We start from the raw sequence: 202,933 nt of genomic DNA, 5'->3' as shown, positions 1-202,933 counted from the left end.
AGGCAGCGGCTTAACCCACTGAGCCACCCAGGCGCCCTTAAACATAAATTTTAAAAATGTCCACCCCATCCTGTTCCAGAGGTTTCTCCTGCAGCTTGCAGGGCACTGAGGACTCTCCTCGCCAGTCTACCTGAGGGGACCTGCCGGAGGGCCGTGACTCCGATGGAGGCCGCAGCCGGGCCCTCAATCCCCCAGCACCCCCAGGCTGCCTGGCTCTCCGAGCAGCGAGGGCGGAGGCCAGCCTCCCGCTCACTGGTCCCTGCGGAGGCAGGACAGAGCTCCCGTCCCTCACGGAAGACGAGAACATTCCCTGGCAGTGTGCTTTAAAGGACGTTCGGTCATGAGAAGTTCCGCACAGAAAAGCAGAGAGGATGACATCAGGGCGGAGGCCCCCACTTGCAGCGTCTCTGGCTGCCGTGGACTGCCTGGCAGCCTCCTGCTACGTTTCCCCTTGGGGACACAGGCAGACACAAGTGCCACAGTCACGTGGACTAGCAGAACCTCCTTCATATCATCCCAGACCCCGTCTGCTTGCCAGTTTCCTGGCGGTCTCCAGGGCGGTGTGTTCAAACCCAGCAAGGCTCTGGGGGCCTGTGTCTCTGCCATCAGGTCTGCCTCCTACCCCCCTGTGGCCTGGCAGCCCGGCAGCGCGAGTGCCCACCTCCTGGAAGGGTCTGGTCACTCTCCTGCAGCTCCCCTGCCCAGATTCGGATCTTGTGCTTGTCCCCTTCTGGGGGGCCAGCAGAGCCTGGCGCTGTAGGGTGATGTGCCTACAGCGCATCTCCCCTGTCCCCTGTGACCTACGAGCCACCTGCAAGGTGACGCTTTGGCATGGTGGAAACAGCCGCTCCCGCCCGCTGTCCCCGGGGCATCAGGAGCCGCGGGCAGGCCTGGCCTGGGTCGCGCCGCACTGGGGTCATGGAACGGAGGCTTTCTGCGCCTGCTATCCCGCCCCTCACATCAGCAGGCGCCGCGCCCCAAGTGGAGCAGCTGGAGGCCGAGTACAGCTCCCGTGCCCCGTGGGGGCGGCCTTGACTCTGCCTCCCGCAAGTCACTGAGTCCAAGAAGAGGCAGAGGCAAACCCACTTGCAGGGGGACAGACGAGTATCTCTTGGCTTCCCTTGCTTCTGGGACGGCATACACCTGCCCGGATTTCAGCAAATCCTTGTTCTCAGGGCTCCCATCCCCGACCTGGTCAGTGGCGGCTCCCGAGACGGTTTATCTTGCAGTAGAGATTCCCGAGATGCTCAAGGAATCCCCCCCAGGGTGCCGTCATGCCGGCCAGAGCACAGATCCTCCCGCCCCGGCCTCACTCCCATGCACCCCCCTCTGCCCCATCCCTCCAGTTCTAGCACGTCAGCAGGGTCACCGACTGGCAGCCCCTAGACCCCACACGACGCCCTCCTGATCCCTCCCTTCTGACACGACCCCCTTGGTCCCTGAGAGCTTCCCTTTGGGGACAGAGGTCTCGGGTGTCCTGGTGCTTCTGCTCTAGGCCTGGAACGGGCCGTTTCTCCAGGGAGCGGGTGGCACTGAGCCCCGAGCCTGGCTCTCCAGGGACTCCTGCAGCCAGGCCTGCCCTCCGTCTACACAGCTAGGAAGCCCAGGCTCAGTTCATGCTGTTGGTTCTAATTCATATATGGGCGTTATTGCGGTTTTGCTTAACTCCTTTGCTTTTACGCTAGTGTTTCTTCTCTGACGCCAAGGTCTTGGGTGCTGACATCAGGAGTATTTGCTTCGTCCCACAATAGAGATTAACAACAACGCCAACATCACTACCAACGATGGGATACCGGAATGAAGTCTGACTCCTCTGCCCTCTTCGGCCTTCGAGGAGCCCACGGCGGGTGCAGAGCAAAGCAGCAAACCCCCCACAGGAGCGGAGGCTGCCGGGACATTGCAGGCCCTCACTCTGTTCTGGAACCTCGCCACCGCATCCCATGGAGCATGGCGGGTGTCTGGGACCCCCAGCTCGCCAGCAGGATGGCGGCAGTCCTGCTGTCACTTCTAAGGGTACAGCCAAAAAGGCACCTGGCTGACCGAGGCGCCAGGGAGGACAGTAAGGTGATTGCGGTTTCCGGCCACTAAGTTCTGGGGTCATCTGTCGTCCGGCAACAGGTCTCACTGTGTTTTGGGGCCTTGTTGTCTTACTGATTTGTTTGTACGTCACATGTTTATAGGGCTGAGGAGTCGAGGTCTCAGCACCAGAGCAGCCCCCCACCCGGTTTCATAAGCACGCGTTCCCCGTGCCGGCAGTGCCAAGTCGCACCAGGCGCCTGGGGACGGGCTGCTGTCCCATCGGCTCCATAAACGACGCTGCGGGGAGTGGGCTGTCTCCCAGGGTTTCCTATCGGGGGTCACGGGGCCGAGGGCTGAGGGTGCCTACAACTGGACGGTGCCCACATCCCCCCCCGGGGGCGGGGTGGCTCGGTGCGGCCATCATGGCCTGGTGAGACTTGGACAGCGTGCCCCGACCTGATGATCCAGCACTGGCGTGTCCGTCCTCTGCCGCCACGGGGCTGCCGTGGCACCCGGCCTCTGCAGGCTGCCGACTGCTGACTCTGCCCGCAGCCCCCTCAGGCCAGGTGGGTGCGGCTCAGCCACAGCAGGGCGGTGCCCGCACTGGGAGCCGGAGACCAATGGCCACCTGCCATGCGTGCACGACCTCCCCCCTTATCTCGGCGGGCAGCTGTGCGGAGGCGGGCAGGGCAGGGCCCCTGGGCGGTGGTGCTGCTGCGGGAGACCAGACACTGTGTTTACTCATCAGAACCAGAGGGGATGGCTGCACGGCCTTTGTGTGGGGGGTCAGCGGGCTTGCCAGCTGGAGCCCGTCTTTCTCCTACTTCAATACCTCCAAATGCACCCACACACCAGAGATTAGCCGATAGCAATCTGCACGGGGGAGAAATTTCTCGGCTGGCTGGAACAGCTCCGCTGACCCGAGCATCGGAGCTGTGACCCGCTGAGCCAGCGGCCCCAGGCAGGCTGCGCTGGCGCTGACCGGGCAGGGCGACAGCACACGGGACAGCCGGCCTCGCTGTTTGGAAATCTTTATTACCCCGGTCTCAGCGCCGGTGCCGGCGTGGGCCTCTCTGCACGGAGTTCTGGGCTCAGGCCCCGGGCACCGCTGTAAACAGGGCTGGAACCCGGGATGCGGTCATTGAGGAATGCGGACGGGAAGTCCGGCCACCGGTGGCTTAGAGCCCAGTCCCCGAGGTTTCACTGGAAGCTTCCGTTTTGCACCATTTGCAAGTACTCCTTGTGGAGCTTCTCCTGGGCCTCAAAGAGCTTCTTCAGCTTCTTGGCTTGCCCTTTGCTCAACTCCTTGCCTTCTGTGTCGTGTGTGGGCAGACCCTGAGAACGTGGGGAGCACCGGGTCAGCAGGGCACGCCTGGCTCCCCCCTCGGAGCCCCTGGGCACAGCCCTGGGACACAGACTCAGCACACTTTTGTGTGGCCACGTGGCAACCCCCGTCCTGGCCACTGAGAAGCCAGCGACTGGGCTGGGGGTGGGGGCACCCTCCTGCCTGGGGCCGAGGCTACTGATCCCCTTTGGGTCAATGTGGCTCAGTTCTGATAGGGCTGTCGCAAAGGAAAGAGGGAAACACACATCTGAACCAGTGCGGGTGGAGGCCAGTACGGACGGGTCTGGGGACAGCACCCATGCCCCCGACCCCCGCCACAGCACCTCGGGCCGGGCTGCGAGGGTGACCTGGGCTCAGTTCAGCCAGGCCACGGCTCTGCTCGGCCGCCGTGAGGGAGGGAGGCTGCCTCGGGCACTTGGGGCACCCCCACAAATGGCTCCCCCAACAGAAAAGCTGCTCGCCCGCGGCTGGAAGTCCCTGTAACCCCGATTCAGTGGTCTAACAGGGTTCTGAAAAGAAAGAGACTCTTACGTTTTCATCGAACTTGGAGTACTTGTCACTCTCCGACAAGAACATCTCACTGGGTGGGATCTTCATCTTGGCCAGCTTCGCTGCCTGGACACAGAGCCCTGGTCACTGCAGCCCAGCCCGCGCGGGGAAGGCATCACACGCACCCCCCTGGCCCAGCCCTGGGACCGAGAGGGCGACGGAAGATGGGGAGGGTGAGGCCAGGGCAGAGCGGGTCAGAGGGACAGCTGCACACGGTGGGTCCTGCCTAATCCCCACCAACAGCGCGAGGGTCATCCGACACCTCCCCAGGGACGCCGAGCCCGTGGCCGCGGGGGGCAGCTCCCCTGCCAGGCCGCTCCCTCCCCGGGGCCTCCTGGCCTTCCTGCACTGGTGGGTGCCGTGGTGGGGAGGCGCTGCCGGTGGGCACAGGGGAGCGGGGACCTCGTCGGGCCTGAGAGAGGCACAGAGAGCAGGACCCGGGGTCCGAGTGTCCACTCCCGCCCAGGAAAGCCGGGCCCCACGGATGGGGGTTACCTCTTGTTCCTGTTTCTTCCTGGCCGCCTCCTCCTTCTTCTTCCTCTTCTCTTCCTCAGCCTAGGGGAGCGGCGGGAGCCCCGTGAGGCAAATCTGCCCGGGGCCTCTGGGGCCAGGAGGTAGAACAAAGCAAGGCCTGTCGGACCCCCATCGCCTTCACCTGGACTCTGGCCACCCCACGGGGGCTGGGGAGCCCTGGTCATTAGGGCCTCTCGCTCACTCCCCGGGAGACCCTCAGCAGCCCCTGTGGGCGCTGGGCCCGCTCGACGTGTGGCAGCAGCGGACAGCACGGGATGGGGTCTGGGACCCGGTGGGCACGAAGAAAGGAACAGCAAGGCCCGCTGGGGCTGGGCGGGGGCTCGGTCAGGTGTGTGAGCAGGGACAGCATCACGAAGGCCCGGAGCCCACCCCACCTGCAGTCAGGGCAGGGCTGCGGGGGGCGGCCTGGGAGCAGGGACGTGGGGCCGGGTGGCAGCCGAGGGGGGAGGCCCAGGCCCCCAGTTGCGCCACCACGAAGGAGGTACAGGTTTGGGGAGTGCAGTCCCGATACCCTCGTGGACATCCTGGGTTTCGGGACTTCCTGGTCAGCAAAGCTGTCAGGTGGGCGGCTGGGTACAGGCTACTGTGGGGCCTGAGCAGAGAATCGTGGGGCCAGGTGAGGTCAGGGCAGGGCCCACACAGTGGGAAGGGGAGCGAAGTTCGGCAAGCAGGAGCCATGGGCTCGGGGGAAGCAGCCACCGGCGCAGGGGAGGCCTGCAGCGGGCAGAGAGGCAGCCTGGCACGGGGTTGGCGGCTGCTTCCTGCGTGAGGACACTGTTTGCCTCCTGGTGGGAACACTCAGGGGTGGGGACAGAGGCGGCTACTGCTGGCTGGGACGGCCCCGCTGGCAGACAGACAGGAGCTGCGGGAAGATACGCCGTGGCCCGCAGCCTGTGTGGGAACCCGCCACCTTCCTCAGAGACCCGTCTGCCTTTCTCCCTGCGTGCGGCTGCGTGGGCAGAGGGGCCTGGGCGAGGAGGTGGCGAGCAGCGGCGTGTGTGTCCTCACCCAGCCTGGGGTGTTGGGAAGCACGCCAGCCCCTCGTCACCCCTGTGGCCAGGCCACCTGGTACGCTGTCCAAGGCGAGGTGAGACCCTGGCCCTGGGGACGGGCCACTAAGCTGGGGGAGCGAATGGGACAGAAACGGGAGCTGACAGGGCCCTGGCTCTCGGGGACGCCCCACGGTGGTGGGTCTGCCCGCGGCTCAGCGCCAGCGGTCCGGCACCTGCCCGGCGCCCGTCTCGTGAACCGAGTTTCCGCACCCACATGCACCTCCCGCCCGCGCTGCTCACGCCCCCAGCCCCGGCCCCTGCCCCTGCCCCACGCTTCCTGGGCAGACGGAGGTCCTCCCGCAGGGACAAGGGACACCCCGCTTCCACAGATGAAGCTGCGGCCAACACATCAGCTACACGGTTCCTGAGAGCTGTCCCCTGACCTCGGGGGCTTGCTTCGTAAAACCAGGGCCTCCCTTGGCAGACAGACCTTGTTCCGTGACTGCCCTGCCCCCCAGTCCGTGTCCCGCTAGGCCTCCTTCTGACACCCGCAGACGCTGGGCCCCACACGGGAGCCCTCGCAGGGTAGCGCGCCCACTGCCTCCCGCTCCCGTCACCGTGCGGCCACCCCAGCCACTCACCCGCCTCTTCTCCTCTCTCTCCCGCAGCAAGGCCTCTCTGTCCCCCAGCTTGACCACGGTCGGCAGCCCTGAAGAGCCAAGTCCGTGAGGTGGGGCCCAGCCCCCACCCTGTCCACGCGGCCCCCGCAGCCCCTCGCTGCTCATGGGGCTTCCATGTTAACTGGAACATGGGGCGGCCTCGCTGCTCATGACACAAGGCCCAGAGATCATAAAATGCGACGCGTCACCTGAGTATTAAAATCTGATAATTTCCTGCCCAGCCGTAACCCCACAATGTCAACAGACACAGGGAGAAACCCGCCGGCAGTCCTGCGAGCCATCTGCCGAGGAACAGACGAGGCAGGGCGGCTGGTGTCCTGGCAAGAACACACAGCTGGGCCAGGGGAGGGGACACCCAAACGCCCATCGACTTGGGAGGTATCCAGGCCAGCTGGAGAGAAAACCACAAAGCCGCCCCCAGGGGCCACGCGGGTACTGCTCTGGGACTCCTCAGGGCAAAAACCAAGGGACCTTCGACCCCGTCCTGCAATTCTTTCAAAACCAGCCCCTGACCCCAGCATCCCCCCAGCCCCGTGCCCGCAGCTCCCGACAACGGGCCCCCAGACGCGGCCAGCGGGACGCACCTTCGTGATCTTCTAACCGCACGCCGAGCTCGGGCAGGATGTCGTCCCGCAGGGCATCGCTGAGCTGCAGGACCTCAGGGACTGTGGACGAAGACAGCGGCTCAGTCCGCCCGGACACAGAGGCGGCACCAGGACGCACCTACCATGCGCCTTCCCGCAGACTCTGGGGGAGCCGAGGCCCAGGCTCCACGGACACAGCTGACTGTGCACCACCTTGGGACCCCGCTCTGAGGCAGATCCCGTCTGCAGCTGTGCCCACACAGCGGCGGGGGATTCAGAGCAGGAAGCCAGGCCGGCAGCGGGTCCAGGGAAATGAGGTTTCTCCCCCAGAAAAGGAGCTCAGAACCCCCCATAGCCCCGGTCAACCAGGCAGGTGTCCCTCCCCCACAGCCCTGGCCCGGCGATCCAGAAAGGTAGCCGTGTCACACACTCCAGACGCAGGGACCCGAGGTCACATGCACTCTGAGGTCACCCAGAAAACCTGCAAAGGCTCCCTGTGCTCTTCATGCCCTGACAGGCCTGCCCGGTGCAGAGAAACACCGGCGTGGATGAGCGTGCCGAAACCTCAGTGCGGACTGGCCAGAACCTGCTGTACTGCCCCACGCTCCCTCAGCCCCCGCCTCGGGAACCGCACCCCTGCTTCCTCCAAATGTCCTCGCGGCAAGGCAGCTAGGCCCAGGACCCACATGGCTCCAGCGAGAGCCGGAACTGGGTCTGGAGGGTGGGGTGAAGCCCGCAGCGGCCAGCATCTGACACCGCCATGCAAGGTCTGGCCGCGGGGTAGGGAAGGGCCAGAGGCCAGGGGGACACTGCCGTGAGCACAGACTCCACTGGGGGCACACAACTCTCGGCCAAGCCTTGGCCACCCCAGCTGTGGCTGGAGGGAGCAGAGGGCCTGAGAAGCCCAGGAGGAGGCGCCCAGCCTGGCCGTCTCACGGCCCGTAAGTGACTTTTCCACTGAAGATGGCACATCCCGGCACAGAGCAGGCCGGGATGATGCAGCCTTCAGGCCTGAACGGGACAGTCCCTCGGGTCAGACGTGAGGCTGGGAGCCACACGGCAGAGAAAGGCTGTCTGTTTGCCGCGGAGAGCCAAGAGCACTCGGAGGCCTCACTCGGAAACCCGAGGGTGAGAACCTGCCCTTGGGGAAGGGGACCCGGTGGCAGTAAGAACTGGGCAAGTGGCAGGTGACGTCTGTGCAGTGGCGACGTGGGGCCGTTCCTGAGAGCAGCCACAAGGGGCCGTGGGGGGCCACGTGTGGGAGCAGGCTGTGCATGGCGGTCTCCCAAAGCCAGGTCTCAGACTGGCTCACCTCCTGGTTCCCAGAAGGCCGCTTGCCCCACCGAGTCCCCTGGGGGTATGCCTGTGTGGGAGCCGGGCCTTCACAGGGCATGGGGTGGCAGGCCATCGCAGGAAGCTCTGACGGCACCCAAAACCAGGACGTCAGGTGACAAGAGGGCTGACACCCGGCCTCGTCTCACCGTGGACACACCGCGGGCAGTGTCGGCCACGTCCTCAGCCCTCCCTCAGGCATCCACCTGCACCACGGGCCCAACCCAAGTGGTTCTGTGCACCCCGGTCTCGCGCGATGAGAAACACCCCGCCCGCCGCTGCGCCTCGTCCCTCGGCAGCACTGGCCAGGGCCCATGGGGCCACTCGCTGTGGAAGAGACGAATGAGGAACAGACAAAGACTCTCGTGTCTCGGAAGACCTCTGTGCCCTCCTGCACCCCCGAAGCATGGCCATGGCTGGGAAGCTGCACGCTTCCCAACGCTGCTCAAGGAAAAGCCGTCCGTGCCTCCCCAGCCTTCCCAGCCGATGGGATGACGCCCTCCACCCCTGCTCCCTGCCCTCGCCCCGTCCAGAGCACCCCGCAGGGCAGGAGCTAGGCTAAGCTAACCGGAGCCATAAGGAAAGCGATCCCGCCGTCACCACCCGCTGACTGTCAGCTGGTGTTAGGTGGCAGGACCCCCAGAGGCCCATCTGTCCTGTGGGCGAGGCTGTGCAGAGCTGAGGACAGTGGCCATCGCCACCACCTGAGACCTGCCCTGTCCACACAGCTCAGAACTGGCCCCCACTGCCTGTCTTTCCAAACCTTTTGATTTCTCTGGGGCTCACTTTCTCCTCCTCCGTCTTCCCGGTCACAAACTGACCAGCCCCGTGCACACAGTGACTCCCTCAGCCCACAGGGACAGGACGAACGACCCCACGAGACACGCGCACAGGGTCCGAAGGGACAGCTCTCCAGACAAGAGGCACTCATGGCCACGAGGTGCGGGGACTGCACACCATGTGCGCAGGGAAGGACGCAGCAAAGCCCCGCAGGGAGGTCCCCCGGGGTGGCGGGACCCACAGCAGGCATTTTCCTACAGCCAGAGATAACAAGCATCTGCGAGGGCGTGGGGGACACGGGGCAGCCGCCATGCAACACAGTTCGGGGCTTCTTTAGAAAATCACACATGTGACTGTCCCACGACCCCCACGGCTCCCCTCCTAGGGACGGCCCTGAACCCTGAACACAGGACTCAGCAGGCACTGGGCATACACGTCCAGAGCCCCACTCCCTGCAACGGCCGCAAGGTGGGAGCTGCCCAAGTGTCCGCCGGCAGTGACCCGGACACGTGAGACGTGTGCTCACAGCCAGGGGAACACTAGCTGCCCCGGCAAGGAGCTGGCTATGTACGGTGATAGCATCTGGGATGTGCAGGAAGCCACACGCGGAAGGTCCCGGGCTGCAGAGACACGGGGCGTCCCAACCAGGCCGATCCGTGGGCACAGAAGGCAGGCTGGTGGGCGCCGGGCTGGGGGCCCAGGGGCCACGGCTGTTCCTCTGGACGGTGGAAGGGCTTGCGTGTTTGCACAACACCCTGAACATACTAAGCGCTGGCTGACGTGTCCGCTCTCGTGGCGGCTGGCTCTGGGTTCTCTGCGTTTCATCTCAATAGACTCTTTGTTTTTCAAAGGGAAATCTCTGGTCGGATGTTTTTAACGAATTCAGTCAACGTTTTCAAGCCTAAAGAAGAACGCGATTCTCAATAGTAAAGGCGAAAGCAGGAGCAGGAACAGGGGCTGCCTCCAGGATGGCGGGGAGAAGCAGGAGGACCAGCGTGTGGACGCGACCACGGGGCGGGGGGCGGGGGCCGGGGACAGGGCCGGGTCCCACTCCACCCACTGCCACGTGCTGCCGGCAGCTACGCTAGGCTGTGCCGTGCGTCCGCCCTGGGAAGATCCCGTCTGCGGCTCTGGCCCCAGCACCCGGGGGAGAAGCCGGGACGGGGCAGGGCCGTCACACGGGAAGCGGCCCTGGGGGAGGTGGAGCTGTGACCCGGGACAGCGGGGGCCACCCTGTGCAGCAGGGCACACACAGGACAAGTGCTCCCGAGGGGGAGACCACAGAGGCACAGGCACCAGCCTGGGCACGCTCGTCCAAGGAGAGAATCAGTCCCACAGCAGCTAAGGGTGCGCCGCTGGCCACGTGTGCCACACCAGCACCTCGCAGTCCTGCTGCCTCCAAGAGGCTCTGGCTGGAGCAGGTTCTAGAGAAAGAGGGCTGCTCCTATGGTCGCCGGCCAGTGAGCAGCAGCTCGGAAGCACTTGGGGCGAACACGGCGAGCACAGTCCCTGTCGGCACCGCCCTGGCGGGCCAGCACGGTACAGGGCTCGGGGCGTCCGCAGAGCTCGGCACCCGGAGGCATGCGGCCACGGGCAGGGAGCGAGTCTCCCGGGGCCGGCTGCTGCTGGCGGGGCCGCAGGCAGGACCACAGAAGAGACCGGGCACTGAACAGGGAGGCCCGTCAGGTCACTGCAGGGAGGCCCGGGAGAGGACACAAAAGACCACAGACTCTGCCCGTGGACAAGAGAACGAGCCAAACAGGATCCAGGCACACAGGAGCGCTGGCTAGCCGTGAAGAGGGAGCAAACTCTGAACCAGCCACAGCGCGGACGGGCCCGGAGGGTATCAGTCACACTGAGTGACAGAAGCCACTCACGAAAGGACAAGTCCTGCAGGATTCCACATTGGCAGGTCCTTGGGCGGGGGTCAGTGTTCATCCAGAGAGTGGACGGTGGGCCCCGGGGCTGGGGGAGGAGTAGCGGTTGGTGCCTCAGGGGGACAGAGAGTGGACGGGGGAGTGATGGGGGGGTCACTTCCATGGGAATCTTCGTCTGGGTCCGTGGAAAGTTCTGGAGACGGATGGTGGGTGCGGCCTCACAGCAGTGTGAGCGAGCTTAGGACCCCGAGCTGCACACTTGCTCATGATTAGACGATACGTTTTATATGTTAACGTACGTCTTACCAAAAATGAAGCAAATCCGAGGAGAGGGGCATCTGCCGCGCCCGCATCCCTGCACTTCTCACATCTTCCCAAATTCCCAAGCCCCGCCTGGCCAAACACCCCCGGCACACATCCTTCCCGGGCTGAGCTCGAGGTGACACCACGGTGGGCATCGGGGACACGGCCTCGTACCCGCCTGCCAGGCGAGCCCCAGGTCCCCGGGGCCTACTCTGCGTGTCTCACTGTCTCCACGGCCAGCCCAGGGAATGGGACAGCCGGGTGCCCAACAAAGACTCACACGGCCGGTACCGTGGTGGGGCGGGAGCCTTCGCCAGCCCAGAATGCTGTCCTCGCCTGTGCAGCCCGAGGGGCACGGGCCGCGGGTCTCTGGCTCCCAGAAGGCACCCGATTTGCAGGGCCCCAGGTCTGTGGCTCCCGGGCCACAGGCTCAGGCAAGATGACCTCAATCCACCCGGTCCTCAGGGCAGAAGAGCACTGTAGGAGGCCAAGGCACACACGGCACAGACACAACTACCACCATCCCGACTCCGGAATCGAATCTGGGCTCTCTGTTTGCCTGAGCAACAAACAGATCAAAGCAGAAAGATAAAGCAAGCCGAGGAGACACAGAACCAAAGTACTCCCCAAGCCCATCGACGGGCACTGCTCTGAGGGCCTGTGCAAGCCCCTGGCGTGGTCTGCCTGGCCGTGCATAGCCTCCGATGGCCCTCGCTCGCCAGCACCTGCCAGGAAGGACGCTGTGCTGCAGGGGGACATTCGGAAAGAGGTGCCCAGGTGTCCCCAAGACTGAGACGGCAGTGTCGGCAGCATGGCTGGCCGAGGCGGCACGGGGCTGGCAGAGTCCATCAGGCTTTCGCAAGCGCTTTACAAGAGTGAGAGTGCCAGGTGCTGGCGAGAGAGGGCCGTGCTTGTTCAACGAGTCCCCATGCCCAGGCCTGAAGCCCCCGTCAGACTCAGGCTCCCCCTGGTGGCCCAAGGCCTTAGGGCCCTCCTGTCCTCTTGCTCTGCGCTCCCTGGGACAGACCCTGGCCTGCTCTTTCTCTAAGCTGCAGCTCCCTCCAGAGGCTCCGCGAGCGCCCCAGGGGCTCTCTGCCCGCACCACCCTCAGGACAGCCTGCCCGGGAGGCCGGGCAGGGAGCATGGCACAGTAGGGACAAGTGGCATCTGTAGCAAGTGACTCCTGCGTGTCCCTCCCTGGCAAGGCTTGAGCTCTGGTGCGGTGCTGCCCCCGTGGGAGGCCGGGCAGCGTGCGCATGAGGAGCGGAGCGGAGCGGCCCCGGCCCGTTCCGGGCTCAGCGCACCCTGTGGCCACGCACAGGGCGCAGACTGAGACATGTGCTCCCGCCTGCCGGCGCTCGGCCGTCTGGCTCATGACCCGTCCAAACTAGCCTGCGACGACACAGCACTCTCCAAGTCCCCAGGGACATGAGACAGGGACCCACCTCAGGAATGCTGGCGACGCTGGGCAGAACAACAGTGGGGGCAGCACTGGCTCCCCCAGCTCCCTGTGCTCGCTTCTGGAAGCAAGAACAGGCCCGTGGGGGCACGGAGAGTGGAAATGAGCCCCGCGGGGACAGAGGGCAGGGGTCCCCGAGGGGCCTCGTTCTGCCTTTCCAGATAGCACAGGCCAAGAAACCGCACCCCTCACACTGCCCTGACCCGCGGGGGACACCAGTGTTGACAGACGTGGTGGCTGTCGTGATGCAGGGGGCGGGGGCTGCAGGTCAGGCGCCCCAGGTCAGGCGCCACTAGCACCCGCCGGCACCCAGGGCAGCCCACGCACAGAGGGTCCGAGGGTGAGAAGCCCCAGGGAAGAAGCGCCTCACCTTTCTGCTCCCGGGCGATCCTGCGCACGCCTTCCCTGAACTCGGACAACACCTGCAGATAGGGCAGGACCGTGGCCTCCAGCTGCGGGAAGAACAGGTGCGCTCAGAGAGAAGCTTGGACAGGGCTCCGTGGGCGTGGCAGGGGGAGTGCGGGTGGCGCTGCCCCAGAGCTGGGACACGCTCCCCCCTCAACACTCAGTCCCCGTGTGGACGACGTGGGCCAGAGATAGGAGGCAGTTCCGCACCCCCGGCCCAGCCAGATGAGTTCTGCAAGGCGCTCTGTGCACGTGCCCACAGGCGCGGTTTTCCCTCTGGTCAGACTCCCTATTACAAAAAGCCCATCTCTACGGTTAAACTGTTCAACGCAGGGGTCTGTCAGGCGGCTGCCTTCTGGGAGGCTGAGGCCGTCCCTCCTGGGCCAGGAGCGGAGGCTGGCACCAGGAGCCGGGCCAAGCCTGCGTCTGACCTGTGGCCACGCACACGCTTGCGCCAAGAGGAAGAAGGTCCCCAGAACCGTCGCCATGCACGCTCAGGTTCGCACCCGGCCATGTCCACACCCGGCCACAGTGGACCACCTGCACTGACCCGGAGGCAGCCCGGGACCGCGAGCCCAGTGAACGGAAAGCCAAGGACGCAGAATCCAAACTAGAGAAACGATGATTTGATAAAATCTTCCCTTCCATCTTCCCTAATTTCTGCGGCAAAGTCTCTCCCTGCCTCCTACTTCAGTCCTCCGGTGGCTCAGTCACCAGAGTAGTAACCAGCTAGGCTGGCGAGTGCCCCGGCCTCTTGCGGCCCAATCCCGCACCTGGGGCTGGGGCGCCGCGGTCGTGCAGGGGGACCGGGCATGGGGTTTTGCTCTTTGTCTCCACCAGGCACCAAGACCGCCATGGTGAGCCTCAGCACGAGGGGACGGAGGCCTCCGCCAGCGTGCCGTGAGGTCTGCCTGGAGGAGGAGTGCCCCAGCAGGCCAGGCTCCTGGCTGCTTACTCCCACACGCAGCTTTCAAAGGGTCCACGGAGGCCACGTGGAAAGGCCCCCACACAACCACCGCGTTAAAAGTGATTCTAAGCTTGAGAGCAGACTGTCGTTAACGTAGGAAGTGTCTCCTTTCTTTTTTTCTAAGAAGCGGAACACCTGGTGTCACTTGTACAAGACAGCGCAGCAGCTCTGCGGGTTTTCTTTCCGAGAAGCGCGGAGGAAGGTTAATGCCTTTAGACCAACCAGCTCGACGGCTCGTGGGGCCCTGGGGATGTGGCCCGGAGCTCGGGGAGGGCTTCTCCCTAACAGGAGCTGGTCCCTTGCCAGAAGCCAGTCCTGGGGAACCACCTGTACGCTCCCTCTGCAGGAGACCCTCATGCTGGCCACCGTCCAGAAACCGAACTCTAAAAATGGTTTGTCTTTTGGGGCGCCTGGGTGGCTCATTGGGTTAAAGCCTCTGCCTTCGGCTCAGGTCATGATCTCAGGGTCCTGGGATCGAGCCCCGCATCGGGCTCTCTGCTCAGCAGGGAGCCTGCTTCCTCCTCTCTCTCTGCCTGCCTCTCTGCCTGCTTGTGATCTCTGTCTGTCAAATAAATAAATCTTTAAAAAAAAAAAAAAGGTTTGTCTTTTTACTTTGTCCTTGCTTCCTGTTGTCCTTTAAATAAATTACGTCTAAACAGCTACGCAGACCTTCTCATCGAATCACTGAGGACCAGGCCTGAGGAGTGTCTGAGGCGAGTCTGAGCGAGCACGTGCCACGAGGGAGGGTCAGCGGAAACCGCAAGTCCCAGGCGACGCTGCCCTCTACCGAGGACCTTTCTCCCCCCTGGACGCACCGGTCGGCACGCTGGCCGAGTCCACACGTGCAAGGACGTGAGCCCACGGGCACCACCTGACTGCAGCGCCGTCCGAGTCGGTCCCACCACGCCTGCTGCCCCGGGACCGAGCTCACAGACCGCGCACGGCAGCCCCCACCACCGGGCAGGGGGCAAGGCTGAGCGCACACGCGGGAGAACAGCTGACCGCGAGGCTGAGCGCACACGCGGGAGAACAGCTGACTGCGTTCACTTCGATTCCGGAGCCACGTCCAGGCGAGCCCCGGGGCTCAGTCCGGAAGGTCCAGTGCAGGTGGGACCTAACGGGGGCCTCCCGATGTCCCCAGGGTTGGCGCAGGAGAGGGACGAGGGTGGGCAGGGAGCCGGCGTGGACGGCCGGAGGCTGCTCCTCGACGGGGGCACCGTTTCCCGGGGGTGGGATGGCCCCGGGGGGAAGCTTCTCTGTGCGCAGGGTGTTCTACTCACATCTAGGCTGGCTCCAGGTCCTCTCACTGGGAATCCCAGGGTGCTTTCGTCTTCGATAGCCCCGAAGATCTACAAAGAGAAACAGACATGCCAGCGTGCGTCAGGAGGTCCTGAGAGGGGGCCCACGGAGACCGGACACCAAGGCCCATGCCGCCCGAGGCCTCTGCGGTCCTGGCCAAGGCCCGCTGCCTGCGCACACGCCACCTGGCAAGAGCTGCAGGGGTCTGCAGCTCGAGGGCCGCCTACCTTCAGCATGTGGGTGAGGTAGAGGGCGATGCTTTCCAGCAGCGCCCGGTTGGGCCTCCTCCTGGCAGCCTTCCGGGCCGCCATGTACAGGTTGCACTGGCTGACCAGAGCCCTCATTTCTTCCAAGACCGTGCGCGTGTCGACGTTGTCACACAGGGCTTCGTGAACCGCTGCCTTCTTGTCCTGAAAGCTGAGCGAGAGGACCAGGCGCGTCAGCTGGTGACACAGTGCGCATGCACGCGCGTGTCCGGCTCCGGACCGTGGTCCCCACGGGTGCAGCAGGCCCTGGGCATGGGTCTGCACTTGGGGAGCCACGGTGCCGGGCGGCCTCCTCGCCGGTGGGTCTGCCACGCTCGCGGCCCGGAGAGACGTCTCCCACCTCCTGTCCAGCTCCAACTCTTCGTCCTCCCACTTCTCAAACCGACCGGTCATTCCCACGGGAGCTCGGAGGACGTCCTTCACATTTAGGAAAAACTCCTAAAGTCAGAAGATTTGGATTAACGGCTGTAGAAGAGTTTTCCGCCCCAGAGGCGTCTGAGAGAACTTCCATGGTGAAGCGCGTCTCCGTCACGGGTCACCAGAGAAACCACAGTGCTGACACCGCACCAGTGGCTGGTTCTGCCTGGGACAGTGGCTCTTCCTGGGACAGTGGCTCTGCCTGGGACAGTGGTACGCCCGGGACAGCGGTTCTGCCCGCAGGTGTGCAGGAAACGCGCCCCACGGGCACAAGAAGATGTGGGCGTCTGACTCTAGCAGGTCAGCGAGGCTTTGGGATTGGGGAGCCAGGCCAGTTGCCCTCCGGGGCCGCCCTCCCGCGTGCCCCGTCAGTGGGCGCAGGAGCGGGAAGGACCCCGTCGGGCCGAGCGGAGAGGAGGGGGCTTACGTTCAGGAACTTCTCGTACTGCAGTGCCGACTCCATGGTGTTGCTCGAGTAGTCCAGCGTGTCCTTCCAGGAGTGCATGAGAAAGGCCAGTCGCAGCTGCCGCGCTGGGACGGGGGACAGCACCCCAGGTCAGCCTCTGCCACGGCGCCTCCCAACAGGGTGCTCAGGCCTCGGGGGCGGGACTCAGGCCTCCAGGGCGGGGCTCAGACCTGGGGGGCGGGGCTCTGACCTACCGGAGTGCTTCTTCAAGGCGTCTTTAATGGTGATGAAGTTCTTGAGTGACTTGGACATCTTGCAGCCGGCGATGGTCAGGTGACCCGTGTGCAGGAAGTAGCGGACCCAGCAGTCATTCTCGAAGTAGGCCTGCTCGGGAAGGGGCAGAGGGGGCGAGGTTGGGGCGCTCTGTGGGCACTCGGTTCACACGGTGGATGCACGAGAGGGGGCTGCCTCTTCGAGCTGGGGCTCGGGGTGGCCCTGGACCAGCGAGCCCAGCGGCAACAACGGGTTCCGATCCAGACCTGTCTGTTGCCCGTGCTCTGGCTGTTTGTGCGGGAAATCAGACCGAACAAGGGTTCAGATCCCAGCAGCGACCCCTGATGTGGGCATCAGGCTGTGCCCAGCTCTTGGCTGGCTGCGCCCCTGGCTGCTTCCACCACCGTGGGGATGTCAAGACCCCCCACCCCCCTGCCAGGCCACCAGTGGGCACAGCGGCCCCAGCCCCTGCCTACCTCTGACTGGGCCAGCTCGTTGTCGTGGTGGGGGAACCGGAGGTCGAAGCCCCCTCCGTGAATGTCCATCGAGGCCCCCAGGAGAGCGCTCGCCATGGCAGAACATTCGATGTGCCATCCCGGACGCCCCTGCAGAGCCAGACGACCCCATGACCGGCCACTCTCGGTCTAGGCCTTCAAGTTTCCTGTACTCCTGACCCTCAAAACCCCTGAGCCTGACCGGAACAGACGTTATGTTCTGCACATGAACACTCGGGGGGCCCCTGCTGTCTGGGTCCCAGCCACGTTACTCCCAGAACTGCCCAGGTCTGGACCAGATGCAGGTGCCCGCACCCCATCCTCTGGCTCTGGGCCACCAGGACTATTGTCATGGGGACACCAGAGCATGGACTGGCCTCCATTCTGAGGCCACAAAGACAAAGGGGCATCGAAGGCAGTCCGTCCACCTGCTCCCCAGGGGCACCGGGCAGAGTCCCAGAACGGAAGTCATGTGCCCAAAGGCTCACAAGACTCTTTGGTGTGTGGGCCACCAGGACAGGGCAGATAGGCACCACAACAGCGAGGGCACCCACCCCTGCCGCCCGCACCTTCCCAGGAGCATACCTTTCCCCAGGGGCACGGCCAGGATGGCTCGCCTGGCTTGGAGGCTTTCCACAGGGCAAAGTCATTAGGGGACCGCTTCTCACTCAGACGGTCTGCCGAGATGCTCAGGTCACCTGCCAACACGAAGAAGTGGGTCACCCAGTGCTGCCTGTCTGGACCCAGCGGGTCACCCGGACCTGCCTGCAGGACTCTGCCGGACAGAGCTGTGTCACTGCAAGGCCACGTCTGGGGGTGACTAGCTGGTGCTTCGAATTTCCTCTCATTTGCTTGGTCAGCACACGGCTTCACCATGACCAGATGTCGGTGCTGCCCCAGCCCAGGAAGCTCCCATTCCCCAGGGCCTGAACCACACCCGCCGGTCCCTCAGACGCCCAGTGTCCAGGGCCGCAAAGGCCCGAACTCAATGACAGCCACCTTTCCGAGAGCGGAGTCGGGTGTGGAGTCAGGCCACGGAGAAGGTGCCCTGGCAGCAGTCAGAGGGAGAGCACCCAGGGTGTTTGCACCACAGACCTGACAGCTACAACACAGGCGCTCTGAGTGGGACACATGGGAAACACGAGGAAGAGCCAGTAAAAATGGCACGATCAGGGGCACCTGGGTGGCTCAGTGGGTTAAGCCTCTGCCTTCGGCTCACGTCATGATCCCAGGGTCCTGGGATTGAGCGCCGAGTTGGGCTCTCTGCTCAGCGGGGAGCCTGCTTCCTCCTCTCTCTCTCTGCCTGCCTGCCTCTCTGCCTGCTTGTGATTTCTGTTTGTCACATAAATGGATAAAATTAAAAAAAAAAAAAAAAAAGGCATGATCACAAATAAAGAGATTCTCGCCGTTGGCCTTTCGGTGTCCTACCCGACCACCCCAGCAGCAGACTCCGCCCTCGCTGCCTCTGCCTCTCTCGGAGCAGGTCACCGCGTTGCACCCGACACGGTCTCATGTGGTGCGATGACATTCCTTTAGCCGCTGTGTGGCCGATGACGCACGTTTAAGCTTCTGACTTCCATTATTGCGTACACAGTTACTCACGACGCACATGACTTTTTAAATTTTGTTTTGAGAAATTCTGGGACTGCAAAGAGGACCCTCTTCCACAGGTGGCCCGTGTCCCACTCTTCGACAGAGTCACCTTGGCCGAGTACTTGCTATTTGCTCTAAGTTCTTTAAGACGCGTCACACGATCGCTTCTGCTCCCCCAGTGTCACTTCTCGTCTCCCTCCCCAGAGGCAATCCCCGTGACCCCACACGCATCAGGAGCCCTGAGACAGCTCCAGGCCCTGTCTCTACCAGAGTCCCCACACCTCTGCGTCTCTGCAGTGAGGGGCTCGTGCTAGGGGTCACAACGCCCCAGAAGTGGGACTGTCCCCAAAGGAAGGCATGTCCCTCTCCTGTGTGTTTGCTGTTGGATTCTGCTACTCGTCCCTGGACCACGAAGCAATTCTAAAGTCAGTCTGGAAGAAAAAAGGCACAGGAGCAAGCAATATTTAAGAACTCTGAGGGCCCGGCTGGCGTTGCCGGAAGAGCAGGACTCGGTCTCGGGCCGGGAGCCTGAGCCCCACACGGGACGCAGAGGTCACTTAAAACAGAAGAGCAAGAACCCGGCAGCGGCAGGACGGTGAGAACCGCTGGCCAGCTGTGCGCGCTCCGGTCTCCGGCGCCCTCCCCCCTGCCGCGGCCCCGGTGCCCGCTGCCTGTGGTCCGAGCTCCCTGCTCTGTGCAGCCCGCTGTCCCTGCGCAGCCGCTAGTCCCGTGCGGCTCCATCCAGGCGTCTCCACGAATCGCCGGGGCTCATGTGTCAGGCTTGTGGCACGTTCTCCCCCGGATCCATCTCTGCCTCGAGCCGGCGGCGGGCAGCGGCGCTCTATCCGGTCTGTCCTGCTCCGTCTCCTGCTCTCTCGGCCGCGCCTTCCGGGGCTTCCTGGCCGCGTACCCACGCGCCTTCTGTCTTCGCTCTTTCACTGCCAGTTCCAAAGCCCCGGCTGCCCTAAGCGACGGGTTGTGCCCCTGCTGCTGAGTGGCGTCCCTGTGGTGTCACTAGGACTGTGATGGTCAACGGGTCGGTCCCCCGTGCATGCCGCGTAGGTGCTGGGACCTGGCTCAGGTCAGTGTGTCACGGGCGGACGGCGCAAGCGACCTGACAGCAACCACTGGGGAATCGCGAGACCTGCTCTGCGCCCGGCGCATGTCCTGCGTGAGCGTCTAAGACAGGCCCTGCCCTTACTCATGCTGCCGAGTCCTGATCTGCTACGCAAAGCCCTGCTCCCTGTGTACCCAATCCTGCGGGTCGAGACCCTTAGCCTGCCTGAGCCACCAGCCTGCAGGCCATGCGCACTGCCTCCCCTCACAGACACGGTGTTTCTCCCTCCCAGGGACGGCCACACGGGGGCCACCAGACGCCTCCTTCACTCTGACAAGCCTTTAGCCTCGGATGCCCCAGGGTCTGGTACCAGCGCCACCCAACCCTCTTAGCCTATTGCTTCTCCGCATCTCCACGCCGTGCTGTGCGAGGTCCTGATGTCTCCCTACACAGAGTCCCAGAGGGGAAAGTACTTCCTCAAAAAGTACGAACGTTTTTATGGGCAAACTGCCTTCCAGAAACACAGCGGGTAAACAGCATGTGCCTCAGGGGTGTGCGAGCCTTCCCCGTGCCCCTGGACTGCAGCTTCTGTGGTCTGGCCCAGAGTTCCTGAGGGCGTTAAGTGGGGAGGGACACCGGAAAGACAAACCTTATTTGGCCTGGTCCCGAAAAAGCCTCGTGTCTACATTCAATACAGGTGACCCTTCTTGAACAGCGCCAGGCAGGGGGCTGGGGAGGCTGACCCCCATGACCAGAGCCAGGTGCTCCCCCGTTGGCCAGAGCCCCCCGCGACGGCAGAACAGCACAGAGACACACACTGTGCACAACACATCACACACGCTGTTGGGACCAGAACATGAGCTAGAGAAGAGGTCATGGAGAAAACTGGAAGGGACCTGTGGGCAGTACCGAGCTGCACTCACGGGGAGTCACCTGCACACGGTCTAAACCGGTGTCACTCAAGGTTCAGCCGCACCGGGCTCAAATGATGAGCACCAGGGCTGCGGGAGACGCGTGTCCCTCGTTGGGACGAGAGAACAGCTCCGAGAGGTGCTGCCTGGGCGCTGACAGTGTGACGTCCCTGCTCATGCCCAGAACCAGGACGGTCACACAGTTCCTGCCCCACGTCCCTGCCTGTACAAGGACAGTGCCTAATCTGGAAGCGGCACACTACGCTCCTTGGGACCGCGTGGGGGTACTGAAACCGTGCCTTCAATCAGAACAGCCCTGGGGTTTCATCTCCCCAAAGCAGGAGCTCGGCTGCTGGGGGGGCCGCTGGCCGACCCCGCGTGGGCGGCTTTCGTGCCCTCTTTCAGCAGGGCACAACCCGCATACTGCTAACACACTGGGCGCACGGCGTGTCCCTCCCAGACCCTCAGGTGCCCTCGCTCCACAGACGCCAGCCCTGGGGGCCCGGGCCTGAGGTGTGCTGTGCTCAAGAGGCTGCTGCACATCTGGGCCTTTGTCCTTCTTGTGGAAAACTCCTAGAATCCCGAGGGAACAGGTCCTCCCAGCAGCCCAGGGAGCACGGCTGGGGCTGGGGCTGGGGCAGGGGTGAGGCTGTGCTGCCCGGGGCCAGAAGCCCCCAGCCCCCACCTCCCGCCTGTTCACCTTCTCCTTCCTGCAGGGCTTTCTGGTCCCCCACAGCCTCGGGCACCAGCTTCCCGTAGGAGTGTCTGTCGCTGGAGGCAAACTTCACCGTATCGAAGTAGACAGACCCATTGGAGGCGTAGCTGGAAGAACAGAACAAGGTTTGGGAAAGCGGGAAGGATCCGGAGACAGCCCAGGACACCTGACCACAGGATGCCCCAAAGAGCCCAGGGTCACGGGCTGCTTCCACCTGCTCTGCCCTGTGTGTCCGGGGCAGGCTCGGCCATTTAGTCATGTGACATGGCAACACCCCACCGCGGCCACGGTGCAGGCTGACTGGGCCTGACAAGGACACTTCACGCCACGGAGGCCAACTCCTCACTCGCCGGGCAGCAGGTCCCTCTACAGACCCTCTGCTCGCATGCGGTGACCCTGTAGCTCCCACCTGGCCCCTCAGCTCGGCAACAGCGTGGTCCCGCCAGGCTCCTGCTCTGGCTACATTCCAATGTGCCCAGCCTCGGCTCTCTGACTCCCAGAAGCCCGCCAGACTGTGGCGGCCCAGAACGCTCCGTCTTCTCCCACCTTGGGCTTGCCTGCGGCACTCGGTGGCACAGCGCTGCCCCGAGCGGCTGTGTCAAGTGGGGCAGAGTGCGGAGGCGCCATCCCTTCCAGAGAACAGGCGCTGCGCCAGGCCCACGCCAGGAGCCCCACACCCCTCACTGGGCTCAGTGGCTGCCTCGTCTGCCCTGCGAGGTGGGAACAATCTCTTCGGGGGGCCACAAACGAGCGTCGTGTGCCGCAGACACCGCACGCCCGTTTATGCCTCCACTTGGCGGTGATTTGGAGCATGCCCAGCACGGATAGCTGGCCATGTTTCCTGCCATCAGGCAGTGCTAGGATCGAAGACCAGGGCCGCAGCGGAGCGTGTGGTATCAAAGCCACGCGAAGGGCCCTGGGGGAACACCCTTGCCCTGGGAGGTGACTCCCTGCCCACATGGCGAGGCCAACGCCTCCAGACGCCTGGCAGGTCCACGCTCACCAGGCTGGGCTCTGTGCTCACGGTCTGAGCTCAGGGCCCCCTGCTGGCTTGACCCCAGGCTGCACCTGCCTGTCTGCCGAGGGCTCCGGGGGCAGCCAGCACCACCCTCCGGCTGTTCCTGCCTGCCTTGAACAAAGATCTGGCGACCACAGGGCTGAGTACCTGTTGGATGGTGGCCAATACCAAGGCGAGCCCGGACAGGTCTCTTACGGAGCAGCCCGGAAGCTGGGGACCCAGCGGTGCGGAGGCAAGAGGCCTTCTGGGAGGTCAGCGTGCAGAGGCCCCCAGATCCCTGTGTACGGTCCTCACCGCCAGCACCTCCAAGTGGGGGTGGGTTTGGAGACCGGGTCTTCCCAGAAGCAAAGTGGGGTCCCCAGGGTGAGCCCTAACCCCACGGGACCCCCACGCAGCTGCCTGCATAAGAGGTCATTGGGACACAAGAGGAGCCCGAGCAGCCCACTGGCAGAGTGACAAACAGGAGAGAAGTCTGCAAGAAGGCCACTGCCCGCAAGCCGAGGACGGGGCCAGCACCGACCCCCTACGCAGGGCCCTGAGGAGCCCGCCCCGTGGGCATGCTGGCGGCCTCAGAAATCTGCCGTCTGGAGCCGGGAGCAAACCCATTTCTGCTGCTTCAGCCGCCTGGTCTGTGGGCTTGGTGAGAGCAGCGCCAGGCAACCACACGCCTGGGGCGGCCACTGCCCTGGCGGCCTCCCTGCTCCGTGTCCCTCCCAGAGACCGAGAGCTGCCCTCCTCGGCAACCACCCCCCTGGATGGCACACGGCCCCGAGAAGGGGCCACCCTTCAGCTCACCCGTAACCATTGTCCACGATCTTCTGGACGAAGTTCACGATCTCTGGCACGTACTCGCTAACGCGGGTTAAGACGTCTGGAGGGAGGACCTGTGGACGCCAGAGAAGGCTTATGTTCTTCTTCTGAAACATCGGCCTCAAACGAGCGCCCCCAGGAAACCGACGGAACCAAATGCGGCCGAGAAGCAGCCTGTGCCCTCGGTGCGTGCGCAGAAAGCTGCCTGGGGGCGTGAGGCCGCGGGGGCACCGGGGCGCCGAAGGCACAGGCCCGCCGGCCGCACTCACGTTCAGCGCCTCCATGTCTCTGTGGAACTCCTCCTCCCAGAACTTGGGCAGTTTGGAGAAGATGGAGTTGTCGGTGACCTCACTGCCAAGGCTGCCGTCCAGCCAGTCCGAGAGCAAGTCCTTTGCTTCCTCCAGTAGCACCTGAGCAGAAAGAGCGCAACGTCCACACACACGTGCCGGACCGCACCCCGCGCAGTCGGCCGTGGAGATCACGGCCTCAATCACGGCCGCGCACGGCCCTGCTCCACGGAGGGCTGCCGTCCCCGCGAGACGACGACACTCCTGTGATCGGCTCAGCACTGAGAGGCACCAGACTGCAAACGGGAGGCTCAGACGCTCGCTGATGCGATCTCGGGACGTCCGCGGCCAGGACGGGTGGGCAGAACCCATCCCGGATAGAAGCGCCAAGGCCACGGCGCCCCGAGAGGCAGCGGCCGTCAACCGAAGATGCCAGCCCCATGTCACGCAAGTGCGGCAATGGTAGGAGACCAGTCCTGTCACCGCAGCGCCCACGTCACTCCAGAGAAACGTCCATCTGGGACCGGATGTGGGTGTCACGGCTGCAGCCCGAGTCTCGTATGCGGGGGGGACCGAGGCCCACCTCTGGAGGAACCGGGGTCTCCAGCACGTGAACTGGAGCGACAGCGACAGACGCCTGCGGGCGGTCTGGGGTCCCCTGTGAGGGTGAGAGGGCAAAGAACAAAGGGCAGAGGGAGAAAGTGCAGGGAACGTGCATGTGGGAGACACGGGGAGGGCGTGCAGGGTGGGTGCGTGTGGATCCACGAGGCTGACAGGGAAGGGGCGGCTAGGGTGTCCCGCCAAGAGCCCCCAGGTGGGACAGCCCTGCTAGCTGTTGCTGGGAGGCCAGCGGTGAGGGGGACCCGCCAGGACGCTCGGTCCATAGGCGCAGCACACTGGGGACTGAGTCCCACGCCTGGCACACGGCCCCCCCCGAGCCTGGCCACCACACTGAGGACATGGGACAGCTGCAGTGCCAGATGTGGCGGGGATCCCGGGCTCTCAGCCCCGGGGCCGGAAACCACCAGGACGAACACGCTCGGGTTCCAGGGCACCAGGCCGCCCGTGGGCAAGAACAGAGGGCACGGCGAGCGGCCAGAAGGCAGTCCTAAGAAAACGGGAAGGAGACACCAGAGAGCGGCGCCACCGGGACAGAAACGAAGACCGTCTTCGGTGGGATCATCCGCAGATCGGACGCAGCCGACGGAGGAATCTCGGAGCTGGGGGACCCCCGAAGAGAAACCCCAATGGCACAGCAGACGGGCTGCCTTCACAGAGACAGAGCGGAACCCCGCAGAATGGCCAGGGACCATGGGACAAGCACCAAGAGTGTGCTGGGTGCTCGGGGAGACGTCACAGGGACAGGAGGGGAAGGAGCAGAGGAACAGCTGGAGTCCACCGGCGGAGGGCGCCCCGCTCACGGCAGAGCCTGGACTGCAGGGACAGGGAGCCCCGGGAACCTCGGGCAGGACACCGCAGCCGGGCCGTCCACGGGCAAGCTGCAGAAAGTCCCAAAAGGAGTCCGAGGACAAACACTTTGCCCATGAGCGAACACGGTAAGGACCACAGCCCCTCCTCCTCACAAAGCAAGGGATGCAGGGGACACATCAGTGTCCAGAGAAGACACTTGCTACCCTAGAACCTCGGGCCCTGTGAGCTCATCTTTCAAAAGCCAAGGGAAATGGAGGCTCTCGGGCAGGCAAAAGCCGCGGGAACTTATTGCCAGGAGACCTGGTTTGCAAGAAGTGGGAAAAGTTCTTTAGAGAGAACAGACAAAAGAAGTCAGAAGCCTGGGTCTGTGGAGAGCATCGGAGAGAAAATGCAAAGGTAAGGTGAAAACTTGGGTTTTTCCTTTTTAAATAAAAATTGTTTATGTGCTGAGAGGGAGAGTGTGTGTGTGGACGCGAGTGCGGCGGGGGCGGAGGGAGACAGAATCTCAAGGCCACCCCTGCTGAGCACAGAGCCCAACACCTGGCTCCAGCTCAGGACCCCAAGACCATGCCCTGAGCGCCGCTGGCTGAGACCCCCTGGGCGCCACACAAGTCGCTTTTATTCATTGACTTAACACCTGTTAGATCAAAACAGTAACAGCAAGAACACATCAGTCTGCCTGCTTATGTGCGTCTGCGACGCACACGGAGCCCCGCACGCTGGGTTTCCAGACAGGTAAAGAGAGTGACAGCGGCAGCGTGAGGACGGGAGGCAGAAGTAGGTCACTGTCACTGTAAAGCACCCAGGGTAGGGTTGTGCCTTTGAGAGTGGACTGAAATTCATAGGGAGTGTTGCAAACTCTAGGGTGACCGCTAAAAAAAGGTTAACTGATTTGCTCTAAGAAGAGAGAAAGTGGAATCATGGGAAATGCTCAATCAGAACCACAGACGGCAGGAAGGACCGGAGGACGGGAGAGGGAGCGAGAACGAGGGTGGCGACAGAGTAATCCAGCAGCGAGGGACCCAGCTGTCCCCATGCCGCTGGGGACGCCAGCGGTCTAAATGCGCCTTACAGCTCAGTTTGGGAGATCAAAATACAAGCCCTGACCGTACGCTGTCACGGGAATCTGCTTTGACTGTAAGACACATACAGACTCGCAGTCGACGGAGACAAACGAGCCACGCTAACAAGAACCGAGACAGAGCAGGAGTGGCTGCTTTCCGACAGCGCCACGTCGCTGGGGGCAAGACGGCCATCAGCGGTAGAGAAGAGCTCGGAGGACAAAGGGGTCCATTCTGCGAGACAGCGGTACTCCCGGGACACGGGCCCAACGGCAGGGCAGCAAGCACAAGAGGCAAAAGCAAACAGAACTAAGGAGAAACAGATGAACCCATGAAGGTGGCTGGGGACTTCAGGACTCTCCCTCGGGCACGCACCAGCCCAGCAGGGGTCAGTGAGGACACAGCTGACCTCAACCACACCCTCGGTCAGTCGGACCTGAAGGACCTCTACAGACCACTGGGTCCCACAGCAGAACACACATTCCTCTCATGCTCTCCTGGAATGTTCACCAGCACCATCCGCAGGCCGGGCCCCACAACATGCCTGAACAAATTCGAAAGAACAGACGTCATACGTGGTGTCTGCTCTCGGACCACCATGGAACCGAACTGGAAATCAGTCAGAGAGAGAGCCGGAACGTCCCCACAAACAACACGCTTCCAAAGCACACAAGGGTCAAAGAAGGTACCTTGAGAAAAAATTAAAATTTTTGGAATAAATGAAAGTGAAAACACAGCTTATCCAAATTGGTGCGATGCAGCGAAATAGCAGTTAGAAGCCCGCAACAGCGGGCGGACGGGTTAGACTCACAGACAGATCTAACGTCTGTCATCCAAGCTTCCACCCCAGGAAAGTAGGAAAACAAGAACAAGTCAACTCCAAAATGACAGAAAAGAAGCAATAAAAATTAAAGCCAAAAACAAGAAATCAACAGAGGAAAATCAACAAATCCAGAAATTGGTTCCTTGAGGAAATAAATGAAATTGTTACGCCTCTAGCCAGGCTACTACCTAAGACAGAGAGAGGCCACAGATTCTAACACCCAAAACGAAGGAGGGACATCACTACAGACCTCACGGAAATTAGAAGCATAACAAAGAAACACTATACAGAACTCTGTGCCCCCAAGTTTGATAACTGTTAATGGTCTGATTCTTTGAAAGACACAAAATGCCAAAACTTATAATGATACAAAGAATCTGAAGAAGCTTATGAGCCAGTGACGAGATTTAATTAATAATTTATGATTTTCCAAAACAGAAATCACCTGGCCCAGAGGGTTTCACTGGTGAATTTTACCAAACATGTAAGGGACAAATTATATGGATTTTCTATAGTTTCCCAGAGGAAGCAGAGGGACTAGTTCCTATGTCATTCTAGGAGGAAGGCATTACCCTAATACCGAAAACAAAGATACCCCAAGAACAGAAAACTACAGATCAATATTCCTCATTAACATAGATGCAAAAATCCTTAACAATATATTAGCAAATTACAGCCAGAAAAGTCCTAACTAAAAGAATTATATACCGTAGCCGAGTGGCGGCTATCACAGGTATGTAGGGCTGGTTCCACAGCACAGAACCAATCAATGTAAATCATTCCAGCGGCACAGTAAAGAAAGCAAAACGCCGTAATCACCCAGATGTGCGAAAAGCATACGGGCACAACCCACACCCGCTCAGGATAAAGTCTCAGTAAACCGGGAATAGCGCCGAACTTCCTCACCTTGATCAGGACAGCAACGGAAGTCACGCAGCTAACATCGTGCTTCGTGGTGAGACACGAGCTTTTCTGTTTAGGTCCAGGGCGAGGCGAGGACATGCCCTCTCGCCACCCCTCCTCCACCTCACCCTGGACGCGCCGGCTCACGTGGCCACAAGTGGAGGAAACGGAAGGCATACTCACGGGGAGCAGGACGTGAGACCGCACGCCAGCATGCGACACGGGGAATCCGCCACAAACACGTTACGTCATACGCCCCAAGACGAAATCCTCAGGTGTAAACCCAACGAACCGTGGGCAAGATCTACACGGGGATGACAGAAGTCTGATGGGAGAAGTCGGAGGACTAACTAGCAGAGCTACTTCCTGCTCACAAGCGGGAGACCCGACCCTGTTGAAATGTCAGGTCTTGCCAACACGATCCACGGATCCGACGCCATCTGGGTCGACATCCCAGCGCGGCACTGCAGTGACATCACATGCGGATTCTCCGCTTCCATGGAGGCAAAAACCCCAAAGAGCCAACTCAGTACTGAAGGGGAACAAAGTCGGAGGCCTGACACCACCTGACTTCCAGACGTTCTCCGAAACCGTAGTGACTGGGATGGTGCGGTGTTGGCAGAAGCAGAGACACACAGATCCAGGAGCAGAAGAGAGGGCCCAGACCCAGCCCACCCCGACGGAGCTGCCCGATCCGTGACGGGGGAGCAGAGGCCGTTCAGCAGAGACAAATACAGGCTCCTTCGGTAGAAGGTGCAGAACGACCGGACGTCCATGCTCAGAACGAGTCCAGACCCGGTCTCTCACCGTCCGAAGCGTGGCTCAGACTGGGTCACCGGCCTGAGAGAGGAAAACCAGACAACTAGAGGGTCACAGAGGAGCAAGGCTCCGTGAGTGCGGGTGGCAGGGACGTCTGTGCCACAACTCTGACGGCACCGTCTGTGAGAGGACGGGGTGGCTGCTGGACGCCATCAAAACTAGAATGTCTGCGGCCGGTGGGGGAGCATGCCGTGTCTGCTGTGCATGGAGCCGCCCCCGGCTGCGTCGCCGTGACACCGCAGATGAGAGGACACGTCCACCCTCCTGGGGGGTTGCCAGACGCATGGCTGCTTCTGGGGATCCGAGAGTTACCCAGATTCCTGGGTCACATGCCCCACGGTCCGGCGGAGCCTTCCCAGGGTTACGGTCTCGAGACGCTTGCAAACGTGCGCCCAGAGATGGACAGAAAATTGTCCCCAACCGTGAACAGAGCAGGCAGATGCAAACCGGCAGCATGATGGGACACCGCGTCCCGCTCATCGGGAAGCTGATGTGGGAAACAGGGTGACCCGGGCCGGCGGCCATGTGCACAAACCGCCGGCGTGCTGCCGTGGGGGGCAGCGCGGCACTTCCTCTGCATCCCGCAAACCCACCGGCCGCACCGCCTAGCAGCTCCCCTCGGAGTCTCTGCCCAGAAGGACCCGACGCAGGGATCTGAGCGAATCCGAGCACGTCCCTGCTCACAGCTGCGTCACTCGTGATGGCCCGAAGGCGGGAATGACACACATGTGTGTCAGACCCTGAACTGAATACCATATCCGCCAGTCCCCCCTGGTCTGAGAAAGGACACTAGGACACCTGGCACAGCCAGGAGGACACCATACCAAGGGAAAGACACCAGCTGTGAGAGGAGACACCATAGCATGCTGCTTCTATGAAGGCCCTGGCGTCCCCAGATTCACAGAGACAGAGGAGATGGTGGGTGCCGGGGCTGGAGAAGGAACGGGGGTCGGTGTCTCAGGGGGACGGAGCGTGGACGGTGGGCGCCAGGGGCGGGGGAGGATGGGGGTCAGAGTCTCACAGGGACAGTCTCTGTCTGAGAAGATGGAAAGTTCCGGAGATGGATAGTGGGACGGCCGCACAACAGTGTGAATGTGTTTAATGCCCCTGAACTCTGCCCCCAAAACGGTTAAGATGGTAAATTTGACAAGTGTACATTCTACCATACTTTCTAAAGGAGAAAGAATCAGTGGACCAATTAAGAAAAAATTCGCCGTGACGCTGCTAGTCATACGGGCACGCGACTGCCGCTCGAGGAGAGGGAGAGCGAGCGGGGCGGCCCGTGGCAGGCAGGGGCCGCACGCAGGAGCACGCCAAGGGAAGGCCGCGTCCGCCACGCTCTTTCTCGCCAAGCTCAGAACGAGCGGCGCCGGCAGCCTGACGTAAGCGAAGAGGAAAGCGAGAGGGAAGCCTAAACCGGGTGGGCTCTGGGGGCATCTCTTCCCGGGCCTCCAGGCGGGCAGACGGCTGTGGCCGCGTCTTTTCTGGAGCTCCCGCGTCCCTGAGTGTTGAGAAGGGCTGGCAGGGGGCGCCGGCGTGCAGGAGAAGGGACCCGTGGCGGCCTGCACTGACCGCCTCTCCGGGGAAAGGCTGGCAGGGAGCCGGGGCCCGCTTGCACTCCTGCCCTCCGAGGGTCTGAGGGAGAACCTTTCCCAGGGGCAGGAGAGCCCAGCGCAACCTCAGCCTCCCTCTGCTCCCTGAGCAGGGGGACCCCAAGCAGCACCAGAGAGCCAGCGGGAAGACTCCGGAGTCCTGCCGCACACACTCTGGGACCCCCAGTGCCATGAGGACACTGTGTGGCGGCAGGCCGCCGGGGTGCAGCGGGCGCGGGGGGACCTCACCTCCGCACAGCCGTTGGCTGCCTCCGCCGGGAGGCCGCTCTGCACAGCCCTCTGCAGTGGCTCGGCCGCCAGCTCCACCGCTCGCTGGGTGCGCTCCAGCATCTGCCTTCGGTCGGGGTCCGTGGTCTCCCGTAACTTGGCTGAAAAGGGCTGCAAGCAGAGGTCAGGGCAGGCCCACGGGATGCGGCTCAGCATAGCCCCACGTGCCCGGGGGCCCCTCACTGGAGGTGAGAGAGAAGCCTGCGTCCCTAAGGGTGTGGGCCCAGCTTCCCTGCCGGACGGTAAGACGGACGGGGCAGACAGACCCTGAAGGCCGGCTCTTCACGCCTGCCCTGGGGCTGGTGGTCTGATGTCACAGGCTGTGCTCGGGTCACAGGGGCGTCACCTGGGGACTCTGTGAACATCACCAAAGCACCCATGACCTAGCGGGCCGGCCCCTGGTCGGCCGAAGACGACTAAGCTCTGATTTCACTCCCAACATTTCTTGTGGATGTAAAACGTGGCGGCACACCAGGAACGACCGCCACAGCTCCTCGAACAGTCACTGCTGCTGGGAGCAGGAACCACGTGCTCTGACCTCACTCCGTTACCACGGTAACTCGAAATGCTGTCCTTCAAAGCGAACCCACCGGGAGGACGCGTCTCTTCGATTTCTGGGAACTTCTAGCACCCCCGGTCTCAGCGGCTCGGCCCAGCGCCTGGGTCACCCCAGGCAGTACCGCGTGGCCGAGCCCTGGAAGAGCCCGTGGGCACATCTGTAGCATCGCACAAGCGCGCGTCCGTCAGTGCCCCCGTGACGCCCCGCCCTCGGACACTCTCCCAGAAGTGGGGGGCCCAGGCACCTACGGCATGCCCCCGTCCGAGCGCCTTTCCGGAGCCGCTTCCTAGCAGCCAGGCGACCACCTCGGTCAGAACCCGGAGCCCTGACGAAGCTGGTTTTAGTTGCGTCCACTTTGGGAGGCCCAGCAGGGATGGCCACCGCCTTAGGGACAGCAGGAGTCGGGGAGGAGACAGCGAGGGGCCCACCTTCAGGGCGGCGTGAACGTCCTGCAGGACCTGGGCTGCCTGCGGCTGCTTCTCCCGATACCGCTCAAACAGGTAGTTCTGCCGGGCCCTCTTGATGATCTAGAAGGAGAGGGACCCTGGGGTCATGCCCTGTGCAGCAGGCAGGCTCCAAGCCCCGTGCCACCGCTATTCCTGCGACCATGCTGGTCTCAAGGAAACGGGCCGCCCCCTCCCGGCCTCCCCACGCTGTGCTGCGCAGAAGAGCACGCGCGACCCCAGGTCCTGCTGCCACGAAGCCCCACGGGCTGCCGTTTTATCAAGTGGGCCTGGACACGCGGGGTTCTCTCGGCCTCCGCACAACGTTATCGGTATAAACTGTGATGCCGCGACGCGGAGATGGCTCACGCCCCGTGCATCCGGCTGAGGCCCCCGCATTTCATCCACAAACGCCGCTTCCTCCCCCGGCCCCGCGTGGGCGGACGCGTCGGTCAGAGCCGCACCTTGTCGTCCACGTCTGTGATGTTCATGCAGTAGAAGACGTCATACCCGAAGTAGTCGCGCAGCACCCTCCGCAGGATGTCGAAGGAGATGTAGGACCTGGAGTGTGCGGACACACCTGTCCCACGGCCCGCCGCAGCCCACCGCCCGCCACACTCCCCAGCCCGCTGCGCCGTGGCCACGAGGGCCAGGGGAAGGCCTCCACGGTCCTGCCACCAGTGAGCTGCTGCCCCGTGCAGGGGCTGGGAGCGCCATGGGGCCCGGCCTGCTCCACACCTGGGTTTCCGCCACAGCTGCCTGGTGGGGAACCATGGCCTACAGTCAAAACATCGGCGTGCAGCCCAGGACGCTGGTCATGGCGCGACAGGGCAGTGAGCTCGTGGCCCGTGCGTACTCTCCAACTTTCCCATCGTCTACATGGATTACTTACTGAATGGGGGTGTTTGCCTCAAGAACAGGAGATCTCAGAAGGGCCGAGATGCTCTGTGGGACCCACGCCTCCAGACCCCCGGGGACCCCCGGGCCCGTGCTGGGTGCCCGGCAGCAGCTCCTACCTGGCGTGCCCCATGTGAGACGCGTCGTAGACGGTGGGCCCACAGCAGTACCACGTCACCCTCTTCCCGTGCTGAGGCACAAACACGTCCTGTGTTCAAAATGGAGAGCGCCGACCGTCAGCCGCGGAGGAGACGCCGTGCGGGTGCACCCGGCCGGCGATGGAGGGCATGGCTGCTCTACAGAAACTCAACGAGAACAGTCCCGTTCCACGGACAGGAGTCACAGACGCTCAGTGAGGTCGGCTGGTATCGCCGAGACCCCTGCGTCCCCGTCAGCCACCGTGCTCACGGCTGAGATCCCAACCAGCCGCGCTGCTGCCACGGCCACACGGAGCAGAACACACCAAGCAAACCCCATTCAACCGGGATCCGATCCTGCCGCCTCTCAAAACCCGGTCTCCTCCCAACGTCGCCAACCAGCACCCCCCGTGCCCCCCCTGCTGTGTTCAGCCTGCCCGGAGACAACTGCCGCCACCACAGGGCCTCCCCGAAAGCCAGCGGGCACGTGGCCTGGCTCCGAGTGATGTGTGGCCGGGGCACTCCAGGCCCGCAAGCCCCACAGACAGGCGGTCCCGTCAAGGCGTGCTGTCCCCAGGTGTGCCCGCTGTGGGAGCCGGCTCTGCCCCACCCAGGGCCCCATGTGGAAAGGGGAGCGAGTGCTGAGCCATCTCCACTCCCACCTGGACCGCTGGCCGCGGAGCTCGTCCACAGCCGCCCCTGCGCCCCGCCACGCCCCCTTACCTTCCTCCGGGTGAGGCTGTTGTACAGGCGAAGCTTGCACGGAGGGGACCCAGCTGGAGGGCACCACTGAGGCTGCCCCCGCCGGCCTCTACCTGCCAAGGTGGAGAGAACACCAGTCACACTGCACCCAGGCACGGGGTTGTCCTCAGCATGTCGTGACACGGGGCTGGCTGGGGCTCCGTCAGCATCGCCCGTGCCCGACGCACCGGTGTCTCTAGTTTGTTCCACTCACAGTCTGTGCAGCAGCAACCGCAACACGGCCCAGGGTACCTGGGAGAAGGGGTCACACCCCTTCTTCCTGGCTCCCCAAACCCAGGCCCTCCCTCTGCCAACGGACACCATAGTGGACACAGCTCGTGGCCACGAGAGGGCATGGGCCCTGCAGTGCCAGACACAAGCGCAGCGTACAAGTGGGGGTGCTGGGTAGGGACACGAGCCACTGTCCGGAGCAGCACAGGGCTGGCCCGGCCACAACTAGCTCACAGCCCCAGACACGCGGTAAGAACAGGCTCCAAGCCAGCCCAGCTCCATCGGACGGCGGTAAGCAGCGGCCAGCCCCGCACAGGTCTGCTCCTGCCCCCCATAGCGTGCTGTCACTCCCTGACTCCACTGGAACGAGACGCTTGTGGCTTCCAGCTCCACACGGGGGCTCAGCCAACTTGGAAACTGCGGGGTGGCTCTGCCCTTGCGGTCTTCCAGGAGAGACCCCGCCCCCTCGCTGGCACTGCCTCGGGGCTACCCCTGCTGCTCTCGGTGTCCCAGGCCCACGCTGCGTGGCGTGGTTGCGGCCCGCGCCCCGAGAGCCCAAGGGGGTGCACCCTGTGTCTGGAGCCCAGCTGCCCCCCAGCACTCGCTCACACTGCGCAGCATGGGCACACGGAGGCCGCCACAGTCCCCGTCCCGCCTCCCCAAGCAGGGAGGGGTCAGCAACACTGAGCCACCCTCTTCCTCTCCAGTCCCCGCCCTGCCTTGGCCCCCCACGAAGGCTCTCTCTTGTGCCTGCTGGCCTGCCACCGGGGACCCCACAGAGCCCCGCTCGCTGCTTCTGCTGGGAGTCATGGGGAAGGCTGACCTGGGCGTGGCCACGTGCCCCAAGAGTTGCACCAGCCACGCAGACGCTGACTTCAGTGACCCACAGCAGAGAGCGCAGGAGGAAGGCCATGGCCACGTGGGTGTGAATGCGAGCATATGCACAAGAGCAAGTGCATGTGCGCGGGTGAGCGCATGCACGGGGACGGGGAGCAGGCAGATGAGGAGAGAGCCCCGCACCCGACAGGAGCTGGGTCCTGCGGTGACCGCCGGCAAACCGGGGTGGCAGGGCTGGGCGGCACCGTTGGTGATCAGCGGTGCGCACTCCCGAGCTCGGGTGGTGTCTCGCGCGCCCCCTGCACCGCCGCAGATGCCCTGGGAGGAAGCTCCGCGGCTGGCACTCGGGGACGATCACCGGCCCTCTGCCTCCCCTCCTGCTCAGACCCCGTGCCCCTGAACAGAGCCAGCGCTGCCCCCTGGGCTGGGCAGGGCCGCCGGCCAGAGGACAGGAGCTTGGGGACTGGCAGCGCCCGGCCCGCCAGGCAGGAAGGCTGACCCGAAACGCCACGGGAACGTGGCAGGACAAAGCCAGGGCCACGACTGGGCTTGAGGGCGTGGGGCACACAAGGACCCCCGACTCAGTGAGGAAACTGTCCTCGAGCGGTCCCTTGTGCCATCCCTGCTAGGAGTCTGAGCCCGGCTCACTCGGGACAGCGGCCTCCTGCGACACTCCACCCCCGTCCGGGCTCCCGCTAGTCTCTCCACGACCCCCGCACCTCCGCCGTGGCAGCCGTCACCCGCGCACAGATTCTGTTTCGGTTTCTGCTCCAACCACTGAGCACAGACCACACACCCGTTTATCCAACACACACCCAGCCCCCTCCAGGCCCTGTCCTGGGCACATGGTGGACACAAACCCCTGACTCGACAGAACTGCACACGCCGCCGAGGGGCGCTGTGCCCATCTCACCACCCAGGGAGGAGAAACGCTCCCCCGGGACATGGGGTGGGGGCCACGGGGCAGAGGGTGGAGCCGCACCGCGGGGCTCCTCCAGCCACAGGCCCTGAGCTTCCCGCCATGGGGCCGGGAGCCGGGGCAGACGGGAGAGCAGTGGCAGCAGCATTCCAGACAGAGAAACAGCGGGCCAGGCCCTGGCGGGGCGTGGGGGGAGGCTGAGGGGACGGGGAGGAGGTCGGAGGGCCACCCACATCCCACTTTTTGCACCTGCAGGTGCCTTGGGCTTTGAGGCCCACAGCCCCAGGGAGGGACACAGAGGGACAGACCAGGCACCAGCCACCGGAGCAGGGACAAGCTGTCACAGGCCCTGGTGGGATGGGCTTGGAGGGAGTGGGGACAGGGTGCCAGCAAGTGGGGGACTGCGAGAGGCGGCGCTCGTGCCCAGGACAGGACATCAGAGCCCTGAGGCAGAGCAGTGCTCAATTCTGGCAGCAAAGGGGGCGGCAGGTGCTCAGCCCCTGTCCTCCCGGGGATGCGAGAGATGGTCCTGGGGCCAGCCTGGTCAGCCTGGGCACACGAGTGGAGTTGGAGGCAGACAGAGTCAGGAAATGCTGTGGGGTGTCTCTCCCCCGCCTCCAAGCCAGCTGGGACGTGTGGACACACAGTGTGGCCCTCCACCTCGAATGCCTGCCTCTGCACGGCTGAAGGGTTTCTGCTCGTTCTCCCGACAAAGTCCTGGATGGACCACGAGCCAGGCTGCTGCCAAGACTGGGAGCCCCGGAAGCCCCGACCTCCGCCCCTGCATGCTGTGTCTCGGGAGCTGGGACCCACGGGGATGTGGCACCCGACACCATGGATATCACTGGGGTCACCGGACTAGATGCCCGCGGAGAAGACCATGTACACAGAGAGCTCCCACCCTGTGCTGGGGAAGGATTATCCAGAAAACCAAACCACACCCCACGTGGGAGAAACAATGTCCCGGCCTTGGCCTGCTAGGGCAGAGGGCCCAGCCCAGCGCAGCGGTGCAGGTGCTGGGCAATACGGAAGGAGCCTGGGAAAGCCCCCAGGAGGCTGCCCCGCTCGGCAAGGACCGGCAGAAACAGCACATGGCCCACGCCTCCCACGCAGCCACCTGAGTGCCCAAGCGGAGCTGCTCGAGGGCATCAGGTGACTACGGGACGCAGCACCGGGGTTCATTGCAGGAGAGAAACCCTACGGGGCCTCAGACCTTCCAGAAGGACTCCTAAAATAATCGGTGTCACGGCGCTGCCAACAGGCCAGCACCCCAGACCAGAGCTCGAGCTCAAAGCCGAGAAATGACCTTGTTTGGATTTTCAGGGACTTCAACGTCCGCTAACAGTGCTTTAGGCCTTAGCCGTCGGACGCCCGGCGGGAACACACCCTGGAGCGCGGAGAGAATGAAGGAGAAGCAGCGGGTCCAACCGCAGCCAGGCCAGCAGTCAGCGGAGAATGCCAGGCCGCAGCCTGTGCCCAGGCCCCCGCCAGACCCCCTCCCCGCCAGGGGCGGCATGCTCTTGCTGTGGCTCCTGCTGTGGCTCTCCCTGGGCTCTGCTACAGCGGCCACGGGCAGTTCGGATCCATGAGGGCTGACACCTCGGCAGAGTCCGTCCTAACCCGCACTCGGGGTGCGCTGGTCGGCGGCCGGGGCACCTGCATGCGTGTGGTCACAGGAGCAGCCCCGCGGGCTCCACCGGACTGCCACCGCCCCCAGCCAGCGCCGCACTCCTCTGGAGCCCTGACCTTGGAGGTGGCCGCCGACGGGAGGCGCGCTACCAGCTGCAGAACTCCCTCTGCTACTCACTTGCTTGGCGCCCACAGGGCTCGCCTCTGCCGCAGGGGCCACCCAGGACAGCTTCTATGTGCCTGAACCAGCGGGCCACGTGGAAGAGACGCGGGTCAGCGGGGGGGGCCGAGAGCTGCCTGAACAGGTCCACGTCTGCCTGGGACAGTGAGTACCCCTGGACATAGCTACGCGTGCTGAGGTGCTCGTTCAGGGCCCGCACCCTGGCTGCCTCGTCACTAATGCTCAGGATGGACCTGTAGGCAGGAGCTGGAAAGACAGAGGCACACAGCGTGAGTCAGGGCCCGGGGGCCTCGGGACGAGCGCGGACACGCACAGGGCTTCCCCGGGGAAGGAACCCTGGAAGCAGAATGATGACCGTGGGGGCTGGGGAGGGGCCCTGGGGAGTGCTGAGTGGGGTTTCGAGCCGCGGGGATGGGACGGCTGGGGAACGGGGCTGCGGTGGTGGCTGCACGGCACGGGAGGCGTGAGGGCCACCACACGGTGCACTCTCCGTAGCACTGCGACAGTGAGCGTGACCTTACGTGCATCCCACCTCAACTGAGGGACAACCAGGTCTCCCATTGGCTGAGTCCAAAGCTGCTTTGAACCCCAAAGGCCCTGCCAGCCAGAGCCCTGCCGCCCGGGGGGCGCGCCGACAGGGGACACCCCTCGCGTTCGCTCTAGGCCTGCAAGAACAAAGCACCTTCCGTGTCCACCGTTGGGACCGTCAGAGGAGGCACACAGACCTTGAGGCGCCCCCCCATGCCCCCCACCCCCAGCAGGGGGCTCTGAGGACCCAGCCCGAGGGCTCCTGGGGAGCGGCTCCCATGCCACGGGCCCCACATCCCTGTGGCTCAGATTCTGCCCGAGACCAGGAGGAACGCTCCAGTGGGTCTGTGCCTCCCTCTCTCCTATAGAGGGGCCTGCCCTTGTAAGCCCACCTCACAGCTCCAGCGGGGCACCGGGCTGGAGGCGAAATCCGGGGAGAAGGGAGGCCATGCCTGGCCGAGAGCTCCGGGAAAGCCTAACCCTACGTAAGCATCCGGCTTCCGGAGCACTTTCTGCTCAGCGCCTTCCTCCCAGGGAACTTGTACTTCACCGGGCAACACGCCTCTGACAGCTCAGCGGCCTGCCAGGGCGCTGCCGGCATGCTCTCGTGATGCAGAAAACGGCGTCCGGTGAGCTCGACGAGAGGACCGGGCAGAGCCGGGGCTGGGGGCCAGCCTCCTGCAGCCCGTCGTCCTCCCCACGCTCGCCCTCCGCATCCCTGCCTCCGGCTCCTGCCCGTGCCGCCAGCCCCGGGAGGGAGGGCGTCGGAGCGAGGACAGCACCGCCCCGGTCCAGCCCGCCCCCCACCCCCAGAACAAGCAGACAGGGACCCCCCACCCCCAGAGCAAGCAGACAGGGCACACTCCTCTCGTCTGGAACAAGATCCGCTGACCAGAGCAGACCCCCAGGGCCACGCAGACCCCCAGGGCCAGGCTGCACGTCGAATGGCCGTCCCCGAGGAGCAGGATCAGGGCTGACTGGTAGTTCCCTCTTTTCTCCCCACGTGTCCTCCAAAGAGCATGCACCATTTTTAAAATGAGAACAAGAGGTCAAATGTCCTACCTACCATGCTGGCTTTGGAGCCCCGGTGAGGGACTCAGGGGACACCTGTGCTGCAGGGCGGTGGCTGGGTGAGGCACCATGCCAGGGCAGTGCCGGGGGACTCGGCGCTGGGGGGCTCGTGCTGGGGCTCAGTGCTGGGGTCAGCGCTGCGGGGTTTCAGCACTGGGGGGCTCGGCGCTGGGGCCGGGGGCTGGAGCTCCTCCCTGCCTCCATAAAACAGGCTCAGAACCACACAAGCCTCATAAAAGCTGCTGCGTCCCAGTAAAATTACCCTTGCAAACCTTTAAAATACTGCCTGGTGCACAGCCAGCCCCATCAGTCTGCCACTGACGACTACACTTGTCCCTCTGTCATTATCAGAACGGCCCTGAGCGAGTTCACCCGGAGACTACACGCACACTAAAAATGCAGCGTCGGCCACAGCCGTCCCAAGGAGAGGGCCCTCTCGGGGCGTGCAGGCGCAGGGCCCTGGGAAGGCGGCCAGAGGACAGGCTCCCAGGCGGCGCAGAGCAGACAGTCGCCGCACTAACTGTGGAGGCTGCACTCGAGCGCGTCTTGAGGAAACTGATAGGAACCAGGTCGGCTCTGACGTGGTTACGGGTTTCGGCCAGACCGAGGTCTGGTGAGCCCCGAAGCGAGACCAGATGGGCCTGTGGGCGAGCAGGATCCCCAGGGGCGGTGGTGGAGGCCCTCGCTGTGCGCCCTGCATCGGGGTCGGGGGGATGTCGGCCTGCCTGGGCCACCTGCGCACCCACACAGCAAGGGGGCAGCCCCTCTGACCCCGGGAACGCCGTTCTGTGCATGGCCAGCTCAGACCCATCTGTCACCCAGTTTCTCCAAGTTAACCGCTGAAGCCGTCATAAAACACCTCCCGAGCTCACACAGACCGAACACCAGGCGATCTCCCGCACCGGTGGCAACCCCAACCACGCGGCACGAACCGCAGTCGGGACGCAGCTCCGAGCATCCCCTCCCTCTCCTCCGTCCCCTGTCGCCAGCCTTTCAACCTGCCTCTTCTTCCTCCTCTGCTCCAGGCCCAGTGCTCGGGCCAGGCCCACTGAAGCCCTTCAGAATCAGCACCAGGGAAGTGAGGGGGGCCCACAGTGGGTTCCCACAGCAGCTCCCCGGGGGCCCCGGTGCTGGCCCACGGCCTGCAGACCTCCATGTGCCAGCAGCTCCCTTGCTCAAGGGCAGACCCTTCGCAGCAGCAGGCCTGCCTTCCGCAGGAGCCCCAGGCCAGGGCTGTCTGTGCCTCCCCGGCGTAAGGACATTCCGGGCTGCGTCCTGCAGTCGCTCTGCACACCCAGCCCTACAAACCACTTCCCTTCCACAAACACTCCTCTGGCTCCCAGGCCCCCGTCCTCCATCTCTGGGCTTGGGGCCTGGCCAGGAGACCACTGGCCCCTGCTGCTGCTTGCAGGCCTGGCCCAGTGCAGCCGCCCCCGTGGTCGGATCTCTGGCACTCGGCACTGCCTGGCACAGCAGGTGCTCCACAAGTCCCTAGCAAGCAAATGGGCAACACCCGAGTACATCCCGTGAGCCTCTCGGGGACGCTCTCCTCCTGGACGGGAAGCCATAATGCTCTCACCTGGCAGTTTCACCTTCCCGTGCCTTTCGGAGCTTTCATCAGAATCACGGGCCTCTGCCCAGGTAGCTGCCACCGCAACACCGAGACGGCTTCATCTCTACCCCGAGGGCTCCCTCTCTTACTACTCTTAAATAAAGGTAAACACTCGGAGACATGGAAACACGAGTTCACAGCAGAGCAAATATTTGTCATCTCTGCATACGCACACTCCATCTCCCTTCGGGAGACACAGCAAAGCACATGGGCTTGGTCTCGTGCGCCCTGGCACACACTCCGGCCCGGGGGCTCTCGTTGTGACTCTGATGGAATCAGTCCGATTCTCATCCAAGCTGGCACAGGACGGCGGCTGAGGTCTCCGCCGAGGTCAAACCACCAGGGCCGGAAGCCTGCCTTGGCTGCGTGGCCCCAGACAGATCAGGCAACTTCTCAGAACGTCAGGACCGTCGCCTGGACAGCCAGGTAAGGGCAGTACCGGCCACAGGGGCTGCTCTCAGGACGAAAGGACACAACAGTTGTGCTTAGACCAGTGCCCAGAAGAGACGCCGCTGACAGAAATGCGACCGGCGCCTGGTCCGGCGGTTGGACCACATTACAAAGGCCCTTCGGATCACACAGCGTGAAGAATGAGACAGCAAATTTGACAGAGTCCCCCCCAGACTGCCGGCAGCCTGCAGGGCAAGGCCTCTGAGAGGAGCTCCGTCCACCCAGGCGCCCTCAGAGAGGAGCCCTGTCTTTCCAGTGTGCCTGGACTGGGGCGGCCCCTCCGAGGAGCCAAGGAGAAGCTGCAAACCCGGTGTCGCCACAGGGAACCAAACACGTTCTGAGTCCACCCGAGGTCGAGCTGAAACAGGAAGACGAAACGGGGACCTGGGGAAGGTGCCTGGGGGGCTCGGTCGGTTGGGCTGAGCTGTCTGCTCTGGCTCAGGTCATGATCCTGAAGTTCTGGGATCGAGCCCATGTCTGGCTCCTGGCTGAGCAAGGAGTCTGCTTTTCTGACCCACCCCTGGCTCGTGCACTCTCTCTCTCCTGCTCACTCTCTCTCAAACAGATAAATAAAATCTTAAAAAAAAAAAAAATAAATAACCGGGACACCTGGTGGCTCAGTGGGTTAAAGCCTCTGCCTTCAGCTCAGGTCATGATCCCGGGGTCCTGGGATCGAGCCCCACATCGGACTCTCTGCTCAGCAGGGAGCCTGCTTCCTCCTCTCTCTCTGCCTGCCTCTCTGCCTGCTTGTGATCTGTCTCTGCCAAAGAAATAAATAAAAAATCTTAAAAATTAAAAAAAAAAAAATACCAACATGTCATTTATGTTCACAAATGAAGCAAAACCACACTTTCATTAAAACACGAAAAAGAACAGAGAAACAAGCTCCAGGTTTCAACCCAGACACAGAGCCCGGCCTGTGCCAGGTGCTGCTGCTCTAAACCCTTTCCGAGGGATGCCCCTCAAGGGTCCATGTCATCTGAGGTGGGCCGCTGGCCCCTGTGTGCTTTCGAGAAAGGGGCTGAGCCCGGAGCCCAGGCCAGCCACAGCGGCTCCGGAGTCAGGGCTGTGAACAGGCGGCTCTTCCCCTGACGTCTGGGGGCTGCCAGGCTCTAGGGTAGGTGGGGACGGTGCTGGAATCCTGGCACACCCGTCGGGTGAGGTCCAGCGAGCCCGTCATGCGGGTGCCTCCCACACCACGGGGTTACCCAGGTGGTCAGAGCTCCCCACTTGGCAGCCCAAAGCACTTAGGAGCAAAAGGGACACTCGTGTGTTACACTCGCGTGTTACTGTCACCCGCCAAGAGCAGAAAAACTCTAGCGCAATGTGTCCGGCGGAAGGTCTGCTTCATACCTAGGGATCCCGGTGACCATCTCTGGAGTGGCCAGCAGCCCCCGCCCTGCTTGATGGACGGTGTGAAAAGACCCAGCGCCAGCCCGGCCCGCCGACCGCCGGACCGGGCGCTGGTGACACCAGAGGCCCTGGTGGGCAGAGCTGCTCCCTGAACCCGCAGGCGGCAGGCAGGGAAGCCGGGTAATAACGCTCTGACTGCGCAGAGGCCATGGCTGGTGTCTGTGGAGCCCCAGATGGAAGCCTTGTAAAACCCGAGGCCTTTCATGTGTGTGTGCAAACCCCGGCGTCTTCCGCCCACCCCGGCTCGCTGCCAGCTGGACTGACAACCCTGGCCCTGTGGGTCCCCGGAGCACAGCTGGGGCAGGAGGGGGCGCGGCCCGCCCAGGCAGCAGCTAAGGGAAACGGGTGGGGCTGGCCGCCAGGGGACCCCAGCACGGCCCCAGGAAGATGGGAGGGGGTGGCCTCGGCACAGCCCGGGGCCAAGCGGGGTCCCAGCGAAGCGCGGACAGCGCAGGCCCAGGCCGGGGGTCGCGGGGTGGCCCAGCGCCCGCCAGGCTGCCCCGGAGACCCGCCGGCCCACAAGCCCGGGGTGGTCCCCTGCCCGCCCCGGGGCCCCAGACCTGGGGTCACTGCAGGCTGAGCCCGGGGACCCGCCACCCCCAGGCCCGGGGTCACTGCAGGCTGAGCCCGGGGACCCGCCACCCCCAGGCCCGGGGTCACTGCAGGCTGAGCCCGGGGACCCGCCACCCCCAGGCCCGGGGTCACTGCAGGCTGAGCCCGGGGACCCGCCACCCCCAGACCCGGGGTCACTGCAGGCTGAGCCCGGGGACCCGCCACCCCCAGGCCCGGGGTCACTGCAGGCTGAGCCGGGGGACCCGCCGGCCCCAGGCCCGGGGTCACTGCAGGCTGAGCCCGGGGACCCGCCGGCCCCCCGGCCCTCGGTCACTGCCCGCCCGGCCGAGACGCGCCGACCCCTGGGCCGGGGGTCATCCTTCGCCCGCCCCGGGCACGCGCCGAATCCCCGGGCACGCTGTCCCGCCTGCCCCGCCGCGCGCACTCACCCTGCTCCCCCGCGGAACCCGACATCGTGGAAATCCCCAAACAGCAGCCGCCGCAGCAGCTTCCCAGAATCTGATGCAACCACCGCCCCGGAAGTCCCGCCCCGCGCCCGGCCCGACTTCCGGGGCCCGCCCGGTCGCCAGGCAACCACCGGGACTGTAGACGCCGCCGCCTCGAGGAATGCTGGGAGTTGTAGTCGTCGCTGCCGCGCGCGGCCTCCTGGAGCATCCCTGGGGCACCCATTCCGGGTCCTGACCCGAGACGCCGGACCCGCGCGGGCGCGGGCGTGGGTGCGGGTGTGGGTGCGGGTGTGGGGGGGGATGTTGCTCTTCTGCCTCGCTAGACAGGCATTAAAAACACCGCTCACGGGGCGCCTGGGTGGCTCAGCGGGCTAAAGCCTCTGCTTTCCGCTCAGGTCAGGATCTCAGGGTCCTGGGATCGAGCCCCGCATCGGGCTCCCTGCTCCGCGGGGAGCCTGCTTCCCTCTCTCTCGGCTGCCGTTCTGCCTACTTTCGATCTCTCTGTCAAATACATAAAATATTTACAAAAAAAGCAAACACGGCTCATGCATGCCTGTTTAAGTTAGCATTGCACCAAGGGGCATGGGGACAGGCCCCCGCCGCCCCAGCCCGCCCGTCAGACGGGGCCGCCCAGAGACAGGAATGGGCTGGCCTGGAGAAGGCCCAGTTGGGAGTAAGCTTAGAGACGGGCCGGGGGATGCCTGGCGTGCACTCCAGGGAGCCTGCGTCCCAGCAGACGGGCCCCAGCAGAAAGCAAGCCCCTGAGAGCTTCATGTGGGTGCAGGCCACGCTGGAGCAGGCCTGGTGTCATGGAGCCCGAGGGGGAGCCAGGGCTGGACCTTTTAGAAGCATCTTGTAAGCAGAGTCAAGAGGGGTTCCGACAGGATGGCGTGGGGCTGGATTTGTGCTTTAGAATGACCCCAGTGCTGGCTGGCAGCAGAATGGACTGAGGAGACCCAGAGGAAAGCAGGATCGAAGACTTTCAATCCAGAGGAGCATAAATGGCCCCCTTAGTGGGGCGAGCCCAGAGTCCAGGGAGCGCCCCAGGAAGCAGCAAACCCAGGGATGTGGCTGGGGCGCAGGGGGACAAGAGAGTGGGTGGTGACCCACCTCTGAGATGGCTGAGCGGGTGTGGCACCGACTTTCACAGGGAGGAGTTGAGGAGGCTAGGAGCGGGAAGGAAAGACAGACACATCTGCGTGGGACCCCAGGGACCGGTGACGTTCGGGGTGAGGGGCAGGGTGGAGCTCACATTCTGAAGCCATGGGAGGACAGCACAGTCACTTCCAGACACAGACACCCTGGGGAGACACCATGCACCCGGAGAGGCCCCTCCAGCCTCCAGTCCTCAGGGCAGAGCCCTCCCTCTAGCAAATGACAGCCGTGTGATCCGCTGCGTAGGAAGCCCCCGCCAAGGGCGTCACAGCCAGGTTGTGTGTTCTGTGCCCACCAGAAAGGAAGCAAGTGTGATTTAAAATATAAATCTTATTAGGTAAAGGTTAATTTTTAACTTCAGGAGTCTGGCAGTGGCTCAGTTGGAAAGCACCTGGCTCTGCACTGGACAGGGAATCTGCCTGGGATTGATCCCCCCCCCCCCCCAGCCCTGCCCCTGCTCACACACAAGCGCTCTCCAAGCTAAATAAAAGTACCTTAAAAAAAAAAAAAAAAAAAAAAAAGATGGGACTGGGGAGAAAGACACACCTGAAGACCCTTCATCTCAGGAAACAAACTGAGGGCTGCTGGAGGGGGGTGGGGACGGACACGGGGAGGGCGCGTGCTGTGGGGAGTGCTGTGACGTGTGTAAGCCTGACGATTCACAGACCTGCACCCCTGAAGCAAATAATACAATATATGCTAATAAACTTTAAAAAACTGATTAAATTTATTAAAACTTATTAAACTTATTAAAAACAAAAAAAGATTGAAAGAAAAAATACTAAACGCAAAAAAACTTATTAAACTTATTAAAACTTATTAAACTTACCAAAAACAAAAAATGAGATTGAAAGAAAAAACACTATACACAAAACAATTAAACTTATTAAACTTATTATACTTATTAAAAACTAAAAAAAATAAGATTGAAAGAAAAAATACTATAAACACACAAAATTTAATTTTTTAATTTAATGCTATAAATATTACCACTACTTCTGATGTATACATAAAATCAAATCATGATTTTTATAACTGAATTTAACTATATATACTTAAAAATAAAACACTCAACAATTAGGTAGAGGGTGCCTGCCACTGAGTTGCTTATACTGAGGCTTATACTGAAGAACCTCAGTCACACTCACACCCCCTTCTAGGTCACAGGGACGTCCCAGATCTGAGACCCAAGAGCTGATCAGGGCAGAAAACTCTAGCCCCCATGCCTGGGGAAAGGGCTGCCGAGGGAGGGTGCTGCCTGCGGCTCCCCAACCACCCGGCTCAGGACTCGTGGAGACCATGACACCCTGCCCAAACGCAGCACCTCAGCCACAGGCAGTCCCACAGCTCGTCCTGTCGGGCAGGAAACGGTCTTGCTGGGATCTAGACCCGACCTCCCCATCGCAAACAATCTGCGAATCTATTAGGAAGTGCGGACCGTTCTGTCACGAACTCAAGAGGGTTCCAGTACGATACAAACTAGGAACGGAGGTCAGATCACATCCATTCAGGACGCCGGTACAGGCATAGCCCGAGCCTGAAGTTTATTGAGAGGTCTCCGCATGCCTGCCCAAGAGTCCTTCGTCGAGTAACCAGTTTATGATATTTTCCAGAGGCATCTGCAGCTGCATCTTACGGAGGGCCGCGAGCAGCCCGAACACGGAGGCGCCGCTCCCCGTGCGGGTCCTCCACACGCGCAGCATCTGGTGGTGCTGTTCCATCACGTCGCCGGGGTACTGGCACTCACAGTTGTCAATGTCACTGTCCCCTAGTCCGAGGAACCTCATGAATGGTTTCCAGTCTCTATCAGAGATGCTGCTTTCAAACTTATAGTAGATCTGGGCTGAGAAAAGTAAAAACGAGGGGGAACTGTTGACGCGGCCGGTGGGGGCCACGTGGCACCTGCTGGGGCTGCTCACCGATGGCTCTACCAAGGATTCCCTCCCCCGCTCACTTCTCCTGAAAAAGCACGAACACTTCCTCCCATCGACACGGTATTCAAGGTCCATGAAGCCCACACAACCCTCGTTTGACAAACACTGTTCCCCTCGTGTCCCTCTGGAGAGGGAACACACGCATCTCAGGTGGCCAGACGGTCCCCGCGGGGTCACGCAGGCAGGCGGCCCGCTCTGGGACACAGGGACGCCAGGCCTTGACATTCAGGCCAGACAAGAGGGAGACTTCTCAGTCCCTAGAACAGAGGGGTTCAGACACGTACCTTCGCGGGACGGGTCCCTCACAAAATACTTAGCTTCGTATTCCTACAGAGAGAAGAAACAGGTTGTTCCAGGAGGAGGAAGAAGGCGCGAGGCTGAAGCAGAAGCGCAATCAGGACTGCGGGAGCAGTGGGTGCGGACAGGGGAGCCTCGGGGGACACGAGAAGGCATCTGGGGAAACCCCATGGGGGCCCGAGCTCACAGCCCTGGCATGTGCTCCAGGTCTAGCCCCCCAACGTCACACCCACCCCCCAGAGGCGGCCCCGTGGACCCGGCTCCAGTGGGCGGGCAGGTACCGCTGAACTGTATCACTTCGGGGTGACCTGCTCTGCTCCAGGGAGTACGAGCGGACAGCACAGCACGCCTGTCCCCAGGAAGGCTCCGTGAAGGGCCGGGGGGACGGCAAGGACGAGCCAGCGGAGGACAATGCCCGCGCGGAGTTCCTGTGAGCGGCAGCCCCGCCGCCCCTGGTTCCCGCGCACAAAGTTAGACCCTGTCCTTGTCAGGCCACCCGCTGCGGGCCCGAGGGCCGCACCTTCAGACCCCGGCTCTGCCTCCCCCACAGCTGGACCTGCATGGAACTATCCGCTCTGGGCAGGGGCTGCTCGGCCAGAAGACGGGGAAGAATGCAGGTGCTCCCGAGGCAGGGCTGAGAGGGCCCCCTGGGGCTCCCGCGGAGACGGGCACGGGTCCCGACTTCCACCCTGACCCGTCTCAGAGCCGGCTGAGAATCTGAAGAGTCAGGGGCTCCCTCCCTGCAGTGATGTCCGTGGGCACTCGGCCCAGGAACCCAGTCTCTGCGCTGGAGTTCCCAACCTCCTCGCCCACGCCACGGGACCCCACGGGCCATGGCCTGCGGAACAGGAGCCCTGCGATCTCCTCCCTGGAACCCTGTCCCTCTACTCCCCACCTGTGCCCTGACCTCAGAATTCAGACATCAGGCTTGGCCAGTCTGCAGACCCGAGCTCTGCCCCATGATGCACGCGCTGTCTCCTCTTCCCGAAGAGCCTGACTCCCCAGCACCGCAGAGCGGCTGTCGGCTCCTCCAGTCAAACCCTCCGCAGGGGTCACAGGGGGACAGACTCCCGCAGCCCCGCTACGGAGCATGGGGAATATTGCTCTTCCCCGGCGAGCCGGCCTACACCGTACAGGGGTGCTGCGTCCGCTCGCCCCTCCCTCGGAAGTCCCTGCTACGCAGAGGCTGGGCCTGGTGCACAGGAGGTGCCAGCCAAGGGGCGTTGGGCCGACCTGAGAACCACACGCGCTGTGGAGGCGATGGCGTCCACACCAGCCGGCTGGGCCTCCTCGGTCCCACTGCGCCCCAGCCACGGGACCCGGACAAGGACGCTCTGGGAGCCCCCGTGCCCACCTCGGTGTCACATCCCCTCCAGGAAGCAGGTGCAGGTGGGGCTCCTAGGCACTGAACTGTACCCCCAGACATGGATGTCCACACCCCTAACCAGGACTGTAGCTGGGAATAGGGTCGTGGTGGACGACAGAGGCACAAGGGCGCGAGGGTCAGCCTCACTGCAGCCTGACCGGCATCCTCAGGGAAAAGGGAATCTGGACATGGACTCACACACAGGGAGACACCGCGAGGATGGACCCAGATCTTGGGGTGACTCTCCCACAAGCCACCGAGCCCGGCAGTCGGCCACATGCCAGCTGCCACCTGCGGAGAAGCCCGGCCCAGACAGTCTCTCACAGCCTGGGCAGCAGCACCGGAGTCCCCATGTCATTCCTGGACTTCCACCCCAGGACGGGGACACAACACACACCCCGGGGGCCGCGGAAGCTGCCCTAGGAAAATCCCACAGGTACCGAGCAGCACGCACGTTGGCACTGAACGCGGAGCCCGGGAGGAGCTCAGGACGCACAGGCCGCCCCACGGTCCCTCCCGGACGGTTCCGTACCTGCTCCAGGGTCCTCAGGCTGGGGGGCCCAGGGGCCATCGGGTCCACACTCTGGAGCGCCTGCTGTGGCATCACGGGGCTCCCCCCGACTGCCCCCTGCAACGGTTCGGTGGCTTCCGCTGGCTCCTCGGAGGGCGCTGGGCGGGGCGCGGCCGTGGGCGTCGAGGCTGAGCCCTCCCTCTCCAGCCTGGCTCCCGAGGAGGACGCTTCCACGTCAGCGGCTGGCTGCTCGTTCTCGGAATTCAAGGGCACCAAAGACTCACTGTGCCAAGGGGAAGTCTGCGGTCAAGGACAAGGTCGGACAAGGTCGTGTTATTTGGCCCCGGGGCCTGCCCACATAGGCACTTCCCAAGCCCCCACACGGCGGGAAATTCCTGCGGCTTGTGGGGCCGGCAGCAAACAGGCAATTTTAGAGAACAGCTCCCCCGAACCTGTTCGGTCTGAAAGGGGCCCCAAAGACAGAGGCATATCTGGTCCTACCGCCTCCTCACAGGGGCGGTCTGCAGCGACCCTGCCCGGGCGAGGCTGGGTGCGCAGTCTTCCCAACAGCCTCGCTCACGTCTGTCTCCGGCTCACGCTCTGGTAATTCTTGCCGGCTCTGGGACTTTTCCCTGAGGACCCTGCTCAGTGACCTGTGCCACTTGCTGGCTGCTCAGGTGACAGGTAGCACTTAAGAATAGCAACATATTTTTTCCACTGAAGTAGACCCCACACCCAGCAGGCACCTCAGCGTGGGGCCTGAACTCACAACCTGAGCTGAGTGTGAGAGTCGTACGCGGAGCTGACTGAGCCACGCAGGCGCCCCGCAATAAAGCATCTTTCGAGGAGGATGTGCACACTGGGTTTGGGGATGAAACGCTCCCGCACACTCAGAGTCTCCACCGTGGTGCAAGCACAACTCTGGAACCCTCCGGGGAACAGGACAAGTCATCCATCTGGCCCTCTGTGCTTCCCGGCAGGGGTCTAGGACCACCCCGCAGCACCCCCGAGCTGTGCCCGTGGGTCTGCACCCAGAGCTCTACGCCTGCAAGCAGGACCCGACTACAGGAGGTCTCGCTGGACTGATGGGAGCCCTGCTGTAAGAAGTGACCGACCGCCATGGGGAGCGACCTCCAGGAGGCCGACTCGGGGATGCATGGACGCGGGAAGAGAAGCAGACGCGCTGAGACATCAATCCCACAACAACCTGGGTTCCCAGCCCGTCTGAAGAGGTGGGGGGGGGGGGATGCTCATCGGAGCCCTGAAAGAGCCCCGCCCCCGAGTCCAGCCCACAGATTGGAGGCAACAGGCTCTATTGCTTTGTGCTCCCCAGTGGCGCTGACCCGTTCCAGGGGCCCCCGCATATTCACGCACAGCCCTCTGCCCCGCTGCCCCTCATTTCCACTCTGGCCTAGACCGGCAGAACGGAAGTCTCCAACTAGCATGTTCTGGGGATCCACCAAGGTAGAAGCACACGCGGCTGGAAAGCAGGGGCTCCCGTGCGCCCACTGACTGCCCCCACCCCCTGGAATGTGTTATGGGACTCTGCTGCCACCAAGGCCTGGTGCCATCGTCAGGGAATCCGAAGGGCTATACTTACAGTGCTGCCTGGCCCGTCTGCCGTTCCTGAGGACCAAGAAGAGGAGAAAGAATCAGAACCGCTACCAACAGAGACAACGACTTCTGCAATGGACGACATTGCTCTGAATCTATGACATAGTGTCCTTACCTCTGCAGATGCCGGTGAAACACCACCGAGGCCACAAACCTGCGAGGGGGAACAGGACGTGAGCACAGAGGGTGAGCACAGGGCGGATCACAGGGGAGCACAGGGGGAGCTCAGGAGGCGAGTGTCCCCGGTGCACGGCCCGCACCCGGCTGCCCTGCCTCCCTCCAGGAGCCCCCAGGCTGACGTAACACCCGCCCCTCCCTGCGCCGGGTCCCACAGCGCCCGGACACGGTGTCTCCAGCCAGCTGAGCGGAGGCTCGCGTCTTAAGCGCTGTGTGCCGGGAGCGGGCGGCAGAGCTCTGAGCTCAGACCTGAGAATGCGGAAATGAAACGGCTCTGCTTTAACGGCAGAAGCCCCATCGGGGACGCCCAACCGCAGGTCCCTTCGGAGCCCCCGGTGCACCCGCTGCTCTGCCTTCTCCAGGTCTGGCCTGACGCCGACTCACCTTTCCTTTTAAAGAGGCGACAGAAGACGCCAGGGAAGATGTTGCTGATGATGATGATGAGGAAAATGATCCCGAAGATGACAGGGACAATAATGACTATTTTTAATTCATGGGCGGACACATCCTTGGGTGTTTGTTTTCCTGGAACAGGGCAGGTGGAGCAGGGTCAGGCACGTGCTCCTCACTCACGAGACAAGACGAGCTATAGGAAGCCCGGCTCTGGGAGGAACGGAGGCCCTGTGGTCCTTCAGGGCCCCAAGCCCGGTCTCCCGCTGACCATGATCCTGAATGTGACGTCCCTCCTGGGAGGCAGGATAGGCTCATGCTTCCTGTGTCACAGACGAGGGCCCGGGGCTCACAGGACGTGGGATCCTGCGCAGGCGGCTGGAGCCAGCAGGAGCTCTGCATGGCCAGATGAGTGGCGAGAGGTCCTGGTTTCCCAGGACTGGGCTCTGCCTCTGCACCTGCACCAGCTTGAGGCACAGGATGGTCAGTCCTGACGGCAGCAAGGCCCACCCACGGTGGCCCGAGGGGCAAGGCAGGTCCACCCTGGGGGAAGAGCTGGCAGAACTACTCAGGTGTCCTGGTCTCTCGCTGGTGACACCACAGCACCAAAAGGACACAAGGACACATGGACACATGGGGCAGGGCAGGCCTGTTAGAGCCTGGATGTCGGCCACCTGAGGCATCGGCATCGGCAGCCAGGGCTGTGAGGGAGGCGACAGGGCAAGTCTTTCACGTGATGCCACCATTTATGCCCTTCTTAGGCCGTTCCTAACTTGCTCTTGTTATCTTTGGTGTTAAAAGATGCTTTAGGGACACCTGGGTGGCTCAGTTGGTTAAGCCACTGCCTTCGGCTCAGGTCATGATCCCAGGGTCCTGGGATCAAGTCCCACATCGGGGTCATTACTCAGTGGGGAGCCTGCTTTTCGCTCTGCCTCTGCCTGCCACTCTGCCTGCTTGTGCGCTCTCTCTCTCTCTCTCTCTTTCTTTGACAAATAAATAAATAAAATCTTAAAAAAAAAAAAAAAAAAGAATAGATGGAGCCAGTGCCCATGTTTTAAAAAAAAAGATGCTTTAAAAGTGCAAGCTCCACGAGTCAGAACAGTCCATGGGATCCACAAGCTGATGCTGCCACGTAAACGGACACCCCGGACACCCCAACATCCCAGGGCAGCCAGACGACCCAGGGGAAGAGTGAGGGAATCCTGTGCCTCTGACGTAAGGGCCTGCTGTGAAGTTGGCCGTGGCCCAAGACGGGACAGGGATGCTCACTGTCCAGCCAATGGACACTGGCGGCAGCTGGAAGGGACGGTCTTTGCAAAACACAATCCTGGGTCATGCGGATATGCAGGTGGGAAAAACACTCCGAACCCCGAGCTCCTACCTCACACCCAGCCGGGTTCACCGCAGCCCAACGTCTGCAAAGTGGAGCCATACAGAGTCCTTCAAGTGACCAGAGATTTCTCCCGCACGACACCCGCGCCCCAACCACACAGGACACGGTGATATAGGGATGCCATGAAAGTGGAGGTCCCGCCACCAAGACACCCTCGAGCGTCGGATGAGAAGGCACCCGCCGAGGCCGGGATACGACACACAAAGGGGCTGTACCCACAAGTTGTACGCCAGCACCGCCTCTACAGATAAAGCTGACCGTCCACGACCCAGCGTTCAAGGGCGAGGGCCCACGTGCGCACGGACTGTTTCAGCGAGTGCGGTCCTGGGCCGCCGGCATGTGTGCTGGTCCGCACCGCCTCCTTAGCACCCCGGTCTCTCTAGTGTACGCTGCGGGAACAGCACAGCAAATGGGTGCGTGTGACACACGACCCAGGAAACGACCGACCGTCCGGGTCTTTGTGGAGGCTGCATTCTACAGGAGGCCCTTCGTAGTTAGCTTTTGTGGGGACTCAAGGGTTCTCAGTGGATTTTCCACTGTGTGGGGAACCGGTGCCCTCGACCCCACGTTGTCAGGGGTCCGCTCTAACCCTCAAAACCGAGGAGGGGCGCCTGGGTGGCTCAGTGGGTTAAGCCTCTGCCTTCAGCTCAGGTCATGATCTCAGGGTCCTGGGATCGAGCCCCGCGTCGGGCTCTCTGCTCCGCGGGGAGCCTGCTTCTCTCTCTCTCTCTCTGCCTGCCCCTCTGCCTCCTTGTGATCTCTGTCAAATAAATAAAATCTTTGAAAAAAAAAAAAGCTATAAAGCTGTAATACATAAAACAAACAAACAAACAAAAAACACAACCAAGAAGGAACCTGCCCACGACTCAACTTGAAAGCAGCACGAGTCTCGCTCAGACACGGAGCATAAGAGGCCCAAAGGCCGGGTCCTCAGCTCGCCTCCCGGCTTCTGCACACCTCAAAGCCCTGGGGCCCAACTGAGCGCCCCTGAAGGCAGGGACCTGGTCTGGCTCGGGGTCCCAGTCAGTCAGAAGAGGTGTTAACTGAGCGGGAGCAAACCCCAGGGCTCACGGAAGCCAGCCACTCCCCGCCCCTCCTGCTGTGTGGGGGCGCCGGCAGGGAGCTTCCCCGGTCACAAGCCCGGTGCCGGAGCCAAGCAATCTGCTTACTCAAGAGCCAGGGCTGTGCACCATGGCCCTTGGGCCACATCCACGCCACGGCCCAGGCCTGCACGCTTTCATGGCACCCAGGCCTGCAAAGCCTAAACGTCCTACTTTTATGGGGAGGGTCTCCCGACTTGGATGGAAGACAGAGCACCTGTTTCTTACCTGGTGTGTCTGCACCAGCGTCCAAGTCACAGACCGTATCATGTGTGGCATTGCAGGGCCGAATGACAGCGCCAGTACATCTGAAAGAGGCAGGACTCTCTCAGCATTGCTCCTCCCTGTCTGGACACGGCCCGAATCATCCTTCTCACCACCCACGGGTCAGGGGTCAGGAGGAATCCCAGCTCCCCGGATGGCTGCCAGCCTTCACCCAGTTACTGCCCGGCATCTCCACGATGTCTGGCCCAGATTGGTAGACATAAGAGTAAAGCTCTGTCCTGTGCTCTGGGACCTGTGGGATGGGGGACACCCGCTCCTAGACAGCACTGTGTGTGCTGGGAGAACTGGCATCCTCACCTGTATCTCTAGTTCCCTCAGGAAAGAAGTTAGCCCAAAGCCAAAGCTCTTGGAAAGGTGGACGTGCGAGGGGAGACAGAGCAGCCAGAGCCTTGATCGAACCTCACCTGAAAGCACTACTGACCTTGGACACTCAGTCCAAGGAAGCTACCGTTCAATACAGCCCGAGGCATGTCAGTTTATAACGTGCCTCACCAATGCCAGCTACTCTTTTAGTGGCTCTGCCACCATTAATGTTCCCCAGAAGGTCCTCCCACATCCGTGCCCACCCAGAACCTCGGAGGGGTGTCTGCAGAGATGCTCACATGACGGATAAGGTCACACCAGACTACGGTGGGCCTTCATCCGTGACCGGTGTCCTTGCAGCAGGTCAGCGTGTGCTGGGATAGAGAGAGGGCCATGTGAAGAGAGACAGACACAAACACGCAAAGCCACCTCATAAAGACAGAAGTGGGCACAGCAGGTAAGCCAAGGAGCCCCGAGGAGTGACAGCAACGTCAGAGGCTGGAAGAGGCAAGGCAGGGTCCTTCCCTAAAGTCTGCGGTGGGAGCATGGCCCTGCTGACCCCTGAGTTCAGACTTCTGGTCTCCAAAACTGTGAGAGAACACATTTCTGCTGGTTTTCTCACATGCACCCAGCTGTGGCCCAGAGACGGCAGCCACAGGCCACTCATGGCGCACGAGTGGTCACGCTGCTCTGCGCCCATTCCATCTGCGCAGACCGCTCTTCCCCCAGAACCCTCGATGGCTCCCTCCTCCCCTCCCCTCCCTCTGCGCCTCTTGGAGGTTTCCACCCCTGCTAAGGGCTCAGGGTCCGCCATAGTGTAACTACAGGAGGGCCCACACCCGTGCCCCCAGCACCTGTTACACCGGAAGCAATTCTCCGCGCAGTTCGGTGAGTCACAGTAGAAGCTCCCCGTCTTGCACTGACACTGCCGGTCGCTGGTCTGTGTGCAGGCTGCCACCACCTCCTGGTCTGTAGGAGGAGGGTTGAGGGTCAGCCTGGGGGACAGGACCGTCTGGCCCATACAGGGCTGTGCGCAGTCCCACGGTGGAGGCCATGGAACCGAGTCCCCCCCCCGCCCTTCCTTGCAGTGGCAGAGAGGGACCTGACAGCCAGACCTCAGCCCTCCATCCGGGCGAGGGGCCGGGGCTGCCTGCTCTGAAACCACCCCGTGGTTCCGTTCATGTGTCCGCCCCACAGAGAAGAGCACTGCACTGCCAGAGACGCAGTGGGAGAGAAAGCCCAGACGAACAATGGTCCACAGAGAGACCCCCACCAACTCCGGCAATACCCACCGCGGACGTGTTGACGACCACCCCCCGCCTCGATCCCTTCCTGGGTGCTTGACGCCAAGAACAGCGTTCCGCGGCCAGATGACGCCAGAACAGAACCACACCCCGCTGGGGACCACGTCCCACACACAGGCAGGATCAGCCCTCCAAAGCCCATCCCCGCGCTTTCGTGCTTCCCGAAACCGGACGCGCCGGCCACGGCACGAAATGGGCCGGAGCACAGCTGGATTCACAGATTCCCGTACAACGTTCACATAAACGTTCTAGACAACCTCTGCTGGAGTTATCTCAGAGCACCTTGTTTCCTCTGCTAGCGCAGACGGTGTCTTCTTAAGGAATCACGTCCTTTAAAACAACGTGCTGCTCACACAGAAAAAGAAACTTCTGTGTATGTTTCTTGCACAGAGCGTCTCTACAGTCCCGACCCGCAGGCTCACTCTTTAACCACAAGCACACGTCATCCCGTGTGTAAGAACACCGGGGACGGGTACCCCGGCAGCTCTCCCGTCGAGCCTAATTCCGTTGGGGGCCGTACCAACAAGCCCAGGCGAGGCGGCGAGGTTTTCCGATCCAAAGATCCCTCTGGGCGGGACGGTGGCTCACTTACCTGCTCGACATGCAGTGCACGGCTGGCAGCTGGTCTGCCCGTTTCGGTGGGCGAGGAAGGTTCCGGGTTCACACTGGCTACACAGTGGAACACCATGGTTTACAACACAGTGTCTGCTGACGTGAGAGCCTGGGAAGGGGGAGGAGAGGTGAGGTAGGAGCCCCGGGGGGGGGCGGGCCAGACCCGACCCCTGATGCCTCTACTCGAGGACCAACCCCTGCCAACCATCTCCTTGAAACAATCTTTTTTTTTTTTTTAAAGACTTTATTTATTTATTTATTTGACACAGAGAGAGACAGAGAGACATCACAAGTAGGCAGAGAGGCAGGCAGAGAGAGAGGAGGAAGCAGGCTCAGCAGAGAGCCTGATGTGGGGCTCGATCCCAGGACCCTGAGATCATGACCTGAGCCGAGGCACAGGCTTAACCCACTGAGCCACCCAGGTGCCCCCTCCTTGAAACATTCTTTATTGACACTTGGCCACACGTGTCCCAGGAACTGGGGACCTGGTGCCCACGGCTTTCAGCGACATGTCGGAACACGTGTCAGCACACGGTTCTGAGCACACACACCAGAGGACCGAGAGCCCCACGTCTGAGGGTCCACCCCTGGCTCCCCAGGGTGGGCTGCACAGCGTCCAACTCATATACGGGGAACCCCGAGGTCTGGAGACAGAGGTCTCTGACCAGCCCCAGAGGCGCCCCTGCTCTACTGCCTGCCTCGGGCAAAGGCTGTAGTTGAGCCAAGCACACCTCGCTGGGAGAGGTGTGTCACACCTGTGCTTGGCCCACGGGCTGAGTTCACAAGGTTTCCGGGTGAAGAACCTGTGTCTCCTTCGTGCCCGCACGGGCTGTGCGTGTGTGCTGTGGGTGCCAGTGTGCACAGGTGTGGACACACACACGCATGGTGCATGCATAGGTGTGCTGGGAGCATGTAGGGTGAGGGTCCAGGTGTGGATCTTCGGGACCCGAAGCAGGAGCCCTGCAGTGGCCGAGAGTGTCGGAGGGGGAGTGGGGGACACAGGTGGTGAAGGGTGGAGGAACTGGTCACCCCCGAAGGGGGATCCGTGAAGGAACTCTCACGGATCACGTGTGCACATCTGTCTGCGAGTGGAGAGGACGTGGCGTGGGGGCTGGGCAGAGCGGCACCGGGGGCCTGGGGCCCCCACCTGACCCATGGGACTCATTCAGAGACTCCTCACGAAGGCGGATGAGCCTCCGTGGACAAGCTGTGCTTGACGACAGGGCTCACTGCTGCCCCGAGAGGACCCCCTTCCTCAGGTGTCCACAGTCACCCCAATGGGAGGGCGGCGGAGAGTACCGGGCTTGGCCATGTGCCCCCACGCTGTCCTCCATCCTCCTCAAGGTACCTCCCCGACAAAACAAGCCCACAACCCTGTTCACATGGGGTGGCCGATGGCCAAGGAGGGGCCCACCCACCTGAGCCAGTGCAGGTCTCCCTACCCATCTCCTGTGCCAGCCTCCGGCTTTGCTCCAAGGGCCCACAGCTTCCCTTCTCCAGTCTGGGAGGGCAGTCCCACAAGGCTCCAGAAGGTTCCCTGGGACTCACCAGCAGGACACTTCTTGCAGCACCGCTCGAGACCGTCCGGCTTGTACTCATCCAGGCCGCAGTCAGGCTCACCGCCCAGCAGCGGCACCTTCGAGTAGAAAAGGAGATGGGGCCATCAGAGAAGCTGCCACTGGAGACGGAGCCACACACACCCTCTGGTGGGACAGGAGCAAGCACACAGGGGACAGCCCCTGCCACCTCACGGGGGGTCGGCGTTGCTGGGGGACACCTCGTGGGAACTTCCTACGTATCCCCATACTTTTGGACTTTGACCTGGAGCACTGTTACTCTGGGGGAAAACGCTCTTTCGTTTCCCTACACAGGTGGCCTGGTCCACTGCTCCTACTGCTGCTGTCTAACCCCCTGGTCTGGCCAGAGCTGAATCGTTTGGGACTAAGTATTGTTTTTGGGTTTTTTTTCTTTTTTTAAATGATTTACTTCTTTACTTCAGAGGCAGTGTAGGACCGAGGAAAGGGAGCAAGACCCCAAGCAGACTGCGGAGAACCCCCCAAGCCTGCGGAGTGCACAGCCCGACACGGGGTTCGATCCCACGACTCGGAGACTGTGACCTGAGCAGAACCCAAGAGTCGGACACTCAAAGGGCTGAGCCGCCCCAGCGCCCCGAGGGTTCTGCTTCTGTCCGAGCTCACGGGTGCAGCAGCTACGTGTGTACGAATCAGGAGAGCACGTGGGCCTCCGCTTGGAACAGGGGATGCAGAGCGTGTACCTGCCCCCGCGTGCACACACCGAAGCTCCCGGACGCGGTCCCGTGACCGCCGTCCTCACTGCGCGCGCTGCTCGGGCTACTGCTATGCGAGGTGCAGTCAGCCTCCCACCAAGCGCGTGCGTCTGTAGGTGTCCCCGACGACGGCAGGCTCTGTGGTCTGCATGCTGAGCCCCACGGCGGGGGACGAGGGGCGAGGGGCTTCACGAGCGCTGCAGGGACGCCGGGCACCCGGGCCGCCTGCTGAATTCCGGTGTGCCAGGCTGCCCGCTCGGCGACATTCTCCTCTAACCCGAGGCGGCTAGTGGCGGCCGCTCCTGGCTCCGCTAAGCGGCAGGACACTCTTGCCCGTTGGAGCCCACGGCACTCGGGCTGCGTCCGGCCGGGAAGAGCCTGCCACCCACCTGCGCAGCCCTCCCGCGGGCCGGCCGCCTCCCTTCTGGCTCCGCAGAGCCCACCTCGCCACATTTTCCCTTCTTCGCTCGCCCGATGGTTCGGGAAGGAGTTCGACCTGTTCGCAGGTGCGGGACGACGGCCGCGGCGGGGGAATGCTGTGTCCCGTACCCCACTCTCCCGTGACGATGGCCGCGGCGGGGGACGCCGTGTCTGTACCCCACTCTCCCGTGACGACGGCCGCAGCGGGGGATGCCGTGTCCGTACCCCACTCTCCCGTGATGACGGCCGCGGCGGGGGAATGCTGTGTCCCGTACCCAACTCTCCCGTGACGACGGCCGCGGCGGGGGACGCCGTGTCCGTACCCCACTGTCCCGTGACGACGGCCGCGGCGGGGGACGCCGCGTCCGTACCCCACTGTCCCGTGACGACGGCCGCGGCGGGGGACGCCGTGTCTGTACCCCACTCTCCCGTGCAGTCCCTTTCCCTTTCTTTTCCGGCTTCTGCTTCCTTTTCCTTGTCTCCACTTCCCTTTTCTCCCAGGAAAACGGACGAGATTCCGTTTTTAGTTTTTATTGGTTTCCGTTACATGTTGACTTAGACAAGACAAAACATGGCAGGAGAGTATCTGGATGGGCGTAATGCAGGAAATCCCACACGAGTCCGACGACGACACACGCTTCAGGTGGCCTCGAGTGGTGAGGGCACGCGTGCACAACAGCTCCGAGAACACGCACGCAGTGTAGGCGCAGTTCCAAAGGCAACGTCCTCAAGACACTGCTGACCACAGACGGAGAAGACACGGACTTTCCTGAGGCCGACACCCCCTGAACTGTCACCAAAGCCATCGTCGTCACTGAAGGAACCAACTGATGTCGGGCGTCTTTTGAGATGGGGCAGCCGGAAGGACACAGAGTCTCTCCCACGGCACTTTTGCAAAAATGCCAAACGCGAACTTATTCACAAAAAGCCAGCGACGAGCTCCAAATGGAGCCACATTCCACGAAACCATGGATCAGTACTCGACAAGCACGTGGAGATCATGGAAGAGAAGACAGACTGACAACAATGCGGCCCGAGGGAGACAGGGGTGGGGTAGCAGGTCACTGGCAGGGCGTCAGGGACCCAAGGAAGGCCCCTGCTTCCAAGTCGGCCCCTGGTTCTGAGCGCGCGGCACAGGGGCCGGCTGTAGAGCTCTGCATGGGATCTACCAGCGCCCAGTCTCTGCTGTCTTAGCTCCCTGGGCTTGGTGTTTTGCGGGGCAGGGGAGGATCGTTTTTTCTTTGTTGGGGGCTCATATGCACGCCCCTCACAAGGAACCACTGGGAAGTGTACAGTGCGGTGGCACCCAGCCCATCGACACGGTTGCACAACCATCTGGACTATTTTGGTAACTTCAAAAGTCAAGCGCTATCTCAAAATGAAACCTGAAAAATTAAAACCCTAGTGAAAAAGGAAAAAAACTCTCACGACAAGAGGAAAGCGGCTTTCCTTTCTGGAACTCAGCCTGGTCAAGAACATGATGGAGGCCGTTTCCTCTGTCCGCCTGAGGCTCTCCAGCTCAGTCAGCAAGCGGACGCTCCAAGTGGCAAAGAACAGTAAAAGAAGTCGTGTCCTGTCCCCTACCCGCTCCTGGCTCAGGACCACCGGCCTCCGCCCCACCCCGCCCCGCCCCCTCCGACACCCCAACTCTGCCCAGTGTCCAGTTCAGCCCAGTTCGGCCCAGTGTCCAGCTCTGGGGATGCTGGAACACGGTGCCCCAACCCCCAGCCAGGAGGAGAGCCAGGCTGGGGGGATGGGCGGTCTCACCTGCACCCCCGTGGCACGCTGGGGGCATGTCCTGTGTGTCCTGACCACGCAGGCCCACGACAAGGGTGTGGAAAAACGGAAGCCCACCCCCAAACTCAGCAACAGAGGTAAAGCTATGTGACGCGGTATTTCTAAAGATTGCATCAGCAGATGGCTGCAAGCCTTTGTGAATACAGCTTTCCTGGAGCCAGAGCTGGGGCGCTAGCCTGGCAAGCGGGTGGGCAGGCTGGGACCAAGCACAGGGTCCCATTCTCTTTATCTGAAATGTTTGTACTTTGGCGTGGATTGCTTTCACATGGATTTTCCTTTTATGGATTTTTTATTTTAGAGATTTTATTTATCTATTTGACAGAGATCACAAGTAGACAGAGAGGCAGACGGGGGGTGGGGTGGGGTGGGGGGGCAGGCTCCCTCCAGGCAGAGAGCCTGATGCGGGGCTCGATCCCAGGTCCCTTAGGTCATGATCTGAGCCGAAGACAGAGGTTCAATCCACTGAGCCACCCACGCATCCCAGATTTTCCTTTCTCAAAAAGACCACATCGGACTCTTCAGCATACGACCTGAGTTTTGTGGGGACTCCATCATTTTCCACCAGACACAAGCACCCAGCTCACCGCCTCTGGCAGGCACCTCCCTTCCAGATGACTAAGGGTCCCCCATGGTCCCACCGTGGCCCACCTACCAGCAGCAATGCCCCCACCGCCATGGGGCTCACCCCAGCCCCAGGTCCCCCTGCTCCCCGCCCTCCCCTTAGGCCCCTGCCAGCAGCCCCCCAAGCTCCAAGTCCCCTCCGGCCCCTTCACATCTGGGCCAAGATATCCCTAAGGAATTGCTGTGCTGTTGGGAGCCACAGCCATCCAGCACTCCCAGACCCCCGGCACTCGAGGGGGGAAGCCCTGAGGGGCCTGCAAGCAGCCAAACCCGTCAGGGAACGAGAAAGTGCCCCCGCTCTCAAGTGAGCACTTCCCTCCCGGCAACCCTGGCTCCACGAAGTGGAAGGTCCTCTGGGGAAGGACCCCGCGGGAGTCACCAGCCATGCCGCCTGCTTTGAAAAGGCCCCGGAGGGGGGTCCTGAGAACCCTGAGCCGCGGCTGTGACGCAGCCACGCAGAAGGGAAGGGACGCATTTGCCCTGCACCCTTTAAGGCAGGCCGGGGGGCTATTTCCAGAAGGCGCGGGTCCCCGGTTCTCCCAGCCCGGAAGCTTCAGCCTGTAGGACAAGAGGCTGATGGAAGAACCGACCCGAACAGGCGCCAAGTGACACACTCTGATGCATGACCGCGTCTCGCGGACTCAAAGGCTCGCTGCTTCTGCACAGCACGGGACACCATCGGCAGAAGGAGCGGCCATCGACTGGAAGGGAGCAGACACTTGCGAGCCGTACGTCCAACCAGGACTTGACACCCAGCACAGGCAGAGAGCTCACACAGCACCGTAGCAAAACACCGAACTGCCGGTGAAAACACGGGCATAGGACCCGAGCAGACACTTTCCCGAAGGACACAGATGGTCGTCAAACCTGTGAGAAGATGCTGGACGTCACTCATCGTCAGGGAAACGCAAATCAAAGCCACAGTGACATATCACCTGACACCTGTCAGAACAGCTGGATCAGAGACATCAGCAGTGTCGGTGAGGATGCGGAGAAGAGGGACCCCCCCCCCCACACACACACACTGTCATGGGCATTCGGATGAGGGCAGCTCCTCTGGGGAACACTCTGGAGATTCCTCACCAGACTAAACACAGAACTACCCTACGACCCAGCAACTCAACCTCTGGGTCGTCTGAGAAGACCCACGGAGCCCCGTGTCGCCGCAACATCATTCCCAACGGCCCCGACACAGCAGCAGCCAGACTCCACAGACAGATGAACACGCAAGGAACGCGTGGTAGATGGACAAGGTGCAATATTCGCCACAAAAACCAATGAAACTCACAATAAAAAGGAGAGAAAGAAAGGCCCTCTGGGTCAAGCTTTTCAGCGCGTCCGAGCGTTCTTGCAAACATCACCGGACACACTTGACCAGGCGGCACAAAGGGACCCCCCCCAATCCAGGAAGCTGCGAGCCACCAGCGTGGACGGCGAACACACGAGGACAGGGAAAACGACAAGCCATCGGACCCGGCAGACCTTGCTCTGAACTCACTCGGGACCAACGTGTTTATGCACACCCGGCAAACGCGTGGGCAGAAGCAGGCAGCCCCGGGCGGAGGGCACATCTAAGAAGGTGTCCGCTGCCAGCAGCCTCCAGGCAGGAAAATGCCAAGACGGGACTGAAATCAGGAACTCCACGAACAACTCCCACTGGCACCCTGACCCTTATTTACAAAAACTACAATCCGGGGCGCCTGGGTGGCTCCGTGGGTGAAGCATCCGACTTGGGGTTCTGGCTCAGGTCAGGACCTCAGGGTCCTGAGATCAAGCCCTGCAGCGGGCTCTGTGCTGAGCTTGCAGAGTCTGCTGGAATTCCTCCCCCCTCTGCTCTGGTCTGTCTCTCAGTCAGGGGACCTGGGTGGCCCAGTCAGTGAAGCAGCAGCCGTCAGCTCAGGTCATGCTCCTGAGGTCCAGAAAAGTAAAGAAGGTCCATTACCAAATCCCCCCTGACTCCTGGGTAGCGTCCCACACAGGATATGTCAGAGGTTCCTGTGTGTCAAAAGCGACCTGAGGCGTCCCTCAAGATATCGCTATTGATCACCATCCTGCCTTCCCTGGGAAGACATTCCTGCCATAAAAGGCCCTGGAGGGGTGCCGGCGTCCCTCCACTTCCCCATCGCATCCTAGGCTGCTGATGGGTGCCTGGTGGATGGACCAAAACGCTGTGCCATGCCATGCTCATCGTCTGTCCTGAAGACTGCATACTGTTTTGCCATTTTAACCCATGGAAATACTAGAAAAGTTTGGCAAGGGAAAATTACCCAATTTCATAGCTTTAGGCGGTTTGCAGAAGACACTGACGAGAAACAGTAAAGATTGAAATCCATCATGGTCTATGCAACATTCCAACACATGTGGTCCTTACAGCCAACTTCCCTAGGAAACGGTCCCCGGTTGCGTTTTAATTCAATCGGGTACTAGTTTCGGCCGGCTCCCAGTGGAGGTCCCGCAGCCAGAAGTGGCTAGACCGGGCATGTGGAGGGGATCACATTAGATCAATCAGGAGGAAACCTCACACGGGAGTCTTAAGATTGGCAGCCGTCCTGGTGACTTAGTTGGCTGTCCCGTGCCCAAGAGAGACAACTTTCTATAAGAACAGGAACAAAGAGAGGCCATCAAGTTTCTGGGCCTTATTGCCATTCCGGCCAGGGTACTAGCTTACAGCCAAAAGGCAGACGCTCTCCTCCCCGTGGAGTAGCCACGGGCTAGAGGATTACAGCCTGAGCAATTGACATGCAAGTGTTCCAATAAGACCATACTCCTTGAAAAAGCCCTGGAATGAGAGTACAGGAAAAGGAGAGAAAGCACTCACCAATTTGCACCGAAGCTCAGAGTCCAAATGTAAAGACTCACAAATCTCCTGGCTGGCTCGCCAAAAATGATGAAGTCCCAGAACCTAAGTCAGGTTCGGTGGGGTGAGGAGGTTCGGAGCCGCCGACTAAAGAAAGAATTCTTAAGACGTCATTGGTGCAAAATGGTGGTTTATTAAAGCACGGGGACAGGACCCGTGGGCAGGAAGAGCTGCTGCCCCGGGTTGTGAGGGGTGGCTGGTTATATACACAGGAGTTGGGTAGGTGAGGACAAAGGGGTGTTCAGAAGGGCTATTGGGGCAAAGAATACTATCAGGATATTGAAGGCCTGGTTACTATCAAGTAAAGACAATTGAGAGTCTCCTGGTGGAATGTTACATTCCTGCTATCAAGCATCCTTGTTAATGAGATTTAGGTTTAGAAGACATTTAACTATTTACTTTTCCTTCTACCTCTGCCTCCTTCCGTGTTTTATGGAGGGGAGGGTGACATTAGGGCTTGAGGAACTGAGTTCTGTGCTTTTGGAAATTGGGCTATTGATAAGGTAACTTCTTTGTTTGTAAATCTCAAGGACATTTGCAAACCAAGGGAGACTCCTGTCTTGTAGGATTGTGATCTCAGCAAGTTAACTATTTATCATTTTATGGCAGTCAGGGGTGCCTGAGGAATGCCACACATATGGAGGGGAGCGGATGAAGGGGGGGTGCAAGGCGCCAGCTCTTGCTTTGTCCTCAGCCAGCCTCCTGCTCCCTCATCAAGCTCAGGTCAGGCTCCTGAGGTCCTGGTCCTGGGATGGAGCCCCACGCACTGGACGCCCTGCTCCACGGGGAGCCTGCTTCTCCCTCTCCCCCTGCTCCTCCTGTGCTGTGCTCTCTCAGATAAATAAACAAAATCTTAAGAAATAAGTGAATGAGTAAACAAACTCTTTTGCAGAAATTAAAGGACTGTATGGAGGTTCCTCAAAGAGTTCCGCACAGAGGTACCCTATGACCCAGCAGTCGCACTATTATTTACCCACAAGATACAAATGGAGTGATCCAAAGGGGCATCTGCGCCCAAGGTTTACAGCAGCACGTTCAGGACAGTGAAGCCACACAGAGAGCCCAGGCGGCCAGGGACAGACACGGGGACAGAGCTGATGCCCTACAGACCAAGGAAAATCCCTCAGCCTTCAAAACAACAACAGAAACGAGAAATCTCGCCGTTTGCAGCAGCCCAGATGGAGCTCGTGGACGCCGCGCTAGGTGGGACGGGTCAGGCCCGAGAGGGACACCGGAGGGCAGGAGACAGCCCGAGGCTTGCTGGCGCCCGGCGGGGGCGGCCTGGGGCACCGCCCGCGGGCCGGAAGGAGCCCGCGACCGGGACCGCTGAGTCCCTGGCCTCTACCTCGGAACCAGGGATGCTCCAGAGGTCAGTGAACCGAATTTAACAAAACGAGGAGAAGTACAAGGTCAGCGAGATTCGTCCTTCTCGGGGGAGAAAACCTGCGAGGCCGCGGCCACCCGGCCTCCGGGACACTCCGGGCATCGCCGGGCGCGGAGGGCCGGGGCCTCCCGTCCGCGACCGCAGCGCCGGGCCCCACCGTGCGCGCGCTCGGGAGCGCGACCCTCCGGCCGGCCGCGGGGCGGGAGCTGCGCCGTCGGAGCGCCCCGGCTCGCGCAGCCGCCCTCCGCGGCCCTCGGGCGAGAGTCCCGCACCCCAACCCGGCCGCAACCCCCAACCCGGCCGCAGCCTCGCCGAGCCGCGGGCGCCCCCAGTCGCCGAGGGCACCCGAGCGCCGGGACACGCCCGCGGCTCAGCCCGAGCCCGCCGGACCCCCCGCGGGACACCGGGCTCCGCGCGCGCCCTGCGGCGCCGCCCGAGCCCTCCCGGCCGCTGCCCGCCGCGGGCATGCCCGGGCCCGCCGCCTCCGGGGTCCCCCGCCGCACCGGCCACTCTCTCCCGCCCGCACCCGGGCCCGACTGCCCCGCCCCCACCCGGGCCCCCGACTGCCCCGCAGCCCCGCACCCGGGCCCGCCCCGCCCCGCCCCGCAGCCCCGCAGCCCCGCAGCCCCGCAGCCCCGCAGCCCCGCAGCCCCGCAGCCCCGCAGCCCCGCAGCCCCGCAGCGCTCACCGCGGCTCCGACAGGCACCCGCAGGACGGACACGCACAGCACCAAGATGCACGCGGGCCCGCAGAGAGCGCCCATCCCGGCGGCTGCCCACGGCGCTCTGCGGCGCGCTCGCTCCCGCCCGGCTTTTATCGCGCCGGCTTCGCCCCCAATCGCAGGCGCGGGGCGGTCCTTTCCCCGCGGCGCTGCTACGTCATTGCGCCCGCCGTGGGGCCTCCGGCCAATCCCTAGTCCGGAAGAGCTCGCGTCCGAGTCTTTGGGGGCGGGCCCCTCCCCGCTCCGCCCCCTCCCCGCCCCTCCCCGCTCCGCCCCCGCCCCGCGCCCTCGTGCGCGTGCGCGCTCTCCCCGGAGAGGATGCGCGGGACGGAGAGGGGGAAGGGGCGGGGGCGGGGGCGGGGGCGGGGGCGGGGACGGGACCCCCGAGCCCGCGCGGCTGGCTGTGGAGCGGGGCGGCGGCCCCAGCTCGGGAAGACCCGTCCCGGCAGACGGAGGGGACACTCGGACTCTTCCCACCCGCCCGCACGGTGGGCAGGTGCGGGCCGGCCTGTCCGAGAGCCCGGGGGACCCGCGGGACCAGCCCAGCGCGTGCCGGCCGCGGGCAGGGCGGAGATCCCACGCGAGCTGGCGGGAGGGAGCGGATTTACTGACGGTGTAGACGGCAGGTACAGGCCGAGCCGAGCCGGGGCGGGGTGGGGGTGGGGCAGACAGGAGAGGAGAGTCTCTTCTTTGCTTAGAACCAGAACACGCACGGGCCCAGGGGTCCTTCATAAAACAGCCCTTGCCTGGGGCCCAGGGGCCTGGGTGTGGAGCGTCTAGGGCTGGTGGTCTGCAACGTGCCTGGGATGGCTCCCCCGTCCCTCTCGCCCAGTGCTTCCTGAGGCTTGTGCTGGAAGCCTCTTGAGAAGTCTGGGGGCTGCCAGTCCTTACAGGGACGACAGACCCCATGTGCACTATGAGGCACGTGTAAAGTGGGGGGTCAGGTCCCAGCAAAGGTAGAAGCAGGTAAAGGAGCAAACCCCAGACTCGTAGGGAGTCCCACAGGTGCCCCGCCTCGTGGTGCAGCCCAGGGCAGGGTGGGTGTCCCCAGACCACCACGGTTTCTGCTTTGCCAACCACAGCCCGAGGATCCCGAGCTGGGCCCACTGCCATGTTCCTGCTCACCTTGAATTTGGCGTCCAATGGACTCCAGATTTAAAACCATCTCCCCAGTCTCTGAGAGGGAAAAAAGACAAACCACAAACAGTGCTTTAAGTTCAGCCTTATCATCTAGCACACGGCTCTGGGTTTTCTTGGTTTTGGCACTTTTTGACAAATCTGTCAGAAACCGGCAGACTGTACCTTGGGTTCGAAGAACCCCAGAGAGGGTTCAAGGCGATGAGAAATGCCTGGATCAAGGCAAGGGCAGGACTGCGTGGCGGGGTGGGAGGCACAGCTCCGGACCCCTGGCACCCAAGAGTATCACAGCAGTGTCTACACACCCAGGTTAACCCAAGGGACCCAGACACCATGCCCAACTTTGTACTGTTTCCGAGGACCACGTGATGCCCTTGTAACTGCCCATCTGGGTTGGACCAGCTGCTCCCGCGGAGTCACGTCCACCCGTCTACCTTTCCCTGGTTGGTTTAGCACATCAGCACACCAGAGACACAGGGCCAGCTCTGGAGGGAATTCTGAGGCTGCCTCGGGGTGTGGCAGCGGAGCTGGTGAGTCAGGCCACACTTGGGGGAGGGGTCGGAACGGAAGAGGAGGTGGCCACAGGCTTCCTCTCCGGGGCAGCCAGCCCTGGTAAGGAGTCGTGGAAAACTATGATCTCGGGGATACCCGACCTCTGCAGTGGGTGGCCTCTGGGATCCAAAGCCAATCTGGGGGCACCGCCCTCGGGGGGGTGATCCTGTTCCTGGGGTCCCCTCTGACCAAGGCAGCCACAGGGCCTGGAGAGGCATCACCCACCCGCCCCTGCCTCTCCCCAGCCCGAGCCCCACCCTGTCCAGGAGCTGGGGGCCTGAGGGAGGGTGCCCGCACGCTGCCCCCCATTCTTCCCTGGATACTTCCTCCCCGTCCTCGGGCCCTCCTGACAGCATCCGCTGGCATGGCTTCTGTCCATGGGAACACCCCCCACGTTTCCGGAAGTCCCCCAGGAAGACAACACAGTGTGTGTGCCTGTTTATCTCCGGCCTGGAGTGCAGGCAGGGAACAAGAACATGGATATAAACTCTGCAGAATGGGGCGGTGGGTCCTGATGGCACCTCCCCCACATAGTTTAAAGCTCAGTGTGACTACACATAGGCTCACAGACGCTCACGGGCACACACGCGCGTGCACACACACACAGTGGCACTCGACACAGAAACAGGCGAGACGCCAGACGCTGCTTGCAGCCTGCCTAAAATATTGCAATTGCATTTATTAAAAAAGTGTAAAACAGGAAGACCGGGCATCAGTCCCAGCCAAGTGGCCAACCTGGGCTTCCCTGCCCCAGGGAACGCTGGGGCCCGAGAGGCCGCGCCCTGTGCACGCCTGCCCACACACGCACGCCTGTGCCGGCTCATGCCCAGGCTGTGGGAGGCGGGGTGGGCTCCCCGGGTGTGCGTTGTAGGGGTCCTGTCCACTCCGCACAGAAGCAGAGTAAAATCCCAGTGCTGTCTCCAGAGTAGCTCCAGTCTGCCCGGGAGTCCCCGGGAGGCCCCTCTGAGCATGCCTTGGGCAGCGCGGGCAGGCTCTCAGGAAGGACGGCCCTCTGCATCCGGACGGAGGAGGCGTGGGAACCTCTGGGACTCCAGGCTTGTCCCGCCAAAGCTCCTCAGCTCAATGCTGCTGGGGGGTGACCGTGCAAAGCCTGGGCAGTCCGTCCCCGCCCGGTTCCGTCACTCCGGCGGGGCATGTGGACGCTGGACCAGGAGCGAGCAGACGTGTTGACCAGGGGGCGAGAGGCAGGACGAAAGCTGCATTTGGCTTTAGCGTTAAGGCTGGCACGGGGCGGAGGGTCCCACCGGCAAGGTCAGCGGCTCCTCTGGAGGAGCCGGTGTGGCCCTCCGGGTGCCTCCTGCTGTCCTCCAGCCCCCGTGGGCCTCTCTGTCCGCGGGGGCCACGCTTGCCGGCTCTCTCTGCCTCTCCGGGGCTGGCTGAAAGTGCTAGGTGCCTGGAAGGGAGGAGGGGGCTGGCCGAGTTCTGCAGGCCATGCCCACACTGCCCCCAAAGGGCTCTTATTTGAGGATGTAATTAATGAGCAGCTGACAGGCCAGGAAGACGCAGAGCAGGAACCAGGAGCGGGGGCTCTGCAGGAGGCCTGGGGCCGGCACCTGCCTGGCCCTCCCTGCGGAGCTCAGCATGCCTGAGAGGTGCCTGCAAAGATAGGGAGGCTGAGCCAGGGCGGCCCCCGCAGGGCGGGCAGAGGGAGGTGGCTGAGCCAGGGCGGCCCACGCAGGGCGGGTGCCCACGCAGGGCGGGTGCCCACGCAGGGCGGGCGCCCACGCAGGGCGGGCGCCCACGCAGGGCGAGCATCCCTACCTTCAGTGGACAGCCCATTACACTGGGGCCCCCGGGCCCAGATTCTAGGTAAAGGGAGTCACAGCTGGAGAAGCTGGGACTCTCACAGCCTCTCTTCCACTCCTGCTGTGACGGGCTGACCTGGGTCGCTGTGCCCCAAAAGTCCCACGTTGGAGTCCCGGACGTCAGGACCCCTGGTGTGACTTATTTGGAGATGGGGTCTTTCAAGAAGCGATTCAATTAAATTGAGGTCACCAGAGTGGGCCCTAATCTAGCCTGGCCGGGGTCCTTCTGAGAAGAGGGGACCGGGACACAGACGCACACGCAGGGATGACCCCGTGGGGACACAGGGAGAGCCCGACCCTCCGCACACGAAGGCAGAGGCCTCCGGAGAATCTGGCCCTGTCCCCGCCTACATCTCCGGTGTCGGTCTCTGGGACGGGGGGACCGTGAACATTTATCGTGAGGTCCCCCGTCTGTGGACGGTGTCACAGCCACCCGCGACACTCATGTCCTCACCCTGGACTCGGGCGGCACCGTGTGCAGAAAGGCTGGCTTTTCCTGCGGCTCCCTGCCTAACGGCCGGCGTCCTCTCCGGTGCAGGGGGCTGACTCCCTGACTCACCGCGGCTCTTCCAGCCCACCCCTGGCCTCTGGGCCTCCAGCCGCTGTTTTCTTGCACAGAGCTCATCGGCTGGTCCCGTTCCAGCAGGATCCCCTCCAGCGTGGCACCTCCCACCCCCACCCCCGGGGCCTGCTCAGGGCAGAGCCTCCTGCTTCCGGTCCTCTGTCCACCAGACCCTCTGCCAACCCCCAGAGTCCTAGCTCTGAGTAACAGTCCAGATGCATGGTACCCCTGGCCTCGGTGGCGCCCTGGCTGTGTCCCCGGGAGCGGGGCTTACCTGTGCAGCTCCTGCTGGGCCTCCCGGATGGACACGATGGCCTCGTGCAGGGCCTGCAGCCGCCGTGCCTCCTTCCCGCACCGTGGGCACGGGCTCTCGCTGCCTGCGGTGTCCAGCCACCCGTCACAGGACCCAGGGGACAGGGGATGGAGGGAGAATCAAAGACGAGTGGGCGTGTCCAGGGAGCTGGCATGTAGGGTCCCGGGGTCGTGCCCGGTTCGGGCCCCCACCCCACTTCTCAAGAGCCTTCAGGTGAAGCTAACGACACGGGGAGTTGAGGGGCAGGCATAGAGGGGACCCCAAGCTCAGCTGGCCTCTAATAAGCCCTGGGAGACAGAAACGGCAGGGAGCAGCTCACACACTGCAGACAGGCATGGAGTCGGGGAGGAGCGAGCAGAATCAGGTGGCCGCACGCAGACGGACACTGTCCAGCCCCGCCCCTCGGACTGCCCCTGCCAGCCAATCTGAGTGCAGGGCTGGGGACCGCGGTCCTCCATGCCCCTGGGCTCGGGGAGGCCTGCTGGAGGACCCTGGGAGGACGGTCAAGGTGCGCCATACACCCGCCCGGGGAGGTGCTTCTCTGACCCTTCCCACCCTGCCGAGTAGCCGGCCTGGGAGGGCTCACCGGGAATGAAGTCACCGTCCTCCTCCTCCTCCTCCTCATCGGAGAGCTCCGGGCAGGACTCGGGTGTGGAGCTGCTCTCGGTGACCTGGCTGTGGCCAGAGGGCTGGTCGCTGGCCTTGCGGAGCTGCCGGTCTGGGCCAGGCCCCTGGAGAGAGACGGAGCCACTGCAGCTGGGGGCACACCCAGGTCCACCACGGCTGTGCCCGCAGAGACAGTGATGTGCTGGCCTTGGGGACGGGACTGCTCTAGAAGGTGTGGCTGTGATGGCTGGTCCTGTCCCACCGCGGGAGCTGGCAGCCGGGCCTCCCCGAATGTTGCGGGGGCCTCTCCAGCAGGACTTGTGGGATTGGCTGACCGCCGCTAACTGCCCAGAGCACAGGAGTGGCCGAGGGGTGGTTGGCTGAAGAGGCTGAGGGGGGCCCCGGGGGACATCCAGGTCGGTGCCCGTGGAGGGGGGTGGGGCCACCCGGTTTGAGGGGCTACAGCAAGCCCCTTGCTTGCTGGCAAATTGGAGCCATCGGGCCAGAAGGTCCGTGCCCGTTCTGCCCCTGTGATCGCTGGCCTCCCGCTGTGTACAGGAGAGGCAGCTGCGGGCACAGAGAACCAGCAGCATGTGGTGGGGACTGTCACGCAGTGGTCTCTGTCCACGTGGCACCATGGAGGACCCTCTAGGCTTCTCCACAAGCTGCACCTGGTGTTTGTCCCAGGAGACCCCTTGCAGGGTTCCTGGGGCCTCCCCACCTGCCCTCCCTGCCCCGCTCAGCATTCCTGTGAATGTGGACTCCTCCTCCGCCTGCCTGAGCAACCCCCAGGCTGCCCTGAGCCTCAGTTTTCTCCTCTGTAGACTGGCAAGGGTGCTGTGAGCATCACAGATAGAAGCTCGGGGGGCAGGTGGGGGCTCTAGAAGCCAGGGCACCCCTGCACAGCGCCCCGTACACCGGGTACGCCCTGCACACAGCCTCCTGCAAATCCACCTCAGGGTGGGCAGAAGAACCTCTGCTGGGAGGGGTAAGTGCACGGGGCTGGTGGGGGGACCAGAGGGGGAGCGGCAGGCAGGTAAGAGGTCGGTGGGGTAGGCAGCCGAATCTACACCCCACAGTTCCCTCCTGCCGCTGAGGCTGAGCCCGGGCAGGGACCCTGGGGGAGCTGACCTGGTGCCTGGGCCCTGGGCTGCCCAGGAGGGTGGTCTGGTGGGCCATGATCTCCCGCCGCACGGTGTGCAAGACCCCGTCTTGCTCAAACTGGGCGACGTCCTTCAGGGGGTCCCACGGGCTGCAGCTAGAGGGTCCAGAGGGTATCCGTTGGCAGGGGCAGTGGCCCTTGGGGGCAGGGGGCCCCAACTCGGCCCTGCCTCAGTTTCTCAGTAGCGGCCGGGGCCCCCACAGGATCCCCTTCTCCTCCATCACCCGCCCCTTCAGGGCAGCAGGAGCCCCCGTGGGGCCGGTCTGCCCACCCCGGGCCACACTCACTCCTCATGCCGGTAGCGCCACTCCTGGGTGGCGGGGTCCAGCCGGAACAGCTGCGGCTTCCAGGGCACAAGGTTCTGCTGGCGCTCGCGGGCGCGCTGCCGCTGCAACTCCTCCAGTGAAAACTTCTCCTGTGTGGCCCTGTGCTGGTCGCCCTCGCTGATGGCCCTGGTGACGTGCTGCCAGAGCCTAGGAGCGGGGCACGTGCTCTGAGTGGGTGACCTGGACGGTCCTACCACCCCGGCCCTGGAGCGGAGGCTCAGACAGCAACCTCCACTTGCTTGCCTCCATGGACAGGGAGCTCAGTATCTCTTGGGGAGCCTGAGGGGTTCTTAGAGTGCTGGAGATTTGCCATGAGGTGCTTCTCCCCAACCCTGAGCTCATAACTCCTGCTGACAGGCTGCCCTCTAGGGAGCTGCTGGGCATCTGGCGTCCCTAGGTCTCACTCCTTCTCCTACAGCTGCCCCAGCAGGACATGTCATTGGTCACGGAGCGTCCCCTCCCTGCCAGGGACATCCGGGACCACGCTGTCTGCACAGCAACTCTGCCCAGCCATGCCAGGCCTGGGTCCGGGGGCCCCTTGGTGCCGGCGGGCCTTACCTCTCGGACTCCAGCTCCGTCTGCTCCGCCAGCAGCACCGTGCGCCTCCTCAGCCTCTGCCCCCGGACCTCCCTGCTCGGGTTCCAGAAGAGCTCCGCACTTCCCCGGCCCTCCTCTTTGATGAACACTTCTCGGTCCTGCCCCAGACGCCCCAGGCAGGGTCAGAGGTGCGGGTCCCCGGCTGCTGCCGTGACTGCGGGCCCGCCCATGCCTGCCCCGGATGGCGGCCTCTTACCCAGTGTCCGGTGAGGTGCGCCAGGACCTCCTCTCCTGACGTGATCTTCCCCGAGATCTGGTTGATGCTGGTGCTACCCCCAAAGAAAGGCTGTGGGGACACCCCGAGACCAGGCTGGTGAGGGGCTAGCAGCCTCCCCAGGCCCCTGGTGCCCTTCCGTGAGCTGGGCAGGAGGAGGGCTCTCCCTCGCGAGGGTGCCGGCTCTCACCTCCTGGGACGTGGGAGCCCGGCTAGGATGGGACCCAATGCTAGAGGCCGCCACACTGGCCTGATGCCTCTGCTTGAACTCAAGGCAGCAGGGGGTCTACCGGCTCTGTGTGCCCCACGGCGGGGAAGGGGTCTGGGCCTGTCCTGGCTCCGCTCGGGGGCCTGCGGGAGCCCCTTCCTCTCTCTGGGTCCTGCCTATGCTACGGAGATGCCAGGAGCTGCCCCCTCCTGAGTGCACCTGCTCCAGAAGCCACCCCTGGGCTCGGAGGGGGCTCCTCCCTGGTCCGAGCCCCCTCCCCTTGAGGCCCTCCGGTGGCCGAGGGTACTGCGGTCAGCACTACCTTGAGCTTGAATTCCAGCTCAGCTTGGAAGTTGGTCTTCTCACACTCGATGGTCACCCTGCCGCCCAGTTCCATGGTCATGGCACCGTACAGGATTCCTGAAACACAGGCGCCTGCTCAGTCCCTGCTCTGTGTCCCCACCCAGCAACGCTGACCCCAAGGAGGCCGGTGTTGGACCCTGGGGGAGAGGACAGGAGCCCCCGGAGGCAGAGCCTCTGAGATGGAGAGGAGCTGGTGGGGCCGGGAGGCTGAACCCAGGGCCATGCCTGGCTTCTCAGTGACCCTCTGCCCCCAGGGCCTCTGCTTCTGAGAGTTGCTCTGTTCAGGGAATGTACCGCCCTTGGCGGGTTCCTTTGTCCAGGTCCCCTTCCCAGGCTCCCAAGCTCCCAGGTGCCCTGCTGCCCCCGTGAGACGCTGATCACCATCTGCATTTGCTCTGTAGTTTGGGCCCCAAGGTGGGCTCATCTGTCTTCCCCACTCCTGCATCCAGGACTGGCCCGACGTGTTTGTTTAAACTAGTGCATACATCATGTTTATGTACTCTAAAGATTATCTGATATATAGAGAGAGCACACAAGTAGGGGGAGCAGCAGGCAGAGGGAGAGGGAACGGGAGAAGCAGGCTCCCCGTTGACCAAGGAGCCCCATGCAGGGCTCAATCCCAGAACCCTGGGATCATGACCTGAGCCGAAGGCAGACACGTAACAGACTGAGTCCCCCAGGCGTCCCCAGTACATAATAATTACTGAAGGAAAGAATGGCCCTTCTGGGGCGCCTGGGTGGTTCGTCGTTCAGCGTCTGCCTTTGGCTCGAGTCATGATCTCAGGGTACTTGCTGGAGCCTCACATCGGGCTCCCTGCTGGGCGGGAAGCCTGCTTCTCCGTCTCCCATGCCCCCTGCTTGTGTTCCCTCTCTCGCTGTGTCTCCTCTGACAAATAATAAATAAAATCTTAAAAAAAAAAAACAGACAAACCCACAACAGAATGGCTCTTCTGTGTCTTCCCACGTGGAGGACTGAAATCAAACAGAAAAGAAGAGCTACGTGTCTTAGAAACAGTTGGGGATGTGCGATGAAACGGAAAGGGAAAAAAAGGCCGGCCAAGGGAAACAGCAGAAGGGCTGGGGATGCCCCCCAATCCCGCCGCGCACAGGAGGGAGCCGCCGGGCGCTGCACCATGCGGGAGCGGCCGCTGCGGGCAGGGGGTGCGCCCGATGCTCCCCGGGGGCTGCGGATTGGTGGGGAGACGCGCCAGCCTTCTCTGCCTACACCTGCCAGGGGAGTTTTGAACTTTGGACCCGGTAGAGAACTGTATTTCCGCAGTTCTCTACGCAGGGAAATCTCGGCGCGAGACCGGGGAACAAAAGGAAACCGAAACAAAAGGGAAGCGGGTGACACGGGAGAGGGACCTCCTGCTGACTTCTCACAAACCGCAGCAGCGGGGCATGCTTGGGACACGGCAAACCCCAGAAGGAAGCGGCAGGCTGTTTCCAGCCTTGGCCCTCGGGCGGAGGGCCGGTTAGCCGCCCCCTGACGGGTGTGTGTGAAGCGGGTTAGGGAGAGTAACCACAAGCCACCACCGCCTGTTTACAAAGAGGCTTTCTCTCGGGGGCGGGGGAGGGGAAGGGAAGGGGTAGGGGAGCCGGTTCTGCTGTCAGCCCGCGGTCTACGGGACACCCGCTGCCTTGGATCCGGATCGGAAACCTATAAACTCAGGATACATTTTAATGTTTAAGAAAAAAAAAAAAGTTTCTGTTTCTTTTATTGGAAAGTTCTAGAAACAAGGATAAAAGCCCTCTTAAGAAGCAGATCTGGCTTGCGGTCTGCGACAGGAAGCCTGCGGTTCGGGCTGAAAACATTTTGTTAGACAACCTGCCGGGGGACTTCCCTTCCAGGCTAGAAAGTCACAGAAGAGCACAGGGTAAACCGTCAACAAACATGCCAAGACCGGCGCTTTCTGTTGACGGCACCCGCCAGGGCTCTGCCCTCCCGGGGTGGGGGTGGGTGGGCATGAAGCCTCTCACCTTTGCAGTGGGCGTAGGGCATAGTAAGCGTGTAGTCCTCTGCCCGGTTCAGGAAGGTGAGTGTGGCCTTGCCGTCCAGCAGAGCCGACAGCGAGTTCCCTGCAGACGTGGGGTGGTGGGTGACCAGGGAGTGGACATGGCCCTCAGGACCTGGGCGCCCACCTCCTAAGTCACTTCTAGCAGGTGCAAAGGGTCCCCAGTCCCTCCAGCCGGGTGACCGTGGGGCCGCTGGGCTTCTCTACCTGACCTGTGGGTCACTGCACCTCCCTGAAACTCAGATTCTGGAAAAGCCCACCCCCCCACCCCCGCCCCAGCCAGGACGTACATGGCCCGGCTCCCAGGGAGGGCTTCTCAGGGTAGAGGCTGCATGCAAACCCCTGCTCTGACTGTCACCACCCCCCAGAGCGGGGACAGGCCCCCACGGAACTTCTGTGGCCTTGGAACTATTCCACTCTGTGCTGACATGGGGGCCACCAGCCACGCACGGCCACCCAGCACGCAGGATGTGGCCGGGCCATCTGAGCAGCTGCGGCTCATGTTCCTTCATTCTGATCTAAAAGCCACACGTGGCTTGTGGTGCCTGTTCACACAGGTCACTGAGCCACTCCCGTGGCTCAGGAGTGGGGGCCCCACGGGCTGCGCCTGGCTTCAGGAATCTTGACTCCAGGTTCTGGGCACCTCACTGCCCACGCGGTTCCTGGCCCGCAGAGGTGGGAAGGGACATAAAGCCGGCCACTGCCTTCGGGGGCCCAGCCTTGCCCCCATGTCCCACAGGCTCTGGCAGAGCCCGGGGAGCCCCCGCTCACCGTAAAACCGGGACTTGGCCGTGATGCTACCGCTGATGCAGAAACCGTCCCTCCGGTTGCTGACGTGGAAGGCGGACACAGGCGGGTGGTGGGATACCTGTGAGCAGAGAGGTGCTCTGGGATGGCCGGGGGGAGGGGAGAGCCTGGCTCCCTCTGCCCCGTGGCGTGGGGCCACCCCCACACTCACGCCGGCTGCCCGGGGAAGCAGACACGGAGTCGTGGGCCAGGTGGCGATCTGCAGTGCCCCAGGGGAACGGGAGGCTCCCCACCACCCACCACCCCCCACTCCCCACCCGAGGAAACACTTCCTGCTGTCACAGCGCTGGGCCTGTGTCTCCTGGGGGAACCCCCAGAATGCAAGCAGGGCTCAGACTCCGCCCACTGTGGAGCCCAGTGTCCAGGTGGGGATGGGGAGGGCTTGCCTGCTCCGCGATGTAGAAGGTGTGGCTGTTGGTCTGGGGGTGGAACCAGCAGCAGCGGAAGGTCTCTCCCAGGATGGGGTTGTAGGGCTTCTTGATCCCCTGCAAGCAACGAGTGGAAAGCTCCTGTGAGGACCCACGCAGGATGGGGTGTGGAGCGAGGGCCAAGGTGGGGGCTGCCCACTGCCCACACCTCAGGTGCCCACGGGGAGGGCCCACTACCCCTCTGGACGGGAGGGCCTGGTCTGACACCAGCATGGGGGGCCTCACCCCACTTGTGCTCTGGGGAGAACGTGCATTGCCCTCAGTTCACGTCCTGGGGGCAGCCTCTGAGATGTCCTGTCTAGTTCTTGGCTGCCGGGGGGACCTGAGACCCCTGGGCGTGCTGTCCCTGGACTTTGGATGGAAGGTGCCTAACCTGTTCAAGGCACCCCGTGGCTTCTACTGCCTGTTTGATAAAACCCCAGCTCCTGTCCCCGCCTCCTCTTCTGCCCTGCTCACCACCTTCCCGCTCTCCAGATGGCCCAAGGTCATCCCCACTGGGGGGCGGGGACTGCTCCCGCTCAGGACAGCCCGTCTTCCGGGGCTCAGACCTCCGATCTGGTGGGAGGCAGCCGACCGCCCCTTATGCCACCTGCCAGACATGTCCCTTTCAGCTGTGTGGGTGCCTCCCTTCCCCCATCCCCAACACCCTGTGCTCAGCGGGGTCTGCATTTTGGGTTCTCAAAAAGGTTTCCATGAGTATGAGACAAACCACGAAAACCACAGGTCCCAGGGGACTCCCCGAGGTGCAGGGTTGAAAGCCCCTTTCCTGGCACTGTTGTGAGTGCTTCTCCACGGTGTGCCAGTCCCGCTTGGGCCCTGCAGGGAACCAGGACCACCCCGGTAGGCCTGGCCTGGCTAGGGGGTCCCTGGGTGGTGGGTCAGGGCGCTGCCCCCATCTCTGAGGACCGGGGGCCACAGTGGGGACCATCAGGGTCCTTCCAGGCTGTGTGGGGTTGGCGTGGCCCCAGGCTCTCTGAGGGGCAGGAAACTGGGGCTGGGTGGGGAGAGCACACTGGGTCTCCCCTCTTACCTTGGGTTTCTTGTAGAACCCAGACAGGTACCACTGCAGCACCAGCTTGATGCGCCTGTAGGCGTCCCCCTCCAGAGCCGCCCTGGGAGAGACGGGAGACCCTCTCACGCCCTCCCGCCGGGCCACCCTCTTCCCCGACTGCTTTCCCTCCCCCCCCACCCCGTGGGTCACCCATGCCCCTCCTGTCCCTCCCAATCCGGGGGCAGCGGGGAGTTTCCTAGCTTCCCACAGAGACCCAGGTTCTCCACCTAACCAGAGGGCTGGGGCAGACAGGATGTTTCTGGCTCAGCCCTGGCAGGGTGCCTCTGCCTCCAGGCAGGCCTCCGGGAGCTCCCAAGCTCCCCAGGTCCGCTGCACAGGCCCCTGAGCCTCCGGCTCTCTCCAGCCTCTCCAGCCTGTAAGCGGCAGCTCGAGGGCACTGAGGCCAGGGTCCGGTACTCAGGACGCTAGAAGGTGCTGGGGACGGCCCCACAGTCATCTCTGATGGGGGGGCCCTGACTGGACACACCGCTGCCCCGCAGGACTGGGCCCACTAGGAGGGGAGCTGGAAGGGACTTCGGGCGGAGCTCAGCGGGGGGGCCCCTCCGGAAACATCCACAGTGGTGGGGGGAGATGCCGAGGGGCGTCTGGGGTCTGAGGGCGTGTGGGGCGGCCCCCGCCCGCTCACCTGGACAGCAGGTCGGCGTGGAAGTAGTAGTCAGAGAGCTTGTCGAGGAAGGAGCGGGGCTCCAGGACGAACGTAGGCAGCACCACGCGGGACAGGTCCATGCCCGGCCGCAGCTGCCGCAGCAGGACCCACATCAGGCTCTTGTTCTCCTCCGACACCGTCTCCACCTGGGACGCCTGGCCCAGCTGTTGGCAGAGGGGCTGCCGTCGGGCCCGGCCCCAGGCAGCCGCAGGGAGCGCGGCAGGCTCTGGCTGCGGGAGGCGCCCCTCCGAGGCCTGGCTGGCCTGTCCTGCCTTGTCCTGTCCCCGCCCTCCCTGGCAAGTGTCCGACCCCTGCCCGGACGGGCACGGGTGGGCTCAGACTGGCTTCTGGAAGAGGCCCGGAGCCGGATTTGGGCACAGGAGGCAGGGAGCGTCCAGGCTACCCGTGTGCCCCTCCTGCTCCCCATGCTGACTCCCCGCACTGGCCCTGGGACCCACACTGTGGTCGCCCTGGCCTTACCGAAGGGACACGTGACTTGCCCAGGCTCACACAGCTGGCATGAGGCCAAAGTGGGACGTGAACTCAGGGCTGTCCGCTTGTGGCCCGACGGCAGCCGCCCCCAGAGAGGATCAGGATCCGTCACGACCCTGCTGGGCCGCCTTCGAAAAGTTGCTTTGCCTCTCTGTGCCTGCACACCTGTCCTGGGATCTCCTGCCAGGTCCCCCCGGCCCCCTCGTCCGTGCTCAGCCGAGCCTGCCTGTGCTCAGCCTCAGAAGGGTCCCCCGGGCTGCCCGCTCTCTGCCTCAAGCCCTTCGCCGGCATCATCTAGCCCCATCATGGGCCTGTCCCTACTCCCCGCTGCTAGGCTCCTGGTGGCTCTTCTCCATGGCTATCCAGGAGCAAGGCCCCCCTGGAGCAGCCTAGTGGGCCCAGGGCTTCTCCCTCTATCCCTTGGGCTTCTAAAGGCCTCGCCTGGACCCGAGGGGGCCCCGCCTAAACTGCCCCAGTGGTCTTCCCAGCACCCTCAGCCGAGCCCTCACGGCCCACCCACACTCTCCGAGTTGTGGCCCCCCGATCTGCTCCCCCAGCCTCGGGGGCGCGGCAAGCACCCCCTCACCCCAATTCAGGGAGGCGGGTGAGGTGCAGGGCGACACCCGGTTCTCCAGGGGGTGGGCTCTCACCTCCCCGAACTCCTCGTGGACCTGCTCCACGTACGTGGTGCCCCTCGGCACGGGGCCCTCCAGGGTCTCCGACTGGGCGCTCCCGCTCCCGATCGTCTTCCCGCTGTGTTCCTGCGTCTCGTTATCCGACTCCTCCGCGTTCTCCCGCTCTGACTTGTCTGAAAAAGCGTCATTCTCCAGGGAGGACCCGTTCAGCCTGGAGGGGCACAGCGCACCATGGGTCCCCCCGGTCAGAGGCACGGCCCGGGTGCCCCCAGCCCCTGATCTGAGGTTTGGGGGACCAGACTCCCCGGTGCTTGGCCCCGCCCACATACTAGGAGACCCCACGTAGGAGTCCCAGCAACAGCCAGGGTCCTGGGGTCCCCAGTAGGCAGGAGACCCGGGCTTCTTGGAGGGACCAACCCTTGCCCGCCGCGCCCCTGCTCACGGGCATAGGTCCTGGTCATGGATGGCGGCCGAGGGGGGCAGCCCACAGAGCGAGGCGGGTGACGCATCTGGCGAAGACCCAGGCTCCCCGTCGCGGCCCTGCTTGCACGTGCTGAGTCGCAGGAGGCTGGAGCAGCGCAGGGCCAGCTCCAGGGCGTCCAGCCAGCAGCGGCCTGCGGGGCGGCATGCAGTGAGCCCACTCCACACCCGGGGGGAGGCCCCTCCTCTGCCAGGGACGCCCTGTCCCTTCCCCATCCTCCTGGGACGCAGGGACTGCGGCCGTGGGGGGGGGTGGGCTGGGGGGTGCAGACGTGGAGGACGGGGGCTCAGCTGGCAGGCCCGGGTCGGGGGGACGCCTGCCCTTGACAGGACGCTCCCAGCACGCCCTCGAGGTCACACCTTAGCAAGACTCAGAGCCCAAATTCCACCCAGACACCCGCCGCTTCTGCACACAGAGTCGGGGAGGAGGCCCTCCCTCCGGAGGACTGCCTGCCACAGGTCTCAGGGGCCACGGGGGCTCCCACGGGCCTGGAACACAGGCCCGGAGGGTGGGTGGCAGGCTGGGGAGGGGCCTGGAGCGTCCTGGAGGGCTGGCCGGGGCCTCCGAAAGTCAGCTCCAGAGGCTGGGCCAGGAGTGCAGCGAGTGGACCCCGGGGCAGAGCCACCGAATCCCCCCAGCCCTGCTGCCTTCCTGGTGGAGGCGGCCAGGGGGCTCAGCCAGCACCACCTCTGTGTCCCCGGGGTGTTAGCAGCTGTGGGGCCATGTGTCCACTGAGGTGCCCCTGTGTCCCAGGGAGGCAAGGGTTTGCAGGGCTGGTGGCCCTGGTTCTCACGGGATGTCACTGCGGGCCCAGCCTGGGCTGAACATCGTGGGGGCAGAGGAGGTTGAGAGGAGCAGCCCCAGCAGGACACCAGCTCTGCAGCTGCCACAGAGGACGAGCCTCCCCGCACTCTCCCATTCCGAGGCCCCCTCCTCGTCCTCCGGGGAGCCCGCCCTCACACCCGCAGGGGCCGTGGGCCCCTCCCTCCCTGCCCACGCTGTCCAGGCCCATCAGGGACCCAGCTCACGCCACAGCCCCATCGGCCTCGTCTAACGGCTGCTTTTCTCTCCCCTCAGAATGTGGGCTCCGGGAGAGCATGACGGGTCCCTCCCGGAGCGTGGACGTGGTGTCTGTCCACCAAGGGGTGGCCACCACCAGCCCAGGGCTCTGGGCCCTGAGGGCCAGGAAGGGGGCAGCCGCGTTACCCGGAGCAGCCACTGGAGGGCGCCCCAACAGCGTGCGCGGCATCGGGGAGTCCCGGGAACTTGGGATCCCATCCAGGCTGTGGCTCTCCTTGCTGGCAGGTGGCCGAGGCCCCGATTCGTCACATGTGGGTAGAACCTCCTGATTCATGGGTGCCCGGCAAGCGCCTGGCATGCAGTGGCTGTGACCTGGCAACTTGAAATCAGGTCATGCGGTTCTCCTAACACCCGTGGAGCCGGGCCCTACCGTTCCTGTTTTACTTTCGGGAAACTGAGGCCCTAGGAGGTACTAGCGAGTGGCAGGCCTGCCCGACTCAAGCCCAGGCTTGTCCTTCTCGGGGGGCAGTGGAAGCGCCTGAACAGCAGCCCCGCACACCTGCTCTACAAGCCGGCTGCGGTGCTCTCCTCCCTCAGGGTCACTGGGCAGACCCACAGGGCAGGCGGGGACTCACCGTCCGACTCAGAGGCGGCCCTGAAGATCAGGTAGCTGCTGGGGAGGGGCTGCGTGATGGAGCCCACGCTCTCGCCCTTGGGGCCCTGGGGAGACAGAGACCCGGCGTCACCCGGGGGGGACACCCAGGGACTGGGGGACACACGAGTCACGTGCACACCCACGCCGACACACATGGGGCCGCAGACCCGCCAGGCGGGGCCAGGCACCCGGCGACAGAGGGAAGGACCCGCTGGCTCCCTGCTCGGCCCCTGAGCCCTGGGCGCCTGTGCTAGGGTGGCCAGAATCAGCCCGCTTCGCTTCAGATCTCAGAGAAAGACCAGAGCAGAAGAGCAGAAGCGTCACCCGTGCACTATTGGGGACACACTCACACCAACAGAAACGATTCGGTGCATCCGAAATCCTAATCTAACTGGGTTTCTGGGTTTCATCTGATAACCGGACCCCCGTGAGTCCTGGGCCAGGAGCAGCAGCTCACACGAGAGACCCACCCTGCAGCCCCCACACCAGAGTGGTGACGGGCCCAGCTGGAACGCCGCCCCCCAGGGCCTGCCTCCCAGGGGTCGTCCCCCGAGGCCCCACTCCTCCCCTGGGGCCCGCGCCCTGGACCCCGGGCCCCCGCGGTACCTTCACGGCCCAGACGGACTGGTCCAGTGGGTGGAAGAGCTTGAAGCAGAAGCCGTCCTTCTTGGAGGGCCGCTCGATGAGCTCGCAGCAGTGCAGCAGGACGGTGCCCACCCACTGGCCCACCTTGGGCGTCTTGTAGATGAGCAGCACCCCCGGCTTCAGCACACACCACAGTTTGGTCCAGCTCTTCAGGGTCCCCCGGATCTGTGGGGAGGGGCGCCGCTGTCGGGGAGGCCAACAGCCCGGGGGGCACCTGGGCAGCCTGGGCGGGGCGGGGGGCGGCGCTGGGGCGGGCCGAGCTCTGTTCCGGCTTCGCAAGGAGCGCGGAAGCGGGAGCGCACGGGACGCGTGCACAGACGGTCGCCAGTCTGCAGACGGGCCTGGCAGCCGGGAGCAGACTTCCTGGGGAGGCCCAAGGCCAGGGTTAAGGCCTTGCCGGGGTCCCGCGAGCAGCCAGCCACCCGCGACTGTCGCCAGCTCTGGAAGCCGTGACACTCATCATGTCTTTTCTCATCCCCAAGAAATACCCATTTTGACATCTCATTTTTCATTCATAATTTTGTGCGTTGGGGGAAAAAGCCCATGTGAGGCCCCGGTCCTCACAGATGACCACGTGCGGACAGGCCTGTCCCTCTGGGCCTCTGAGACAACCCCAGGATTTGGCAGCTCTCCCCCGACTGCGGGGGCGCGCAGACACGTCCCCGGGACTCAGTAAGGACTGAACGCGGGCCTCTGACCCCAGCCCGAGAAGGCAGAGCGCAGCCTCCCCACCCCTGTGCCCCAACCCGGGGCTTAGTGCGCCTCCTGGGACCCCCATCTGCAGGCCGGGGCCCCCAGCTCAACCGGATATGGGGCGTCTGCAGATTGGAGCAGGTGGGGCCGAGGCCACATTGACGTGGCGGTGGCATCTGGACACAGGCACACAGGGCCACGTGGAGGCAGAGGCCGGGAGCTGCGTCCCGCAGCCCGGGGATGCCTGGAGCCCCCAGCAGCTCGAGGAGCCAGGAGGGGCCTCGCTAGCGCCTCTGGAGGCCTGAGGCCCTGCCTGCAGCTTGATTTCGGGCGCTGGCCTCCAGAACTGGGAGAGAAGGCCTTTCTGTCTTAAAGCCCCCGGCTCATGGTCCTTGGTCAGGGATGCCTCAGGACCTTGACACAGACCACAGGCCCAAACATGCTGAACTGCTCCTGAGTGACCGTGGAGGTGGCCAAGCCCAGACCACACACCTGCCTGCCCCACGTACCTTGAGGCTGTCGGCCATGATGACCACGCTGGGGTCCGTCAGGGCGCTGAACAGCTGCTTTGTGGCTCGTTTCTTCTCCTGCCGGTAGTTCTCCTTCTGTGCCTGGACCCCGGGCACCCAGCAGGAACGTCAAGGGACAAGGGCCCGGCTGGCCTCCGTCCCACCCGCCAGCACCCCTACGATCCAGCCTGGGGCGGGGGAGGGAGGTCGGGGCAGGGAGAGGGGAGGAGAGGCAGTGTGGGGGCGGGGAGCTGGCCAGGACGTGGTCTGCCCCACCCTTTGGCAGGCTGGGGCATGATGACCTCGCTCGCCCATTCCTCTGGCATGGGACACCCTTGTGTCCCCCTTCCCGGGCCCGGGCCCACCTTGAGAGCTTCCTTCTTGGTGACCTTGGCTGTTGGGGACACACATTCCTTGTCAGAACCATTGTACAGTCTGTACTCTGCCTGCAAGAGAGACGCAGGTGGGGGCGGACGGGGCATCAGCACGTGGACTGGGGTATGCCGAGGAGGGGGAGGCGGACGGCCCGGTGGGCCTGTGGTCACAGAAAGCTGCTCCTGTCCCTCACCGCGCCACACCCTGTTCGGCTCAGCAGCAGCGCCGGGGGTGGGGGTGCAGAGACGGAGGACGCGGGGTAGCCAAGCACGGCACGTGCGCAGGAGCTCCGAGGTGCCCGGGGAGCATCCACCCCATCCCCGGCCATGGGCCCCACCTCTGGGCGGGGGGCCGCAGTGCAGTGGGGACTCTCGTCCCTGGTGCCCTGGGAGTGGCCCATGGCTGCGGCGAGGCAAGCGGACCGAGGAGATGGCTTGGCCTTCCTGGGCTGGATGTGCTGTGGGCCGAGAGCAGCAGTCAGGAGTCTGGGGCTGCAAGGGGCCGTGGCCTTTAACAGAGGGGAAACTGAGGCCCGGGCGTGGTGAGGGCAGCCAGGAGGCAGGGCAGATCGAAGCAAGGCCTGAGTCCCGCCCTCTACCTGTCTCGGTTCAGCCCGTGGGTTGGAAAGCTTTCCCATGTTTAAGTGGTTGAAAAGAAAGTCAAAGAGTCTTATTTTGTGAGACGTGAAAATCCTACGATTCGTGGCTGCTTTTTCCATGATGGCGGCATGAGCTCTTGAGACAGAGCCCGCGGGGCCACGAAGCCCCAGAGACTCGCTCTTGGTCCTTTCCAGAAAGCGCCAGCCTGCCCTGCGCTGCTCTCGGCCTGCCCTGTGCTGCTCTCTGGGCTGAGCGCCCTGGGCGTTCCCGCCACCGCCGTCCTGAGCCCCCACACAAGGGAGGGAGGCCCCGTCGCCCTGAGCCTCCGGCCCGCTGGAGCCATGGGCCCAGTCACTGTCCCATTTGACTGGCTGGGAAACTGAGGCCCAGAGAGGGCAAGAACCTCCCTGCGAGTCAGGACGCCGCAGGGCTGGGACCTGCACCCTTAGGCAGGCCGGTCGGCCCCACGGCGCCGTGTGCCAGGCATGGCTTTGGGCACCGGGGGCGGGAAGGAGACGCAGGCCACCCACGACTCTTGGAGCTGCGAGAGCCAGGGCTCTCCGTCTCGTTCTCCACATCCTGCAGATGAGGAGATACGGCACAGAGACGCTAAGAAGCCGCCCGGGGTCACACAGCTCCCAAGGGGCCGAGCTAGGACTGATGGCAGGAGGGACGGGGGGCCACGGGGACTCTGCTCTAGATGCTGTCTTTGAGCTAAAGCGGAAGTGACGACGTATATACCCACCGCTGGCCGCTGACAGGCCTCTGGGGGCCGGGGCTGACCCACGGAGGTGCCCCCAGAGTCCTCCTGGGGAGCTGGGCCTCTCGCGCCCAGCGCCCCAGCACCCTCACGCAGGCTGTGCCCCCAGGCTGGAATGCTGTTCCCTGCTGAGGGAAGCCCCTGCTCCCCCCTCAGGCCCCTCCCAGCCACTCCCCAGGACGGGGAGGATGGCTGTGCCCGCCCTGCTGGCCCCTGAGCCCTAGGTTGTACACCTGCCCATGGCCAGCCTAGTACTGCTTGTGACGAATGCCATGAGGACCATCCTGTTTGTCTTCTACAGTTCCTACCGGGGCAGTGACAGCCCAGCACACCCCGGGCACGGCAGCGGGGAGTGTGGCAGGCATCTTGAACGAATGGATGAATGCGTGAGGGAACCTCCGCCCAGCTCTCCTCCAGGCGGGGCTAGGTGCCGCTGTCCTTGCTCCGGGCAACAGAGGATGAGAAGCAGGCTCCGGGCCTGGGGAAGGTGGGCGGGACAGAGCGTCCGTGCCCCAACTCCCCGTGGGCCTCCGTCCTGCAAGGCCACTCGGGCTCCAGCCACCACAGCCCTGCCTGGCAGCTCCTTTGTCCTCGGGGCCACCCCGGGACCCAGCCCAGGCCTCCTGGGCCCTACCGCGCCCACCGGCACACTGCTGCACATTGAGGCACAGCGAGGTGACATAGCACCGTGACAACACAGTGCAGAACGCAGGAGAAACGCAGACCAGAGCGGGGACCTCCGGAGTCTGACCGCAAACGCGCAACCTGTAAGTGACTTCAAGAAACCGTCTGCACTGCAATCACACACCTGACAAGGATCTGGTGTCCAGCAATCTGTAAAGAGCTCTTACAACCCAACAACAACAATTCAAAGACGGGCAGAGGACCCGAACAGACATGTCTCCAAAAGAGGCCTACGATGGTCGAGAAGCACCAGTGACAGGTCACTGGTCACTAGGGACATGCACATCAGAACCACAGAGAGACCACCGCACACCGCTGGGACCACTCCAGTAGCGATTAAGGAAAGACCCGGAAAATCCAAGTATGGTGCGGCTGTGAGAACAGGGAGCCCTCCCTCCGTGCCGGTGGGGCTGTGAAATGGTGCAGATGCTGTCTGTGCGGGCGAGTGGAGCAGCTCCCTGAAAAGCTAAACACAGAAAGCTTGAGAAGTCCACGTGACCCGGGAGCAACCCCGGGCCCACGATCCTGGTCTTAGGGGCTCCTACACGGCCCAGGGGCTGAAGAACAAAGACAGCCCAGATGCCTGCCAGTGGATGGAGGGACCAGACTGGTGTGGGCCGTCCACACCGGGAGGAGACTCGGCCCCACACAGGAGCGGGGCACGGCTACACGCTGCGGACCGGGGGGTCTTGGAACAGGCTCGGAGGACGGAGCCCACACTCGCCGCACGATTCCATCGACACGAAACCTGCAGACAGGCAAGGCCACGGCCACGGGAGGCGGAGTCAGGGCCACGTGGCTGGTGAGGGGGCGGGGTTTTGGGCTGGGGGACCCGAATGTTCTGGAACTACACAGAGGCGGCGATTGCAAGGCATTGCAGACGCAATGAATGTCCCGGAACCCACTTTCAAAGGCTGGTTTTAGGACCCTCGGATTCCACCTGACAAAAAAGATGGAGCACCACCCTAGCCTGTGTCTTTCTCGGGCTGTGTCTCTGGCAGCAGCCCTGAGCCGCCCTTGGGAATCTGGGGGTGCACAGGGGAGCCCTCCCTTCCGCCTCCCACCCCAGGCTCTGGCGCTGCAACTCGTTTCGTCTGGTGCTGCCCCCCACCAGGACCAACGCACTCTCCGTGTGCCCTCCCCGGGCACCCCCGGCCCCGCGGGCAGCTCAGACCTAATTATCGGATGCACGGGGGCTCAGGTTCGAGCCCAGTCACATGGGTCTGACGGTGTTTGTGTTTTATTGGGTTGTGGAAGGACGCAACTATGTTTTCAGTGTTTTTGTGCCAGAAGCTTGTATCTTAAAAAAATAAATAACCCGACTGCCGAGGGACCGATGCAGGGGTCAACAAAGTGTCCGTCCAGGCCACGAGGACTCCCCAGTCTTGAAAAGGCGGGACATTCTGACACCAGCCAGCGCCCATGGACCTGGGGGACGTGATGCGGAGCGAAACAGGCCACACACGGAGGGACAAATGCTGCAGCATTTATGTGTATGAGTATGAGGTCCCTAGGGGCGTCAAACGCCTCCGGAGAGTGGAAGGGGGTGCCGGGGCCGCGGGAGGGACGGGGTCGGGGTCTTATGAGACCGAGTTTTGTCTGGGGAGAGAGAATGTTCCGGTCACGGATGGGGGGCGGCTGCAAAACAGTGCGACGGTGCTTGACGCCCCCGAGCTTTGGGCTTAGAGACACACAGGTCAGTAAATTGGGGGTGTGCATATTTTACTGCAATGCAAAATGGGAAAAGAAAGTCTTAATTAGATAAAATAAGTAAGAAAATAAGTGTGCTTTGGCGGCTCCGCCCGCAGCGGGCTGCCCTGGTCCAGGAAGGTAAAAGGGAAACACAGGCTCCGGAGCGGGGTGCACCCCCCAAAGCTCTGGTTTCTTCTTCGCCTGAGGCAGACGCGGGGACAGGCCCCGCGAGCCGCAGCAAAGCCCCGTGTGACGGACGAGGACACGAGGTCCGAGAGCAGTGAGGCCGTCCCTCGAGAGCACCCGGGGCCGCAGGGGGCTGGGCAGGGGGACCTGGGGTCTGTCTGCACTGCTCCCCAGCCTCATCACCAGAACCGAGAGCCACCAACCCCCACCAGTGTCGGGGGCCCGACACCCTCTGGGGGAAGAAGGGTGTGCATGAAACCTGCCCGCGGTGCCCGGGGCCTCGGCACCCTCCCAGGGTGCGGATTCTGCCTGCAGGGGCAAAGCCAGGCCTGGGTGAAGAGGGGCTGGGCTGGGCAGCACGCGGCGGGTGGGCTGCGGGTGTGCGCGTGCTGCCAGGACTCGCCCTGACCCCTGCCGACGGGCGCCCCTGCTGGAGGGACAGCAAGTCACAGGCGGAGGGAGGCACGGCTGGTCCCTCGGGGGTGCCCTACACAGAGACTCCAAGGCCTCCTGTCACGGTACGTTCTGCCCCTAAACGCCACGAAGCAGCCCACCTTCTCCAGTTCCCGGCCTCCCCGCCCGTGTTATGCCAAGAAGGGGCCCCGGTAAACCAGCTGACAAGCCCTGTTTGTCCCTCTGTCCCTCGTCCCAGCCTCCCCAGATGCGGCGTCAAGAGCTGCTCCTCCTAGCACACACGGCTGGGGACGGCGGGCTGGGCCCGGTGCCCCGGCTCCGCCCACCCCCCAGCTACTTTCTGTTGTTCCCTGGGCAGACCCCTGTCCCTGAGCCCTCCCCCAGCCAGGCTCTTACCGGCGGCCCCTTTGTGGCAGAGCCCGGGGTCGGGGGCCCTTCATCTCTCGGCGGCAGCGGGCCGTTGGGCTCCGTGTCCTTCCCTGCAAGACAGTGGCCAAGGTGAGGACCAGGGCGCGGTGGGCCGACCAGCCCCTCCGGCGGGCACCCAGCCTCCCGTGAGGCAGAAGAGGGGTGGGCCACAGGCCCCCCCGGGCAAGGCAGCAAGCCAGCCGAGATCTACCACCACCAGCCGGGGTCCCCCGCCGGGAGGGACCCTGGAGCCGAGGCCCAGCTCCCACGACCGGCAGGAGGAGCCCAGGCACCCGGGGTGCGGGTGCAGCACGTCCTCTGGGGTCCCACAAGGCCAGGCTCCCCGCTTTCAGAGGAAGAATGCGGTGTCCAGTTCCGAGGCACGTGGTGGGTTCAGGGTGCCCGGACCATGCCTGGTGTCCCCTCTCAACCCTGACCCCCGGGGAGCTTGGCTCTCCTGGGGAAGCAGCCCGGCAAGTCTGGATTCAATCCGGGGGAAACGGGCACCCTTCCCCCGCCCCATCTATTCTGGAGCGGGTTTCCAGAGGGGTTTGAAGGGGACGAGGGTGGGCTCCGAGGAGGCACGGCGGGTACACCCTCCAGCTTACTCTGCTCCGGGAAGGGGGAGCACCGTCCTGGTGGGGCGGGCTGGGGGCGCAGGGGCTTTCTGCTCTGCTTCCAGGGCGCCCTTCCCTCCAGGCCCCTCAACTCAACGGCCTGTCCTGCCGCCGTCACCTCCCAGTGTGGGCGCTGCCTGCTGGCCTGGGACGACTGAGGGCCCTCGGAGCCCGTAAGGGAGGAGCTCTGTCCCTGCGGCCGTCAGAGCAGGGTACCGACCGGTCTGTCTGCTCCGTCCAGGCCTCCCTCCTCACCCCTGTCCCCAGGACCTGTCCGCTCTTCTCCCGGAGAAGGTCCCTTGCCTGCTGGGGCCGACACTACATGGGGAAGCCCCTCGGGGGTCCAAAGACCCCTGAGACTGGCCACCAACTGGGACCTATCCTTTCCCTCCCCGGGCTCCTGAGGACACGGTGGCAGAGAACGGAGGTCGGACGTATTTCCCCAGCCGTCCTGTGTCTCTGGCCCATGTCACCTGACAAGGCATCTTCGATGTGGCCTGTTTCCATAATCCATTGGATTTTGGGCGGGGGTCCCCAAAAGCCCCCAAGTCCTGACAGCATGTCGGCCTGAGGCTCTCCCGGAGTCTCCGGGGACAGGACGGACACCACAGCCAGGAAGGCCTCGGGTATTGCTCTCTTCCCTCCTCAGGCAGGCAGTGGGCGAGGGCCAGGGGGCTGGGGGAGGCCAGGCAGGGACAGCTGTGGGAGGAGGCGAGGTCTCCCAGGACGGGAGGAAAGGCCAGCCTCTCTGGGGGCAGCAGTCGCAGACAGGGACAGCACGCTCAGCTTAGGCTCCACTGGGTGGGCCGTGCGGAATCAGGTGATGGGGCACAGAGCACCTGGAACCAGGAAGGCACCAGCAGGTGCAGGTGACCTGTGCCCTGTGCCCGGTGGGCTCAGTGCTTTATCACCAGAGGCCTAAGAGCCCCAGTCTGGACTAGGGTACTAATATCCCCATTTTACAGATGAGGAAACTGAGGCCCGGGAGGTCCTGCTGCTGGCCCCAGGTGGCTGGGACTCAGGCTGCCTGTCCTGGGGGGCTAGGTTTGAGACCGCCCCTCTACATTGCCTCTCCACAGAGGAGTGCCCTCAGAGCTGGGGCCGGGGGGCCCCCTGCCAACCTCCACGGCCAAGAGACCATCACCTGGCCCCATGGTCCCAGGGCTCCAGTGCCCCGCTAACCCTTTGTTCACACGGCACAGCCCAGCCCCCGGGCAGGGGTTAGCCAAGCACGGCTGTCGCCCGCACGAGCTGGGACAGCACAGCGAGGAGAAGGGACCCGCCTGCGGTCACAGAGCCGCGCGCAAAGCCGGGAGGACCCAGGCCCCAGGAGCCGCCCCAGCCTGTGCCGTCCCCCAGCCCGTGCCGCCGCTGACCTGGGCTGAGGGGGTACAGCTCATTCTCCCCACCGAAGAGCAGGTTCCGGCTGAGTTTCCGGGGGTCGACTTTCTGGGGGGTGGAGGAAGGTGGACACAGTGAGAAGCGGCGGCGGAGAAAGGCCTCCTCCTTCATGGCCTGGGCACTGGGAGGCTTCTGGAAGGAAGGAAGAGACGCAGTCACACCTCATGTGCAGAGCAGGGGTGGCCCCAGGTGGGCAGCCTCCCACCCACCCTGACGGGGGGACAGAGGCACTTCCCGGGGCTGGGGGTGCGTGGCAGGGGTGACCCGGTCACTTGGGGCATCTCAGAAACAGACGAGGAGGTTTGGGGGGCCCGTGGGCCAGTGGGGGGCACTGAGCCCAGGGAAGGCCATGCCTGGGCTTACCAGGGCAGGCGAGGGCGGACTGGGACCCAGCCCAGCCGAGTGCGGCCCGTCACGGGTGCCGCAGGACCCCTCTCTGCCAGCGTCCCGCCCCCAGGCCCGGCTAAATGGGTTCTGTCGGACCCAGGCCACAGCCATGGGGACCTGAGATATGCCACTGACCCATGCCGGGCCTCCAGACCTTCCCTCCCTGGGGACGGGGCTCTCGGTGGGGAGGTGGCTGCTGGTACACACGGCGGGGTGGACGAGCGCTGCCCCCAGACAGGGAACGGTGAGGCCGCTGCCCTGGGACCCTGCGCCACGCACTCCCTCTGTCCTCCCGCTGCTGGGGCTCCTCCACGGGGGTCTCTGCTGCTGGCGCCCCAGCGGCTTCACACAGAGAGAGCAGAGGTGTGCAAAGCCAGGGGTGCCCTAATACACACTCTCCCCAAGGCCGGCACTCCTGAATAGGCTTCCTTCCCACCCCAAAGCCAGCCCGAAACAGCCCCGCGGCCGCCCAGACCAGCACTCCTGAGCGGGCCTGGGCCTCCTCCAGGGTCCCCCTGTCCCCTCACAGCAGGGTCCGGGGCAGGCCTGGCGCAAGCAGGTGACCAGTGACGGTAGGTCCCAGGGGCTGACAGCTCACGCTACAGATGGGGAAATGGCAGCTCGAGGAGCTAAAGGCCTTGCCCATGGTCACGGCCGGGGGTGGTGCCGGACAGAGACTCTGGCTCCCATTCCCGTGCTCCGTCCACTGCCTGAGGACCTGCTCGGGAAAGGCCCATGGAGCCGCCTCACTGCCAGGTCTGGGGCCTGGGCCGCCGCACTGGGTAGGCCCACGGCTTCCCGCCAGGTCCAGGACAGATCCCGGGGCCTCTTAGGACGGAGCTGGGGCCTGGTGGGAGAGAGGACTGCACAGGGCTTTGGGGGTGGGCAGGGTGGCCCCCAAGCATTCATGGCAGCCCCGGCCTGGGGTCAGAGTGAAGGCCCCCGGGCCCCCAGACCCTCCCTTCTTAACCTTGTCACCGGGTTGAGCTTGTGGCCGTCGTGCTTTGACAGACAGGGAAACGGGTTTTCAGACAGGGTGGGATTCTGGCCCAAGGTCAAGACAGCTACTAACTGGCCAGGCCCAAGCCTGAGGCCCCTGGGACCGACGGCGGAACCCCGCTCCCGCCCGCACTCCCATGCCTCGGCTCAGCGTCCAGCAGCCCGGGTACCAGGCCAGCAGGGTGGGCGTCTGGGCGGCGCACCCGTGCGCGGCAGGGTCAGCGGACAGGGGCAGCCTGCCAGGGAAGTCAGGCATGACCTGGACCTAGAGGGGCCCCCGGGAGAGCCATGAGGGCTGGTGGCACAGGCAGGCCTCCCTCCCCGGGGGCCTCTGCTAGGGCCTGAGTCTCGCCCACATCGCCTAAGAACGGCTCACAGCCGCCTCAGCTCCATGCAGGGCGGAGTGGGGAGGGCACGAGGATCCTGTGCCCTGAGAAGGGCACGACCTTCTCAGACCCTACAGCGGGCCTTCTCCTGGCACGGCTGATGGCCACAGGACTCTGGGAGCTCCCCCGCCCGTGCACCTGTGCCGTCCCTCCCCACCGTCCCACACCGTCTTCTCTCCCCCCGCACCTGCCATCCACCGGCTGACCCTTCCTTCATCATCCGCCTCTCTGTCCGTCCGTCCACCATCTGTCCACCGACCTCTCATCTCTCCCCCCTCCCTCCTCCATGGATCCTTCCGTCCTGTCAGCCGAGCAGCCTGATACCCCGCCTCCCCTCTCTTAGCCATCAGAGGTGACCCAGGTGACACCCTATCAGGCCCATCAGAGGTGACATTCAAATGACCTAATGCGGACACAGACGCCCTCCCCGCCGAACGCAGTGCGGGTGTGCCCCAGCGGGCGTCCCCTCTGTCCCGACGCCCCACCTCGGGCTTGGGCCCCCGGGAGCCCCCTCGGATCGGGCACGCAGCCCTCTTACTCAGTAGGGCCGCAGGGTCTCCACAGCGGCCTTGTCTTCCCACTGCCCGCCCCGGCTGCTGTGGACACTGGGTGCTTCTCTCCGCCGCGGTCGAGGCCGTTGGATCCACAGCAAAAGTAAATCCAGGTCACATCTCCCCAGCGGCGGAACACGGTCCAGACCCAATCCCCTCCGCGCCCGTCCCCCAGCCCCTCCACGGACTCCTTGTCCGGGCCACACGGGCCCCTTTCTGTCCCTGGGAAACGCAGAGCCCGTGCCCAAGGGCCTCCCTGGAACGCCCTGGCCCCCATCTCTGCCTGGTGGGGCCCTTCCCACACTCAGCGTCAATGCCCCTTCCCGGAGGGCTGCCCCCTCTCCCCTCACGTAGGCAAATTCTCCACATAGCACTGGGAGTTCAGAACCTTCAGTGTCCCTCTCTCGTGCTTTCCCCACAGGACGCCGCACACTCTAGGAGAGGGGGTGGCGTCTGTCTGTCCTGCTCACTGTCTATCCCACACAAGCCCGGAGTAGGGGCTCGCAGCATGGCCCAGGGCTCCGGGACCCCGGAGGTCCCTGCGGTGCGCCAAGGCCACACGACAAACGGCCCGTTCCTCCTTTCCTGCGGGTCAGGGGCGGATCCCAGAGAGGCGGCCAGGGTCGGTTTGGGAGGATTTGCAGCGCCGCCCCAGAGAGCTTCCTGTTCCCGCCTGCCTGCCAAGCCAGGTGTGGCGTGGGGCGTGAGCGTCAGAGAGCCCCGTGCGGCCAAGGGCTGAGCCCTGCGCTCTGGGTGCTGGCAGGGAGCAGGATGGGGGCCGGGGAACCGGACACCGGGAGGCTGCGGGCTGCCCGGACTACCGACCCGGACGCTGGGCGTCCTCCTCGCGGTGAAACCTGAAGGCCCACAGGCCCTGGGAGGGGCATCCCCACCCGCAGCCCACCCCGGAGCCTGAGGACAGGGAGAGAGGGTTGAAGAGGGGAGCGAGGAGAGATGAGGAAACAGCCCCCACAGAGCCAGCCCCCCCGCAGGGCTGCACCCACGATGGGCAAACCGAAGGCCCACCCGGGCTTGGGCTCCAGCTGCCCAAGGGTTCAGGGGTACCCCCTCCAGTCTCCCGCCTGGGGCATGAGAGCCCCCAGACATCCGTGGGCCACGCTCCCCTGTGGGGCTGGCCCGGAGCAGACAGGTACAGGTCAGACTCTGTCCCGGCCTGGGCCAGCCCCATGTTCCCGAGTTCAAACACTAGTTTGGGGACCTGCCAGGTGACAGGCTCCCTGATTCTGAGCCAGGGCCCATTGGCCGAGAGCGAGGCCTGGGGTGTAGGCACAGAGCCAGCACGGTGCCCTGCCCCCCACTGCAAGCTGCGTCCTGGGCAGTTTCCTGCCACCGAGCACAGTCCCCTCTACCACCACCCAGACGCCCACCCTCGGGCCGGAACAATGAGACCCTTATAAAGAAAGGTCACTGGTGCCTTATCGGGGCCCGGCAGGCGGGAAGCACAGCCTGGTTATCTGGGCCAAAACTCGCCAAGCCTCGGCTTTCAGTGGGAGGGCTGAGGCCAAGAAGGAATCCAGCAGAATCCAAAAGAACGAACTCACTTTCCATCCCCACCGCAGGCACAGAACTGAGGGGACAATTCTGAACACATTCCACCCCACAGAGGTCTGGGGGCCACACAGAGCTGGGGAGAAACGTCCAGACTCTGACGGCTATGGGCCTCTCTCGGCCGCGTGTACCTCCGAGCACCTGTCTATGAATGGAGGTTCCTCTCCGTCGCCGGTGGGAGCAGGAGACACGGGTGCCTGTGGTCTGGCCACTACCGCCACGGCCATGGCACCACCGACGTGGCTGTGCCTGCACTTTTGTCTGGACCCGGTGGCTTGTGAAAGGCTATGGGGAAAACACTCCGGAATCACGGAGCTGCTCAGGGATGAAGCCACGTGAGGCCACCCGTTTGGGTCTCCAGCCTCCCAGCCCACGGAGAGCTCGGCAGGTCCCAAGGTTCGTGACCCCGAGGACCCTGCCGGTGGGAAGCCTCGTGGGGCTCCGGAGCCCCCCACGGAGGCCGCCTCATGGTCTAGCCCAGCAATGAGGGAGGGCCCTTCCAGAGAGCAGACACCAGCAGAGGTTTCCAGAAGCATGCTGGGCTGGCTGCGGTCCCCGGGCGGCAGCGACCACCTGGGCTCAAACTGGGCCACGGGAGCTGCAGCCTCTTCAGAGCACCCACGTGCGTTTTGGGGTGTGGGAGCTGGTCCCTCGGGACCATGCCGTGCCCACCCTGATGCATCTGGGCCGGGGTGTTTGGGGCCTAAGGGGCTTTGGAGCTGGGGTGTCTCCAGTCCGTCCAGGGACGGGCCCCTCCATGCATGTCCTCCACTGCAGGGGTTGCCTACGGTACAGGAGAGATGGGGGCAGACCTCACCATCCTGTTTTCAAGATGCAGAAACCTAGGCCCCAAAGGGAAAACGGTGGGGGGGGGGGGAGGGCCCGCGGCGGGACCCGTTCCCGTGCCCTTTCTGGCGATGCAGCGTCAAGCCCCGAGTCCCTTCTGTACTTTGGAGGCCCAAGCCCAGGCCCAGAAAGGAGCGGATGGGGCCAGGCTGGTGACGGCAGGAGCCTGGGCAGGAGAGACACTTCCCAGATATGGCCGCCAAGTGTAGCTGGGCCCTGGGGAAGCGGCAGGAAGTGCTTGCTGACCCGGGTGTTCCCAGGCTGGCTCAGCCGGGCCATGTGGCTGGGGGTTGAGACCGGGCCCTGGCACGCGCCCGCCCGCCCTCCCCGGCACACACTGTTCCCACCCAGCTCTAGGGGACCCGGTCCCCCGGCAGGACTCCACGTGGTCTCCTGCAGGCCTGACCCCACCGTGTCCCTCCCCGACCCTGCCCTCTGTCCCGACAGCAAGGGCACTGATTTTCAGATGCCACCGCTCGGCAGTGGGGCTCTCTGGGGCAGGGGTGTGGTGGGGAGGGCGACCAGAACGGGGGCACTGGGAGGCCAGCTAGGCGACCCAGGCCTGCAGGGGGCCCCGGATCACTCTCAGTGTCCACGTCTGTAAGAGGGAGGGGGCTTCAGGCCCCACATCCTCTTCCAGGAGAGATGCTCTCACCCCCATCTTGGGGGGGCCTGGCCTCTGTCCTGGGTGGCCTCTGCTGTCCCCACCGGCCACTGCTGCCCTGGTTGTGGGATAGACAGGCGGTTTGCTGGCTGCCAGAGCGGGGCACGTGGCTGGAGCCGGGGACATGGCCGTCTGCAGCCCACGCTGCTCACCTCCCCTCCCCGCGGGCTGGAGCCTCGAGGCTGGGCGGGCTCTGACAGGAAAGCTGGACAAAGTGGGCCACCGGCTGCCAGGAGACGAAGCTCACGTGTGCCTCACTGTCCCCGAGGCTGGGACCCCGGGGCTGCAGACGGCCAAGCGCTGCTGACCCCAGGAGAGCCCCAGGAGCGCGGCCAAGCCTATGCTCGCCTCCAGACTCCCCCGCCTGGTCTCTTCCACGGCCCACCCCCTCGCCCCCACGGGACCCTCTGCAGCTGCTCCCGTCAGGGGACTCTGGGGCCAGCAGGTAGGCAAGCGTGGGGACCCTCCCTGAAGGAGCCAGGAAACAGCAGGAACAAGGAGGACAAGGACATGGGGCAGGGCGGCCGGGAGGAGGGAGTGCGGGAGCCCAACCCTGCTGGGCCCTGGACGGGGGCATCGGCCCTCGGCTGAGGAGTCGGGAGCAGGCCCGGGCTGGGACCCCCCTAGTGACAGTCCTACCGAGGACCAGCCTGTGCAGAGGAGAAGCCAGGCCGGGCCCCTCCGACAGCCCCCCATGCCGGGCCCCACCAGCAGGCTGAGCCCTCAGGCTGGTTTCTCCCCTCCCTGCTCAGATGGCGGCTTCCCACTCTGCACATCTCGCATCTCAGGACGGGGCGGCCCGCAGGATGGCCGGACCGTCCCGTGCCCTCTCTCCTCACGGGCTCTTGTGGCCTGTCTCAAATGCCAGCCTGCCTGGGCCCAAGCTGCTGGCACTGGGTGGGGACGCCCTGGCGCACTCGAGGAGACGGGCCCCCGATCTCGAAGGACCCCCTTTGTACAGCCCCTGGTCCCGGGCGGCTGGTTACGTGGGGTCTGTGGAAATGTGACGTCCAGCCTTCCCACCACAGAAATCCAACTGGTCTGTCCCCGAGGCCGGTCCAGGGCTGTGCCTGGAGCTTCACGGTGCCACCACGTCTGCCAGCCCAGCCTGGTCTTGGGGCCCTCCCCAGGCAGAAAGAGGGGAAGCCGGGACCTTGGGACAGGCAGTGTCCCCCTACCCACCTGTGGCACGGCATCAAGCCAGCGACTAGGAGGCTGCTGGGGGCTCCCGGCTCCCCGCCTTCTGGGCTTGCACCAGCCCCGCCCCCAACACACCAGGAAGACCCTGACCCGCACACGCAGACACAGTGCTCTTTCTTCTCACTTTCATCCCCAATGGGAGTGGGGGGAGGGGAGGGGGAGGCAGCATTCGGGGGTGCACTGCTTGCCAACACACGTGCACTATTACTGGGGCTAACACTAAGCCCGAAGGAAGGAAGCCCGGTGTGGGAGGAGCACAGGTGCACCGCGGGTCCCCGGGAGGCTCGGCGACAGGGCCCTTGGGAACCAGCGCGGTCTCCCTTCATAAGGAGCCGCGTCCCCACGGAAGCCACCACCTGGGGATGCCAGGCTGAGGGAGGGCTCAGACAGAGCTGGAGCGACCCTGGTGGCCGGGCCGACGGGCACACGGGGACCCTCGGTTTGCTCGCAGCCCCGGGGGAATCCGGGCCGGCGGACGCTGAGCGGTAATTACGCGGCTGTCATGTCCCAGAACTGGCCGCGGGCTCGGGCCGGGTGGGATGTCCCTGGAGCACAGTAGGATCTCGGCCGGCTCCTGCCCTGCCCCACTCTGGCTACAGCTGCCTCCCGTCCACAGCGCACCTTTGCTTTGCTAAGGTCCGGCCCCAGGAGGGCTGAGACAGGAGCAGGAGCAGGAGCAGGAGCCCGGGTCAACATGATTAAAGTTGCGCCCAGAACTAACTATTCAAAATACATCACAGAAGACACGTCGGACGGCTGCCCACCCGGCGGGCGATTCCACGGCTCCCTCCTTAATGCCTGGCTTCGGACTCATGGGCGTCCAGGTCGGAGGGGAAGGCTCCTTTCCTAATGAAGCCCCCACTCTCCTCTGCTGGGAACGAGGTCCAGACCTGGGCGGGAATGCCTCCCCGCCTTGGAGGGGCAGAACCCTGGCCCCCCGTTGTCTCCTCTGCTCCTACAAATGACGCTCAGCTCTAACAGCCTTAATATGGGTACCAAGTGCCCCGCCTGCCCCCTGAGCGGAGCAGAGCCCCTGCTAGCAGGGGCCACCAAGGCCTCCTCGCGGGTGGAAATGCCACCCAGAGCTGTGACCCCCTTTTGCCAACGGCAGGACGTGTCTCACGGACCCCAGACTCCCTTCCGCCCCAGCACACGGGTCCAGCCCCTCGGCCCCTGGTCCCCCACACAGTGGGGCTTCCAGAAGGGCTCAAGCTCATGCCTGCACAGCACGGAGGTGCACACAGGTTTCATGGGGTTCGGGGCTCGGTCACCCCTCGAGCCGCGTGGATGGAGGGGCCGCAGGGAGGCCTGGCTTCCCCGGATTCGGAGGTGAGTCCTCGCGTCAACCAGGAACTCCCTCCTCCCCCTCAGTCCCAGTTCTCACACGGCAGAAGGTCCACCAACGTGCGCACGCCACCCCTGCACTGCGTCCTCACCGGCCCCGGATGCGGAGTGAGTCAGAGGAGGGCGGCAGGCACGATCCCCCCACCCGGCCTCCCCCTCTGTCCAGGGGCTGGGAGGAGGAACGTCTTGAAAGCAAGACGACCCCAAATGCTCCCTTCTCCTGCCTTCTCTCCATTCCTCAGATGTGGTAACTGAGCCCCGAGGATGAGTGGACTTGCCCGGGGCATGGGGCTGCTTAGGGGAGGCCCCCGACCGGCAGCTCACCTAGGGCAGGGGATGCTGAGCCCCGGGGATCGCCCCACAGCTGCCGGGACTGTCCTGAGAGCCGGAGCAGAACAGAATGTCTGCGGGGCTGCCCACAGCCCAGCGCACCCACTATGTGCTGTGCGGCCGGGCCCTGCTGGTTCACGTTCAACCAGGGGAGCGGCTGAGCACACCTCTCCTGGGCGAAGCCGATGGGGTCTCACATGGCCCGAGGCCCCCTCCCTTCAGCCTCCAGCACAAGGCCTTACACCCCTGCTGACGGGCTGGGTGGGCAGCTGCTGGGGTGTGAAGGGAGCCCACTTTCTGGGCCCTTCTGGGGTAAGCGACTGTGGCAGCTGGTGGTGACCCCGAGTCGGGCTGCAGACGGCCCACAGCCCCGGCTTCCCCCGCCCCTCCCTGGCAGCATCTGGGGAAACTGGTTCCGTCAGGAGTCACGTGACTGGCGCAGAAAGCGAGCCTGCGAGTCTGGCAGGACCAGGCAGGCACAGAGCCAAGCACCCTCTTCCTGTCCTGCCACGGTAAGGGACTGTTCAGGAAGGTGACCTGGCATCTCCAGGGTGTGGTCGCCAAGTCTGCAGGCCCCCAGGCCCACCCACCAGCCCCCCGCCCCCCCGGGAGCCTATCATCCCAGTCCTGAGCCAAGCCTGCACGAGGTCGCCTGACTTCCTGCTAAGAAAGTGTCACGGCCTGACCCGAGAAAACAGGGGGGCTGGGGGACCATGCCAAGGGTCCCTAAAGAGGCGAAGAGAGAAATGAAAACAAAGGTCCACACAGCAATGCGAACACACATGTTCAAGACCGCCCAAGCGTGCTGGCAGCCCAGCCCCCCGCAGACCGATGGGGAAGCGCGCCGTGGCCCGTCCACGCGGGGACTCAGACTCACCCGCGAAAGCAACACGTCGGGGGGCGGGGCCGGGCGCCGTGCAGGAAGGAGCTGCGGCAGCGCTCGGTGAGGGCAGCTGCGTCTTCTTTAAAAAGCTGAATTTCACCATGGGACCCCGGCTCTCCCCAAGCTGTGTGGCATTGGCCCGGGACCCTCGAGCCTTTCTCTGGAGCACGGTGGGCACGCCCGAGCCCATTTTCCAGATGTTGAAACAGATGCCATCCAGCCCCAAATCCTGCCATCTGGGAGCTGTCCAGTGGAGTCACCGAGACACGGAGAAGGGTCCAGAGACCCCTGGAGAGCCGGAGCCCCAAGGCTGGGCCCCCCCACAGCTCTCAGGGCCGGGAATCTGAGCCTGCATTTTGGTCTGTTCCCAGACACGCGCTCACACGAGGAGATGACAAGTCCCAAGGCATGAAGCACCAGCAGGCACCTTGTGAACAGCAGGTGACAGCTGAAAATGACACCACGAGTGAGGGGAGGCCGGCCCCGGGTCATGATGTGTCCTTCCGGGTCGGGGTGGGCTTTACGGACACCTGCCCACCAGGTTGGGTACTGACAGCCCCCAGTCCCTCCATCAATGCCTGCCCTCGCAGACACCGCAGGGAACCCAGCCCTGGGCACGTGCCATTGGTCCAAGAAGCCTCAGCTCGGTGTCAAGAGACAGCCTATCCCAGCCCCTGCTGGTGATGCTTGGGGTCCCAGTGGTTTCCCGGCGCCAGGTGGGGTTAGATTCCCGGATCATCCGGGGTGTGGGAGGGCCCCCCATGGGGTGAGCACATGACCTCCCCTCCAGGCTCTCCTCTCTAACCAGGGCAGAATGCTGGACATCCCCCCAGAGCCAACGACAGCCGGTGGAGGTGGAGGCAGAAGGCCTGGAGGGCTCCCCCCAGGGCCCTGGCCCCCTCCTACTCCCCCAGTTGAGAAGCAACCCAGTGAGCCCCAAGTCCGGCCCCCGTGTCAGCCGCTGACAATAGAGGTGGCCGGGCGGGGCTGGGAGGGCGGCTCCACTGGGTCTCAAGGCTTCTGGAAGACATCTAACAAGTTTCCCTAAAGCGGGGTGCAGGAGTGTCCTGGGGCTGCCCGGACAGCTGGCCACTCGCTGGACAGCTTGGCTGCAGTCACTCATTCTGTCCCGGTTCTGGAGGCCAGAAGTCCCAACTGCAGGTGTGGGCAGGACCCTGCACTCTCTGGAGGCTCCAGGGGACGGTCCTTCCTGCCTCTCCCCTGGGGGGCTCCATGCGTCTGGAGGCTGTGGCCGGTCCCTCCAGCCTCTGCCTCCGAGGTCACGCGGCCCCGTCCCTGTGTGTCTGTCTTAAACTCCCTCTCCTGTCTCCCACAAGTCACTGGATTTAGGGTCCACCAGACAATCCAGGATGAACTCATACCGAGACCCTTCACTTTGGTCCGACTGTAAGTCCCAACGTACCAAGGAAGGACACCTTCACGGTCTGGGGTTAGGACGATGGTCTATCTCTCCGGGGGTCACCCTTCAACTCCCGGCAGGGCTTCCCAATGGAGCCTCCGGGATCGGGATGGCCCCTCACGCCCGCCTGGCCTAGGCTGATGACCTCCTGGGTCCTCTCACTGCTGCCGAGTGCCCTCAGCAGATCCAGCGTGGGCCCCTCGCCCCCTCAGGGCTCCAGCCACCTCCCGCACGACGCCCCAGACCCTCCTGCCCCTGCCCTTCTACCAGAAGCCCCAGCAAGCCCCAGAAGCTGTTGGCCACCCCCGCTGCCTGCTTCCACACCCAGCCCCCAAAGCCAGAGAGCTTCGGTCATTTTGCCTTTGGCCACGCCACCTGTGCAGGTCCCCGGGCCAATGGTGCCTCGCTGCTGCCCACGTCCTCCTCCAGCCCCAGCAGCGGCCCCTCAGCACCCAGCTCACTGCCACCCACCCACCCCAGAACCTTCCAGCAAGCCAGCACGGCTCCCTGGGTGCTGAGCCTGGCCATGGTGGGTTGGATCTGGCTCTGCCCAGGGCCAGCTCAGGTCCCCACAGCTCAGAACAGCCATGTCCATCAGGGCCCTGGCATCCTGGGGGTTGGTGCGAGCTGAAGAAGGTATTCCAGACTCAAACCCCTTAGGCCCTGCCCAAACCAGCAAGAACCGAGTGCACGTCTTATTGGTGAGAGCACCAAGTCTAGGAAGGGTCGGGGCCGGGACCTTCTGGAACGGGTGCTGGCTCATCACATGCCTTTGCTTTGTCACTGGAGGAAGGTGGTGCCAACTGGCAGCACACCGGAGGACCTGGGTAGGCTGAGAGCTATCCAGGGATCAGCTTGAAAATTGCTCCAAACGGTCCCTGGGAGCAGCCGCACCTGTGAACCGTCCGTCCGCCCTGCCTGGGCCACACCAGCCCCAGCGCCTCGGGCCCCAGGAGCCCAGAGAGCCGTCTGGGCGTCTGCTGGAGCTCATGCAGGGAGGGAGATCCCGGGCGCTCTCTGGGAGGGCAGAAGGAAATCCTGACAGTGGACCTGCAGGGCCCTTGCGTGTAGGGGTGACAGAAGACGCAAGGAGAGCGTCCAGCCCAGGAGGAGGCCAGGAGGCCCCCACGGGCCCCGAGGCTGGACCTGGGGACAGGGCGTCCGGGCTGCCTCTGGCTGTCTGCTTCGACACCGGGTTTCCACCGTACTTCCAGCCACGCGTCTCCGGCAGGACTGCTTAGTGGCCGGAGGGCGCCGGTGTGTGCCCCGGGGTTCCTGGGAGTGGGCAGGTTTCTTTTCGGCACGAGGGGGGAGTCTGGGGGCAGCTGCAGGGCTTGGGAAACAGCGTGTGGCACAGAGAAGCACGAACCGCCAGAGCACGGGGCCGCGTGGAGCACCCCTCACCGTGGGGGCGGCACCTCCATTTACTCACGTGCCTCCCGCTCCCTCCCCGCCACGCCCGCCACACAGGGGCTGGGATTCCAGACCCGGCTCAGTAGAGGACAGAGGGGTCTTGGTGCGACAGCCGCCCCCAGCCTTGTCCCGAGCTAGGACTACACAGACTGACATCCTCAGCTGGGGACGGCCCAGCACGGCTCCCGGGCAATCTGCCCACTCGCGCGACCTCCAGCCTTCCGCTTCCCCCTCGGTAAATCTAGGCACCCGGGCTTGACCGGGGAGAGACCGTGGACCTGGCAGAGGCGCTTTCCCACCAACACCTCGAGGTTACCCGCTGCACACCTCGCCCCGTCCCGAGGGCACCGGGGGTGGGTGTCCTCCGGACTGTGGAGGAGCCCCAGGCACCTGCCCCGGGACAGGGAAGGCTGGAGGCTGGAGCAGGCCTGCTGGCTAGTCTGCAGCCCTCAGCGTGGACGTGTCTTATACTGTGTCCCCGGGGGGCCTGGCAGGGGGCTGCCCTTGACCTCGAGCTGCCTGGGGGTGGGGTGAGGGTGGGGAAGCCTTGTCACAGAACCAGCCGGGACCACAGTGACAGATCGCGGTCTGCAGGTGGGAAGCGCTCTGCTTTGGGGACCCCCCGGCCCACTGTACCATGCCGGTCATCCCGGTGACTGACCGCTGGCCCAGCTCAGAGGCAGGCACTGTGGACACGCAGACGGAAGGGCCGTTTGTAAAAGCGAGGCCGGCCACCCCGCGCTCGGATCTTCCGAAGATTCACTGCCGGGACCAAAATCCCATCTCCTGGGCTCTGCGTGAGGGACGTGCTCTGCGGTGTTGTCCGCAGGAAGACGACGCCACGCACGGGTGGGTGTGGGCGGTGAAGGAGCCACAGCACCGAGGCCATATGCGCGGCCGCACCAGGGCAGCGGGATCCATGTCTCGCAACGGGGCAGGGTGGAGGCTCAGGAGAGGCCACGTGCCACGGTGCCAAGCGGTGCCTCGGGACAGGGACTGTGGCCATCCGTCTGTGTGAACCAGCGTGTGTGACGGGGCCTCCCCCATCTGTTCAGGCCCCACGATGAGCGCGAGTGGCTTTACAGTAGAAAACGCCCCAGCAGAGCCATCACCAGCCGGGAGGAAGCACGGAGGAGGGAAGGCCTGGATCCTGGGGCCGCAGCGGGGCTGGGGCGCAGCCAGCGCAGGCGACTAGCAGGTGCTAACGAATGCTTCCCAGAGTGTCCGGCCCACTGGGCTGTGTATACATTAGGCGCCTAGTAGCCACACTGGGCTGAACCACTGACCTCTCTTTCGCTTGAGTGGCCAAGAACAGACGGGGTCGGGGTACGCCAGGGTGAAGCCCACCAGCACAGGCAGAGCTAGAGGCTCTGCTCCCAGAAGCCCACCACTGCGGAAGGAGGAAAGGGCGTGTTCTGGGAGGGGGGCTCAACCCCACGGGGAGGTCTAGCTCATGAGGGGTCTCTGGGAGGGGGGCCAGCTCCAGAACCTTCCCTGCCTTTTGTGCTCTGCAGTGCTGGTGGGTGGCCACAGGGCCCGGTCCCAGGAACAGGCGCAGACCTGGAGGGGAGCCTCGGGGGGAGGGCCCCCCCCCCGCACCCTCCCACGGTCCACAGGCTACGCCTCCCTCCCTGCCGGTGCTGACAAAGGCATGTGGCCCAAGAAAGACAACAGGGGGAGGGAGCAGAGGGGTGAGCACAGAAAGCTATTTTAAACCGCATTCAGGTGGATGCGACACCGCCTGGCTGGCGTCAGCGACCGCGGGGTGCCCAGGGGCCTCTGTTCCACCGTCCCCTCTGCTTCTAGGTGTATCTGACATTTTCCACGCTCTACGGTGAAAAAGGAGAAGCTGAAAGCTTTCTCTGGAAGGCGTAAAGGGAGAATTTCTTAAAAGGTTTCAAGCAAGAGAAGAAACGAGCCCATACCAGTCCCAACCCCCCAGGAAGGCTCAGAGTTTCAAAGACTGAAAAGGAGCCAGTCACCTCTGCAGAAAAGGTGACAGCGAGCTGGGTGGAGGCCCCCGGACCTCCCCGAGACAGGGAAGGTGCTGAGGACCCAGAGCCGGCGGGACCACGAGGGGGAAGAGGAGGCAGCAGCCACCGCGGAGCATCCCTGTGGCCTGCAGGCCCCCGAGACTGTGCACTCCCACTGGCTGGGAACCCAATCCCCAGGACTCCCCAGCCTTCAGCGTAGCCCCCTTCAGAGGTGCCGGCCCTAACACACGGCCGTCTGGCTGCCCAGGGCAGATGCGACTCCCAACAGCCCCCCTGGCAGGTCGTCAGTGCCATGGAGCACCCCGGCCCCGGCACAGGTCGGAGCTCCCCCAAGGCAAGGGCAGCCTCCTGTCCCTTCCTGTCTGTCTGATCATCACCACCTCTCCCCGACCTGACATGTCTGCGGGCGGCCACCGCCCCAGCCTGGACCTGGACACTCTCCGTGCGCTCCAGGGCACAGCTGCTGGCGCCCAAGGGTGCGGGGTCCGCTTGCCCCCTTCTCCACTCTGAGTGCTCACTGCCCCCACCCCGGACACGCACAGCCACACACGGGCGTGTGCACACAGCATGTGGACACCGGGCCGCACATCATCAGCGCATCAGGAGTGACCTGAGCAGCCACCATGCCCCCCGCTAGCCTGGCCTCCCCTGAGGGCACAGCTGTCCCGGGGGCAGCGCTCCGGATCCGGACGGGAAGGGGCTTCAGGACCAGAGCGTGTTTGTGAGTGTGTGTGTCCGTGTCTGGGACAGCAGCCCCCCCCTGCAGAGGGGCACCGAGGAGATATCTGGTCTCAGGATCCTGAGTCCCAGGGCACTGTTTTCTCCTTTTCTGTTTGGAGGTGGCCCTCTTTGAGGGATATGCTCTGGTTCCTGGGTGCCCTGGTCACAGCGGCCCCCCTTCGGGCTCCCCCTCCAGGCCTGGGGGCAGCAGAGAGCCGTCCAGTGGGAGGAGCTCGGAGCCTCGGGGACAGAGTTGTGCTGCCGCCTGGATGTGAGCACTCACAACGCACCCAGGTCTGGACGCCGCAGGATGCAAGGAGCGACTCGGGGGCAGGGACATCTCAGGGGCAGGACAGGGGCCTGGAGGCTGAAGACCCTGGCCTCCTGCATCCTGGATGTCGGGGCTGGTGGCCTGTGCCCAGCGGGGGTGGGTGCTGTGGAAACACATGGACACACTGGTGAGGGGGCGCAGGGCACAACCCCTCCCTCATGGGGTGCATGTCCTGCCCCAGTGGTCACACTGTGTTCATTCCCAGCTCAGCTCTCGTGTATAACACAAGGCAGCTCCTGGACCCAGGCCCAGGACCGCTGGGAGGACGGTGTGACCGTACCTGTGTCACTTCCGTGCTTCTAGAACGGTCCCTCGTCTCTCCATCACCCCGGAGAGCTGAGCCCGGCTCTTAACTCTCCCTTTTCCGCATCCCAGAGAGCTCCCGGCTGCTGCCCGCTGTGGCCACCCTCTCCCGGGTACAGTGGGTTGAACGGTGGCCCCCCCGCAAGCTATGTCCACATCCTAACCCTGGGACCCGCGAATGTGGCCACCTTTGGAAGTAAGGCCTTTGCAGAGGTGACCAAGTGAAGACGAGGCCACAGGGGAGGAGGGTGGGCCCGGCCCGACCACGATGCTCCTGTATGAGAACAGGACACACAGAGATGCAGGGGGGGCCCGTGAAGACAGGGGAGAGGCCGGAGCCCTGCGGCCGCCGCCCAGACACAGCTACAGCCCCAGACGCCGGATGAGGCAGGAAGGGTCGTCTCCTCGAGCCTCCCCACACCTGGATTTGGGACTCCTGCTCCGGAACGGGGAGATGTTGGGAGGCCTCTGTGGTTGTGGGTTCCCGCCCAGCATGCGGTCCTCGTCACAGCAGTTCCTGCCGGACACAGGCCCTCAGCTCAAGGTCAAAGCTGTGAGCGGGAGTGGCCTGAACCGAAGCTGAGTGGGGCTTCCTTCCCTGCCCCAAGGACCAGGCCGAGGCCCCCTGCCTCTGGACACTGTCCAGACCGGAGGAGAGTGACACGGCAGGCAGCTCCGCTCAAACACTTCCCTCTGCCCCATCTGGAGCACGTCCAAATCAGCCCCTTGCCCCGTCCCCCATGAGCAGCGTCCCCCGTCCCTCCCAGCCCCGTGCGGCTGAGACACCGTCCCAGCATCGACCCGGCAGAAAACCGGCCCGTGACTGCAGATGCCAGCCGGTCTCCTGGGGAGGGGTCTCCAGGCAACGCAGCAACACTGCAGCCCCACGGCTGGGGTCATCTCCTGCGGTCCGGCGGCAGCCTGTCCATCCCACTCGGCCGGCCTCTGGAAGCCCCTGGAAGGGGCCACCATGGGCCCCTCTGCCTCCAGAGCCAGACTCCAGATGCGTTTATCACCCACACTCCCCGAAGCGTGGGCGGACAGCGGACGAGCCGCCGGCAGCGGCCACACTGCTCTCCTCGCTGGTCTTGGGGACGGCGTGCCTCTCTCTACAGTCGCCTTCCAGCCTCCTGCCTGTGACAAGGGAGGGGCGTCTGGTCTTTGTCCTGCCGACCTCTGTCTCAGGGAGGCGGGTGGCGGGGGCGCTGATCACTCGCTCCTGGCTTCGCGCAGCCCCCGGCTCTGTCTGACAGACGATGGGGATTTTCTAGCTGTCGCAGCAACTGATCGGTTCTTGTCAGATACAAATTCGCTTATGTAAAAAGTGAGCGGATTTACAGAGCCGCGCTTCAGAGTAACAGTACAGACGGCGGTGGAGAAATTAAGCCATGGAAAGCCCGAGAAGCACCCGGAAGGCGTCCTGAACACGCCAGAAGTCGCTCAGAGTGTGGGGTCCCACCCTGGCCAGGGGCCCGCACTCCCTCCACCTGAGCAGGCCCCGCCTTGACGGCCGGGGTCTCAGCCATAAAATAAAATGTAAATACAGAAAACCAGCCAGACGTTTGGCCTTGTGACTTTCCTAGACCAGGGCCGTACCCCCACCCGGGTCAGAACCCAGGTCGCCGGGGATGCCAGCCCCAGGCAGCGCCCTGCCTGCCCTCCGCCCCCCAGGGACAACCAGACGCACCACGCGCTGCACCTGTCGGGTCCAGGCTGGCATCCGTCCGCCCCATGTTCCGCCGTTCCCCTCCCCCGCTCACAGTTTGTGGGAAGCCGGTGGCGTCTGACCCAGAGCTTCTGGACAAGCCCTCCCGAGCCTGAACTGAGCAGGCACCCGTGCGCACCGGACGCCTGTCCCCGCGAGACCCTGGGCGAGAACGAACACACCGAGACCAACCGTCCTGGCCGCGAAGTCACATCGCCGCGCGCGGCCTCGCTCACGACTCGCGGGCAGATCTCGGGTCGCCTTGCAGCCCCACCAGCTCGGGGTCCGCACACCCTCCCCACAACCTTCCTCATCTGGCTGCCTTGACCGGAGCAGGCTCGAAGCAGAAACCAGCTTTCAGAAGAAGAAAATCAAACAAACAGCAAGTCTGCAACACGGAGCATCAGGAAAGGAGTCTGGGGCCATTTAGTGGAGGGACAGTCAGTCCCGGAGGCGCTGGGGGCGCGGGGCACGTGGCCAGGTGGTCCCTGTCCCCTCGCGCCCCCCACGCCCGGCCGGATGTTCACAGGCAGGCGTTCCTGCCTCTCTGAGGCCCGACCTGCGCATCCATCAGACGGGGATGCTGGTAGGGCTCGGTGCACTGGTGTGTTCAAAGGGTTAAAAGAGAGTCCATCTCAAACCCTTCAAAAAATGTTCATCCCTCGTAAAACGAATCGTTGCCAGGGAAGGGTTAAATGATTTCTCACCCCTTAAAGCCGGGAGGAATCCTGCGGGGGCGCGGGGGTGGGGGGTTAACTCCCGCTGGCAGGATTTCCACGGAGTGTGTTCGAAGCTGCCCCATGGGGTTACTCCTGCTCCCACGGGCGGCCCGGCACAGCCCCGGCCGAGACGCGCGGCCACGCCAGGAGAGCGCACCAGAGATAAACGGTGCGTTCCCTGCGCGTTCGAGATTTAAAAATAAACTGAGAAGCAGACACGGTTCAAAATAATGACGGGTCGGGAAACAGTCCGTCGCCCGCCTGTCCTCCCCCTGCCATTCGCTCCGTCACGGCGTGGCAGCCCCGGTGCCCTCTGGCAGGCAGGGGGAGGACAGGCTGGTGGGGCCCCGTGGCAGGCGGCAGCAACGGTCCCTCGGGGGGGACGCGCCCGAGGAACCACCCGTCCGCCCCTGGCCGGCCGCACCGAGAGTGATGGACCCACATCCGCTTTGCCTGGAGGACGTCCCCCCCTTTCTTGGCTGCACTCGGCGTCTGGGCGGGGTCTGCAGAGTCCAGGCCCCGCTTCCGAAGCTCACGTGGTCAGCTCCACGCAGGGACTCCGGGCACTGCCCGCTCTTCCTCCCGTGGGCTCCGGGCCGTTTGAACGGCGCTGGTTACGGGCACTGAAGTCCTCCTCCCCATCCTGAGTGTGCAGGGGGGCAGGGGACCCAGAAGACCCCGCCCTCAGCCGGAGTTCTAGAGGGCCGGGCAGGAGGGCCGACCCTGAGGGGCCCCCACGACTCCCCACGTGGCTGTCCCGGAGAAAGGCCGGCGGCATGAGCACCCACAGCCCACTGCGGCATCGACCACATCCTGCCCGGAAGAAAGGCCACGTCTGGTTTCACATGGGCCACTGTGGAGGGAGGGGCACCCGCGGTCCAGGGCGTAGCCATCACGGGCCCCTCCTCCTGCACCCTTGGCAGCAGCTCAGGTCCATCTGGGGGCCTGTGTACTCTGACCAGCTGGGAGCAGAGCTTAGTGGGACTCTGGACCCCGGTGGGCTCCAGGTCAGGCTGCTGCTTCTCCCAGCTCTATGGAGACGCAACCACACACACTGCTGAAGGACCCCCGCCCCGTTACTGCCTCTGTCCCCTGCGTGTTCGTCTGTTCTGCGGAGGTGAGAAGTGTAAATTCTACCGTCTTGGCATATTTTAAGTCTAAGGTGGAGTCATCAACTAGCGCCATCGTGCCACACGGATCTGCTGTTTCTAATTAACAGCGTGTGCTGGTCACCGAGAGTCCCCTTAGGGGGCCCTGGCAAACCTCTTTGTCCCGCGTGCCCCCCGGGAGGGGCCGTTGAGCCTGCAGCCCCGTGCCGAGAGCAGCCGGGGACAGCTTCTCCCTCCAGTGGGGTGGGAGTCCGTGGTCTTCCCACGGGGACGGACGTGGTGGGTGGGGCCCCCGGGCTGGGCGGAGTAAGCTGAGTTGCTAAGAACATACGCCTTGGGCCCAGGACCCTGGCCCTGCTCGGAGCCGCGGTCCCTGCTCACCCACCCAGGCCCAGGGGTCTCAAGCTCCACATGCGCTCTGTGTCCTTCACCGATCCCTCCCCCAACAGCATCACCAGTGGCCACTCGGCTGCATCCGGCTGGGCTGCTCGGGCGGGCGTGCACCCTCGGACCCTGAGACCCCACTTCAGGCCGATGCCCTGGGTGGGCTCCCGGCCCCGCGGCCGGTGAGACCCAGACACAGAACGCGCTCCTGGAATAAATATGGAATAAAATGGAAACGAGCCGGTCGTCCCTGGGAGGCAGAGTGGGGACAGCCCGCGCCTTACACAGAGCAAGGAAGACGCGCAGGGACGCGCGACCCACAAGAACCGCAGACAGCCGCGGACGCGCGTTGGCGAGCTCTCTGCGCCTCCGGACCCAAGAGGAAGGAGAGAGGGCAGGAAGGGGACACCAGCCGGAGGCCCTGCGCTGTTTGTGGACCCGCCCATATATAGTCAAAACACGGAAACAGGCTGAGCCCAGCTGGGAAAGTCTCCAGGGGGCAGGGGTGCGGAGGGCAGGGCGTCCTGCAGGCTCTCCTGGGCAGTCAGGGCCCTGTGCTCTGCTCGACCTTCCAGGCATTAAACCCGAAGCAACCAGAGCCGGACGGTACAACCTTGGCCCAGGGGAGTGGGGGGTTGTATCCTTACGTGTGGTTCCTGTGTTTCAACATTTCACAAGCGTTGCCCATTAATCGCAGTTTTAATTGATGATAAGGAGTCGGCCCCTCCCTGTTCCAAGAGCCCAATGGCTTGGCAGCGCCTGAACTGGCAGAGGGCGGTCTGGGCTCGGTGGGCATCGTGGGCCGGCCCTGAGCTTCCCGCATAGGACTCAGCACTGTGACGCCCATTGTATGGATGAGAAAACCAAGGCCTGGAGCTCCAGGGGCTTGCCCAGGGCCGCTCGGCCAGAGGCGGTTCAGAGGAGGGACAGGGACTCCTGGCCAGTGCGTCGACTGCGGAGCCCACGTCCTAACCAGCAGGCGCTGCGCATCCCTGGAGCCCCCACGGGAAGTCGGAGCACCTTCGGCAGAGGCCGTGTTTACAGACCGGGGCATCTGGCTTGACGAGTTCCAGCTCTCTGCCTGCCTCTGTGTATAACAAGACACCCCAACCGAACAAACAAAATCAGCAGCTCACTGTCCGGCCGGGGGCAAAACAAATGCCATTTTGCTGGCGCGTGGGAAGGAGGAGCCGGGGGCTCAGATCAGAGGGGGTCAGGCCAGGAGCAGGAGGCCTGACACAGGAGGCGAGGGGGACTCCTGCAAGCTTACCCCGAGGGCCACAGGCTCCACAGAGAAGGTGCCAGGCCAAGCCTGAGCCTCCCCAAACAGCTGGTCCGCTGCAGGGCTGGAAGAGTGTTCCAGGCAAGGGAACAGCATATGCTAAGGCAGCAGGTGCAGTAACAGCCCCACTGCTTTCCTTGTCACCATACCTACAGCTCAGCTTCTGCTCTAATGCCAAGTCCCAGCGCCCCCTCCCCATAGCCCCTCCCCTGGCCAGCAACCCCGTGGTCCTACTGTGCAGCTGGCCTTGGGTCAGCACTGCCCACACCTGGTTTCTAACTCATGAGGAGCTGCCCAGAGCCACCAACGTGTGGCTGATGCTTACCCAGTGCGGACACAGGAGACCATCTGAGTTCTCAGGGGACTGCTGTGGCCTGCACTTACAGATAGCAAAGGAAGTTTCTGCTGCCCCCAGCACCTGGGGTTGAGAACCCCAGAGCCGTATCTTCCTTGCTCAGGCCTCCACATCCACCCACCATGGGCCCAGCCTCACCCGCCCCTGCCGCCCCCGGTCCATGCAGAGCGCCGGGAGCCTGGGTCGGGCATCTCTGCGGCTCCGAAGCCAGGCTGTGGGGTCATCCATCGCTCTGCTCGGCCCCGTGCAGCAGCTCGGCAGGGTCGGGCAGGCAGGGATCCAGGGCTCCCTACCGTCCCCTGCTCAGGATTCCCCAGGACTGGGGCATGCGGCTAACCCAGAGACCCCGGCCCAGGCCTTGTTCAAGGGGCCGCTGCAGAAAGGCGGAAACAAAGTGCCCCAAGCCCCAGACAGCCACTCTGGTCTTTAGGGTCTGAGCGGCTGGTGTGGAGCAGAGAACATCCCGTCTCCCAGGGCTGGGGTGAGGGGCCTAAAACCTCAAGGCCCATGCGAGGGCCATGGTGGCAAGGGCCCCGACCCCCCGACATCCTGAAGACCTCCTCTACCTCCAGGGTACACACGAGAACTGGCAGCCCATGCCCGTGCCCCAGCAAAGGAGCGCCCTCTTGAAACAGCCGAGGCACAGAAATCCACATTCCACCGACGCCATAAGCAACGGCAGGAGGGCTCTTCCCTGGGCTCCGGGTAGCTGGGGCCCCTGGCGATAGTATTCATCCCACAGCGGGGAGACTGCAGGTCTGAGTGTGGCTGTCCTGCCCCCTTGGCCCAGGGTTCTGGATTTGGGGGGCTTCCTGACAAGTGGGGTGGGGTCCATCCCATAAGGCCGATCTGGCCTCCCCATTTAGCTGCTCTGCTGCTCACTGGTCTCCTCGGGCTGCTGTAGCCCAGGGAACATGATATGCAGCCACGGGCCCTCTAAGGGACCCTCGCAGGCTGAAGCCTGCGAGGCAGGCAGGAACATCCCAGGGCACCCCCCCACCTCCTGTCCCTCCTAGGCATCAGCTGGCCCTTTAAGCGACCTCCGGGTGCTCATTCACCCCAGGAAGCAGCAGGAGCTCCTTCCCCTCGGCCTGGATGCCCATCCCTGTGTGCAAGCTGCTGTTCCCAGTGTGGCTGTGGCCAAGGGACAAAGGCGCCACCCTGCCTGCCCGCTGGCCCGCAGAGGCCCCCACTCCCTCTCCTCCTCCTGCTTTCCTGGGGACCTGCCCGTCTCCAAACCAGAGTGCGGCCTGTGCCTGGTTTCCAGACTGCCCGGGCCTTAGACGGGGCAGTGACCCGTGGAATGGGGTATTGCCAGATCCCTCCTCACGGCCTCATTAGGCTTCCTGAAACTCCCCGTCACGGCTGGACACAGTTCGCTTGTGGGGCCTCATCTTCCCCGAGTCCTTTGTGCCTGTGAGGGTGAGAGGGGCCCAGGGGTCTGCGCCGCTCAGCGGTAGCCTTTCCTCCCAGGTGAGCCACGGTGCGCTTTCCGTCTCTGACTCAGGAAGGACGGGCGCCCTGGGCAGCGCCGCAAGCTGGGCCTTTTGGACATGAGCACATCGGGAGACCCGACAGGAGACGCGGAGCGGGCGTCGTCTCAAGACGCTGGCTTCCCTAGACAAGGGCAATCCTGTGGCTTCGCGTGAGCACAGAGCACCTACTAGGTGCCGGGCCCCGAGCACACAGTCAGGCCACGAGGGCGTGGCGACCGTTCGGGCTCACACCAAGCGCCTGCCGCAGGCCTGGCTCTGGGCCGACCGACCGCCTTCTCCGCGTCCGGTCATTCCATGAGGCAAACCGAGAAGGGAGGGATTCAGACACGGATCCGCGTGGCCAAGAAAATGAAGCCCGTCCAGCTACCTCGGAACGGGTGCCTCGTGACCACAGAGGGGCCCGGCGACACCTGAGTTGAGGGCTGCTTGGCCCCGAGGACGAGGGAACAGGGAACGCAAAGGCCCCGGGTAACAAAGGCTAGGCCTGGGGCCGGATGCCCATGGACAGGGGCGCGGAGGTGCGGGGGGGCCTATCGGCAGGCGGGGACTGGCCGTCCGGCACCTCGTGAGGCCCAGAAGGGAGTGTGGGACTATCTGGAGGTCACTGTGAGTCACGGAGGACTCGAAGCCGGTAGGCTGCACGAAGCGGCCCGTATTTCAGAGATGGTGCTGGCTGCAGGCTGGAGACGGAGCCGGGGGGGGGGGGGGGGCGAGACTAAAGCCTGCTGGGGGCTGGTGTGGTCTGAGCCCGGGGCAGAAGAGAGGCCGACAGGTGGCCTCTGGAGACTGAGCGAACCACTGGCTTTGAGATACACAACAAAGGCCCCATGGGGGTCCTGGAGCCCCCAAAGCCAGCCACCCAGCTCCTGAGCGGTAGGGGACTGTCTCTCCCTGGCCCAATGGCCTAGATAATGTTGCTAGTCCTTTGGTGGTCCTGGGCCTCCCTAGGGCCAGGACGGATGGCTCTGGGGCCCTTCCCAGGGGTCATCAAGCACTCCACCCCTCATCCGTGATCCTGGTCACGGGGATTTCCTCCCTACAGATCCCCGAATCTCTTCCGGGCTGCCCCACATCTTGGGCCAGCAGCATTCCTTGCACTGGGTGGCTTGTCCCCAGCTACCTTACCGAAGAACTCTAGGCGAGACCCACTGTTCTGCCCTGGCCCTGCCCGAGCCCTGCTTCCCCACTGGGCAGGTCCTGACCACACAGCTGGGGCCCACTCCCCTTGGCAGAGACACCAGGCCAGCAGAAGCCACACTCACACCCGCCAGTGCATGCTCCCAGGGCCCTGGCTCGGAACCGCCTGCTCCCAGCCTAAGTTCTTTGTATGCACCCATCACTACCCAGCCCTGCAGAAGGTCCACGGGCTGCTTAGAATCTCCCCAGATGAGTGGTCACCTTGTGAGGGTCACCAGTCCAGCCCAGGCCGATGCAATGCCTCAGAGGGCTAAAGTTCTGTTCCCTCGACCTGTAGGCTTGATAGGTTACAACCTGTAGGGCAAATCCGGCCCCAAGAACAGTGCCTTGTTCCTCCAGGGTGGCCGTGAGCTGTGCAAGGAGCTCCCGGGCCAGCGTGCCTGGCCACTGCTGGGAGGTCACTGCACCACCCCAACCCTGCCACTCCCCCCAGCCCGGCACCCGACCCAGGGGCCCCACGGGGGGAAGCACATCTGACAGCTCCCTTCGTGCCAGAATATCTGGGTCCTCTTGTTGAGCACCGTTCAGCCCCCGTCCTGGGGTTCATGCCTCACCCCTATAACCGAGAGCTGGGTCTGCACGGTTGCTCAGCTGCGGCCGCATGCCTGTCGCTGGGACTACACACGGGAAAGGGGTAGGGCGTGCTTCTGTCACCTTGTCACCTTGGGGGGGATCCCCTCCAGCTGCACACCACGTGTGCACACCACAGAATCGGCAGAAAGCACGAGCCCCCAAAAACTCAGCGGCCAGAGACACCCAGCAGTCTGCAAACCAGGGGTTCCTTGTGCAGGTTTCCGCTTAGCATGTCGGGTTACTCCCCTGGCTGGGGAAGCTTCCCGGAAGAGACTGCAGGACCGACGCTGATCCCGGACATGCTAAGGGGGACGGGCTGCACTCAGCGGCCGGAGCCAGAAGCAGGGCTCAGAAGAGAACAGACTCGCCGCCTTCAGGGCCCAGGAAGGACCAGCTTTCCAGCTTTGGGCTGGCTTCCAGGACGCCCTGCCCAGGCCTCTGCACAGGCCTACCCCCTCCCCAGGACGAGGTGTGGTCAGAAGGCCCTCGCCTGGCCCATCTGCTTTGTCACCTTTTCTCAGCACAGCCTGGTAAGACACAGCAGACAGACCCACTGGCTGCTGCCTCCCAGGCCCCCGCGGCCCCACACACGTGGGGCAGACAATGGGTTCCGAGATCCGGAGCCTGAAGCCTGAAGGGGGGCATCAGATGCCCCTGAGCCCCGCGGTTCATAAAGCCGGTCAAGTTGGAGGAGCCACAAGGCCCTGCAAAGCAAGGCATTGGGGTAAGAGCACAACCAAAAGACCACCCAGCCTGCTCGCGCTGAGGGCAGGGTGTCTGCGCTCTGGACCCGGATCCACACCGTGCACGCGGGGCCAAGGACTCACACATCGAACCCGGAGGCCATGCTCACGTCCCTAGCTGTGACACTCTGAGGCTCTCCCTGGCCTGGGGGACACACCTGGGTACAATCCCAAAGGCCCACCTGTCAAAGGGATTCAGGCAGAGAGGCAGATGCGTATCTACATTCTTTCCCCTGTAGACAGAGCAGCAAGTTCATAGAATCCCAAGATGGCAAAAGAGCAGGAACCCAGCCAGCTGCTCCAGCAAGGCCTGGCCTGGCCCGGCCCAGGGATGTGTGGGGGCAGAGAAGCCCACCTCGGCCCAGACGCTCGGAGTCCCAGCTCCAGCTGGCCCCTGACAGCGGACAGCCCACCAGGAGGGAGGGGCCGAGCCCAGGGAGCCCAGGCGGGAGAGTGGCCCCCAGGGGCTGCCCACGGCGCCCCCCCCCCACCATGTCCCACCCTCCCCAGGAGCCTCAAGCGTTCCGGACCCTCTGGGAGACTCATGTCCACCGCCCCCTCCCAACACTGGCTACGACTCTATCTTTAGCGTGTCAGTGGCCTACAGATGGAGGGCGGTGGGCGAGGCAGAGGTCGTCCCTCAGCCCGGGCGGCCGCTGGCTCCGTGGGCCCAGACGCCGCCGCGCTCGGAGGGAGCCCACGGCGGCGAGGCCGGACCCGACCCAGGGTGCGCCGGGCTGGGGGCGCGCACGGCCACCCCCCGCGGCCCCGCTCCTCCAGGCCCTGCCGGGCGGGAGGCGGGCTGCGCGCGTCGCTCCCCACGCCCGGGCCCCACCCGCGCCCCGGCCCGCCCGCTCCTGGGACCGGCCCCGCGCCCCCGGGGCCCCCCGCCAGGCCGCTGTCGCGCGCGCCGGGCTGCGCCCCAGTCCCCGGGCCCCCGCCGGCCGCGGCAGACCCCGGGCCCCGCAGTCGGCCGCCGCAGGACGCTCCGGGCCCTCTCGGCCGCGGCCCCGCCGGGCCCCTCCCCGGGCCCTCCCGGCCGCCTCCCCGGCCCGCCCGGCGCTCCCCGCCCGCCGCGCCCCTGCCCCTACCGTGCGGCGACGCGGGGCCGGGGGCCGGGCGCGCGGGGCTCAGCTGGCGGCGCGGCCCGGCTGCAGGAAATGCCCGCGCACTGGTCCGACCGCGGAGCCCGGGCGGGGAGCGGCGGCGGCGGGAGGAGGGAGCGCGGCGGGGAGGGGCGGGGAGGGGCCGGGCGCTGGAGGACGGAGCGAGGGAGGAGCAGGGAGGAGGAGGGAGGGGGCCGCAGCGGGGAGGGGGCAGGGGGAGGGCTCGGCGGCCGCAAAACCCGGGAGGGATCCGCGGCGCCGGAGCCGGGCACGGGGACCCCAGACGTCCTCCGCGCCCCCGAGTCCCGGCCGGGCCGCTGTGCCGCCACAGGTCCTGCCGCTGGGCAGGCTGGATGGCGGTGGGCGGGGAGGCCGCCTGGGTTCCCCGGTAGATGCCTGGCGACCTCCAGCCCACCCTAAGCACAGTCCCGGGTGCCCCCTCTCTCTTCCTGGGCCCCAGAAACTGTCATCAGTTTTCTTGCTGGGACAGAAGCCACTGGAACATGAAGAACCCCGGAAACCCCAGCCCTTTGTCCTTGTCCTACAGGTATGCCGAACAGGACCTCGAGGTCACACCCCATGTTTCTAACAGCACCTCCTCCTTGGGACTCTTGCTAGGAACCCACCCGCTGCAGATTTCCTTCTGTGGGTCCCCTTGTCCCTTCTGCTCCCAGAGACCTTTCTAGACCCCGATGCCCTCTGGTATGGAAGACGTTCATTCAGCAGGTGGGAGCTGAGGAGGTGAGGGTCTTCCCCAGCTCCTCACCTGTAGGCCCTGAAGCCGTGTGACCTCCTCACTGGCCCCAGTGTCTCCCCAGCCCCGGCCCTCCAGGCTGAGGTGCTCTAGGATCTCAGAACCTCAGGACTCAGGACCTCTTCAGAATTGCCAGCAGCCTTCCGATAGCATCTGTCCCCCCCGAGGCCAAGACGGGGTGAACTGGCCTCTTCCAGGCATTCCCCAGACCAGGGAGGACATGCAAGGGCACAGAGCCTTTTCCAAATGGAACCGCTCCCTCAGTCCGTTCCCTTCCGAGGGATGGGACCGACCCTCAGCTGAGCCCCAGCCTTTCTGATTTTATGTTGGGCCAAGAGTGCCCCCAGGGCAGCCCCTAAGCCTGATGGTCAGGCAGGACTACATGCAGGACATATTCCACTGCCTTGGGGGGCCCACTGGAGTGGGCATGGGGTAGCCACCACCTACCTTGGCTCTGCTCCCAACCAGCCAGGTGGGTGGCCCGGACCAAACCCCCTCCCCCAGCCTCAGTACCGGGCCCACCCACCTTAGACCAGGTGCCTTCCCCAGGGGGGCACAGAAGCACCAGCCAGGGATGGTTATCTGAGGGGCCATGGGCCGGGGGCCCTGCTCTAAGCTCATCCCCAGGACAAGCCCGCTCCTGCCCCATTGTCACCTTGCAAGGCCTTTGGATGCAGAAGTGTTCAGACAAGATGCTCAGGGCCATAGCGGGGCCCGCTCTGCTCCTGCGGCAGGCGGCCCCCCACAGAATAGGGTCTGCTCAGTGTGCCAGGCTCTTCACTCTCCGAAGAGCCTCGCATCTACACAAAGCTGGGGTGTACTGGTTGCCGGGCCAATGCGCAGGGGACTGAGCCAGAAAACAAAGCAGTTCTCCCCCGGGGCGGAGGTCTCCGGGGCCCACACGGGGCAAGTTTCCAGTTACAGATGATACTGGCTATTTGAAGGCAGCTTGATCTCACGAAATGAGACTGCTGAGGGCAGAGGTCAAAGGGACACCTGGCCAAATAGAGGGGTGGGGGTGGGAAGCCCCCTCCAAGATGACAAAGCAGGGGTGGGTCAGAGGGCGGAGCTGGGCTCACTGGGACGGGTCAGCAGGGGGCCGCAGGCCCGGGAATAAAGGAAGTTTCCACGCGCTGGACACAGATCTGGACTCTTCCAGCTCAGTCCCGGGCAGGTGACTCTGGGCCTCTGTTTACTTACCTGTCAAATGGAGGTGTGTATGGGCACTGTGGTCAGTGCAGGAAACATGACTGTGGAGGGGCTCGGGGGTGAGCAGAGCAGGGCTAGCTAGCTGCCTGGGAGCTGGGGTCAGGGGAGCGGGCGTGGGCAAGGCTCTGCATTGCCCTGCCTTGGTTTCCTCACCTAGAAACAGGGCCGACGACCGTAGCTTCGTTCCTCCTCCAGCCTAAGCGGCCACGCATCCCCAGGGCAGAAGCAGACTTCTGAGCGGAGCCCAGGGGAAGGGATGGCCTGCGCAGTCTGCACAGCAGCCACTGCTTCTTGCCCGGCTCTGATCTTAGGATCAGAGAGATCCGCCCCTGGGAAGATGTGCGAAAGGGCCTTTGCACGTGCAGACTTCACTCCTGGGTGAGCATGGCGCATACCTGGGCCCGTTTCGGAGAGGGTGCCTGCAGGGATGGGCTGCCGGGGCTCCAGCCTTGGCAGGGCCACGCGCCGGCCGGCCGAGGGCCACAGGGGAAGAGCGCTGAGCCAGACGTGGTGCCAGCCCCATCCTTACCCATGCTTCCCGAACCGGCAGAATCTGCATATGATTTCTCCCCATTTCTCAGGCAAGGAGACTGAGGCCCAAGGAGCAGGCCTGTGGGTGGGATCCCTTGCTCCTAGCTGGGCCCCGATCCTGTTCCTGTGGGCAGCAGTGGGGGAACCTGGAGGCTTGGGCAGGGCAGGTGAGCCTGGGCCCTGAGGCCCTCCCTGCTGCCCCAAGGGCAGGGCCACCTTAGGCATATGGCCTGCGGAGCTTGACAGCCACTCAGAGCCAGCTCCGGGAACATCTCTGCGGCGAGACCCTTCACTCCCTGGTCTGGGTCCTTACCTGGGCCATGGGGCGGAGGCAACACCCCCCGCGCGGTGCGTCATGCGGAGTCTGGAGCCCACACGGCCTCCAGAACCCAGACCCTAATCATATAAACAACAGTGGCGTTCATGCATCTCCCGCCCTGTGGCTGGCGCTGTGGCCCCACTTTCCGTGTGTGGCCCCACGGCATCGCCCGCTCCCCATAGGTGGCGGTCACCATTCTCCGCACAGTAGCGAGGGTTGGCCCTCCGCGGGCAGGCAGCTGGGAAGGGGCCGACACCTTGCCTGGCCCGCTGGCTGGAGAAGCTGGTCCCAGGCTCTCCCTCTCCACTCCCCCAGACTGGGCGGGACTGGGCGGGACTGGGCGGGACTGGGCGGGCCTGGTGTCTGCGGCCTCACCTCAGCTCCCACGCTCCCACGGTGGAGGGTGGAGCAGGAGGTCGGGGCCTGGGGAAGGAGCAGGGAGGCTCTCTGTCCCCTGACATGGCCCTCCTTCTCCGGCACAGAGTCGCTGTGTGATGTGTTCACAAGCTGAGTCACCAAGTAGGTGTGGGGGGCCGGGCAAGGGTGTTTTCTGGTTCTCTCGGGGAAACCTGGGAAGTCCAGCTGCAGAGTCTCCCTTGGGAAGGCTGGGGGTGGGCAGGGGGGCCTGCCCCAGTGCTGGGGCTCCCTGAAGAGGCCCGCTGCTGGGGCGGAGCTCACACGTGCTCTTCCTCTCTCTCTCACACACATACCCACCCTCCAGGAGGACACATCCCAGCCCCAGGTTCAGGCGAACACCGGATGGTAAAGTCCTACTCTCCTGCTGGCCATACTCGCTCTCCTGCCTGGGGAGACGAGAAGGTGCCGTGTATAGGGCACACCTCGGGGCCAGACGCTGGGGAGGCTGGTGTGACATCTGGGGCTCGTGAGGAGCACATGGTGCCGGGGATCTGCGGATGTGCTCATGGACCCGGGCCCGGACCCCTCCCGTGCATGAGCTGGCTCTTGCAGGTGGGAATCCAGGCTCGCAGACACAACCTCTGATCCGCCCATGTGGGGTCGGTGCTGGCAGCGTCCTCTGGGGCACTCAGCGTTGGGAAGGGAGCAGGACCACGGAGGGCACAGCTGAGAGGTGGGGAAATGCCCCGAGGGCGAGGGCAGACGGTGCCCGGAGGGGCAGGGCTGGCTCACGGACCTACAGCCCCAGGATCCCCATGGCCCACCCACCGCTGAGCTAGGCCAGCGGGGCCTGTGGGAGGCGTCTTCCCTGGGCCACAGCAGCGCTCAGAAGCTGGGATGTGGCTGGCGGCCCGGCTGGCGGCCCTTGGCGTTCCTCTGCCTGTGGGATGCGTCTCTCTGACCCCCGCTTCCATCCTCCGTGACCTTGTCCCCGCCCATCTCCTGTGTCCGCTTCTCCAATCTCCCTCTCCTTCCTCTTATTAGGACACAGTCATTGGATTAGGGTCCCCCAAGATCATCCAGAGTGATTTCATCTGGAAACCCTTAACTACACTTGAAATTGCACCTTATGTCCAAATAAGGTCCCATTCATAGGTCCTGAGGACTTGGATGTGGACGTGTCTTTGTGGGGGACACACGTCACCCCATGACAGCAGGTAACTCTTGAACACCTGCAGTGCTCGTATCGCTGGGTGGGTCCTTGGTCCACTGGGCTTCTTTCCTGTTCTTAATGCTTCTGTGTGTGTCTTCACGTGAGGACAGTGTCAGAGTCCTGGAAGCCACGGAAAGTCAGTCCAGAATGGATGCCTATCCCCTGCCCTCCCTGCCCAGCGACAGAGAGGACAGGATGAGCAAGGAGGGCTTTCCCTGGAGCCCTGAAGGCCTGAGCCTTCCCTGGGGGCTGCCCTCTCTGTCTGGTGAGCCCTGCTACACTGGGGGTGACCCAACGTCCTGAGGCCCAGGGTTTGACCGAAGGCTGGCTTTCTACAGCCTGCCTTTGGGAGAACCAGGGTGAATCTGGCACATCCTGTCTTCCGTGTCTGGGGAGGGCCTGGGGCTGCTGCCTGGTGACACACGGACAGGGAGCGCTAGAGGAGGAGTGCCCAAGGCGGGCAGAAGGGCCCCGGGGTGTATGTGCCTGAAAGAGGGGCTGCCCTTTCTCCTGGGATGTGGAAACCCGTCCTGGGGAACGGGGCTTTGCAGATCCGTGGAGCTGGGCCTGCTGGTAGGTTCACTTGCCGCTCCCCTCAACGGGATGCCGCTCACCAGACTCTTCTGTAGGGGTGGGTCCTGGTTTGCGGGTGTAACTCGTCCGCCGAGAGGCAGACCAGAAGCCCAGCCAACACTCGGGGAAGGTAACGGGGAAGATGAGGAAGGAAGATCACGCAGGTCACGTGGCAAGTCCCTCTAGAGAGCTTGCATAGCTCCAGGGAGCTTCTGCTGCTCCTGCAGAAGCTCCAGGACACCCCACCACTGAGACATCTATACTCGCTTTGGAGGATCTAGAGCAGTTCTCCAAGTGTGCACTTGGAACCCGCCTGGGGGTCTCGGAGACCTTCCAGGGGCCCCAAACATGAAAGTGATTATTTTTTTTAAAGATTTTATTTATTTATTCAACAGAGTGAGAGAGCACAAGCAGGCAGAGCAGCAGAGGGAGAGGGAGAAGCAGGCTCCCCGCTGAGCAGGAGGCCCCATGTGGGACTCGATCCTGGGGCCCTGGGATCAGACCCTGAGCCGAAGGCAGATGCTCAACCGACTGAGTCCCCCAGGCGCCCCCATGAAACCATTTGTGTTCATTCTCTTACAGCCCACAGGGGCGTTTTCCAGAGGCCACAACCATGTAATAATCGCAACAGACGGACTGTGGAAGCAGATGTGAGACTCTAGCTGGCTTCCATTAAGCTTGGACATTAAAAAGTCTCTCAAAAAATGCAAAAACAATGCCACGCTTTCCACTAAATATTTTTATTTTGGAAAATATAGTTAGTTTTCATAAGGAATACATTATTTATATTAACATAATGGATTTCTCATTGTTCTTTTTAAATGAATAATTAAATATATGTTTTAAAAATTAGAGTAAACATTGAGAGACTCATCTATAGACGTAAATGTTCTTTGTGGTCCCAAATATATATTTTTTAAAGTGCAGAGGATCCTGAGGTTAAAAGGCTGAGAGTCACTGATATAGAGGCTGCTGGGAGGGGGATTATAAAGATTTCAGTACAGTATGCTGATACAACCTTGGGCTTGGAGTCAGAACACAGTGTGAATCCAGGCTCTTCTACCCTCACCATTTCCCTCCTACTGTCATCACCTTCATCACCGCCATGATCATTACCATCACCACCACCATCACCACCATCAGCCATGACCACCATGACCATCATCACCACTATCACCACTATCACCATCACTACCATCACAACATCACCATCACCACTATTACCATCATCACCACCATCATCACCACTATCACCATCACAACCACCACCATCACCATCACAACATCACCGTCACCACCATTACCATCATCACCACCATCATCACCACCATCACCACCACCATCACCACAATCACCATCACCATCATCATGACCATCACCATCATCATCACCATTATCACCACCACCACCATTACCACCATCACCATCACCACCATCACCATTATCACCATCACCATCACCACCATCATCATCACAACATCACCATCACCACTATCACCACCATTATTGTCACAATCACCATCTACCCTTGGTACCCTTGGTACGCCAAAGTCCATGAAACATTAAAATGTAATGTAACAAAATATGCAAAAAGTCTATTTGCTGAAAATACAAAAACACTGATGATAAAACACCAAATAAGACATAAACAGGGGTGCCTGGGTGACTCAGTCAGTTAAGCCTCTGACATTTTATTTTGGCTCAGATCATGATGTCAGGGTCCTGAGATTGAGTCTCCCACCCCCACCCATAGGCCCCCTCACTCAGCGGGAAGTCTGCTTGTGATTCTCTCCCTCTGCCCCTCCACCCTGCTTGTGGGCGCCCACATGAACTCTCTCTCTGAAATAAATAAATAAATAAATCTTTTTTTTTAAAGACAGAAACAAATGGAGAGTCATACCATGTTCATGAATTAGAACAACTCTATACTGTTAAGATGTTAATTTGCCTCAAACCGATCAATAGAGTCAATGCAATCTCAATCCAAATTCTGGCAGGAATTTTTGGTACAGAAAGTCACAAGCTGATTCTAAAATTTACATGGAAAATTAAAGTAACTAGAATAGACAAAACTGTTTTGAAAAACAAAATTGGAAAACTCACACTGCTTGATTTTAAGACTTACTCTAAAGATAAAGAAATCAATTTGTGCAGTATTGGCAGAAGAGCAGACACAGAGATCAATGGGACAGGAACCCACATGCATAGGGTCAATCAACTTTTGACAAAGATGACAAATCAATTCAATGGAGAAAGGAGACTCTTTCCAGCAAATGGTCTTGAAACGGTTGGGTATCCACACATAAAATAAACAGACGTATACATAGACAAATGCATCAGCCTTGGTCCATAATTTGCACCTTAACCAAAGATAAACTCTAACTGGATCATAGACCTATGTGTGAGACATAAAACTATAATACATCTAGGAAAACCATAGGAGAAAAATCTCAGCGACTTTGTGATGGCCTATGGTTTTTTAGCAAAATCTGTATCAGAATAAAATGGTAAACGAGACTTTGGCACTTCATCAAAATTAAAATCTTTTTGGGACGCCTGAGTGGCTCAGGCGGTTAAGTGTCAGCCTTTGGCTCAGGTCCTGATCCCAGGGTCCTGGGATCCCTGCTGGGCAAGGAGCCTCCTTCTCCCTCTGCCTGCCTCTCCCCTGCTTGTGTACATTCTCTCTGACAAGTAAGCAAAAAAGTCTCCTCTTTCACAGGCACTGTTACGAGAACAAGAAGACCGGCCATAGGCTAAGTGAACATGTTAGCCAGACATGTATCTGGTAAAGGACTGGTGGGCAGAAAGCGCAAAGAATTCTCAAAACTCAGTAAGAAAATCAAACAACCTGATAAAAAATAGACAAAACATTTGAGCGATCACCTTACCAACTGTGGCTTATAAGCTTTGGTCATTAGGGAATTGCTGATAAAAACCACGAAGACATGGGACGCCTGGGTGGCTCAGTTGGTTAAGCAGCTGCCTTCGGCTCAGGTCATGATCCCAGCGTCCTGGGATCGAGTCCCACATCGGGATCCTTGCTCCGCAGGGAGCCTGCTTCTCCCTCTGACTCTGCCTTCCACTCTGTCTGCCTGTGCTCGCTCTCGCTTGCTCTCTCTCTGACAAATAAATAAATAAAATCTTAAAAAAAAAAAAAAAACCACGAAGACAGCACCGCACCCCCGCTAGATTGGCTGGATCAGCCGTCCTGGCAGCTGATACATACCCAGGGCTGGCCGGGGTGGGCAACGACAGAGCCCTCCCATGTTGCAGGGATGGGGGGCAGAGCAAAGTGGTGCCGCCAGCTTGGATGACCGTTTGGTGGTTCCCCGTGCAGGAAAATCTGCACTGACCACGAGACCCGCCCACTCCACTGTGGGGTATTGACCCCAGGGCATTGGAAACTCACACCCATGCAAAGCCTGCATGAAAACATTTACATTTCCATACTCATAATCATCCTAGACTGAAACTACCGAATGTCCCTCAACATGAGGGAGTCAAGAAAATGCGGTGCATCCCTTCAGTGGGAAACTGGCCAGCCATCAAAGAAGCAAACCGTAGACTCCCTTGACAACACAGATCAACACAGCCCAACCCCACATGCCCTCCAAGTGAGTGAAACCAGACGTGAGCACTGACGTATGGTGTGGTTCACGTGATGTTCTGGAAAAGGCAAAGTGTGGGGACAGGAATCACATTGGCTTTGCCTAGGGCTGGGGGCTGGCTGTACTAGCCACACGGGGAGACACCAGGAGATCCGGGTGGGTTGCTGCCACAGGTCTTCACCTCGGTTGTGGTGGTGATGACACAATTCTATACATTCGTCTGAACTCTTACAGTTATACCCTGAAAAGGATGGATTCTACAGAATATAAATTACACTTCAAAAAGCAAGTCAGTGGAACAATGAAAAAGTGTGTATATGTAATTGGTAAGTGACAATTTGAAAGTAAGTCAGTATGGTCGTGCATCAGGAAGAAGTCAGTGGGGACCAGACCAGCTCGGTCAGCACAGAGACACGCGCCAGGGCTCATAAGCGCTCTGGAGAGGACCCAGCCTGTGCAGGGTCAGCTCTAGTCTGCTCCAGAGATGCTTCCAGTTCCGGTTCCCTGGAGTCTTATTGCAAGGGCCCCTCAAAAGCATGGATCCCAGGAGACAGGGGTGCCTCTGGACATAGGCCATCCGCAGAGGCTAATGTGACAGCCCCATGGGGCCCACTCAAGACAAGGGAGCTGCTGATGGCCAGGCTGTAGAGGGCCGCTCCTGGGACCACAGAGAGCAGGGCAGGAGCTGGGCAAGCCAGAATGCCAGTGCCTTCAAAGTCTCTGAAAACATACCTAGAACCTGGAGCGCACCGGGCCAGGAAAGGACCACAGCCTTGTCTGGGCTGGAAGAGGAGTGGCGCCTGTCACGGGGGCCTGACGGGTCCTCCATCTGGTCCTCTCCCGAGGAGTCTGGCCACGAGTGTGGGGCAGTCCTCCCAGACACAGCTGCTGATGGGGGGCCTGGCACTGTTCGCAGACGCGGGTGTGTGCGCAATCAGGCCCTCGCCCACAGCTCTGCGGCTCATACCTCCTATTGCTGGCTGAAGAGGAAGGGGCACGTGCTGGGCCTGTGGGGAGGAGGCTGCTGCAGGAGGCCCAGCTTTGGAGGGGGCAAGGGCAGTGGGTGGAGCTACCGAGTGCCAATCACAGGAGGAAAGAGGGAGCCTCATCCATTTACTGCAGGGGGAGGACACAGAGGTGAGTCTGTCCAGTATGGTCTTTATAAGAAGAGAACGGGGCCTGCGTCTCCTGTCCCCAGATGCACGCGAGACCAGGCTGCCTGCAGCTCCTGCATCTCCTTGGTGTGAGAGGTGGCCTCCAGATAAGCCCTCCTGTGTGCACCACCAGTGTCCACCCCTCCCCTCCCTCCTCCCTGCTTTGTAATGAGAATCAGCTCCTCCACATCCAAGTCCTCCGTCAGGATTGCAATGTTGCCTTCCAATAGCTGACTGCAGTTGCCTTGATCTTCAGGGAGGTCCTACTTTGGAGGCCCTACTTTGTGGAAAGAATCAGCCTGTTCAGCATGGGGATTTTTATATTTCCACTTTGGGCCTCCTGTAGCTGAGCCAAGTCTGGGCTGGACCACCATGTGCAGGGAATGTAGCAGGACCCCTGCCTCACAGCACGTACCAATCAGGTCCAAGTGGGTGACAGACCCAAACGTGAGATCAGGAGCCTGAAAACTCCTCCAAGAGAACACAGGCAGCAGTAGCTCTGACATCAGTCTTGGTGGTGTGTTTTTAGGCAGGTCTCCTCAGGCAGGGGCAAGAAGAGCTAAAATTAACAAGCAGGACTACAGCAAACCAAAGCTTCTGACCGGCAAAGAGCCACCAAGACGAGAAGCCCACCTAGTGCATAAAAGAAGATCTTCGCAAATTATACATCTGATGGGGGTTAGTCGCCAAACTATATAAAGAACTCCCTGCAGCTTAATAGTAAGAAAAAAAAAAGCAACCTGACTTAAAAATGGGCAAAAGACATGAACAGACATCTCTCCAAAGACACACAGAGAGCCATCAGGCACAGGTAAAGACGTTCAACATCCCTCATCACCAGGGGCATGCAAATCGATGCCACAATAAGATACCACCCCACACCAGTCAGAATAGCTAAAATCGGACACAAGACACAAGAAGTGCTGGCGAGAATGCGGAGAAACTGGACCATCTCTCATGGCCGGTGGGAATGCAAGCTGGTGCAGCCACTTTGGAAAACACTGTGGAGGTTCCTCAAAAAGTTCAAAATAGAGCTACCTTATGAACCAGTAATCAAACTACTGGGTGTTCATCTTAAAAAAAAAACAACAACACCAACAAACCCATGAATTTGCAAAGATATCTGCAGCCCTGTTTATTGCAACATTATTTACAACAGGCAAGATATGGAAACAAACTAATTGTCCACTGACAGATGAATGGATAAAGACATGGCGCGCGCGTGCACACACACACACACGAGATGGCCTATCACTCAGTCATAACAAAGAATGGAATCCTGCCATCTTCCACGACATGGACAGACCCAGAGGATATTATGACAAGTGAAATAGGTCAGACAGAGATAGACAAGCACTGGAAGGTCTCACTTCTATGTACACTCTCAACAAAACAAAAACAAAACCGGAAACAGAAACAGACCACAGAAATAACTGGTGTTTTTGCCAGAGCGCGGGGGCGTGGGTGAGGAGGAGTGGGCTGAGAAGAAGACACTTTTGGCTGCAGGATAAATAAATCACAGGAGGGAGCGCACGGCCTGGGGAGCACAGGGCACAGTGTAACAGCTTTGTAGGGTGATGGACGGTGGACTCACTGGGGGGAATCACATCCTACTGGATTAAAATCCCACATCACAATGATGAACTCCCGAAACCAAGATGATACTGTGCACCAGTTATGCTGGAAAATGAAATATGTGGGTCATGTTTGAAGTCTTAGTCTTTCTTTTTTTTTAAAAGATTTTATTTATTTATTTGACAGACAGAGATCACAAGGAGGCAGAGAGGCAGGCAGAGAGAGAGGCGGGGAAGCAGGCTTCCCATTGAGCAGGGAGTCTGATGTGGGGCTCAGTCCCATGACCCTGAGATCATGGCCTGAGCCAAAGGCAGAGGCTTTAACCCACGGAGCCACCCAGGTGCCTGTGAGTATATATATTTTTTATTGTCCATTTGCTGGAATAAAAAAAAGGAAACTTTAAAAAAAAAAAAAGTTGAGGATGGCACCATTCAACACAACTTTCTGAAGTGATGGAAACGTCTGGTAAGCCACATGGCCCTATTTGGTGGCCACCAGCCACATGCAGTTGCTGAGCACTCAGAGTATGGCTCTTGTGACTGGGGAGCTGAGTTTTAATGAATCTGGCATCTGTTTGAGTCTGTTTGGGCCAGTGCGACTGGCGGCGGCTGTAACGTCCGTGCAGGTCAAGACTCTGAAAAGTAGTTTCTCTCCTTTTCTGCAGGGGCCTCTCTCCCTCTGGACTGTAAGCTGGTTAGCAGGTGGGAAGGGTCCAGGGCAAAAAGGAACTGCCTGTTAAGACGTCAATACGACTCGAAGTCATCTACAGATTCAATGCAATCTCTAGCAACATCCCAGTGATTCCTTTGCAGAAATGGAAAAATCCATCCAAAAATTCATATAAAATCACAAGGGCCCCTGAACACCCAAATGACATTGAAAAAGAAGAACAAAGCTGGAGGATTCGTCCTTCCTGATTTCAAAACTTACTACATGATCAAAACAGCGTGGTCCTGGCATAAAGGCAGACGGACAGACCAGCGGGAGAGAGAGCCCGAGATAAAGCCTCACACATGAGGTTAAATGCTCTGCAACAAGACTGCAGAGACCACTCAATGGGGGGTTTTTGGGCAATGGTGTTGGGAGAACCAGACACGCACGTGCAAGAGAATGGAATTGGACCCAACCTCACACCGTCTACAGAGATGAACTCAGGATGGAGCAAAGCCCTCAAGGTAAGAGCCGGAACCATGGAACCTCTCGAGGAAAGCACAGAGGAAAAGCTTCGTGACATTGAGCTGGGCAGTGGTTTCTTGGATGTGATGTCAAAGATACAGGCAACAAAAGAAAAAAATAGCTAAAGTGCAGCCTGATTAAGATAAAAAACTTTTGTGCCTCACAGACCGCCCCACCAGGAGACAGAAGGCGACCCAAGGAAGGAACAAGCATCTGCAAACCACATACCTGATAAGGGGTTGGTATCTACCATATATAGAGATTTCCTGGAACTCAACAACAACAAACCCGATTCAAAAATGGCGAAGGACTTGGAGACACTTCCCCAAAGAAGACATGATTGGCCAATGAGCACACGGAAAGATGCTGGACGTCACCGATCCTCGGAGACATGCAAATCAGGGCCGTAAGGAGAGACCACCTCACACCCAGCAGGACGGGGGCAACTGTCCGAGGAGAGGCGCCCTCGCTGAGCGCCGTGCGCGTCCGGCCCACGGAGCACAGGAACCATCAGGACATCTCCGTTCCCCATGCCTTCATTCTTAGGCTGGGACAGGCAGGTGGCGCAGCTCTATTCTGGGTGTGTCTGGGAGGCTGGCACTGGATCCAGCGGACCGAGTAAAGAGCCCGCCCCCTCCAGTGGGTTGGGGATCGGCCAGTCCAGCCAGAGCCCGAACGGGACAAAGGGGTTCAGGAAGGGAGGATTCGCTCGTTCTTCTGGAGCTGAGACATCCGTCTTCCCTTGGCCTCCGTGGTTCCATCTCCTGGGTCTTGGGCTTCCGGACTCTGGATTTACACCTGCGGCCCCTGGTGCTCAGGCCATTAGACGCAGACACATCGCACCTTGGCTTCCCTGGGTCTCCAGCCTGTGGACAGCAGATCAGGGGACTTCTTGGCCACAAGTGTGCGAGCCTATTCCTATGACAAGCCTCCTCTTGTGGACACCTCTTTACACCCCACTGGTTCTGCTTCTCTGGAGACCCCTGGCGAGTACGCGTGTAACACCCCATGTGGGGGGAACCTAGAGGGGAGCCAGCGGGGTGTCCCTGGGAAGTGGGGTGGCCACCCAGAGCAATGTGTCTCCACGCTCATGTCTCAGGCCTGGGCGGGGGCGTCCAGCAGGGGTGTCGTCCTTGGCAAGGTCCTTTGAGGGCACTATGGAGGAGACCCCGAGCCTGGCTGGCCCCACTGAGGGCCGCCTTGCAGCTGAGTCTGATGGAGACAAGGGGCTGCCACGTAGGCCCCACGCATGTGGGCTGGCTTTGCTATTTTGTAGTGTGATCTGTTTCTCATAGGGCCAGTGGGTCAGTGATTCTCTTACCCAGGGCCCTCAATAAAGCCAAACATTGTCTCAAGGAGATCCTCATTCATGTGTTACTGGGCCATGTGATACAGACGCTACGCACACACACAGGTCACATTCACAGAGGTACAATGTATGATGGTCCAATGTATCATAACCTGCTTACCCTGGGCTCTTGAGACCAGGAGTGGGCACAAAGACAGACACAGACAAATAGGAGTGGACTGAGAGAGCAGACTGACTGCTGAGGGGTCACGTGGTCGGGTCCTGGCAGTGGGGTATGTGTGGGGGAAGTGGGATGCTTGAAAGTGCTGCCTGTTGTGAGTGGCCCCAGGGGCAGAATCAGGCCCAGTGCTTTCTCTTGGGGATTCAGAGGCTGCAGCCGGCTCGGTGGGAAAGCATTCCACTGCTGACTCCTGAGTCCGTGTGGGCGATCCTCCTGCACAGGTGACGTCGCCCTCGGGGGCGGGAAGACTGGCCGGCACCGTGCATCCTTCGAGCTCCGGCAATCTACGATGACGGTGTGCGCAAGGGGGAGCTTCTTCCCTGGAGACCTTTTTCTGAAGATTTTTGTTAATGAAAATAAACTTGGCTTAAAATGGAACCACGAATTTCAAAGTGTTCAGATTTAGGGATTTACGTGGTGCAGTTGATGTCAACATAAACAGGGCGTCAGGTCTAAAAAAGGCGCAGTAGAATGTGATTTCCCGAGAGTGCAGGCCAGTCCCGGAGGATTAGCTCTCCTGCTGCATTCGTGGTCAAAACGCCGGCTGCAGGAGGGGAAGGATGGGGCAGGTTTGGGGTCCGTACTTGTTGCAACCAGAGTGTCACCGTTTTATCCGCTGCGTCGTTGCTGTCACGAGCGTTCACTGGCAGGCGATCATCTGTCCCCGGAGGAGCCCGAGGAAGCCCCGGGGCCCACTGTGTCCGCACTCAGCATGGGGGTGGCGTGGGGGGGGTGTTTGTGCACACCGCGTAGAGGCAGAGCCTCCGCAAGCACCCGCCCGTGGGCAGATGGCTGGTGGTGCCGAGGGGTGTCCACTCACCGGCCTGGCTTCATTGGAAGGGCTGCTGGGGGCTGGGCACGGTGGGTGCAGAGAGGCGGCCTCTGCTACCAGGATGTGGGGGCTCATCAGCTTAGAGCACTGAATGCAGAGTCCAGGGTCCTGGGCGAGACCCACTAATTCCTGGAGGGGTCAGGACATTGGCACTTCTGGCGTTGGCATTCCAAGAACAGGGGCCCCAGAGGATGGCTATGCGGGAAGTGGTTGGCTCCCAGCGAGGAAGGGTGTGGGCCTGAGGAGCTGAGCTGTTTGGGAACCCGCAGCGTCTCAATGAAGCCAGGGGGCGTGAATGTGGGAGCTGATGCCAGGACCTGACCGCACGTGGGCCAAGAACACGAAAGGGGAAACATAACTCGACGGAAAGGTGCTTCAGCCTGGCACGCACCTGGCATCCTCCCTCCTCCCAGCCTCTACCACTTCCGCTTCCGCTCTGAGCTCTGGCCTCGCTTCCTCCTGGAAGCCCTCCCAAACACCCCCCCACCCCCGCAAGTCCCCGTGAGCCCCAGGGGCGGCCCTGCACCTGTGAGGCTCCGGAGCAGACAGGGACTCAGCAGGGCTCGAGGTCCAGGGGCGAGTCAGACGGGATTCCCAGGCCCTTCCTCCCGGGCTGTGGTACTCTCCTTTGGTCCTGGCAACTGGGGGCGGGGTGCGGTGGGTCCAGGCCTCGGGAGTTTTGCAAGCGCCCCAGTTCATGGACGCACAGTGAGGCAGATGAATTGTGTCCTCAGGGCAGTCCCCGACCTCAGACACAGCAGGTGCGCCGCAAAAAGCACAGCTCCCATTGGCTCATTTGCTGACCCAGGGCCCAGGGCACTGAACGCCAGACCCCCAGGTTCTGGGGCTGGAAGGAGTCCCCCACCTCCAGAGGATCACAGAATGGAAGGGAACGGGGAGGGAGAGACAGCCTGGCTGGACTTGGCTGCCGTCCTTCTACGGAAGCGGGAGGTCGGGTGGGTGCGGGTACATGACCCCCGCCCCCCACGCACGCACAAACGCCTCTCTATTTTAGAAATAGGTCACTTGGAGCAAAGCACTGTGAGTGGTAGTCTCCCTCCACCCCTGCGGGCCGCTGGGATTTCAGCGCTGGGCTTGGGCTGCGGGGGTGCAGGGGAGGAGAAGAGGGGACCCGCCAGGGCTGTTGCCCCGGAAGTCACGGGGCTGCCTCAGCACCCAGGGTGGGGGGAGGCTGGTGTGTCTGAGAGCCGGCCTTTGGGGAAGATGGTGGCGTCTGCCGTCGCCCTGCCATGAGCAGCACCCCCCCCCCCGCCCCGCCGCAGGGACACACACTCTGGGTGCAGCTGGCACGGAGCCCCACGTCTCCCAGACGAGGGGTGTGGCTGGGCTTGGACCGGACAACTGGCCGGGAAGCGCCCCAGGCCTGCAGACAGCCGTATTCTTTCCCACCAGCCCACGTGATCTTTCTGGCATTTTCTGGCCTCCTGGCCAGGGTAGGTCTTTAGGGACCCTGGGTCAGGTCCTTCCTGACAAACTGGAGGCTGAGGGAAGAGGGGGGGGGGGTGGAAGGTCTCAGAACTGTTAGCCGTGTCCTCCCCACCCAGGTTAGGCTACCCCTTTCCTGGCTAGAGAGAGGAATGGCAGAAAGGGGACCCTCCCCCAGGGCGCCTCCGCCCTCCCATCTTGGGTACAGGGCCTCTAGGGACGGAGACGGGCTTCTTGCCCGCCCCCTGGGCTGCACATGCCTGGGGGGCCCTGATTTCTCTGCGGCGCCTCCTCACCTTCCCAACCCTTTGGTCCAGGGAGAACCAGGGGCTCATCTCTGCAGGTGGCCCCTGCCAGGCAGACCCTGGACCCAGCCAGGGTGGGCAGTGTTGAGGGTAGACACTCCTCTTTCTGAAGGGCCGGCTGGGCCTCTGCTGCCTTCTGGGGCTCCCCTGCGAGGTGCACCCCCGACACAGGGAGCTCCCCCGAAGCCCAGTGCTCCGCTGCCGGTCCTAACAGCCCCTCCTGATTCCTGCCGGGTCACACTAAGCGCGAGGGACTGCCCCGGCTCCTCTGGCATCTGCCACTGAGAAGCCGTCTTGTCCCTGGGAGGCAAAGCCGTCATCACCTCCGGGGAAGGCGGCGGCGCAGGAGAAGCAGAAGAGCTGTAGGGGCTGAGAAAGGTGTGCGGACGTCGGATCCCAGACGTCACTCCAGCCCCCGCTCCCGGAGAAGGGAGGTTTTCCCGCCCCCTCGGCCGGCCAGGCTTCTCGCAGGGCTTAGAGAATGCTCCCGAGCCCGGGCTCTGTGCCTGGCATGCAGTAGGCGCTCCATTAAGGCTCCGTGCGTCCCAGGGGTCAGCAGGGGTGAGGAGCCGTGTTGCCAAGGGCCCAGGGCCGGCCCAGCGGTCCTCACCCGGCCATCGGCCGCGGGCTCGGAGCCCCTCCTGGTCCCGCAGCCTCCGGCTCCAGCCCCGCCCTGCGGGGGCTCCCCCGACCCCAGCCCCGCCCACCTGCCCGGCCCCCGCCGGGCCCCGCCCACCGCTTCCCCGGCGCGGCGGCTCCCGGACCCGCTGGCCGAACCCTTACCCCACAGCGCCCTCTGCTGGGCAGAAGGGAAGTTGCTCCGGGGCCCGCGGGGAGGCGGAGTCGAGCCTCCACACCTGCGGGAGGCCACCGGCGGGGCCACTGGGCATCTGTACCCGCGCGCTGACCGGCCGCGCAGCGACTGCTCACCGGGCCGGGCCGCAAGCCGCGGGAAGTCTCCCTGCGGGCGCGTGGGGCTGCGGCGGGCGAGGGGCCTGGCGGCGCCCGGCTGCTGGCTCTGCTCACCTGCCCGAGGCAGCGTCCGGGGATGCCCCGGCCAAGGAGCGGCGGACTTGGCCTGCGACCCCAGAAGCCAGGGCACATGCGGGCGCCAGACGGCGGACTTGCGGCTCCCAGGTCTGGAAGGGACTAGACGCCAGTGCCGGGGGGCGTCCCGGGCTCTGGCAAGGGTCTCGGCTGGGCTCGTGAGTAGGTGACCGGTGACAGGCAGGTGTCGGAAGGGCACTGATGCCAGGCTTTGATCACGTGGCCTGCGACTGGCCGAACTGAACGTGGCCCCTCCCTGTCTTGGAGAAAGGAGAAGACTCTGGGGCGGAGGAGAGGAGAGGGCTGGGTGGGGGCTCGCCAGCTCAGGGATCCCGCCCGGTCCTCCTCACCTCCTCCGGGGAGCCTTCTGGTAGCTTCCTGAGCCCCTGGCCCCTGCTCACACCTGTTTGCCCCCCTGCCCACTCCCCACCGGTCCAGCTCTCCGACGTTGTTGATTGTCCTGCTTGACCGTGAGCCCCTCCAGCTGGGGTGGTGTCCATGCTGTTCTCCAGACCCCCTCAAATGGTCCACGGCCCCTGGGGCCCGGGGAGGGGGTGGGGCGCCAAGGTGGTCCTATCGGTGCTCAGCGGCAGCATTTGCAGGAAGCCCTGAGCCCGGGCCTGGCACCTGGGAAGCCCTCCTTGCTGACGCCCTGGCCCTAGCAATCCCTGCCCCCGTCCACCCGCGCGGTCTCACGTCCCTGTCCCTCTCGAAGTTGCAGAGAACCCCCGCAGGGCAGAGGGAAATGAGTGAGAGCCTGCTCAAGGAGAGAGGGAGGAGCCAGCCTTGCCGGCTGGGGGAGCGAGCTGTAATTTAAGGCTGTGATTTAAGGCAGCTGACAAAACCCATCTGTGCCAGGAGGCCTGCGCGACCTGCCTTCTCCTTCACACACGGGATGAGGGCGCCTGCTGGAGGCCTATGGCTACAGCAGGCTGCGGGGGAACGGGCAGCGATGCCTCCCCCCAAGCCCTGGCCTCCAGCAGGAGGCTGCGAGCCCCGTGGCTGTGGCCTGCGCTGTCCCAGGGCACAGGGGCTGTCGGAGCTCAGGCCCAGGACGAGGCTGGCCTGCATGGGCCCGACCCCATCTGCCGGCCTGCCTCTCTTCGGAGGAGGTCCTGGGAGCCTGGTCTGCTCGGCAGGAGGGCCGGCAGGTGGTGGCCTCGAAGCTGGGGAGTCCAGTGTCAGTACCAGGCCGCCCTTGACCCCGTGCTGTGTGCACCTTGCGAGCCCTGCGGGGAGCAAAGCCAAGAGGTCCCACCTCCCGGGGAGCGACCACTGGGGCAGACAGACGAGAAACAGGCGAATGGAAGGACAGCAGTTCACCCAAGGGCGTATCCCCTGGCTATCTCTCCCAGCAGCCTTGCCCCCAGAGTTCCTCGGCAGCAGGGGCAGCCGGGCCTCTTCTCGAAGGCCTGCCCTCACACAAACCACTGTGGACTGGGTCTAGGAAGCAGGGGTCTCTTCCCTCCCTGGTTCTGCCCGGCACCTCCCAGGGTCTTTGGCCTGTCCCCGTCTGGACAGCCATGTGCTGGGTCTGGAGGGAGGGGTTGAGCCCAAAGGCCCTCCTGTCCCCCTTCTGCGGTCAAGGTGTTTGCTGCCCACACAGCTGGCCGCCTCCTCGGCCCTCCAGGCCATGCTCAAGCTCTGACTCGGCCCCGCAGCTCCCACACGCATGTGCCTCCTGGCGCCTGGGCTCGGCACTCCCTCCCTGGTGGGCTGGTTCCCTGGAACCCCGCCTCCTGGGTTGGTGGCCACAGGACAAGCTGCGTGACTTGAAAGTGGTGAACCTCTGGGCTGGCAGAGTCAGGAGGCCCGAGACCCCGCCCCGGGCGGAGGAACGCGCGAGGAGGAGAGTCACGTGACTCGCAGCCTCGCTCTTCGCTGATTCGTGGAGATCCCTGCTGGGTTGCCGTGGGGTGCCCGGGGGACCCTCAGGATGGGCCTTCTGGCTGGGGCGGGGGTCAGAGACAGAGGAGCGGGGGCCCGAGTGTGAGAAGCCGTCTGTGGCTGGCTCCCAGATGGAGGGGCTCGGTGGCAGGGGACCTCGGGGGGCCCCGCGGGCAGGAGCAGGGAGACGGGATTGGGTCCTACAGCGGCAAGGAGTTGACTCTGGCCGACCACACGCCTGGATGAGCGCGGGAACAGAATGGCCCCCAGCCTGCAGAAGCAGCGCCACCGGCCGGGCCCTGACTTCTGTCTGTGAGCCCCTGAGCGCGGGACCCAGCGGGCCAGCCGAGACTGTCAGCTCACAGGAGGTGGTAGCTGGGGCTCATTTTAAGGGGCTAAGTGTAGGGTGGTTTGTCACAGAAGAGCAGCTAACTGGTATGACCGGCTCATGCCTCAGGTTCCCCAGCTGTAAAATGGGGCCATGGGGCCCTTACTCACGGGTGGTGGTGGGGACTGAAGGAGGGGCCGGGGGACGGCGCCCTGCCCCCTGCGGGCCCGCACACACCCCACCGCCCTGTTGCCCACTTCCTCCAAATCTTTCGTCTGGGGGCCTCCCTGGAGCTCTTCCCTGCACCTCCTGGCCCTAAAGGGTGACACACGGAAACAGGGCCCGTGAAGTGTCTGCTGGTGACAACACCCATGGCCAGACAGACAGAGGAGCGGCCGGTGAGGGAAGGGCTGTGGGTCGCTGGTGGGATCTGGCGTGCTCCCTCGCTGTCCATGGCCGGCAGGGCCCCACTGAGGGAAAGGGCCGGTCTCTCGGTGGTTCTGTTGTGAGATGGGGGGGCTCCTGACCCCGCCTGTGAGCCACCCTCCTGCTGAGCTGGTCCTCAGAGCCCAGAGGGAACTGGGGAAGAAGCCAGGACAGCCCGAGGGACGGGACAGGAAGAGCCGGGGACCCAGGGCTCCGGGGAGGGCAGGGGTCTGGCAGACGGGCGCGTGTGTGACCGGGATGGATGGGCCGGCAGAGGACCATCTTCCGGACCATCCGGAAGACACTGCCTCTGACTCAGCCAGCTGAAATGTGAAATTCGCCGGCTGGAAATCAAGGCCCAGAAGGTCTCCAGGACGCATCCCGCGTTGCCCTGGTGCTGGACAGAGAGTGGGCTCCTCGGGCTGGCAGGGTCTGGGTGTCCTTGCCTGCCCCAACCTCACGCGGCGGAGAGAGGACAGGAGGAGGCAGCCCTGCCAGAGTGCCCCACCCCCCAGGGGCAGTGGGGAGGCCGGGCAGCGAGGGTATGGTGGGAGGTCTGGGCAGCAGAGACTGCGTAGGCCCCGGAGGTCCAGGGGGGCTCCCTGGGAACGGAGGCAGGAGACCAGCCAGGAGGCTTAGCCTGGGGCTGTCTAGCCCCCTCTCATCGCTCACACCGGCCCAACAGCACCCCCAAACTATCGAGTACCCTCACCTCCTTCTCTGGCTCCTGCCAGCTCCCAGCCCCCCAACCTGCCCATCACCACAGGACTCCGCAGAGAAGAGGCAGGGAGAGGCCAGCATCTGGGGAGGGGCCCGGCCCTGGCGCCTGCAGCCTCTGCCTCAGCCAGGCTGTGTGCCCAGCGCCGCGTCCTGGGCCGCCCTCCTTCCCCGCCGCGGGGCAGAGCTTGGGTGTGAGAGGCTGCTACTTAGCCTTCTTCTCCTCCCCTCCTGCAGCGGGCGGCCAGGGCCAGGAGCCAGCCACAGGCAGTGGGAATGTCGAGGAACTGGGAGCCGCGTCCCCTGAGGGGCTGCAGGCGGGGTCTGGCCCTCGGACCCGCACACAGCGCCTCCTGGGAGGGTGACTGGAGACCGCCCAGCCTGGGGCTCCATCAGGACACGGGGATGCTGAGAGGACCTGACAGCCCCTTACTGTGGAGGCCGGGAGAGTCTGGGGGCTCCCCTGTCGGCCGCGGTGGTGGAGGGATCTTACTTGCTGGGGTGGGAGGCTCAGACCCAGGCTGGCAGCTGCAGAGCGTGGCTATGGGGTCAGCTGCGCTGTGGACAGAGCCCGGAGGGACACGGGGCACCTGCAGAGCCTTCTGTGTACCCTTGCATTCAGGGGCATTTCATGGAGCACAGGGGCTGGCCTGGGGGCGCTGCGTCTCCCCCGTAAGCCCGTCTTGCCGCATAACTGCCCGAGACATAAATCTGTTTTCCCGCAAAGACGGAGTACATGACACACATCAAAGCTAATGATTATTTCGTTAAACACCTGGTGACAACAGCCCACACGCACGAAGCATCAAGTCGGGAAGGGCCAGACCCTCCCCCCCAATTCCCATCCCCCACAGGGGCTCATTTAATTCTCCCAAAGATGGACAAGCGGGCCCAGTGATTAATACCACGGTTCCCATTTCATAGACTGGGAGAGCAAGGCGGAGGGAAGAAGCCGGACTGGGGTCCAGGCCCCGCAGGGCTCAGGGCCATCCCAGCCCCGTCTGACTAGGCGTCACCCGATAACCAGAGCTCCAGCCCCACGCCTCTCCCTGAGGGTCCTGAGCGGGCCACTCCTGCCCCGGTGGGTGCTACTGTGCTTTCCTCTCCGGGTTCTGCAACCCCAAGCCCCGGGGCTGCAGCCGCGCCTCATTGCATCAACACAGGAGGAGAGATGCGGCGGAGGCCACCTCGGGCGACCTTCCCGGCGGGCCAGCAGGAGCCCGGCTATGCAGCCAGCGCAGCCATCTGGGTAAGTGAGGGGCTCCCACAGGGGCTCCCGTGAAGACGGAGCCCGGAGGGAGCTGGGCTTGCACTGGTCCTTCTGAGCACCTGAATGTGACCCACAACTGCCCCACAGAGGAGCCTCCAGTGACACTGTCCCCCCATGATGCCAGGGGGCACCCTGGACTTCAGTTTGAGGGGCCACTGCCCCGAGGATCTCAGGCCCAAGGCCGGGCTTCCTCCAGGGCGGGGTGTGTGTGAGCCCAGCTCAGTGCCCCCCCTTGGGCGGGGGGCCGGGGAGGCTGAGCCTGCAGACCCCGCGCTGTCTCCCAGGTCCAGAGGAGCGCCCCGTCCTCTGCCTCGGCCTCCGCTCTGCCCAACACCCTTTTCAAGTCTGGGTTTTTAAAAAAGAATCTGTTGAGAGCCAAAAACGTGGAACGTTGCCGGCACGGAGAAGGCAAGAGCGCGGTGCACAAGTGACCCCGAAGGGGGCGCGTGGCTGCTTACAGGTCGCCAAGCTCCCATCCCGCCAGGCTCCCTCACCCGGGAAGAGGGGGCGGGCCAGGCCGGTCGCCCTGGAGGTGGCGCTGGCCCCCGCGAGTGCCGGGCTGTGGGCGCAATGCAGCACCACGTGGCCGCGTCCGGCTGCCCACCCCGCTCCGCCCCCAGGTCCCCGCCGGGCTGCGCGCTGCTGGGGGCCGCGGCCCGAGTTCCTGCCAGCGCCCACCAGAACTTGGAAGAAGTCTGCAGAACACCGGGCGCTCCCGCCACCTGCCGCTCCCCGGCCCCCTCCCCACGCAGCTCCGGATCCCCAAGCCTGGCATCCACGGCGCCCACCAGCACACCCCACCCCGCCCCCGCCTGCGGGCCGTGAGCCCCTTCCCCGAGGCCCCGGAGCCCCCTCCCTGGGCGGCACTCACCGTGCAGCAAGGCATGTGGGCGCCCGCTCGTTCCCCGCTCCAGGCTGATTCTCCCGAGTGTCCTCAGCTCCACCGCCTGCCGCCCGGGCTCTGCCAGCCTGCAGAAGGCGCGAGCCAGTGCCGCGGACCCCGCTGCCCCTGGCTGGGGCTCTTCTTGAGGGGAGCCCTGCAGCTCCTGAGCATGGGCCTGGTGGCCAGGCAGACGTGTCCAGGACTGTGCAGCAGGGTGTGTGGCTGGCGGCCAGTGGCTGGTGGCGGGGCAGGGTCAGGGGGTTATGGCAGGGGACCTGCACTCCCGGGGGTGCGGGGGTTGGGGGGGTGTTCAGGAGAGCAGCGCTGGAGCTGGCCTGTGTGTGCTCCCCGGAGCCTGCAGCCCCCGCCGCCAGCGGGACCAGCTGCTGAAGCCGCCTCCTGGGCGCCCGGCAGATCTGCTTCCAGCCCTGGCTGCGTCCTTCTGAGGTGCACAAGGGACACGCCGGGGTGTTACCTAACAGCCCCCGGCAGCCCTGACTTCTCTTTAGTAGGTTTGCTTAGTGATGACGCAGGGAAACGCCAAGAAGACCCACAGGACCTCCGGGGCCAGGTGGGGCAGAGCCCGAGGCACAGAGAGGGTGGGCCACTGCTGGGGTCACACAGCACAGCAGAGGAAGTGGAGTCTTCCCTGTCTTCTAGTGTAACTCCCCATGCCCTTGGGCGTCCAGCTCCTGCCCAGCCCAGGCCGGTCCTGCTTATGCCGGCCCTGCCCACCCTCCCCGCCTCCAGCCGGTCCCTCTCCGCCCAGTCCTGCTCTGCCCACCCCTCGCCCGCCTGGCAGTGCCCGGGGTAAGGCCCGCAGCAGCCTTAGTTGACGAGTCTGTGCAGCGAAGTCAGGCGGGAGAGCCGCAGGTCCCCAGTCTCGGGTGACTCCTCGTGGGAGCTGGGGAAGAGGGCAGTGGGGCAGAGTCTTCGTCCGGAACGGTTCAGCAAGGCCACCCTGGCTCTTGGCTGTGCGTGTCTCCGCCTCCCGGGTAGCAGCCTCTCTTTAACACGCTCAGCTCTGCCGCTGGCCGGAGTGGTGTGTGGGCTGCAGGATTCAGGGTGGGCGGTGGGCTCAGACGGGGGGCCGGGGTGGCCCGAGCTTCTCCTGTCCACCTCTGCCCTGCCTGGTCGGCTCCTTGGCCCAAACTTGTCACACTGAAGTGGAGGCAGAAAACCCTGCGAGTCCAAGGCCTGGGCTTTATTGACACACTTCCCCTCCCTCAGCCTCTCCGTGCCTCAGTTTACCTGGCCTCATGGGGATGTGGGGTGGTGATCTCTGTCGGGAGCCAAGTTCGTGGCGAGTAGTAAGCGCTCAGGAAGGGCGCTGTGAGCTGTTCGTTCTCTCACTGGATCCTCCTGAGAAGGCTTCCTGGCCGGCCGCAAGCTCCGGTTTCACGGATGTGTGCACGGAGTCCCTGCGAGGCTCCCTGGGTCATCCGGGGCCACTGAGAGGATGTCTCAGACGATGGTGAGCCTCAGCCTTGTGTCCACGTAAACCAGAAGGCAGGGGTGACTATGGCTAAAGGAGGCTCGTGGAGACCTCTGGGGTGTGGAATGCCCAGAGCGTGAGCGCGCGTGTGTGCACGTGTGTGTGCTCAGGGGGCCTGCCGGGAGATGGCGCTGAGAGGGGGTAGGTGAGGCAGGGGACTTCCCATTGGAGACCAGGGAGGCTGAAGGCAGCCAGTGGGCCAGGACCCCTCTGGGAGGGGTCAGCTTGGCAGAGGCAGGAGTGGGGAGATACGGTGGAACCCAAGCAACGAGCTTGCTCACCCACACGAACGAAGAAGTTTCGGAGCTGGGTCAGTTCCAGAAGTGGAGAACCCCAGCCTGTCCCCATGCAAGTTCGTGGCTGTGAGCCCCCGACCCAGGCCCCTCCAGGGCCCAACACTCAGGGACTGGTTGGGCCTCTCGAGACCCAGGACAGGTTCCAGTGACAGCAAGGCTCTGCGGGCTGCCGTGCCCTCAGCCTCCAAGCCCCGGTCTGTCCTGGGACCTGCCCCACAAGCTTCTCTGACGGAAGGTGACGCCTGGAGGCACCAGGCTGATGTTCAGGATCCCTGGGACGACCCTGACATCACGGCGGCTTGGGATCACAGGAGCAGGGGTGGGTACCCACTCTCAGCACTGAGAAGCCAGGGCTGGCCACCCCTCTGCCAGGCCCATGACGTCTTGACTTCCAGATGGACACCAGGCGGCACCGTCCTTGCTTCAGAGGCGCTTGCCTGTGGCGGTCTCGGTCTCGTCCATCTTGGGGGCTCTTGGCATTCCGGGGTACTCCGCACACATCAGCTGGAGCCAGGGGCTCCCAGCATTTGCCTCTGAGAGCTCCTCGGGGAGCCGAGCACAGAAGCCCTGACTGTGCGCCAAACAGAGGCTGGAGGAGCCAGCTAGAACCTTCCAGATGTCCCGATGACAATGTGGGGCATGGGGCCATCGGACGGTCCACTCCCACCAAGGGAGGGGGACGCCCCAAACAGGTGTGAGGGGTAAGGGTTGGGGCCTCCGCTGCTCAGGCTGGAGCACGGCTGAGCAGTCGCATGCCCTCTCATGCTCCCCGCAGCCGTCAGGATTCCGTGGGCCTGCGAGGCCTTCTCTGGGACCCATGGCTTGTTCGGGTATGGACCCAGGAGGCGGGAGTCTCTGCAGTGGAGTTCCAGTGGCCTTGCTCCAATGCCCTTCGGTTTACGGAGCGAGAGAGAGAGTCTGCCGTCTGATAAACAGGAAGGGCAAGGTGATGTGTCTTCATTTTGGTTTCCTTTTCTTACAAAGGGCAGGAATTTTGTCCCTTCTGAGGAAGGGAACTTTGCAGAACCGGAGGGTTTGGCAGGACCCCTTCGTCAAGCTGAGTGGGGTCTGGAGAGCTCTCACTTCCAGGGGGTCTGTGAGTCTCAGCCAAGAGGGAAAGTTTGATCTGCGGGCACTCTCCTTCCCGCCCCCAGCTCCGTGCTCTTCGGTCCGTCCCCTTCCTCCTCTCCTTCCTCTTCCGCTCGCCCTCTCTTTCCCCACCCTCCACCCCTTCCGTTAGTGTTTGCTGAGCACCTGACAGGTTTTTGCCCGAAACAGGGAACATCAAATCAGAACATGGTTCCTGAGGCCCAGGCTCACCGGAGCTTGCACACAGGTGAGTGTATCGGCTGTGTAGGCTAGTGGCAGGTTAGGATGTAGAGATGGCTGCGGTCGAATCCAGGGGACGGGGACACTGGCCCAATGGAGGAGACTATGTGTGTGCACGGGGTTGGGGAGGGCGTCGAGGCACACAGGGGTGAGTGCAGGGCACGTCCTGAGTGGAGATGTGGAGCATGGAGGTGCGGGATGGGTCTCTTCCTTCTTTCCTTCATCCTTGGCAGGGATTTGGGGATGTCTGGAGGAGGAGGAGGAGGAGGAGTGATGGCGAGGAAGATGGTGGTAGTGATAACTGGTGACGGTGGTGATGGTGACGGTGGTGACGGTGATGGTGGTGATGATGGTGGTGATGGCGATGACGTGGTGATGATGGTGATGGTGATGGTGTTGGTGGTGATGATGGTGATGGTGTTGGTGGTGATGATGGTGGTGGTGATGGTGGTGATGATGGTGGTGGTGGCGATGACGTGGTGACGATGGTGATGGTGATGATGTAATGGTGAAACAGAAAAGGTGTCATGTCAGGCCCCTGGTGCAAGGTGGCATCAATAACCCTTGGGTCTCCTGGAGGCCTTGTGGGTCCCCCACCCCCTCTTAGCAAGACAGTTGAGGCCATATTTAACCTTGAACGTCTGCTCTTCCGGCCTCTTGGTTTCTGGCCAGCCTTCGTCCCAGCCCAGCCCTGGGAGCCAGTCTCCATTCTGCTGTCGGTTTATCCCACTCTACCCGCCAACGTGATGCTAGTGGTGGAGCTTCAGACCCCATGAGGGTCAGTGGAGGCAATATTTTAGAGCAGGGAATAACCCCATCCTCAGATCTCTTCCAGAAAGGCTGCCCTATGATCAGGTTGGACTTTCCCCTGGGCACAGACACGGAGTGGTGTCCTAAAGAGACACTAATGAGGAGGAAGCTTGGCTTGGCTGGTCTCGCTGGCTGTCTGCGTTCTTCTCCATCTGTCTGCTCAGGGCTCCCACGTCTCTCTGGCAAGACAGGGCCTGGCTCCCCATAGGAAGCCACCAAATGTGCTTAATTGGTGTTTCTGCAGTGGCCTTCCCGCTTCCTGCAGGCCATTAGCTACACCACGGGCCACCTGCTGCCCCCCTGCCGGAAGGCCCCCACAATTGTCTGCAAGGCAGGCAGGTCATCTCCAATGGGCCCTGCGGGGTTGAGATGGGGAGGGTCCTCTTCAGAGCCCCCACTGTTGTGGCTCCCAGCATCACAGATGTGCTCACACATCTGGGGGAGGGGGCCTGGCTGTGTGACCTGAGGCTGGGCACTCTTTGTCTGGGCCTCAGTCTCTCCATCCAAACAACGAAGGGGTCCGGTGGGGGGGATTCTTATCCTCGGAGGGGAATTCAGGGCCATGTGCATTTTGTTGCCCATCCGACATGAAGGAATGTTCACAACCACAAAGGAATGAGCCCTCTCCTATTTTTTTCTTGGGGGTCACTGGGCCTGTTTCTCCCCACTTTTCACCAAAAAGATGGGAGCAAAAAGACCCATTCACTTTCCTCTTCGGTCAGTGAGGAGTGGTCTGGGCTCAGGGTGACATCAGGGAAGGGGCCCCCGGGGGAGCGTGAGGCAGCCCTACCTTCGCAGCCAACTGGAAATGCGGGTGAGGTTTGCCGATCTCTGACCTTCAGGAGAGACCTGAAATCTGGATTTTGATGTGAAATTCCCCAACTGATAAGAGCTGACAACTAATTAAAACATATTTAATCCCTGTGAATGCCAGAAAGGCTACCTGTCTGCAGGCTTGCTGGTCACAGTTGCTGACCTCTGGCCTTGTGTTGTGTCTGTTGAGCCCTTGGGCCCAGCAGGGTCCCAGTTGCCCAGGAGAGATGCTGGGTGCTCTCCAGGGTGCGAAGTGTTCTCATCAGCAGCTCCAGACCCTGAGTTTGGAGGAGCCGGGTCTCTTTTCAAAGCCTCTGCCTGGTGCCTGGTGTTGCTGGAGGGTGGTCCAGTGTAGACAGGTCCCCAGGAGGCCCTGGCTGGCAAAGGTCAGCTGGTGGGCGGGTTGCTAGGAGACTACACCAGAGCACCGAGGGAGGACGGGTCCAGGCAGAGGGCTTTCCTGGACCCGAGAGCAGATTTCCTTAAGGTCCAACACTGCAGTAACTCTGCAAACCCTCAGCTCCTGCCTGGGGTCAGGCCTGCACTCTGCGACGGGCACAGAGCTGAGTGCGGCAGACTCAGCATCCAAAGATACCAAGGTGCCTGCTGGGAGGAGTGATGGCAATCCTTGGGGACCCCTTCTCTGGGAGAGGAAGTATGCTTGCGCACAGGCACCTATGAAAGGAGGAAACCAGCTCTCCAGCCTACTCGTTCTATGGGGAAGTCCTGCCAATTTGCCCATAAGCCGGAGGCCTGGATCCCTCCCCTTTCCCTCCTTCTGATGGTAACTCGCTGCCATGGACTGAAATCATATGGCGAAGCCCTAACCCCTAGCGTGGCAGTATTGGACGTGGGCCTCTAGGATGCGGTCGGGTTGTGAGTGTGGCGCTCTTGTGAAGGGATTGGTGCTGTTGTAAGAGAGCCACAGCGAGACGATGGCTCTGGCTCCACTGCGGGAGGACGGTGAGACGGCCGCCATCCCATCCGTGTGTTTTCTCTCTCCAAGCTTGCTTCCACCATCTTCTTTCTGCTCTCTCTTTTCCCTGGTCCTCCTGCCTCCCTTTTATAAGGACCCTGGTCCTTATTACATGGGGACCCCCAACTAATCCAAGGGAATCCCCCCCAGCCCAAGATCCTTAACTTAATTGCATCTGCAAAGTCCCTTTTATCACGTAAGGTGACATCCCGAGGTTGCATGGGTAAGGATCTGGATGTCTTTTAGGCGGCCTCGTTCAGCACTCCACAGACACATGTGTTTAGAGTCGTGTCTTGTTGACGGAAAGATCCCTTCATCTTCAAAGGAAGGTCCTTCTTTGTTCTATTTACGTAGAGTCGATTTTGTCTGGTGCTAGCATAGCCACGCCCGATTTGTGCCTTTGAATCGACAGCGTGTCTTTTACAGACAGATATAGTGTATGATTAGAAAAAGTCTATTCTGGCCATCTAGGCTCCCAGACGGAGTATATTTACATTACAAAGGGCGTCGACATCACTGGGGAGGCATTCTCTGGGAAGCTCAGTGAATCCCAAGCAGAACCAATACGAAAACAACCCCATCAAAGCACTTCATGGTCAAGCTGATGAAATGCAGAGGTAAAAATTTCAAAAGCACCGAGAGAAAAGACGCATTGTATTGAGGGAAACAATGATAATAATTAAATGTGACTTGCCCTCTGAAATTATGGGAGCCAGATGCCATTTTTAAATGCTGAGAGAGAGAGAAAGAAAGAGAGAAAACCCTGTTAAGCTGAGTTTTATACTCAGTGACAATATCCTAGAAGACAAAGGGCAAGTAAAGACATTTCAGACAGACAAAAGCTGCAATTGTGGTCATAAGACATGAAGTGTGAAAGGAAGGTTTTCGGGCTGAAGAGGAATAATGCAGATGAAAGTAGAAATAGAGGAGCGCCTGGGTGGCTCAGTCGGTTACGTGTCTGCCTTCGGCTCAGGGTCACGATCCCGGGGTCCTGAGATCCAGCTCCACATGGGGCTCCCTGCTCTGCGCGGAGCCTGCTTCTCCCTCTCCCTGTGTGTGTGCGCTCACGCTCTCTCTCTAGCTCTCACTCTCCCTCAAATAAAAAACTAAAAAATAAAATCTCTTAAAATAAATAAATACAAAAGAAAGTAGAAATAGAGAGTGCCAGGGAAGACAAATACATGGTGACTATACAGGGACACTTTCTCCTTAATTTATTTAGAAATCTACAGACCATGGATAGCCAGAGCAGTGAACATGGAGGTGGGGTTTATCACCGATGTAGAAATAAAATATCTAGCAATAGCCCAAAGGGCTGGAGAAGGACCAGGGACTTGATCGATGCTGCAGAGCCTGGACGTTATCAGCAATAAGTTAAAGGGGCATGTCATAGTCTCCGGAGAAAACTGCCAGAATAAAAACAAAAAACCGGTAAAGCAGATGAACTGGAACGCCAAACATCATTTTCTGAAACCAAGAGAAGCGAGAAAGGAAGAACAGCGGGACATCGACCATGAGCCTTGAAGAGGAAGCCCATGACAAGATGGCAAGCTTGCCCACAGCCGTATCAGCAATTATGTTAAATGTAAGCGGACTATACCCTCTGATTAAAAAGCAGAGATTTTTCCCCCTTGGAGAAAGAAAATACTGCCCAGCAATACGCTGCTTCCAAGAGACAGACTCCAAGTATCAAGACGCAGGTGGACGAGAAGAGAACGAAGAGGGGGCCGTGTTGGTGAGAATCACAAGGCAGCCTCGGTCGTGGCATTAATTTCATGCTGAGCAGACTCTTGGGGGTGGCGCACTGCCAGAGACAGAGGGGGCATCTCATAACTATTGCACGAGGAATCGATTGCTTCACAACCAAATACTCTAAAATGTAGCATCTTAAAACACCTAGCTTGAATCATCTCGCAGCTTCTGTAGGTCAGGAATTTGGGGGGGACTTCCATGGGTAGCTCTGGCTCAGGGTCTGTCCCGTGGCTGCCGTCATGCCGGGAACCTGGTCTGTGGACCCCTGATGTCCTGGCTGGAACTGGAGTGTCCACTTCCAAGATGGTGTGCTCACTTGGCCGTGGGCTCTGGCCCACTGTTGGCAGGAGACCTTAGTTCCTGGCCACGTGGGCATCTTTGCAGCCTGGGTGACATGGCGGATGGCCTCCCTCTGCATGAGTGATCTGAGAGAGCCAGGAGAGAGCCACAGTGCCTCCTGTGACCTTGGTCTGCACCACATGTCATTGTGTCTGCTTGAGTCCATTCACTCTTCCAAGGGATGAGCGGTACCTCCCCCCAGGCAGGGAAGCGAGCCTCCAGGCTCAGATGTGTGGAGCAGGGAATCATCCCTGGACATATCTTAAGATCCTCACATGAGAAAGTGGCCCCTTCATCAGAAGCACATAAGAATCCCAAACGGGCGTGGGTCTAATGACTTCAAAATATTGAAAGCAAAACCCGGTAGAAAGAAAAGGAAACATTCTGCGCTCACAGGTGGAGATCTCAGCACTCTTGCCTTAGTGACTGACATGACCAACGTAAAACCGCTCGGTACAAATGTAGGAAAACGGAACATTGTTTAGAGAGCTCCTTGTGACCAGGACGCGCGGCCGGTCCTCCATGCGCACTCGGGACGCTCGCCCTGGCAGCCGCCCGTCTCAAGGAACCCAAGAGAACTGAAGGACGGTTTTCGGACCCGAGAGGAATTGTGTTAGCAACTGACAACAAAACGAAGAGATAAATAGAAATTCCCTCAGTGCTGAGAAGTCCGTGACAGGCTTTTGATAGGAACTACAGAGCAAACGAGGAATTACTCTGAATCTGCAGAAGGCGAACGCGGCAGGAAGCGGGTGGGGAAGCTCCGGAAGGGGGACCGTGGCTTTCGTGTGCACTCCTAGAAGCAGGAAAGATCCAGAAGAAACGGTGGAAGCGACTGGACTCGGGAAGCTAGAAGAAGCGAAGAGAATTCAAGCTCCGGGTAGTGGGGGCAAAGACATAATGAAGACGAGCAGAAGCCCGCGGGTGGACCACAGATGGACAACAGGGAAAGCCACCAAACGGAGAGCCCGTTCTCTTGAAGGATGAAGGGTATTGATCAAACCTGCCAAGAGAGGGCGAGAGACCAACGCAGATGTCCCCCAGGAGGCACAAAAGAGACAGTGCGTGGGTGTGACCCACGTAACATGGGATGGGGCGTGTCCCCTCCAGGTTTAGGCTAAACTCCTGTTGGCTGGAAGGGAAGCATTCCTTGAAAAATAAAACTCTTCCCGACTAAGGGAAAAAGAGAAAGGGAACCTGAATAGCCCTCTGCGGGTGGAAGACACGGAAACTCTGTTTTAAACCCCGTTCACGAGAAGTCTAGATCCGATGGCTCGCCGGGTGGGGTAATGCTGGCTTCAGCCACAGACTCAGACTCAGACTCACAGGCTCTGAGGCCCCGGCCTGGCAAGGGCATTGTCCGGCAGCCAAGTGAGAGAACATCGCTCCGGAACTGAAATGCAGATGCCCTTATCACAATACTGGCGGATGGAGTCCACGGAGACGTCCAGAGCACAACACACTGTGTCAAGGGCGGTTCATCCAAGGAGCTCGAGGTCGGCCTGACAATGAATCGGTGTAATTCACTGCGCCAACAGAGGAAGGAGAAAAGCAATAGCATTGTCTTCCTACGCCAGGTTTATTCCTCCCTCCCTCCCTCTCTCTCTCTTTCTTTCTTTCAGAGGGTGAGGGGGTAGAGGTTGAGGAACAGGGAGAGAGAGAATCCCAGGCAGGCACCACAGCCAATGCAGAGCCCAACGTGGGGCTCGATTTGACGACCCTGAGATCATGACCTGAGTCGAAATCAAGAATTGGTGGTTGACTCACGGAGCCACCCAGGCGTGCCTGCATTGTTGTCTTCACACATGACGAAAAGCATTTGATAAAATTCGATACCTGTACATGACTTACAGAAACCCAAACTCTCAGGAAACTAGGAATAGATGGGAATGAGATCAACACGACAGAGGAAATAAAAGGCCAGCAGATGACATCGTACTTAATGGTAAAATAACGAACGTCTTTCCTCTAAGATCCGGATACGTCGAGGATGTCTGCGTCAACCATTTCTACTCACCGTGGCGTGGCAGGTGTCCGCCAACACAGGACGTAGAGAGACTATCTCCGTTTACAAATGGTGGGATTGCATCCAGAGGAAATCCTCAGTCATCTTCAAAGAGACGACTGGAACCAGCCAGGACCTTTAGCAATTTGGCGGGATGGCTGTTAGATCGTATAACAAGTCAGGATCAATATAAAAAAACCAAGACACCGTCGGCGAACAGCTGGAAAATGAAATGCAGAGGTTATCCACGTGGCATCCGGAAACCTCAGGTCCCTAGGAATGGGGTTTACAAAGCACGTCCAGGAGACCACGATGGAAGAGAACTGTGCCGGGCAGACCGTGCACGTTCACTGGAAAACTCCCCGTCGCTGAGGTGCCCGTTCTCTGTTCAACAGATTCAATGCAATCTCGGTAAAAGTTTCCACGGGCTTCTGAAGACCTTGTCAGGCGGATTCTAAAACGTATGCCGAAGTGCGGGTCCCCAGAAAGAAACAGAGCACTATAGGGCTCGGACCACACGACTTCAGGACGTACGAGCTCGCCATGGTAACGGACACGGTGGTGTTGGCAGAAGGACAGGCAAGTAGATCGGGGAAACAGAGTCAGAGACAGACCTGCCCTGGACGATCAAAGGATTTACACCGGTGGTACTGATGCGATTCAACGAAAGGAAATCTTTCCAACGAGGGGCTGGAACGCCCGGATATCCGCTTGGGAAAACCAAACCAAACCAAACGAAGCCACGGAGCTTCGATCACCGTGTCAGACCAGCCACACGTAATTTGAGATGAACCACAGGAAAGGCACTTGGGAGGAAGGCCACTCGTGTGCCTGTGCCCGGTTTCCCGGGGGGTGTCCGCCGTCCCTGTCTGGTAGACACGCGCTCCCATGCTGGGGCCCAGGGCAGCGGCCTCCCGCGGAGGTCCCTACCTTTCCCTTCTTCGTAGCAGACCTCCCCCTGCTCCCACCGATGGCGGCCCTTTCCTCCTCATCCCCCACTACCTTTGTGAGGCTCAGGCAGATACCCCCTCCTCCTGGAAGCCCGCCTGCTTTCCACGTGGGGATATGTGACCCTCCTCCATGCTTCGCTCACACTCGGGCAACCAGGTGATTTGTCAACCCTGGAGGATGACACTGGGGACACTTGGGAGAACAAAGGGCACAAGGGCCATGTGGCTGAACGGGGATGGTCCGGGGCAAGCTGCGGTGCCTCCCTAGCCCTCTGCACACGTAAGTGTACACCCTCGCTCAGTGCTGTCTTTGAACAGTGTTTATGACTGTCCCTTCTCCAGATCCCACACTCCGTGGGGCCAGGGGCCACACCACGGCGCATCCATGTCTTGGGCCCAGCTCAGAGTTGGCTCTAATGATGTCTGTTGGCTGGAAGGGGAGGGTGTGGCTAAGCGGGGCCAGGGCTGGGGTGCCTGGGCTCTGCAGGGCTCAGCCGGGCTCTCCGTAACCAACACCCAGCTCAGGGTTCAGGTCAGTGGTCACGACTTGGGCTGCCTGGGAAGGTTCTAGAACCCGGGATCTGCCGGGTCCAAGTCCGCTCAGCTGTACCTTGCTTCATCCATATCACTGATTCTTTGACCATGTCACACACCCTTCTACCTGGCTGCCATTCAACAAATGCCCCTTGAGCCCCTCCTCCTGTCTGTCTGAGCCCCCAGCTCAAGGGAGGCAGCCGCGGATAAAGTCACCTGTTCCCTGCCCCCTGGAGCTCACCTTCTAGTGAGCTGCGGACAAGGACAGGGGAGCCACTGAGGGTGCAGGACAGAGGTACTGAGGTGGAGGTGGGGGCTCCTGTGGACCAGGTGGTCAGCTCGAGAGCTCAGCCAACGCAGGGGCACACCTGAGACCATGTGCCCGCTGACAGCTGAGTGGGACACACCAAGAGCGTGGTGGGGTGCCCAGGTCAGGGCTGGCTGCGGACATCTGGAGTTCTGCTGGGTATGGGAGGTGATGCTGTTGGCCCTGAAGGTCAGGAGAGGCAGATGGTACCCGGGATGGCCTCTCCCAAGGACAAGCCGTCTTGCCTTTGTTGCTCTGAATCAGATCTGGAAGGAGACACTGCCCTGCCCCCTATGCGGACCGGGCCTCTGGGCTGTCAGGAGACTTGCTGGAGGTCACCTAGCTAGAGAGGTGCCGCAGGACGGGAGCCAGCACAGTGACAGCCCCGTCCCTCCAGGACCGAGGACGCTCACTGGCTTGTTTGCACTCAGGCGGGTGTCCCCACAAAGCAGCAGCGGGTTCCTGGCCAGAAGCCCCTGCCCTCCTCATCCGTCTAGACGGGGCTGTTTATCACGAGCCCTAGACACTGCTAGCGGCCTGTCTCCTCCTGTCCCCACCTGTTCCTGCCAGCAGACAGATGGAGGGCCCCACAGGGGGCTCACCGCTATTTTCTAGGGCTGGGAGGATGGGGCTGATCCTGGGGCACCCCAGCTCCGAAAATGCTCCCCTAACCCTCATCCCATTCCTAGGCCTTCCAAGAAAGAGGCCACCCCCTCTCTGCGGTCTGGCAAGAAACGTCACAAGAATGGGCAGCCCCTCGCCCCCCACCGCATCCCACCCCCAAAGCAGCCTCCCTGACCTCTCGAGGCTCAGGGCCCTTTCCCTACACTACACTCCCAGAGCCTCAGGACGGCCGTGACACTGGACGAGAACAACGGTGAAGAAGTGTAGGTAAAATCAAATGTCCTTACATCCTGCAGCCCACTGACAAGTGCGGGAGACAGGCAGAGCCACCTTCCTCGGAACCCCAGCCCCGGCCACTAACACTACTGGCAAAAGTCATCTTAGCCTGACAATAGCCCTCCGGGATCCGGGGGTCTTTAACATACGAAGATGCTTTGGGAATCATCCTTTATTCTGCCCCCCCCCCCCAAACCTGAAAGTACAAGATCACCAGCCCTCCCAGCCCCAGGGCCCCTCCTCCTGCCCACGGGTCCAGTTCCTGTGCTTTAAATAAAACCGTTTTGCAACGAAATAGTCTCAAGAATTTGATCTTGGCGTTTGCTCCTGGGCGCACATCATCAGACCGAGTTCTCGCTGCCATCTCCTGGCGTGTGTGGCCCGGGGAGACCGGGCGGGGCGGGGGGGGGGGGTGAGGGGCTTGGTGTGGCCAGAGCGGGTCCCGTGCAGCACCCCACACCCCCTGCACGGAAAACGTGCAGAAGCAGGTGACCCCGGGTTGTGGGCGGGGACGACTCCTTCTCTCCACTTCTTAACGGCCTGACCTTCCCGCAGGGAGCCGCGGGGCGCTTCCAACAAACCTCCTGGGCTCGTAAAAGGCTTCGTTGTGACAGGCTCAGAGTTGGGGTGGGGGCAGTGTCCTCCTCCGGGTTACACAGAGCCGAAGGGCGGGCACCCAGCGCGCCTCCCTCTGACTCCGGAGTTTCGGCATCTCCCGCGGGGCTTGAATGCTGGACCGTGGCCGTGAGCTACCTTCTTCAATGTCCGAAAATCCACAAAATGATTTGCACTTTGAAAGCTAGAAAGCTTGGCTGCATGCCCCACCCCCCCCGCCCCGTCCGCCCTTGTCCCTGTCCCTCCCTCCCCCTCCCTGTCCCTCCCGGTCCCTCTCTCTCTCTCTCTCACTTCCTTCTCAAGGAAAGCCCCAGGGCGAGGCGCGCAGGGGAGGGTCTGCAGGGAGCGGGCAGGGATGGGGCGAAGAGAGGAAGAGCGCAGGACTCGCGGGAGGTGCGGAGGGACGCTCGACCGGGGGCGGGGCCGGGAGGCTAGCCCCGCCCCCAACCGAGACTGTGCCCGCCCCTACAGCGAGCCCCGCCCCCCGCGGCTGTGCCCGCCCCCTGCAGCGAGCCCTGCCCCCCCACTCCCACCCCCCCGCCCCCGCGGCTGTGCCCGCCCCCTGCAGCGAGCCCCGCCCTCCCCGCGGCTGTGCCCGCCCCCTACAGCGAGCCCCGCCCCCGCCCCCCCCCCCCGCGGCTGTGCCCGCCCCCTACAGCGAGCCCTGCCTTCCCAACCCCCGCGGCTGTGCCCGCCCCCTGCAGCGAGCCCTGCCCCCCCGCCCCCCCCGCCCCCGCGGCTGTGCCCGCCCCCTGCAGCGAGCCCCGCCCCCCCGCGGCTGTGCCCGCCCCCTACAGCGAGCCCTGCCCCCCCCCCCGCGGCTGTGCCCGCCCCCTACAGCGAGCCCTGCCTTCCCAACCCCCGCGGCTGTGCCCGCCCCCTGCAGCGAGCCCTGCCCCCCCGCCCCCCCCGCCCCCGCGGCTGTGCCCGCCCCCTGCAGCGAGCCCCGCCCCCCCGCGGCTGTGCCCGCCCCCTACAGCGAGCCCTGCCCCCCCCCCCCGCGGCTGTGCCCGCCCCCTGCAGCGAGCCCCCCACACACACACAGCCCCGCGAGCCGCACTTGGTGAGGATGCAGCAAGGTGCGGCGGGCGGCCGGCGAGGAACTGCTGGGGCGCCGGGGCGCGGCCGTCGGGGTTGGGGGGGCGCCGGGACGCGGCCGCCGAGGGCGAGGGGCGGGGGGCGGGGGCGCGGCCGGGTTCCATGCCCCTCTCGCGTTGGAAGAGTCCAGCGCGCGGGCACCGCCATCCCCTGCGCTCCCATCCGTCCAGCCCGGTCCAGCATCCCTGTCAGCCCTGCTTTTCCAGGTGCGCGTTGGCTCCTGCGGCCTGAGCTGGGGCAGGGTGGAGAGGAGGCCAGAGCCCGGGCGGGGGCTCTGCCTGGGGATGCGCTGCTCCGCGCCCCTGGGTCCTTCCCCACCCCCGGGCTCCTGGACCTCCTCAGGCTCCGGGGACTGCAGGGGTCAGGACCACCGCCCTGGCCCTGTCCTCAGCCTGCGGTCCCCTGGGCCACTGAGCCGGGGCTGCCGCGGGGTCCCCCAGGAAGGGTCCGCCCGGGCTGGCAGCTACAGGAGGCCCATGGGCAGGGACAGCCCCCCGGCCTCCAGCGGGGCCTGCTCCCCCAGGGCTCGCTGGAGCACGGCCTGCAGGGGCTGCCGGGGGCCTGGCTGGCGGCCGGCCATGAAGTGGAGGAGTGGCCTGGCGCTGCCGTGGACGCAGGCCAGCAGCGTGGCCAGCGGGAGGAAGAGTGGCAGCAGGAAGCCGAGCAGCGGCCTCAGGCTCCAGCAGAAGACCAGGGGCAGGCCGCAGAGCAGGAGCAGGAGCACGGAGCCCAGCGTGACCCCGAAGAACTGGGGCCGCGGGCGCTGGGAGCAGCAGCCCCCCCAGACGAAGAGCACCAGGCCGGCCCCGCAGGCCCCGCACACCAGGGACAGCAGCCACGTGACGCTGGCCGCGTGGTACCGCAGGCAGGTTCCCGGGCGCGTGCGGCCCCCCAGCAGGCCGCAGGCGTGGGCTGGCAGCAGCACGGCGGGCGGCGTCAGGGCCCAGATGAGGCCGCAGACCACGGCGGAGGTGTGCCTGGGCCGGCGGCCCCGGTAGCAGGCCGGGAAGAGGTGGGAGAGGCAGCGCTCAGCGCTGAAGGCTGCCAGCAGCCAGAGGCCCGCGGAGAAGCCCAGGAAGGGGACCACAAAGTAGAGGCTGTCCTGGGTGCCCAGGGCGGCCTGGGCCGCGGAGAGGCCCACCTGGCAGCCGAGGAACAGGAAGTCAGCGGCCGCCAGGTGGAGCAGGTACAGGGACAAGGGGCCCTTCTTGATGTGCAGGCCCAGGTGCCAGAGGACCAGCCCGTTGCCCAGCAGGCCTGCGAGGCCCACGGCCAGGGTGAGGTAGAAGAGCACATTGTTGATGGTTCTCCAGAGCCCGAACATCCCGGCTGGCTCGGCGGCGGGCGGCCCTGGGGAGAGGCAGCAGACGGTGCTGCTGGCAGTGGGGTCCGGTGTAGGGGGCGGGGCATGGCCCCAGGTCGTGGTGTTCCAGCCCCGGGGGGGGGGGGCACCCTCCCCGGCCCAGGCCTGACACTTCAGGCCTCAGATTGGGTGACAAGCTGTGCCTAGTGTGGGGTACGGGAGGGGCGCTGACTAGTGGGTGCGGGCCCTGCCCTCTCCCTGGCAAGGGGGTGCTCCACGGAAGGCACCTAAGATTTCTAGGGCCCTGCACAGTGGCTGAGGTCTGCGAATGGCAGGCAGGTCTCTGCAGGCACAGGGACCCCTGTGAGGCTCTGCCATGCAGGGGCTTCCTGCCTCCTCCATCGGGATCTGGCTTCCCACCAGGAGGGCCTGGACCCCACTCCTGCTGAGTCCCCCACCCCAGAGGCTCTGAGGCCCAAGGACACTGTCCTGCGCTGGCGAGAGGGGGAGGAAGGTGCCGCGGTGGGAGCAGCTGGTGGCTGGGAGGTGTGAGAGGGCCGCGGAGACCCCAGCCTCGCCGGGCAGAGGTTAACCTCCCAGCGCTCCTGCTGTAGGGACATTGGGGACGGGCTGCTCTGACTGCAGCGACGGGTTCCAGAGCCCTGGGTCCTCTGGGGAGAAGCTAACGGGAGTGCTTGCCACCAGCAGCTGACAGTTCTGTCCCCGTCCAGGCTGTGCCCTGCTGGGGACAGTCTCCGGGGGGGGAGAATGGGTCCCAGGGACGTCTCCTGGGGCAGCTGAGGGTCTCTCGAAACCTGTCCCTCTCCTATACCCCTCCTCCCAGACCCACAGTGGGCCTTGTTCTCAGCCCAGAGATGCCACCTCAGAGGCTGGCAAGACCCTGGCTCCAGGTTAGGGGGTGTGGGGTGCAGAGAGCAGTGGGGGGAGGACAGAGACAGCGGAGGGGGACAGAGACCGGGTGACACTGGAAGAGTCAGAGACGAAGAGGGAAACAGACGGCGGACGGCGAGAGACAGGGCTCCCCTGACACCCCTCACACACCTTTGCTGGGCTGTGTCCTGCTGGGCTACCCTGACCCCCTCCCCACCTCCCCAGGTCCCATCTACCCTAAGGACCTGCTCTCTCGGCTCCCCTTCCTCCGCCTGCTCTGAGCACCGCAGCCTGGCACCCCAAGCATCCTTCTCTTGGTCGCCCTTGTCCCCCGTGGGGTCTCGCCTTTGTCCCCTCGAGCCTTGTCCCATATCAGGGCACATGGCGGCTCATTCTCAGGTCCAGTGAGCTGGGTCGGCCTTTGGTGTCCTAGGTGACTGTGCTGGCCCTCTCCTTTCTGGGCTGTGATGTCCCTAGTGTATGCCAAGAGGACTGAGTGGACTCTGGGCTTGGAAGCCAGCGGTGGGGAGACCAGGCTGCGCTGGGGAGGGGGACGTGCTGGGATGGCTCAGGGTCTGGACTCTCAGGACAGGTACACCTGCCCGTTGACCCAAAAGGGGACCCAGAGCACCAGCTACCTCTGTCTGCTTCCCCAGACCCGTGTCCCCATGCCGGTCCCCCAGCGTCCTTGGAGGACTGTCTCCTCACCTGGGCAGAGCAGGTGCGTGGCTGGAGGGGCACCGAGCCTTCTCACCTGCTGTTGGGAGCCTCTCTGAGATCTGCTGGAGCCGCTGCACTCACCACCCGCCCTAAATCCTCTCGTGTCCTCTGGGGCCTAGAGGGCTGGACCAAAGGCGTCCGGGCCAGTTCCCTGGAAATGGGAGGAGTGTGCTGCCCGTTCACAGGGATGAGCTCAGAGATGTCCAGGCAGTGTGGGCTGGCCCGAGCCTTCCTCCTCAGCCCATCCTGGATACCAGCGCCCCTGACGCCCACCCGATGCTTGAAGGGGAGGAAGCGGCAGGCTACAGACCCCATGTCCAGCTCGGCCGGCCACGCCTTCTGGGTGGTTCCACGGCGCTTCCTCCCGAGGTCTTTTGGTTTGTGGCAGAGATGCATGGGAGGCAGGAGCTGTGGGCATGTCCTGGACCTTGAAAGAAGGACCTGCCACCCCCATGCCTCAGTTTCCCCCTTCTTGGACTGGCTCTTGGTGTAGAGCTCAGCGCCTGGCTTGGGGCTGGGTCTCGTGAGGGGTCACTGGCGGGCGTTGCTGCAGGCGGTCCGCAGAGGTCGGTTCCCCTTCCCAAGGACCCCCCCTTCCCACCATATGCGGGCTGCAGACCCTGGGTGCCAGCCGTCAGCAGATGTTTTGGGGCTAAAATACTTCCCCAAGTTGTGTTCTGCAGAGCCGTAGAGCCTGAGACGTTCCCGATGAGGAATTTCCTCTTCCAGCGACTGTGTTCTGTCTGTGGTTGCTGGCGACTCCCGAGCTCGCCCACTCTGCTGGAAAGTGCTGGAAAGATGCTGTGTCCCCGTGGTTCCCAGGGGCCTCGGGCTCATTCCCCTAACACAGGGGGCCTGCCCGAGCCCAGACAAGGGTTGCTGACTTCCCAGCTCCCGGTCTTCCTGCGCTTTGCCTAAAAATGCGAACCGTGTGTGCAGCCTGCAGGCCAGGTGGCCTGGTGTCCTCTGAGGGACACACCCGTACCTGCCCTGCCTGCTCCCCCTGCAACATGCCGGAGCCTCAGGACCTCCAGACACTCAGCGCCTCCAGAAGCTCCCTCTGCCCCGCCCCTGCCAGCTTTCCCGGGGAGCTGTCCCCAGCACGCCTCAATCGCCCAGCCATGCTGACTATCCCATCCCGATCCTGGGGGGAGGTCCTACCTGGCGTTTTCTGTCCCCCCCCCCCCCATGAGTGGATCCTCACACCTGCCAGGCTCTCCATTGGTGGCAATAGGAACAGTGGCATGACGCCTGCAGCGGGCTGCACGGGGCCCTGGGAGACCGTCTGTGGCCAGCCTCTGCAAGCTAGGAGGGCGGCCTTATGGAGGAAAAGGGTCTGGCAGAAGTGAGTGAAGGTTTTGAGAGGAGAGCATCCTGGATTACCTGGGCAGACCCTAAACCCAGGGACAGGTGTCCTTAACAGAGAGAGGAGACACGCACACAGGGAAAGAAAAAGCCACAAGACCACGGAGGCAGAGGCTGTTGGGGGAGGGTGGAGGGTAGCGTGGCCACAGCCCAGGGACACTTGGAGCCCCAGGAGGGGCAGAAGGGGCAGGAAGGACCATCCCTGGGACCCTGCAGGGAGCACGAGCTGGGAACACCGGGGTTCAGACTTGCAGCTTCCAGACTGGGAGAGCATCCCTTCTGTCGCAGGCGGCTGTCGTGGCTCTCTGTCGTGCCCCTCTGTCGTGGTCCTGCATCATGGCTGCCCCAGGACAGGGAGGGGAGGCCGCTCTGCTGTCCGCGCTCTCCGGGGGTCATCCCTGCAGCCACCCCCAACACGTCTGGTCCCCTGACTTGCGGACGGGCTCCCCGAGGCCAGGATGTGTGGCTTCCGTGTCTGGGGCAGTGTGGGCCTCGTGGGGGCGGCGGCCACGTTGTGTAACTCTCCCCCCCAGAGCACACAGGGCGCTCGGTTCCGAAAGGCTCCGCGTTCTTAGGCCCTCGGAGGCTGGGCCGAAGCCAGAAATGCCGCGTGCTGTATGTTTAGACACGTCTTTCCTGAGCTGCTTTCGCAGCCGCTGCCTGACTGTGCCACGCGGGGCTCCGTGGGGTAAAGTGGCCGGAAGGAGACTCTTCTTGACTTTCGCCATGGGCAGCGTCACCCGGTTCAAGCCCAGCCCAGCTCCGAGGCGGCAGGAGGCCAGCGTGCCTCGGTCCCTTGGGTCCCAAGTCCACAGGTGAGGGGGACGTCACAGGTTAGGGACATGTCGTGGAGGAGTCAGTGCACACGTCAGTGAGGAGCCCACATCGGGAGAAACCGAGGGACAGGCAACGGGTGGGGGGTGTGGGGTGAACCTGTTCTCACACGGATTCCACAGCCGACATACCATCTGAGCCCCTGGACAAAATCAGCACCTCTGAGAGCCAGAGTGGGGAGCCAAGATTGCCCAGGGCCCCCAGGGGCAGATGGGGACAGAGGGAGGGGCCCCCACTCCCTGGCAGCGGGGCCGCCCTGCACCACACCCAGGCCACTGGCCAGCCCGCGTCCGCATGTGGGCATTGAGGCCAGCGCGTCGGGGGCGATCGTCGGGGGAGGGCAGGCTACTGGAGACCACAGCTGGGAAGCGGCCGAGGCAGGAGGACGTGTGGGCAGGAGCCCTTCCTGTGGTTTTAGTCGGACTTGGCCAGGCCGGGCAAATGGGCTGAGGATGGGCCCCTCTGAGTAAGTCAGGGGCTGTCCCTGCTGTCTGAGACCAGCCGGCTTGACGAGGGCGGGAGATAGCGGGCCACTGGGCCACTGGGCCACTGGGCCACTGGGCTGGTTTGCATTTGAAAAGCAAGCTTCCAGGCAATGGTTCCTGTGCCCGGGAGGGACGGTCCCTGTAGGATCACCGAGGCCCCAGAAGCCAGAGCTTCAGAAATACGGATAATAAAGGCAGAAGGGACACAGGTCAGGGGCTCTGTTCTTCCTGTCCCCGGCTCGTGGGTGGGGCAGCCTGCTGGGCTGGGAGAGCCCCCTGACCCCGCCGGCTGAGTCCTCGGCTGAACCGGACCCCCGGGTCAGTCCTTGGCTCCGCTGCCTCCAGCGTGGATCCTGGTCTGGGGTGTTCATTCCTAAACCTCAGCTTTCCACGGCTTCCTCGTGAAGTCGGCACACTGTCACGCGTGTTTCACATCTGATCCTGTGCCCGACACGAAGACTGACCCGTGGTGGCCGGGACTTTTGTCGTAGCTCTTGTACTTGTCGGGAGGGTCTTCTCTAAAAACACCCCTGTGGGGGCGCCTGGGTGGCTCGGTGGGTTAAGCCGCTGCCTTCGGCTCAGGTCATGATCTCAGGGTCCTGGGATCGAGCCCTGCATCGGGCTCTCTGCTCAACAGAGAGCCTGCTTCCTCCTCTCTCTCTGCCTGCCTCTCTGCCTACTTGTGATCTCTGTCTGTCAAATAAATAAATAAAATCTTTTTAAAAAAAAAAAACAACAAAACACCCCTTTGTGACAAGAACCAAGCTCAGCCCCCATCATGGCCACACGGAGCGGGTCCGGGGAGGTGGCTGAGTGGGTCGGGGGGCCCCAGAGCCCCTAGAACTAGCCCCAGTCCACTGGTCCGTCCCAATGCCCGTGGAGGGGTGGGTGGGAGCAGGTTTTGGAGAGGAAGGAGTGGGGGCCTCTGGAAGAACTGTGCGTTTTCCTGAAGAACAGATACAAGTCCAGTGGACTGTGTTTGGGGTTGAATACTTTTGCTGTTTTCCCCTTCTGAGATAAGTAAATAGCTGAGCCATGAGCTGGCCTCACGTGACCAGGACACGCCCCCAAGGGACAGTAACTGTCACACTTGCATCCAAGTCGGGGCAGGGTGGGGATGGCAGGCGGCTCCCCAGGCCCCTGGCAGACAGGCTGTCCCGTGCCCTGAAACACGCAGGCGTGGGGCCAGTAGCCCTCCCCACAGGCCCCCGGAGAGGGGAGCAGGGTCCCACACCCTTCCTGGGAACCACTGGCTGCCCGATCAATCGGGGGACCAGGGACATGCTGCTCTGCTGAGGTCAGAGCAGGTGCAGGCAGGGCAGGGGGGGTGACGTGTGGAGACTGTCCTTGCCAGGTGGAGTCTGGAAGGTCTGCTCCCTGCTTGGCCAGTGGCTCCAGCTGGAAGGTCGCCCCCCCCCCCAATGCTGGTGTCCTGAGGTCTTTGAACCCCAGGGCAGGGCTAGCGGGCAGATCCCAGCCTGGAGAGCGCCTCACACCTGACCACACACCCGCTGTTACATGCATGACCGGGGTGTGGGGTGGGGCCCAGTGCCCATAGAGACCCCAGGGCACGCAGTTCTGCGGTTGCTCGGGGAGGTACCCCTGCTCACAGGCCTGATGAGGAGGAATTTAGGCCCCCCCCCCAAGCCCCTGGATCCTGGGCGTGGGCTGTCTTGGAAGGGCTGACCAGAGGGTCACTGACCTGGGGCTTCCCAGAGAAAGCAACAGGCTGTGAGGGCAGGAGGGACTCGGGGCAGCCAGCGTGGGGCAGAGGGGTCACTTTGGGATCTGCCCCTCTCTTGCTGGGCTCGAGCGTCAGTAACTGAGCCGCTCTGGACGGCCCAGGGTCTCACATACAAGACGGGAGCACTTTTCCCGCGCGAGGCGAGGGTCCCCTGGGGTAACACGCCCAGTGCGGGATCATCGGTGCTTCTCCTCCGCGGCTCTCCCTTGCCTGCGGGAAGTCTACACCCTTTGGCCGAAAGCAGAATTTGAGGCCACTTCCTCTTCTGGATCCTGTTTCCCCAAACTGAGGGAGGTTGATGCCCACTCTGGAGGCGGAGCTGAGGACACTCGGTAGGTCCAGCCCCGGGAGGTGGGAGGCCCCAGGCCGCTGGGGGCTCCGTCTGCTCCGTCTGCTCTGGGAGAAACCGGCCAGCCCAGGGCCTTCCAGCCTCCCGGACCCCTAGACCCAGCCCTGCCCGCGATGCCTGGGGTGGGGGCAAGGCACCCTGCTGGCGGGATGTGGCCCCAGCCCCACCTGTGTGGGGCCTGCCCAGGTTGGCCGCACCTCTGATTCCAGAGCCCACCCAGCCGGGCAGGCGTCTGGGCCCTCACCCTGACTGGGCGGGCCCAAACCCGGCTGAGGCACAGTGTCCCTCCAGCTCCGAGGCCCAGGGGCCTGAAGTCAGAATGATCCTCACTTAGGGAAGGAGAAACCGGTCCCTCTCAGGTGACTCCATCCCTGGGTCATGACTCGAGTCCTGGGTGTGGAGTCCTGGGGACATCGTAAAGCTGGCTTGGGAGGTGCTGGACCCAATTCAGAGCATCAGCACGTTCAGGTCTCGGGGTGCTGTCCTGCCTGCAGCCTGGGCTTCAGGCCAAGGGGCGCTGCTCTGGGTATGAGGCCAGGACCATAGGGGTCCCCCTCAGTGGGCTCTCCACATACCCAGGGCCCTTCGTCATTGACTCTGAGCGGGGAGTTCGCATTGGCCTGGCCTGGGAAAGTGTGTGTGTGTGTGTGTGTGTGTGTGTGTGTGTGTATGAGGGTGTGTATGGGGGTGCGGGGTCGGCCCCAAGGCACGAGTGGAGCTGTAGCGGCAGATCTGTCAGGGAATCGAGTCTCACAGTCTTGAACATTGGACCGATCATAATGACCGCCCCGGGGCCTTCTGGAGGTTCCTCTCTGAGCCCCAAATTCTGCCCCGATGTTTTGTCCTCTACAAAGAAACAATAAACAGGCAAGCCTGCCAGCATGGGTACTGGGGGCGGGGCACCCCGTTTTAGATGGACGGACCTCCTTGCTCAGTGATGTAACCAGCGGGTTCGCAACATCGTATTTCCTGCTTTAACTCCTGAGGGCGACATAATCGGCCGATAAAGGGAAGGCTGCCAGCCACGTGCCCGGGGTCTGCGGGGTCAAGCTTTGGGCAAAATCTCTTGGGGTCTGTGGGTGGAGATACGAGTGGGCACCCAGGGGGTCACTGACCCTCTGGCAGAGGCGACCGTGGGGCTACCCTGTGGCTCCCGGACCCTGAGTCCTCCCCGTGATCCAGTCTGGATCTCCTGGCCAGCGGGGTCCAGCGGGGGCTGGGCTCAAAGCCCCAGCGGGAGTCGAGGGCCCTTCACTGTACCCCTCAGTCCATGAGGCCCCAGGAAGGCAGGACTTAGGGGCAGGTGGTGGGGCTGGGATGTGGGTATGTGAGGCTGAAACTCGAGCATCTGAACAGCAGCCTGGAGCTCCATGGGGCTCCGCCTGTGCCAGCCGACGGGGAAGAGACCTGAGACAGAGACAGTGACACATGTGACAGTGACACATGTCCTCCCACTCAGGAAAACCCGGCTGGGGCTCCAGCACTCAGGCTGAAAGAGAGCTGCGCGTGAGTTTTGGGAGCTCCTAAGTCCACTGACTAGACCCCCACCCGAGCCGTGCGTGCTCCAGAAGTCATCCCCAGGACCCACGGGGAAGCTCCCAGCCCCAAAGTGGCAGGTGGGGTCTCTCCAGCCCTGTGGTTCCCATACAGGGCTCAGCCCCTCTCCTGGGGACCCCGTGGTGCTGAGAGGCTCTGCAGAGGGGCAGGACGGCAGCAAAGCCGCCAGCCACACTGTGTCTGCGTGAGGCAGAGGGGGGTTCTCCAACACCCAGCGAGCCGTTCCTGATCCTGATGAGAAATTCTCCTGGTGAAAATAATGTGGGTCCTCACTTCCGCTGGCACTGAATGTGGCCCCCGGGAGGTCCCAGGACACCGGGGGCCATACTGCACCCCTGCACAGACCCCGAGAAAGTGGGGGAGGAGGGAACATTTCAGCTCATTTTAGGAGGCAGGCACGGCCTCCTCCACACAAAGACCTCACGGAGGATAAAGACCAGCGTCCTTCATGAGCAGGGGCTCGAAGTGCCCCTTATGACGTGGGGCAGAATCTCAGCCCTTTGAGTCGATCTTTGAAATCCGGGCTGGCCTGACGTCGCAAATCATCAGTGCAATAAGCCAGATCAGCAGAATCAAGGAGAAAGAATCATGCAATCATTTCAGTAGATGCAGAAAAGGAATTTGAATAACTCAATACCCATTTGTAACATCCTTCAGAAAACCAGGAGCCAGGGGGACCCTCCTCCGCTTGTTTCCGTGAAGCTGCTACAGAGGACGGTGGGAGTCCGGCGCCTTCTCTCTCACGCGGGGAAGGACTTGGCGTGATCAGCTTCCATCGTGGACGTGCACCAGAGCTATACTTCTGTAAATGCTTCGATTTTGAACAAAACTGCTGAAATCCCTCCAAAGTGGCTGCTCCATTTATATTCCCGCCCACGGCCCACGGCAGGTGGTCTCAGGGTTCCTAGATCAAGAGCACCCTTGCCCATCCCTCCAATAAAGTGTGGCTTCTGGTCCTTTCTTTTCTGGTTGGAAGCGGGTACGGGAGGCTTGTCCACGAGGGGAGAGGTTTCTTCCTTTCCTTCCCTCTGTTGTCTTCAGCAAATACTCCTTTCTCTCCTCGAGGCTTTCCAAAACTTCCAAGACCTCTTCCGCCCGGCTCTGAGCACAATCTGGAAGACCTTTGGCCGCTGCTCAGTATGCTTTCTCCTGGCATTTTCATACATGTGGTGGCCTCCTGTGATCACGTCATTATTCTGCATTCTGTCTCCCTTTCTATCTCTTTCTCTTTTTAAAAGATTTTATTTATTTATCTGAGAGAGAATGAGAGAGAGAGAGAGAGAGAGAGAGCACGAGAGGGGGGAGGGTCAGAGGGAGACGCAGACTCCCCACCAAGCAGGATGCCCGATGCAGGACCCGATCTGGGACTCCAGGATCCTGACCTGAGTCGAAGGCAGTTGCTCAACCAACTGAGTTACTCAGGCTCCCATCTGTGTTCCGTCTCTTTTAGTGGAGAATTCAAGTCATTTATTTCATTCTTTGATTTTTTTTGTACTAACCGGACTATTAAAAACTATAGATGTCCCTCTTGGTACTGCTTTAGGAATCTTCCGTAGGTTCTCACATGGAACGCCTTCTTGATTGTTTTTTAGAAATTCTGAAATTTTGGTTTTTATTTTCCCTTTTTAAAAAAAATGTTTATTTTATTATTTTGTTTTAGAGAGGGAGAGAGAGCAGAGGGAGAGAGAGAATCTCAAGAAGACCACCCCCCCAGCCCAGTGTGGAGCCCCAGCAGGGGCTCAATCTCATGACCCTGAGATCACGACCTAAGCCGAAATCAAGAGTTGATGCTTAACCGAATAGGCCACCCATGCAGACCTTTATTTTCCTTTTTAGGAAGAGTTGTTTAATAGAGTTTTAAAATGCTCATGAGAAGAACCTTTTCCTCTTTTCATTCTGTGACCAATTTCTAGCCTTATTGGCTCATAATCGTGGTTCAAGCCATTTAGTCTTGATTTTTGTGGGAACCGTGGTGGAGTTTTGATGACGTGCTAATTTCCCTGCATCTCCTGGCGTTAAAAGCCATCACCCATGTAGAGTGGGATCTATTGGGTCAAGCACAGGCTTGCGGTGCTTTACACTTCATAAAGAGCTTTCTGTTTTCCAAACCATTTCCAGTTTATTATTTCATTAATTCTGGTAGTATCATCTTTCTAATCGGGTGAGGAAGCTCCGAGTGAGACGGCAGCCTGCCCTGACTCACACAGGTTGAAGGGCCTGAGCCAGAGTTTGATGCAGGATTGTCTGAGTCTGAGACCGTGATGATTCACTCAGACTCAAAATCCCCCATCCCTGTTAGTGGAAGACCAAATTCTGCCTCCCAAGAACTGAGAATAAGACAAGGACGTCTGCTCTAACTCCTCCAACTCACTGTTGCTCTAGAGGTTCCTACCAATGTAATAAGGCAAGAAAAAGAAATGATATGCATATTGGAAAGCAGGACATAAAAGTACCTCATACAGAGAACATGATTGTTTACATAGAAAACCCCAAGGAGCGTATAAAGCATCTGTCAAAACCCACAAGTTAGTTTTCCAAGTTCCCAGGAGACAAGATCAACATACAACATCAATTGTATTTCTGTATGCTGGCAATGGCAAGTGGACATAGACATGACAATACCATTCATAATGGCATCAAAACCATGAACCACTTAGGGATAAATTTAACAAAATATGTATAACTCTATGCACCAAAACCCGCAAAATATTGCTGAGGAGTTATGGCAGATGGAAGGAACTAGATTAGCCTGAACGATTTTTGGAAAAGAACAGAGTTGGAGGAATTCCCCCACCGGGTTCCAAGATTTACTAGAACGTTGCAGTGATCTCTAGCTGACGTGCAGATCAATGGAACACAACAGAGTCTGGAAATATATCCGTAGATGCGTGGGGCCAACTGAGTTTTGATCCGTTGAATAACTTGAATGACTACTGACAACAGCGTGTCCATATGTGGGAAACAAGTTTAACCCTGACCCCATAGATGCAAAAACTAACCCAGACGGGTCCCCGACCTGTGTACAAAATCTCTAACTGTAACACTTCTAGAAGAAAACTTGGGTGATCTTTGTGATACAAGAACACGAACCACGATGGAACGTATGGGTACGTTGAACCTCCTCAAAATGAGAATCTCTTGTTCCTCGAGAGACACAACAGAGGAGGTGGCCCAGTACTTGCATCCGGAAGAGGACTTGTGTCCGGGATGAACCAAGAACTCCTAAACCCAACAGGAGGACCACGGACAGCTTGATAAGAAATGGGCCAAGGATTGAACAGACGCCTTTCAGGAGAAAATAGAAGAGTCAGACAGGGAGGGGCTCAGCATCGTGCATACACACACTGCAGCCCACACGCTTGGGTCACCTGCCCACGGTGAGGCGGAACCAGAGGGACCTGGTGGCGAGTCAGGGCCCTCCTGCTCTGCTGGTGGGGACCCAGATGGCTTAGCCTTTCTGGAAGTCAGACTGACTTTTTTTTATGGAGTTAAATCTACACTTACTGTGTGACCCACAACCCATTCCTTGGAATGGTTACCCAAGGGAAATAGAAAACATTATGTCTAGACCCAGATTCATATTTGAAGTTTATAGCAGCTTGCAGGAAAAAGTCTTCTCTAAAAACACCCCTTTGTGACAAGAACCAAGCTCAGCCCCCATCATGGCCACACGGAGCGGGTCGGTGGGGGGTGGCTGAGTGGGTGGTGGGGACCCCAGAGCCCTGAGAACCAGCCCCAGTCCACTGGCCCGTCCCAGATGCCCGTGGAGGGGTGGGTGGGAGCAGGTTTTGGAGAGGAAGGAGTGGGGGCCTCTGGAAGAACTGTGCGTTTTCCTGAAGAACAGATACAAGTCCAGTGCACTTGTGGGGTTGAATACTTTCGCTGTTTCCCCCTTCTGAGATAATTACATAGCTGAGCCATGATCTGGCCTCACGTGACCAGGACACGCCCCCGAGGGACAGTAACTGTCACACTTGCATCCAAGTCAGGGCAGGGTGGGGATGGTGGGCGGCTCCCCGGGCCCCTGGCTGACAGGCTGTCCCGTGCCCTGAAACACGTAGGCGTGGGGCCAGCAGCCCTCCCCACAGGCCCCCGGAGAGGGGAGCAGGGTCCCACACCCTTCCTGGGAACCACTGGCTGCCTGATCAGTCTGGGACCAGGGACGTGCTGTTCCCGGGAACACTGTTCTGGCGAGGACAGCTCCGGGGTCTCCTGGGGTCCTGGTGGTGGGGGCTCGGGGCACTGACTCTGGACCTGGGGCCCGGCCTCCTTGGACCCTGAGCTGCCTCCCCTCCTGGCCTGTGTTGGGACCCTGGCTGAGGTCAGAGCAGGTGCAGGCAGGGCAGGGGGGTGAGGCGTGGAGACTGTCCTTGCCCGGTGGAGTCCAGAAGGTCTGCTCCCTGCTTGGCCAGTGGCTCCAGCTGGAAGGACAGCCCCCTCTATGCCAATGCCCTCTGGAGTTAAAGGCAGTGTCAGCCTCTGCCCAAGACCCAGTGGTCAGTGCCCTAGGGCAGGGGACAGTATCAGATTTAGCTGGGCCAGAAGGATGGGGGATTCACCCTGCACCCTGGGGAAGGGTGCAGGGAGGGTGCGTGGGCTCAGGTTGACAGTGGAGGGGAATCAGTGCCCACCCCTCACCAGGGAGACCCCTGAGCTTATCCCACTGCGGATGGCGCACAGAGTGGGACAGGGCTGACCTGGGGGTTCCTGCAGGGGGCCAGGGGCCCCTGCAGACCACATTCTGGTTTTGGGTGCTTTCCTTTGTTATTTATGGTTATTTTGTTCCTTCCTTTGTTGCTCCTTTTTTTTTAAATAAATATTTTATTTATTTATTTGACAGACAGATCACAAGCAGGCAGAGAAGCAGGCAGAGAGAGAGGAGGAAGCAGGCTCCCCGCTGAGCAGAGAGCCCGATGCGGGGCTGGATCCCAGGACCCTGGGATCATGACCTGAGCCGAAGGCAGAGGCTTTAACCCACTGAGCCACCCAGGTACCCCTGTTGCTCTTTTTCCTATGTCTTTTGGTTGAGTTCACTTTTTTTTCACTGATGTATTAAAAATGACAGATTTTCTTGTTCGCCTTGCTTTAAATGCGTTTCACGGATCCTCAGGCGAATTGCTATCATTATCATTGTGTTTTAGAAATTCTGAAATTGTGGATTTTATTTCCTGTATCATTCCAGAGCTGTTTAATAGAGTTTCTAAATGTTCACAAGACGGACCTTTTCCAGTTTTCCCTTTGTTCTTGATTTCTCGTCCTAATGCCTCGTGATCGTGGTTCAAGCCATTTTGCCATGGTTTTATGGGGTCAGCGGGCATATCTGCGGATCGGGGATGTGAACATCTTTAGGGGAGATGACCACTCTACCCCCTGCACTTTCCCTGGAAGCAATGATTGGAAGGCGTTGTTGCAAGGGACACGTGGGTTCACTGGGGAGCTCACCGGGGGGTTCACGGACATGACCGTGCCCATACCCACAGGATCCACAGGTCACCCTCCAGGTCACCGCCTGCCCTGCCCGCGGTCATGTCCACAGGGTGTGGTCCATCTAGAGGCCAGCTCTTGGGACAAGCTTCCGGGGCCTGCCACGTACCCTCCACAAGCCATCTCTGGAACCCACTGGGAAATGTTCTACCCCGTGTCCCTGTGTTCCAAACGTCCTAAGTCTTAGACTCATCTGTGAGTTGGCAGGACCAGTTGGTGGCCCCACCTGGGGTCTCTCTGCGATTGTAGACAATGGGTCGCTGGGGTTGGAGTCATCCGAAAGCTCCATGGGGCCAGAGGGTTTGTTCTCACGCTAATGCGGTCTGTCTGGGAGCCTGCGGGGCCGCGGACAGGAGACCCTTCCCGCAGTATCTGTAGTATGGCCACTCCCAGCCTAGTGGGGGCCCCAAGAATGCGCGATGCTTTGCGGAACCCAGGGGAAGCTACAGGACTTGTCAGGACTTCATCTCGGATGTCCTGAATGTCGCTTCACTCGGGGTTATTGGCCAGAGGGCCAGCCCAGAATTAAGCGAAGGGGAATTAGATCCCAAATTTCCCAGCACGAAATACTTCCCTGAGTGCGGTAGCCCGGCGGCTGTGTCTTGGTGAAGGGCCGCGGTGGGGGCCCTGCGCTGCAGCGTTTGGATTTGTGTCAAGGGTCAAGATGTCTGCAACTCATTCTCCAAGTTTTGGGCAAGAGAGAGCGAGCAAAACCTTAACAGTAGGTCAGTCGAGAAAAAGATATTCAGGTGTTCTTGGTACTGTTTTTTTAATTCTCCTGTGGGTTTGAAATCGTCAACACGTCTTTGGGAGGGACCGACCCGCGGCTCCTCTATTTATACCAGCTAGACACTGGCTGGCAGGAAAGCTCGGACACATCCACTTAGTAAGCAAATTTGTCTTTTTGCTTCTCCAAGATGAAGGCAGAAGCAGTGAGTGTCTACGGTCCGGGATGCTGCGGCTGGGCCCCGAGAGGCTCCCCGAGAGGCTCCCGGCGACTCCCGCCGCGGGGACGGAGCTGCTGTCCTCACGGCGGCGCCAGCAGTGTTAGAGCCGCCAGACGCTGTCGAAGGCCAGGCCAGCCCCGGTGTTTCGGGAACGGTGACCGGCGCAGAAGGTGTCTCAGGAGCGTGCCGCTGGCGTTGGAGGACCAATGACACAGACGTCCGTGGGTCTGCTTCTTTCCCTCCATCTGTCCACCATGTTTCTGCCCCGCACACCTCCATCCTGCCAGACCCCGAGATGGCAGGCTCTTGGGGGCACACTGGCCCGGACGCTGGGTCCCCACCTCGTGGATACCATAGCGGGTCCCCCCTCCCGCTCCCCCTTCCCAAGGGTGACTCCTGACTGTGGGACGCGGCGACCGACGTGGCTCTGCGGGCTGACTGTGGGCTGTGCTCTGCCCCGCACCCTCCGCCCTCCCTCCGGCGTCGTGGGCAGCAGCCCGGCCGGGCTGGGGAGTGGCCCGGGGGGCAGCGCGGCCCCACTCTGGACCCCCATGTCCTGCCTCCAGGCACTGTCTTCCCTGAAGTGCCACCTTCTGTTTCTGGCACCATCTCCAAAGAACGTCGCCTGGTTCCTTCTCCCCTCAGGGGGAGAAAGTCCTGCTTTTCCGTGACCCTTCCCAGACGCAGAAGCCGCAAAGTCAAGTGCGGCCTGATCAAACCGCGTGCCTCGCGAAAACCAAATGACCGGGACCTCCCGTCTGTGTTGCAGGCGACGCGTCCCCTTGGTACGAACTTCCCAGTCCCAGGACTTGCTCTCCCCAGGCAGGGAGTTCTTTGGCTCATAGCTGGGCTAGAATATTAAATCGTAAATGCAAGTGCCGCAAGCCTGGCTGTTGCCCTTCTCCAAAGAACAATCTCGGAGACTCTCCCTTTCCCGTCGGCTGCTGGGACTCCCACTCCCGGGTGAGTGTCCTTTCTTCTGCCCAGGCCTGCACGTTTGTCCCAGGGTTGCCTCGCTGGGCCGGGGGCTATTGCTTCATATGGAAAGAAACAAGAGGCTGGTGACTTCTCCTTTTGTGGTCACCTCATCACGAGATGTAGGATCTCGGCCTGGTTACATTGGATTTATAGCCAGAAAATGTTTTCCTCTGAAAGTCTGATTCATTTGCTCGGTTTTCTTGGAAGATTGCGGGACAGACACAAAACGCCACGGCCCGTGTTTGTTTTTTCCTTCTTTCTACTTTTTAGTCACCATAGGGGGAGGGAAGACAGTTTGTTTCTTCGATTCTACAAGGTGAGGGCCGCCCTGAAGGGCAGATCTAGGGCCGGCTCCCATGCTTCTGGGTAGAAGACTACCTTGTTAGTTGTCCGCACCCACTTCTAACCCAAGCAGACACGGGGCTTTAAAATGTGCTCTGAGTGTTTTTGTCAGGTCTCCTAGCGGGAGACGCTATGTGCCTCCTTCGTTGAGTCTAGGTGTCTTTGACCAATGGGGCACGGCCAAAGTGGCACCACGGGACATGGGAAACCAGGTGCAAGATGGGCAGGAAGCTTCCTCCTAGTTTGTGGGGACACCGGCGCTTGGAGGCCCGAGCCCGTGTCTGGCGTTCAGCTTCCCTGAGGCTCCGCACGGTGGGGAAGACTGAGCCGCCTGGAGAGGACACATGGGGGCATGCTGGGCGACGGGCCCCACGGAGGTGAGCCTTTCAGGGAAGTGAGGGAAGAGGCTTCCAGGTGACAGCAGGGCCCTGGTTGGGGGCCCCTTCCCGCTGTGGTGGGTTCAGTGAGAAAGCATGTGGGTCTTTCCAGCTGAGGCCCTGGACACGGTGAATCAGAGACCAGCCATCCCTCCTGGGCTCTGTTTCCCTAGACAAGAGAATCCACGAACACAACAAAACGGCTCCATTGTTTGGGGCCATTTTAAGGGACATTTGTGATACAGTAACGAGAAACTGGGACTGGAGGACGGGCCCTGACTCTTCACTCTTGCCCACGAGTGGACGGTGGCGAGCTGTCTCCGTGGGGCAGTGGGAGTTACAGGGGGAGGGTTTTTTGGGGTACCGTTAGCCCAAGGGACAATATCATGTATGTCCCTGTCCAGATGTGGCCACCTGAGCCCAGCCGGGGCTTCAGATCCAGGACCCGTGGGTCCTCCGAGAGTCTGCCCAAGGCTGCATCCGTCCAAAGTGCGGCTGCAGCAGAAACACACAAAAGATGGGCCCACAGCTGCGGACCAGACCCTCCCGTGGAGCAGTGCTGTGCGGCGCGTAGGCGGGCTGATCCGTGGGCCGAAGAGGGTCTAGCCAAGGAATCCTGGTGGGAGTCTCGGTTCTCTCTTTGGGAAAAGTGGTCTTGATCTGTACCGCACCCCATACGTGCTCCAAAGAGACCTAAATATGAAGGACGAAACTTGAACGTTGTTAGAAGAAAATATACAGAAGGATATGCTTGTGGCCTCAGGACAGGCAGCGAGATCACGGACCCCAAGGAAACGGCAACATGTAGGAAAAGAGTGGTGCTATCAGCTCTGTGAAATATCTACACTTTTGCTTATCAAAATCCGCCGGTGAAGCGACGAGTCAAGCCGCAGTCGGAGGGGAGACGCGCGACGTGCGGTAACTGCATTCACGGGACTGCAAGTAGCCCGTAAAGAGAGGAGGGAGACAGGAGTGGGGCGGAGACACCGTGCTCCAGGCGTCCGCAGAAGAGGACGCCCAGGGCGTCTGTGCGCGTGGAAAGGTGCTCAGCCCCACTAACAACCTGGTGACTGACAGTCACAGCCCCAGGGAGAGAGCGTTGCCCACTCCAGTGTTTTGGAAACAAAGTGCCCGGTCCAAGGGCTGCTGAAGACACAGGCAGCAGGAGCCCTCAGCGGCCGGTGGCCCAGTGACCGGAGCCTGACTGTTCAGAGGGTCCGACCGGGTGCACTCGAAGATGCGGTGCCGGGGAACCCTGCCATTTCTCCTTTCCTTCCGCCAGTGGGTCCGGGCAGGACGTTGTGGGCTCCTTCGGGAAGCCCTGAGGTTCCGGGGCGAGGACCGGCCTTCCGTGGCAGGATCACTGAAGCTTGGAAAGCAGGTCCCAGGGTATCCTGGGTCTTCAGAGCGGCTGAGAGCCTGGCCATAGGCTAGCAGGTGACCACGTGCCGGAGGCCGCCCACCCGACCTGGGGTTTGCTAGACTCCCCAAGTCCTAAAGTCAGCCAGGCAGGCAGCACTCTGTCCTCAGCTTGGGGGTTGGGCAAGAGCAGGCCCAGTGGGTCCAGGAATTAGGATCAGGCGGGTCAGACCTCCACGTCACGGAAGGCTTTACGGTAGCTCACGCTTAAAGACTTGAAGGCGGTTCCCTGGGGCCACAGCGTGGAGGGGACGACGTGGGTCCCGTGTGGGCGGGTTGACGTGTTGGTCCGAGCACAGCACGAACGGCTGTCCCAGCGTAGCCCTACGGGGGGGGGGGTGCCCGCAAAGGCCAGCGGGAGGGGACGTTCGCCAGGTGGACAGGGCTACGGGCATGGGGTCCGCATTGTGTGGGAGGACACGTGGTCTGCGAAAGGAGGAACGTGGACTTGGGCAGTGGCACATAGCGTGGCTGGGAGACGCAGCCGTCACGGGTCAGGATGGGCTCAGACTCCCCAACGAAGAAGGTTTGGGTCACCCTCCTGGGGAAGCAGCCACTAGACAGAGACACACAGAGTGGTGGACGGCAGATGACGAATATTCTTTATGGCCTTGGGGAGCGGGTCCTGAGCCCCGGGGACAATGTTCAGCCAAACAGACAAGTGTCCCTTTGGCTGCTTCTGTGAAGGGTTGGCTCCGGCCGCCCTTCCTGTGGAGTTCCGGTGGCTCTGACCAATGCAGGAGCGGATGGGCTCAGACTCCTCTCATGCCCCCATCTTCCTGCTGTCACAGCTGGTCCCAGGTGCAAACTCAGCCTTTATGGCAGCTGCCCCGCCTCCTGTTTGTGCTTCTCTGAGACCATGACGTGGGAAGCAGGAAGGAGCCCGTGGGCACACGTGGACAGCCTTCGTGCTGGGGTTAGGGAGGGTTAGCGCCCCGCAGGGGGTGCTCCAGGGACGGACGGTTAGTTGGTGAATAAGTCCCCTTCTGTGTCCCGCCTGGGGTCGACAGCTCTGAGAGGCTTTCGAAGGTTCTGGTGGGTCCGTCCTAGCTGCCCACACGGTGGCCACTCAACCTCCCCCATGCCGCCATCTTGTTGACTCACCAGAGATCACCTCCCAGATAAACTGCTGCTGCCCAATTCCTTGTCTCAGGGTTTGCTCTCAAGGGGGACCCGGGAGAAGACTCCCTCCGCTTCATGGTGGCGTCTCTGTGCCAGCTGTGGGAACCTGCTCCTGCCCACATTGTCTTCAAGCAACAAAAGGATCCCCGGGTCTTGAGGAGCCGTTTCCCCTTTGCATCCTGGTGTGACATTCAGACACAGTGGGCGGGGGGTGGACCTTGGTTTGATGTCCCTCCTCAGCCCCGTGGCTTTCCAGTGTCCCAAGAAGCCAGCGGGGGGATGGGCCACGGATGTGACCCCAGAAGTGGCGTGTCCTCCAGACTCTGGTCTTCACACGGCAGGCTGATGTTTCTGAAGTGCCCCCAGACGCTGGGGCGGACGCTCACTTCTGGAAACGATAAGCCGGTGAGCCAGATGTGTGGACAAAAGCTTTGGTTGTAAAACAATGGAAAGTTCTTGGTAAAAAAAAAAAAAAAAAAAAAAATGAGAAACATCCTTTTAAGTACACGGCTGTGTTTCCTGGAACTTTGGGGGAATTCCAAGGACGTGGAAACAAAGAGGCGTCCCATGAGGGGATGGCCCTAAGGGAAGGGCCGCTTTCGGGAGCCTGCAGCTCCGGCACCCACACTGACAGCGGCTGGGCCCCGGGGTTCTGTGCGTGAGGACAGGGTGCGGCAGTGGCGGCTGCCGGGTTTGGGGCCTGGACCAGGGAGAGCCGCTCCTCTGGCTCCGCTGCTTGGAGCCTTCCAGGAACCCAGGACCCGTCTTGTGTCACACCCGCCGGGGGTCCCCCTGGGAAGACCGCTATCTCTTTGGGCCTCCCGTGGCTCCCGGTCCCCCCGGGAAATTCTCTGGGGCCTGAGGGTCGAGCCGTCTCTGCCGCCGGCTCTCGTTCTCCAGCCGCTGTGTCTGGCTTACCCATCATCAGCTGTCAGGACAGGTCACCCTGGGGCACCGCCCTCCCCCCGCCCCCACCCGCAGAGCCCCCTTCCGGAGCATCCAACTTGGGAGGGCAAAACCTGTGTGTCTGGGCAGGTGTGTTTCCTCTCTGACATCACAAAGCCCTGAACATGGTACACGAGTAGCTTCTGGGGGTCATTAATGTCAAGCTCAGTGAAAAAAGGAGTTTTCTGTGCTTCCTTTTAATGTCCTAACCCGTGGCCGCAGACTTCCCTGACCATCCCCCCTTTCTCCCATCCTCGGGGAGCGTCCCCCGGGGCTCTCTGTCTGCTTCATTTCCTTTTCTTCCTTGTGAATGGGAGAAACCCGAGAACAGAGGCCCACCAGAGAACAATGGCCCCTTGGCCACACTGAGACCTGCAGCTCCTCAGGACGGGCCCCCTCCCCGGACAGAGCCATCCGGAACCCCGCCGTGGGGCCTGCAGGACCCCATGGGGGGGAGGGAGAACCCACGGGCGCCTGCGGGTTATCCCCATCCCTGGCGGCCGCGTGCTCCTCTGGGCCCCCGCTCTTCTGGGCTTTCCCACAGCAAGGTCTCGTAGGTTGGGTGTCGAGATCCTTCAAGTCTTCCAACGGGTTTGTCCCAAAGTTTTGGATTGTTTCAGAATTTACTCCTTCGTATTATAAACAAAGTTCCTTCTAAACTTCACGTTGCGGTTGTCTATGGAGACTATCCAGGGACCTTGCTCCATCCACACGTTCGCGATAACAGATCCTTTGCCCAGGTTTGGAGCTCTTGCACGTAGGGTCGGGTTTTCTGCACGTCAGGAGTTGGTTTATCCTGCACCATCTTTACGCCTCTCTTTCTTGTTCTCTCCTGTGCTTGTCAGCCTTTCTAAGAAATGCAGAATGCGGCATCCTTGTGTTGATCCTAAACTCAAGGGCAAAGGTTTTTTTTAAATTTTAAAGATTTAAAAAAAAATTTTGACAGAGATCACAAGTAGACAAAGGGGCAGGAAGGGGGTGGGGGAAGCAGGCTCCCTGCAGAGCAGAGAGCCCGGTGCAGCGCTCGATCCCAGGACCCTGGGATCATGACCTGAGCCGAAGGCAGAGGCTTCACCCAGTGAGCCACCCGGGTGCCCCACCAAGGAGAAAGGGTTCCAATTAAGCATGATGGCTGTGGGTTTTCATATCAGATGAAGAAAGGTCTACTCGATATCAAGTTTGCTGAGGGCTTTTATCATCCACGGAGATTGAATTGTATCAAATTTTATCATCTGTTGAGATGATCCTATGATTTTTGTGTCTGATTCTATTCACGTCTTGAATGACTTTGATTAATATTTTGGTGACCTCTTTCTTGAGATAGCATTTACCATATCATATAACTCACCCATCGGGAGGGTCCAGTTCAGGGGTTTCTGGTGCAGTCCCAGAGTTCTGTGGAAGAGACCACCATCCGTGGAGCGTGAGTGTCACCCCGGAGAAAAACCTGGACCCGTTAGCTGTCAGCCCCAATCTCAGTCTCTCCCTGCCGTCAGCCTCAAGCATCCATGAATCTCTTTTCTGTCTCGATCGATTGGCCTGTTTTGGACATTTCATACAAACAAGCACAAGCACACAATAGGAACGCTTCTGTGTCCGCCTCTGGAAAAGCTTCTTAGTGTTTACATAGCTTCCGTGACCTTGATGTCTCGATGATTTTAGGGGAGTTATCCTATGAGATGAATCATTTCCGTGATCTCAGGGCTATAGCCCTGGTCCCTAGTTGTCTGGTACCCAGCCCTAGCGTGGTGGGGGGAGCGTGTCCCAAACTACAGGAGTTCCATGAAAGAAAGCAGATGAGAGACATGGCTGGTTTGCATCTCCTCAGGGAGTTGAGGATACTTGTTTTCTGCTTCTGGGAACTGGATGACCCTGGGAGGGACAGACCGTCTCCAGGTGTGCAAGGCCCTGAGATGTCAAAGCATCATGAAACACAGAAAGTACAGAACATGACTAATACCTTCCCTTCCTCCCGAGGTCCAACCCCCAGGCCTGGTCTCCCCTGCCTGCACTGGGGCCCTCTTCACCCGGCTCAGGGACAGAGGTCAGGAAGGGATCCCATGGTCTCTACCTGTCCAGGTGAGCCTGAGGAGCCCACTGGTCCGCCCCACCCCTTGGTGGCCACACCCACGTCCTGGTGGGCTGCACGGTTCTCAGTTGACAATCTCTATTGGGAACCCTCCAACTAGGGAAATGGGGTATGGGGCTACCCCCCCCCACCCAACCCTCTCCCCAAAATATAGACACAGGTGTGAGGGCCAAGGTCTCTCCAGTTACACCAAGCAGTGAAGACATTTGCAACGACGCAAAATGAGACATTCTTCTCATTAAATTCCCTCTCATTTTTAAAAAGACTTTATGTATTTCTTTGACAGAGAGAGAGAGAACAAGCAGGAGGTGCGGCAGAGGTTGGAGGAGAAGCAGGTCTTGCACTGAGCAGGGAACCCTGGGATCAAGACGTGAGCTGAAGGCCGATGCTCAACCCACGTAGCCACCCAGGCACCACTCTCAAAGTCCCTCTGAAAAGCAAATGGAGTTATTTTGTAAAAACACCTTCCGCGTTAACATGGAATGGGCTGTGGGAGAAGGAGAGACTAAACAGAAACTAAATGAATTTGTAAACACCAAACCAGCCCTACAGGAAATATTGGAAGGGGTCCTCCGAGCAAAGACAGAGCCTAAATCTAACAGACCAGAAAGGAACAGAGACAACATACAGTAACAGTCAGCATACAGGAAATCCAATGGCACAAAATTCATCTCTCTCAATAGTTAGCCTGAATGTAAATGGGCTCAGTGCCCCAATCAAAAGACACAGGGTATCAGAACGGATTAAAAAAACAAGACCCATCAAGAGGCGGTCTGCAAGCAACTCCTTTTCGACCCTAAGACACCTCCAGATTTGATGTGAGGGGGTAGGAAACAATTCACCATGCTAATAGACATCAAAAGAAAGCTGGGGCAGCAATCTTGATGTCAGATAAATTAGATTTTCGACCAAAGACTATAACGAGAGATGAGGGAAGGACACTATCCTACTCAAAGGGTCTGTCCAACGAGAAGATCTCACTATTTTCAATATCTGTGCCCCTAACAGGGGAGCAGCCAATTATATACATCAATGAAAACAAAATCAAAGAAACATACCGAGAATAAACAATAATAGTAAGGGACTTTAACACCCCACTCAGGGAAAGGGATAGATCATCTAAGCCAAAGATGAACAAAGAAATAAAGGCGTTCAATGACACCCTGGACCAGATGGACATCACAGATCTATTCAGAGCATTCCATCCCAAAGCAGCAGCATACACATCCTTTTCTAGTGCACATCCTGGGTCACCAATCAGGTCTCCAGAATAGATCACATCCTGGGTCACCAATCAGGTCTCATCCAGTACTGAGAGACTGGGGTCATCCCTTGCATATTTTTAGACACTAATGTTGTGAAGCTAGGTCTCAACCACAAGAGGAACGTTGGAAAGACCTCAAATACTAGAGGCTAAAGACCATCCTTTAGTAAGAATGAATGGGTCAACCGGGAAAAAGAATTTTAAAAATGTCATGGAAACAAATGAAAATGAAAACACAAGTGTTTAAAATCTCTGGGACACAGCAAAGGCGGTCCTGAGAGGACAGTATAGAGCAATACAAGCCTTTCTCAAGTAACAGGTAAGGTCCCTGATACACAACCTAACCTTTCACCTACAGGAGCGGGAGAAAGAACAGAAAAGATAACCTCAGCCCAGCAGGAGAAGATAAATAATCAAGATCAGAGCAGAAATCAATGAAATAGAGACTAAAACAAACAAACAAACAATAGAACAAATCAAGAAAACTAGGAGCTGGTTCTTTGAAAGAATTAGTAAGATGATAAACCCCTGCCAGACTTACCCAGAAGGAGAGAGAAAGGACCCAAATTAATAAAAGCATGAATGAAAGCAGAGAGATCACAACCAACACCAAAGAAATACAAACCATTCCAAGAACATATTGTGAGCAACTCTACGCCACCAAGTAGACAAGCTGGAAGAAATGGATGCATTCCTAGAGACGTAGAAACTACCACAACTGAGCCAGGAAGAAACAGAAAACCTGAACAGACCCATAACCAGTAAGGAGTTGGAAATCTCCAAACAAACAGGAGCCCAGGGCCAGACGACTCCCCGGGGGAATTCTACCAAACATTTAAAGCAGAATTAATTCCTACTCTCCTGAAAGTGTTACAAAAAATAGAAATGGAAGGAAAACTTCCAAACTCACTTTATGAAGCCAGCATCACCAAACTGTACAAAGACCCCATCAAAAAAAAAAAAAAAAATTACGGTAGGACCAGACCTCACCTAGAGCTGTGGCGTCCCCTGCATGGAGATCTTGACCAAGGTGGGCCAGGTGAGCCAGCTGTAAAGCACACTGCGAGCCAGGGACTGTCCCCGCCCCGCCCCACCCCTGCCAGCAAGCAGGGCTCCCTGCCCCCTCTCCTCCCACACAGGGCAGCCACACTGGCTCTGACTCTAGCCACAGAACCCTCTCTGACACTCCGGGACCCCTGGGACCCCCGGGACCCAGCGGCCCCTAGCGCTGTAGGTGTCCCCGGACAGCAGAGTGGTCGAGAAGCGCGGGGCTCAGGGTCTGGGCTGACCCAGCTCCAGGGAGAGGGGAATCTCTCTGGATAGACCCGAGCAGCGACCTTGGGGCCCTGGTCCCAAGGTCCCCAGAGAGCCCCGTGGGCCCTTGTTGGCCCTGTCTCTTTCGTGGGCTTGTGGGGACAAGGTCGGTAGGTCGGACGGGAGTGGGACACGGGTGTTCAAGCCGGGAGCCAGACCCCGGGCCCGCCCTGTGTGTGTATGGGGGGGGCACCTCCCGAGGAGCGAGCTGCCTGGTGGGCGCAGGCCTGAGGCTGCGGAGGGAGCAGGGCCCGGCGCCCCTTGGGTGGGAGCCTGGGCGGGCAGAGGGAAGAAGGACGAGCTCTGCACAGACTGTGGCGACCTGAGGCCAGCGGCACCCGCCTGTCACTCTGCTGCCAGCCCCGTCCTGGCCCTTTGGGCACAGGCTCGGTCTCAGTCCATAATTTCAGGGTCTGGACGCTGGCGTCAGGCCGAGAGGGGAAGGGCCCTGGGTCCCTCCGCGTTGTCTGCCTGGAGGCCCCTCTGCGGGGAGCCCTGCGGGGACTGGGGAGGCGGCCTGGGCCGAGCCACCCTGTTCTGTCTGGGCGTCTGTGTGGCGCGTCTCGCAGAGAGTCTGGGCTTCACACGTCAGGCCGGCTTTGCGTTCGACCTCAACAACACTTTAATGAATGTCAGCAGTCAACAGGGGCTCAGAACCAAGGGTGCGAGTCTTCCCCTGGGGACGGAGACCTGCTTCTCCTTCAGGGGAAGGGGGAAATCGCACGGAGGCCTGGGCGCTAGCGTCCCCCACTTGTCGCCTCCACTTGTGCTGACTGCGGGTGTCGACACGTTTCCCGAGCTTGGGGTCTTGAGAGGCGGGTGCTAGGATGCTGACCTGAGCAGCGTCGGGGTTCCCGGACAGGGTCCCGACATGGTCTGCCTGGCCTCGGCCAGTGCACCATGGCTGCCAGGTGATCGCTGGAGTCCTGCGCTCTGGTGTCTCTGGCCTCCTCCTGTGGGGGAGGGGAGGGCGGAGCCCACTCCTGGTCCCTGCTGTGCCCAGGCTGGGGTGACCTGTGGTCCCCAGTGCTGCCCTAGGTGGGAGTCGTGCACCCGTGGGGCACGCCCAGTCCCCAGGCGGACACAGAGAGTTCTCCGTGGACTTCACCAGCTTTGGGTCAGAACTCAGGACTTCCCGAGGCCATGGGGCCTCAGACCCCTCAGTTCTCCTTCTGGTCATTGTGGGGGTGGGGAGCTTGTGTCCTCTCTGCTCCCCCGGGCCTGGGGTCAGGCCAGCGGAAGTCCCTCTAGGTCAGTGACTTGTACCTCCTGGCGAGGGTGCCATCTTCTAAAAAGTCGAGAGTGAGGAGGCAAGGCACCGTGCTGGCTGCCCAGAGCCTCTCGGCCCCCAAGCTCTTCTCCAGAGGCCTTGGGGAATTGACATTGCGCATCGAGGAGACGGTCAGCGGGGCCCAGGCACGTGCAGGGCCCTGGGGCTGCGGGCTCTGCACTGGCCCACGGGTGTCTCGGCTGGGCCGGTCCAAGCGCACACAGGGGCAGGAGCTGCGGAGGCCCCAGGGCAGGAAGGGTGTCCCGGGCCCTACCGCGTCCTCCTTCCTGGGCTCGGGCGACGTCATCCCACGAGACCCAGAGACGTTTTGGGGCCTGGTCTGGGGTGTGGCCACACGGGTGGCCCTGGCAGGAGCTGAAGGGAAAGGGGCCCATGGTTGTGGCCTCGAGGCCATGTCCACAGGCCCCTGCACATCCCCCCTGGTGTCCTGGCAGGTTGGGGAGGGAACTGCATCGCTGCGGGGGCAGCCGCGACAGAACCGGGGTCCCAGGTGCTCCCGGCCACAGGGGTGCAGCCAAGGACTGCATCGACCTTCCCTCCCGCAGCGGCCGCTCGGCCTTGATCACGGCCTGGCGTGGAAGGGGTCCCGGCTGCTCAGCGAGTGTGGCTGGGCGTGGGGAGGCCAGCCCCTCCGCTCCGGAGAGCGTCTCCAGGGTAGGAGCAGGGAGGAGGGCCGGGGCTGGGGACATCTGCTCCTGGCCCAGGGGCATCTTGGGGAGCTCCTCAGGGCCGGCTGCAAAAAGGCAGACTGGGTCAGTGTCTCCAGCAGGCTGCGCCCCCAGGCTGTGCTCCCGGCTCCCTGGGTGTCCACCCCGCCCTGCCCCTCACAGCTCATCCAGGCCGCGCATGCCCCGCCCCCTCGGGGAGCACCCCTGATGCCCAGGCCGGGCTTGGGTTCCCTGAGGTTGGAGTAGAAGAGCAGAGGGTCAGAGACACAGAGGAGGGCCCCCGGGGACTGGGTCCACTGTGAGCTGCCCCAGGGGGGCGAGGCGTGAGGGAACGGGGACCGGAGCCCACCTGGCGGGGGCAGGTCGCACTTCCTCCGGTGGAGATGGGCCATGGAGGCCCGAAGGTGTCCGAGGACGGCCTCATCCTCCAGGGCCCAGGGCTGGGCCAGGGTGTCTTGAAGGAAGCCCTGCAGCCCTTCCAGGGGCAGCTTCAGGAGGCGTTCTGGGCAATGGGTGTGAGTCAGAGCAGAGGGGCGCCTCCCCACTGTCCCAGGATCCTGCCCGGGACAGCGGTTGGGCGTCCCGCTGTTCCCAGGAGCACCGCGGGCAGAGCCGGCAGGAGAGGCCCCATGGCCGCTGCTCCTCTGCAGGGGGGCCCCCAAGCCACCGGCCAGCCAGTGTCCCTCCACCGAGGCCTGCCTGCTCCTCGCCCCCGGGAGCAGTGGGCCATCTCCCTGGCCCCCCACACCTGCATGGGGCACCCCTGGGCTCCCGCGGGGTCCCGTACTGCGGTGCAGCCTGAGGACGGTGTAGGCCATAGCTGTGAGGACGCACGCTCCGTCCAGCATGTAGGCGTCCCATAGCGTCAGGGTGAGCACGAAGGGGGTCTGCGGGGGAGCGGGTGTGGGGGGACCCGCCTCAGTTGGGCCCAGGGGTTCTCCTCTGTGTGAAGGCCTCCCGTCTGCCCTGCCCCTGCTGCCCCCTGGCTGCGTCCGACGGGGCTCTGCAGCCTGTCCCGTGGGTGTCCTCCTCCTGGGGAAGATGGGCTCCAGACGACCTTGGAGTATGCAGGACAGGTCTGGACCGCGAGCCTCCGGCTCGGGGCCTTCCGGGTCGGGCCTGGCTGGTCTGGAGCGTGAGGCTGAGCTCGGGCTTCCCCTGGGCCCGGGGTCGGGAGCAGGTCAGGGACCAGGTCTGCCTGAGGGCCTTACCCGGCCGATGAAACATTGCAGAAACCACTTGGTGGTGTACAGCCCCGCGCTCAGCCCTTGCTCGTCCTGGCAGAAGGACACAAGGTGCTTGGGGCCCAGCCGGCAGCTGCACGCCACCCGCACAGCCAGGGGGACACACTCCCTGAGGCCACCCACGCTCAGCCCCGAGGGTGCCCTGGGCCCAGCAGGAGACAGAGCAGGACACCGGGCTCTGGGCAGCGTGGGCAGGGTTCTGCGGGTCCCCTACCCCTGCCCCGGGCCGTGAGGGCAGGGCCTCCGGGGAGCGTCTACTCGCCAGGTGTTTCCTCAGGCCTCTGAGCTCCTTCTCCATGATGCTGTCATGATGCCGCTGGAAACGGGCCAGCTTTGGGAATCCCGGAGCGAAGAACCCTGAGAAGGCCCCAGGCACCCCACCATCAGGGCCTTGTCCCCAGCAGGTGGGAGGTGGGTCTGCCGGGGGGCTCCGCTCCCATGCCCTGACCGGAGTGTGTGCCCACAGCCCGCCCAGGGCTGGCTGCGCCCGCTCGTCCGCAACCGCAGCAGAGCCGTCCAGGCCTGGGGGCCGGGCCAGGGGTCCCTCCTCCTCACAGACCCAGCTGAGTGGGTGGCCGGGCTGAGCACCAGGCCCGTCGGGCCCAGCACACTTCCGCGGTGGTCGCGGCAGGGGCAAGGGGGTCCCCAGCCCTGAGGGGCAGAACAAGCCTCCCATGGGGAGGGTGATGGGGTGTGCAGGCCCAGCGCCTGGGCTTGGGTGCCGGACTGAGGGTCCAGGGAGCGGGACATGCCACTGCCAGGGCTCCATCTGGCCGTGGGATGCCGGGGGACCCAGCGGGCAAGCCAGCTGCCAGACCGGGGGCAGAAGGCCCCGTGGGAAGGCGAGAACAGTCTGCAAACGCTGGGGCCAGTGGCCGTGGCTACAGACGCCCTGAGGGGGCCGCGCCCTTTGCCGGAGGGGAGGCGGGCTGGCTGGGGGTCCCGGACTGCCCCTCCGCTGCGGCCGCCCTGGAGGGACAGAGTCCTGAGTTCCAGGTCCGCCCAGGCACCCTGCAGGCCCCCTACCGTGCATGGCGTGGGTCTCAAGCTCATCAGCTGGGCCAGGGCCCAGAAGGCGTCTTCCTCACCCAGGAACACCAGGAGGAGTCCCACGATGTCGCTCATCCCCTGACAGTAGCCCACCTCCTGCAAGAGCCAGACCCCATGGGACGGGGCCACCGCGCTGGGTCGAGGTCAGAGCAATGGGAACCGCCCTCCACGCCCAGTCCCGATCGATCCTCCCACGGGCTCCTCAGGACCCAGCCCCGAGCGTCAGCACCACAGCGGTGCAGGCCAGAGACCCCCGCACCCAGGGCTTGGGGACTCAGGGGCCGTCCCTCCCCGCACTGAGGTCTGCACCCCAGTCCGGCCTCAGGCCTAGGGTGCAGGGCCCCTCGCTTGCGTCTCTGGGGGAACTGGAGTCCCAACTAGGAGTCCCGCCTGCTCAGGCGTCCTGGGGACAAAGGGCCCCCGCGGGGCAAGAGAGCCGGGGGCAGGGACTCTCACGGGGTTGTAGACCGGATAGGCCAGGAGGACGTGGAACAGGCCTCGCTGCCAGGGGACGGGAGAGCGGGGTGGGGGCTCTGGTCTGCCTGAGCCGCGTGGGAGCCCCCCGAGGAGCAGAGTGCAGCCCCAGGGGACCCGCGGTCTTCTGCGAGGCTCGGGGCGGGACGCGTGCGGCGGGGGATGCGGGGGGTGAACACGGGACTGGGGCGGGGCCGGGTGGCATTTGGGGGTTCGGGGTCCTGGCCATCTTTACACAGTGTCCACTGTGGAAAATACAATGCCAGTCCACGCAGAATCACACCCAGCGGGCTGTCCCCTTGACCGTGTGCCCCTCGTCAGTCCATGTGTGTCCTCGCCCGGCCGAGTCTGTGCTGCCCGGCCCCAGCTCCCCGTAGTGGCCCCTGCCACGACCTGCCCTCTGGCTCGGCTCCCTCCTACCAGCCCCCGCCAACCTTTGGGTTCCGCGCACATGGCTGCCCCGCCAGGCCCTGGCCCGATGCCCTCCCATCGCAGCAGCCCGGGGAGGGGGGGTAGGGACCCCTGGGACCTGCCCCCTTGTTCACCATGCGGCCGAGACCACGTTTGCTGCCGTTCCTCCCCCTCTCCTCAGAGACCCCGCGTGCCCCACCCAGAAGCCCCCTGGGTCGCGCCGGATCCCCCGAGGAGCTCCCGTGCCCCCAGAGCCCTGCTTGTCCCCCAGCCTCACCCGACGCCATAGCGGTCCCGGAACATGATGTGGTTCCTGTAGGTCCGGTTCACGTCCAGGTCGATTTGTCTGATGTCTTTGCAGGATAGCTGGGCCCGCTCCTTCATTGTCTGGGGGCAGAACCGGGGAGGAGGAGCCAGCATCAGGGCACGGAACCCCAACTGCCACCAACTGTCCCCGAAGCAGAGAGTGTCCCGAGACGCCCTGGGCCGTGTCCTGCGGACACCTCCTTCATTCCGTGGTCTCTGAGGGGGGGTCCCCCCCCAGGAGCCCACCGTGCCCGGGATGCCCGCGTCAGGGATCGTGTGGGCAGGCCTGGGGGCCGAGGACACTCCCGAGGGTCAGCCCGGGGGTCTTCCCTCCCCCGCATGGAGCCCTGTCCTCCAGGATGGAGCCCCAGCCAGGCCCTGACTCGCCTCTCCCCGCGGGGTGTCCTCGGCTCCTGCCCAGGCCTCCTCCAAGGGCCACGTCTCTGCTGAGGGCGCAAGGGCTTACCTCGTACAGCCCCTGGTGGGTGGACTTGACCTTTGGAATATCGAGCAGCAGGGCCCACACCTGACCCCTCACCTGGGGAGGGACCCCTTTATAGAGGCGCCGACGCATCTGCAGGAGAGAAGGCAGTGCCGGGACCCAGAACCAGGCCCGCCCCGTCAGGCCTAGGAGCAAGAGGCATCCAGAAGCTTTTGGCTTTGGCTCCGTGGCGTCCCCAAGAGGCTGGGTCTCCTCGGAGCTGGGCCCCGTCTCCCACGAGGAGGAGGGCACTGGGCCCTGACCCGTCGCTTCCTCTGCTGCCGGCTTGGAACTGGGGAGGCTTGAGCTCTGCCAGCAGACTCGCCCCAGACAGGGGCACTCCCGTGGGGTTGGGGTCCGGGGGAGGCAGAGGCTTTGCCCCCACCCCCATGGGACAGATGCCGTCTGCGGGCCCCCGGCACCCACCTTCTCGCTGGGCCTCTAGTGCTCCCAGTTTCTCAGCATTTTCACCCACTTGTCGGCCCTGCGGGTCTCCTGGCGATGTTGCTGGAGCAGGAGAAGGGGGCACCGGATAAGCCATGCAGAGCAGGAGACCGGCGCATGGGCAGCGTCCAGAAGCCCTGGGGGCCGGGACTGTGCTGGGAACAGACTGAGAGGGGCCTGAGAGGCACAGGGCCGCTCCTGCTGACAGCGTCTCCGGGGCTCAGGCGAGGTTCCTGGCCACGTGCGGATTCCTGGGACGGGGCTTTGGTGACTTAGCCCTGGGGACAGCTTTGGGGACAGGGTCTGCCATCACCGGCCCCACGCCCACCCACCGTGTCCTGCCCGTGCCCCAGGACAGGCTCGTACCTTCGCCTCTCGGGGGCTGAGGCCGGGCAGCTCCTTCTCCCTGGAAGGCAAGAGAAGCAGAGCCCTGAGGACCAGACCCCGGACCCGGAGCCCCCAAGACCGGGGAGGGGAGGCCTGACCTCGGGGAGGGCCGGGGCTGCCAGCTGCCTGTGGCTCGGGGGGGACAGCAGCATCCCGTCAGGGGCGTGAGAAGGCGGTTGTTGCCAGGTGGGCTGGGCTGGGGTCCCTCAGCGGTCCCCCAGGAGGGACCTGCTCTTAAAGTGGGATGGGCCACTCCTAGTCCTGTCATTGCTGCCTGGGTGGCCCCTGTGACCATGAGTCTGAGGACACTACGGGCTCACGGGGCCTGCGTGCCCAGTGTCCGACCTGCCTCTCCTCACTGTGTCCATCACCCTGCTGTCCCCTGACTCCACCCCTCTTGCCCGTCACTTCTGCCGCTCTGGCCCCTCGTCTTGTCAGAGCCACGAGCACGACCCCACCCTCCCACCGACCTCCACGGCCACTGGTCACTGGGCGGCGAGCAGTGCCTGGAGACACGGGAGCAGCGCTGTGACCGCTCACGGAGTCTCCGGCCACAGTGAGGTCTCGCGGGGCCCCTCGGCCTAACAGCCTCCTTCCCTCGTAGCAAGGCCACTGCGCGGTCCCCTTCCCTGGCTCCCCGCTCCAGGACGGCCTCCTGTCCCTCTCCGTGCCCCCCGCCCAGGTGGGTCGGCCCCTCCCTCTGCTGCCCATCACCCCTCCCTGACCTGGCCTGGTTCCTGGCGTCGTCCTGCCATCCCCCAGAAGCCTTCGGGAGCTGTGGCGGGCCTGGCCTGGGCGTGTCCCGGAGGGTACCCCTCGGCCCTCCCCCGGACCACACCGCCCTCCCACGGAAAGGACGCCACCGTCCCAGAGCCCTCCCCCTCTGTAGTCCCAGCTGGACTGACGGGATGCACAGACAGAAAGCAGGAGGCAGGCCCCGGGCCTCCCCGAAGCAGGCATGGCGGCCCCTTGTTGGGGTGCCAGGGGCCCGGTCCGAGGCCCAACTCAATTCCTGCCATGTGCTCGACCTGCCTCCCGGGTCACCCAGCTCCAGCCAGAGCAGAGTCGGGCCCTCAGAGGGCTGCAGGGGACGAGGCCCTGAGCTGGGGACATGGGTCCTGCCTCCAGAGAGAGAAGTTCCTGCCAATGCATCCCGCCCCTGGGCTGGCCGGAGGCGGCCCCGGGACTCACTGCAGGAAGCCGTGATGGTCCGTGAGCCTGCGCAGCGAGAGGTCGGCACCTTCCCGGGCGTCCCCTGGAGACCCCGCCGGGCGTGCCTGAAACAGAGGGGGTCCGTGGTGGGGGTCCCGTCCGAGCCAGGGGCAGGGGGATGGGAGGGAGCAGACTGGCTCCTCTCGCCCCTGCATCCTCAGGGGGCCCAGGACCCTCGGCAGAGGGGCAGCATGGGAGGCAGGCCCTGTCGGCTCTGGAGCATGCTGACTGCCACCCCTGGCTCTACCAGAGATGTCCCCTGCCTGGCTTCCCCCACTCCTAGGGCCAGCCACAGCCCCTTGGTCTCCCCTACGGGACTGCGGCTCTGGTCCCTGCCTGGGCATTCGTGCTCTCGCTGCTGAAGTCTCCCTTGGGGCCAGACCTGCTCCTACACGCCTAGGACCCCACCTGGATCTCCTGAGTACCCGCTGTCTGGGATCCCAGCTTGGGCCTCCCGAGCTCCTGCCGCCTATGATCCTCATCTGGAACTCATCGACAATGGACACCTAGGATCCCCGATGGACTTTCAGCTGCTTCCCATGCCCAGGACCCTCCCCTGCCTCGCATTTGTTCCCGAGGACCCTGGTCTTTGTCTGGGCTGGACAGGCCCATCCTTGACTCCGGCCACACCCCGAAATGAGGGTCCATCAAGTCGATGGGTCCCCTCTGGGCTTCACCTGGGTGTAACTGGCTAGGATGTGGGCCCGTTCCAAGGCCATCAGCGTCTCCAGGTCCTGGTTCATGGTGCTGCCAACCAAAAACACCCCGAGGGCACCCTGCATGAGAACCTCCAGGGAACCAAGGCGGGTGCTCCCAGCGGGCAGATCCCCAGTCTGTCTGAGCCCCGATTGGAGAGAACCCTGGGGCTCCAAGGGCCGTGCTGGGTCGACGGATCCCACGCGGGCACCGCCTCCCCGGGGCACTCCCGCCTCCAGACTCCTTCCCAGCCACCGTCCCCAGCACGTGGTCACACGGAGAGCACGGTCCCTTCACCCCGCACCCAGGAGCACACGGGGGTCCGGGTTTCTCCAGGAATTGCTGACCTGATGCTTGGGTGGTGTCCCCGAACCCGGGGCCGACAGGGCGAGGCTGGATGGAACGGCCGGCCAGCGAGTGTCCCTGCGGGCTTGGGGGGCATTGAAGGGGACTCTCAGATGTGACAAGCTCACACGACAACAGGGAAAAGCCCGTGAGCGGGACGTCCCCACATGAACACATGCCAGCCAGAGTCTGGACGGGCTCGCCAGCCTGGGGTTTGGGAATCGCCCGAGGAGGGGCGGAGGGGAGCGCAGGAGGGACTCTGTGCTCCCTGGAGGGGAGGGGCGTGCGGGCTCCCTGTGCAGGAGGCTGGGCCCCGGGCGGCGGCGGGGGCAGCCCGCCCTCCAGGGGGCTGTGGAAAGGCTGCCCGCGCCGGCTCAAGGTCTGCACTTGGGGTCCGGGAGTCTCGGCCACCGCCCTGGAGTCCCACGCCGCTCCCCCTGAGCCCGCAGGCCCCACAGCGGCCCGAAGAGAGCAGCTCACACTCACCTGTGACCTGTCGCTGTGGGAGCTGCGCCTGTGGTCTACACGGGGTTCGTGGGGGGAGCGCGTTCGTGAACGTGTGGCAGAGCCAGGAGCAGAGAGCACGAGCGTCTCCAGGTGCCGGCGGACACAGAGCACAGTGTGCGCGAGGCAGCGGCAGAACCCTGGGGCGCCACCGTTCCGTCCACGGCGGGTCCCGTGTCATCCGTGCGGGTCAGCAGGGTGCTGTCTGCACTGAGCCCATCCCCCTGCAGCTCTCACTCCCCGGGAGGGTCTTGGTACCATGCGCGGTGGGAAGGGGAGGCTTGGCGCCCTCCCACCATCCTGAGGTCCTATGCGGGGACCCTCGGGGGAGCCCCCTGCTTCGTCGACAGGGTCACGAATGTCCTCCCAACCCATGGGTTGCCAGTGTGCGCTCTGTCCTCGAGCACACTGGAGGGGTGTCTGGGGGGCTTGGTCGGGTGACGGTCCGCCTGAGATGTTGGCTCAGGTCATGATCTGACGGGTGGAGAGATGGACCCCGTGTTGGGTCCTGGACGCCGCTGGGAGTCTGCGTCAGGGTCTCTCTCCCTCTCCCTCTGCCCTCCTTCCGCTTCAGCTCTCTCTCTCTCTCTCTCTCTCTCTCAAAGAACTAAGAAGTCAGTGGTTTTCAATACACATTGCAGACCATGGGAGGAATCGCTCTCATGTCTGCAGAGGTGCCGCCTCCTTGGAACGTCTGTATCATGGCCTTTCATGGACCCAGGAGGATTTCTACCGGAAGCCCCTGGTCGTTCGTGTCTACTGTGGTGTGGTCAACACGTCATGGAACATGCGTTTCTGGAGTGCCACTCAGTGATTCCACGGTTGTCCCCATTCATCAGCGCTCTGCAAGAGAAGTGTCCTACCCTCTGTCCCCGTACCAAGTTCTGATGGTCCCAGTACGAGGGACTGCATTCCCTACAGTCACTATTCGTGTTTCTGGGACCTCTTTAGCTTCGCACTGGAAGTTTAGAGCTCTCAAGAGTCTTCAGGTCTACTGCCCACCCCGCACCCACCACCCACGTTCCCTCCTGCAAATCCACCAATGCCATGCCCCCCTTTTGCCAGAGAAAGGACCCAAGCCGTATTAGCATCTCAATAGATGCACAGAGAGCCTGGGACCAAGGACAGCCTCCGTTCTTGATAAAAACTCTGCACAGTGGAGGGAGAGAGGGAACATACCTCAGTGTCCGAAAAGCTGTCTAGGAGACCCCACAGCGAGGATCATTCTCAATGGGGGGAAGCTGAGAGCTTTTCCCTTCCGGCCAGGAGCACGGCAGGGATGTCCACCCTCACCATGGCTGTCAGCAGAGCACGACAAGGCCTCCCCTCAGCAGTCAGACAACACAAAGAAATTCAAAGCATCCGAATTGGAAAAGAAGACGTCAAACTCGTCCTCCTCACAGATGAGAACCTCTTCTTGGATCCTTTCTATGGACAACCTAGAAGTCTCCACCCCAGGATGGCTAGGGCTCATCCGGGAATTGAGAAAGTCGTAGGATAGACGTGGAAGGCACAGACGTCGGTGGCTGGTCTCTGTGCGCTAACAAGGAAAGGAAAGGGAAATGAAGGAATCCATCCCACTTACGACGACACCCAAACCCAGAGGATACGGAGGAGTCCAGCCAAGCAAGGTGGTAAAGGATCGCTCTTCTGGAAGCGACAGAACTTGTGAACGACGTCGAGGAAGACACCGAGAAGGAGAGAAATATTCCGTGCTCATGGGTAGGAAGACATAATATCATTCAAATGTCTGCACTTCCCCGAGCATTCTCCCCACTCCATGGAATCCCTCTCAGTATACCTTGGCCCGTGTTTTCAGAGTCGGAACAAGCAAACCGAGTGTTTCTCGTGGATGAGGCCAAACCCCGAGTACCTAAAGGGAGGTGGAAAGAGAATACTGAAGCTGCCGGCGTCCTTCTGGACTTCCAGAACTAGTCCACGGCTGTCATCGTCAAGCCAGTATGGGACCCGGGGCGCCTGGGTGGCTCAGGGGTTTAAAGCCTCTGCCTTTGGCTCAGGTCATGATCCCAGGGTCCTGGGATTGAGCCCCGCATCGGGCTCTCTGCTCAGCAGGGAGCCTGCTTCCTCCTCTCTCTCTCTCTCTCTCTGCCTGCCTCTCTGCCTACTTGTGATCTCTCTGTGTCAAATAAATTAATATCTTAAAAAAAAAAGACAGTATGGGACCAGCCCAAAACAGACACAGGGTTCACTGGAACGGAAAAGAGAACCCCAAAGTGGACCCTCAACTCTATGGTCTGGTCATCGTCAACCAACAGGCAAGCATAGTCAATGGAGAAACACAGTCTCTTCAGTAACTGGTGTCGGGAACATTGGAGAGCCACATGCAGAAGAGGGGACCTGGACCGCTTTCTGGCACCACACCCAGAAATGGACTCAGTAGGGCTGAAAGACCTTCCCGTGACGCAGGCATCCAACCTCACCCCAGAGGAGCACGCAGCCGGCGACCGCTCGGACCTCAGCCCCAGCAGCCTGTCTCAGACACGTCTCCAAGGGCAACGGAAACAAAAGCAAACAGGAACTATTGGGAATTCGTCAAGACCAAAAGCTTTTGCCCAGCAAGGGAAACCGTTGATCAAGTCGAGGACAGCCTCCTGAATGAGAGAAGATATTTCTAAATGTTTTATCAGATAAAGGACTAGTGTCCAAATTCTATAATGAACCTATCAACCTCACCCCCCACCCAAAATACATTGATGAAATGGGCAGAGGCATGAACGGAAGTTTCTTTACTGGAGACGTACAAGTGGTCAACAGAGACGTGAAAATATAGTCAACATCACGTAGCATCAGGGAAATAGAAATCAGAATGTCAATGAGACACCAGCTTTCTCTGGTTAGGAGGGCTTCACTGAAAAAGTCAGGAAACAAGAAAAGTTGGAGAGGATGCGGAGAAAGGGGCCCCTCCTGCTCCGTTGGTGGGAATGCTGTCCGGGGCAGGACTCTGGAGGACGGGATGGCGGCTCCGCGGAAGGAGAGGAACGACAGAGCCACGCTGGAACCCACCCACGCACTACCCGATGTTCACCTGAAGGATAAAACCTGGTGCTGGGAGGGACACGCACACCCCAAAGTTACGGCCACTGTGTCCACAATATGCGAACAATGGAAAGAGCCCAGACGTCCGTCAAAAGGGGAATGAATAAAGAAGCCAAGGGGGAGATACATATACGCACACCGTGGAATATTACTCAGCCATGAAAACAATGATTTCGTGCACCAGCTGCGGGGCTCAGTTGGGTAAGCGTCTGCCTGTCGGGTCGAGTCAGGATCCCAGGGTCCCACATCGGGAGCCCTGCTCAGCGGGGTGCCCGCTTCTCCCCTCCCTCTGCTGTTTCCCGAGTTCGTGCTTGCTTGCCCTGTGTCACAAAATAAATCCAATATTTGTTTAAAAAAATAATGAATTCTTGGAATTTGCAACGGAGCGGCTGGAAGTGCAGAGTATGAGGCGCAGCGAGGTCAGTCAGTCAGAGCAGACCATGATCACGGGCTCTCACGGCGGAATTTCAGAGACCGGAGAGAGGATCCTAGCAAAGGGGAGGGAAACGCAAAATAAGATAAAAACGAAGAGAGAGAGAAACCATAAGAGACTCCTGACTCTGGGAACAAACAGGGGTCCTGGAGGGGAGGCGGGGTGGGGTTGGAGGTGACCTCGGTGTCGTGGAGACTGACGGACACTGAATCTCCCTCTGAAATGAGGAATACGCTCTCTGGTCACTAATCGAATTGAAATAAAATAATTTCTTTTTTTTTTTTTTTACATTTTCCGTATTTTTTAAAATTTATTTTTATTTATTTTCAGCATAGCAGTATTCACTGTATTGTATCAGCATAACAGTATTCGTTCACCACGCCCAGTGCTCCCTGCAGTCCGTGCCCTCCCCAATACCCCCCACCTGGTTCCCCCAACCGCCCACCCCCCGCCCCTGCAAAACCCTCAGATTGTCTCTCAGAGTCCATAGTCTGTCATGGTCCAATTTCCCCCAACTCCCGTCTCCTCTCTAACTCCCACGTCCTCCGCGCTATTTGTTATGCTCCACAAATAAGTGAGACCCTATGATAACGGACTCTCTCTGCTTGACTTACTTCACTCAGCAGAATCTCCTCCAGTCCCGTCCATGTTGCTACAAAAGTTGGGTATTCGTCCTTCCTGATGGAGGCATCATACTCCACAGTGTATATGGACCACATCTTCCTGATCCATTCCTCCGCTGAAGGGCATCTTGGTTCTTCCTACAGTTTGGCGACCGCGGCCATTGCTGCTATAAACATTGGGGTACAGATGGCCCTTCTTTTCACAACATCGGTGTCTCTGGGGGTAAATACTCATTAGTGCAATTGTGGGTCTTTCAGACCAATATCGCTGATGAATATGGATGCTAAGATTCTCAACAAGATCCTAGCAAACAGGATCCAACAGCACATTAAAATAGTTTCTTAAAAAGGACCTTTCCAGACGTACTAAGGTTCCATGAGCTCATAGGGTAGGGTCCCGATTCAATCTGACTGGTGTCCTTATGAGACGACAAAGAGACACCAGGGGCTTGTGCACTCAGAGGGACGACCAGGGAGGACACAGGGGGAGCACGGCCGTCCATACTCCAGGAGACAACCTCAGGAGGACCCGCCCTGCCCACGCCTGCAACCTGGTTTCCAGCCTCCATGACAGGGGGACCGTGAGTCTCTGCTGCGTGAGCCCCATGTGTGGGGGCTCATGTTCCCGGAGCAGGTGGCCACACGGGGTCCTCACCTGGGCTGCAGAGGCAGAAGGCTCCCTCCTGACCCCCGCACCCGTGATGTGTGTGCTTGCATCCAGGGTCATTTTGGGGTGCTGGCCCTTCCATAGGTCCCTGACGCATGCCCGCGCTCCCGTTGGGAGGGCTCCTCCGGGGAGCAGCAGGCCAGGTGCTGCGCGCAGGGCGCGTTGGGGAGAAGGGTCTGGGCGTGGGAGTGCGGGGCCTCCAGCCACCTCCTTCTCTCCGGGATCGCGCCGGTCCTCCTGCTCCCTCCACTCAGGGGCAAACCCCGAGACAACCCTGGCCCGGGGGTGCTCGTGGCTGCAGGCGGAGCACGGGACTCCCTCCGGGGGAACGGGCGTGGAAGCCTATACTGTCGGCGACCCCACGGTGCTGGTCGCAGGGGACGGGGTCACACACTTGCATCCTGAGCAGAGCCGCTGGCCGGAGGGGCTTCGCGAGCCCTGCGAGGGGGCGGGAGTTCACACCTTGGGCCAATTTGCAGCTGGGTGACAGCCAGCCTGGCTCAGACCCCCGGCCCCAGCCTGGAGCACACGTGCGGCCCCTCTTCAGACCCCGGCAGGGTGGCCGGCCTTCCCACATGCAGCTCTGGACAGCCACATCCCGGTGGCCCCTGCAGCCCTCCAGTGAACACCGTCAGCAGGCTGGCTGGAGCCGAGTCTGTGGAGGCGGCCCTGGTGCAGGGCCCAGGTGCGAGTGTGGCGCTTGCGACCCGGGGTGGCCCCTTCAGGGTGCAGAGGCCCCCGAGCAACCTGCAGGTGACTGACCAGTGGAGGCCCTCAGCAGGCCCCAGACCGGTGAAGGGAACAGACCTCTGTTTCTCTGGGAGCGCCGGGCCCTGCATGGACCAGTGAGGCACCGCTGCCTCCTGGGACCCCGTTCCCCACCATGAGGCCCAGACCCCTGTCCTCGGGGCCGCAGACGAGACAGGGATACTCCCACGCGCCAGATGACCTGCATCTATGTCTCCCTTCCCTTCAGCCTCCCCTTCCCCAGCCCCATTCCCTGGAAATCCAGGAAAGGTCCAGGACAGCATCGGAAGGGAGCCGTGTGGGGCTTGGTGACCTGAAATCCAGGCCAAAGCTGGGGTTCTCCAGCCTCTTCCAGCTTGTCTGGGATCCAGACTCAGGCAGCTCTGTCTCCCTCCACCTCTGCTCCTTGGCTCTCAGTCCACCTCACCCACCGCCCCAGGTCTGTCCCAGGCATGTCCCTCTCCCTCCGTCCTGAGCACTAGGAACAAGTCACCAGCCCCTCTGCCCTGTGGCCAGAAAGTCAGTGGAGCCCCGTGACCCTCCTTGGGCTCCGTCCCTGCTGCTCCCAACCAATGCTCTGGATCCGGCACAGCCCGACACCCCGGCCTCACCCCGGCCACAGTCCACCTGCCCAGGTTCCAAGGACACCTGCAAGCTTTGGGATGGCGTCATCGCCCTGAGCAGGGCCCCAGCAAACCCCTGCCCTGCTCCACCCTGCAGCCCCCTCCCCTGCGCCGCGGTGACTGCCGCAAACTCCACTGGGTTCACCCTTCCCTCCTTCGAGGCGCCTCCCCGAGCACCCTACTCCCCGAGCACCCTACTCCCCGGCACCCTACTCCCCGAGCACCCTACTCCCCGGCACCCTACTCCCCGAGCACCCTACTCCCCGGCACCCTACTCCCCGAGCACCCTACTCCCCGAGCACCCTACTCCCCGAGCACCCTACTCCCCGGCACCCTACTCCCCGAGCACCCTACTCCCCGAGCACCCTACTCCCCGAGCACCCTACTCCCCGGCACCCTACTCCCCGAGCACCCTACTCCCCGAGCACCCTACTCCCCGGCACCCTACTCCCCGAGCACCCTACTCCCCGGCACCCTACTCCCCGAGCACCCTACTCCCCGAGCACCCTACTCCCCGAGCACCCTACTCCCCGGCACCCTACCTACGTGCCCACTCCTTTCAGGCTCTGCCTGTCACCTGTTACCTTAATACAATTGTCATCGTAATTACGTTTTGTGGATGACGTATTGTGTGTTAGGATCTGTTTATTTTAGTTCTTCCCCATGGAGGTGTGAGGCCAGAGCAGGCAGGGACCACCCCAGTCAATAAAGCCCACCTGGGCATCTCGTCTCCCTCCAGTCAGCTCCTTATGGACTCCATCCCCGAATGCAGGCACCCTGGGGGTCAGGGCATCGACGTAGGAAGGTCCCGAGTCTGCCTTCCCACCCACAAGTTCAGTCTATGCTGGTGCTGGCTCTTGGTGCAGGGGACAGTCAGGTGCCCTCGGGGTGGAGACGTGATGCCCCACGACCTGTTCCATGTGAACACAGAATGTATTTTTACAAAGATATCGCTGTTCGCTTTTCAGAGGGAACTTAGAGGGGCACCTAGGTGGGCAATGGGTTGAGCATCTGCCTTCAGCTCAGGTCATGGTCCCAGTGTTCCCCGCTCAGTGCGGAGCCTGCTTCTCCCTCTCCCTCTGCCACTCCTCCTGCTTGTTCTCTCTGTCAAAGAAATACACAACATCTGCACCTGCAGACGGTCTGTCTCTGCCAGGGTCATCCGGTTCCCAGAAGCAGAAAACAAGTAGCCTGGAACTCCCTGCGGAGATGCAAACCACCTGTGTCCCTCATCTGCTCTTTTCACGAAACTCGTGTGGTTTGGGACACTCTCCCCCTGGCCTCATCATGCCAGGGCTAGGTACCAGACAACTAGGGACCAGAAATATGACCCAGAGCTCACTGACATTATTCAGAGTATCTAATACTAAGCCAGTTTGGCTCGCATACCCTGACTCAGCTGTTCCTTCCCACAAAACCTACAGTAGATGCCTGGCCCATGCTCTCCTCTCCCTGAGCCTCCACACTCACCCCACGCTTCCCTGGGGGGCCGTGGGGCCCAGAGTGGCATGGCTCCTTCTTTCCAGAGCCCCGAGCCATGAACTCTCCTCTCAGACATGACGTGTCTCTGTGTCTGTCACCGTAGTCTACCTGACTCAAACAAATCCTGGGGGCATCTTGAAACAGGGCTGGGGGTACGCAAGGAAAGCACAACAAATCCAGATCTGGTGGAGGAGGGGGACCCTCCCAGGTGGCAGTGGAGCAGGGAAACTGAGCCCAGGGTCTCTCATGAAGCGAGAGGCCGGCTTGGGGAATTGAGCCAGGCCGTGGCGCGCTGGCACAGGAGACAGAGTAGGAGTAAAGGAATCCATCGAGTAAGGTGATATCTCGAGGGTAATGGGTTACAGGCTTCTCTCATTGGAGAAGGGAGTTTTGAATATGGAAGATGAGTTACTGGGATGAACTCCAAATTGTTAGAATTCTTAGTATCAGCATAAATTATAATTTTTAATTTCTATGTAAAGGAAGAACAGTAGAAATATAAAAGATATAAAAAGATACAGAAATCAGTGTAAATGTGTGTCTCTTTGTGTGTGTACACCATATACATACACACCCTTTATGGACACACGCACCATGCACACACACACACACACACACACACACACTCTCACACGTATATGTACTATGTTCACCGAGAAAGTCTGGATGGTGTACTGGAAGAGAGTGGGGAAAATTCCAGAAGTTTATAAGCACACCCAGAACCCAGGTCTTGGCTTCTAAATACCATTGTCCATGAAAAGAAAGCCAGGTCATCCTCAGGGAAATGCCTCCTGCCAGGGCGAGAGCCCACAAGGGATCTGGACAACCTGGTTGTGCTAGAAAGTAAGAAAGGACTTAAGGAATCTGAAGACGTGTCAAACGGACCCAGGAGCCAGCTCAAAGGGACTCCTACTGGCCAAACCAGGAACAAGCCAAGAGTGAAAATAAGGAACCCTCGGAACAGAATTGATAACCCTCGGAGCAAAATGGGAAAGTGTGAGTCCATGCTGACATGCTAGTACAAAGAAATGACTGACTCAGTGAGCGTGAATGAGAAGACCACGGGTCTCAAAATGGTCTCCAGCAAAGTACTTATTCCTTACGAAGGGTCAAAGAGTATCTTGACACTGAGGGCCTGGCAGACACCACTTTGATCCAACCCCTGGGGCGAGCACCATTCGTCACAGGCACACCAAGTGGACACCCCAAACAGGAGGCAGGAGAAGAACCAAGCCTCACTTCTGCACAGTGCCTGCCAAAGATGCAAACCCCAAATGATTCTGTGAGCAAACTCCACACAACCCAACCCAGAGGACATTTCACAGGATAACTTACCTACCACCACCAAAACATCAAGGTAATGGAAACTGAAGAAAGACTGCGAAGCTATTCCAGAGCCAAGAAGATGAAAGAAACATAATCACTGAAATCCATGCCAAGTCTGAACCAGACCCTTGGATGGAACGCATGTGGTTGGGACCTTCGGCATAAGGTCTGTGGGATCTGACCATGAGAGCACAGTGAGAGTTACATTAACGTCCTGCTTTTGAAGTCCAGCAGATCCTGAACAGGTGAGGCGTGGAGTCTCCCTGCAGCCCAGCAATTTCTAGCTTGGAGACCCACCTGAGGTGATTGAAAACAACTCTCCACACAGAATCACAGAGGGGAAGGCTCCTAGGAGCACCATTCACAACTGCCACAAGATGGAAACAACCCAAGTGTCCATCAGCGGGTGACGGATAAACAGAACATGATTAATCACATGGTGAAGTATCACTGGGCCACAAAGTGAGAGGAATTCTGAACCCTGCTACAGCATGGACACACCTTGGAAATGTTCTTGTCCATGAAAGAAGCTGGGCTCAGAAGGCCATGTGTTGTGTGATTGCATTTCTGGGAAATGTCCAGAACAATCAGATCTATAGGGACAGAAAGTAGATTCGTGGATGCTTGAGGCTGAGGGCAGGGAGAGACCAAACTTCTGGGTTGACAGCTTTGGGGTGCTCCACTGATGGTGGTCTCTGTCACATAACTCTGGCACTGTACCAAGAACCCCTGAATTGTACCCTCCCGCTGGGTGAATTATACAGTATGGTAAATGCTATCTCAATAAAGATATCCCCAAAATATTGATCAAATTATTCAAGACATGAATAGAATGAAAGACAAAAATGATAGGATCATCTCTACAGATGATACAATTCGATACAATTCAGTATCAGTTGATGATCAAACCCTCAGCAAACTTGAAATCGAATGGACCTTTCCTCATCTGATCCAAAAACCCATAGCCAACGTGCTTAATCAAAACCCTTTCTCCTTCAGTTTATGATCAACACAAGGATGCTGCATTCTGCATTGATTAGAAAGCCTGAGAAGTATAGGCAAGAACAAGAGAAGTGGAATGACTGCAAAGGGAGAAGCAAACTTGTGATGTGCAGAAAACCCAACCATACATACAAAAGCCCTGAAACCTCTGTAAAGGATCTACTAATGTTAATGTGTGGATGGAACCAGGCCCCTGGTATTCTCCATAGATAGCCACAATGTGAAGTTTAGAAGGAACGTTATAGATCATATGAGGAGTGAATTCTAGAATCATCCAGTACTTCAGAACAAACCTACTGGAAGACACGAAGGACCTGGACACCCAATGTACAAACATTGCCGCGGCTCCCACAGAAAGCTCTGCTCGTGGAAGAGCACACCACCTCGTCAGGGATGGGAAGTCAGGATCCTCTACAGAGGCTCCCGGATTCGCCCTTCCCCACCCCATGTGGTTCTACAGCCAACACAGGGGGTTCCGGTTGGCTCAATTTGGGGAGGGGTCTGGTCCTGAGAAGCTGTGCTTCTCAGGTGTGCTTAAGGGTGTGCTTGGTGTGCTTAAGGGATAATCATGTTGTGGTGGACTTTTGCTCCACTCAGGCCATGATCCCATGGTCCTAGGATTGAGCCCTGAGTTGGGCTCTGCGTTCAGGAGGGAGTGTGCGTGGGATCCTGTCTCCCTCCTTCATTCGGCCTCTCCCTGCTGTGCTCTCTTTCTCTCAAGTAATAAACAATAAATCTTTAAAAAACGAATGCGGCTTTCGTCTCCCCCACACATAAAATTCAGTTTGAAGAAGATTGTATGTCTCCATGTGACTTGCAAAGCCATATAGCTTTGAGAAGGCAGTATGGGACAATACAATGATGACACTGGGGAGAGAGTGGGCCCTGAAGCGAGACGTAGAAAGCCCCGAGAAGAGAAGAAAGTACGGAGGGATTGGAACACGGTCCGATGACAATACTGTGTCCTTTGTCCCACCCAATGCCCAACAAAAAAAACTGAAAAACCAAACAGTGAAGTTTAACAATAATTTTTAAAGTTTTTAAATTTTATTTGAGTCATCTCCACACCCAACATAGGGCTTGACCTCATAATCCTGAGATCAAGAGCTACATACTCCACTGACTGAGTCACTGGAGTGCCCCAAGAATATATTATAGTGCAAAGGAGAAACATTTTTTTTTTTACCCAAAGTCTATCAAGAGCACCTTTTAAATGGTCAGAAGAGTTTGCCAATTTCTGAGCGTCAATGCTACAGAAAAATGGAAATAAATGGTCTTTCAGTTAAATGCTGCTGTGAGCCCTAATTCTCTAATCAGAAAATGAGGAACATAGATACGTATTTCCTACCATACTCGGAAATCAGCACAGGTGGTGTCTACACAGTAAGGTGCAAGGCTCAGAACGTTGGAAGATGATGTGAGAAATGGTTTTCACCTCGTTCCTATAGGAAAACATCTTCCTTAAATACGATGGAAAATCAATAAACTTCAAGGAAGAGATGACCAGACTTGACTGTGGCGATATCAAGCATATCTGTTGATCAAAAAATACCATGAAGGGTTGGAAGGCCAAGGCACACGGCATGAGAAATGCTTGCTGCAGACACAGGGGGTGAGAGATGAGCAGCTTAACATCCAGCAGGACTAGACCTCCCCCGAGGGCACAGGCACAGCGAGCTCACTGTCCCATCTTCGAGGCTGTCCTGAGAGCCCAGCGCCATGGGACAGCAGGCCGGGTGGGTCCCTGTGTGCTGTGTGTACATGTGTTGGCAGCAAGACCGGAGTCCTCAAGATCTGTTTTCTGACTTATTTTCCTATGAGGCAGCCAAGCTTGCAAATTACTGTTGTTAGGATTTTTACATGATATCGTGGTACTTACTGCCAGAGACTTAATCAATATGGATATAAGTGAGATGCCTGCACTAGAATTTAGAATAGTGATTATGAAGATACTAACTGGGCTTGGGAAAAAAACAAAACAAAAACAAAAACAGAAGACACTAGAGAATCCGTTTCTGGAGAAATAAAATAACTAAAATCTGATCCGGTCAAAATCCTGAAGACTATTTCTGAGATGGAACAAAAATGCTGGCTCTAACTGGCAGGATAAATGAAGAAGAGGGAGTCCGTGCTCTAGAAAACAAAACAAAAAAGAACAAACCACTAAGAAAAAGAGAGAGAAACAGCTCCTGGGTCAGGAGGGGAGAGTTTGAGACCTAAGGGATACCACAGAGCCAAACAATATTAGAAGAAGTCGGATCCTAGAGGAAAAAGAAAGTGGGAGAGCAGCAGAAGGGTTATTTAATCAAATTGTAGCTGAAAACTTTCCTGATTTGGGGAAAAAATAGGCATTTGAGTCCAAGAGGCATGGAGAGTCCACCTCAAAATCGATAAAAAGAGGTGAACACCTCAACATAGCTTGTAAATTTCGGAGCAAAGAGAAAATCCTGAAGGCAACCCAGGATAAGAGGTCCTTAACCTACAAGGGTAGAAACGTAAGGCTGGCAGTGGACTTGTTCACGAAAACCTGGCCGGCTGAAAAGACTGGCATGGTATATATAGAAGATAAATGAGAAAAATAGGCAGGCGAGAATCCTTTACCCAGCAAGGCCAACATTTAGAATGGAATGAAGGATAAAGAGCTTTGGGGGCCAAGAGAAACCGAAAGAAATTGTGATCAGAAAACCAACCCTGCAAGAAATAGTAAATGGGATCATCCAGTGAAGAGAGACCCGAAAAGAAACAAAGACCCAAAAGGAAATAGAGAATGTACAAAAAACAGTGACTTTACAGGTAATCCCGCGGAACGAAATTCATATGAAAACCCTTGGGATGCAGCAAGGGCAGTCCACAGAGGAAGCACAGAGCCATTGAAGCCTTTCTGGAGAAACAAGAAAAGTCTCCAATACACAACCTCACCTTCCACCTAAAGGAGCTGGAGAAAGAACAGCCACTAAAGCTGAAATCCAGCAGGGTAGAGAATTAATAAAGTTTAGAGCAAACATAAATAAGCCAAAACCAAAAGCATAGTACAGCAGATCCACAAAACCAAGAGATGCATCTTTGAAAGAATGCATAAAATGGATAAAACCCTAGCCAGACATATCAAAAAGAAAAGAAAAGGACCCAAAAGGATAAAATCACGAATGAAAGAGTAAAGATTACAACCGACATCAGAAAAATACAACAATTCTAAGAACATCTTCTGAGCAACAATAGGCCAACCAATTAGGCAATCTGGAAGAAATAGAGGCATCCCTAGAAACATAGAAACGACAAAAAACTGAAACCAAGAAAGAAAGAGAAAACCTGAATAGATCCATAACCCCAAAAATGAAAAATTGAAACTAGTGATCAAAACTCTCCCAGCAAACAAGAGTACAGCACTGGATGGCTTCCCAGAAGAATTCTACCCCACCTGAAAGAATTGACCCTGATCCTCCTGAAGCTGTTCTAAAAAATAGAAATGGATGGGAAACTTAGAAATGAAGTGTATGAGGTCCATTATTTCCAAAGATCTTCAATCAGGTAAGTATGCATTCTTAAGAGAACAAAGGTCTGTTCTGCATGTAGTGAACCATGGGGAAACGGTGCACTGTTTATATCCGTCCAGAAGTTGCTTCTTATCAGCACATTGATAAATGGCTAGCAAGACAGAAAGAATAAAAAAAAGGAACACATGACTCACCAATATAAGGAAAGAAAGATATCACTGCGATCCATGAACACCTGGAAAGAGGAAGAAGGGTTATGACAAACAAGTCTACACTCATAAATTGGACAACGCCTATGACATGGAACAATTCTTCAAAACCACACACTTGCTATCACCCTCAAGAGGCAAGATATAGCTAGAGCAGTCCTTAGTGTGTGCGTGTGTGTGTGTGAGTGTGAGCGTGTGTGTGTGTGTGTGTGTATGTGTGTGTGTGTTTCTGTATTGCCAAGGTATCCCAGCAAATGAACTCCTTTCTGACTGTACC

At 61.6% G+C, this 202,933-nt stretch overlaps 5 protein-coding genes and 1 long non-coding RNA gene across 14 annotated transcripts; all 6 read right to left on the bottom strand.

Moving 5' to 3' along the window:
- Positions 1–3,034: 3,034 nt before the first annotated feature.
- On the bottom strand, positions 3,035–43,056 carry CARS1 (cysteinyl-tRNA synthetase 1). Of its 5 annotated transcripts, XM_059150772.1 has the most exons (23): positions 42,939–43,041; positions 36,861–37,109; positions 33,049–33,140; positions 32,308–32,396; positions 31,756–31,852; positions 31,277–31,375; positions 30,251–30,400; positions 23,355–23,495; positions 23,071–23,159; positions 21,243–21,364; positions 17,567–17,679; positions 16,964–17,092; positions 16,469–16,598; positions 16,236–16,339; positions 15,732–15,829; positions 15,353–15,542; positions 15,107–15,175; positions 12,825–12,906; positions 6,704–6,784; positions 6,081–6,148; positions 4,409–4,468; positions 3,896–3,979; positions 3,035–3,354 (listed from the first exon to the last, which is right to left on the bottom strand). In XM_059150772.1, exons 1-23 carry the CDS (start codon positions 42,961–42,963, stop codon positions 3,220–3,222), a joined length of 2,496 nt encoding a protein of 831 aa, XP_059006755.1. In that variant the 5' UTR covers positions 42,964–43,041; the 3' UTR covers positions 3,035–3,219. The 5 variants fall into 5 exon arrangements, with proteins under 5 accessions (XP_059006755.1, XP_059006767.1, XP_059006785.1 ...); XM_059150784.1 differs by lacking the exon at positions 36,861–37,109 and having other exon boundaries at positions 42,939–43,056; XM_059150776.1 differs by lacking the exons at positions 3,035–3,354; positions 3,896–3,979 and having other exon boundaries at positions 4,432–4,514; positions 42,939–43,042.
- Positions 43,057–44,814: 1,758 nt separating this feature from the next.
- LOC131817431 (tumor necrosis factor receptor superfamily member 1A-like) lies at positions 44,815–65,598 on the bottom strand. The gene is made up of 11 exons (XM_059150759.1): positions 65,452–65,598; positions 56,946–57,033; positions 55,378–55,506; positions 54,336–54,450; positions 53,122–53,201; positions 50,395–50,535; positions 49,949–49,987; positions 49,820–49,845; positions 48,241–48,519; positions 46,330–46,372; positions 44,815–45,954 (listed from the first exon to the last, which is right to left on the bottom strand). Exons 1-11 carry the CDS (start codon positions 65,524–65,526, stop codon positions 45,656–45,658), a joined length of 1,314 nt encoding a protein of 437 aa, XP_059006742.1. The 5' UTR covers positions 65,527–65,598; the 3' UTR covers positions 44,815–45,655.
- Positions 65,599–67,820: 2,222 nt separating this feature from the next.
- Positions 67,821–139,735, bottom strand: OSBPL5 (oxysterol binding protein like 5). Of its 4 annotated transcripts, none has more exons than XM_059150716.1 (22): positions 139,721–139,735; positions 90,560–90,716; positions 88,555–88,637; positions 83,814–83,894; positions 83,449–83,550; positions 82,208–82,411; positions 81,582–81,666; positions 79,888–80,059; positions 79,461–79,656; positions 78,298–78,482; positions 77,631–77,712; positions 76,559–76,657; positions 76,137–76,233; positions 75,331–75,429; positions 73,310–73,407; positions 72,762–72,851; positions 72,527–72,663; positions 71,930–72,115; positions 71,612–71,738; positions 70,461–70,605; positions 69,836–69,938; positions 67,821–68,587 (listed from the first exon to the last, which is right to left on the bottom strand). In XM_059150716.1, the coding sequence occupies exons 1-22, from the start codon at positions 139,733–139,735 to the stop codon at positions 68,254–68,256; spliced, it is 2,877 nt and encodes a 958-aa protein (XP_059006699.1). In that variant the 3' UTR covers positions 67,821–68,253. The 4 variants fall into 4 exon arrangements, with proteins under 4 accessions (XP_059006699.1, XP_059006709.1, XP_059006720.1 ...); XM_059150726.1 differs by lacking the exon at positions 139,721–139,735 and adding an exon at positions 116,579–116,716; XM_059150737.1 differs by lacking the exon at positions 139,721–139,735 and adding an exon at positions 99,738–99,755.
- Positions 139,736–153,919: 14,184 nt separating this feature from the next.
- On the bottom strand, positions 153,920–157,092 carry MRGPRG (MAS related GPR family member G). The gene is made up of 2 exons (XM_059150702.1): positions 156,854–157,092; positions 153,920–155,301 (listed from the first exon to the last, which is right to left on the bottom strand). Exon 2 carries the CDS (start codon positions 155,273–155,275, stop codon positions 154,415–154,417), a length of 861 nt encoding a protein of 286 aa, XP_059006685.1. The 5' UTR covers positions 155,276–155,301; positions 156,854–157,092; the 3' UTR covers positions 153,920–154,414.
- Positions 157,093–179,090: 21,998 nt separating this feature from the next.
- LOC131817400 (USP6 N-terminal-like protein) lies at positions 179,091–183,818 on the bottom strand. Of its 2 annotated transcripts, none has more exons than XM_059150689.1 (5): positions 183,710–183,818; positions 182,898–183,040; positions 182,651–182,716; positions 181,789–182,326; positions 179,091–180,433 (listed from the first exon to the last, which is right to left on the bottom strand). In XM_059150689.1, exons 1-5 carry the CDS (start codon positions 183,714–183,716, stop codon positions 180,303–180,305), a joined length of 885 nt encoding a protein of 294 aa, XP_059006672.1. In that variant the 5' UTR covers positions 183,717–183,818; the 3' UTR covers positions 179,091–180,302. The 2 variants fall into 2 exon arrangements, with proteins under 2 accessions (XP_059006672.1, XP_059006671.1); XM_059150688.1 differs by having other exon boundaries at positions 180,360–181,504.
- A 2,401-nt stretch (positions 183,819–186,219) lies between these two features.
- LOC131822743 (uncharacterized) lies at positions 186,220–188,196 on the bottom strand. The gene is made up of 3 exons (XR_009350302.1): positions 188,126–188,196; positions 187,428–187,513; positions 186,220–186,255 (listed from the first exon to the last, which is right to left on the bottom strand). It is a non-coding gene; the product is annotated as an uncharacterized LOC131822743 (long non-coding RNA).
- Positions 188,197–202,933: the final 14,737 nt, after the last annotated feature.

Source organism: Mustela lutreola, chromosome 1 (assembly GCF_030435805.1).
Source record: "Mustela lutreola isolate mMusLut2 chromosome 1, mMusLut2.pri, whole genome shotgun sequence".
Classification (NCBI taxonomy): Eukaryota; Metazoa; Chordata; class Mammalia; order Carnivora; family Mustelidae; genus Mustela; species Mustela lutreola.
The sequence above is the reverse complement of the archived record's forward strand: the minus strand, read 5'-3'. Positions and strand labels throughout refer to the sequence as shown.

Coding starts and splice junctions, on each gene's coding strand:
- MRGPRG (XM_059150702.1), bottom strand. CDS start 155,275: ATGTTCGGGCTCTGGAGAACCATCAACAATGTGCTCTTCTACCTCACC.
- LOC131817400 (XM_059150688.1), bottom strand. Junction 182,327..182,650: donor TGCAATGTTTCATCGGCCGG/GTAAGGCCCTCA, acceptor GCTCCCCCGCAG/ACCCCCTTCGTGCTCACCCT. Junction 181,505..181,788: donor GTGCGACCTGCCCCCGCCAG/GTGGGCTCCGGT, acceptor GCCTTTTTGCAG/CCGGCCCTGAGGAGCTCCCC.
- CARS1 (XM_059150772.1), bottom strand. CDS start 42,963: ATGTCGGGTTCCGCGGGGGAGCAGG. Junction 21,365..23,070: donor ATCGTGGACAATGGTTACGG/GTGAGCTGAAGG, acceptor CTGTTCTTCCAG/CTACGCCTCCAATGGGTCTG. Junction 16,599..16,963: donor ACGAGCTGGCCCAGTCAGAG/GTAGGCAGGGGC, acceptor CTTCCCGAGCAG/GCCTACTTCGAGAATGACTG.
- OSBPL5 (XM_059150716.1), bottom strand. Junction 83,551..83,813: donor CCAAGAAGGAAGCTCTCAAG/GTGGGCCCGGGC, acceptor CCCGGGGTCCAG/GCACAGAAGGAGAACTACCG. Junction 70,606..71,611: donor GCCCAGGGCCCAGGCACCAG/GTCAGCTCCCCC, acceptor GTCTCTCTCCAG/GGGCCTGGCCCAGACCGGCA.
- LOC131817431 (XM_059150759.1), bottom strand. CDS start 65,526: ATGGGCGCTCTCTGCGGGCCCGCGTGCATCTTGGTGCTGTGCGTGTCC. Junction 49,988..50,394: donor TCGCCTCTTTAAAAGGAAAG/GTGAGTCGGCGT, acceptor TCCCCCTCGCAG/GTTTGTGGCCTCGGTGGTGT. Junction 46,373..48,240: donor GCCTGAGGACCCTGGAGCAG/GTACGGAACCGT, acceptor TTCTCTCTGTAG/GAATACGAAGCTAAGTATTT.